The following is a 214,595-nucleotide window of genomic DNA, read 5'->3' as shown; positions in this document are numbered from 1 at the left end:
CCTTCAATTGTTGAGCGTGTACGGTCAACATCAGCACGGTGCAGATGACTTTGCGACGCACACATTTTAGTGAAACTTACATGGTGAACCAAGGCTTGCATATATTACACGATCACATCTCTCTTTGAAATTGACTTTCTAGTTCATTGAGCAGGGAGTGTTATACGAGCAGCTTACACCAACAGAGCATAAACAAAATTCAATTGGTTCCACTTGAGAAGATGCTGTTCAACAAGGACATGTCGACCAAGAAACTTTATCCACATTTTATTTGATTAACCTCAAAAATATACTACTCACTGGCAAAGAATGCCTACTTCAAGTGTATTCATATTGAGTTTTGTGGGTTCGGTTAGATGTCATTCATTCACAAAAAATCGCAGAATTTTCCCCTTTTTTTGGGAAAGACATAGAAAGTATCTATACATGTCATAACATCAAAACAAAAACATTCTTCACTCTCTCTCCATTAAATGTTAAATGTCATGGCACACATCACTGCTGAATTATGTGCAAGGATGGCAAAACATGGCTGGGAATGTGTATGCTTGCTTTTAAATAATAAAAGCAAAAGAAGTTGCAAAAGTTATTGACATTTCTTGGACAGGAAAAGGAGAAAGGGAAAGGATGAATACCTTGGCAAGAAAAACAAACAAATAACCAGTTATTTCTGCTGGCACAGAAAATGTGTGATGTCTCTCTAGAATAAGATACGCCTCATCAGGAGCAGATGCTTCAGCTGGAATGAAAGATAAATTGTATAAGTCCTCTCCTGTGACCTAATTTGACGGATGTTCCATTTTAATTAAGGCACAAATGAGGAAAAAAAAAATGCTTCAATAATATGTAATGTCTTTGTGAGTGTCACAGCATGGCAGAATGGTTGCTCCTTGTTGTTTCAGCCTTCACCTTCTCTGGCTTGTGTCAGCTTATCTGCATAAAATAAGGGATGAAAACGAGAGGTAAAGTGGAAACACTCTTCAGCTAGTTTAAAATAAAAAACAGATCTTGACCTATCGTGAGCCACTTATTGTGTACTGTCTTAATGAGATTACAGAGGCCAGAACAAATCATACATTTTTCATGACTTCAATACGTTTCTAGGTTGTGCACAAATCTACGGCACTAATTAGTAGGTAACATTCACAATGCAACCACTTCATAAGGCACACTTGTACAATCTAATGTGAGTTGGTGCATCTCTGATATTAATTCCAGAGGAAATACCTTCTGCTTTCCACATATAGGTTCACTGACCACTTTATTGAAATACATAAAAAAAAAAAAGCAAAATTAGAGAAAGTCTGAATATTGTGAACATGTAAATTACATCCCCAATAACACGGACATTAAGTTAATTTGACTCTTCTGACGAGCTAAAACAAAAAATATAAAGATCTCATCAGACTGTCCAAGAGAAACTCATAAAGAGGCCAGTGAGTGAGAAGTCAGATAATAATGGAATTATTTCCAAATATGTCTGTGTGAGAGATAGATAGATAGATAGATACATAGATAGATAGATAGATAAATATAGATAGAGACTAGAGAGCTGAGCTGAGCTGAGGAGGTCCCTCTAATAGTTAAAACTGTATGTTGAGCCACAATCAGTGTTTCACTCTTGTGATGCTTATCCTGTCACTGAAACCAAAAGATTTTCTCTGTTCTCGGTATATCTATGATGTCAATGACATTTTGACTTGTTTCCTCAAGCATAAATGGAAAGGAACAATCATCTCACTTCCAAGTTGAAAGCAAATGGCAACACCTTCATTTCAGTGACATTTACAGCTGCCTGTATCATTGATGTACAGGAGGGCGGGCAGGCTCAGCGCATATACAACATGCATGATAAATTAAGCCCGACGACAGAGAATCACAGAGGCATTGCTTGGTAGCTGTTATTGTTCGTGACACCTTCTTACCAGTCACACCAAACAATGCTTGACATTCCACACATGCCAGCCAAGATCAATGCACATAGGTCCTGATAATATATCCGAGAACAGAGGTTACACATAGAACTCTTAACGTCAGAACAGTGCTTGTTTATACTTAAGGATGTTTGTGAGGCAAGGCTGACCCTGTGGTGCCAGCCACTTTTCATGGATTGTGTCCCTGTGAAAACAAATCAGTCAAGTAGGAGCTATTATTTTTTCTCAAATAACTGAAGGTAATAACTTACTGTTTACTTAAGCCAAAGCTGCTATTAGAACACCATTAAACTGATTTTATTGGGGTTTCAAACTCAAGTTCTGGGGGGCTGCAGCCCTGCATATTTGCCATGTCTCCCTTCTTTAAAGGAGACATATCATGCTTTTAAATCCTTCCTTTTTACATATAAATCATACAGTTGTGGTCTATACAACGCGAAACTGCAATGCTTGGGTCTGAATTCCTCATTATTATAGCTCCACAGGCCCCTTTTCTACCCCTTTTCTGATGCGCTTCTGAGAGCAACTCGTTTTGGGGCGGTCTCTTCAAATGCAAATGAGACACTTCATACCCCGCCTCCTCTCCAGGTTGCAGAGGTGACACTCGGTTCAACGTCACCCTGTTCGGCCATCTTTGTAGTTTGATAGAACAGATACAATTATCTAGCGGCGCAGAAACTTTATATTCACACATTATTTACAAAATGTCAACAACGGAAGATTTGTCCATCCAGCCATACATGTTGGAGCCAGAGTCGGACCCGGCGGAGCGAGATGAAAATGACGATGATGCACCTACAGAACAACGTCTTCATATGGATGTAACGCAATGGTGTGTTACTATATTTACACTAACTTCTCCATCCATGCCCACTACTACAATACTGCCTGTATTACAACGACTATTTAACACAGAAGTTACATTATAATCTAAAACGAGCACACAGCGCTAACATATGAAGACGGTGCAACTGCTAATGCTAACAAAACAATGACAGGGACGTCTTATCATCACACTTTTTAGCGTTATATACAGCTTACCGAAGTGCTCTGTTCGTCGTCTCCATAGATAGAAGGAACTGACCGCTCAATCAGACCAAGTCTTTCGGCAAATCCTTCTTTATACTGGCGGAGGTTGCTGAAGCAGTCGTCCTTAAAGTGATTCGCGCACACAAAAATGACCTTACCCACAGATGTGGGTACATTTCTGTGAAAAATAAAACTCAACCAGGCACTTCGAAAAGGTTCTGATGCTGGGAGACGGTGTAACGAAGCTTGTGGGTTACTACATCCAACAACCGAACATTTCCACTTATCCTCTCGTAACTTCGGTTGGACTACAAAATCGCAGCGAGAAACAAAAATGGCGGATTGCTCGAAATGTCGATGTCCTAATTTGGCAGTTCCGCTGAGAATACTGTGACGTCATTGTTCAAAAAACGTAATAGAGAATAGAAAAATCGAAACCGATCGCAAAATATGACCAAAACAGAATATAAAGATATCAACGGAGCACCTGAAGAGACTACTTTGAACTTTTCTGTACTTCTAAACACTCTAAATATACAACAAAATGCATTTAAGGGCTAAAAAAGTGGATTTAGCATGATATGTCCCCTTTAACACATCTGATTCTCACGACGGTGTCAAAAGCAAGTGTCAGCCAGTTGTTTATTTTTTTTTACTGAATCAAGTGTGTATCTGAAGTATGCAGCAGGGCTCGTGTGAAATTCATACATTGAATGAAATTTGAATTCTGTATCCTGTGGTTCGCACTCTTATCTCCCAGCAAGAACATCCCCAGTTCAAGTTCAGCCTTGGGGGGCCTTTTGTTGTGGAGATTGAATATTCTCTCGGTATGTGAATTTTGCTCTCAGGTAATCCGATTTTCTCCCAAGGTCCATGAACATGGGTGTTAATTGTTGAGTCTTAAAAGAAAAACAGTCTGTGATTGTAAGTATTATTATCTGTGTATCAGTGTTTGTCATGTAATGGACCGATGTGTCCCAGATGTAACCTGCCTTCATCTACAGACACCATGATCAGCTCCAGCTCCCGGCAACTGAAGTTGGATTAAAAGTATGAAAGTTGGATGAAATAGAAATAATACTACAACCACTGCAAGCACTAATAAGAATAGTAGTAATTGTATATTTGTTGTTGATTGTAAACAATCTTAAGCTATGCCACTCAACACCAGTCGTCAGTAATAAGACGTGAAATGAGTATCATGTTTGAGGTTCAGTTCTTAAAAATTAAAATCGTTTGTGTTCAACAATTAAATATAATACATGTGAACAAAGATTTAATTGAGTGCGCACAGTTATCACAAATACATTTTGCTGCAGACTGAGTTGTCAGCAAGTTTACAGTAAACATGAATGTTTAGTATTTTTGTGAAGACACATGGCTGTCTGAGTCTTGACCAATTAATTTGTCAGTATTTCAGCTACTATCTTTCAACTGCAAACTACATTTTGGATTATTTATCATTGATATCTTTGTTAAAGAAAAATGGGCTGTGGATGCAAGACCCAAGGTCATGACTATTGTGGCTTAAACAAGTTTTGAACGGCTTTAAATTACTTTCCAACTCCAACAACTGGCAATAATTTAAATGCAAAACACACAGCTGAGGTAGTGATATTAAAAGCAGACGGTGCATTGACAACAGACAATAGGCTGTAGCACATCACTTCACTGGAAAGGCGCCGATAAGTTCGGGTTGAATACAATTATGAGATTCAATCAATACATGGGAGGAGTACAAGGGAAAGGAAATCCAGACTCCTAAAATGAATGGGAGCATGTAAAGAATAAAATTACTAAATCCTCCATTCATCCACCTTCTATACCACCTATTCAAACTCAGGGTCATGTCGGCTAGAGTTTGATCACAGAGATATACTTAATCATACACACTCACATTCATACCTGTGAAGAATTTAGCTTCAGCAAAAATAACTTCCAATTTTCCACCTAGACCGTGGGGGAAAATCAGAGCACAGAAAAAAGGGGGGGAAAAAGGAGAACATCCAAACTTCCAGGTTCAATTCCTCCCCTCCCCCTCTACACATGTTAAAATGTCTTTGAGCAAGACATCGAACGCCAAACTTACCCATTGGATGGATTGAGCACGTTGCGTGGCAGCCGCCTGCATTGGTGTGAATGTGTCTGTGTGTGAATGGGTGAATGTGATAAATGGTGTGAAGCGTTTTGGGACTGCCCAAGCAATTGAAAAGCGCTATACTGTATAAGTGAAATCCATTTACCCTTTACCATTCCCACAGAACTCCCCAAATTAAAGATTTGAACTGAGGCTAGTCTAGGTGTGAGGGAAGAATACCAACCTTACATTGTGGCCCTGGAAATAAATATGAGCCGTGCCAGAACAAATCTAAATTCATGACACTTGATATAAAAGATTGATGAGAACAAAGTCTGCTTGAACATCTTGAAACGTATCCAAATCCATCACACAAAATAATCCCCTTACTATCTGAAACAAACTGTTGTAAATACTAAAGACAATATATTAATGATGCATTTCCAAGGAAAGAAGCAACAGCATCTTTTGTAGCTGTGGAGTTTTCCAAAATCTTTGTATCAGCATCAACATATTTAAAATGGTCAAGAGGGTTATGTTTGTCTTTTCCTTCCTTCTATGTTAAAGAAAAATGGATACCTTGACAGTGGAACGATAATATAAGCAAATAAAATACATTCATTAAAAGTGAATGAATATAAATCATAATTCATGACAAAGCCCTAAAGCATAACAATCATCAGCATCTTTCAGGACAAGGTGATAATTGTTTTAAGTTCAGTGTGTAATAGCAGATAGAACAACTTCTTTGTAATTGGTTGTTTCTGATTTCTTATCGCTTTAGTCCAGCTATGTGAACTGGATAACACAAGGCGAGATGACTCACTGCTCGAGGCCACATTATAGAAGAATATATGTGACAAATAGATAACAGTTCATCTCTGATGAGGAAAGTGCAGTATAGTTCTTCGACACGGCGTACCATATGGTATGGCAACGTACAGGTAAAGAACACAGGGGTCACACAATTTTAATCAGACAGATGAACAATGAACTCACCTTAACCACTCGATTAATGGCCCTGGTTGTAGCTTCACATATAACTACATTGCTTTTGCCTTCAGAAAATATCTTTAAGGAGCCTAAACCAGGCTAAACAAGATGGATGGAAATCTTATCTCAGACTCACTTCAATATCTAAATGGAATTTCAAGTGCTTCAGAAATATTTTTCTTCACAGAATGATTGTGCATCATGTTCCAGGATGTTTCTTTCAGAAAACGCTTTTTTTGTTCTTCAAAAAAATGTAAAATAAAACCCAACATCAAACACTCAATAAGTTTATACAATGCAGCATTGCCTTTTATATCTATAATTATGTCTGCTGGGCAGCATCCTTTGGTCTTTAATTGAATGTGCTGCTGCTGACTGCTTTCAACTGATCTCCTGTCAGAAGATGACAGAATAAATTGTAGCCACTGGAAAGTATGCAGAAAATGCAGGAATTCTGAATGATCATTGCAGTCCTATATATTGAAACAATTTTCAGTTTCCTTTCTTTACTGAGGTAAACAGGAAGAGGTCCTAGATACATAAAAATAATTCACCAGCTCTGCTTGGAAAGAACAGACTATAACAGCCCTTTGTTGATATTATCGGCATCACAGTGGACTGTTCTTCATGTGAGGAAAACGTTAGAAAAGAGATCTGAGTGAGGAAAAAAATAGTAAGAAATAGGATAAAACTGAATAGTGGGTTTACTTAAATAAAATATCAGAGAACATTTGTTATATTTGATGTACTGTCGATAATCCCTGGGCACATTGCATCGGTAATACAACGCTGCCCTGAAAAAAACGTTTAAATATTCCGGATTGAAATAAATCCACAGTAAATTACCTGGTAATGGGTTTTATCCGTAACACAATTCTTGAAAATGTGAAACAGCAAGTCTCACAGGCATACATCATGTCATCTTGCTAATACAAGCATATCATTTCTGCTTGGCTGAGCACCCAGTGATTAAACATTCCCAGTTTCCAGACCCATCAGTCTCCACAGAGACTTGAAAATGGACAGCGGTTGGTCAAAATCCAGCTGAAACAATCCGACACAAAACAGACTTGATGTCGATTCTACATCATTCATCTGCGCTCGTGTTGGCTTGTGCATTTTCTGTCATTATATGCTCTGCAGTGGTTCCCATTTCGTTTTGTTTGAAGGGAGTTAAATGTGGGCATTCTTTAAATTCTGTTCAGGTCCACAGAATTCAAATTGTGAGTCAAGCCTTTCGGAATCTGATATATAAAGAATACATTTTGCTGTAGGGTCTACAAGCCTGCAGACAGACACAATCTCACACAGCTGAAGAAACTGTTTCAGTGTACGGATTTTAATCAGCAGGACTAAGTAGGGCTCCATAATATTGTTTTTGGATGAACAAATTGAATCAGATCTCGGATAACAAATTGTGATAATGACGCTTGATTGGCCTTAACATTTGCCATGTCATTAACATCTGGCTTTCCGTTATTCAGAGAAGACTGGACTCTGGTCAGAGAGGAAATAATGAAGCCAAAACAAGCTCAAGGTAAGTATTTCAATTTTTGTAACACCACCTGGTTGATAAAAAACAATATGGAAAAACCTTTCAGTACTTAAATGCATGCAAAACATTAAAGCAGGTAGTGTAATTCTAATTACGCTGCATTAGAGGAGAGATGTAAAGATCCATATGTTATCTTGGTGGTCATTTACTTCAAAGTAACCTGAAATGCTTCTGCCACAACATCTTTGTATTTAGACCCTTAAAGTGCGACAAAGCCTCTACGCATGTCTTGGGAACAATGAGATCTAAAGAGTAGACACCAGAAGGTCTTAGTGGCTTGTTAAGGCTACATGATCAATGATACTGGGACCTGCAATGGCTCTAGGTTACAAGCTCTTGGCCAGCAGCCGACACGCAACAGTTGTGCCACTGATCAAGAGTCTCTGAGCCGATGCAGTGGCTTTACTTCCAACGTCAGCTTTGTATCCAACGCCTGTGACTGCAAACCGCTTTGTGTTTCTCGTCTGTATAGATGGTATTTTGAGAATGAGCTTGTCTGGTGGGAATAATTTTGTTTTGTCTGTTGAATGAATACAAACATTACAAGACAAGTCAAACATAGTTTGAGAATCTGATGTCATGCTGGAATAATTCTTAAACCAATTAAAGCATGTTGTTGTGAAAAGAAATGTGAAAAGAATTCCTAACCAGCTTGTGTGAAGAGACTCTGTCAGGGCTATAACACCACCCGCATTAAATAATCTTCCAAAATAATTGTATTATACCCTGCCTATTTATTGTAGTTATTAGAGAAGACCAAAGAAATAATAATTGAGACCTGGGATTGTGACATTAGGAGGTTGCTTTGTGCCTATATTTCTCACAATTCACTGTTTCTGTTTCTATAGGAGGGCCCTGAAAAATCTGCAGAACATTTTTCACTTTAAGAAGAGTCCTACTGCATGACCTCATAAATAAATGATAACAAATAAATGACCTCATCATCAGTTACAGTGACATTAAAACAATTGTATTGTCAAAGGCATACTTGTCTAGTATTTTTCAAAGTGTAAGCTTTGAACTGGATTTTCTTTTCCCCATACTGACACTCACCTCCAGGATCAACTCCTCGACATTTCTTTCTCAGCTGAAAATGAAATAACCCTGCCATGGCACAAGCACCATGTGCAAGTCAATTTATTTGTGTTTATTCAAATATAAATTTTTCCACTTATAGTTGAAGTCACAAGTGGCTATCGCTACTACAGCAACAAAATAGATTTAGTCATTATGGCTTTTCAATCTTTTTAGGGTATTTATGGAAGCTTGTGCATCTTTGCGATGGCACATAATCTTGCAAAGGTGAGCAGACAAGTGCTGAATACAACTGTATACTGCTTGGATTATGCTCATATCTTCAAATACCCACCTGGCCTTTCTGTGTGGAATTTGCATTTTCTCCGCGTGTGGTCATGTTTCTTCCAGGTACTCCAGTTTGTGAGGGTTAACTGGTGACCATAAATTGCCGCTTGGAGTGAATGTGAGTGTGTGTGGTTTGCCCCATGATGGTCTGGTGACCTGTCCGAGGTCTTCGCCCATAGTTAACTGGGATTAGCTCCAGCACCAATGACCCTGAACTGGATTAAGTGCTAGAGAAGATGGATGGATGGATGGATGGATGGATGGATGGATGGATGAATGGATAATCACCGACTATATTTCTAAATATTTACAATAAAGGCAGACCTTTCTTCTTCCCACAATATGTCTTTGTTATAATAATAATGATAATAATAACAACAATAATAACAATAACAATAATGATAATGATGATGATAATAATAATAATAAGAAGAAGAAGAAGAAGAAGAAGAAGAAGAAGAAGAAGAAGAAGAAGAAGAAGAAGAACATGCAGCTTGAATGAAAACAGATATTGATATAATTCAGCGTGTACAATTTTATCGGTGTTATCTTTTATAATATTATATGATTGATTTACTTCCGTGTTTATTGTTTCATGTCACGTGACAATACGTACGCCTCTCACCGGAAGTCGGTCATATTACGTCAGGGGACGTTCTTTGGCGGGTGAGCGGGCGCCCAGCATAAAGAAACAAGAACTCCAGACAAAAACGAAACAACTTTCTCAAACACATAGGCTTAATTTCCTCACCATGGCCCTTCAGCCCGACGCGGATTTGCCCCCTGATCTCACGTGCCTCCAAGTAAGTTTAGCTTTGATTTTAAACTGATCGCTCACGGCTCCGAGCTTTCTGAAGCCACAGCAGCTGAAGCAAAAACCTCCGATCTGTGATTCCAGGTCACGTTAGCAAACATGTTTAATGAAACAACATAAAGTGTCATTTCTACCCGCACATTGCCCATATGAGTTAGCGACGTGTTGACTTTAGCTCACTTCGTGTTTGCGAGCCTTACATCGGCCTAATCTTGGAGAAAGTTTACTGTCTGGCACGTTTACTGAAACAGACTCCTTCGCTCCACTGTTGTACCATCTCTACTTTTGAAATTAATCAAAGTGTAAATATTCAGGTTCGGATGCTTGCAGTATCAAAAGATACATCAATTTGCGGTCAGCATTGTGGAATTTGCATTGGTACCAGCAGCACGACTGTATGTTAAGGATGTGAACCAGAGCCCTGCTAATTGTGAGGTTATGTGTTGCACCAATGTCTTCACTGTAGCAGCATGTTATTTATTGTAGTCTTTAAGCTATTCTTTATGACACGTTTAAAAAGAAAATAAATAAATCCATGTTGATGCTGAAGTAAACAGATGCAATTGTTGCTGCCCAAATAAAGCACTCCTCTGATAGACACTCCCCACAGTACAAGCTAAGAAAACTTTGACAAACATAACTATGCATGCCGAACACTGCTCCTTTTCTGGTCACGATCTTAAGTCTCCAGTCCCATCAGCATAAGTCAAACCAAAGTTAAGTAAAAAATTTGGACACAAACATGGCATGTCAAACAGTCTTCGATTGCTTCTCATACTTCACTTTAATATCCAGTAAATGAACATGTCTTAGATGGTGATATGTTGTGACCTTGTCTAAATCTTGTCTTGTTTTTTTAAATCCACAGAACATTGACGCTCTGCTACGGTGTCCGATCTGTTTTGACTTTCTTGACATTTCAATGATGACCAAATGCTCGCATAACTGTAAGTAACGATCAGAGGAGTATTTTCAATGGTGAATTGCCAATACGAAGTTTGGCTAAGCTTTTCTATAAAGGCAAGACCATATTGTGACTTTTGTGTACAAGAAACGTTTTTCTTATATTTTTTTATTACATTGAAAAACTGTTACACTATTTAAAAAAAACACTTTCCTTGAGGAATCATCTGCTTTGTTGTTAACAGGTTAAAAAAAATACAGGTTGCAAACAAGCCAAAGATGATGGGAGATTGAGACCACTTGCATAACTTTGTCAAAATTTGTCACGTGTCATTATTTTGTTGCCAGAGGTCATTTTGGTCTTTTATTTGGTCTTGGCAGACAGAAGCACAGATGCCTATTTTTGCTTATCTGCGCTCCATACTGCTGCCACGACTCCCATGTGGACTGAGTGGGGAAAGATGAATAGACATTGCTTTTCAGGGATGTGTTCAACCATCCCGTTAAGCAGTTTTGCAATTGTGATACCTGAAAACACATAAAATTATAGATTAAAAAACATAATTCAGCACATCAAAAAAAAAAAAAAAAATGGACCAGTGCCACATTTTTCATAGTGTCGTATCTCCTCTAACAGCAGTCTTCAAATGTTTCAAGTGAGGTGATCAAGCTCCTGAGTTTCAGGAAGAAAAAAAGACCAATTCTTGTCCGGTGTAGGATCCTATATGCACCTGGCGTTTTGGTTTTTCCAGCTTTCTGTAGGTAAAACATGTGAACTGCAGGCCGGGCAGTTTATCCCCCAGACTCTTCTGTTGTCAGGTCATCCTATTGTGATGAAGAATGCAGTTTGTAGTCCAGCATTGTCCTCCTGAAATGTGCAGGACCTTCCATGACTGCCTAAATGGGGCATTGTTTATACACCGTCCCATTCTGTTTGAAACAATGAATCAAAGGCAGAACAATCGATTACCAACAAATTTAATGGAAGAGGCAACAGTCACACATGAATTAATCTGAATTGTGTTTGCATTGTTTTTTCTTTTTGCAGTTTGCTCCTTGTGTATCAGAAAATTTCTTTCCTATAAGCTGCAGTGCCCCATCTGCAATATGGTAAGTATAAACATGATTTGAATGTGTAATTGTGGCCTCAGGTTAGATTTGCATAATAAGCACAATTACTTTCCCAGTTGGGGTTACACCTTTAGAAAATTAATCAGCAACTACTTTAATAGTCAGTTAATCATTCAGGTGATTTATTAAACTCACATGCTCCTGCTTCATGGATGTGAGCACTTTCTGCTTGGCATCATATTTTTCTGACTTAATTACCGTGATTCTGTCTCCCTCCATCTTTTTTTCTTTTCACCAGCAAATGACGGAACAGGATCTAAGAAACAACCGCCTATTGGATGAGCTGGTCGCAAACTTTCAAGCTGCAAGGTAAATGTAAAGGCTGTGTGAACTTGATTTAAATGTCTCTTATTTATCCATTTCAATGTATTTCGAATTGTCATTTTTAGAAAAATGTTAAATTAGATATATGCATCATAGTTCAATACAATTATGACAAGCATTTGTCTACATACTTTAGTATTAGTATTAGTTGATTTGAAAGTTGACAGTGCAATTTCATAAAACACATGATTATACATGGTTAAAAAAAAGCCAGAATTACCCAGAAGGCTCGTTTCCATCTGTATTCCCCAGGCCATGATTTAAAAAAAAAAAAAAAAAAAAGCATATTTTCTTCATACCTGTAGCGTATCAGTGCTGCTTTGTTTTTGTCTTATAAGATCAGATCAGATAAGATGGGACTTTATTAATCCCACATGGGGAAATTCATTATGTACCATCAGAGTTGTATTTTGTGGTATTTTAAACCCCGGCCAGGCTGGATAAAATAAATCTAAGCTGTTCATTTACAGTCACCTTCAGCTTACATTATTGGTTTTACCATTCTTGATATAACTACTTTGCCTTCAGTAGTGGACTAAGAGAGTAATAGAAATACTAGAGGTTTACTTAACAATCCTTGTAAAATCTCTTCACTGTGATTACAGGCTTTCTACTTGAACGTCTCTTCAATTTGTATTTTCTTTAGTCTAAGACCCAGAGAGAAACACCATTATTGTCGGGGTTTAAGGTAATCTCTTTGTCAATATAGACAAAGCCACAATACGTCCTCCAGGCAACCTTTTCCCGTTTGCTAAGAGATACCCATCACCTTTGGGAAGCAACTTATAATTGTCTCCTAGTAATCCACCTCTGAGTCAGAGATTTCATGTAAATCAAATGGGGATTTGTTTTTCATCAGCAAAGGTCATTCAGGTTTCTTCCTATATTGTCCTTGTGTGTTGTGTAGCTTCAGGGCCGCAGCATTCTTATTACAGGTTGTAGACACATGGAACAGTAACCTTAGTTGTGCTGAAGAAGACTTGAGTCCCCCCCCCAATGACACATACAGTAAATAACAGTGTCCAAGTGGCATTGCCTCGAAGCGGATTGTTCTGGTATTCCAAACAATGGCGACAGTGCACCTGATCCCCTCGTGCTCGTTGTTTTGGGAAGAACGTTTATGTGCAGCCTGACAGTCGTCGAGTTGCAATAGCTTGTCCCTAGTTTCTTCGATTATGTATTTTCTCATTAGATTGAGTGTTTTAAAATGTGGTTCATCCTTTGCGTTGACTTCACGTCAGTCTCATTTCTGAAATAATGAATGAATTGCATGAATAATACATTTTAGATGACATCTATGAAGTGTTATGATCCTCTTTTTAAGGTCTCGGTCATCTTCTAATAAAAGACTTTGTGACATTTGGATAACTTTTAACTGTGACTCTGCCTTAGTTTAGAACTCAAAGTGTATTGCTGTAGTGCGAACAATATTGGCTATTTTCAGTAGAAAGACCTCGAAACCTTTTTCTTTTTTTTTACACACACACACACGTCAGTAAGAGATGACGTCTCTGCTCCATCAGTCACCTCGGTGTTATCAAGGTCTCTTTTCCAACTTTCGAAGCTCTGATTGTCATCAGTGTCTGGAATGAGTTCATTACACTGCTGCTCCTTCCTTCACTTTTTAATTTCCTGTTGTCTAAAAGTGAGCATCTGAAAATCGTTTGGCGGGCCTTTGTCATGAAGTATTATTTGTATGTACAAATAGACAAGTTCTCCCAATCATTGATTTTTCCAGTGTTTTGATTATTGGCTTGGCTCACCCGGGGAGATACATTTCCTCCACTCAGAGACTGTTTCTGTTTATAGAGTTCAGTTTTGTCGTGCGCCAAAGGCTCGCCTGTGAAGGGCGTTTTGGACAGGAGTTTGGTAAACATGCGCTCCTGTGTTAGGCACACTCTCTGCTTCAGCTCATGTTCAAGGCTCTCGCGTTTTTCAGTGTGAAAGCAGCACATCGGGTAGCTGCTGGCTGATGACCCTAATTTAATGCCATCACACAGAAAGCGCCCATTCCTCTTGCAAATCATTAGCTGTCATTTGCAGTGCGCCGTATTTACATTTCCTTCTGTGACAAGCGAGCTTTTAGTGTCTCCTTTCATTTGTTACTTTGACAAAAGGGTCATGTCTTTCATTATAAGATATTTGATATGGTTTTATGAAATATTCTCAGTCCTCATAGGGAATAATGCAGTTTTTGTTAAAACATTAGTAGATCCATTTTGCGACAGCCCCGGGCACACTTCTGAAAAGCTGAGACTTCATTTGTCCTAAAAGGTTGGGTTATTCAGGGTGTGTCAAACGTGTGTGGCTCAGCTTATGTAGATCGTTCAGTTCAATTCAGTTTTATTTGTATAGCGCCAAATGCAACAGTCATTTCTTGGCACGAGATTGTTGAGACGAGTAAATGGGTGTTTGAAGTCCCAAACTTACTGTGTTCTTTGGCTCTCAGAAGGATAAATAAGAAATAGTGACAATAGGGACACCTCCAGTTCAGTGGAGATCAACGTCATCTTTTCCTGTGAAGTCCTATTGTCATAATCATTTATCCCATTGATCCATTCGCAAATCACTTGATCGATCCAATTGGTTTGCAAAACAAGTAAGATGGTCTCAGTTCAAATTATATCTTTTAAGTGAAATTTATTGACTTTCTCTTGGTTGTTTTGAACTGCTGCAGGCCCACATATTTTAAAACCTTTAAAAAAACATTGACCTATTGACAGTATCCCACTAAAATAGCAGTCAGTCTGATATTTTGTGTTTTACTCTTTTGTAAAACACATGGATTATAAGAGATTTTTAGCCTGTCTCATTTTGCATAAATTGGTAGTTAAAAAAAAAAAAAAAAAGCATCAGGTCTTCTCCGTGCTTCTGAATAATGAGTTAAATGAAACCACTATTTTTAGATCACCCCAGCTCAACCTATTCCACCTAAAGTGACTTCACACCATGCTTTTATTAATAGTGGAGCTATACAAAATGTCACTATGTCACTAAATTGGACTTAAGATTTGTAATTGGAGTTATTAACAATCTGCTTTTCTTTTTTAATATATTTTCATGAGTGAAGTGAAGCAAGCAGTGATGCACATTTGGAGAACACTTGTTTTGCTGTTTGATTTTGTTTCATTTTCCGTTGTTTGTATTTACTTCAATGGCTTTGCAAACTTTAATCTTTAGAGTTTTATGTGGTCGTCCCCTCCAAACGGCAACTCTGAGACTGCCCCCCCCGCCCGTGGATGTGCTAATATATTTTTCTCCAGCTGTAGCAAGACACACTTGTCCTCAATCAAGGCAAGAACAGGATGCCTTGGAATAGTATAATTGTCACACAGCCGCACCAATCAGGATTTAGTAATAGATAAGATAACTATTGTTTAATTGGATTAAAAAGTACACTACGTGCATGTTCCAGAACTTTACACATATGTTATCATGTGCTCCTCCACCTGGCGCCTCCTCTATGACAACAGCCAATAAACTACATGGATACCGTCGTATTCAGAACCATTTGACATGCTAAAGTGACAGAGAAGACGTTCTTTCTCAAATGAGGCAGAAACAGTTAAAACTAACGGCAGTAACATGAAATGATTGCGCCTTTAACTTGTCCAGGTTCTGTTGAGTCACCGCGCGGTTAGATAACATTTAATTCCCCACATGCAGAATTTACAGTTTGGGGAAAGAAGAGTTACATTAAGCCTGCAACATTTCTCTTATTTTCACTGCGTCGTCTGAAACTTTCGATGCCATTTGGCTCGTCTTTTTTCTTACTGCCCCTGAAGTTTTGCCGTTAGACTTTTAGTTGTCATACCTGAGTGTGCTTGACGAATGCCTGGTACCGAGGAAGCGTATTTCTCCAGATCTTTGTGGGTACGATGTGTTCCCACTTTGCATTTTGAGCTAAGCCACTGGTTTAAGTGTGCGGTTGTGTGTGTGTGTGTGTGTGTGTGTGTGTGTGTGTGTGTGTGTGTGTGTGTGTGTGTGTGTGTGTGTGTGTGTGTGTGTGTGTGTGTGTGTGTGTGTGTGTGTGTGTGTGTGTGTGTGTGTGTGTGTGTGTGTGTGTGTGTGTGTGTGTGTGTGTGTGTGTGTGTGTGTGTGTGTGTGTGTGTGTGTGTGTGTGTGTGTGTGTGTGTGTACCTACTCTAATGGGAACAGTGAGCACAAATAAGTTTTAAATATGGAAAGGAGAGCATCACACACCTCATTGGTTCCAGTTTATTGCCAAGTAATGGCCCAGCGGCAATTTGTTTGCTATGCACTTTTCCAAGACTAAAGCCAAAGGGTCTGCTTTCTGTAGCTCAGTAGAAAAGCTCCAAAATAATTGAGCAGGTGTAGTTTAACATTAAGAGCTTATTTGAATTACAGTAGTATTATTATCTATCTGTGCATACTGGTTTAGTTTTTTGTTTTTTTTTATTGAAATGATCATCCTTTTTAAAGGGGCTTTCCATCTCCATGAGATATTTGCACGTGACCCTCGGTGCATCTGAGTCATCCTTTCAATGTGCTTTACTTCTGGCTGCAATTGATGCAGAACATGCTCTTCTGCATATAAATAAAAAAGAAAACGCATGGTTGTCTGCATGTCAAATCACTTTCTTTACAAATTTTTGTTGACAATAATTTTTTCTCTTCGTATATTTGCAGGCGGCAGTTGTCGAAAGCAAATTTTGACTCTCCTCCAATTTCACCCACAACTCCAGCTTCAGTCGTCAAGTGCAAAACTCCCCGTGGGAGGGGCCGAAATGGAAATGGGTCTGTTTTGAGCAACTTTTTCCAAAAGAAGCCCAGAACACCTCTTAGAAAAGAAGCCCAAGGTGACGACTCCGTCGCTGACTGTGTTCAGCAAAGGAAAACACAGACCACACAGTCCCAGGATGCAAACCGCTCTGACCCGCACTCAAAGAAAGTTCAACTCTCAGTGGTTGTGAAGCAAGAAAGAACAGAAGCGGAGGACAAAGGAATTCAGATGGCACATTCCTCGTCGCCATCAAGTGATGTGAAGCCCGTTATCAAAGGTGTGGCGAGTTTACCCGTCGACGAAGACCGACGTGTCACCCCGCACTTTCAGCTGCCTCATTTATTAGTTCTATTTTTTGTTTTGGAGCCCATTCATGGCCCTGCAAAGAATTTACACAAGAAAAGCTATTATGCCATTGTCCGATCAAAGTCGTATTATTGAAATCACTCAATCAACTAAAGTAAGGAGAGAACTGTTGCTGTTCGTATCTAACAGCAACAAAGCAAATCATAGTGTTGAAGGTTGTGTATTTTTTAGATGTTTTATTCCTGGAATGAAGTCTCCAGTCATGTTCATTTTGACAGTCATGGATTACACGGATCGACACAGAATCAGCTTGTAGTGTCAGTATGTCAAAAGTCAACCAGTTTAACTCAGAAAACTTTGTATTTCTTCTATGTGAAGGAGGCTTAAAAAAAAAGTAGCTTGTCTTAAAACGTGATCTTTAATGAAGGCATATTGAAGCTACATAAGGTTTTCACGTCAGGCAAGGACATGACATTTAATACTGTTGTGTGGGATTTATAAAACAAACAAAAAACATGTTTTTCAGTGGAGTGCCCTGTGTGTTCTGTCGGTGTGTCGGAGCAGTTCATCAACAAGCACCTGGACACGTGTCTTACCAGAGATGAGAAGAAAGAAAGTTTGAGGAGGTAAATGAACTGCTCGACAAGGTGGAATCCGAATGAAGGAGATGTTTGAAATAGAGAACTCTTATGCTATTACCAGTGTTTACTACCACGTCTTTTTTTCATGCACTCACTGAGGGGAACATTAAGGTCTAAAGTTTTGAAGTACAGTGCCTTTTAAAGATGATTACAAATGTAGTTTGGACACATTGACGATTTATCATCACATTGTCGGAGCCAGTTTCGGATATACAGCTTCTGGCTTTAGTGAATTGACACAGAACTTAACGGTTTTCTGTAACGTCCCAAAAAAACACACACAAAAAAAGATCTACATACAACCTGCAGGACGTCTATCGCTCTTGTCGTTTTGTGATTTTGACAAACTGTCTTACTGGTACCTCACTGGTGTTTGCCCTCCTTCCTTTCGCCTCCTGACTTTCAGCATATCTTCCACTTTTTTTGCCAGAGGTAGTAACAAGGAGCAAAGACTTCAGCTTTCACTCCCAACCTTTGGACTTTTTGTCTTTTATCCATTTTCCTGACTAAAAGTTGAGTGACACGCAAACTGTAGAGCAAAGGACTGTCAACCCACCTCCACAAGGCAAAACCAAGTTTACCACCCTTTGTACTGGCAGTCTTTCAATAGCTGTATGGTTTGGCTGCTGCTCTTCTTCCTCGAGGATTGCAAGCTTCACTAAGTAATGGTTGTTTTTCCATTTCATTGGTCAGATAATAATCTCTTCCCTGAGACCTCGGTTAGTCAACTGATTCAGTTTTCAGGAACTGAATCTTCTTTTCCACTTTGTTCAGTGACTCATCTGACAACAAATTTGAAAGTAGAAAATGAATGACTTTCGATACTGCTGAGTTTTAGAAAACTGATTTTACAGAACACAGTTGTATGTTTGGTTCTATTATTTATTCCTACAATGTACAATACAGGTATATTCACTCACGCATTGATCAGTGTTTTCAAGGTTTGGAAGCAAAGACAAGCCCAATCCAAAATATCAGACTACATCCTCATGGAAATATATTTTACACAAACAAGTGGAAACTTACTTTGCAGTATATATTGCTAAATGTCCTATTAACAATTCATGATGGCCCAATGTTTCTTAATGGTTTTTCTAAGGCTGACTAAAATATTTGCTCAGTTACTTTATAACTGAAAATGAACACGCATTTATTTCTGGCTGAAATCAAAGTGTAAAAAAAAGTCTGGCGTAACCATGACGATCCCGAAAGAAATCTCATACTGACATGCATATGAACCTAATTGATAATAATACATCTAAATGGCTTACTCTTATCCCAAATAAAACCTATTTGAATGTTGTACGTGAAATGTAAGTGTGCAACTTTAAATCATACAGTGTCAGAACAAGTCAAATGCGTTATTCAATTCAATTTTATTTTCTATAGTGCCAAATACAACAGAGAAATCTCTTGGCACTTTTACAAAGAAAAACCCAACAATCCCACAAGGGATGGTGGAAAGAAAAAAAACTCCCCTTTAACAGGAATAAACCTTTGCAGGACCAAGCTCTGAGGTGGCGGCTTTCTGCTGTTTCTGCTGTTCCGGCTGGGGCCAGGGGAATACTATTCAAGCATTCTGCATTCAGAATCTTTGATAGGACCCCATCATTTCCATTATCTGAAAAAGATGAATGGATTTGAGGCAAGAAAACAACTTTTTTCATGTAAACGCAGAGCTGTGTGTAATCTGTGTATGGTGTGTTGACATTTTAAACGTATGAATCGCTGTACATTTTGTAATTTCCCAGATTGTGTTAAATACCCTAGCAGCAGGCACAGCAAAACACTTTTTAATACGGACGTTCTGCCCAAATTAATGCATTCATGTTACCGGGTAGGCAAGTCTCAAACCTTCACTTTCAATGTGCATTCACGTCATAGATGCTTCAGAAAAAGTCACAATACAGCTTAAAGCCCAAGGCTGAATGTGTTGGCCATTCAAATAACAAAAGCCTGATCAAGTAACAAAAGCCTGATTGGCGTGTTGAGATTGCTTGTGTTCATATTTGACTTTTTATCAAGGTAAGAAATGTCAGATTCAAATGAATGATGAAAAATAGTGATTACATATACACTAATGGTGTTCACTTTTTGTAAACCAACTTTCATCAGCTAATTCAGGGTTTACACATAGGGTCGGTGTGTTACAAATATCATTTTCCCATCATTCCTGGTACATTTCCGACATTCTTTATGTGACTTAACGCACCTGAATAGGGTTCTTAAATGGGCGTGTTGGTGCGTGACATTGTAGATATTCATGGAGCCTATCAAATTGTCCCGATTCGCAACATTTGTGACAGATTAGTGAGAAAAAGTGACGATGCTCATTGGCGCACAGCAGCACGCAATTGTGCGGAACGATATTGGTGACCATGTGTAACGACTTGTGATGATTTGCCACCATTTTTTGCTATTAATTATAGCGCCTGATAACAGGTCTTGGCTGTCTATGACACCGTGTGACGCCTCTGCCCTGAATCATCAACAATCCTGGTCAGGAATTGAGATTCCTGCATTTCGTGACTTGTCGTCATTTAATGTAAAACCCAGCGAAAAACCTGCAAAATCATTACATCTGTCGAGACAGAATTTTTGAAACGAATGCTTCTGAATGAGCTCTGAAACTTGAATGTTTAAGTACCGATGTAGTAACTCGGGTCGGTACCATTTATGTTGCAACGCAGAGTGTGTGATTTGCAGAAAACCGTCGCGTAAACTAATGAAATGGAACGTTTCAGTGATCCGACCTCAACTAATCTCTCCCATGCAATTGAACCTTAATATACACTACTCCCAAAACGTAGGGCTGTGTAGACTGAGGCTCGTAACTCTGTAGCTTAGAACCTTAGTGACCTGAGGGCCGCCCTTCAAGAAGAGTGGGATACCGTGCCACACCAGACAATAAGTCGACTCGTGAACAGCAGGAGATGTCGTTGTCAAGCTGTAATTGATGGTCAAGGACACACAACAAGTTATTGAGACATGGACATTTTTTGGTGTGGTCTACCCTCCCCTGTTGTTGGCTTTGGTTTTCATATATTGTTTGAGATTAGGAGATCGTCATTTCATGCTTCTACTTAAACGCTTTACTTCCATGATATAATATCACTACACCATCAACGTTTTATGTTTTCTATACATGTCACCCAAAACACTAATATCCCTAAGCTTTTTTGAGTAGTGCAATTTTTAATGTCCAACACGGTGCAATGGATTCTTCTGTCACTTTCTTCTGATTACCATGAGGGCAGTTCTGCTTAAATCCAGATTGTTGTTACAGCTGAATAAAGAAATGCAGCACAGGAATTGCTCTGTAATATATGGTGATCATTGCACAAACACTGTTGGTCTTTTTTCTTTCAGCAATCTTGTCAAGACAAGGCGTCCAATGGGGAAGTTGGTATATAACCTACTTTCGGTGCAGGAGCTAAAGAGGAAACTTAAGGAATGCCATCTGTCAGTGCAGGGTTCCCGAGACCAGATGATCAAAAGGCATCAAACTTTTGTCCACTTATACAACTCCCAGTGTGACTCCCTAAACCCCAAATCAGGTAAGAGTACCCGGTCTGAATGTAAACTAATGATGCCAACTTTAATTGCAAAAACTCAAAGGTATTGATTGCACGGTGCTGTGGTGTATGTCAAGGTTCTTTTAAATATGTTCACTTACCAACCACAATGGTTCCATTCCACTATGGAGGGAGAAAATCAACCACCTTAGTAAAATCAAGATTGTATGTACAATATAATGGCCGAAAAGCCACAGCTGTGCGCTAAGTGAATTACTGGAATTGCTGGAAGTGGTGATAATCCATATCCTTCAAAAACCTTTATAACAGCACTCTGTAGTTTCTTTAGGAAAGTTTTGAAACCGCTGCTAAACTAAGTCTATTACAAAAGACTTGAGTTAAAAAAGCAGATCAATGGTAGATTAGTATGTCATCTTTCAACTGTCCAATCGATCAAGCTTGGTCTGCAAGCAAATCTCCGATGATACCTGTTGAAATGTTTCATAAGTGGTTGAATAATGTTATCTATTATCTGATGTTGCAAACATGCTTGAATAAATGTTTCTTTTTCTAAAGAAATAGAGTATATCGTAGATGTATATTTTCACCCATTTGATCTGGCTGCTTGTTTTAACCTCTTGGATGGGCTCTGTAACTATAAATGTATGATGTTATGTATTTAGGAGGTTTTCTGTACTCTTGTCAACAGCGGAAGATATTGCTAAAGGGGTGGAGGCTGATGAAAAGATGAAGAATCAGCTACAGAGAAAGGCCAAACCTGTATGTATCTACCGCTTGAGTAGAATTCAAATTCTGTCTTAAATACAAATCACAATGAAAATTAAATGTGTCAAATGCATCTATTCTATTCTATTCTATTCTATTCATTTGCAGGTAATGGTTTTTTCAAAGAACCAGACGGAGGAAGAGATCCATGAGATCCATTCAAATTACAGTAAGTGACTTCTGTTTAGTGGGCCGACCCTTTGTGTTGGATTTAGTTTGACGTCCAAAATTCACCACTAAAATCTTAAGTGTTTACTAAAAAATTTTTTTTTCTTTTTTGCATTCAGCATTCTCTTTAAAAACAAAAAAACCAACAACAAATCTCTGTGTGCTATTTCTGTTACCTTACTGTGCTTATAGTTGTTGAAGAAGCACAGGCAGTTTCTTCTATCGTCCTGTATGAATCGGAGACATTTCCATTTAAACACATCTTGTTTTCGGCAATCCAGTAAATTAAAAAAACTTATTTAAAACCTACTAAATGAAAACCGTGTAACTGCATATTGAAACATGTATGCTTAATGTTTTTTTTCCCCCTAAATCCACTATTACTTTTATTTATTTTCTCTGTTGTATTTTTAATTTGATTCACTTTCTTCTTAGTTGATTTAATTTGTATTGTCCTAATGTAATATTGGGCCATTGTTGTGCTGTGTAGTAGTTGTTGTTTTTTCCCAAAAAATTATTATTTCCTTCCTTCTAATCTATAAACTATGGTCATAAAGTGGGGGCCGTACCTGACGTTTGATAAAACATTCTTTAGGAAATCAAACAAAAGTTATTGAGTTTTAAGGTGAAAACACACACCTTTGCTTTTTTTCTGTCCGTCCATTACCTTACAAGCTTTATGCACGTTATATACAAAAGAAAATATAGTGAGCAGAGCAGCTTCGTCATCCCTGTGCCCCGTAGTTCGCTCCGGCTCGTCCCAGCGGAATCCCCTGCAGTTCACAGTTCGACTGACTGATTTATTCTCCACAGCAGCTCCTGTGTCAGCCTTGAGGGCTCGTCCCAGGTGACCATGCTCAATACACCATCGGTAGAACGCAACTAAAGAGCATCGTAATCAAATCTCTAAACCGCCTCAACCGGTGTCTCTCAATGTCAAGGAGCAGTGGCTTCACTTCGGTTTCGGCCAATTTCTAAGCTTTTCTACTTGTCTTCAGGAATGACCACAGTGTGCATTAATGCAGAGGATATGAGGAATATAGACTCGTAAATCTCTGGTTGATTCTCCTCTCCTACCCAAAGAAGGCATGCTTCTGTTCTATGAGAGAGCCGGTGGCGTAACACTCCCAAGTTGCTGATCTGACGTCAATAGCTTAATATTCTATTGCAAACTGTTGAAGCACCCGCTAAAAGCATTTGCTAAAAATGGTTTAAAGTAGAGCCAGCAGGAAAACCATCCATCGTCTCTCATCTCCTAACGTTCATCTTATGTCAAAATGTATTCCACAGAATATAGCAGAGCACAAGTATAGGCTCCGTATTATATCTCTCCAACAAATGAGATGTGCTTTATACTCTAAACATGTCAATGATGGACGATGACAATGGATTTGGGGCTTTTCGACATCTCAGTGCATTTATTTTTTAGACTTTTAGTTGACCAAGTCCGTTTTACAATCCAATAGATGTGAACTCATTTTTTATTTTTATGTTTTGGAGTGCCAAGCCATCGTAGAAACTGCAGGGTTTTATTTTTTGTCAAAGTTGAGTCGTCATTGTTATACAGTATTGCAGTGTTGGAGCAGAGGCTGTCTCTCTGAAATCCTTCACAATATAAACATACCTTTTGTGTCTTTGCCCAAGTAATTGAAAATATGCATATTCCAAGTGCCACCCAGCCAAAATGTCAATCTTCCTTTATTCAATCTGGAAGTTCTCCGTTTGAAGCCAGCCTCATGAACTGTCAACACATTACTAGAAAGAGAAACATGCAGAATAACTCTGTCTGCACTGAGTAATTTAGCAGCAAGCTGAGGGATGAAAATGTCAAACTCATGAAATGGCTTAGGTTCGTTTAGTCTCAGCGTGAATAATATCCAGTTCTTTGTTTTTTTTCTCATTATGATTTATAGACTTAATAGGCTACGTAGGTGTCCGTTCCAGATGTGTGTGTGTGTGTTTTTTTTTTTTCCCATTTTCTGTGAACTCATAGATAATAACTCAAAGACATACAGATACACATAACTCTAGACCTGGTTTGTGTTTCCATCCTCGGGGCAGAGGTCAAGCAGGAACCATGAGAGAATATTATTCAAAGACCTGTTTACATATTGAAAGTAGCTGACAGGCTTGTTGGAGAAAAACTTGGTGCAGCAGAATTTTGAATGTTTGAAAAATGAATGTGGCGCACTGGAGGTAGGGTTCTAAAAATAGCTGCAGTTCTGTGATAACCTCTTGATTTATCGGGGGGGGGGGATGTGCATGACTCACGCTGCCAGTGTGTTGGCTGGTAACTGAGCAGACAGGAAGCTGCAAACTTCTTGCGCACTGAATTAACCATGAGCTCAATGTCTTTTTCCTATGTGAAATCTAAGCTGCTTGCAGTTTCTTGGTATTGTTATACCATGAAATAAAAGCAGATTAAATTATGACTTAATTCATGCTTCTCTGAAATGTGACTTTAATGTGTTTCTCAATAGTTGCTTCCAAAAAGAAAGTGCTTTGTTATTGGCATCAATTGCATTAGCGCAGTGTTGTATGAATCGTCATCTCCTGTAAAGTAATGAGGCCTTTCGTCATCGCTTACAAGTTTAGATGGCAGCAAAAGAGCTCCTGTCACATCCAGCGCTGAGAGGAGCAGCACAACTTTCTGTCACTGAATTTATTGGATTAAAATGTAATCCATTTTTCCAGGAAAGTAGTATTTAATGATACAGTGATTTGTGTTTCACTGGAAGATATACCATCCTAACATGGATAGCAGCTGTTACGTACTCATCCATTATGAGGGTGGATCACCGTCTGTCAAAACAACTTCTCCCCACGGGTGTTTGACCATGTTGGGAGTCAAATGTGTTTTTAGATATTTTGGCTGGGCACACTGAAAGGCCGCAAATACTATTGGCATCCAAGGGCAGATTGGCCGTACACATAAGCATTCATAGTTTAGACTACAAATGCATTTTGTTTTTTAAACTGCCCGTTAGGGTTTAAAACTGTGTGCACAAGCGCTGCTTTGTCATAGAAATACAACTTTTGTCATAATTTACCAATTCACATGTCAGTCTCTAATAGAGATCTATTCCTTGCAGTAAACAGCAAGGCATGTTAGGGAGAAAGCTTATTTTCAACGTGTAGAAATTCTGGTACATAAAGAGAAAAATATTTCAGACAGCTATAGCCAAATAGCCTCGCATAGCTTTTGGAAACAGTTTGACTTCATGCAGAATGTGAAAACTGTCAATAAAAAAGAAAAAACTGTAGATATGTGCTCGAGAAAGCAGCACTTTTATCTTTTGATTTTTTACAATGAACCAGGAGCTAACAAAGTGTTTGTGGTAAAACCAGTAATTATTTCATTAAAATGTCATTTATTATTTCTAAGCATATTAGATGAAAGCAAATTTTAAAAAAAAGGTATCTTTCATGCAAAATCTTAGGTGTTAATATTACTACAGTTGCACATATAAGAGCTAGCATGTTAAGAGCTAATAAGTAAAAAAAAAAAAAAAGTCTTTTTTTGTTTAACTAAAAAATGTCTTCATATTGTGAAAAACTTCAGGATGCTGGGCCTTTACTGCTTTACGAGTTCGTACTCCCACACTTTGTGCTCTCTGTACTGCATCGCAGCAGTACAAATTAAAGCGTTTGAGTGTTTGTGTTCTCCGGTCTTTATGTTTTATAAATATTCTTCAGTTTTTCAATTTCTGCATGACAGATCTCGTTCCCATCATTTGTACGCATGCAATCATGGTTGACCGTAATGCCTTTTCACTGCAGCCTTCACCTCAGTAGTCAGACCCACACTAGTGTCATCTTGAAGCTTGTATATATGGCATCTCACTTAATATATATATTTAAAAAAAAACAAAAAAACTGACTGAAAATCTGATTTGCCTGATGTAAAAACTGATACTCTTGTCTCAGTGAATCATGAGTGCGTGTTCACTATTAATATTAATGTGTTTTTTTTAAACCACATACTGCAGCTTCTCTCATCGTTTTGTTCCCCAAATATTTTTTGTGACGCATTGGTGGGCTGCCACCATTTGTCAGCTTGTTGCCACCTGCTGCATCAACGCACCCAGTCAACTCGATTATCAGCTTCATGTCCTTATTATGATTTATGAGACGATGCATGGAGCTTCACGTTCACTTACATGTCCTGTATGGGGCGGCTACACTTGTAATATGTTACGGTACAAAGGCCATTAAACACTATGTCCTTTCCCTTATCGTCCCTCCGTGCTGTCCTGTCTTCAGGGAAGCAGCACAGCAGTGACTTCAGCCGCCTAATTGCTCAGGTCCGGGGTCGCCTGGAGACCACCAGCCATCCTAAACAGAAGGTCACTGCAGAGGAACGGGACGCTCAAGTGACTCAGTCGGCAGGTAAGACCACCCTCATTATGTTTTGTAGGAGACGAATTGGAAATGTAATCGTATCGCCGTGCTCAGCTGCATTGAATAGTTTACTACCGTAGTTAAAAACTGTATTTGTAGATTTAACTTGGCACAAATTATTTGCTGAATGGAAATCTGCCGGGCAAAGTAATAGTGACAGTTTGAACAACATCATCACCTGTGAATGTGGTGGAGCTTTTCAAATGAACCTCAGTCATTGGATTGCATTTTGTTGTAGGTGAATCAGGAGAGATTCATAAATAAGTGTATCTGTGCTAAATATATAGTGCTGCTTCATGTGTTGTAAATAAGTGAAAATAGAAAAAAAATGTTGGTTGAAGAATGGCACAAATAAACCAAATCGTTTTTAGATCATATTACATGTGGTTTTGAAATAGGGTTTTTGTAGAATGTCATTATATATTTTTTTTACTTGCATATTGACATGTAGATGAGTTCCACTACAAATGAACAAAAATGCATCCTAAAGTCTGTTCTTTTTTTTTTTTATATATATGAATTAATCAGGATAAAATTTTAATTTACATATTTAAAGTCTTGTGATAATGTCATTTGTAATGCCCTAATCAGCAATTATCATTATAGCATGCAATTTGTCTTCTTCAGATCCGGTTGTGGAATCAACGAGCTCCCCAGTGATTAAGACGGAGGAAGAGAGTGACGGAGAGCAACATGTAAGAGGGACTGGCTTTCCATCCAGCCCCACCTGCAGTGACGTGTCTGTCAGCAGGTAAGAAAGATGGGGGATGCATCAGGATTAAATAACAGCAGGGGGTCTCCTTTAAAGCTGAAATGTTGCCGTATAAAAAGGTGCAATGCAGGGTTGTCGACTTTCAATTTGTTTGAAACAGACTGCCAATAAGTTCACAGTGAAATTTATCAAAGATTCCTTTGAACTTTGATTATTTCTTTCAGAAGAGCAGAAAACTTTCTATAATGAATGAATAGTGCCTTGGGGGCTTTTCTGTCTTCATCTGAGCTGGGGTTTTTTCTTGAAAGTTCTCCTGTGGCACATACAGGACAATGTTACTGTCATACATATAAACGAACATATAATATGAAGTATATGTTTTCCAAAACTTTTGTTTTGAATATGTTCCCATCTATGAATTTGTTAACTCATAGACTGCAGCAGTCCGGAGTTACAAAGTAAAACGTGTCACACAACGTCATATTCCAATGTTTGTGTGCCTGAACTCGTCACATTATGTTGCTGCCTGGCAACGAGGACAATTAGGGACTGGGTCATACTGAAATGCAGTGCTATCTAAATGATCTGCTAATCTGTAGAAGCAAAGTAAGGGATATATACCGTCCACCTTAGACTAAGAACTATAAATGCAGGCACACACTGGCAATGAAAGCTCAATATTTGCACTCGAAAGCGTCATTAAATTTGTCTATGAAATTGTAGAGATTGTCAGCACCAATTGTTTGGTTTCACAAAAGTGTAGATTTAAAAAACATTTTTTATTTGTTTTTAAGAACATTTTAGTATTATTGACACTGTAAATTAATTGTATGTCCTGCTGCCAGGACACACTTGTATAAGAGATTATTAATCTCAATGTGGTTCTCCTAACTGAATAAAGGCTAATGAAATGAAATTAAATTAAATTCTGCGCCTCAAGAAAGAAAAACAAAAGTTTTATTACGACACTATGTTACCGACCCACTCAAGATGAAATAGTGCCGAATGTGACCCCTGAACCCACGAGGCCCTTGAGTTTGGCACCCCTGCTGTAAAGTAATACAGCAGAGCAGAACGAACCTGAGGATCTAACTGAGTGTGAGCTCCTCCTACACACTTAATTATAGCTGGTCTGTCATAAAAAGGCTTTCTTTTTAATAAGAGAGGGATAAAAAAAAAAATATATATATATAGCTGGTACAATCACTACTTTCTTCCATGTGTAGTTGTAATATTTTTATAAAAGTCCCACTGTTTGTCGTTTAATATCTGTGATTTACTTGGAGAAGATCTATATTGTGTGTTGTGCCTGTGCTTTGACATAAACGGTAAAGAGAAGGCAGGACACACTGCGTTCATTCTTGTGATTTCTCATTCACTTTTCCAGACGGGTCCACAACATTTTAGCAAAGTACATGTGTTACAATTTTTTCCGTTTTTTCGCTGACTTTCCTTTAATCAAGTATGCAAAGCGTCAGTGTGAAATTATGCCGTTCATTCTGGGTTTGATTATAGATTTGAGTATAATTGCGAGAAAAGATAACTGGCTACGTCTGAATACAGCCCAACTGCTACATCTGAGACTCGGCAGCCAGAGAGGCTCTTGGGCCACACGGTTAAAAGTGATAGTGATAGCCTGTTGGCTGTTCTTTCAGCTGCAGCGTTTAGGGAAACCTACAATTTTGAAGTTGGGCAGAAAAAGAGGTTGAGAGATGTCTACACACTTTCTGAATCGTGTTTGTTCATGTTACGGAGGATGATTTGACTGGACAAGCTGAACTTGCACGATTAATTAGTTTGACAGGAAAAGAAAAAAACCCACAATCTTAACAGAATGGTGACATCTTTTATTAGGCCAGGTGCCTTGAAACTACCTAATCTGCTGGTTGGCTGAACTTCATTGATCCATCCATTCATCCATGTACTCTGGCTTCCTTCCAGAGTCTCAAAGCATGTTTGCTAGGGTGAGTGATGGCCTTATAGGTCATATTTGTTGATGTGTGCAAGCAGTCTTCAGTTGTTCATTGTTCGTCTTGTGTATACTAATGACCTGTCCTGGGTGAACCCTGAATTTTATCCAATGTCCACAAGGACTGGCCTTAACCGCTGCAACCCTGCTCTGGATAATCAGCAGTATAACGATAGATGAGCTTGAGTTTTCGATTTTGGCGCTGTGATCGTATGTATGTATAATTCAGCCCAGCGGCGGTGATGTACCCATATGCGCAATTAAGGTTTAAATTGGCTGATTGAATTGAAGTTCTTTTAGCTCACCTATGTCAATTTCCTGAGGCGTCGCAGGTTAATTAAAAAAAATGTGCGCCTGGCACACGGCAGCTGTCTGAGTAAAGCTGTTTAATCTTAAGTTCAAGCTAAAATAAGTGGGTACTTTGACCATTTGCTCCATTTGTTGTTTCTCAGATAAAGAAATCCTGACGTAGTTCTCTATTGTTGAAGTCCAGCCCCACAAAGCTGCGTGCTTTAAACATGGACAAACACTAATTCTGTCAAAGTACAGCGCCAGTTCTGGGTCAATGTTTAGAATCCTTATTTTCCGGCGCCACGCTGTTTTGAGCTGCCCACCTTCATCTGGAACTCATCCAGTCGTGTTTGTTCATGTTTTCCCTTCAAAAACTCCAGTCAATGACATTTCATTAGTTTGCAGTGACTTTCAGCTGGGAGTCGCCATGATGCTGCGCTGTGGAGCACCTGTGAATGTACTATGGTATTAACATCTCCTCCTAGAAAGCCAAAATGCTTTTCTACATGTTGTCAACATCAGTAGACTGACATGGCCTTTTTACCAGTGACGCTGAATTACGGATCTACATAAGTTTTTTTCACCCACATACAGGTTTTACAAGATTAATGTGGTGAGAAATAAATCTCTAAGTTGTCCTCATACTACAAGACTCTTTGCATGTATTTCACTTTATTTGCACCAAGTGAAACATCTATGTATATGTATATGTATATGTATATGTACGAAAGTATTGCAAGAACTGTTGAATATCTATTGGGTGGCTGTGCCGTCTGTCCTGTCAAGGATTTGAGCTACAATCGATCAAACAATGAGCCGCAAGTGAGCTGTATGTTGGGCTGGAATTGGTTCCTAGAAGGGTCCTGGTTCAGAAAGCAGATGGTTTGAGGGTGTGAAAAAGCTTTTGGCAGTTGTCATGGAGACCACTTTATGTTAGCTCCAGGGCTGCAAACCCAACAACAGCATGTGCCCAGCCAACCTTCAAACACCACACATTTTAAAAAAAAAAAAAAAAAAGGACATGTCAGTTCCAGCAGTTAAGAGGGATAACAGGTTCTATCTGATTCACTTCAGGACATTGTTCCAAGAGTATTGAGTCAGTGCTTTCAGTGTTTTTGTCTTTTAATGACAATGTGTTTCAATCTGTGTTGTATTGATTCTGGCTGCTGCACATCATTTTCTTTATTCGTCTCAGATGTGAATTTTTGTGTTAAAACCTTGCACCGACGCATGCTTTGAAATTCAATTAAAACAGTGGACCTCTCCATTGACAGTGGAAATGGTTTGGAGGAGAGCAGGGGCAGGATTAATGGCGGTAATATTAAGACAAAGACAATCACCCCCCAAAAAATTGTTTTCTTGGTTTTTCTCGAATGAAACCGTAACACTCATTGTCTTCATAATGAGCTGCTTGTCAGGAAATATTACCTGCTTTCCTGCAGCTAATAATGTACAGGCTTTACTTTTAACAAAAAGTTTCAAAAGTTAACACATTTCCTGCGGTGCCTTTCTGATTCTGCAGTGAACTCCTCCGATTCAAGTGTTATGAAATATAAAGCCCTCTTGTTTCATTTGTTTTTCATTTTGGTCTTTTTATATCATCGCAGTTTGCATATTGTGCTCCTTATTTCAATTACTTTGTCATTGGTACAAGGACAGTGTGTCTGGTCTCAATTTGCAACGGTTCAGCTGATGTGATATTTAGCTTTAGATGGTTTTGATGTGAAAAAGTACAACATCGTTTGCTCAGCTCCAGCAGTCACATTCTGTTCTTTCCAAGCGCACTCGATTCACTCAACTGTGGGAGTGCAAATAATCACTTCTTTTTTTTTTCAATTATTTACAAGTGATTAAACATATGAGAGAAAAACCAAAAAAAAAAAAAAGCTTAAGTCCAGTCCGTTTCTGTCTTTCCACATTTCAAAACCACGAGCAGATGCCACTTAGAAATGTAAATAAGAAGAATAGTGTGGAACAAACAACAGCTGTAAACTCACAGAAACAAAGGCTTGGTTAACGTGAGGGAATATGAAACTGGTTCAGTCGAAACAGAACAGCCATGTTGCCCTGAAGTGACAATAGAAAAGTGAGCCCGTTATCAGTGTTGTGAGAGTGTATTTATTCTGAGCTCCCACAGAGCATGAATGCCCCCGAAGATGAGACCATCTTCACAGTACATGCACCAAACAGATCCAGTCCAGAAACCTGTTGTGTGTTTGAGTGCCCTTCAGATAGAAAGGCACTGAGGCAGCTTATAATGACTAACCTCCACCGCTCCCCGACTGACATAAGTGGGGAAAAAAAGAGGATTTTATTTTTGCTTCAAGGTCTAGCTTTTTCTGGTTCACACAACTGTTGAATTCAAAAAGCCGGCAAACAGCTGAGGCTCCGTGGTGACATTTGGGAAGTTCGATTCTACATTTATACCGAAGAAAAGGAAACTTTTAACATTCAAGAGTTGTTTTCAGGATGGTTTACTCACTCAGATGTGTGTTTGTGCTTTTTATATTAAAACACTAAATAGTCTGCATCTGTAAATGATCACAGATTAAAACCATCCATACCTCTGATGTGTCCTTTTCTCCCTTTTCCCTCAGCTCTATTTCAGACATCTTTGGTCCTGAGCCTGCCAGTTGCCTTGAGTAAGTGATCGCTTGTTATTTTCAGTTTCTGTCATACAAATACTTGCTCAGGGCAGATTTCTCACCGTATTCTGTGTGTTATTAGTAACAGCCGATTTGTGGCAGCATACTATTTCTATCCTTTCCAACTGCATGTAAGACACAATGCAGTCGGTGTCCCACCATGTGATGCTTTTTACTGTTACGTTGGAAGTTTTTAGGTGAGTGCTTGATGCAGTGTAAAAAAAAAAAAGTAGAATTTTCTCTGTTAGAAAGTTAAATGGTATTTTTGCTATAGTTTTGCTATTACACCGACGTGGTGGACAGGTTAGTGTTGTTGCAATTACTATTTCAACAACACGTCATCATGAGTAGGGTAAAACTAACCTGTCTCGTGACGGTCTAATCCCAGCTCACGTTCCCCGTTAGTGGGTGAACAATCCCAGGCTTGGTGAATTCTGCTTCACAATGATGGGAAGAGCCGACCTCGAAGGATCAGTGTGTTCAAACAAGGAAAAAGAATTTGTCAGACCAAAACTGTGACGTTCTGCTTTCAGAGCCGATCGATTTTAGTGCATCAGATTCGTTGTGTATTTCTCTATACTTTACTTAAAATGGTGGTGGACTGAGTGCCAGTCTGTGCTGTAAAATCAACTATAAACAACAAAAGTTTCAAAGTATTTCACAGAATTTGATCTTAAAAAGCTTTACTATGTCTTTGATATGATGCACAAATAATGGCTGAAAAGTTTAGTTTTAACCTTGATATTATTTACGAGTATTTTCCAAATCGATGACAATCCTGAGCAATTGTTAAATAGGGATGCAAGTGTTTGTTTGTTTGTTTTCAAGTTATATGTTGGAAAGGTAGTCTCTGTGGCCGTGTATCATTTAGCTTTTTCTGGACGAAGTTGAAAAGTACAGTTATTAACAGAGGCAAACAGCACAGCTTTTATTGAGTCAGTCTTGTCAACTTGTCAACACATTGTTGTCAACAAAGCAGACAGTTTAGTTTTTTTTCTGTTGGTTTGTTTCCATGAGCTCCTGGTGCTCGTTTTCACAAGATAATAAAAAAATTTATTCCATCAATTTGAATGATGATGAGAAAGTCGAGCTATGTTAACAATAAATCACATTTTTCATGGGGAGCTGTGGTCTTATTTTGGATCAATTCTAGCTCTAACAAGTAGGCTGAATATTAATGCCCGAGCTTATATTGATCATTTTTCTCTCTCATATTCTCATTTGGTTATTCCGGTCATAATTTCTGTAAATTGCTTTGACAGTACAATAAGACGGACACGCCGAGCACTTCATCCCCAGCAGACTCGTATAAATAACTGCATCGACTTAGAGCTCATTCACTTGCGAATCACGGAGTACAATTCTGAGTCATACTCTCAAAACACCGGGGTGGCGTTGTTTTGACTCCACTGCATTGCATCGTTCTCCCACTTCCCCTGCCTGACTCGCTGCCTTTTGCTGCTGAAACCCACATCTCTGTCTGAGATCACAAGATGTGCCTCATTGTGGTTTTTTCTTTTATTAAAAGTTCCTGGATAAAATTTGTGGATGACCTAAACATGAATGAATCTCTGTTAGAAACACTCGACATGCAGAAAGCTTGAGCGTCACACTGTTGGAGCTTAAACCTGCCATCGAACACCGAGTTAAGACCTTGGAGCGCCTCATCAGTCCAGTGAAAAAATGCCAAATCTGTGTTTGAAGAGAACTTAAAGGGAAAGTTAATCACTGTTCTCCTGTCTATCTCAAACTGGAGCCAAGGAGACCATGGAAATGATGATTGTGCAAAGTGTGGACCAGGAATAATACGGCAGCCACCTTATCAGGAACCCATTCCATCGAGATGCTTCCCCATCGTTCAACTGTCCACATGTAGACTTTAGATTCCTTTGCCAGAATTCCGTTTCCCGCCTCCCGTCCATTCAGTGACTATGGATGTATATCACCCCGGAGCCACAAAGATATACATCCATAGTCAATCAGCTTAAGAGGCCCTTCGTGTGAACCTATAAGTGATTCCACATGTAGGACACTGCGGTTTGAGGGCTCCCTTTAGGGGTTTTGACTCCTGTTGTCTGGACATGAGTTCTGGAGGAGATCTCAGAGTGATTGCCAGTTGATGCCGGGGGTGTTTCATTACTGGGGTTGTTCTTCATGAGTGAATAAAATATTGCGGAGGTAATCGTTAGTTTGCTCACTGAAGATTGTCGTTCTGACAATACAGAGTCAGAATTGTCACTCAGCAATGACTAATTTCAGACTAATGTCAGATTTCTTTAATTGAGTGATTTTTCAAAGCCGCAGGCGTTTAGCAGACAAATTAACTTTGCTGGATTTCCTTTTTTTTTGGTTTTTGGCAGGTTTGTCCTTTTTCTGTACTGCTTTGTTCAACTTGGGATCACGACGGGCTTAAGCTGGTCGCCGATCCATCACAGAGCAATAGCAACTTTCTGGGATGTGTGGTTTGTCTCATACTGTGTTGTATTGAGGCAATCTTTATCAAAGCGCACATCGAGACCTTTAGAGGCAGAACACATACAGTTGAAATATTGAGGACTCATCAGTCAATCAAGTGTTTCAGTGACGCTCAGAACCCTGCCTTTGTTCATACTACCTGACCATCATCTGCTTGTTTTCATATTTGCCTTTTTTTTTTTGTTGTAGTTCATACTGGTGTTGCTCTGGAGAAGAAGAGCTTAAATTTTTAATGGTCAGATTCAGGTTTTTTTTTCCAGGCACATAACGTCTAAAATGGAAATACTTTGTCCTTGGCTTTCCTGGATTGACAGGCACAGTTGTAAGAGCCCTGTGCTCACAAAGGCATACATTCTTCCTTTCAACTGGCCACACAAAATGATTTTGTTCTGCCGTGTGAGTGGGAGAGCACTCCTTTTGCACACTGAAATGTATTTCCTAGAGGGAAGTCAAGCTGGCTGTTAACAAAGATAGTGTTTGTTTGTTTCTTTTTCTTCTATCTCCTGACCAGCATGACAATCGAGTATCAATGCACCCTGGATATTCGCCTCCCTGCTGTTCTTTGTAGACTTTAGTATCGAGTCGAGGCAAATTGACTGTATGAACTTTGTGTTACTCAAGCGACACACCAGCAAATTGGCGTCCATTTCCAGCTTTATTATGCTTGATGCATTTTTTTGTATTCCATTTTTTTTTAAAAATAATGGATTCTATAAAAATCTTACTTCACAGAGACGTCAGGAAAACTCCAGCGAGAAAGCGAACGTCCAGCGCCAGAAGAGACGACGTGGCTTCATTACCCACTTCTGGAAAAAGGTGGCGTAAGACCTGAGTGGAGAGCGTCTTCATTTCCTATTGACCGATAAACTAGCAGGCAGAACATTTTAAATCGTATTAAAGTTTCACTTATTTCTTTTTTTTTTTTTCCAATTCTATTTTATTTATTTTTTTGGTGACGTGGCAGTCTCGAGCAGACAGAAGCATTTAATCATTTTTCCTCCAACACTGTCAGATTTGCTTAATTTTTTCTTGAGAAATGAATCCCCCTGTATCCCCTCTGCCTGTGTGTCTCTATGTGTGTAGTCTGTACAGGTCGTGTGCTCTGGAAGCGGAGCCGCTTCTGTTTAACATTTGTAACACTGCTCCATAGCTTTCTGTTTGCCACTCGCTTTTACAAGGTTAAACATTGACATGTGGAGCTGTATATCAAGTTAAATATATATAAATTATCTCTCTTGAGTGTGTGTTTTTATTTTTAATTGTTTTGCCAAATGTCAGTTTATTTGATAATCTCACCTTGTTCTTTAAACTTTGCCTCGTGTTTTTTTCGAGCTCCGGTTAGAAATTCTGGCACACATAACTTTGTTCTGTCGACTGCAATTTGAAAGTTTGCAACAAATGTGAAGTTTTCAAATAGATTGTTTTCATTGAAAATGAAGTAACCAGGGTCAGTGTAATTCAATAGACTGTCTTTTTTTTTTTTTTTTTTTTTTTTAAATCCTACGTCAAGGCGAGCAGAAGTGTAAACACTGAAGAATAGAAGGTGCTGTTTATGTGCATGTGCATGGGAGAGTTAGCAGGAACACGTTTGGGAGCCGAGCTTGATTGAAAACAGAGCCTGCCTGGAGCCTGGACTCAGACATATGCTGCTTCTGACTTTGCTTAGTCTGGGAGGCGAGACAGCAAAGACACAGTTACAGACAGCACTCGTCTCTTGAGAATGTGGAGAATAAGTATTTTATAGCCCTCTCCAACTCTGATTGAATGCCGCTTTTTCTTTTACAATTGTTGTCGGCACACTTGGCACGGCCTCGAGTTGGAGAGGTTGTGATTTCTATTTTTGCAGCGAACAGTACTGTCACTTGCTCGTTGCTTGGGGGAGATCTAGAGACTGGACCCAGTGCAGAGACACAATATTTGCCTGCGTCTCAGTGGTGATGATGAAGAGGGTGTTCATCATCTAATCCACACAATGAGGCAGGTTTTAAGACTCATAAATCTGCAGTAATTGTGGGGCATCTCACTCTGATCTCAATCTGCATTACAGTCACTCATTTGCCAAATGGCCCAAGGCAACCTTGTGTAAGTTTCAGACCCCTCCACACATCTTACGTTAAAATGAATGTCATTCTAAGAGATCAATATGATTAAAAATGCAGAATAGGCACATAAATCCTAAGGATTCTGTGCTTTGTTGGTCTTAACTCTCCTTAATTTCAAAGTTGATGACAACTAATAGAAAGAAGTCATCCATGGTTTACAAATTTGGTAGGAAAGCACGAAAATTGGAAACAAAATCATCTTTATTACAAATGGAACACAATGTGAAGTCCATGACTAAGATTTTTGACATGTATTATATTTTCCATCCCTTTATAAAATCATAGTTTCTGTAAAGACAGTCTGTCTGTGCTTTTTTCTGTGGACTTCCTCACCTTATATGGTAAATGGATTTCACTTATATAGTGTTTTTCCACTACTTGAGCATTCCCAAAGCACTTCACACTGTTGATCACAGTCACCCATTCACACACTAATGGAGGCGACTGCCATGCAAGGCTCGCTCAAGGACACGTAGACATGTGGACAGGTGGAGAATCAAATCTGCAACCTTCCGATTGAGAGATGACCGCTCTATCTGCCGAGTCGCAGCCGCCCACACGTTAATCAGCTTCTGCGGAGTACCGCTCTGACTGATCACATGTTGACTTGAACCAGAAAAAAGGAAGCACACTCTACTTGGTGAGTAAACAGCTGTTTTTTGATTGCAAGAAATGACATGTTTTTTTTTAACCGTATTTTTGCCACCCAACAGGCCATTTTCCACTGTGTTACAGGAGCCCAATGTGGCTCAGTCGGATTGAAATAAATCCTTTATACTAAATCAGGGCAAAAGAGCAGAAATACAATCCATGGTGAGAGCAGTCCGGGTACACGTAAGTCCGAAGTAGAATAGGTTATGGAATACACCTACTTTAATGGTGCTCAAAGCCAAAAAAAACCAAAATAAAACAAAAGTCTGTAGAGGTCAAAGAACTTTCTTGTCAGACACTAATCTTGACTCGATGTAACATAAAGCTCTGACGGATGTGATTTTTATTTATTTATTTTTAATAATACTGCTAGTTCTCCTGGATTTCTGGCCTTTTCATGTCTTACATCAACTGCAAGCCATTCATACAGACCAACATCAATCTGCTACATTAAAAACCTCCGACAGGCGGATTTACCAGAAGAGATTGTGTCAAATAACCTTGTGCACCTGAGCATCAGACCTGAACACTGAACAATGGGAGCAGTTCACCTGTTGTAATGGAATGGCTGCATGCGCATTGCGTACGTAGAGGACAAATACAGTACCAGAATGTACTTTTGCAGGAGCCGATGTGAATTAGCTGTCAAGTTAAGGTTTCGGTATTATTTTGCTGGAAAAACCTTTTGATCTTTCTGTCCATGTTAATTTGACATGTGCCACCAGCCTGAGCGTTGTTGCAGACCATGAACAGTCTTTCATGGAAACCATAATTACTGGCACTGGCCTTTTTTAGCAGCTGGAACATACGCTCTGCCACAGAATGAACAGTTCAGGAATGTTTAGAGAAAAATGGGTTTTGCGATGTTGACTGTGCTGGACAAACAAGCACGATTCATCCAGGCCCCATTTGAGCAAGTTACGGGACTGTTTGTTACTAACATCTTGATGCCAGATGCCACGGCCCAACTACAGAAGTCTAGTGGAGTTGATGCTTCACGCAACAAAAAGTGGTCAACACATCTGCATGTCTTGTATATTAAGTTTGTTGGTGCTCTTATGTTGATCCTTCACTTTGTTCTTAAAACCCAACATCATAACTTGTGACTTTTCCTTCGGCTGCTCGGATGGAAAAACAAAAAAAACCCAAAGGAATAAATGGAAACTTAATGATTTCAGCAGGATTATTGTATAAGTTTCACTTGTCAAATACAGATTAGATAGAAATCTGAATATGAAGAGCTAGAATTTGTTGAAATATAACCAATAGTCGCTAAAGCTTAGGAAAGCATGTTATTAAAGTTTATTTCCCTCAGTTATGGTCTCAATAGACGTCAATGTGCCCACATTATGAGATGGTAAAACCCACTCGTGATTCGCAGCTTTGGAGAACAGTGCCAGAGCGTAGCGAAGACAGACAACGTTTAAGGATTCAGAAAGATGATGGAGATACACAAGACTAAACAAACACTTTGGCTTGAAAGAATTTCCCTGAGCTTGGAAACAACAGTTTGACTATGATGTCCTTTAGCTGTGCTTACAATATATTGTATTTCAAGCATTTTTAGCCAGATGTCGTCGCTGCAAAAAAAATTGGTCATTTCCAGGATGTCTGACACTCGTCTGCTGTTGAAAGAGGACTTTTTGGAATTCACTTGTGGATTTGAAAGGAAAGCAAATGATGACAAAGGAATTCTTTCAAGATCAACATCATCTATCCACCTCTCGTACTACTTTATCCAGCCAGGGGCCATGGAGTCGATCCCAGCTGATTAAGAGAAGGTAGGGGACAGCTTGGACACTTCAGCAGTCCGTCACAGGGAAAACCAAGAAACACACTCATATTCACATCTACAAGCATTCTTGAGTGGAAAGAAATTCAAAGTACCCAGATGTTAACGTGCACACACAGACGCAAACGAATCCAAACCGGACTCGGACCAAGGACCTTCTCAGTACAGAGTCCTCGCCCTACACAGATGATTTGGCAGGTTTAATCACTGTATGATGCTGATCTTTGGAAAATGTGCAAACTCCACACAGAAAGACCCACAAGTGTTATTCTAACTGGAGCTGGGAACCTCAATATGAGGCAAGTGTGCCAACCAATGCACCCAAGAGCAACATAAAATGCTCATTCATTATTATAAGAGAAACTGTAAATCTGTGTCTCGTGGTATGTAAAGCAAACTCCAAATAAAAATGTTTATTTACGCTCCTGTTTACAACCCATCATTGATTTTCATAAATCATTCAACAGCTGTGGCTATTCTGGTTGTGTAAAAGTGCCATGTCTTCACAAGAAGAAATGATTGCAGGTATATTATAATTATAGTGATTAATCTGAAGTTGAGCCTGAAATAAACAAATCCTCAAACCATTGATGACTATATGATGTCAAAACGTCCCTAATAATTGGTTGACTGCCTTCCTTCCTTGCTGTGTTGAGCTTTATTGAGACGTTGATGCCTTGTGTCCAAGTGCAACAGTGACCTTATGTTCCTTCAGCTGATAGGAATGATGACCTCAGCTTAAAAAAGAAAAACAAGGGGCAGGAACTAAAATGTACTTTCTGGTTTCGAGAGTTTCCTGATTAAATGAAAAGGGCAAGTATTAGTTTTAAGCTTGTGTCACACGTCCAAGTCTTCCCCAACATCTAATCTGATGGTGATGAGGGCCCACGTATGACTGGGGGTGTTTTTCTCTTCGCTCTTATTGAACTGTGGTTACATGAACGTCCTTTATTTCAGTTTCAAATATAATTTAATTTATGTGATGCAGATGAAGCAAATGTTTCCAGCATAAGAGTTTTGATAGTATTATCCCTTTCCTCAAGTAAAATAGAAAATGATGAAGTATTCTGCTGAGTAAAGGCAATCGACTCACTGAAGCATGAGTCGCCTCACTTGACAGAGTGAGAAGTACTGACGAGCAGAAATGAATCAAAATGTGAAGAAATTCTCTCTCTCTCTCTCTCTCTCTCTCTCTCTCTCTCTCTCTCTCTCTCTCTCTCTCTCTCTCTCTCTCTCTCTCTCTCTCTCTCTCTCTCTCTCTCTCTCTCTCTCTCTCTCTCTCCAATATGTAGCCATTAGTTAATAAGTCAATTGGAGTAAGTTTATCTATCAACCAGTTCAGTTCAGTTATATTTTTAACATATTTCTTTTCAGTTGCTGGATGGATTGACCGTACTTACACAAAATAAAGTCAATTAAAAATAAACTTGAAAGAACCTGGCTGTCATCTAATTTGGCTCCTTCCAGCATCATTCAGAGGGTTTTGAAACTAAATAAATAAAGACTAGACTTGACACTGAAATACATAAATAAGAACTCTACTTTGATGCCTGGCTGAAAACCACCTTCTTTTATATTTGTCTTTTCAAGCTTGTTTTTGCCGAGTTATGAAACCAATGAGACTTTTTAATGAACATGCACTTCCAGTGGTACGGATTTAAAAATACTGACAAAGGTAAACTGCTTCTTAATTTAGGTGTTACCTTGGTTCTCTATACAATTTGTAGCTTAGTAACACTTTATGAAATAATAAGAGGGTTTTTATGTTTGTTTATTTAGTGCAATACCCTATATATACAGCCTTGTAATCTACTACTCGGTTTGATTTTGCTATCATTAGGTAGTGAATTAGCCGTCTGAGTTTTTAAATAGAATTTCAGTGGCTTGTAGTCAGACTAAAAAGCTGACTGCATCACACTTTTGAGCGTGACATTTCCATGCCTGTTGGGAGAATAGCTGTTCTTTTTTACTTGCTCTCTTGCTAAGAGGAGAACTGCATCTGCAGGATAATCACAGCAGGGGCATGTTGAAATGATTGAGTGCACTCTGACAGATGCCAGACCGAAGAAAATGCATAAAGAAAAAAAGTAGAAAAATCTGTTAGACGGCAAATTCAGTTTGTTCTTGAAAGTTCAAGAGACAGTAAAAAAATCATTTAAGTGCAGATGAACACCTTTTTTAGATGTGTTCATTTATTAAAACTACATACTGAATAATGCACATCACAAATAGAAAGCTGTATTAGAATAAATAGCGTGAAGACATTGACCGATATCGAAACATTTTGCCCCAGAGGATATTCAGGTTGTTGTGTGGGGTTAAACTCTTTAGTAAGGTATCTCTACCAGTCGTGGCCCGTATTATGTTTGAAGGCTTGTGGGGTTTTTGCACAAAAAGACAATTGCAGCAAACACACGTATTGAGTTTCTGAATAAGACAGAAGAATACATTTGCATAAATACCCCAGAGGCGTTTTATACTTCATGCTGTCATGCAGTTGTATTCCAGATAACCCGAGTAAAGTCCACTATGCATGTCAGTCACATCTCTTTGAATTGACTAAAATGATGTCTGACACCCGTGTCTATCCTGAACATGGATTATTTAAGTGGTATTTATTTAGCAAGAGACCTGATTACATTCAAACGGGGGTTCATTTGATGAACGGAAGTTTAGTTCATCACAGGGTTTAAGCGTTTGGAGCTGAACAATTCACTGAATGCAAAATATAGCATCACATCACATTCTATGTCAAACCATGACTTTCACATCTTCTAAGCTTTTTGTTCTGGTCCATTAAATCACCTTTGCTCTTATTTTGGAGGCAATATAGTCCAGTTCTGTCCAGTTCTGTGATTTTTAGAGTGCCAATAACTCACTCAGAATCTAATCAAGAGACGAGAAGATTAAATTACAAAACTAGTTGTGGCTTCTTTAACTTTGAAGGACAGAAGAAAGATCTTCAGCAGCTGGTTGTGTAAAACTTCATAGACTTTTTTTGTTTTTTGTCTGGAAAATTGGAAACAAGCAGCACTGAAGTGGCAATGAACAAAATCCTGAATAGCCATCTGTTCACATTTTGTGTTGCACTGTGGCAGACTTGATGGTTCGAGCACAGGAGAGAAAAGCAAGTAAAAAGAGTTGTTTAATGAATAAATATGCAATAAACAAAGATCACAAGCACCTATTTAAATTATTTACTTAATTAAACGCAAAATAGGACAAATTCAGATTAAGGTACAAATCAGTTTGTTTTTGTTTTCAGATACGCAATGGTACCTTCAACCTTATTTTCTGCCGTGGTGGTGGAATGGGGTCACATAGAGGTCATATGTAAACACACAAACACACGTTCCTGAGTAATAGACATAAAATATATCAAATAACGAATAAGAGAAGGACAACAAAGTACAAACCTCTGAGGCATGTTTTTGGACTGTGAGAGGACACCCACACAGGGAGAAGATGTAAACTCCACATAGAAATGCCCGGCCAGTACTTGAACCCGTGCATGCATGGGTCTGGATTGTGACTTTATTGGTGTGTAATATGCTTGTGTGGGAGAATGTGTGTCGCTGACGTCCACAGTAATGAACTGGTGATGAATCCAAGGTGCACATGGCCGTTCGTCTAATGTTAGCTGATGTGAAGCAGTTACAGCAGATGGGTCTAGGAATGGAGGCTTTGTCTATGAAGACCCTTCGCACCTGCTGGTGATTCAGATGAGAGGTTAATTCGAGGTGAAATGCATTTTCATCAAATAGTTTGATTTAAATTGAAACATGATTGAGTTTTTAACTCTTGTGGTCTTAATTATTTTCTAAATGAGCTCCCCTTGGGAGCCTCTGGACTCAATCGCACATAAAATTAAACACTTACTTCCATTAGGCGGCATGCACGGTGTCTATTCTGTGAAAACCATATTTCCCCAAAATACTTACTTCCAGAGGAAATGCTTTAATTCATCCCCTAAAGAATTTACTGCTCACTATAAAATGGTAACAACTCGGAGCTGAGATTTCCAAACGTTTTACCCCAAATATCACGTTACTACAACAAGAACATCACGAAAACCGTCCCCTGACCGGGAGTGGAAAGGGGAAGGAAGATCACCATGCAACATTGAGGGTTGGTCTAAACTGGCAGCACGTAATCCCATTGCTCAGTCTCATTACGGTACCAGGAGCAAACCTGTGCAACACAATGCATACCGTCTGTTTTATGGAGCTGGCGTTACCTCAGGGTCATGCTCCTCATAAGATAAGGAGAAGAATTCTGTATGCTAAGCTGCAGAGTAATGAGGTTAGACGGTGGGGTTCTATCTCGGTGTGGAACACACAGTGAATGTTACACACCGGATCACCAATAACATCAAGCACACACCTCCACCACAAGCCCCCTATTTTGGACCACCATGAGAGACTTCTTAGGATTAGTGGGGATTACATGGACATGACATAGAAGAGTTACATTAATGTAGATAAGAATAAATACCTTCACGATTATTATCTCTTTTTTTTGTTTTGTTTCTAGAAGCATGTCTTTATAGGGTCATAATTTACTGCAATGTAATTATGTCTCTTGAAATTGTTAGTGACAGTGAAAAAAATGAGAGTTGTTTGACCTGTGGTGCAGTGGTGAGTATGTTACATCCCAGCACACAAACATGCATTGATTGAGGTCCTTTCTGTTTCAGGTTGACTCATTTTAGTTCTGCTGCTTTGGTATTTGTAAACGTTCATGAAACTGTCATACTTTAGAGATGATTTTGTTTTCCTATGTCCTAATCATATTATTTATATTTGGTATGCGGATGTTTCTCAAAAGGAAGATCTTAAAGGTTGTATCAATCGTATTGAAATACAACAGATTTGACGTTTTATTATTAATCACCTCAGTTAATAAAACATATTGTCTGCTCAGCCTGCGATATTTAAATAAAACATCTCTATTTGACACAATATCAAATTAAAGTTGAATATTAAATGGAGCAGACTTAAATAAAATGCTATTTTCGTCGACTCCAGCTGAACACAGCTTACTGTAATTTGTTGCTCTGTTGTGTCCTCTATTATCCTCCCAAAGATTTTCTCTGTTGATTGGCACAGCGTTGAAAGCACTCTCATTGCTAATGCAGGCTTTTACTGCACTGTAGATGCGTTTGTGAACCACGACTATGAAATATAAGCTTGCCATTGCGGGTACTCTGTGATCTGAGCGCTTTATACAAACATGTTTCCAAGGACCAAATTTATACAGGCAAGGACAGTTTGCTCAACCACATTTCGACGCATTCAGGCGAAGATTATGTATGTATAGACTGTCCGTTATAGTTTGTTCTCTGCACTGCACATCCACATTGAAATGTCCTCATAGAGCTGCTTACAACTGACAGTGTGCCAAAGCAGGGTACACCCTAAAGAGGTGGCCAGTCTATCGCAGGGCCAATCTAAAGAGACACACAATCACATTGAAATGTACTGGAAATGTTCACAGGTCGCTAATTAACCTTGAATGCATGTTTTATGAATCTGGAATAACACAAAGCAAACATACCCATGTAATTAGCGTACTGTTTAAACTGTTTGAACATGCCGTGGTTTTCTCCAGTCTCTCAATCTCCAGCTTATCAACAATTTATGAACTTAACATAACTTGGTCTTTGGTTTTGTATCTTCAGAGGTAATCTGATGATTGTTTTTGTACCCTCAGGCCAAAGTTTGTAATGGCCATTTGAGCACATTGTTTGAGCAAGTGTGAAGATAACTCAGACCACAGTGAAGCCATACAAGGCGAGAAAGCAGCTCTGCAGTGTCTCCTGTGTCAAATTCTTCTCTTATCTCGCCAAAACAGAGATAAAACTGCATAAAGAGGGTGACCTGAAGAGAGAATTGGGCTTTAAAATATACAACAAATGGCCGGATATGTTCACTATGTGATGTGAATCCAGCTATCATCACACTCTTGTCTGAAAGAAAGATCATGTTGAGTTTCCTGCGTGTTCATAAATGGTCTCGAGGTTTAATCCATGGAGCGTTGGGAGAGTTGATACCTCTGAGTGTGATGCTCATCAGGATTTTTTTGAAGATGTGTTTTGACCTAAATGAGATCTGATCAGGTTCGATAATTTATTTATTTCACCTGCTTTTCTAAGCTGTTTTCAGCAGTAGGGTGTATACTGTCTTCATTTGGTGCAGACCAATGGTGGTCTCAGACTAATTTCAAGTGCAAATGTCTGGTGTCCTGCAGGGGAACCAGGAAATGTACACAATTCAACTTCAAGAGTAATTTATTTTTTTTCATTGATGGTCAAACTTTATGAAGCTGCAGGTTTACACAACATAAAGAAGACAGTATTTATTCATTTATACCCACATAAATGTACATGGTTGCATCAACAAAAAGGTTTTACTTCTTCTGCGTTTTGGCTGTCTCTTCAGACAGACGCACCTTGAACTCGCTGCAGAGTGGAGGGCTCAAGTAAGCTAGAACAGACCTGGTTTTATTTTGTTGTCACACCTTACAAATTTAAGAAGAATCCAACAGTCATCAAGGTTATCTTTTACTACGCTCCTTCACAATCCTCAGCCATCAGGTCCTATTCTTTGCAATGACCTAAACAAATAATAAAACAAAAGAAAAAGCAAGAACTCATTCAATAGAACACAGAAGAAAGAAAAACATTGTTACAGAAATAGACATAATTGATGGGTTGATCAGATACGAAGGATCCCTGAAAACCTTTTCTATCATCCACCCATTTATCGTCCACACTGTTTTACCCAGCTTAGAGTGCCCTGTAGACAATCAAACTATGAGGGAAGGCAGGGGACGCCCTCGATATGGTGCAAGTCAAATGTCTAAACATAGGCAGACTCACACAGACCAACAGTCAATTTTTGAGACAGCAATTAGTCTGAAATTCATGCTTTTACATTGTGGTGGAAACTGCATGGCCCAATTAATTGTACAACTGTAAGTTGTGAACTGGCTGAAATCTCTGGAAAATTCACTCCGATGTGAAGATGTGTAAATAGCAGATACGCAATAAAGCATGACTTGTCTGTAAAAGTGTGTGGCTGTTATCACCCTGCTATCATGTTTTCTTCTAAGGGCGTCTCTAAGAGGCTTGGTATTTATCAGGTTTCCCACTGATGCTCCGTGTGCTCTTGCTGGTACACACCACATCAGTGCAAATCACATCAGGTTGCTGCAACATCTGCCTGAGCGCGTCTGTTTGCCACTCCCAGAATTACTTTGCTGTTCAAATTACACAGTTTCATTTGTCTTTCTGTCCTCTGTGTCTCCATTTGAGACATTTACAAAAATGTATGCAACGCTCATCAAATCTTTAACAGAGCTTTCCTGCAGCGTCCCCCCCCCCCCCCCCCCCCCCCCCCCAATTCCTTTGCTAAAATTCAAGCTGTTTCCTGGGCCCTGCCATAAATTCAGACTGGTATGTCTTTTAGCTGGCTGCCAGAACCTGCACCTAATGGTAATATGCAAAGGTTATTTAGAAATGGAGGTTAAATCAAAGTAAATATTGAGAACCCAGCAGGAAATTGAAAACACCAGACAAACCAAGTATGCTTTTTGATGCCGATGCCCGTCAAGGTGAAGGTCATGGGATTACTTATGTCCCCCAGTTCTACTTACCATCTAACCTTTTTCCTTTTCCTCTCCTGGTACCATTTTATGTGCACTTTCCGAACACACCATGAAAAAAAAAAGCACACAACAGATCATACAAATAAAAGAGATGTTGCATCCTACATTGTGAGTATAAATCCCAATGAGAGAACTATTAGACGGTTAATGTACAGTATATTATAAAAATGTCATGCATGTGGACGCAAAATCAATATGTGTGAATGTGTTTAGCTCTTCTTTAGCTATTAATACAAATAGTGATTACCGTGCTTTATGTTGCATGTTTAAGTAAAACCAGACTGAACATAAGCTTCCAAACATATGAAACTGAGCCAATGTTCACCTGAAGACAAAGTCAGTGTGAGGTGTCCCTTTGCAAATATTCCATCTTGAATACCTTCTCCTGGTGCTCGCCTTCACGTTTCACAGACAAGTGTCGATTTGTGTCTCATGATTATGGCTTTCTTACTCTCACCTGATGGCACTGCTTAGTATCTTCCTGTTATTCAAAATCCCACAAGCTGAACTAAAAGATGTGTGGTTTTTTTTATGGATTTATTGAGTCGTTCACAGTTTCGCTGTATCGCCCCTGCACACTTAAACTTGCATTAGTGTCTGAGGCAAACTTTAGCTCCGAGCAGGATCAAGGAAACCTTTGGGCTTTCGTTAAATGCAGAAGGTTGGTACATGAAAATGTCAGTGATTATCCCCACCTTTCCCAAAAAACTCTGTCTGCAATTAAAGCTTTATTTATGTTTGAAATCGTTAAAAATGAGCCAATAGGGGAAAGTTGGAAAATGTGACAGGACTTTGTGAGTTTCAACTTCTACAATATAAAATCAAGAGATATATGGTTACTCGAGTTTAAAGCTCTGAGCAACAATGATGAGTCCTTTTTAATGATTATGTCTGATAATTTCAGCAATTAATGATGAATCATCTTGAATTTTTTTTTTCCTTTGTTACCTTGTTTCTTGTTAAAGGTCAGATACATCATTTCTTTCTGCTGCTTCATCTCAGCACTTGTCTTCCCCATACTTTGGCTAGTTTTTTGTTTTTTCTACAATACACAGGACCAGTGTAATCACAGCATAATAAAAAAGGCGAAAGAAATGAGGAGAGGCATCTGAGAGGCGTACCGACGTGTGTGTGTTCATATCCATCATAGTACAATCAAACCTTGCTTTTGTATGAAACAGAGTTGTCTTTCCGGAGGACAGCGTTTCATTTGCTTCCCTCTGACCTGCCAATATGCCACAATCACATCTGTTATTGTTGCCAATCGTCTGAGGCTCACCAGTGGCGCGAGCGACCCATCTGCATATCCTGCACATCTCCATGACCGCTGTACGATAGAGATGTGCAGGATGTTTAAAGATCTACAAATGAAAATCAACAGAAGATTTTCGTACTGCTGGAGGGGGTTTCAGTAAACGTTAAAGATATTTGAGGAAACACAAATAACGTGCGGTAGGAATGGTTGTGAGAGGTTTTTCAGCTGATGTTGGAGAGATTGGCAGACTGATCTTGGAGAGAGTGCAAAGCCTTATTGTGGGCTGATATTCGTGAACTGCATCACGGTTTATTGATTCTTCCTTTTCGACAGCTGACATCCTGCCTAAGTTGATTTTATTAAATTGGTAGGTCCCGCTTCTTCACATCTTGTGCTGTCTTCCACTCACATGCCTGTGATTGATCTGTGTCAGAGCGTGGAACAGATAGAAAATAAAATGTGTTTAGGTTGAACTGCTGTAGATCCCACACCTTTCACTTGTCAAGGGGATTGTAAACAGGACAATACGATTGAAAGAAAGAAAACATTGGTGCCCCGTTCATACGCTCCGAACACTATGCATGATCATCGTTTCAATAGCTTGTAAATTAAATGGCTCCTTAGAGACAGCACACAGTGTTCATGTTGTCAAATCCATTATCTGTGATAAGGCTGACACAGGAGGCCCAGCCTTCTAATCCTGTGTGACATTAGAGCTGCTGACAGTTCCGTTGCCTTGTCTGTTGACTCTGCTCTCTGTTGCCTGTACTCTTAATTATGCAGCGAGATCAAGGGAGACACAATGTAAACATGAAATATCTTCTGGATCTTGATACCAACAGGTGCTGGAAACTGTTAGGTGTCATTTAAATCCTGCAGACTGACACATATGCCTCGAGCTGCTCCGTTAGAGCCGCTCGCACAGTCTTCACCTGATGCCTTGTGTGCATATGACGTGTTGAACAGTGCATTTATTTCCCTTCAAGACCAATAAACATTCTTGTTATTGTCCCAGATGTTGTCTTTGCTAAATCACTCCCAATAAACGGTTGCCATGTTTGCATAATCCGTGATAACTTTATATCTATTTTGCTTGGAAAGCGCCTTGTTAATGTGAAGAGTGCCATGATATGTAATAATTATAATAATAATTATTAACAAAATTCATTAACAAATGAAGGCTTTCTTTTACACACACACACACACACACACACACACACACACACACACACACACACGCTAAATTGCTATCCATTTATTTCAACATTCACCCTTCAACTTTTCATTCTTCAACCTTTACAGTAGGGATGGTGTTGTTTTGCCTATTTTGTACAGCCCGGAAAAACTTTATGGCAATAATTGTGACAATGAAAAACACATATATTCAATTTTAAAAAAGAGACACTTACTACAATGGTAAAAATACAATTACATGCCATTCATATGTTCTTACCTTTAAAAGAATATATATATGTTATTCGTCTTCAGTGCTTATGTCAGACATGCGTATGGGTTAAGTCTGCCATCTCATTCTACTGGAATAAATGCTGTGCGAAAGGCTTTCTGGGTGAACAACATGGACAATTTAATGTATGGCTTCTGTTCTGTAATGTGACTCTGTCTGTTTCAGGGAGCCTTTTAGCTGAGACGCTTAAGGAAAAAGCCTGCAGGTTCAATATGTGACCATATTTTGGAAACGATCCAGCAACTGTCAGGCTGCTCACGAAGCAAGAAATATCAACAAGACTACTACCCACAGGATAAGACCAGGAGGACCTTTGAAGCAAAATCTTGGAAAAAAAATTTTGTTTGTGAAAAAAGAGTTGTCGCTCAAAGCCTGCTCTGCCAATTATTCTCTTTCTAAATTTCAGCCGCATAGTCTTCATCTGTTATCTGCGAAACAACGAGCATTCCTTGTTGATTACTTTTTGAGGTAAAACTTCACCAAAGAAGAAAACAACATTCTCAAGGATCCTTCACAGATAATCTTTGTCAGATGATTCCAAAACATTTAACAAAAAAAAAGTTTTGATGTGTTTTTTCTAAACAGTTCTCGAAAATGTCATGAATGAGAAGTGTTGAAAAGTAAAGCATTGACCCTCTAACACTCCCCACAAGCTTTAATACAAGCAAAGTGAAGACTCTGCCACTGTGCTTTAAAAAGCCTCCGCCATTATTCATCATTTGAAGACACACAGTCTCATGAAAAAAGAAACCAAGATGTCATATAAATTCAACAAATGACCTGAACGACGGTTCCTCTTTCTGTAATAAAAAAAAGGATAAAAAGTAAATTGCGATTCCATATTTTTTGTCAACTTGATTAATACAAGAATGTGCTCCAACCTGTCAAGAAAGAAAGAAATGTTCAGGCTAAATATAATAGTTCCTTCTTCCCAGACCAGGACTCTCATGAAATAAAGCTTTCAGATCATGCGAGCCACGCTGCACACAGTCTTAACCTCTGTGGAGCCAATTAGGGCCTCACATCATGCTTCTGTGAAAATCTCCTCAATCCAAGGGGAAACTCCAGACCAGCTCTACAAGTTAAAATATATAAACAAAGCAACGAGGACAGTCATTCACGCTGAATACACAAGTGGCCACAATGCACCCAAGATATTTTTGAGGGGCTTCAAAAAAAAAGGAAGACAAAATGTTAAACAGTGGCTCTGTGGAGTGAATTTCTGAGTGGATGAGGCGCATATTTCGGTGGCAAGGACAATTTGGTTTGGCCTTTGAGGCTGTGATAAGATTACTGTAATTCTTTTTTTTTTGCCAATGTCTGAATTTTTAGTTGGTAATTCGTAAAATAACACATATGCAAGCATTCTTTGTTTGCATGCAGCCCATATCCAAACCGTCAGATCTCGCTGACCAGACTGCGAGGAATCTAATCTATTTACATAATCTGCATTTTATCTTTTCAAATGGTCTCCAGAAATCTGCATTTTATCATTTTAAATGTTGTATATTGTCAAATTTTAGATCTCGATCTTGAAAGGTTTTTTCTTCCTGATTAAATGAAGGTTGAATCACAAAAAAGAAATAAAATAAATGATCATTTATGAAGTAGATAAAAATTGTGTACATGATGCAAACAACACAGCTCCTGTCATCCTATTTTGAAGGTAACGTTACATACGGGATACTTAGTTCATAATGAAGCAACCTTTACTCTCCTTTGCTGCACTGAAAGTTCAACATTATGAGAGATTGTGACATGTAAAGAAATACAATAATTTGACAGATGCAGATAAGGAACAGTAGCTATATATATATATATATATATATATATATGTAAATGTACTGGTTGCTTTCTGTTTTTTATTTAAAAAAAAGAGATTTTATCATTCAAACATATCTCAGCCCAGCACAGTAATCCTAGTTTTCATGAGTGTACCACGCTTGCTCTCACACGATGATGCCTATCAGTAATATAGCTATTTTGATGGAATCATTAATTTTTCAACATTTTAGAAAATTACATGTGCGAATCATTATTTTCCCTGGAATTCATTTTGACACAACTGAATAATAATGTGTAATCTAATTACAATGATAATTCATTTTCCTCTCCAACTGTGGCTTAATTTAACTTACAAATTAGATTAAAGATCAAGAAGTTTCATAAAATCATTAGGAAATAATATATTGTGTGGCTTTGCATGGGGTGTCCGGCCTGATATAGTTAGCTGAATAATGAGGGGATTATCAGATCACAGCAGTTCAGACACCTCAGCATGAAACTGAGAATGCATTACAGCTAATATGGGAAACACCTCTCAACAGAATAGGGTCTGCCTGTGATCAATTCCAGTGATTGTGCTGTTATGCTGTTATATCAAAGTAATTAAAAGTCCCTTCATGGGCGGTATGTTCCACGCCATCTGCAATTTGTTGGACTCAAATCACTGACACTAATTTCAATCACCGCAGTGGTGCATGTTCATCACAGAATTGGCTGAGAACAGATTGTACTTTGGAATGGATAAAACAGGAAATGATTTGGAGGATGGTGGGGGTGATCCTGTTACAGCTCTGGTTTTTACCGGAGCTGGAAGGAATCAGTCAGCTTGCTAAATTGTAGGAAGAGTAATTCGAACCTGAAGAATTTGCGGGCTTTCCCCGCATGGACACATAGCCTCATGTGCATTGCCAATTAGTTGGCAATCAGGTAAACACTTCTGTAGCAAGTCGACACTAAATTGAAAGAGGTCCTTAACCTGACAACATGCAGGTTTTTTGGGAGGGTGTTATATAACAATTCATGGTCAACAGTATCAAAATGTATAGTGCTGGACAGGAGAACCACGACGCAGTTTGCTAAGAACTTTGATGTTTTAGGAGTTTTCAGAAATCAAACAAGCAATCACGCAAAAATACAAGTTCAAAGCAGTCATTTAAACCAAGACCAACATCAAAGGTGATCATAAAGATGCCTACAGTTAAATGAGCCTTTTCAGAAGAAGCAGAATTGAAATGAGAAGCTTAAACTGGGAGCAAAGACACACGCCATGGTTTTTACATAGAGAAGCTTGCATTAAACAATACTGTACGTTATTGTTGATGGCAATTTTAATACTTTCGGTTAAATGGCTTTTCTAGATGGTTAACTTATTGTTGTTTGCCATTCATACCAAAAAAACAAGTGACTTTTGAAAAAAAAAATCATTTTTTTTTATAGAAACAGTGCAAATTATATTGGACTAACAATTGCATGTGTAGGCCTACTCTTTCTTTCTTTCTTTCTTTCTTTCTTTCTTTCTTTCTTTCTTTCTTTCTTTCTTTCTTTCTTTCTTTCTTTCTTTCTTTCTTTCTTATTATTGTGTTGATATGTAGAGTGGGTGAATATGATTATGAGATCCTCTGCTGAGTTTGTAAGTTTGGACTGTTGCAAAGAAATGAGCAGTGTGTAATTGTTATGTGTAGATCTATTCTAACAGAGTGAAGCAGAATACCAACAAGGAATGTTGAATGAACACCTTGTTTAAAGATTAGAAATGGATTGGTATTACTTTTGATTTAGTCCAGTCGTTTGAAGAAAGTTCTCCTCATCTCGATTTGTTATAAAAGACACCTGTCACAGAGTCAATCTCTTCCATTCAGACCTCTCCACCACCCTGGACAAGACCAAAGAGTTGTCAAAAGAAGGCAGGGACAAGATTATAGACCTGTACAAGGATGGAATGGGCTGCAGAACCATGAGCAAAAGGCTTGGTGAGAAAAATACCACTGATGGTGCGATTATTCTGAAATTAAAGAAATACAAAATAACAATCAATCACGCTCGCTCTGGAGCAAGACCTCACCTCGTGGGGTAAGTATGATCATAAGAAAGTCATTGCAAACTCACCACCATAATGGATTGAGACCCTGCAGTGCCTGCAAGGCCCTGCGGTCAGATGAGACCATAATTCTAAATCAACTTGACTGGCTGTGTTTATAGGCAGATAAATGCTGACTATAATGTCCAGAACACTATTCCTAAGTATGGAGCAACGTCATGCTTTTCTCTGCTAAGGGTACAGGAGGACTGGGGCCATGCACCATAGAATTTTAGATGTGAACCTCCTCCTATCAGCCAGAACACTGATGATGGGTCAGGGAATGGTTTTCCAGTATGACAATGACCCAAAAACATCTTCTAAGGCATCAAAGGAGCAGCTAAAAAAAAACAACAACAACAACTGAGTCTTATAGAGAATCTGTGAAGGGAGCTGAAACTTCCAGTTACCAAGTGGCAGCCTCTGAACCTTAAGGATTATGAGGGGAACTGTTTAGATGTATGCAAACCTGGTGATTACAAGAAACGTCTGACATCTGTGCTTGAACAGCTCCTCCACGAAGTACTAAGTCAGGAATTTCTTGTGAATCAAATGTTTATATCACTTGATCAAATCCAAATTAAACTATAACCTTTATATAATGGATTTTGTCTAGATTTTTTTTTTGGTTGATAGTATGTCTCTTCGCCGTTACAAAATCAGCAGGGCATTAAATAATACACTCGTATGTTAATTTTTAATCCTAATGAGCTGATTGTTGCTATGATACTGTTGCTCTATCATATAATTTTGTTTGAGCTTTTACGGATTTGTACTTTCTAATTTACTGCAGCAGCTAATGAAGGGAGGATGACAGGAAAATTAGAGGCACAGTGGACCTTTGGCCATTTAAACAACAGGGAAACCTTGACACTAATGCAGAATGACCATAATCCCCAGTGCTGCTCTTCAAGGGGTGACATGTGCCTTGAATAAGCTAATAAGTTTCACTTGTTAAGAGGATTATATTTTGTTTCAACCTAAAGGGGCTTATTAACGAATGATCCCATTCTCCTGGTGTCGGGTACCATCATAAGCCAAAGTTCACTTTCATTATTGTTGCCCTCCGGCAAACTATAAGAGCATTACACTTACATGACTGTTTAACGATGAAGCTGGAATCCCGCATGAATGGCAGCTGCAGTAAGAAACTGTACAGTTACATAAGCTGCGTCATAAGTGTAACATCAGCATGACCTTTGCCAAACTAGGTAGGATTTGGGGTGTTTTCCAATTTCATTTAGAATCTGTAAATGATGCAAAGCTTGTTTGAAACCATCTGGTCTCTTATCTGGTCATTTTAAACTGGGGGTTAATTGTTCCTCGCCTTTATACAAAGAGCGATGACAGATATTGTTCCATAAAATGACTCCATAAGATGAGCTGGCTCACTGTGTCCATACTACATGCATATACAAACAAAGCTGATAGCAGGTCACCTCTGCACCTCCAGGCTGCTGGTCGGCTTTTTATCTTGGATGGATGAAAAAACAAAGTCATATTTTGCATCGGCAACGGCAAAAAGTATAATTATCTCAGTGTTGTCTTTGTGACCTGTTGAGCTGACCACAAGACTTATTGGAAAACTTGAACACACTTTTCCACTCTAGAAATCTAAAAATGTTCAACAGGTTAATTGAGAATCAAATCTTTTTCCTACCCTGATCCCTTCCCCTGTGTTTGATCATTCAGCCCATCAAATCTAATAAGACTACATACAGTGTGACTGAAAATTTGTATTTAATCAATTAGTTCTTAATTAAAAAGTTGTGAAGTTGTTTCACCTATGATTGCAAATGAAAACAAAACAGCATATAGAAGCCATTCGTATATATAATGTTCACACGGCCGTTTATTAGGGTTGTTGGACACATTAAGTGACTTTTTAGCTGAACTTCCATCAGATAGTTGGAGAAAAATGCTGTATAATGTGAATGTTCTCAAAAAAAGAAAACACATGACAGTGAGACACAACAAACACGGAGACAGCAGCAGAGAAATACTAAGCCAGAGTTATTTAGAGCTGCCAATTCACTACAGATTCTGTTTGAAAAAGAAAGAAAAGAAAACTAATCATACTTTACTAATCCCCTTGGGGAAATTCCTTTTTCCGCATTGACCCCTCCTATTTCTAGGGTGCAGACATGCGACTACATTACGGCGCTCCAGGGAGCTGATGTTAATGTTACATTGGGACAGTGTTCTTTTTGCAGTATTCCTGAATTTACTCAGGAATGGTGCTGTTAGCAGGATATAGAGAAACAGCAGCTCTGAAGCGCTCCAAACTGTTTTGTGTTCAGCAAATGTAAAAATTGAAGAGCGTTAAAAGTTGTTACTGATAAAATTTAGACCGTTGAAATAATGCTTTACTTAATAATGTTTATTTACAACATTATCTACAACAGGTTTATGTTTCAAACTTTACAGGACTTCTCAAGTATCCAGCAATCGGTTTCTCAAGTACTTTTCATATAATGAAATGCAGCACAGTGTTTCACATGGTAAAAACAGAGCCCGTACATCCAGACTGCCCCTTAAACCTCACCCCATGGTAAGATTTAGAAGAAATAAAGGGACATAAATTAAAAGCCGCACTCAATCTTGGGCCTTTAGCCTGTTTTTGAGCCAGGCTTTTCCATACACTTTGAGCATAATGTTGGAAAGCTGCCCCACCATGGGCTTTCGCGCCTCACTGTCTGCAAGGGTTCATACAATAAAAACAAGTCTGACAGATTAGACAAGTCAAGAGCATTGAGACACTTAAAAACAATTAAAAGGACCTCGGTATATTCTTGTAACCTTGGATTTATCACACGTGCAGTCATTTTCCAATTTGGAGCAAATAATTTGAGATTATACAAGCATATAAAATTAAACAGGAATATCAGTGAGTCACATTACATAATAATTGTAAAAGTCATTTGGATCCTATGAGAAAAGCAGAGTTTAACAGTGGACACTGTCATGCTGTAGCCAGGACAACATGTAAGACATCTATAGGAACAAAGAGGTTAGTATTCTTTGCATTAACATATAGAATGATAGATGTAGATTTTTTTCTATTGATTCTGTGTTTTTATGTGCCACTGTATTGGTTGTGCCATTCAAACTGTGATAATAATGTTATTTTTACAGCAAAGGGTGGGTGTATATTTCCCTGATTACACTGTGAATCTTTTATAAGCACCAATCATAGTGAAAGCTGCACAAATCAAACACTTGACCTGGAAGCTTTGAAATGCATGTGCACATTCTCCAGACATGGGTACGCCTGCAGTACTGATGGCAGTTTTCTAAGTGGGTTTTGAAATCAATCGTGCCTGTGTGGCTGGTGGCAGAAACTAATTTGTATTGAATTACATTTTTGAACAAGCGCCATAGGCATACTGCTGAGCAGATGTGACAGACATGCATGTTTCCCGTGATTGTAAGAGTAACAGCAGCTCAGAAAGCTTCCACCCCACCACCCGCAGTCGCAGGCACACTAACACAAACAGAATGACAAACAGTCGGCCAACCGCAAACTCGTGCACGGGAAGGTGATGGTCCGAGTCATGGGATCTCCTGGTATTTCAAAAGGCTGTGATTATCTTCGCTCAGGTAAAGCTCTGTCCCAAGTCTGCTGCTCCTGATAAAATTCAAAGGCCAAGAGCCAAGTAGCTGACATTTAATTAACCTGTCTGATATCTGTTTAATGTAATAAAAAAAAAAATGGTTTAATCAATTCACATACAAGCTGCACAATCACTTTCTCCTTTTACTCTGATTGAAATCATAATAAATAGCTGGGAACACACACAAATAAATGTTTTCTTTTTTATAATGTTAAATATCCGAATCATGAAATCACTTTCTGTTGTCTGTATACAACACAACACTCCTCTTGCATAAATACAATTCTTTCTGTTCAGGAGATGTTTTGTTTGCTCACTGCACGCTGGCTTATTTGCCATATGTGCAGCCGAGGCTGGTTTAGCTTTAACTCGAAAGCACCGTGCACTGAATAATGAGTAAGGAAACAGCTTGCGAGGCATGCATGTTCACTGCTGGTTTGGAAGGTGCATGCGTGACGGTGTGTGTGTGTGTGTGTGTGTGTGTGTGTGTGTGTGTGTGTGTGTGTGTGTGTGTGTGTGTGTGTGTGTGTGTGTGTGTGTGTGTGTGTGTGTGTGTGTGTGTGTGTGTCCAAGATACATGACTGTGACTGCTGCTCGCCTCATATACCCACAAGGGACGACTAAATGATGTCACATTGAGACTCAGATATACTGTCAATGCGTCCCCCACCATAACTGTGATGCCCTTGGCTGTTTGTTGCCCCATGTGCATTTCAGCCGTCCACACAAAGTGATGCTTATTAGCTAATATCACACAGCCTCGCTTCACTCTGCACTCCTGTTATGCCCTTGAATTGCAGTTGTTGTAAAGACTCAATCTTCCAAATGACATGGACTGCTGTCTATTGTGGAGCATTTTAGTTTTTTTTTTTTTTTCATTTGTCCAGTTGTCTTCATGTTGCACCAGAATTCTTTCAATTATTTAGTAGATTTGAGTAAAAACCTACTGTGATGCTATTAGAAACATTGTAAATGTGAGCTTCGAATTGTTCGATGACATTATCTTTTTTTTGGTAATCTTGATCTCTCAAGATGATTTTAACTTTGGAAAGGATGTCCCAAGTCAGAGAGCAGAATTATGGAGTTTTTACCATCTAGAGAATTTTTTCTTTTTTTAAATTATAAGCCTTATTCTATATGACATCAGAAATAGCCTCACAACCAGAGGTCACATTGAACCAGTATTTTCTGTTATTGACCAAATCTCTCAATGACAGAAAGCGAGATCTTTTACAGTGACACTATCAAAGACAAAATATGAAAGTGTGGCATCTGTAATAGCTCCTTAATGACCAGTGTAGATGTGCTTTATATTGCATGTAAATGATGGAAATGGAGACGAAACTACTAAGCTAAATTCTAATTTGATATTTAATGGATGTCAATTTTACAGTGAACTTTTCATCAGAGGTAGAGATACCAACACTGTAGTAATAAAATGACTTTAGTGCTCATAATGAAAATGAGGGTCCTGATACCAGTGAGAGCAAAAGCAGGAAGTGAAATAAATTTTAGGAGTTACAAAATTAAATAAGTCTAAATGTTCTTGACAGAAACTTTGACATTATGAATATTGGAAAACTCCACTGATAAGACTCCACCACAGCTTGTGAAGAAAAGTGATTCACCATAACTCATTTCTATTCATAATAATGCACCAAGTCTTTACCCTTCTGTTTTGATGACTCATATCTGCCACCGAATTATCAAGTAAGTTATTTTCCTTGCTGTTGTGGCTGCATTGACTTGAATAAGATGTGCTATGTCTTAAAAACATAAAACGGACATTAGGTAAGCCTTTTTGTTGGTTTGTTTGCTTTTACGTTCAAGATCCAGAACTACTTCCTGCAAATGCCCCTTGCTTAGATCTTAGTAACTTTTCCAGACGGGCTACAGGAGGTTTCATCCTGTTATTGTTTTGGGAGAAAATGTCTCAGATCCTGACTTTTAAAAAGGAACCCAGGCATAAACTCAGGAAGCTCCTCCAATCAGGCAATGGGTTTTCTCAGGAGTGAGACCCACATGAAGGACTCCGCTTGCACTAATATCTAACACATCTGTCAGTTACAAGTGTTGCAGCCCTAAGCTTTAGTGAGATATGTGTCAGCCTGGTGTGATTTATGACTTAGCTTCACTTGGTTGGAGAATGTTTCAACCCTCTGAAACACGTGAACCTCAGAAATCACCAACCTCGTTCCCTCGTTAAAGCTAATAGCTTGCTTTAGCAATTCAAGTTGCATCAGCATGCAGAATATATCACACTCCCACTGAGCGGGATCCAGCTGCATCCAACTACACCTTAAAGTACATTGATCTACTTATATACGTGCACCACATGACACATGATCACAAGAGAGAAGTGGCAGGCTGAGAACATCATGTACCGGGTCATTACATAAGCAGCAGGAGCATTAGAGTGCAGATCCCCTGTATCTTACTTCATTAGGGTCTTGGGCCTGAACCTTGTCTCTAATTAGATCTGTCAACTCAAAGCTCGATGTCTGTGGGAAACGCACTGAGAACTGCTGAGCCACTGGAATCAGTCATGAGGATGGGATGCATATGCAGCATAGGTTTCAGTGGCTGGAAGAAGTGAAAGCCAAACTAATCTCTTTCTTTAATATGATCACGGGAAAAACTACAGTAAAGACAACAGAGCTGAGGACAAATGATTTTCCAGCACTGACTATATGTATGATGTCTACAACCAACACTAAATTAATTGCTCTAACTAGTTTTATATCCAACCCCTGTACCAGTTTTACATCAGCAGTATGATAAAGAACTCCATCTGTCAACTCACTGCCACTTTCCCACCAAAAAAAACCCCTGCCTCACTAGATGAGATGATTTCGATGTTATTTTCCAGGATGGTGAATTCTTTCATCATGTTTTACAAACTGATATCAAGTAAGACAGGATAAACCTTTATTGATCCTGACTGGAACACGTACATCAAAGTGAAATTGAGACAAGACAATAAACTACAATGATTTAAATTGAATATATTCCAAACAAAATATTGAATAAATACATTAAAAAAACACCTCAATTCCCGTTATTGTAATAAAATTTCATATGTAATATTTTAAGTATGCAAAGAGTTCTTGATTGCAGTCATGATGTGAAAATGATACAGCGTCATCTAGATATAAGTAGGTGGAATAAATACAAAAGTCACGCAAAATTATTTAGTCATCACTTTCGCACACTGGGTTTATGATGTAAAAATCATATTAACACTGACGTCATATGTCAAATGAATAATGTTGCCACACACCGCACACGCATGTGTTTCAGACTGTGGAATGAAACTATCCTGGGGAAAAACCACAACCTCCACACAGAAAGTCCTGGCCCAGACTCGAACCCATGGCACCCTCAGTATGAAGTGACAGCCAACCATTACACCTCCCCTTGTAGGTCTAGTTATTTATTTGTGATTCCTTTCCTTCAGTAAGTGTTGATATTATTGAAAATGTATTAAAGGTGATGATTGACAGGACAGGTGTATAGAGAGCTATCACTGGTAATACCTGCAACTTAAAGTAGACAAGAAACACAGCTTTGCTGTTTCTTGAATTGCTGGGTTGCGATTATGCCCTCCAAATGCCGCTTCTGTCATTCTCACTGAAGTCTTTTTGAATTATAACATTGCATGTCCATAGCCTTGACTTATCATATTCTTCTTTATCGCCCTGAACTGGGCCTGACATCATATAAATCCCCTCCCATATTTTCTGAAGGCTTTCTCCTTCAGTATCATTAATATCAGGAAATCCCTGAACGTCATATTTTCCATCTGCAGTCTTTCTTCCTCTCCCTCTATTTCCATGACAGTGAATGCTCACCACTAAGAACCTGGACTTCTCTCAACCCTGTCATCTGAATTTTCTCTCTTCATGGCATAAAGAAGCTCTCCTCCATGCTCCTCTCCCTTCAAGTGCTAAAGTCCTCTGGGCTCTGGATATTGAGGCTTTCCATCTTCTTAATCTGTCAGCAAAAACCTCCAAACTGATCTCACACTGTTTCACAGCTCGCCACGTGTTGTTACATTCAGGGGTGACAATGGCAAGATGATTGGATCTTTGTCATCAAGTAAGGCTGGCAAAATAGGAAGTTAAGCACTTCAAAGATGCAGAACATAATGAAATATCTTCCCAAAGACCTCCAGGTCAGAGTGAATCGGTTTTTCTTCATTGTGTAAAGCTGTGCTTTACTATCCCCATGTTGCTATGACTATTTTGATATGACCCTGAGGAAATGTGTATAGGTTTATCGCCTATACAGTATGTTTCCTCACAAATTACATGGGAAAACAAAATGAACCTATCAAATAATTACAGGAGAATCTATGACAACATGACATTTAACTTTAATGTGTGATGTATAATCACAAATTCATCTGCTGGATGACAATCAATGGACTCATTTATTGTCTTTTTGTCTGGCTGAATATACACCTGTGGTTCATAAAGTGTGAGCCAGGATTACCCTGAGAGCCAGGATTACTCTGTGCCAATAAAACAGTCTGATGGTGGCACATCAGCTGGAATAATCTGCCGGTGTTTGATTATTCAAAAGAAAGAACAACAAAAATATATTGAAGATTAAACAAAATTATGAAATAAGCATGTAGAAACCCACAATAATACTGATATAATGTACAGTTACAGTCTAAATATACACGTTTTTTTTATTGTTTGAATATCTTAACTGCAGGTAAGGATCTTTACTATGAATGTGAAAAAATTAGGAAGTCCGACAATCAACTAAAAATGATTTGGCCTGACATTAGGCATGTGCAGTGTGAGGGTTGCGGTTCAAATATGGTTCAAGATCGGGGAGCTCGTCTTGATAGTTAATTCCTTGGTTATTACAGCTGTTAGTGAAAGTATTAACCAACTACTCCTCCAATCAGAGTGACACCAGAGTCCACATCCTCATGTTGTGCTTAACTTGTTTTCATCACGCAAACAACCTACAGTACAAAAATTAAAGCTTCAAATTTTATTGATTTATTTTTTTCAGTTTGGAGAACAAAAAAAGCAAGAATCATGGGCACAGTAAAAAACGAAACAAAGGTGATTTAACATAGCATAAGAATAAAAACAATTCTCAGGTTTATTGCCAGTGTTTTGTTGACCTATTTATCCAACTATCTTTCCTTTTTATAAATAGTAAATGGACTTCACATATATTGCACTTTTAAACTATGTGAGCAGTCCCAAAGCGCTTTTCATGGTTAATCACAATCACCCATTCACACACACATTCACGCACCAACAGAGGCTGCAAACCTTAATTCTAAGGCACTGCCCATCCTGATTCTTAGAATCATTAGGGCTGAGAGGCAAAACTCTTTGTTGAAATCAATACCTCGCTTTCACAAAAGCATCTATAGACTCCTTTTTTAAATGGTGAGACAGTCAGCGATTAATACCAAATTGAGGTGGATTGCCTGGTAAATTTAACACAACAGTCTCATTTCATCATCTATGGACGACTCGGTCCTGCACTAAACTGTGAAGCAGCACACCATGGACTAGGTCTAATGATGGGTGCAACCAGAGGTTGTGCATATCACTGAGGCATCTTTCAAAGTAGCACAGATTTTGCCAAGTTGTTATGAAATATTTAATCTAGAAATGCAGACTCTGGAGGATCCAGTCCTGGAAATGGAACACAACTTGTTTAGAAAGGCTTCAGTCTCAAATCTATCACACTCTAATTCACAGTCACAATTTAACCCAAGGTAGCGGGTTCCAATTTTTTTTTGGGGGGGGGGGGGGGGCAGTACCAAGAGAAAACCCATTCAAAGGGAGAACATGTGCATGTTCAGGAATGGAATTGGATCAGGGTGCTCTCAGTGTGGCCCCTCAGTGTTTATCTGAACTTCAGAAAATAGTTTCAGTCACTTCAGGATAAGGTGAACATCAACAGGATGTGCCACCAAAACACTGACACCCTGCACATTGTTTAAGTCCTATCTCATACCCACACTAAATCGTGAGACTCAGCCTGTCAGCCAGCTTGACTGTCGTCTCAAACTGAAATCGAATAGCAACAATAAATTGTCTCCAACAATACCCTCTTTGAGCTCCGTGGCTCTGACTGACTTTCTTTTTCCTGGTCATAAAACAATTTCTCAGGCAATTCTCACTCCTCTTTAATCCATAACAGCAGCTTCTACAAAGTGGTGAGGTCTCGTCACTCCACTAATTACTTCTCTGCAGAGCTGCAGTGATACTTTGTTGTTGTCAAACATTTTCATTTTCAGTGCTGATTTGGTTACAGTGGGGCAATTTTCATTTGTTGTCTTGTTAATGTTATTTTCAGACTTTCCAGTTGCATTGCTCACATGTGGGCTCATTTGCCATGCGGCTGAACAGGAAACTAAGACCATTTGATTATTTCTACTCTGAACGCATAACTCAAATCATTAGATTTAATCAATCAGAACTTTTCTTTTTCATCTTAATCTCCAGTTGCAGCTAAATCATCTTAATGCCCCCAGTTTGAAATTCTAAGATATCTGCCATTTTCCAACCCAAAAACCACAAAAAAGAGGGATGGATGCTCTGGAAGAGATATATTTCACCACAAGGCTTTCAACTGTGTGTTGTTGGAAATTTGAAAAAAACTGAACCATTGCAGACAAATTCCTCTTTTTCTGCACTTGTGGTATACATCATATAAAACAACATTTGTAATATCCAGTAATATAATAACTGTCAGTGATTGAATGATTTTGCCATTTTTCAATGTAATAAAGCCAACAACAACCAACAGTGGAATAAGATATTTGATCTTTTACTGTAATAACATGTTGCCAACAATGCAATGTTATAACATGATTGAAGTAGAATGAAAAATTATTTCACTGCAGTCAGAAATGTAATAATATATCAATAATACTACTTTTCCTGCAGTAAAACCCTTTTTGCAGATGTTGTATAGTTTGCTTATAAAAAAATAAGTATAATGGATGAGATATTGTCATATTAATTCATATATAACACAATATCTCATCTATGGTGGTAAAGAATCATTACCATTATTGTTATTACATAATCGCCCATTATTATATCATTGGTTGTAACAATCATTTTAGTCCTTAATCCCATTAAAGCCTTGTATTTAGCATGTGGGAAGGAAGAACTAATATGTGTTCAGAGGAATCAGTGGAATGTGGCTGATGGATAATGACGGCGATAATACAGCGACACAAAGGGAAAGATTTTAATCTCTCGGCGGGTAAAGGCAATTACTGTCACTTACTATTATTTTCAATAACATAATTATCACCAGTACAACACACGCAGTACCGTGAGTCACTTTTTCTTGTGTGGCTAAAGCATATCCAACATGAAAAATTAATTATGCCAATGTTGTCATCCAATTCCTTCGAAGATCAATGAAACTTTCCTATGCTTGAAATGACAATGTTTAGCGTGTTCCCTCAAGTGAAAAAAAAACACACGTTGACAGGTTTCGAATCACGGTGATTTCCACAGTGGCTTCTTTTTATTCTTATTTTTTTTCGTTGCGTTGTCTTAACAGATCATCTGCTTCCATCTCACCCTGTCCCCTGCCTCCTCTACAGTTACCAACCATCTTCATGTCTTCTGTCTTCTTTCACTGCATCCATGAATCTCATCTGAGATCTTTCTCTTTTTTTTCCAAGGTTCTAGCTTCAGCTATAAACTTTTTAACCTCAGTTGTCCCTCTGATCTGTTCATATTTAAACCCTGTCCACGCTGGTCACTGCCAATGAAAATCTCATCATCTTCATTTGACCTCATCCAGATTGCAGGTCTGACTACTTGAAAAGGCCAACAGATTGAATAGTTTGTTTTTGTCTCCAACATATCTCTCCCTTTATAACAGATTGGAGGTTGTTGCATTCATGATGTCAAACCATTGAAGCTTTTAACATATACTAACATTTTCCCCCTCAACACAATCTATTTGTTTTGATAATGTTCTTAATAAGGTTGATTTTTTAATTAACTGTAGATACGTAAATAACTATGTATGTATTTCCTTCCAAAGACTATTTCTTATAATTAAATGTAAACGCTGTATTGGTCAATTGAATCTGAAAACTGTTTTTATTTTTGTCTGTTATTTTATTTAATTTTATTTTCATTTATTTTTTTTTATGAACGAGAATGTGTCTATGCCTGTCCAGCCAAATGCTTTCCTTCAGTGCAAAGTAGCGCGTGAGTCGTCTATAAGTCACAATTGTCCATAAAAACAATCCTTGCAGAGGAAGATTTGGGGTCATAAAACGTGATTTGTGATATAGAGCTGCTCTTGAGGTTGCAGCTGTGAGGGGGATGCGAGCAGTCCGGTTGAGCAGCGCGCAGCAGCGGGCATGGTGTGACTGATGAGAGGTGCACATAGACATCTAGTGGCGGTGATCAGACTATTCACTCTCACTGAGCAAGGCTTCCTTATAACAGGGGCTTACGCACTGTGGTGCTGGCCAGTCACAATCTTAGCAGAGGATGGTGGAGCTTCACCTTTCAATTTTTGCAACCTTTTTTTTCCATCGTTGTGTCTTTCAATCTCCAAAAGTTTCATCTGCTTTTGGAAAATATTTCTTTATATTTTTTCCTGTAACTATTTGTTCCCTCTTTTTTTTTTTAAGATCAGATTATTTTGATGATTTGGGAGTTATATTTGAACAGTGAGGTGACATTTTGGAACTTTTTGCAGTTTTGTTGCTCCATATCGGCACCCACAGATCTTCTTTTCTTACGATCTCGTGTCAAGTATTGACGTTTCTTAAATAAGTAGAGGTATTTCTCTCTCTTTCTCTCCTCCAATATCTTTGGATTTCAGAAACCATGGGAGACTGATTAAAGACAAGAAGCCAATTCCTTCCTTCAATAGCCAAGGATGATGTTTTGAGACTTTCATATGCGAGGACACTAAGAAGACTCCCCTCAGGTGACTGCTTCAGTCGTTGCATGACTGTACTACCCTGACGCATCTGCAGAGGACGAGACTGCGGCAATGGAAAGTATTTTGAACGAAAGTGACATCTGGCCGTTGAACGAATCGTGGAGAAACTCGTCACTCATCAACGAGACCGCTGGCTTGAATCGGACGAACCCCCTGAAGCGGAACGAAGAGGTGGCCAAGGTGGAGGTGACTGTGCTCGCCCTGGTGCTGTTTCTGGCGCTGGCGGGGAACCTGTGCGTCCTGCTGGCCATCCACACCACCAAACACAGCCAGTCGCGCATGTACTACTTCATGAAGCACCTGAGCATTGCCGATCTAGTGGTGGCAATTTTCCAAGTTCTGCCTCAACTTATCTGGGACATCACATTCAGGTTTTACGGACCAGACATACTGTGCAGGTTGGTGAAATACCTGCAGATCGTCGGGATGTTTGCGTCCACTTATATGTTGGTTTTGATGTCCGTGGACAGGTGTCTGGCCATATGTCAACCCCTCCGATCTTTGCACAGGAGAAAGGACCGTTTCTATGTGATATTTTCTTGGGTGCTGAGTCTGCTCTTTAGTATCCCGCAGATGTTCATCTTTTCCCTCAGAGAAGTTGGCTCGGCCGGCTCAGGAGTGTATGACTGCTGGGGAGACTTCGTGAAACCGTGGGGAGCCAAAGCGTACATCACATGGATTAGTCTCACCATATATATCATTCCGGTGGCTATTTTGAGCATCTGCTACGGGCTGATTAGCTTCAAAATATGGCAAAACTTTAAGCTGAAAACGAGAAGGGAGCAGTGCATAAGCCTGACACCCAAAACCTCCAAAGGCAACACACTGGCCCGCGTGAGCAGCGTGAAGCTCATCTCCAAGGCGAAGATAACCACAGTGAAAATGACTTTTGTCATCGTCGTGGCTTACATTATCTGCTGGACCCCGTTCTTCTCTGTGCAGATGTGGTCTGCGTGGGATCCAGCTGCCCCCCGTGAAGGTAGGTTGGATTTTTAAACTTTCATGTTTCCGTGTGCGCTCCGGTGCGCACAGTTGGATCTTTGAGCATCTGAAATATTTCACAGAAAGGCTACTATCTACTTCCATCAACACTATAATCCAATTTGCCATTTTCCGGGTTCTACTGTCTGTTTAATCATCTCTCTCTCTCTCTCTCTCTCTCTCTCTCTCTCTCTCTCTCTCTCTCTCTCTCTCTCTCTCTCTCTCTCTCTCTCTCTCTCTCTCTCTCTCTGCATCATCGCTCTTTGTGCGGAATGAGAATGACTTTAATATTAAGAAAAAAATATATAAATTCAGACGGCAAACCATCAGTTCTTCCTCGTACTCAATAGGTTTTTGGGGGATTTGACCTGCAAAAATGACTCGAGACGTGCAATTTGTGGTCAAATAAAAATTCCGTTTTTTTTTCTTTATTACAATTAAGTCAATTATTTGTTAAGTATGTGTATACTCTTTGATTTTTGTCAATCTCTTAGTTTAAATTCATACTATGAAAAAAAAAAATGCCCCTGCTGTTTCTCTTTGTAATAAATGATTCAACCTTGAAAAACAAAAATATATCTACATATTTTAAAACATGTCAATACATATCAAATAATAATAATTCCCGTCTCATTAGTGTTTAGGATGTATTAGTTGGCTGTTTCCCCCGCAGCCGACACCCTGACGGCTAATCATTAATCACATCAGTGTGCGCCACCGCGCGCCAAGCGGCTCTTGTTTGTGCACGTGGTGCACGCGCTGTGACATTTAACAGAGGAGTCATCAGCAATCTTCTCTGTCTGTATGACACTACTGAGCCATGGCCACACCCAAATGACGCCAGAAGACTGAAGGTGCCACATTGTGCATCCACATTTTAAACACTGCGCCTCTTTTGGCTTCAGTAGGAAAAGGTGATATGCACAGATAATACTGCTCCAGAGGGAAAAAATAGAATGTGTTAACTTCTGAGAAGCTATAATTTCAATATCTATTGTTTTGAAGTAAAAAGGGAATTTAAGTTGGATTTGTTGAATTACATCATCTAAGGGATCCCAAGAAAATGGGACAATTTTCCCTTTGCTTAGTAATATATTATCTCACAAAAAAAACTAAACTGTAGAAATGTTAAACAAATATGTCACGTATCTGTCCAAGTTTATTGAAAAGCACAAGGTCAGTCGATTTTCATGTCCCATTTCTTCTTTTATTTAGCTTCTGTGACTTTGTGTGAATGGTTCCAGCTGACTGATCTTCTTGTCATCTACGTCAGGCTGTAGTGTTCTCAGCCACTATTTACATAGCTCTCAGGGCAAGGGTTACCAGAAGATGGAACTTGTTGCTCGATGCGCTGATGATTTTCTAACCTGTTTTGATGTCAAATGTCACTGTAACGTTCAGCAATCCACCAGCGACAAAATAAAGCAGAACAACACAGCCTGTGAAGGAAGAACAAACTGATTAATTCAGTTTGTGTTTGCAGAGGCTACATCAGTGCAGAGTGGAGCCTGAAGTCTCAGAAAGAACCCGCTGACCATGATGTGTGCCATTGTTTGTGCATGAAAGGTGTGTGTGCCTGTGTGTAATCATTCTCAGAAAAATGAGTTGTCAGACTAAGAAGTGTCGCACAATGGGAATGATCTCTATGGTATATATGTGTTTCAATAAGCATCGATCTTTATCCATATAGCACATTTAAGAGATTACTTGTAATGATTGGTTTCAGGTTTTGGTTTTGGAGTCTAGTAATTTTTTTAGTCAAATTTATGATTCAGCAATTTTCAGAAAAATGAATCACTACAGCACCACGGCAAAACATTTTACATAAGGGTCGATATAATCATACATCATCAGGAATTTCTACTTCATTAATTGTGGTCATTAATTTTTGATAATTAAGGTCCTCTCAGACAAATTGATGACTACTTTTTTCTCTATATTTTTCAAGTAGATGTTATCTAAAATGTATGTAAAAGTGACATAAAGAAGCATTTCCATGCAAATAAGAAGTACGATTCAAGCTGAAAGTCTAAGCTTATTACAACACTGGGACTTTAAATAGACAATAGCAGTGTTTGTGCTTTTGTTAATTCTTTCTTTTGCCATTTGAAATGAATGCGTTATCCAATGGTGAATAGTTTAATATACTAACTAAACCTGAACCTTCTGAGGGTGCACGTTTTGATTTACAACCATTATTATCTTACTTTAGTTATCCAGCTGCTGAGCAGTTTTCCGTTTTGAAGTGCAGGCATGGCATTGCTGTCATCAAACTCTTGCCAAGAAATACAGGTATTCTTTTGATAAACCCAGTGGTGTGTTTTACACACACTGTTGGTTTAAAGGGGCACTTTTTAAAACCTTCAAAGTAATATCTTCATTAAATCAGCCAGTGTGCAAATTAACAGAGAAACAAATTTGACCAACTCTTCCAAGTTCCCCCCCTCAAGCCATTCACATTTCCCCTGTGATCACATGATGACGCCAGGACCTTTCACAGAGGGGAAGTGTTCCATTTTTAGTACCTGATTAAGCTTATCAAAACGAGTTCTGGAAATGTCAGAAGACGGTAAAATGCCCCGTCCCCTAGATTTGCTCGAGGAACATCAGTGGCATCTGTGATTTCACATTAAACGCAGACAGATTTCATTACGTAGAAGAGAAAAAACACAGGGAGATTAAACCCTGACTCAGACACTGAATGGACAAAAATGGACTAAAAACCTCTTCCTGCTGTACCCGACTTCCACTCTGTTCCTGTTATTGATTTGAACCAAGAGCTGTAAAACACTAAGCTCAATATTCAAGATCCATATGTTGGTTTAAGGATAAAAATACTGTCGAGCAAATTTTCCATGACCACCACTAATATTAGTCAAGGTGAAACTATACTGATACTTATCTACCTTTAGCGGACATAAAATTGCAGGAAAATTATGAAATTTATCACGTCCTCGCAAAAAAGGTGCGAAGTAACTCAATGACAAATATTCTGTGACTCTGGTCCAATCCAGTTCCATAAATTCCTGAAAAATGTATTGCAGCAGTTGCTCAAAACATTTAAGATTGTAAAAGTGGAAACTATTCTTCATAACAGAAAAACACATAATGTCGACTTAGATATAACTTTAGGATAGTGTAGACAACATGAGAGAATGGTTAGCCATCATTGAGAAAAAGTAAATAAACCTGTTACACAAATCAGATCTCATTTGGCAAATGTCAGCTGAATGGCAGAGTTGACAGAATAAATATCACCCAACACACGACTGCATGTGACTCCAAGTATTGTATCACCGCCAGTTTGCAAAATCATATTTCTGAACTCATATTCTATCCCTGTAGAAAGGATTGAACACATGCTGTCTTCTCGGAGGGGTCTCTAAAAGACACGGGCATAGTGAAGTTTATAGATATTAACAAGTTGTTTGTCTGATGCGTTTTAGATCTATCAATACTAACTCAGATTTTATTGAAGGAGACAATATGATTTTGACAAAAACAACATTGCAAGCATGGCTATAAAGCACCGTTGGACCTTTTCCTTCATAGCAGAGGAAAACCGTGTGAGCAGAGAAAAGCTTTTGTGCATGCTGATTTATTGTTACAGCTGACTGGGGCTGCATCATTGAATCGACCTGTCCTTTGGCGAGATGATGAAAAATACCTCAAACATGTTGTGAAAAACGTCTGTTGGGATAGACTCAGAAAGCTTGAGGTACCATACGCTGTCTCAAGATAGAAATGTCTATAAATACTAAAATACAAAGTTCCTTAAACGTTATTTGAGCGAACTGACCACTGAGTACCAGTAAGCTACTCTGACACGTGAGGAAACACAGAGAATTTGATTAACATCACCGACTTTTACACTCATAGTGTCAGACTTGACAAATAGTTAACATTTTTAAACACACACACACACACCGCTCCTCACACTCGAACACCCATCCACACACACACACACACACACACACACACACACACACACACACACACACACACACACACACACACACACACACACACACACACACACACACACACACACACACACACACACACACACACACACACACATATGCATTGTTACCCTCATTTCTGTGAATGTAAGTTTGACTGACCCTCTGACTCTCTATTAGATGGACTGGCAGGTATACCTGCATTTGCCTGCAGTTAACTAGGATCAGCCCCAGTGCCCGAGGAAACAGTGCAGAATATGGACGTGTGTGTGTGTGTGTGTGTGTGTGTGTGTGTGTGTGTGTGTGTGTGTGTGTGTGTGTGTGTGTGTGTGTGTGTGTGTGTGTGTGTGTGTGTGTGTGTGTGTTGTTAACCCTATATCGCTAGTTCCTCATGCAATGTACAGTAAACTCCAATGTTCAGTGCAACTGTTGTCCACTGTTAATAATCCTAATTTCAGCCATGAATGTTTGATGACTACAGTACTATATGTTACTCTGCACGTCACATGAAAATACTGCTCAAATTCAAGAAACCGGTTCCCGTGAAGCAGCAATAAATACACTTGAGAGGTGATCCCCTGCTCCCACTATACCCTCAGGCAGATGGTATCGGATCTTGTAGGCCAGGACAAACAGACTCAAGAACAACTTTCACCTCAGGGCCCAAATCAGAATGAACAGCTCATTAAAACTGCAGTGAAAAGTGGAACAACTGGCCATTGTATGTTGTTTGTGTTTTTTTTTAAATGCATTTTATTGTTGTCTTTTAAATCTTCTACCACCTTTTAACGCCAACAGTAATATCTTCCTTTCTCTCACTTCAAACGCAGCCATGCCCTTCATTATCTCCATGTTACTGGCCAGCCTCAACAGCTGCTGCAACCCCTGGATCTACATGTGCTTCGCCGGACATCTCTTCCATGATCTCAGGCAGAACTTCCTGTGCTGTTCCTCTCTCTACCTCAAGTCGTCCCAGTGCCGCTGCGAGCGCGACTTTGACTCCAGTCACAAGAGCAACTCCTCAACCTTCGTTATTAAGAGCACAAGCAGTCAGAGGAGCATCACACAGACGTCCACCACATAAGCACGGGCACCTTCATGTTCACAAACTGCTCACGCGGGATTCACTACACACCATGAAATATTCTGCAGTTTGAGTCCCTCAAATACCTCCGACCCTGCAGGCTCTCTGTTGAAGCCCAGAGGGAGAAAAACAACCAATGTCTTAATTCTTCATTTAAGTTTAAAGTGAAAAACAGTTGTGACTTTTAAAAAGAAAATCATAAAGTGTATTATTAGGAGATGACAAATGGTTCATTAAATCCTATGAGGAAGTCAACTCTTTTTGAGTTCATTTTTAGACTTTGATTTTGTTTGATCTATAGTCTGTATATTTGTGAAAACCATCACATGTAAATGAGGTTGGGTTCTTTTGGGCAACAATTCAGTCAGTTACTTTCACCAGCAAAGCTTCTGAATACTATTTGTCTATGTCATGATGAAATTACTCCTCTTGTGTAAAGTGTTGCTCACTTTGTTACAATTGCAATTGATTGCATTTATGTAAAACTGTTACTTGAGATCTTGTTAGATGTGAGGTGTTATCTGTCACTGGTCAAAGGTTCAATGGAGAAAAGAAAAAAAAAAAAGCAATTAAAGACTGAAAGCAGCAAAATCAAAAAGCATGCATGACTTCATTATTCATATTTCAGTGATACTCGTGAACGTTTTTTTTTTTTGCTCTCCAGTCCAGAGAGCTGTAAAGTTTTTGACGCAGTTTCAAGCTTCAAAAATCCTTTTCAACTGCAGTCTCAAGGCCTCTTATTTTGTTGAGGACATGGGGAGATACCGCCAGCCTGGGAGGCGATCATCTAACGAGACGTCTTCCAACATGACATGGCCAAGTCCAGCTGACGTGATTCAAATGACAAATGAGGACATGCATAATGCTTGAATTGTAACAATAATTTACATTTTACTTCATCTAAAGTAAGATATGCTTGTTGAAGCAACAAAGCAAAACTGTTTGAGTGGTTATGATTATTACCGGTAGAAGTATTCTGTAAATGGTGAAACCCCTGAATATGGCCCCTTGCCCTAAAATAGCTCTATACAACACTATCACACAGTTCTAGGTTTTGATTAGTTCCATTATTAATGGCTCATTGGCACTCAGCATTTATTAATTGGAGAACTTCTGAATGTTTAAAGAATGGCTGATTGATAAAAGATTGCAGACTCCCTGTCCATTCTCCATCATGCAACACTATTACAGTGAAGGCAAACACTGGTGGGTACACATACTTGCACCAACATACTAAAGCAGCTATCCCACACCCCAAGTTGTTAAATATTGATTCAAAGCATAAGATTCATTTATCAACAAACAGCCAAGATGGTGATTATGAATAACTTTCTTTATGTATATTTAAGGAGACTTTGCTTTCCAAATAGCCATGGTCTGTGACGCTTCTTCGACAAGCCTTGTTAGTGCAGCACCTAGAAAAACTTGTTGAATACTTTGACAATACTGTTGAATTATTTTAGAACATTTGCATAATGTGAATTCAAAGCTGCATATTGTGAGTTGTAATTCTCTGAAGGTAAATATGGAAAGTGTTATCATGTCAGCTTTAATAATAATTTTTAAAAGCAAAAACAGATGAATAACTTATGTGACCTGTATTTGTATTTTCTCACAGTTTTTTTTCCTCTGTATTTTCAAAGTTGGATTTTTTTTTTTTTAACAAATACTTCATCACACCATCAAACTGTGGTATGATTCCATGTTGCAATGTTTTTTTTTATTTGTACCAAATGTGGAGTACAGAGGAACTGAGTCAAAATAAAGAGATTTAAAAGGGCCTTTTGTAGATAGTGTGCTGAACCGAAAGTAAACAAAGCTCCTAATTTTATTTTTAATGAAATCTGAGGGCATAACCCAACTAATCTATCACTGCTGCTTACTTATTAAACTCTTCATTAATCCCAATGAGGTTTTGGCAGTGTGAGTTATTTTTGTATGAATGTACTGGAATGAAGATCAGAACACCGTAGCCAGGTTGGTCTTTCTGTGTGGAGTTTGCATGTTGTTGTTTTTTAATTACAGTTCCGGAGTGGAGTTTATCTGGCTCAGTGACTGGGTCCACCCTCTGATTTATTATGCATTTGGCAGAGGCTTTTGACAAGTTGCGAGGCTTTATTGTGGAACACGTCCTGTTGATGCTCACTTCATTGTGAAGTGACTGAAAGTTTTCAACAAACCATTTCCTGAAGCTGCAATGAAACAGATATGACAGGGAGGCAGGAAGGTTCAGTGCTTGGCCTCACCAGGAAAATATCCCAAGTTCAATTAAGGGCATAGTACACTCTCTGTGCAGAGTTTGCATGTTCATCCCATGTGTGCATAGGTTTTTATCTCCAGATACTTTTTTCCTACCTTTTTCCTTCCACATTTTCTAAAAAGAAATCTGAGATGACTCCAAAGTGCTTGTAGGTGAGTGTGTGTGTGTTTGTTTGGATCTCTGCTTGTCCTGTGGTGGACTGGTGACCTGTCCCGGGTGTATCCAGCCTGAATAATCCCCAAGATCCAACACCCCTCCACATTTGAAAAAGTGTCACCAGAGATTATTAGATAACAGTCAAAAGGACAAAACGAAACACACAAATGAGGTTCTGAACAAGGAAAGTTGTGTGGTGACAGTTGATCATCATTAATTGTTCTCAGACATGAGTGCACTGAAGACACACAACAGCAAAACAAATAATAAAATGTACATCATTTTGTATGACAGTGTTTTGTTTTGAAAAGTCTTTCTCCCAACAAATATTTAATTTTGCTTTTTTATACTGCAGGAAGTCAACACTAGCAAAAGTGCTATATTTCTCAATCCAGACAACATAAAAAAAGTTACAAAACAGATTTCAAAAACAATTTAAACTCACTCGGACAGCTATTAGAACTATACTCGTTAGCACACACTTGACTGAATTACCATATATAAAGATGATTGTTATTCCACTCTTCACACAAAAAGCAGGTTTCCCACAAGAACACAGTTTCAGGCATGCACAACCGTAATCTTTCCAAAAGTCTGTTAGGTTCTTTAAAAATTAACAGTAAGATTAATCTAGATAATATTTTTAATAGTCTACCAAGGAACCTATCTGACAAAATACACTTCATTTTTGTTTCTGTGAGGGATTTTCCAATAAGATACTTTAAAATAATAAAATACATTCAACCATTAGAAGAACGAAAAAAGAAACTAAAAATAGCTACATGCAGCATCAACATTGATGAGCAGATGTAACATACGTGGGCAGCATTATCCACAGGCACAGATGTGTTGCAGAGATTGTTTACATTTAATGAGAGTAACCACTGTCTGAGCTTTCTGTTTTACCAATAACTGAGAGCAGTCAGATCTTCCTCATGGCAGGTGACCCTCGTCTCCCTCGGTGTGGAGCACAGGGCCCTCCAGGACTGCGAGAGCTGTCACTGAGATGTGCTGCCTGCTGCAGCTGTCACACAACTTCTGGTGCTAAAAGGCACAGTGGGCACATCAGAACTCAGATGTCTGACTGTGAGGTTGGGCCGGTGGAGAACAGCATGTTTCCGAGGGAGGACGAGGAGTCAGCAAGGCACTGGTACTAAGCTTCTGGTGTAAAAAAAGACACTGAACTTCATGTGATCATACTATAAACATTCTTGTGTGAGTTTTTAGACTTCTTTGCGCAGTGCTACACGAACACTGCCGAAGACTTTGCCGAGGGCCTCGAAGAAGGGATCGCAGAAGGTCTGGATGCAGAGGGAGTAGATGCGGCTGATGCACTGCGACTCAATCAGACAGCTCTTTATGCAAGGTACGACAGCCCAGATGTGGCAGAAGGAGATGCAAGCAAACAGGAAACCCCAGAGGAGAGCAACGGGGATACCGAACACAGCCGACAGGATGCGATAGCACCAGTATTTGGACACAGTGAAGGTGGTGTAGCTGAGCTTCCACACCCCATCCAGGCTGTGTGTGCCATCAGGCTCTGCAATGACATCCTCAAACTCCACCTAATGGGAAATAACAAAAACAAAACATTTGTTAATACATATAAGTTTGGCAGTTTATTGGAAAATGAATGTTTTCAAAGCCACATAGGGTGTGACACCATCATGTTCTCTGCAGGCATTCTGGCTTCCTAAGACACTGTGTGGCTAATTAATGACTGTATGTTGACTATGAATGTATGAGCGTGTTCATGTGTCTCTTGGTATTATCCCTTGCCTTTCCAATGTGTGTTAAGACCCGACTTCCAATTATTTCAGGCTAGTTTTGGCTTTAGTCCCTAAGCAGACAAAATCCCAACCGAGCACCGGAACTTATTTTAGAAGTGAGTATAGAAGTTGGATAGATGGAAAGTCAAAATGTTTTAGGGCAAAATGTATTCAATCTAACAACTTTTCTCTTCACCTTCACATAATAAAACAAAACAAGGTTGTAGAGTGGCTTTTAACACAGCAGCCATCTCTCCGTTTTTTTTTTAAAAAGCTTTCCTCCAACTTCCGTTCTATTTAAAATAGAGTGCCTCATGTTTAATTCATGAGAACAACTGTAAGATGGTCTAGTTTGTTTCATTATGTGCCACCTTATCATTGGTAAATTTGGTCATCGTATTCTCAGCTGAGACTCAGCTATGAAATGGTAATTAAGTTGACAGTAATCAAGACAGCCAGATGCACTGCACATCTGAAACGTTTTCTTCACGTCCAGGCCAATAGACGGGATCAGAACGGGAAGAAAAAAATGTTTTTCCATTGACCATGGCAGGCTGAGATCACCTTCCGAATAAATGACTGGACATGCACTGTCTTTTGTAATTCTATGTGCATATTTAGGATTTATCTCTGCTCTTACAAGATCACTAGAGTGAAATACTAAACAAACATTAATGCGCGTGAAAAAGTAGATAATCGCATCTCTGTAGTTCAAAACTGGTGAATTAAATTTTTCATGCATGATTCTTCAGACTTGAGCTACTCAGGAACTGTGATTTAATAGTTATTACTGACCCTCTCTAAATCAGAGGCAAAACATTACACAAAATGCACAGCCTGCTAAGTGCTACACCATGACTTATTGCTATTGCAAGACCGCGCCATTATAAGTAACATTGCAGTTAACAATTTTGTAATCATTAATCTTTAGTGAGTGTATGATTTTCTAAAAACTCACATGACCAGTCCTGTAAATCATCCCAGATGGAGCCATGCACACACTAAGCATACCCGCCACTCATAATTCATGGTTTACCACTCATGATCATACTGGTATTTCACACCTTTATTCAAACAAAATAAACTGTAAAAATCCCTGCAATGATGCAATGATCTTGTTCTTATCATAAATAGGTAATGGTGATAACATGGCAACAATGGCAAGATAAACAGTAACAGAAATATAAGATGGTGGAACAGCGTATCAGTTTTCAACCCTTCTACATAATTCCTAAAATAAATGGAGCCTGCTGCACAAGCAACAGGAATAGCTCGTGATCTATTTAGGGACCCTTCTGTCACTTTGATAACCTGCTTTCCTGTCTATATTGACACAATTTTCTTTATGTATTTTTTCCATACATGCAAAAAAAAAAAAAAAAGCACAGTTTTATCAACTTTTCTGTGACAGGGTGTTGTCACCATGCTGCACAAACCTTGACCACGTCCTCATTGATCTGTTTGGGGTCTCTGTTGATAAGATCAATCTCCTTGGTGTGGCTGTCTTTAACAATCTTCTCCTCGTTGGCATTGTACTGGTATTGATCCGCCATGGTTTGGCTTTGCAGGTCCTGGATGGGCCGGGGACAGTACGGCAAGCCTTCACAAGTCCAACTGCGCACAGCTGCCCGAGTTTGCTTCTGACCCCTGTATCGAGGCTATGACGCTCCCTGTGACATGCCAGGAGACAGCTGCTGCAGACGGCCTGGTAAAAATGGAGGCCTGACCCCCACCCAGCACGCACATAGGCACCCAGGAAAGTGTACACCCATTGCACACATTGTCGTGCACACAGACAGAAAAGGAATGCCTTAAAGGAGAACCCAGGGCTGTGTCACATTTCACACAGAGTTGTTGGGCTGACTGGGCTGAGTTTGCACGGTGGCACTAACTTCCACCACAGAGTGAGGCCATGAGCACTGACACACCCTCCTCCAACAGGGAGAGAAATCCTGTTTGAACCAAGACTTTCTTTAAGAATTACTTTAAATAGATCTTTGATGTATAAAGTATTAAATATATATTGTATCAAATTGATGTTTACACACTTTATAGAAGTTGCAGAAGTTCATTTTAATCTTTTGCTCTCACTTTTTTCCATAATAATGTAACTGTACTGAAAAGTCATATTTTGTTTTCTTTTTTGTATTGCATGGAAGTATCTCATATTATTTTTCAATAAATGTTGAAATATGAAAGTTGGGATTTATTAAGTTTGTACTTCCAATTTTGAATGACATTTTGGTGTTGTGCTGTCAACCTTGATCCAGTTATTCATTGACATCACTTTTTTTTTTTTAAATATTTAATTTATAATAACAGAGTAAAACATTACAACTATCTATTTTCAACAAGTGCTTTATCTGGCTCAGTGTAGCGGAGGTTAAAGTCTATGACAATTGGGATAAAAGGTTTTTTTTTACAACAACTCTAGTTTCATGAGTCAAAGAGAGTGAAGGTTATGTCTTTAGTAAAAACAAAGATTGGAAGTATGATTTGTATGACCATCATGTTAACAGAATAAATAATTAACAGTAAAGCAAAGACAGTCATGTACTGCTGGATGAATTAAAACTCATCTATAATAGTGTCTCTTCTCTTCCAGATGACCTCCATAAAGTCACAACTTACTTCACTAATGATTCCAGGTATGTTGGTTTTCGTTAAATTGTGAGTTAACTGTTCACAGGGTGATGGAACATCAATAAAAAAAGCTGACTATGAGAATGATGGTGGAACTGCTGGACACATAGTTCACTGTGTTTTGAGATTGGCATTAAAGGAAAAAACAGGGCGAGTGCAAGGGAGAGAAATGGGAGTGACGCTGGCCTGCTATTGTAAGATACAGTAGCAATACAACTGGTCAGATAGGGTATTGCAGTGGATTTACTTTGTGGTCCTTGTTGGAAAAGATTTTCCAGGGTAGAAGTGGGAACATTAAAGAAAATGTTTCTTCAGTAACTGATGAGGAGCAAAAGGAGGGAAAAAAGACAGAATTGGTTATTCGATTCCAATCCGTTTGTTGGCTGTCTTCCTGGTCATCGTGACAATAATGACTCAGTCATTGGAATTTTACCATATGGTGAACAATAGGCACAGCCCTCACAAAGCTGGCCTCCTGGAGGCTCTTCAGATATTTCTGAATTTAGCGGGGGGAAATTTCAATAGTCTCCCAAAATAAAACCCTGCTCCAGTGTTTCCTATGGTGTGCAGTTGTTGCGATCAGTCTTAGATTCATATATCAGCACGCTGCATTAACAAACCCCATTAAAGAAGGGCTGCCAAAGTAGAGCAGTGGGAGGGAGGGCAGTGCAGACATAGACCCTACAAAGTGGAGCAGAGGTTCATGGCGAGCACAGATCTCTGTTCCTGTTTATCTCAATCTGTTGAGTGTAAGAAAAATACAGGAAGTGTGACTCCAGGGCATGGATTGGCATTCCTTGTCCCAGTTCCCCAGCGACAGAGACAGAGACGAGGAGGGCGAGGTGGAATGAGATCAGAGTGCATGTGAATGAGAGCCAAGCCAATTAGAGGAGTATTCTTGGGGTAGCAGTGGAAGCATTGGAGGCCAGTTCGGCATGAAAGTAGACAGACAGAAATAACTCTGTAGAGATTGGTGGTGGGCATACCTCTGTGTCTACGGGTGTCAGTGCAGTTAGCTGAGACTGCACAGCTCTTGCCCACCATTTAATGTAAATCGACACGCCATACTCTCTGAGCTATATTTAGAATCACACATAATCCAGTGGGCACGGGGAGTCTTACTAACTCAGGTTATTTGACAAATGTTGATAGCGATCCCTTTATGGTGCACCCTAAAAATAAACCAAGGTCCCCAAAAAATACATTTAGTATGAAACGTTTTATGTTTTACCAACTGTTGGTAGAACTAAATCAATAGTGCTTGAGTATGGTGAATACATTTTTTTTTTGCTGAACACGTGTAAATCCTCTGTCCGGAGTTACATGCAACAGTTAGAACTACATTAGTTGGACCCCACAGACCCCTTCACGCTCCAAGTGCCTCAATTAGCCTTGGCCTCCCATGATGTCAATGGTTCACTGCTTTTCCTTCGTTTTGATAGGTAGTGACCACTGCAAATCAGAGAGACCCTCTGATCATGTTGTTCGCTGAGCTGTCAAACCTGCTCAAACTCCTGTCGTTGCAATTTTGTTCTACTTCAAGCACATCAGATATGAAGAGAAGACGTTCAGTTGCTGCTTAATATATCAGACCTTCGTGACAAGTACCACGTTAAATGGATATTCATGTTTATTCACTCTACCTGTCAGTGGTCTCGATGCTATGGCTGCTCACTTTTTGTCAAAGTTACTTCTACCCGTTCGCAAATTATATGATTTGCATCAAGAACTACCGTTTACTTTCAAAATGTACCAGAGAAGGAATTCCTACTTAAGAAAAGCTATAAGCTATTCTGAGTAAAAGCAAATTTGAGAATAGCAAACGGGAAAGTAGCAACATTCCTGCTTGTTTACAGTTACAAAGTGGTGTCAATCATTGACACATTCAGAATTTAAAAAAAAAACATGTCACTTACCTTGTCTGTGAAAATATTTCACTGCTTTTTTCAGTCTATAGGTATTTACCTTTTTATATCTCCACAGAGAAACTCCCACAAGTAGAAAAAGTTTAATCAAGACTCATATTCCCAAAACACCAACACCATCATGAGACTAAACCACCACACAACACCCACTTCAAGTTAGTTTGACATTTTTACATGACATTTTGTGTTTTATTTCTTTTCTTTTAAGAATGAGTGTTATTTCTTTTACCTCCAAAATATGTTGGTCCTCGGCTGATCTCATCATCTATTTTGAGGATTGCAGACTGAAATAATACCAGAGATTTTGATGAGATGGACCTGTAGCCAAGGCTCTGACATTTATTTCCTATTATCCATCCAGTTTCACTTGATAATGCTACTTTTTTTTAAAAGTAATCCTGTCTTGGCAGTTCCTCTCCCTTTATCGCCGGAGGCTCACCGTTATGAATGGATAGTTTCTACGTGCAAGTTGAAGAAACTTTGAAAGTGTTGTGAAAGAACTGTCTACAATAACTTAAAAAAAAAAAAGCCTTTCCACTGAGGATGTTATATAACTATTGTCTTTAAATAAGAAGTGTACAATTGGTGGTACACTCTTCAAATCCCTGCTATCACACCTGTCATCGCCCTCGTTATAAAGTTTAAGTTTCACTCACACAAGTCCCTGTATTGATCGAAGTTCCCCAGATTCGACTAATGCATCCACACACATATACTTTCAGTCTCACTCAGTGTCTCAGTTGTTTTTTGTTGTTTTTTATCTAATCCAGCATACAGTCTAATGTTAACAACAACAACGATAAGAATTCCTTTTGTATATGATAGCTTGTAAACCATGGTGTCAAAGTGTTTTAATCCACTTTAATATGTTGATTAAGCATGTTTCAGAAAATGACATATAACGAATGCCGGAGCCAGATTTAAGTTGTTTATTTATTTGTTTCATGCATCATGACAAAGTGATCAACTCGACTTAAGATTTCAGCACGCAAAACACAACAGCAAACTTACAAAATAATAGCAGACATTCAAAATACAGATGCTAATTTCTCGCCAGAGAATAATTTGCAGTCTGTAACCACTGTTTCTCTAAAACTTCCACTTTGAGCAAACATTTAGATGTAAGGTGTCTTCTACGATCTGTTTTTCATCTTTTGTCAGAAAAATAGATGTCGATTTGACTGCAGCACTTTCCAACACTGGCAAAGAAGGGACTGATAAGAATGTTCAATATGTTGGCCCACACAGTCTGGACCCAGTGCATGTTGATGAGAAGGAGCTGTACAAAGGGCATGATCAACCTGGAACGCCACAAGGTAGAGAATAAAACATGAGACTGAATGGTTAATAGTAAAAAAAAAAAAAACTCTCTCCAAATATTCTGTCTTCCAAGCTAAAATAGCAAAAGGAAAAGCCATTCACGTCAAAATGTTGGAATCACTTTTACCAAATGATTATTTATGAAGCAGCTCATCTTTATCTATAAGTCAACCTCTTCTAAGAGCGTCAGTCCTACCATATGTGAAGGCAGCTGAGCAGAGCAAAGAGGAGCCCTGCTGCCAGTGAGACAGGCACAGCCAGTAGGAGGGAGATGAGGCGGTAGCACCACAGTCTGGACACCTCAAACAGGGCGTGACTCCACAGCCACACTTTATCAAAGCTCCGCACCGAGGGGGGTTCTGCAATCACATCCTCAAACATAACCTACACACACACACACGCATGCACGCACACACGCACACACACACTCATTGATATTTGTTGGGTTCATTCAATGACATCATGCATTCTCTGGTCCCTTGCCCCAGTTTTCCCATTACAAAGCAAAAGTCACTGACCCCACCCTGAGCCGAATTGTAACATCACTCACAAAGTCTAGCTTAACCTGAAGACAGGCCACATATAATATGTTGTGCTGTCAATTGTGGTCCCACAAGGCAGGTCCAACCTCACAACTGCCATGGGTTGTGCATTTTGAAAATCCTCAGTGTAGGGCACACATACTTAACCCGCAGCATTATCTTTGTGAGGATGTACCAATGACATCATGTATTTTCTCGACCCTGACCATCACAACTATATTCCAAATTTAAGTTTAAATATAATGGTAATGCCAAATTCATATCAAAACATGTGCACAATCATGGGGAACTGTAATCTCCACCCTACAGTCTTTCAGACGCCACAAATCTTACTGACGCACCTATAAATGTGTGTGTGTGTGTGTGTGTGTGTGTGTGTGTGTGTGTGTGTGTGTGTGTGTGTGTGTGTGTGTGTATGAACCGTTATACAAGATCCACCTCTTTTCAGGCCCCACAAAGAAAGAAATACTGCACATATTTAATGTTCTTTATGTTCTGTAAAATCTTTTAGACAGCAAAAAAAAACCTTTTGTTATGTGTATGAATATGTCCATTTGAGGCCAACATTCTGCAAGACTTGTTTTTACAAAGAATTCAACATTAGGTTACCAATCTGGTAACAATGGAGATTGAGAATCTATCACTGAGGACTAAATGATCAGTTCTACATTTGTTCAAACAGTATTCATCAATCATTTCAAATCACTTGCAGGTGTACTGTCGATGACCCTGACTATACATTTGCTGTGTACAGACGATTCCACAGAGCACAATAAATGGTATGCATGGAATGAGCAGAAAGTTGATTTTTACAGACTACTCACTGTTTTTATTACATTTGATGTCGCTTGCTGTCTGTTCTCTGTTCAGGCCTACATGTTTTGGTGGAATCTGTGTGACAGCACACCTGTTACCTTCAGACTGCTGTTGACTCTTTTGGGATCCCTGTCATGGATCGGAGGCTTCGGGTCACCGTGGGTGAAATCCAGCTCTTCCGAGTGTACATCCACTTCCACCTCCATCAGTTCCCCTGCTGGTCTCTGGTCCTTCATTTCCACTAAGCCGAGCTGTGTCCCTCCTTGGCAGCAATGGAAATATGGAGGATGAATACAGTGTTGCTAGAGGATGCAGGGCTTGTCAATGACACCTTGGTGGAACATAGTACTCCTCTGACTGCACTCGCCCTTGATGAGGAATGCCTTGATTGCCTTTTGCAGGTCTGTCTTCAGTGACACTTTCCACCCCTCTATCCAACAGAAGGCCTCATTCATGTCTTTGTGAGAAATATTTATCCCTAACGACATTAAAACAACTCTGAGTTCTTTCTTAAATACTGCACGAGTGATGATAAACAGCCCTGTCTTCACAAGGACAGCGTTTGGTCAATTAAACACAAATTGTTTCCCTCTTTAGCAGCTTCTTGCTAATCATCCCTCTGAGCAGGAACTTGGCTCCACCACTCGCAGTCCAAACACTGACAGCACTCGTTAACAGGAGTTATTGTCATTGCTGTGTGATGTCTATTTTGATTTTATCTACAATGGTACCAAACGCAATGCCTTTCTGCAACATTACATATTATTATAATGCTGGCTAACACAGACAAAAAGAGGAGAGGAAAAAAAATCTTCTGGACACTGTTAAAAGCTTACTCAGGAAATAATTGTTCCATAAACCATCCAAAGGCAGAAAGGATGTGATGATTTCTTGCAAAAGACTTACCACACATACCTCTCTGCATATTGTTGAGGCGTAAAATTGCCTGGTCTTACCAAGCTTTACTTTGTTCACCAGCTTTATATTTTCTGCTCACTGATGAACCTGTTATTTATGCATGCAATGTGTGTTTGTTAAGTCATCTCATTTCTTCACATGTTCTTTCCACGGGGAGCAGTTCCCTTGACAATACTGCCACGTCAGACTGCCACCACCCCAGCTAACATTCCCTAACCCAATCAAGTGCATCTTATTCCAGCAGTGAACCTCTAAAAATCATTTGTTCATTCACATTGTGGACATGCTGTACATATCTGCATAATTAGATTGTTTGCCGACATGCTGTGTTTGTATGATCACCTCCACTAATCTGAACATCAAAGATTCCACAGACAGTCAGCAATCTGATATCAGAATCCTATAAATCTTAATGAGGATTTTCATTTTGCCTGGACACCTTGCAGACAACATGTATTTCATTGTTTACTGAAGATTCCAGGAAGCCGTTATGTCAAGTAAGTCCAAATTGAAAAGAAGAAGGGGAGACAAATTAGCATATAGCGCACTCTGCTGGTCATGGGTTGTTAGTGTAGTTTGTTCTTGTACTAATAGGTCCTCGTTCAAGCAGCTGGATTTTCCACTTAACCAGACCAAAATAGTTCATTGTCTTTCACGCTTGAGATGCAGGCCCATGGTACTCAAATGTATAACTGAAAAGTTGATGAGTAAACGGTTCATGTGTAAATCAGTGATGAAGAGCCTCCATAAGACTGTGCTGTGATTGCATTTGTGGTTGAAGGAGTCTATTCTTACACAAAATGAAGGAACATAAGGTGCAGTATCCGAATTTAAATGACAGCTTTAGTTTCATTAATTTTATGTTGTCCCAGTGTGTGCTGTTTATCAAAGCCTTCTGAACAAGCAAAACTAGAACACAAGCATCAAAGTCTCAACTGTTGAGCTAATCTGAAACACTGCTGTGATTTCACTAAATATAAAAATAATTAAATTCAATAAAATCAAAGGAAACTGTTTGATTTGATATGGAAGCTTTAATCGTCACATATTCTATATTCTTTAGGCATTTATTTGTAAAACTGAATTAATATGTTTAATCACTGAAGATCTGAAAAAAAGCTCATTTGTGCATTTTTGGATGATTTGCTATAGTAAGTTTTATAAATATTTGTCACAAATGAGACTGAATTTTTGCCGCCACCAGTCAGGTGAGATCAGAATGGAAAAAATTTGATTCTATAGACACCTGGCTCTGTGAAAGCTGTTTGCTCCTGCTGTTGCCCCCCTCTCTACACAGCAGTCAGATCATAAACATCTGCCAGTGCATATTTAGATTGAAATGATGTAAAGGAAGATTTTATGATGGTTAACAAAAAAATGTATGCCACCTGTCACGTGAACAGATGCATAAATTGTCCCAATACGTAAAGCAAGTTTTTAACCACCTTCAGTCAAATTTGTATAATTTGTTGATGTTTTTATGTGTTTAAGTGTTACACTTCTGAAGTGCACAGCCCCAAATATGTTGTTTTGATGGAATTACCTTAACTCTCAGGTTTCTTCAATCTTATGTTACAAAGTGGCTTAGCAGAGTTTGAATATTGTAGCTGATTACTATAATAACAGTGTTTCAGGGTCTGACAGGTTCCTTGCTGTTGCACGTATACAGTGGATGCTCCTTCAATATTTGGTAACTTGGACCTTACTTCCTGTTATCTTTGAATCTAATCATGGCAAGCTGATGACACTGACAGAATCCACCCATCTGCGTATCCATTTCAAGGTCACCAGATGCAAGAGTTAATCCTAAGTAACTAAAGTGGAAGGCAAGGGAAGAGCTCGCAAGCCCATCAGAGGGCAAACACAGGAAGACAGGCACAATTTAGGCAACGCAGGCTAACATGCAGTAGTGCTAAACAAAAAAAAAGAAAAAGAAAAGAACATGCACAGTCCACATAGAAATATTCGACCTGGATCAAAACTCATGACATAAGATGTGAGCTTGAACCGCGACTCTGCCATGCACCACATTCACAGAACACATGATTAAAAAGTTTTTAGGTAAGTGTTACTTTGAAGGATTTCATGAATTTGAGAACGTCATGAAAAGCCAAAATAGTTCGGCAAACTAGTTTTCTCAGACTAACACAAATGCAACTGCTTTGGCTCTTAGTGTAATTACAAGTTGGAGCACCTGAATCAAATATTCAGAACATAGTATGACACCATGCTTGATCATTCAAATTTCAAACATAATAGTAAACACAAGTCACATTTAGAATTCTTCTTCATCAGTATGAAAGTTTTTTAATGTTTATAAAGCCTTTATGTTATTTCAGTATAAGGGTGCTTATTTCATCTGCCTTTTAAAAGGAACACAATCTTTCAAACAGCTTTAAGCATCATTGGGTATTTCAGGGAACACACGAAAAAGGATTAGAAATTTTAAAAGAGATACATATCGCAGCTTTTATTCAGTTCATTGGAACATCAAAACGTCAAGCAACCAGTGTCTTCCCACCCCCTTTTCAAACATGTAACACACATATTGTAAAATTGGAGCGTGTGTCGAGTGATCTCTGGATTACTCATTACTTTATTCTGTTTGTTTCTTTTTAATTTTTTGTACGTGTTCATGATTAAATAAATAAATAAATAAATAAATAAATAAATAAATAAATAAATAAATAAATAAATAAATAAATAAATAAATAAATAAAATTAAAAGTGGTCCAATTAAACATAAATAGTATAATCCACTTCTTTTTTTTCTTTTTAATTGCTCTGTATGAAAATAACTCAGTCCCTGTGGGCATTGTATCAAAATGTTTTAGTTCTAAGAACTCCTTATTTCAAACATATTCAATTTAGTGTATTTCCATACTAAGGACATCAATAATTCTGCACTGTTGATAACTTTCAATGTGATCCAGTTGAGTCATAAAAGATTAAATCTTCGTCTTTCATACCTGAGAATGTTTTGAGTATTATCCTGAATGTGTGACGCACCCTCTAATCTTATTTATGTAATTTTACTTTTTATATCATTTGCTTTTTTGTTTTTTTTTACACAAAGTCAATATCCACCAGGTCAGGAAGCTAATGTAGCATTCGCCGAGGTTTTCAGCACAAAGGCGCAGTTATGTAAGAGCAGCATATTCTTTCCTAAGTGAAATGCATACGGCAGAACAACGTTTACTGTTATCTGCTATAACCACACTATTCTGTCTTTTCTGCTGTTTGTGAAGGACTAATACAAAGAGCGGAGGCCATAAAATAGCACCTTGTCACCACTCTCAGAGCGTTATCAATGCTCAGTAATGATTTCCATTGTAAAGTCGCTATCTCCACCTCACCAAATCCACGGCACTATTTTAACAGTCCATATTCACAGGGCTTGGTTCTACCCACCTTCGGCTTCTGTTCACATTTTATGAGTCTCTTTCTGAACTTATGGACCTTGTGTAAGCCGTCTGCATATGAATTGGCACCCTCCAATCAGCATCTAACGCCAAAGCGTACAACCAGCTGAAATGTTGCTGTTGCTATGTGAGTCAGCGCCTCATTCAATTTCCATGACGACAGGAGCAGATGACATTCGCCATCTATCAACATATCTGTTTCACACAGGAACTCAGAGGTATTCATGGTAGCATTTCTCAATGAAGACTGTAATTCAGTGATCTATGAAGAAAAACATTTGCATTAATCAAATGTTAACATGGTCAATCAATGAAGCATCCTTATACAGTGTGTCATTACTGGCATGAGTGACACGGACGAGGCAGCTCATCTATTTCTGGAATAGAGTCGGTCTCATTAATGACTGTTAGACATGTTAATTTCAGTTAAGATTCCAAATTTAGATACAAAACATGTCAAACAATTATCAAACATTGCAAACCTGGGAGAGGTTTAAATTTGTCAAATTACAGTACAGCCATAGCACCTTTGGCTAGATTGAAAAAGCCGATGACAAATGAATGGTTTAATGTACTGAACATTCAATATGTATTAAAAGACTGATCCTCGTTTAGCAAGGTCTATCATTTTAGATATAATATGTTATATATATCATTACCTGCATGTCTACTGAAATTATTGTTGCAGTTCTTCCTTTTTTGATGAAAAACACTGGATATCATCACTTGCCCTTTATTTACAATTTGTATGTTAATAGTATTAAATAGAGGCAGAAATATAACAATATGCCTTTATACACACACACCAGTGTTTTTAAAGATATTTAAGCCTATTGTTTTGGGGAGAAATAGGCCACAAACATTAAAAAAAACATAACGTCACATGACTTTGCATATTAGCACAACAGTCTGTAATTCAATGCTCAAGCATGTTCCTCAGGTACTTGTCCAGGAATCTTAATCCCCTGGTTTAACGTGTTTTTTGGACTCGAGTTGGGACCACTGGTGCGAGTTTCAGCATTGCTGGTAGTTCTCTGGATGAACTGGAGGAAGTTTTCTTGGAAGGAGCCCTCATGGCTGGATGCTCCAATCTCGGCAGGCTGCGTCAGGCAGCAACGTCGGAACTTTATGAGCTCTTCCCTGATCTGTCTGTTCAGAAGGCCGTAGAAAAAAGGATTAACTGCGAAGGACGAGTAGGCCAGCCAGGTGACAGCCTCCTCTAAGTCCCCAGGGCTATGCATGGAGCCGGTGAGAGACATTTGCAGGTGGAAGATGAAGTAAGGCAACCAACAAACCAAAAACTGGCCGACGATAAAAACTAAAGTGATTGCGGCTTTGCCTCCGCTGAATGCCCTCTCTGGAGACAGTCTCTGGGGCAGAGTGCGGGTGGTGGTAATCATGGTAGTCTGGCTGTTGATGGAGTCTGAACGATCCTTGGCAGGGTTTGCATTCGCCCATGTTTGCACAGCTGGGACTTGCTGCAAGGCCGCAGAACGAGCCACCTTGTACACAGCACAATAAACTGCAAAGATAACCGCAGCAGGAGCCAGGAAACAAACCACGCTGAAGAGCACAGCAAATACTCCTCTCAGACGACTGTGACTCGCATGCAGTGAACAGTGACCTGCTGCAATAGAGCTCTGATGTCCATAAGCTGGCCACCCAAAGAGTGTGACCAAAGACAAGACCAGGGACTTCACCCAGATCAGGATCATGACTCCAACTGCAAGGTTGATGGTCATCTTGACTTCATAGCGCATCGGGTGTACGATATAAAAGTAACGCTCCACACTGATGGCTGTAATGGTGAGAATGGACAGACAGATGAGAAAAACATTAAGAAAGATGTAAACCTGGCACTCCAGTACAGTAAACACCACAGTGCCAAAGAAAGGTGAGCTGGATATGATGCCCAGGGGCATGAGGAGGATGGCACAAAGCAGGTCCACCGCACAGAGGTGGCACACAAATGCAAATCTCTTCAGGTGAGGCGCACGAGCAATGGCCACCATCAAGCCAGTGTTGGCGAGCAAAGCAATAAGGTTAAGGGTCACCATGCAGAACAGCCCAAACAGGTCCTTGATCTGCGACTGGGAGCTTGTGACAACACCGACATCAGCATGAACCGTGGGACTTGGCTCCCATGGGGTGGTGGTGAGATTAGGAAGTGAAGGATTTGACACGGACGCGATCATGAGACCAGTTTTGTCAGCCATTATTTGTTTCCAACTTCTTCCATTTGTGTCTTTAACGTCTTCATATGCAGATGTCCTGTGTAGAGACGACAGATGACTCATTATGAATATACTGAAGCTCTGCCTCATATCTGCATATATATATTAGTAGTAGGAAATGATGTGATTCTTAAACATAGTCCGGCTGATTTCATGAATTTATCACCATTAAATTGCAAATGACAACCGATTTCCACGTGTGAATATGTGTACATTTCAAAATAACTAATTTAAAACAGATGTAGATGCAAGTTGAAAACACAGAAAGCACGGATGATAAGCCACGTTTACACTCAGCAGCGTATTTCCCTGATTTTCAATAACTTTTATATCTGGCTTATTCAGAGCACTTTGAAACAAAAGACATTGTTAGTTTCCTTTATTTGATAAAGCACATTAACATTAAAGCATGTTTTACAATTAAGAATGAAAGAAAACACAGTTGTTTTTATCATTATGGCATTATAAACCCACCACAATGAGGAACATGTCTTCAGGCTGCTCTGTCAAGACTACTAGCTGCTGGCAATAATATACAAGACAATTAAAGAAACTTTGTTGTGCGTTGATGTTTTTAGGCCATTTTGGTCCAAGGTTATGCAACACGTGTTTGGGAGGATTGCAGGTGACCTGACCTGATATAAAGATTCACTCATGAATAATATTTTTGTTCATCTTTTGAATTTGGTTTCACTGGATTGCAAGAACATATTAAGTAACTTACAAGCCAAGTTTAAATTCTATCAAGATTCCTATGAGCAAATGATGTAGCGTTTTTGACCAATGTCAGCTGATTGGCTCAAGCTTTACATGATCCTGCTCGAGCCAGTGAGGTTATGAAACGACTGGATGGATGGATGAATATTAAACATGAAATTGCTTACCCATGATCCTCTGTTTATGTGGTCTCATTCAAACCAAACAGGTTCACAGGTCACTGAGTTTCTGCTTCAGTCCCACTCGTGGTTTACGTGAGACCAGAGTATCCAGTTTTGACTTGTTGTTTCGTGAAAAAGTATAACAATTACATCCTTCGCCTGAAAATGAAAGTCAAGTAGAGTCAAGTCATTATTTGAAGTGAGGCTCTTGTCAAAGTGGGACTCGCCATCAAACTGTTCAAATCTATAAATTCCTGGTTCGAGATGCGCCGATGACTGGATGCATGATGGTTTCAGTTGCTTCTTCTTGCTCCTCACCCCTCCTGCAACAGTCCCCTTCCTCCTCCAATCCCGTGCTGTGTATGGCAGTGACTGTCACATATTGTAGTGTGTGATTGTGTGTGCTGATGTTCTTTTTTTTTTTTAGCCCTTTCAGACACACACTCCACTGTCCCTCTATTGAGCTCAGTCTTCCCTGGGTCCTAATCACCATCAGTTTATTTTATCCTGTAGACTAACTTTGAGCGCACCATTATTGGAGTAGTTACTTTAACATATTTAGATATATAAAACTGTAATGTCCAACTCGGTTCAGTTCAGGGACCACGTATAGATCAATGTGATCTCTTTTGGACAGGAACAGTAAAATTATAGTGGGGTTTTTTTGGTTTCGTGCAGGGCAATGCACATTTTGGAAACCATACAATTAATGGACTTTTAGCAAAATATAACATGTAAAAAAAATATATTTTGAAAGATAAAGTAACCTTGTGTGTGTTACTTTCAGATAGACGTTGAAACAAGCCTGTTGTTTCCCACCCTGCAAGTGTTCTGCAGCGGCCACGATGCATGTGCTCAGTGCACAAAGATGGAGAAAGAAAGTCAGTGGTAAACTGTAAGTACAGCATCAATCTGCTGCTTAGTTCTTGGTCTGGTGATTTTAATAAAACAGTGCAACCTACAGTAGGCAAATCAGGGATAGAAAAGGCTTCTTTCAAGAAACGGCAGGCTCTGTGTTTTTATATTGTTATTGCTTGCAACGTGATTGAACCTTTGGGTGGGCCGGTTTTGGCCCAAAGACCATATCATGACAGCTGTGGTACAGTCCAGTGTACCATCTGATCAATTATGTTAGGAAAGTGCAAACATTTTTTTTTTTTTTAAAGGTTGATGAGCAGTCTCTCTGTGATGACGTTTTTCCTCAACTACTAATAGTTATATTTATTATGTTTTGATTTATTTAAACTAAAATCATGACATGAAAAAAAAAATCATATGATCATAGCAAATCAAAGAACACAGAAGATTTGCAAAAATATGTAACAGTGGTACTCACACGTTTCTTATATCTTTTTAATAATTGTAAGAATACACTACATGGTTTCTTTCTTGACACATTCTAACTTTATCTGATTAATTTGCCCAGTACATCATTTTATCACACACATTCAGATAACAATTGTACATTGAGGGCATATTCAAATGTCTGTTTATTGTAAATGCGAGTGCTCTGATCGGCCATATCCTGCCTGAGCTTGGGGTTTATGTTCGTCCTATGCATGCATGGGTTTTGTCTTTTATTACATTCTACAGTCCAGACACATGTATTTCACTCTAGATGGTGACTCTCGGGGTTAGATAATCCTAACCCCAGTCCGAGTCTTGATGTTTTCTTGTACCTGTGCTTTTAAGACTAACTGGTAAACTAAATTGTTCCAACATATAAATGGTTGTGTGTGTATTTCTGACGGAAACAGAGTCAATAACTATCTTTTAATCCGAGTGCATAAAGATATAGCAAGATAGTCTGCCTTGCCACATAAATTCAGCAATAAGAGTAAGCAGTAAGATGAACGTATTGCCTAGATTTCTTTATTCATTCCCATTTCTACCTGTAGATGTCCCCCTAAGTCAATGTATTCACTGGAAGGGGGTGGGGTAGGGGTACGAATAACAAACGATAGTGGCACCCTGAAAGAGTACTTTAATGCTGCACAGTTGGGATCTATAGATTATATATTGTTGTGTAAATAGAACAAGAAGTAGATTCAAGTCCAATTCAAAGTATGATTGGACATAATAAATTATATAATCTTCAATGCATGAATTTAGAGGGAATTCTTATAGAAGAGTCTGATTTGCTTCTTTATTATTCCAAAAGAATAAAATAATTTAAAAACAAAAACAAAAACAGGACATAAACTATGTGTTCAACAGGTACGCTGCTGAAACTAATTATTTTGATGTGGCCCATTCTTTTTTTTTTTTTAAAAAAACGTCAGAACAGTTTTTTGGGGGAACTGCATGAGAACAATTTTGTCAAATATTTGGATATGAACTCCCCCAAGAGTTGTTTGCTGTGTTATCTTAGTAAAATTCCTGAAGGAATTGTCCCACAGAATGACAGAAAGCAACAGCGGGAAATTGGGGAAATGAAACGCCATCAAGGATTAGTGGAGACGGCGAGATAAAGGCATATGGTTCTCAGGTTTTTAGGAAAAATGTATTTGTAATAATTAGTTAAGTGGGGGAAAACATGTTTGCTTGTGTCATTCTGTCCTGGGACTGGCTTCAAGTATGCTGCAACGTCCATGACACGATTACTGATGTGCTATAGACAAGATTTTATCAGATGTTATCAGGTAAGAATTAAAAAAATTTTTTTACATCCAACACAAAAACTATGCTTGCAAACATATTTTATACAAGAAGACACCAGTAACATTGCATTAACAGGTGATTCATTATAAAAAAAAAAGACACTTCACACATCAAGTTGAGGGGGGCACTTCAGTTTATTACCTCAGCACAGGTTCAAGTAGTGTCGTAGTGCAATATGTTTTTCAAACGGGCGCTCAATCCTGGCACCACAGTGACATTAGCAAGACAGTTAATAGAAGTAAGAGCAGGAACAAGCTATTTGTGACTTGCATGTTGTATTATTTAAAAAAAAAACTTTCTTGGGTTAAGAAAATGTCAGGTGTTCTTGACAATAGTCCCAATTTGATATTAAAAACATCTTTGTGCATAGGGTATATATTTTGCAAGTGCTTTATTATACAACTGTTAGTATTTAGTTTCTGACTTAAATGCTTAATTGACCGTATGTGGTAAATTTCTCTAAATGTCAAAAAATCTTCTTTTTTTTTTCCTGAGGCAGAGCACTATTTCTATTTCATTGCAAAGGGGGTTTAATATGAAGAAACTTATGACTACAGAGCAGTACAAAGTAGAACCTAAGGTGCAGTATAATCCTATTATAAATATCAAAATCACACAGCTACTGAGACGTTGACATTTAATATCAACAGTCGTTGGTGCAAAGAAATGACAGGGAAAGGGATGAGGACAAAGTGGCAGCAATGCAGTACAGCTGTGTATAAGGCACAGAAAACCATGTTCTCCTTCTTTAGTGTGTTTACAAACTGGGAATGCAGCAAATGAAAAAAAATCTTGGAAGATAAATCACTGAAAAATACATATATGTATATATATATATATATGTATGGAGAAAAAAAGTGAAATAAGCCTTATGTTTAAGAAATAAAAAGATTGCATAAGATCAATATGATCACAGATTGTTTTTTGTGGCTTTTCTAAAAGAACAGAGTAACAAGATAAAACATGGGAGGGTAAAGTCGATTCAGCACTGTGTTCTTCAGAAGCGCCACGTTTTTGTGAATGTGAAACTTTTTTCCTACATCAGAACTGAGAAGCTTCAGCTGCTTCTTTAGAGTCCGGAGTGGAGGTGGCATTAAAGAGCTTCAACTTAACACCTGCAGTCTATAATCTCTCTGTAAACTGTAAAAGGACAAACAGATTTCTAGATTTTCCTCACACTGATTGAAAAAAAAAAAACCCTCAATAATTAAAAATGTTATTAGAAGGTTCTGATTCTTAGATTTTAGATACACACACACACACACACACACACACATCCCTCTTTGGAACCAACTGAAAAATGACACTGATGCCATGTAGACACAAGCCCTACTGATAACAACAATAGTGGTAATATATGGAAAAATTACATATCAATGCACTATAGGAAGCAGATAAGCACTTAAACTTTTCTATGTTTTTTGTTTTTTTTAAAGGACCTAGTTTTTCATTCTTTGAGTCATCTCTACATCTTCAGCTCAAGCAGATAGCGAATGCAGCACTGACTTTCCTTGTAGATAAGATATTCACTGTTGCTGAAATGGCTATTCGCAAACTTGGGCTGATCTATGGCCGCACCCTGAGGAACGGCAACCTCCTTACCGTCCAGGGTGATGAAGACGTCCTTTGAAGGATCTGTGAAAAAGAGGAGAAAGTACAATAAAACCAAACTAACCGCTATAAAACAGGCTTGCTTCACTGAAATATAGGAGAAAACTCTGAAGCAGTTTGATTAAAGTCTACACAGCTTAAATCAAAAGGTGTAAATCGACCAAACACAGAATGTGGTGGCTTGAAAAATGCTGCATCCTTGCAGTTTATCGGAACTGAAGCACATAACTGACAAACTCCAGCTTGACTCTTTTAAACATAGTCTATGTTCGGAGCAAGTCCGGGCTCGTAAAGTGCTCCACAAGTGAATACTGCTTTAAATGAAACTCAATATAAAAATAGAATCAATTCTTTCACAACATGAAAACGGTTGAAAGTATTTTTTACCCGGTTCCACGGAGCCTCGTGCCACCACACTGTCAAAGCCTGCAGGGGCTTTTTTCAAAGAACAGTTGTCTTTGGTGATGGTATACTCTCTGCCAAGGGCCACCTCATTGAGAAACATGATTCCAGTTGATTTGCAGGTTCTCACTGGAAGTAAACCATTAAAAAGTGAGACTCTAATATGTTACAATTATGACAGCAAAAAATAAATAAAAAGTATATATATATTATTTACTCACCGTAACTTGCAGATTTAGAGTTTTCAGATGCAAAGTAGATCCCACTACCAACACGGCCACCTGAATGAGGCATAATTCTCAGGCCACTCTTCAGAATGGCAGCCACCACTGCTACGTTTGTGCCGTGCCACAGAAGACGGCGGTTGTCCAGATCATCATTCTCACTGAAGCGTTGTCCCTGCAAGGTGCAGCGCAAGTGTAAGGTCACAAGACCGTGGCATCCAATGTGAGAAAAGTCATCCGCGGCGCCTCACCTCAGTCTCTCGGTCCACTTCCCAAACATTGAGAATCTTGGGTTTGCGATAACCACACGCTGTTGCTTTCAGGTAATTTTCGATGATCTTGGTAAAACAAAAGACGACAATAAGCAACGACCCACAGAGTTCCAAATGACATAAGATAAGAAAAAAAAAAAGAATGTAAGGCCTTGTGCTCAAGTCTTCACAGGAAAGACACAACACCTTAAACGTCTCCTTTTTCTTGTCCAACAGAGTGAGTCTGCATTTCAGAGAGTCGTAATCTTGGTTGGTTTGGTGAGGGACGGTCTCTACCATGTCTTCGTGGGACTTCTCAGTCTCGGATTTCAGACTCTGGGCGAGCTCGATATCTGCCAGCACCTTTAAGGAACCAGAAAAGAAAGAAGGGACTTTAAGAGTGCAGAAACACTTCACAGAACCGCAGTTAATTTACAAGCTATGTTTTAGACATTTTACCATGAGCATCTCTTTTTTCTGCTCCACAATCTCCTTGTCACTAATGGTCGGCGGTCTGTTCCTGCCAAAGTTGTGGGGGATTGTTGTGAAGAACTTGGATGAAAGTTCTTCCAGACGAGCTCTTCCAGTTTTTTTGCCCATGGCTGCTTCAATCTCTTCCAAAACCTCGAAGCCCTTCGCGATCTGCAGCTTACTGAGCTTTCCCAAAGGCATCTTTTTGATGTCTGTAACAATCATCCGACACACACACACAAAAAAAAAAGAAGAAAAAAACTCAAATCCAAGTAACAACATTGTTGTGTGAAAATTGTGTGAAAAAGTTTTTGCGTGTGAGTTGGCTATGATGTATTTGGCTTTATATGGAGAGAGCTCGTCTAAATATACAGACACACAAAAATATAGCTGGGATAATCATCGAATGTAAACCTCAACCTGAAGGCAACTCGCAAAACAGGTAGTCAGCTCACTGAACTCTGGCAAACCGGTTCACAGAACTAACCGGCAGTGAACGGAGACACACCCACCTAAGTTCATTTCTTCCATCGCCTCCCTAAACATGTCGTTGCTGAAAATGAAAGTGATCAGATTCTTTGTGGCATCATCCAGCGTGCATGGCAGGACGTTTTTCGCGACCTTGGACGTGTTCCCGTCCACTCTGTCGTCCTGCAAAGGACCACAGAGAAATCCGCTGAGCAGCGACAGAATACATGTGCAATTGCTTCAAATGAAGTTCAGGTATCTAAAACAGTCGCTACCACTTATTTTACTTACGCCAGTGAATTAATGACATTACCTCGACCTCAGAATCATCCTCAGCATCCACCTCTATTAGGGTGTACTTCCCAGCGTGAGACACAAAATTGGCTCGGTCGCTCCAATTGTTCTTCGTCTTGTCCTTGAACTTTTTCTCAAAGTCCTTGACAGCATTTCCAGCGTTATCAAACGGGTTAAGTTTACTTTGTCCCGGTTCCCCCTGTATTTTAATTTGACATGAAGCAATCAAAGACCATCAGGCTAATGTGACAGAAAAAACTGGTGTATTTACTCAAATAATATCAGTGTTTTTAGACACATAAAGGGGAGGGCTGTGCTCGACACACAATTATGACTACATGTTTGCACGTACATAAATTAGAAATTCAGAAAAGAAAACTGAGCAGTTAAGATATAATAGTCGAGATGCAGAGTGGGGGACACTCACCACTCTACCCCATCTGTTCCACGAGTAGAACTTCTTCTTCACCTGAACAACTTGGATGACATAAAACTTATTGTTGTTGTGCCCGATGTTGGTCTGATTGAGCATGCAGTCGTAGTCCTCGTAAACCTGGAGGAGAGAGACAACATTCATCCAAATCTTGTATACCACTAATGATGGAGTCATTCTTAGATAATACAGAGTCTTCACGTGCATTGTACCTCTCCAGTGTCGGACACCTGACAGTAATCATCCACCTTCCTCTTGCTTTTGACTTGTGGCCCCGCAGCCAGGAGGGCCTCCTTTGCAGAGGTGAAGGCATCTTTGGGCTTCGGTGTCTCCACCTTGGCTTTCTTGCCCCCTGCCTTGGCCGCTGTGGCTGCTCGCCTCTTGGGTGGCATGGTCCCGACTGAAGCCCTGCACGGAGTCACGTGAGGCCCAGTCAGTGGGAACCTTGCCCGGGCATGTGAGGACAAGTCCGGCTGGGAAAGCCGTCTGCGACACACGCTCGTCGCGTCGAAAGAAATCAACAACTCATCACAGCGGTGCGAAGTAACTCAGCTAAACACGTGATTAAAACACATTTCTAACACAACAGTTTGGACAGTTTGGGGACGAGACAGGCACAGAGCCTCCACCCTGTTTACCCGGAAAACGACCTGCGAGTCAACCCGCCCCCGAAAGCTGGAAAACTCACCTTTTATCAACAACAACAGGAAGATGGCGGGACGGAGGACGACGTCTCTTCGTTGCAGGGGCAGAAAAGCTTTCGTGGCGGACTGACTGTGGTTCTGTGTGAGTTTACAGCCACTTTGCAGACTGAGGAAGAGGAAGAGGAGGAGGAGCTGAGCTGTACTCAAGCAGTACGTTAGTGTTTTTTTCCTCTGCTGGAGTCAGTGTGTGTTATTGCAGAGGAGCAGGAAGCTCTAGCGCCACCTGCTGCTCTCCTGCTCCACTGTTACATGTTTACAATCACTTCTGTTTACTTCTGATCCTGTTTACAACAACAACTAAACCACTTCAACCCTTCAAAGGGCGCTCCACATAACATCTGGAAATGGCCAATTTCCACTCCCTGTGGTATTGAGGGATATTTGACTGACCTATTTACTTTTTTTTTGTTTCCTCTTAAAGTCAACCTGACAATCAGGAGTATCCATCCATCTTCTATAGCTCCTCTTTATCCGGCTTATGTGGGGTTCTGGATCGGACAGTGGCTGGATACACATGGACGTGTTACCAGTCCATCACAGATCAAACTCAAACCCATTTCTACACAAATGGCAAGCTCGAGCCGCCAATTAATGCTTCATATTTGGGTTGTGGTGAGTAATTAAGGATGCCCACACCAGCCACCCCCCACAACCCCAATTGGACATGCAAACTTCATACAGAAAGACCCGCAAGCCCACTGTGTGGCTTCATCATTGTTATGTGTCATTTGAATACAGACGACTGCCTGAACTGATGGCAGCTTTAATTAATGACACTGTCCACCTCTAGTAACTCGCCCGACTCTGTCATGAACACATCTTGTTGTTGGCACAGTGAACAAATTTTCAAGGTATATTAACAGTGCCATCTAACGGTAATCATTGTGGTACAGTGTCCTGGAAGAGGAAATTATCTGTGGGACTTTGTCTTTATTTTGTAGAGAGAAGAAATGCTACAGGGTCCTGACTCCATCATCCATGCTGACATTTAACTATTAAAGTACAACTGTAAATGTCCATGTTTTAAAACAATAGCTTTCTTATGTGAAAGTGCAAGATTCTAATAATCATTATTTTTATTTATAATTTTATGCAAAGAACTTTTTGAACTTGTCCTTTCAAGGTTGTTAGGGCCTCCTAAATACACCTTGTTGGCTATGGTAGGATATTTCTTTTGTCATTTTGAGACACATAGATGCAAATCCATATTTTTTGGTTTTTAAACCGCAGTCTCTTTGACACTGCTTGTCACGGTTAACTAATTTATGTGAGACATTTAAAGATCTGTCAAAGATTGAATAAAATGTATTGTATTTTGTGACATTTGATGAAGACTGAACACTATCGGGGTATTAGTAGTCGTCGTTACACACTTTCATTTAGTTTAGTGCGACTATTTTTGTGCTTTTCATGTAATAATCAGAGAATCAGAGAAAGATCTGAATATATCAGGGTTTTAATTGAGTTCCTTTAATGGTCCACATGGTAAAGAAGAATGATTTTTCATAGTCATTTTCGAATGACATAATGCTAACTGGCCAAAGTGGTGTAGTGGGAAGCAGTCTCACCTCACAGAGAGAATATCCCTGTTTTTTTTTCTGGGATTTGAGGTCTTTCTGTTATGAGTTTCATTGTTCCACTGAGCGAATGTGGTTTATCTCAGGTGAATGAGTGACTTCGAATCGCTGATACGTGTGAATGAGTGTGAGTGTGACGGTCTGTCTCTTTGTTTTCCCTGTCATGGGCTGGCACCTGGTCCAGGGTGCACCTTGCCTTCACCCACAGTCAGCTGGGATCAGCTCAACACCCTGCAACGATAAGCTGAAGAAAGTGGTATGGAAAATGGATATCTTTGCATGATGAATTCTTTGAATGAAAAGATGACACAATTGTCTTGGTCTGATAATTATAACATGGACATGTTATGCAACATGCTGATATTGGTTTGTGTATATGTAACTTAATAATGGCCACTGACAGGTTTTTACACATACTAATCTGTGCAATCGTCCCTGTGTAAAAGCCTCCCTTCTGAGAGCTGATGTGGAACTTGTTCAAATGCAGATTAGAAAGTGTGGACACAAGATGGCAGTGTTAAACCACTGATACTCTCGAGGTTGATTCCCAAACACCAGCCTCAGTTACTGGCAGCCACTCAGTGATTTCATCCCAAATCAGCAGATGATATTTGTGCGTGTAATTTTCATGTTAGAGACTGCTTGGTGAGGCCAGATGGTGTAGATTTAAGAAGTTAAATAGGCAGCACAGACTTCAGGCCAGAGTTGGGCTAATTTTTATTTTGCATCAACATCATCATATATTTTTAAGTACAAAGATTGTGCAAAAGCACTGCAAGATTAATTATCATCTGTCAATGTATTACTTATGAAAGATATACATGTGGGGACTTAAGCATGGTATAGATTATTGGCCATCTGCTGCACGAGGGATTGAAAGTAGCTCGTTACATGTGAAAATACAGCATGACTACATATTTGACAGATCTGCACATACCACAAAATGTCAAGGTTTATTCAGATATAATTGCACTACAGTGTTAGTCCGTCTCCCCAAAGTTCTTTTGGATATGTTACCCACTGTAAAATACTGTACATGTCATACGGGAAGAAACACACGTAAGTTCATTTTAGTATTAATAAAAAACACATTTTATTTACATAAATTACAAGAAAGCACAAACTGGTTCACCAGAATCTACATTAAAAACGTCTCGTATATATTACATTTAACAGATTTACTATAATTTACTCCATTGTTGCTAGAAGAATCTTCAAAAACAAGGGCTATATGCAACTTTATTGGCATCTCATTTTAAATTGCTACGAGTCAAAGAACAAAATGAAATAATTGGGACATTGTACTCACAGCACTTTGAGGACAACAAAGTCAGGACAATCGTCTGTGTGACCTCTGCGATATCTGAGACACCTGATTCAGGACTAGTGATAAATAACTGTTTACAATGCTTGTCAAAGCAATTCAGCCAATCTTCACAAAGAGGATGTTGTGGAGTCCACCACCTCTCGTCCGTTACACACCGTTGGAACAACGTTGGAGGCTGATGCTGCAAAACATAATGGAGACGTCCCACATCATTACTATGACATTAAGAATATACTGACCACAATAGATCATGTCCACTGGCTCAATGACTACTTTTCGCCGCTGAGTTTCAGTCCTGTGAAAAATATGAAGAAATTAAGCAAAAACTGGTGTTCAACGCTGGTGTACTGGATTTCGTCTCACAGTTGCATTCAACAGACCTATGATTAAAAACCTCTTATTTTGATATAGCTGACGTAATGGCATTGCTTGATGTTTTTTTGGCTTTAACAACATCAACATTTTTATTAAGTGCTACCTTGAGAAAAACTGGAGCCTTGGCCAGTGGTGACACTGAAGCGAGTGGTGGCCACCCTCAGGGTGCTGACATTCTTCTGAGGCTGGAACAGGATGATGTGGATCTTCGGAGCAAAGAGGCAGCCCAGAACCACAGACCCACTGAGACTGACAGAGATGCACATGGTTGTGGTTTGCACCTGGATGAGTGAAGAAAGGGGAAGTACAGGTCAAATGTGCGATATTGAAATATGCAACAGCAAAGTACATTTACAATGGGCAAAAAAATGTACGAATATTTAAGAAAAAAACCCCGATTTTTTCTTATCCAAAATTTCGATCATGATTTCAAACCAATTGGGACTTCAAACAACCAGAAACCGTTAAATTGACTCCATGTCAGGGTAATAGAATGAGCACTTGTGCAGAATCGAGGACAATTTATAATGATTAAGAATATTTCTTGACAGAGAAACTGAGCTCAAGGAGTCAGAAAATAAATGAAAATCACATATTTCATAATACAGAATCAAAGTCAGGTGTAACAGAGGAGGACGGCGACGCTGTCAGCTGGGACCGCTAACTCGAGGTGTTAAGTGAGCTGTTTATTTGCCTGTCAATCAACTGAGTAACCCTTGCTGCTCTTCTGCTTCATCCTGCCCACGTCTCACTGTGTGTCATCCGTTTGTTGCTTCGTTTCGTTGCTTCACACTTTTTCAGCCCACTTTTTGTTTTGGTGGATGCAAGCATTGAACCCGGCATGGGGCATGGTGCGGTGAGTGGCAGGTGCATTCATTTCTCACAAGGCGTCTGTCATCACCCTGAATGTTAATGCTGGTGATACATTATTGTGGGGACTGAGTGTTATATATGCTGTGCACAAAGTGTTCAGCAAAATAAATGACAGCAAGTGAGCAGCATGTAATAGTTCAACAAAGATGCCATTTATGTTATTCTTAATGATGTGATGTGTTTAATTGTTTCACTTTAATGTATTTCAGTCTATGGCAATGTCACAATAGCTCACTCAAAATCAGTAACTAGTGAAAGATTCAAAAATGGCAATCATCAAAGCAATATATATTATTATTATTATTATATTATTACATTGTTAAATAATGAACATTTCAAATATATATTTATATTACGTTGGTGCATCATATGATGTGTGAGAAAGAGATTTTATTTTGGGAGGCTGAAATGTGTTGCCATGTGCAACAAATTCAACATTAAGATTCACATCATGCCACCTCTGAAACACACTGACACGCTCATGACCCAGGTAGAGATGTAAATTTGTCCTGTTGCTATCCATTTTTACTGTATATCTGAGCTGTCTGCATGGAATGAAAGATAGAGGGCAACATACCAATGTAACGCCGCCGCCTGTACACAATGTTCGAAGCAGCACCAAAGTGCACCAAGGCTAAATGTGGTCTGCTTAAATCAGAAACTGTTTTGAATAAAAACCATGGACAGTGCTGCATAGGAATGACCTGTTAAGTGGTTTTAATAATTCACAAGCTGTTGCTTTGGAAGAGCAGAGGACAAGGAATCTGCCTTTTCAGTTGTGTAGCATCGCTGCCACAGTATCTGCCTGTCACTGTTCACGACCGTTTTCTATAAATTGACCGTTGAAAGCATTTTTTATTTATTTATTTATTTCACGAATACAGCACAAATATTCAGGTAACTAAATTCCTCCTGCAATATACCAATTGAAAATGATATTCTTCTTTTCATCGGGCTTTGTGCTTTTAATGAAAAGCTTTATTGGATGAACTGGCTCAGTGTCCATACAGCCATGTTAGCATGGAAGCTGAATTGACCAAACCCGCCTCAAGTAACATGAGTAGTTCGGTGTGCTTTTACGATTTTATGCAATGAAAACACCAGACTTGATTTTATGTCTGACACACATCATTTAAACCATAAGGTACCTCCTGTTCAGTCTTATGCATTCAATGTACGACTGTGACTTTTGACTGAGATAAGATAAGATAAGTTGACCAACACACATAAATGTAGAGCCCTCCCCCACAGGGGTCTAGGGAAAATCCTAAATAATTCATGTAATAATCAAATATGTTATGCATGGTTCAGTAGATTGTACTTAGCTTAGTTTAACATTTAATGACGGGCAACAATCAAATTTGTATTCCTAATGCAACAAGAGATTTGCATCTGGCTGCAACATTTTTAGAGGTGGTGTAAAACTACGGGAACACTGGTAATATGTCCCCCACTTGTGAAAAACTAGAGACAGCGTGCCAACTCAGTTGCTTCAGTAATAATTCATCGGTCAAAGGGGAGCTTTGCGTCTATCTGATGAGCCCACTCGGGCTGCGAATTGTGTTGCCTGGAGGGCCTGAATAAAGGGTTCCTCTGAGCTTCACCGAAGTCCCCAGACAGTGGGCACAGCTGGGACTCAGCATCCCAGGCTTTCACACTCCATTCCACATAGCTACGCACTGGGACGCACAGGGATGTTCAGTTCTCTTTTGGTCCTCATGGTCTTGCCCGCTTTCTCCATGTTTCTGCTGAAGCAGCTGTGTCAGGAGGTTCCTCTGTCTGTTTCTCCCTTCTGCCTCTCCCTGCTGCTGTCCATAATCCAAAGGTATAACCAACCCCCACAACACAAACCACCTTCTTTTCTAAAGATCTATCTATCTATCTATCTATCTATCTATCTATCTATCTATCTATCTATCTATCTATCTATCTATCTATCTATCTATCTATCTATCTATCTATCTATCTATCTATCTATCTATCTATCTATCTATCTATCTATCTATCTATCTATCTATCTATCTATCTATCTATCTATCTATCTATCTATCTATCTATCTATCTATCTATCTATCTATCTATCTATCCATCCATCTATCTATCTATCTATCAGTGTTTTCATTCCTTATGTGCTTTGGTCGGAATCAATTAGCTGTGCACCCCCAAATCTCAGATAGCGATTCATTTCTACAAATTGTAGTTTTAAAAAGCACTGCTTGGCCCTTCACGTTTTTTGAAATTCACTGCATAAGGCTAAAGTAAGTAATAGCTCTTGTCAAAAACAAACCGACCAAAATTACCAATCCGCTATAGCTCCAGGCCAGTCAATCTTCTAATACCTCCTTGTACCACAAGATGGTGCACTGAACCACTCTTCCACTCTTTCTGCTGTCAGTCCATCAAGAGAAGAAAAATAAAATTCTGACTCTAACATGAGTAGGACATTTGGTGCAGTGACGCTCTTGGCAATAACCAACTGCTGAAAAAGCAATTCACTACTGCCAGCCACTGCATATAAGTGGCATTAGTTTAATTGGATATTGTATCCTGCAGTTCAATGGCCACCAGAGCTATATTGTTGTTTTAAGAAAACAATATGTGCGCCAACAAAATTGGGAGTCAGTTTTATCGGTCATCACAATATGAAATATTCAGCTTATTGTGGAAAATGTAAGCAATTCCATTAAAAAAAACGTCATGCTCTGTGGACATGGCCTACAGCTAAAAGGATACTTGACATATATATAGATATAGGCATATACATTTAAATTTGAGCTCCGAAGAACTCGTTAACTTCGGTTAATTTTAAGAACCTACAAGCATTTAACAAATGATTATTTCAGCAAGTCTGTCATTTAGAGTAGACTAAAGTAGCAATTCATTAACAGCAGAAATGTGTCATATTTAATTGCCCCGAAAAGGAATACCTGTAAGCACGCAAATGGAGCAGGTGTAACCTCACAAAACTCACCCTGTAGTCACTGGCAGTAACGTAGAAAATAGGCTGGAACGCCAGCCAGATGATGCAGGTGGTGTACATGGTGAACCCAATGAACTTGGCCTCGTTGAAGTTTTCAGGGCATTTGCGGGTCTTGAAGGCGTAAACCGTGCAGAGGATAATGAGGATGCAGTTGTAAGTGAGCGATACAAGCATGCTAGAGTCTTTGCTGTTACACTTGAGGGTGACCACATCTCTCTTCTCCGGGCTCACTTCCTTTCGTACGCCGGGGGTCTCAACCAGTAGCCAGACGACCACCACTACCAGCTGGCAGGATATCAGAGCACCACAGATGGCAACCTGAGAAGCTGGGCTGATAAATCGAGGCCTCTGGGCTCCATCTTTCACTCCACTGAAGATCCGAGCAATGCGATTGGTCTTGGTTAAGAGTGCCGAGTAGCAAACAGCAAAAGAAGTGCCTAAACCCAGCCGGCGCAGAGTACACACTGCTGTGGAAGGTTTGGCGATATAAATGAATGTCATGCTGTAACACATCAGCACTCCCAGCAGAAGAATATAGGAGAGCTCCCGCCCGCTGGCCTTCACAACAGGTGTTTCATTGTGCTTAAGGAACAGACCAATGACGAAGAGCGTACACATCATCCCAAGACAGGAAATGGTGACTGGTCCGATGGCCCAGGCATCTTCCCAGCGGATGTACTCCTCTGGCAGGTCATAGCAACCTGTCAAATTGGCCAGAGGCCATTGTCCAAAGCTGCAGTCAGCACAGGTGAACTCATCGTGCAGGTACTGATAGGGCTGACAGGGGATACAGATCCAGCAGCACACATCACCTGGCTGCATGCTTTTCACTTCGTTCTTCCTGCAGGGATCACTACACTGGGAGGTGGGTACAACCTGGTTAGCCCAGGGGATCAGGCTGGTGTTCAAGGTCAGACTCTGAGCCCAATAGCCGACTTTTTGGTAGACATAACGTTCACCCTCTTTGTGGTAGTGAAAAATATTGTAACGACCCAGGCTGTCTCCAAAGGTATCAAAGCGGACTACATTCTCAGTGTCAGGGGGACGAAATGGAGCTGAAAGTAGAAAAGAAAAAAGATACAGCATTACTGATTATTACGTGAACGTGAAACTATTCTATGAGCGCTGTCACAAAGTGTACAGAGCATAGAAAACAACGTAAACAACATATTGCACTTTTTATCCCACACAAACACATAATGAAAGATGCATGTTTATATTGCATAGAATATTACTTATGCCCCAGTGCTGATTTTTATTTTATTTTTTCTGACTGCATATCGTAAAAGTGATTGTGACAGGACACAGGTGCAAACTGGCAGTTTTAATGATGGCAGTCGCAGTTTGAATCTATTTACTTTGATGGAAAGTTGCTAGATTGAACAATAGAATGAGAGATGGCAACAGATGGCACACATTATAGGATAACTTTCAATTTCATGTGAAAATAAGGCAACCGCTTTTAATTCTACTGAACTCTGACCACATAGCTAGATTAGAAAAGTACCAAGGGTTTACTTAATTTACAAAGCAGCTCCTCACGAGTTTTAAATAATTATTCTTCTCATACAATGCCAATAAAGTGAAAAATACAGCATCTATCATTATTTCAAGGTGATTTTTTTGATGCAGGAAACAGTAACATGCAAGAGTTTATACATAACATCTAAATTATCTAAATTCAAACTAAAGCCACTTCATCGTATGTATGTTTGTGTAAAATGAATTAATGAATTATTGCAACTACCTGCAATCCCCCTGTTGTTTGGATTTGACTGCATGCTTTAAATTATGCACTAAATGATGCCAAATGAGTGAGGGGTTATTATTTGAATACTACTTAATGAGACATCCCTACGACAGACGATGTTATTTACATCAGATCTAATTATAAACTGCATGCAGACGTCAGAGGTCTACCTGTTTATGTGTGTTTTCTCCATAGGGTGTTCTAATTCCTCATGGGACTCACTAATTCAAGGCCTTTAATCCAATTGTAAGTCTCTGGACAGTAGGTCCTTTGGGTTTTTCGTTGTTGTTTTTTTTGTTTGTTTGTTTATTTTAATTGTGAAGAGCAGAACAGCACAGCTGTGTAAGAGCACAGCCATCCACGTTTATCTCCCAACAATGAAAACGTCAGTATTGCCATGAGTCCAAGGGTGAAACAAAGAAGCTCATTTATAAAAGTGTATGCATTTGGTCTGACTGAAACTTGTGATTAGGATTGTGTGGATGGGCTTGTGCAGTTACTTGCTCAGCCCTTAAGCTTTTTTCTACAAAAATGATTGAATGATCAGTATCTACAGTGTTAAACCTCAAGAACGCCTGCTCGGTTAAACACAGTAAAACCTTCCTCCAAGCAAGGGGGTGTGTAAATTATTTTGTCCCTGTTAAATGACTCATTACTAAACTTATCGTCAGCGACAGTGTGTAAACATTTTGAATGACCCCTTGACTAATTCAGCATTTTATGTGATTTAACAGAAGGAATTTAAGTCGATATAATCCAATATGGCAGCATGGGGTGCGTGCAAATAACTCTTGGAGAAAAAAGGAATATATTACACAGTTTTGTGTGGAGCTTTCTACAGGGAGCTCAATGAGAAAAGAAATTAGAAACTTGTTTCCTCTAAGCATGACTGTCATAGTAATTGCTCATCAAGATTTTGCTCACCATCAAACTTGACCTTGAGAATGTAGTCCCTGTAAAACTTTCGACCATTGCCAGGTTTCAGAGCCTCACACACCTTGGTGGAGTTGGGACACAAGGCTTGCCTCATGTTATGTAAGGCAGCAGCCATTGCATAGACAGCATTCACCACGAACATGATCTTGGATTCTGGCTGAAACGGAGCCTCGTGGAGCGAATGTTTCCCACAGCCCAGATCATGGAGGCTGCACTGGAACTGGTTTTCCCAAAATTCTCTGAACCAGGGATTCCTCGTGTTGTTGTACGGGTGCAGGGACGTGAAGTATTCATTAAATTGAGGAATTGGATAGGAGGCCAGCTCAATGGTGAACGCCCCGTCTGCCACGGCTTCGCTTCCCCTCACTACACTCTCTTGTGCTCCCCAGCCATCACTGGCCACCCAGGTGAAGGTGACATTCATGCGATTGGCCGCCACCAGCAGTTCGCGGGCATCCTCGCTGCGTGTGAACAAGATGACCACTTTGGCGTTGGACTTCTGCTGCAGCGAGCGGATCACGTTCTCATAACTCCAGCGGCTCATGGAGCGGCTCACCTTGGCCGAAGTCGCAATGCAAATCTGGCGGGCTCGGGCCTCCTGCTGGAAGGCATCGATGCCAGTCTCACCGTAGTCTCCCTCAGATGCCACAGTTGATACGTATGTCCAGTTGAAGTAACGCAGGATTTCAGCCATAGCTTTGGCCTGGTAGAAGTCAGGAGGCACGGTTCTTGCAAAGTAGTCATAGCGGGTCTTGTCACTGAGCTTGGCACTAGTAGAAGCGTAGCTGATCTGAGGGATCTGGAAAAGTCTCAGCAGATTGGCCACCTGCAATAAGAAAAAGAAGACAGGGGAGTTAGGTTTCCTACACATAGCAATAATCTGCTGTGAGGGCTACATAAAAATATAATTAAATGTCAGAAGCCCGAAAATTAACACATTAAGGATAGACAGAACATGCACCAGTCCACTCTGGGACATGTTATATTCACCCACCATTACATAAATAAATGAAAGTAGCTACACTACATCTTGTTCCCCAGCTGATGTAATTAATCTAACACCATTCAGTCTCTCATTTCATCGCCGGATCCCTGCTGCCCCATTCACAACTCATGCTGACTGAGTCATACCCGCGCTACATAATTGTAGGGATTTCTTGAAGTCATATTTTCTCAATTGCAATGTGTTGAATTAAGATTTTTTTTTTTTAAGAAAGGGGAACAGAGGACTGAATCTGAACAGGCGCGACACCCACATGGTAAAGTACACTGTGCACAAAAATGAGCACAGATCTGTGTGCTGGAGGAAGGGTGGTATAGATAGGAGGAGACAGAAAAGCAGAGTAAGGCTGAGGGCAGGGTTTGGGGAGTGAAAAGGAGTCAAAGTATCACAGAATCTTGAAACTTCGCATTTTCTGTGTAATAGGTTTTGTCAGTGTCGTGACATCACATGCAATGTGCAGAAGCAGCAGCTGACTGGCTTTTGCTTCAGGCACTTCTGTGGAAGCCTAAGGGGAGCTGGTCTGATCAGTCAAAAGAATGCCAACCTAAATCTGGTTGACTTTAATGCCAACTCTCACACCAGCACACTCATGGCACCACATCTTGAATGTCAATGATTCATTCCTGAGAAAGCCACAGAGGAAATTCACATTCAAATACATCTCCTGTGAGTTTCTGTTATTATTCCCATATTGTCGTACTGTGACTCTTCTGAGCACCAACCTGCTTCACAGTACAAATAGTTCAGAACAGTGTAACTATGGGGGAACAGTACTATATTTATGCTTTCCGGGTGTTATCTAAAGCAAATGAAAAATTGAAGCAATACCTGGGAACTGTTGGCTTTTTGATATATGTGTCAAAGCAGTTGATCCTCTTTAACAAACTGTCTACATGGTGGCCACAGGACAAGTTGCTTTTTCCATTATTCATTCAACAAAAGCATTGACTGTTGGAAATCTTCTACTGCAGGGCTTTTCAAAGTGTGGGAGGATCATTTCCCCCATCAAACCACATGCGACCACCCAACTTCTCAACCCTCAGATGCTTCATCTGTAGCCTTACAATCTGGTTGAATACTTCTGACAGTTTTTCATGTTAAGATATTTCTGTTATCGACCAAAGCATAGCTCCTCTCATGCTAGTGACAGTAGATGTTTTATTTAAATATCTGGTACGTCTATGTAGTCTGTAAATGTCTTCACTATTACACTTACAGTTTTGCATTGACGCTTATTTTACTCTCTGATATGATCAATTCAGTTCTAAACAGGGGAGTGCTACATAGCTAATTGTTTTTCTCTCTGCGTTTTTCTCTTTCTCATAATTTCATCTGGATAATTAAAAGATAAAAAAAGGGTCCCCCAGACCTTTTCTTAAGCTCTCTGGCAACACTTATAAAAACCCACCCCACCATTTAAAAGTCGCAGTTGAACTGAACAAGCCCAAGCCTCGCATCAGATGCTAACAATAACCGCTCTTATGAGAAGGGCTGGTTGATGGTCACCATTTCATATAACAGATAGATTTTTATGTTACAGCTTTAGCTTGCTTTTGTGTTAAGAAATATGTTTCTCTGATGTGCTAAAAGCACATTTTAGAAATATCTTTTAGAGAAAAATCAGTGTTTTGGGGACAAAATTGTTAAATGACTAGATTCAGATGAGGAACAGTGAACATATTTTATGCACAAGCTGAATGTGCTCTCAGAGCACACAAGAACTATTCAAGAAGTGAGTGTATTTACCCCCCAAAAAACTAGACGATACACTAAAATAATGTGGTAAATGTTTGTGATGTGCCAGTGGACTTAAACATGAGATCTTTGCTATTCTGCAGGATCATAGAAAAATGAATATTAAATGAGCCAGTGGCAATGGTTTCCAGACCAGTAGATTTATTGGAATTAATGAGAGATGAATTCACACAAAAATGAGATGCAGCAGCACAACGAGGACAATCTGGTCTTTGTTTTAGCAGCAGCCAAAAAAAATGACATAATGATGCAATAGTAAGGCTTTTTACCTTTTTTACATTGGGGATATTTCTGTCTCATCTGCAGCGGAGCAGAAAGAGAATGAAAATACAGCTTGCTGAAACACATGAGTGAGTATTTCTTATTAGTTCAAAGGTTGAATTCTCCTGAGAGTTTCAGGTCAGCTGGAGGAACTCTATGCGGACAGGCTAATAATCACATTCCTGAATAAAATCATCGTTAAATCGCCTTGACAACCCCTATCATCCGGCGGTAAAACAGCTGGTAGCTGTATGCTTGCTCTCACAGGAAGAAATGAGAGTATGATTTAAAGTGGCAAGTGACACATAAACACTGATAAATCAATTTCACATCACTCAGTTCTTAATCAAAAACTGCACAGCCCATCCTAAGTGTGATAAATGATATGGTCTTCTCCTAATTCACTCCTAAATGCATATGAAGACTTTTCATTACAATGAATAATTTGGTAGATATAGAGGACTTTGTGTGGCAGGGCGTTGTGGTGGTCGGCATTGTCGTTCTATAGTGAAACTGGACTAATGTGAAATTTGCATGTTTTCCCTGTGCATGTGTTCTCCAGGTTTTCCAGCTTATTCCCACAGCTGAAACACATGCTGATTCAGTTAAACAGTGATTTAAAACTTCTTGAAAGTGTTTGTGTTTGTGTGGGCGATGGTGAATCAGACTATTCATTTATTACTTGCTAGGAGGAGTGTACGCTGCATTTCACCCACAGACTCTGTCCCTTTTCAGCCCTACTTGACACAAAGCAGGTGTAGCAACTTGAAGCACTGAAACTGCCCTCCATTTGGATTCTTCTATGGAAAAAAACTGTTTCTAGTCGACAGGAGGATTTCTGCAAGTTGTGGATACATATTTGAAGGGATCAGACAATTATTGTTCACATTATGATGACAAAAATTAGTTACTGGCAATCCAAATCCCACATTTCTATTAATACTTTCCAGAAGAAGCTATCTCTGAAAGTGAAGACCGGTCACTTATGGAATCCCTGGATTTCATACTTCAATGTAGGTTTCAAATGAATATGCGAAACCTATGAGTAATGCCTCTGACATAAAAGTCAAAACTAGAACAAATGCATTTGGCACATTTTCGACAACCATTTTTTTTATGACAACAATAGATTAATCTGATGTAATGTCTACAAAGAAACTAGCGATTTTACTTGTAAAAATGATTAAATTGCGAAAACATTTGGTGTACATAATTGGAATTAGCTTGAGGGTGTTTGAGTTGTTAAATACTGGTGAATGTTGACAACAGTTATTAAATGTTCGGAAAACAGATGTTTTGTTCAGTTTAAGGAGTGTGGCGCCTTGGTTTGTTTTGATATGAAGGCAGTCAGAAAAGGCAGAGAGGCTTCCTGTAGGGAGGATGCAGTGTATGCAGAGGATGCTCGTGGGATTTGTATTGAGGCCAGTGAGACTCTATGTTGGTCTTAAGCTGAGTGTCTTAACCATCTCTGAGCAGTGAGCCATTCTAGACAAAGACGACAGAGAACACATGTTGGTGCATTAACAAGTCAGCGGATGAACTGCTTGTGGAGCGTACGTTAAGGTGTATTTTGGCACTTTTATAACAGGCAGACAAAATTAGAAGAGATCTTTGTAGCAAGTGCTGGTGCTACATGACAGATTTTTTGAGAACAGTAACATGAAACCAGGTGATATGAATTGCAGTAATAGAAAGAACACAGAAGAAATCCATACATCCAAATAAGTCAACCCATTTTAACATGGATGTCATTTTCACATCACTTCTGGACTCTGTTTGATATGATATATAGCTGATTTGGGTAAAGATAGTGTGTATACGATCAATACTCATATCTCCTTCAATGTAAATTATTTCCTTGTATTTTCCACTCTGAGTTTATATGTATGCCCTTGGTCCTGCACTTATTCTGATCTATATGCACATTTTAATGTTGTTTATGCAATATATATATATATTTATATGTGACTTTATATGCTTATTTGTAGAAAGTCTGTACCTACTGTACCTTCAAATTATACAGTCATAGTTATAGTATGTGAAACAAGAAATTGAACTCCAAACTGCTCCAAATGGATGGACTGAGCACAGTTCAAAAGTACTTTGTGAGTGAAATCCATTGACAATTTTACAATGTAACACAATCAACACCAATTGTACTATAGTTCTCTTTTTTAGTTATAAACCTGAACCTTACATTAAACAGCAAGATTGGTCATGAAAGCTGTAATTTTTGTTTTCTCCCACAATTTAAATTAAGAATAGTTTGATGCTGCCAGAAGTAAAATCAACAAACCTCAAGGGGGCAAACAGGAAAAAAGTGTTTGCCAACATATTGTTAGTCATTGGTTTAAACACAATGAAACCATATTCATAGTATTTTCAAATGGATATTCTTTATCTTAATTATATATCTTAATGATAAAACAAATATCTGACAGGTACGGTCAGTTGGCTGGCATGGCTGCATTTATGACATATTTTTTCATCCACATTTTCTTTAAATTTGTCAGTGCTTCTACTGGGTGAGTAATTTCCCTGTGCTATATCAAATAGAGTTCTAATCCACTTACATGTGGCTCATGAAAGGTTGTAATGAACAGTGGCAGATGTGACATGGATACAACAGGCTTATTTGAAAGGATTGCACAGATGCTTACGTGGCTTATATGAAGAACACAAAACCCACACACCTGCCAAAGAAGAATATTTCAGACTTCATTCAACATGGTAGATGTGAGTGAAGATGCTACCGATGGATAGGCAGCAGCTGTAGAGCACATGCAAATATGGAGTCTGGGTGACTCTGCTTTAAAGCAAAACATTCCCGATCTTTTTAGATTATATTTTACCAGGCAGGATGTCAAAAAAATATCTTGTGTACCGTGGCAGTTTGGCAAAGTGCCAGTGGACACAGCTGAGAGGTCAAAGAAAATGCAAAGCAAAGAAAAGACTAAAACTATCAACTTTATAAAATAGAGGGAAAGCACTAACAAATATCATGTATGTATTCACAAGTATGACCCAGTTTTAGTGTTTTACATAAAAGATTCAAGTCATCACAAACAGCACACTGCAATGACAACAACCAGAAGATCTCTTGAATTTTTGGGAGGCTTTTATCTGAAATAAAGTGACAAATGTACATTTTATTTAGCCACAGAATGCTGCGGTGGGAGCTGACCCAAATAGCAACTGTCCAAGAAGAGTTATCGAGATAAGTTTTTACAAAGTGAGCATTACAACAAACATGCAGAAAGAACCACTGAGAGAGGATATTCACAGCAGACTGAATAGCTGAAAGATAAATGGTGTCAAACTTTTTAAGGGTGCTGCCAAAACCACAGAATCAAACATTGGATGACTGGTCCTTTTAAATATTGTATGTTTGGTAGCAAGTAAAAAAAAGACTTAACTTGACTTTGCACAATGGTGTAATGGCTCGAGACAAACACATCACATGTCCAGGTTCAACGGTATTTGTTGAGTCCCAGTTAAACCACTTCAAGATGTTTAAATCTTGTTTGATATCAACAGGATGGAGGGTTACCATGATCCCTGTCATTTTAATCTTTATTACTAAGTAGCCTAAATTACAATTGGCTGCAACAGCACAAGCTTTCCCAGTCGAGGATTTCTTGTCTGGTGGGTTCAAAGGGTACAAGATAGGATAGAAGATGACAAGAGGAGATTTAGGAATGAATCACATGACATCAAAAGATGTGAGCCAAAAGAGTGGGTGATGTGTAATGCATTGACTCAGTGTCTGCAGGAAATACATTTGTATCCTGCAGTCGCTGCTGTTTAGTGATTCTCACTTTGGATGATGTTGTGTCCTCCTGCCTACATCTGCAGATTTTAAGGGAGCTGTATAAAAGTGTTTTAGAAACTGGACCCTGTAACATATTTCTGGGTGCACACTCAATAACACTAGAGATCATTTCCATGCAAACAGGACCTAATGTATTCAAAATCCTCATTGGAATAACTCCTGTTTGTATGTGCATATTACTTTTTGTTGATCATCCTCAAAAGTCAAACTGAAAGCACAGTCTATAATGAGCGTGCGATGAATGTAGTACACCTTCATGTTTTGCCATTGAAATGTGGTGTACAGTGGCTTTTTGTTGCTATTTCAAATCAGGTGCAAAAGAAATATTGAACAAATAAGATGAAGCACTTTTACACACTGTGTAATATTTTCTTCTCATGCAAAGTGATGGCACAATGTACATTAACAAAAAGAAATGAAAAGCAAAGAAGGAGACACACGGGAGCTTGAAAATAGGAGACTGACAGAGAGTGTGCTGGTCCAGGAAATATCAGACCTACTTTGTGGAGATGTCATGATTTTTTCTACATGAAAAGCCCATCTGTTCTTCCCAGCAGACTGTCTCAGTGTGCATCTACAGCAATAACACTGTATTCCCCAAGCAGCGGTCCTTAGCTCCACTCAGTATCACACGTATACAGCCCACCGCAGCACTGAAACACAAACATATGCATGCAGAACGGGCTTGCATGCACGTAAAGCCCATGCATTGAGATATCATAGAAGTATGCATCACTTCATTATTAGTTTATTTGCTATAGTTCAGTTGCCTGGCAACAACTCTAACAGAGCTGAAATATGAACCGTTTGACATTTAAAGTGAGGATGCTTTTTGATCAGGTCCTACTCCCTAATCCAGCGAGATAATATCAATTTCCTTCATGCTGCAGTAGTCCTCCAAAGCAATGAAACCATTCAGACAACAGCACAAGTTAAGCTATGGCTGCGCATTCATTCATTTACAATGTCAGTAACTCAGCGTTGACATGTAGTCACTTCCATTCATTTAATGTCTCTCCTTTGTGACTCATTGCTTTTCCGTCTCCTTAGTTCTCTTCTTTTATGCAAACATCTCTGACAAGCCCGATACAAATTCACTAGGAAACTGTTCAAGTTCAGTTTACTTATTGCCATTCTGTCATTCATATCAGATATCAGGAACTTGAACTTGTGCAGTGGACATGATATGTATTTCAACTGCACAAATAGCGGTTTCTGCCAAACCACTGAATAATCCAATCACATGTGAATTATTTACAATTTCAGAGCACGTTCTTTACTTTTACTCATGAATAATGCATTTTCACTGCATGGCTTTACTGATACGTTTCATCATTATTGTTCTCTCTCTGGCATGAAGTCTGTCATGTGTGTATCCATTTTTAAACCCTTTGTATGACTCATGTATGCTCCAGAGATTGGCACCGTCTACCTGCAGAAGAAGACATTGCTATAAATAAGGTTGTTTGTGGGAAATGAAAAAAATAATAATTTGATTCTTAAGCCGGTTGAAAGCTCATAAATTCACCTTATGATTTTTGCAAAAACAGTTTAGCCTTCAGCTGTCAACCAGAGTACTTATATTAGAATCTATGTTTTTAGATTTCAGCATATAAACTTGCGGGTGTCTCATTAATTAGTTGAAATGACCATACTTCAGACAGAGTCTAAAAGTATTCAAATTAATTCAGAAAGAAGACAAAGAGAAAACTTTCATTCAAATGCCCTCGCCTGAGTTCTACATTTTATGTTCACATTTTAGCTTCTCTAAAAGATCCCACTCAAGTATGTTCATTGTTTGCACATTGTTTCCAGAAATCTCTTCAATTTTTGTTTTTGTTTAGGAATCATTATTTTATGAGTATTTCACATTCCAGAGGTGTTGTTCTTTTAATGTGCCCTGGTGATTATGATGTTTTGCCTGGAGATGCTCTCTTAACAGTGAGTCACATTTCGCAGCACAAACTGCTGTCTGGTAAAGTGGCGTCCCATCCATGTATTAATCAGACACCAGCCCTTGGGCTAGATGTTCCTGGACTGTAATTGTAGAATAGAATATGTCTCTGATTAACCCGCACATTTAAGACACTATAAAACAATAAGACGATTGTCTCTCCTTATAACAAACAGAAACGTTAAGAGTGTGTGCTGACAAAAAATATTTTGTAGCTTTGTGTTTACGTATGGAAAAACTGATTTTACTTAAAAGGTAAATGATCACTGCTTCAGCACTCTCATTGCACCTTACAAGAGTGCTCGGATTCTCATTCCCAAGCCCATTTGCTCACACTCAAATATGTTTGGCAACTGGCAACTTGGGGGACATAGTCTCTTGCCCCAGGACACGAACGGGCAAAGGTGAGAATCAAACTATCTTCTTGCAAGTGGAACATTGCCCAGTCTACCCACTGATCCGGAGTCCTGAGGAAACTGAGGAAAACATAAGTTAAAGTGATTTACCAATAAGAAACATAAATACATGTGTGTCACTATCATGCTCAAAATTATGAATTTGTAAAAGCTATGGAACTGTGTTGGTCTTGTGTAAGTGAAGTGCATGATTTTTCCAACCGTCATAGGGATGACCTCTCCTTGTGAGCAAAGATGTGTCTTGTCAGTTCTCAAGCTCCTCACACATGAATACATACGCTGAATGAAGTGAGTCTGTCATCACAAGGTCATTACTTCCACTGATGACCTGCTGTTTAGAACAACCTTAGGCAAAATGTTTGAGACTAAACACTTGCATCATGTAAATATTTTTCCATGCACATTCAGTCAAACTGCCCAGATGGCCTCACCGATGTCCTTTTAACTGCTTAAGATGCTTTGACGCCATATGATACCATGTGACTCACCCCATCCTTTCGGCTTGGTGATCATAGCTGCCCGTCACTGTCTCAGTGTTTCTGTGAAACATGATCTCTCATTCGATCCCTCTACATCCTCTTGTGTGCATGAACACCTCAGCCAAACCACCAGACAGCCCGGCTGCAACCACAGATGGGGACGACAGGACCTTGCCTGCAAGAGCGTCATATAACTTCGCCTCCACACTTAACTCAATCTGTGCCCAAGTAATGCCAGCATGGCTAGGCCTGCAGCCAGATCCACCCCCATATATGCGATTGTCACACCACAACACCAGCAGCACAGCAACACGCTACTTCATTGTGACAGATTTAGATGGCACTCAGCGTTCTCGCCACCTGTCAGTTCGCCATGTTCCTCCATGTTGCCATGGCAATAAGGGTCTGTTAAACTAATATTGTTACTTGTCTAGTAACTGCCTTGCCTTTGGGGGGATGTATACACACCTCTGTATTAACCACCTGCTGTTCACTCAGAGGAGCAGGCATTGTAACCTTTCACAGAGCTGGACTGGTTCACTCAAAGGTCTGACAGGCAATAGATTATGCAAGACCAGCGTGGTACGGACAGAAGCCTTATGTCAGGATGATACAAATGGGCAATTCAGAAATGCTGCATATTCCTATGCCCCAAGTACATATCTTGGTGAATTTCCACCATCCCACAAACAAACAAGACAATCCGAAACGGATCAATCCTGTCTAGTTTCCAAAGGGAAATTCCAACCCACAAATGTATATTATTATCGATAATTACTATATTACTATTACTATACTTGGTACCAATGACAGCTTTAGTCATGTTTATACAGTAGTTTTTCCATATGTTTTATTTTAGTGTAATGTGATGGCGCTAAATAACTAATGAATTGGTGCTATATAATAAACATTTAATTGTACTGAAGTGAACTGTTGTAGTTATATTTGGTAAGAGCAGTAGTGTTGTTGTCTCTCTTAATCATTCTCAACAAAATTCTGTTGTGTCCTAATCCTACTAAACAATAGTCAAACCAACCAACACAAAAACACATTGTCTTCCATCCATCCTATTCCCAATGTGACCAAGATTTTCAAGTTTTGTGGATGTATAACACATTCTGTTATTTCACCAATTAAAAAGGGGGTGAAAACATCATTACGAGGATTAGATATTTATATGTGGTCACGGTTGATTTTAAAAGTGGAAAGGTAGTTAAGGTTGAAGCAGATTTACTGCCATAATTAGATGCTCAGCAGCCAGCCGAGAGAAAGAGCAAAAGCTTGCACTCCTCATGACTGAGCTTCATAACAATGCAGGGAGTTATTCATGGTGAGAAGGAGAACTGCGTCCTGTGGTGTGCTCCTACTGATGAGGAAGATTCAGAGAGAAGCTAGGGCAGACCTCAGACCTCATGCTTGTAATAGTACATCCATAAATTACCACAAGACAAGGGCACTCTCTGGAGCCCCAGATGCAGGCTTTTGCTAAAATTACAGCTCATTTATCAAATCCTTTATTTCCAAACTGTCCTTTTCACCAGGAATCCCTTTATAGGTGCTCCGAATCTTTGTCTTGCATCATGTCCCTGGAGCTCTTGTGTATAACGTATCGTCAGACTGGACTGTACACTTGGCGTTGTGTTTGCTCAAGACTCACAAATGTTTGCTCAAGCCTGACAAATATTTAATGTCCAACATGTCACCTGACCATTAATCATGTTGGAGGTTACTGCTTTTGACACTGAAAAAGCCCTTCACTGTCATTAGTTTGTGCCCAGGATATCTATAGTATGTTGACATGTATACTGTATACTGACAAAAGGGTTGTAGTTCAAAAAGTAGTGACGTTATCGTTCGTCCTGATTCATGCCACATGGAGTGGTAACTGTTGACACGTGTAGTGGAAGGTCCTGCAAACATAAAGTCACACTCATCTTTAACTTTGACTTTTCGCTTCCAAATTGGACTTCATGAGGTAAAACTGAAGATACTTGTTTGGGTATTGTATTCAATAAATGGTCATAATTTGAGGTCACAATGACAATAACTTAAACATCAAACCTACACTTTGGACATGTGGGTGCCAAATTTGAACAAAGTTAATTACAGCATTTCATATATTTTGCATTACCATAAAATTATAGGGTTACAGTGACCTTGGCTCCCAAACTATGATAACTTCATATTTACATCAATGTGTTCCAATTTGAAAAAAGCCTCTCACATGTGTTATGTAGATATTATGTTAATAAGGAATAATTGGCAGATGAAATAAAAATATAATGCTTGCCAGCAGATGGTGGTGGCATGGACACAGGATAAAAATGAAAAAACGCATGTCACTGTAATTCCACTGTCGTACAAGGTAAAGCTGCTGAGGGGAGGGTATCAATAGCTGACATTATTAATGGCTCTTCAGTGATCAAATTTTTAGTTGTTATTTCTGGTTGTGCAAGAAGATGCTGGCCTCTTCAAACAAGCGGATATCTGGAAAATCAAGCTGCATCTCTCAAGTGAGGTGAACCATGCTATTCAGTCGAGACAGCGGACTCCAGCCTCTGGCTGACTGAGCAGGGATGAGGACTTTGACTTAATGCTTTGAGGCATGCATATTTGTTGGTATTTACAGAGCTTACTTCCATGGGACACATTCTTTTCACAATGGATTTCATATTACAGCTGAAGATTTTGAGAAGCAATTAGCTGAGCTTTCATCACATCAGCTCGAACGAGCTGAAGGAGCACTGCTGCTGAGAGTAATCATGCCGTCACTAGTCATCTTGTCAGCCCATCCTGAGCGCAACATCTGTAGCATGTCTGCCTCTGACAGGACCACTGCTGAAGTGTGAATTACCGGGAAATAGAAAGAGATCTTCTAAATTAGATCAGCCGAGCATATGGGCGTACAGGTAAACAGATCCTCCGTGCGGAACTGATACTCATTAAGTCCCTGTGTTAACATCTAGCAAGGGGTAATTGCACATGGTACTTAAGTCTAAATGGACAGTTATATGACAATCCATCACACTCACTGTTGTGCTTGTACTCCATCCTCTTTCCATTCCCTAAACCCCACAGAAGTGGCTGATAGTCAAATACACCTTTTGTAATTGCACCGAATGACTGAATTAATGTTGCGTTACAGACGCTAACTTTATGGCATCAAGCTAGGTTGATGTCTGACTGTAAATATAACATTAACTAGTGTAATAACTATATAATATGGAGGATCAAAACTTTCTGAGCTTTCATTTACTCCGAGAGGTGGAAATTAACCAAGTAGAGATTAGAAAATTAAAAATATGGGCCTCCAGGAAGAAAGTCTTCATCACATAGAAAAGGTGTCTGCTGACTGTGACAATTGTAATGGGGATGACTATTATTGACATGGCTGATGAAAAACATCATGACAAAATACTGAGCTTCTGTGTAGAATTTAAGAGAAATATTCTAAATTAAGCACGTCCTTTGGAAGCATTTCTATTACTCTGGGTAAGTTCTTAACCTTATACATTATTAAACAAATTGAGACAGGACTTCTGAATAAATAACAAATAAATTCTATATTATTGTAACATAGTATTATTGTTTTGTGTGTCTTCTCTCTTCCTACCTGAATAGAGACATCACTGTAGGATCCTCCTATGACACCAGAAATAGCCAGAGGGACATCATCGTGGATGGCGTAGGAGCCGTCAGGGCACGTGTATTCACTGTCATCCACTTTTGTGAGGGAGGCTCTGACAAACTCCAGAGACTGCTCCAGTGCGTAGGTGTCCTTAGAGCATGTGTCCAGTATATGAGCTCCAAGTCTGATCCCAGGAAGGATGCGCTCATCCCTGTTGATTTCGTCCAATGCCAGCAGCATGGCCTCCAGTCTCTGGATCCCTCTTTGAGCGTTGATCTTGCCACAGTCCTCTGCCCCTTCACCCTTCTGGTGCACAGGGAACAGGCCACCGATCATCAAATCTCCGTCCATTGTGATCTCCCCCTTGGAGTCAGTGTTATAACCCACCATGGGTAAACCCTGGGGTGCCTCCATAAAGAGAGACACGCATAAGCACAGAAGGCTGAGGTGGGACAGCCAGAGGGGTTGGGGCACAGGGCGCACCCCCAACACAGGGGCTCTCCCCAATGACATATCCCTGGGAAAAACACAGTCACGGTCCCGCCTGTGGGTTCTGGTCAGTGTCCGGTCAGCTTTTGATGGTGGCGGCACTGAAGGAAAGAGCAGCAAGGCGCAGCAGCACCTCCAGATCTCAAAGCACCAGTGTTTTTATTCTGACCGAGGCCATTTACAGCATCATTGCGATGCTCTTCGTCCTTCTCTTCTCCGGAGCGTTTGTAGATTACAGCCTGCGGATCAAACAGAGAGAATTTCAGTCACAGCTTTTGAGCCGAAGTACAATGATCCCTTTGTCTCACAGGCATCGTGTCTGGCAGGGACACACTCGCCTCATGAAAATATTTGACACCAGCTTCACAAATTTGAAAATATTCCCCGTACTGTGATGCCTATTGATTGTGTGTGTGTGACATAAAAGACAAAAAGAACAAAGACTTGTTAATCATCATCACCAGTGCCACTACGCAGCTGGAGTAACTCAATCAATAGATGTGTGTACTTCAGCAAGTCATCCCTGAGTTTTTCTTTTCTTTTCTTTTTAAATTTAGAGTCATACAAAGACACAAACCATTTCAAATATTTCTCTTAAGGAAAACATTTTGCAGCACAGCACATAATCATGAAATATTTATGTCTGCAGAGATTTGGGGCCTAAGTTCACCAATAGTGCAGAGTTCACTGAGGACAGTATTCTCTCAATGGTTTTGTCACGTTTTGTTGCTGCACGTGGTCAATTGCTAATTGAGTGGATGCTCATTTAGAGAGAGAGTGTTTTATTTTGGGCTCTTTTATTCCTCCCTCCTCTCTGTTTTATTGTTTGTGTGACCTTTAGCTGCTTTTACTCTTCAATGGCAAATGCATCTACACGTTTTTTTTTTTTTACAATCACATGTGCACATGCTCCTGTACACCAGAGGTTTGAAATACCACCAAGGCACATTTTGTCAACTTACATTGCTTACAATTTCAAAAAAATCCATTTTCTGAAGAGGGAAAGTCCACATGCATAAAATTTTTTTTTAAAAAAAGGCGGTAAAGTATTGATACAAAATTGCTGTATTTAAGGCCGTTTGAGATTGTGTGATTTTGTGTCTGGATCAACGTAAAGAAAATCAACAAACTTGCCGTCAGTACTGTGATATAATGTTTATTTTGAGCACAGTAAGTGAGGGTAAAACTAAGTGTGAGAGTTTCTTTTCCCAGTTAAAAAGCAAAGCTGAAATGACTCACACTGACATTAAAAGTGCATTCAGGGGTTTGAGTGAGAAACATCTCAACTTCAATTTGGGTGTTAAAATCTGTCCTTGAGTTGCAAAGCCAATCATGTGGTTATTTGAAGTAATAATAAGACATAGTCCACAATTGTTATGCAAGGTCAGGTATCTTTTCAGAGCTGAAAGAACTTACTGCAAAACTGCCGATTTTAATTTCAAAGTTTGCTTTCTGCGGAAATCGGTTCAACAAACAACTTCATCTTTGTAATAGACAAGTAAATTGGTGTCATCTAAATATTAATGAATTAAATATAGAACTACAACCTGGCAATGATTGAAAACAGAAAAAGCATCCAGCATGTCTTGTGAATATGTCGGCTCTTCCTATCATTGTGAAGCAGAATTCACTTTCATTGGATTGTTCACCCAATAAGAGAATGTGAGCTGGGATTAGACCGTCATGAGACAGGTTAGTTTTACCCTACTGATGATGTGTTGTTGCAATGGTAATCCTGCAGTCTTGTATGTTATGTAAGGCAAAACAATCTGCTCACAACACCTCTAAAGCAATTAGATGTTTTTTTTATCTGTTTCTGTTTTTGAGCAGTTGTGAGTTAAATAGTGTCAATGGGTGTCAAAGTAGCCTGAAAGAGATAAGATGACTTTGAAAAGTGGAAAAATAATAAAGAAGACTATAAATGTAATTGGAATTGCTGTTTTTGTTCTGTTTCTTGCTGGATGGCTGGATGGATGAATGGCTGGCTGGACGGATGGATGGATGAATGGCTGGCTGGCTGGATGGATGGACGGATGGATGGATGAATGGCTGGCTGGCTGGATGGATGGATGGATGGATGGATGGATGGATGGATGGATGGATGGATGGATGGATGGATGGATGGATGGATGGATGGATGGATGGAGAAATCCTGCGTCCATTAGCCCACATTACTTTAAGAAGAACTTGCACTTCCTTTTTCTTACGGAAATGTAACAATGATGATAATAGATTTGGTAAAAAGGCTTTTAAATGTGGATATGTTATCATCTAAATATATGTGCTATGCCTGCCATTTTTCTGCTTATAAGAGATCAAGTTTGGGAACAAAATATTAACTTGCGGCCTTAAAGATTCCACTAACACTTCACCCGCCAATGGTGATATTTTTATGGCGGATCAGTAAATATAACTCACAAGATTTGTATTGATCACTTCATTTCACCATCAACAAAACCAGATTTCGAGAACAGTCAAACTCTTTGTTAGATTATCTCCTCTGAGACCACCTAAAACCCAACATGATTCCACCATTTTCCTTTGTAGGAGTTAAACAAAAGAGTTGATTCGGAAATTTGTGATATTACAAACAATAGTGTCCTGATACGCATCTCAATTTAATGTGACACTTCGATGAAAAGAGTCGAACCAGATCAAGTGCATGTAAGAACAGTGGAGCTCCAGTCTTACTGCTCTGTCCCGGGGCCAAACCGATGCCATTTCATCTATAAAAAGAATGTGTGGTAAGAGTGGTCGCACCTCATGCTTCCCCCAGACAGGCTTACACACATTCATCAACAGCCAGCTGTGGGTGATATGATGAGTTGGGAATTAAACACAAAAGAAATGCTGGTAAAAAAAATAATTCAAAAATACATTCCCAATTTGTGGTCTTGTTATCGCAGCCTACACAGCCATCTAAAATGTTATGCTACATTCTTAATCACCATTCTTATTTCATCATTTATTCAATTAAACCGTGTTTCTGCAGAACACATTGTCATTAGGGTACATGTTTATTTATTTATTTCCACTATAAGGGCTATACATGAACTATTGATCGAAATACCCCGTGATATTTTACAGTTACACAGAGAAGTGACATATGATAAAAGATGAATGGTACAGGTGCTAAAGGGACTCAGCTGTGCATATAAATTGTGTATAATAACAGCTGTTCTGACTCTGATGGAGAGCTCTGGCAATGCAGCCAATGTGCAATGAGTTTGTAAACATCAACATGCAAACTGCTGCATAAAGGTGTTTCGACACCTATTTATGGCAAACGGTGGGAGTGGAAATGAGGCTCATGCATACACACCTAGTATTAGTATGATGGAAGTTTACAAAACAGAGCGTGCTTGTAGCTTCAGGAATCTACGGCGACAGATATCTTTTTTCTATCTTTCTGTCAAGCCTACACAGTTTTAACTAGTAATCTTTTATGCGTCTGGTCCCTGGTGTCAGTCCCCACAAATCCCAGAGGCTTAATTAAACAGAGCGTTGAGTGTGGGAGAGGTTTATTGGAGTAAATTATTGAGCCAGAATGATCTGTCTCATAGCCATTGTCTCAACAAGTTAAGCAGGCTGACAAGCAGTAATTAACTATATTGATGAAAGATTATGTAAACAGAGCAGCGGGACACTAACAGTTATCTTTCTTTCTTTCCATTTCAAACTACTCACTCTCAACAGGAGTCAGACTGCAGACCACATTCCTTAGAGGTTCACTCTCTCTCTCTCTCTCTCTCTCTCTCTCTCTCTCTCTCTCTCTCTCTCTCTCTCTCTCTCTCTCTCACTGTTGTTTCCATGGGAACTTGCCAGTAGATGGAGAGGGTAAAGAGAAAGTCGGAGACAGACTAGGGCAAGTGGGCCAGTCTGATCATGCATGGTGCCTGGTCTTGTGGGAGAGCTGGGAAGCCTGCACCGTGAACCCACCGAAGTGATCAGATTCCAGCCACAACGTTTCATGTTCTGCCTTCCAAACTGCAACACACCCAACCATCACTGGGTCACACAAGCATCTCTTTCTAACCACTAATTAATATCACGATCCAGTAGACTATTATCCAGCACTATCAAGATTTACTGTGTAGGAGTTCGCTCAATTGCAAACACAGTAAAATTTAACAAGCAATATGATGTGACATGACATTTCAAAAACTGTCAACAAAAATAAACTTTAAAGGTCCTTTTTCTCTTGCTGAAAATAATTTGTTGATGTCAAACTTTGTCAACAAGTGAAACTCCACAGCAACAGCCCGCACAGATGGGTGAAGTCACTACTTCCTGTGCATACAAAGGCAACCACAACAAGTGAAGCAAGACAACTGTGAACAACAAGAGGACTTTGATATTTGTGGAGTGCAGCCTCGCTGCGGTGTGGTGGGAATCTGCAGCATGTGAATGTTTGCGAGAAAAAAAATGGAAAAATGTCTGAATTGCTGATATGACTAATTCAGCTGTGCTGTAAATTGACTAAATGTGTTTATTCGAATGTATTTCTGTAGCGGGAGGAAAATGTTAGTGCTGGTAAAGCAAAGTCCCAAGAGAGGATGGTGACAAAAGGATCTCTGGCTGACACATTGTCAGTCTCTGCCTTGATTCTGCATTCCCACAGGAGGCCTCCGTCTCACCAGTGGACTCCTTTTCTCTGAACACACGACTCTCCAACATACAAACTATTAGGATAGTAGGTGCCTCCTTTGAGAAAACCTTCCATATGCTCTGTCAATGTAAATGTATGTGCAGAGACGGTCGGTCATCACCTTCGCTATCGGCTTCAGTGAAAAAAAAACGATTCAAATGAGCACGCTTAGTGTGACTGAAAATCATGGTTGAAAAAAATAGATTCAAGATGAGGAGCGATGCTTATTTGCTTATAGCTGCATTATGATATTTAAGAAGCGCTATTAGATGCCGCATAAAAATGAATTCTTGCATGGCTTGGGGTTTTCTCAAACTAGTGAAAACTCGTAAAAAAAAAAAGCCATTGTTTGTAGCTTGTACACCAGATTAGTGTAATGTGCTTCTTCCAAAATACTGTGTGTGTATATACATAAATGACAGTTGCTAAGACTAATGTTTACACTTCAGATATAATATCCCACCCAGGATTCTGTCTACACATTAACTTCAAAGAAAAACTCTGCCTCTCGTTTTCTCGCTCTCCTCCTATCCAGCCATCTCTGCTTCCCTCTTCACCAGATGGCCTTTTTAATTCAAGAGCGTAAAGCCTGCCAACCTCTTACACACTTCAAACCAGACTGTGTGAAGGAATGGGAGGAGTGGATGGGGGCTGAAAAAATATAAGTAAAGATAACAGATGTGAGAGGGCAGATTTTTTTTCTTTTTAAATTAGTGGATGGCATCATGTGCAACAGAAAAAATAGGGGATATGAGTGGGGTATTCTTTTTTTTTTTTTAATCCAGAAATATGCTATTCAGTGTGATTTTATACCCATTTCCCTAGCAGCAGAGTGAAGCATTAATATGGTAATATCCCCTAAGGTGATACCAAGTGTTGAAGAGTGGAGGGTCATCTACTGTATATGCAGCCCTGAGATTGGATGAGCAGGTTGGAGATCCCCCAGTGGAATGACTTAGAGTCTTGCAAAGAGGAAGCGTAGGTAATGGCAGGTAGGCTTCCCTAAAATCACATTTCCAACTGACAAAGAGAATCTTATTGGATGGGAAAGGACTGAACATGGTCCATTAATGGAAGCGATATCTCAGGAGGCCGCACACATACAGTATATACATATACACATGTATTACCATGTACAAACAATAAATTAATATAAGCTGGGAGCACCTGTGACATACGAAAAACACATCCAATATTTATGTGTCTAAAAAAATCTTTTGGTGAAGCCTAAATTCAACAGTGATTGGATTTACACGTCTCAGTGGTGAAACCAGATCCTAATGTTGCTGTGCCTCCACTGTTGCCCAGATTTGCACTTTCATTACGATGGATATAGAAACAGGATTCTACAACGAGTCAGTATCGAATTCTGGATCCAGAAATAACATTCAGGGCATGAAAAAAGGAATGTTATTTAATGGATGATTCACAACAAATTCATTGTTTACTCCTGCAGTTAATGTCTCTGCTAAAATGCATTTTATTTATTTATTTATTTATTTATTTATTTATTTATTTATTTATTTATTTATTTATTTATTTATTTATTTATTTTATTTTATTTTATTTTATTTTATTTTATTTTATTTTATTTTATTTTATTTTATTTTATTTTATTTTATTTTATTTTATTTTATTTTTTATTTATTTATTTATTTATTTTTATTCGTCTGTTTGTTTGTTTGAAAGCAACTATTTCATTCCTTGAACTAAAACCTGCCTCTCTGGTTTGTACAAGCGCGAACATAAACAGGGATCAGCTGTCCGTTGTTCCTCTGAATCGTTCTTTTAGTTTTGGTTAAGTTTTCCATCCTGTTTTGAAGAAGGCTACAAACTGGAGCTTTGTGCTTGCTGAACGTGTCTGCACGAGGTGTTGTTGTTGTTGTTTGGGAGGTGTGTTGTTTGTCACAGTTTTGAGTCTCTACTCCAGATAACAGCTTTACGAGCCTGATCCAAGGTGTCTTTGTTGAAGTATAACTGCAACTCCAAAGCAGGTATTTATATAAAATGGCATACAAAATAATAAGTAATTGAAAAAATTGTTTCACCTTTCATTCATTTTGAAATCATGTTTTATTCTTTAGAATGAGATTTTGAAAATGCAAAATGGTATTACTCTGAGAGGACACCCACCCAATGCTCTGAAAACCAGTTATCTTCACAAGTTATACTGAAATGCATAGATTTAAAAAAAAGATGTATTGCCAGAAAATAACCAAAAAAGAACTCAATTATTCATATGAAGACAACAGCATACCTAAAATGTGAGTATTGTGGACGTTCTCCACATTTGTCATTACTTTTGATCAATATTTCACAGACAACATTAACATTAGTCATATGGTCTGTGGCATCACCAAGAAGAATTCAAAAGTAATCTAGCATGGATTATTTCTGAATACAGCTGAAACATAGTCAAGTATTAGGATCCAGTGAACTAATGAAGCAGGAAAGACTGAATGGATCAATAATAACCACGGTAACACCAATAAACAATGAAAGGTCTCCCACAAATACGATCTCTGACCTTTTTTCTGATAAGGTCATTTTTACAACCAGCAATTAAAAAGTGAGGAGAACTTTGCAGTTTGAATATGAGATGAGGAAATTCTGAGGCAGTTTTCAGTTGCTGCAGCTGCAATAACAAAGACATGGATCTATTTAGAGGGACGTCGTCCACTGACGACACACAACCATCCTTACATTCAGTATGATGCACAGGACAGCAAACCTCATAATCAGTTCTTCATTCTTCCTATCCCTGCATATGCTCACATGTTTCTGTTTAACGAACGGCTCATCCCATCTTTCAGACCTAACTGCTCATCCATCTCCTCTCTCCACCTGTGAATGGGGAATCCCTTGCATGTATTCCGTGGTCCTATCGCCTCCCAGGAGCCCCATTCTCGCCTCCCTCATCAAACATTCATCCACTCCCTTTGTCTCTCAGAGATCATTATTGCCATGCCTATGATTGGCCTGAGCACAGTGATGGATGTAGGGTGCTTTTGTTTCAGGGTTTTTTTTATTGTAGCTTTGCATTATTCACCATCACACGTTGAAAAGAAAGTGGCTCGAAATACCTTTTTATTGGATTCTCGTTAGCGGTGCTCATTTAAAAGTTGTATTTTTTTTCTTTAGATATGTGACAATACAAGGGATCTTGCATTATTTAGAGAAAAAATGATAAGCTGGACAAAGAAGGATCACAAATACGTGTGTGCTTCAGTTGATCAGAATTCTACAATCACCTTTGCAAAATTAAAGATTCATTGCATTCACGCCCGGACATTATATTTTAGGAGCAATAACTCAATGCAAATCACACAGGAATATTTCCATATTCATTACAGGGGGCCACCAGGGTCCCTACAGGGGATTTTATTTTATTCTAACTCAGCTATCCAGATGAAAGCTGATTCTTGAGTTGATGAAGAAATTCTTTGAAAGACATGCCTTTTCAAAAGCTCCTGAGTGTTGAGAGTGTAAAACACAGTAGTTTCAATAAACCCGAAATAATTATGATTAACAAAATGTTGCCTTTTGCTGTATGATTGTAATATTATGGTTTTCGATTATTTTATAACAGAATAGAAATATCCTCATCTGTTGCTCTATTAGGATCAGATTCACTGCATCGCCTGCTAAAATCAGCAAGAAGAGCACAAAAGCAACAACACCAATCTTACAGCATTACCATCATTTGTCTCCATTTATTAGAAAAGTCAAATCAAAACTAAACATTAGTGTGATTAGAGTTAATGTTTCACATTTTGTCCTGTATTTGTTGAGCGATTGGCTTCAGTAGGTTTTACTCCAGATAGACTGCTCGAGTTAAACCATTTCTGGAAAATACCATTCAATCTCAACCTAAACATTAGCAGCCAAAGAATATGGATACAAGAAGGGTTCTCAGTTGTAAACAGAAATGTGCAGATAGTAACTTCAAACAACTGCATTTTCTGTGTCTCCCTCTAGTTTTTTGTTTTTTTTCTTGACATGAAATAATGAGGCGCTTTACCTTTCTATTGATTTCGGCACACACTTCTATGACATATACAAAGATTTGGTTGCACAGCACTCGTCAGTTATGATGTTATGGTGATTTACCTGCTCTCAGCAGCACAAAGTCAGTTGCTTCCTCGTTTGATGTTTTAGGACACTATCAGCAGTGCATTAATAACATGAGAAATACAGAGAGTTCAACCAGTCTGACCCTTCTTCTCCGCCAGCTCTGCACCGAGTATGTCTTTATGAAATGATCATCCACTGAGGAGAGGTGGGAAGCAGACAGCTGTGATTAATCTTAGATATGGAAAAATAATCTCCTTTATTAACTGCTATCCATTGTGCCATAAAGCTCAAATTCATCTTTGCTGAAACCAGGATTTTTTTTTTTTTATCATGAGACGGATGTGGGAGGAATCAACAACAGTTCATTATTAGATGCAAAGGAAATTATCATTGCATCTGACCTCTGTCTCACCTAAGAGCCTCTCACACATACACAAAGTGCAGCAGTAAATTTTAATCTAGAAGTCATGAGCACATCATTAATTAATTGGCAGCCTCTTTATGCTTTCACTTGAGTAAGTCCGTGCTTAAATCTTTCTACTTGAGTAAATATCTGCTGATGGTACAATGCTTTTCCTGTTTAATGTGATTTTTTTTTTAATCTGCGCTTTTAACAGCAGTGCATCATCAGTGAATACCAGGGTGACTCGCTGGAATGTTTATGGTTGAGTTTAAATACAATTCATTTAATATGGCCACTATATGAAATAAATTGCAAATCCAATATTGCAATTTACGTATTTCCATTTATTGCCTTCAGCCTTCAATTTACAAAAAACGTGTCTGAACAAGACATGTGAGATCAACCTTCGGAATACAAACCAGTACCTAAATACCAACATTGACTATAGTGGAAAGATCTGGAATATTTAATCCAACAGTTGTTGTGAATGTCAGGTCCAGCGGATAGACAAGACTTGACTTAAACTATATCTGGCAGACATTCAACCACTGTACCACACCTTCATGTGCTTTGCACGTGTGTTTGCATGACTACGAGGAAGAGTGAGCAATTAAGATGTCCTTTTGGACGGGGCCAGAGTGATTCATCACACACAAATTTAATCTCTGATGACTGGTAGCAAATACAATGTCTGAGCATCGTAAAAGCTTTGAATGATGATGAAGTAACAGGGCAGATGTCGCTTGTCTTAAAAACTAGAATTGAGAACGTGGGGTGGGCTACATTTAACGTTGCTCCATTATTATTAATTTGTCAGCTCACCACTTATTGGTCCTAATGTTTTCACATCAGTGAGATGGTGCATGGATCAAGCTAATGATGACAGTTTTATGGGTAAATCCTCACCTTCATAGTGACTTACATCAAATGTTTGCAGGTTTAAGTTCTCAATAGACGATATCTACAGTTTCTCTGAGCAGAGTCACGTTTATATGGTGCAGCTCAGAGCAGTCTGTTCTGCACACAGACTCATTAAAGAAATTAGGGACACTTGTTCCCACCGGCAGTGAGCTGCCTCAGTATCAAGACTAACGTAACAGGTGAAACAGTCAGCACACAGGACCAACCTTCTCAGACAGCACAGGTCCGCTGGCCTCACCTTCACATATAACTTTTTTTTTTTTTTTTTTTGCCTCGAGACACATTATAGTTGTGGAGCATGTTCCACTTCAGTCAGCCATGGCTTGAATAATTTACAGAAATCAACATCTCCAGCTTTGAGTGCTCGGTTCACACATCACTCAGCTTCCAAAGCTTCCCGACCGTTATGTACAAAGTTCAGAAACGTGCATCAAATTTGCCGTTGATAATTTAACCACAGTCTTTCAATTTATTACATATTCATTCATCATGAACGTAAACTGCAATTTTCATTGTGTTTTTTCTGCTGAGCATGGAGCTCTGATTGCAGGTTCTGCACAGTAAATTTACTGTATATCACTTATTAAGGCCACTTTGTTCAGTCTTAAACCGCTTCAAAATATTGGCTTCATGTGGCTTTTATTGCAGAGCCCATGTTTTTACAAATATATTTCTAACAGCAGCGTCCGTCAGTCTGTCTATAACCTCCATATCGGTCCAATCTCGTGGTAATTAATGTTGCAAATCTGTACGTGGTTCTGGAAAATCTGAACGCATACATTGATTTAAAAGTGGATAACAGTGGGGTTTTATCAAGGAGGGGGGGAAAAGTTATGTAAAGAAAAGCATTTCCCCTCAAATAGAAACAAAAGACGAATTGCGTTTTTGTGGTTCCTCATGCTCTCTCCAGCACGCGCTGCAGTAATTCATTATCTTTAAGTTTTTAACTTTTTCAGCTTTGTTTGGCACTTCTTCTTTTTCTTTTCCTTTTTTTTTTAATCAAACAAGTGCTTTTTAAATCAGGTAATATGGCAGTTATGGTGCGATGCTGATCCTCTCAGATTGTGAAGCTCATATACATGCAGAGTGGTGTGTATGTGGTGGTAAATAAACAGGAGGTAAAAATGTGCTCCTTTCATGGTAACCTATTCCAAATGTCAACAAAGGACTGATAATACCAATACAAAATTAAAAACAAGATGCGCACTGGTTATTCCATTAATCACATGATTCTCACAGTTTAATAATATCAACAGACATATTGATAACATAATAAAAAGGTGAGGTCAATTCAACAACAGATCCCAGCCTGACTGAAAGGACTTCCTTCAACCTTCTTTACAAACCAGACAGAAGTTCACAAAAAAAATGCACCTTCGAGTATGTAACACAGTGAGCAGATGAAACCCAGAATACTCGGTGTTTTCTTACCTGCGCAGGGAGCCTCAGTGAGGTGAATACACTGTGGAAAACAAACGCATGTCCTCCTCAACAGCGTTGATGTTTTTTTTCTTTTCTTTCTTTCTTTCTTTTCTTTTTTTTTTTTTTAGCTTGGTAAAACAAGTGTGATTGGGAAAATACGCCGGAGCTGAATGAATAAACGAAGGAGTCGAGTGTCGGTCACTGCTGGTATTGTGCGCCTTGCGCCAGGAGCTGTCCGAGGTGCTGAAGACGCGGATTCCTGGAGGTGTGATCCTGCCAGTGCCTCGTCAAAAGTAACATTTCCTAAAACACGTTCAAAGAAACGCAACAGACGCCCACTGAATTGTTCCAAGAGAAAGCAAGGCGTTTGCATCAATACTAACGGAATGAATTAAAAGAGCAGGACAGAGATGACGCGTCTGAGTCTGCAAGGTTATGAGGAGAAGAAGAAGAAGGAAAAATCAGCAACCGGATGCAAACTTTAACTTTAGATTCTACCTGTTACTTGAGTGGGTTGAAGCTTCAAGATTTGGCGACAAGCATGATTTCAAGTAAATGTGATGATATAAGCGCACACCGACCTGAGAGAGCCTCAACTCTCAGAAGCTTCTCACACTTGGAACGAAGACGCATTTGCTCCCCGCAGAAGCAGAGTCCTGGAGATGGTCTGCCTAGTCGTAACTGATAGCCACATTACCATTATGTAATTCAGAGCCTATAGTGGAAACGATGCGTTCTCCTGTTTCCAAAAACTGTTGGATTGCACACGAATATCAGTGAGGAGGCGCTCTAAGAATCTCCCCCTATTTGTTCAGGCAGTCCGACTGGGTGTGTGTGGGGCGTACTGTATATTAAAATAGCGATTCTTCAGAGACTGGTTATCTTCAGCGATGGAAATGTTATTTGAGATCCGCAAACAAGTTGTGACACGGCACGGGAGAGTGTGAGGTCAGTCCCAGATGGCACAGCGATGCGCACAGGAGAGGACGAGAGGATGAGCTGAGACCCCGTTTCCCTCTCCCCCGCCGAAAGCAGCTTCACACGCACAATGGTCGGCATCTAAATCTGTATGTTCAGACATCTCAACCTCTCCCTCTCCACTTGCAGTGTAATGAGATTAATAATTAACATCATGGGAAGGCAATAATCTCCGTGCCCTCAAAGCTGCATGACACCCCTGCGGGTTTCGCAATTAATTAAATCACTTGTTGACCCACTGTGCCATCGCAGTCTCTTCATACTGATTTTCATTTTTGCTTTCGGACAAAGGTTGGAGGGTGCCAGGATTAAAACCTGAAAGTGCTACAGGCACGTGGCCAAGGCATCTGTCCCCGCAGCCTGATCACACCTCAGCAAGCAGGCGCTACCAATCTCATGGAGCCATCATAATCAAATTGCACGGAGGGTCTGTTGGGCGAGAAATAAACAACCAAGGTGATGTGTTGGTGTATCTTCTAACCAAGAGGGCGTGATACTTACTGTTGTCTTCACCAACTGCTTTACACTCCTGTGCAATCTACATGCAACAGTACAGCCACAAATTCTGCTTTTATATTAAAAAGATCTTAATTTAACTCCACCTTTTCCTGAAAGGTTGCAGTTTGCAGTGGTGCTAAGCACTTTATTGACAAGCGTTTCTGATATAATGCAAACTGCAACATTCACATTAATATATGTGGTCAAATCAAAATATGTTATATTGTAAAGCAAAATTGAGCATCTTTACTTTTGGAAAGACATAATTGACAATATGCTGCAACAGCATTTTTAGAAGTTATGTAACTTTGATTGTAGGATACACTAAATTTCGCCATTGAAAACACTTATTGGTTTTCAGCATATTACTATTAAAACAGATAAACTGTTAACCAAGGCAAGCAATTTCTTTTTTATGATTGAAAATATGAATCGTAATGTGACTTGAACTACAAAAGCACAGCATACACATATCAGGTATTGGATTTCAATGACATTTATTATGCCAGAGGAATTATTTTTAGTGCAGAAAATCTGTGCTTGGATCACACCATAGGGGTACAGAGAGAATAGGGCCTAAAAAGGGATGTCAGCAATTTCTCTGTCACTTAATTAATCTGCTATCATTGCAAACATTGCCATCCAGCCGAGTTTCTCCAATAATTGCATTGCCATAGTTGTGTGTTTGCTTTCCTTTGTATACAATGTATGAGATATGCGATTAATCAAGTGTTTTCCAACACAGGACTTACAGCTGTTTACATTTATGAGTAAAACTTTTGATTCAAACCTGTTAAATGTAGATTCGAAAAATAACTTTACAGCTCTAAAGATGTTCTCTGTTGAAATAACTATATAATTATGAAATTCTTTTTGATATACTCAAATCATATACTGTATATTTATATATCACTAATATGTATATATAGCCCAAGTTTTTATGCCAACACTAACAACAGCGGCCTGATCAAGAGGTGGATGGTATATTAATCTGTAAAATTACTATGCCAAACATGGTGTTGGATTGAAAAGAAAACATTTATACTTATAGGTCATGATGCTCATTAAGGACGACTGGCTAAAGAACACTTCTGTCCATCAAGCATCAAGATTGTGCTGGAGCGTATTCTTCCTCCTCTGTTGTACACACAGTTTATTAAATAAATTGTGACACAAATGCCAAACCCCTCAGTCAGATGTTGACCAGATCAATGCAGCTCCCGCTATCGGTACAGAATTTGGATATAATAATATTTTCTGTAATAGTCTAAACAGTGTTTAGGCCTCACAAAATTAACACTTTTGGGAGTTGATCTGATTAAACAATTTAATTGTGCCGAGGGAAATTACTCTCTTCAAACAGCTGTGACTAATTTGCTCAACTTGCACTGAAAAACTGCCATAATTATCTTTTTTTTTTTTTTCCAACTTTGTATTCAGCTTCTGAATTCATGCCCAAACAAAGCAGCAGCGGCGCCGTCAATGATTACATTGTGGGAACAAGAAAGTGGTTGGTGTTTAGGAGAGCGCTTAATAACTTATCAGGAGCATATCACTTCATCATTGACTTATAAAGTGTAATTCTGCCACCCACACACTGCTAATTCTCTCCTCCTCAGTCAGGAAACATACACTACTGAAGGGGATGAGAATAACCACACAGTTGCTGCAGCAGTTATCAAGTTTGTCTCACGGCGAGAAAACCCCGATTCCATGCCAGGCGTACCTTTACCTCGGAGGTGGATATATGGATGGATTCCAACTGAAATGTTCGTTATCTCTTTTTAAACAGGCGTCTGAACAGAAACAGTAACATTTTCAGTGTGAAGCTAAATGTATACAGAACTGATCCGAGCAATTCAACATTTCATTTAAAATTTTAATTACTCACAGAAAGACACAAACATGGTGATGTGCAGTCAGATTACAGCACCTACAAACATGTCACAGCTAGTCTGTGGTAGTAAGTGAATTTGGTTACAACATGAAAAATAGAAGTAATGAGCAGTTTAACAAACCACTTTTAGAAAGGGAATATTACTCTTTTTTTTTTAAGTTAAAAAAGCAATTAACTGAGTGACAGTAAAATACTCTATAGTCTCCAGAGAAAAGCTTGCATCTTTTAGTTTCATTATAAATCCCAGTCTTAGTGGTGTAGAGGTGCTGCCGATGTCGCTGGTTGATTTCTCTCGTTTGTATTCTTTGTTTGTATTGTCTTTTTACCTCAGACTTCAGAATTCCCCCCTGTGTACATAATAAAATAAGGTAGGTGCACCAACATCTTTACAACAGCAGTTCCTGAACATTTTCAGCCATTCATAACTATACATCTAGACATCGAAGTCAGGTAATGCACACAAACACATGACACAGAGTTCCTCAGGACATGACCTTGACAGCAGAGTACAATATCAACCGTCACACATGGGCATAAAACATACTGTCTGATGATCCGGGGTAGTTAGTGCCTCTGCATTTCCTTTGATGCTAAACTTATACCAAAGTGTCATTTCAGATCCCAACCAGAACAATAATGATCAAATGCAAGAGTTTAAAGTGAAATTTCTGAACTAAACAAACCTCATTTGGTGCACAACACGTGTCAAGAAAAACTCAACCCAGTGGGCTTTTCTTATGTTCTGTCCAGACGTGCTTTAAACATAGAGTCAGGAATTATTTTTATAAACTGAGATTACAGTTTAACAAAAAGTACAGGCTTCAAAAGGAGATTAAGAAGGCGTAGAAATACAGCATCTTTGTCATGGCATGAACAGCTTTAGATCCACCAACAAGATTACACAACAGACAACCAGCAACAGCACAGCCAAGGAATTCTTGAGCATGTCAGTGTTACATGGCGACATCCCTTATCTCTATCATCCCTACTCTTCTCCATCCCCAGAGGACTCCTTCTTCTCAGCCACCAGTTGGGCTGCTTCTCCAGCCCCATCTTCGCCCTCGGGGACATTCTCCTCTTCCCCATCTTCCTTCTCCTCCTTCTGTTCTCCCTCCTCCTGGCCCTCCTGATCCATGTCAAGCTCTTCAAAGGATGAGCCACTACCCATAGACTCGTTCGAGCCTCTGTCGCTGTGGTCCTTGTGCGTAATGTCTTCATTTGCATCCAATACATCTCGTAGAGGCAGGGAGGAGGCCAGGGAGGCGGCCGTGGAGGCAGCCAGGGAGGTCTCTCTGCTGTCCCAGGGCACGCCGCCGCTCACTGAGCTGACGTCACTGTGAGAATCTGCACCTGCAGCAATGTGGAACAGACACAGATAAAACATGTTTTATGGCAACTAAAACATACAGTTCATATGAAGTAAATTGCAGGCGAACATGAGCGTATGTAGAAAATACAGAGCTATGCGCCATCAGGTATATGTTATGATACATCACAGCAGGGGTATCCACCAGTGCATGTTGTAAAAAAAAATGTAGTAGGTAAAGGAAATGTGATGTGAAAATTTTAAATTCTAAAAATGTCTAAAAAAGTAAAGGTTTAAATAAAAAAAATCTCCAGATTCACTCAATCATTCAAAAATTTACTGTAAACAAAGATGATTACAGCATAATCAGTGATGTGTTTACTGATCTTCAAATGCTAAAATATATCTAGATGCACAGAAATACTGTATAAAAATACACGTTTACATGTGCACCTGAAGCATATATCTGTTTTTCAAAATTTCTGAATAAAGCCAGAATAAAGACATACAATTTTAGGCCAAAAATATAATCAAATCTCTTGTGAAATGGCACAAAACTTACAAGAACACTACAAACATATCTATCTCAATCGTCATCACAGCTAAATTTGTCCAACCTAGAACATTTTGAGTTTAGAAGAAAACAATCAGAGATTCACAAGTCACCAAATATTGTTTGTGAGAAGTAGACTTTCACATTACCCTGGCCCCATGAAGTACCTCTGAGTTTAGAAAAGCTTGATGACCTCTGCATTTGTGGCGTCTGTTCACCGGTTTAGATATTTGACCAACAGAATGACCAAATGTACAGATTATCTTCAGTCAAGTCACTGACCTGACAAGAGCTGGGTGTCGAACATACACCCCTCTGGCAAATTGGTATTTGTATTTAATCCTGTAAGGGTGAGTTTAAGAAGACGTTGACTCCAAAGAGACAAGAGAAACGCCGTGCCCAAAGAGGCTTTGCATTTAGAGCAAAAACAAACAAAAAAAAGTTGTTTCTTTTTATACATCAATATGGCCTCATTGAATTGCTCTGTGCTCGTCGTGATGAAATGAAGCTGTACGTGGCTCATAAACTACACTGAGTTTGACATCCGTGGACGAGGATGGCATTATGTATCTTTTGGTTGAGAGATCAGAAACAATAACATTAGGCTCACTATTAAAGCCCATAGGAGATGATGCAAGGCTGGAAGGAGAGTTGAGTATGCACATTTACATACTCAACTCTGCTTTGATCAAAGATAAGAAATGAGGTCTCATGAAACTTTTGAGTCTTCAGTCACTTAACATTCACCAGATACGTCCAAGAAAAAAGTTTAACCCAGCAGCGGAGCTCAGACAAACCAGACTACCATTAAAGACACAAAGAAGCTTTCATATGTAGGAAGAGACCACTTCTTACCACGTTAATGTCACGTCCGTCTAATTACCCAGTGGTACTGTGTATTTGACCATAACTTTGCAGAGATGGCGTATTCTCGCTGTCTGCTGTCTGCAGCACATAACACATACGTATGCTTAATCAAAAACAGTGTCCATTATCTTAATGGATGGCGATTTCCTCCCCACATGATCAGCTTTCAAATGCTTTCTGTCTGAACCTGAGTCTAATTGTCCTTTGATCCATGATTCACTGTGACCCAGCAGCCATTCTTCATCCAAAACTGCTGTTATTCTCAGGTGTTTTCATGTAAGCCATCCACAAGGTTATTACTGAAGTGAGCACAACTGGACATCTGTGAAGAAGTCTGCAGTGTGAAACAGTTGAAGAAAAGGTTGAAATAAATTGCATCCAACACTTTCAAGGTACAAAGACAGACGAGCAGCAAAGACTGTCAGGTAGGTCGAAGGTATAAAGAGATATTTAAAAAATTAAAGATACAAATTAAATATCAGAAATATGATGTTCTTGCTTGGCCTCCCTAAACTTGCAAATGAATCACGACTGAGAAAGAAGCACATCACACCTCCCACCTACACAACAGTTACTCAGTGATTTTTATTTATTTTTTCCTGCAAAAAGAATCTAAAAGGTTGTATAAAAGAGCCTATTAGGAAAACAAAACTGACTAAAAACCAGCATTAAAAACAAATCAATGAACACCTGTGAGAGCTGTGATGAAGTCAAAATATCGCAAATATGAGTTCTAAGATTTAGTGAAGAACCTCTGGAGATAACATGAAAAATGACACGTTGAACGTTAATCTAAATAAGTGTTGATGCACATGACAACAGTTTACACCAGCAGCATTTCAAAGCAGACCAGTTGTTGTTTTTGGTCCTCGTTGCATTATTTTTGTGATTCTACCATGACGATGAGTTGGGCTATGATCTCACCTCTCTGCACACATTACTAGTTTGTGCCTGTCTTGGATTTTACCTAAAAGGAGAAAGACCTCTGACCTCCATGGTGTCAGATGACTTTTCTCTCACGTCTGCCTGTTGCCAACAGATATGACGGAACATTGAATTATAAAAGTGAAACATATGGAAGTTCCATGTTTGAGTCTTCTGCGCAGCTTCATGCTGCTTCAGTCCAAAAACTGATTTGTTACATGTCCTCCGTGGAGTGCCCAGTTTAACCTCTGAAATGAAGCAAGCATGCTTACCTCTAACTGTGTACCACAATCTTTCCTGTTAGAACATATAATACATATATAATATATACATATTATAATACTGTAAATGTGAAGGAGTTCATCAATCAGCAACCATCTGGATCAACATGCAGTTTGTAAGGTAACTTAAATCTATGGTGACTTGAAGGTTCAGTATGTAGTATTGTTTTTGTTTCCAGTCAAACGAAAGCAGCCATGATGTCATTCAGTTGATGTCTATGTGTTACACCTTAGTTAACAATACTAAAGGAGGCTAACCAGCAAAACCAGAAAATCCCAGTCTGCCCACGCATGGGACTCTTGCAGTCGCTGAGAAGAGCTGGAAGGGGACCTTTTTAGCTCTTCATACCCTCACCATGAGCCCGTGTGAACTAAGCGCAAAACAAGATGGTACGAAGCTGGAGTACTGGAAAAGTACTACCTAAAAAAAGTAATGAACAGAGCTGTGACAGAATGCCTCGATATAATGCATACTGCGATTAACCACTGCCACCCAATGCACAAAGGTGACATCATATACATTTCACATCATGTGAATGTTGACACACATTTCTTCATAGAAAATCTCCACAAGTTACTTTTTATGTTTGATTGCACTTTACCATGCATTTTGGTTTGCTTCTGCAGAGGAAATGAGAGTCCTAAAATTAAAACGTGTTTAACAAGTGAAATCTGACTCGACTTGACTGTCCCTCTGGACCTGAAAACACAACAGTGCACATCACCTTCCTCCTGCTTTCACACTCCAAATAACTCCCATCCGCACATCTAAGTGTGTTTGTGCTAAATGTGTCATTGGGGACCTAAATACAATAAACAGAGAGTCTCTGAGCAGCTCGCTGAGGTCAGTCATTCGTTTCCATTCATTTGAATCCCTGCAATCTAATTATCACATAAAGCAGATCCGATCTGGTACAGAGTGTAGAAAATCATATATGGGAAGTCCTTTTGGGTTATTATGTCTATATATGGATCCGTTGATTAGCTAGCAAGTCCAAACAAACCCAATGGCAATGCTCTTGGGGTGGTGTGTGAATGGGATTTGACGCAGTGGTATTGCTTTAAAATGCATAGAGATTGGTTTATGTGGTGATTTATATCCCATTTGCATGTCACACTGAAAGGATTTTTCCTGAGAGGCTCGTTTTACAACACAAGAAATTTTACAGGGAATAATGGGTCTATTTAGAGCAATTGCATAGAAAGCCCCCCAAGGAAGAGTCTCAAGGTACTGGGCAACTTCGGCCCTTTCTACTACTGCAAGCAAGTCCTGGAATTGGTAGTGTGGTTAGAGCCTCTGAAAGTCTTTTAGATAACATTTGCCTAAATTAGTTGCTAAATTGGGCCCATTGGGATTATTAGCAGAGAATCAAGGTCTTGTTCTTCAAACTGTTTGAAACAGAGTTTTTTTTTTTTCTTTTTAAGGAGGTAATTAGACACAGACATAGCCGAGGCATGCTGAGAAATTAGAGAATCACAGTCTGAGTGGATGACAAGATAAATGTGACAAGAAAACAGAGGGTAAATGTGAGAAAATAAAGGCCTGGTCTTGTTTGCAAATGAAGGCCTCAACGGAAAAAAGCATTTCTAGATACTGAGCATTTAAAAAAAAAAAAAAAAGAATCGTTATATAATGTGGTTAATACCCTTTCAATTTGGGAAACTCAAGAAAGAAAGAACTGTTGTTCTGCTCTAAAGTGGCATTAGTCACAATAAAATGAGATTATTAGTTTTTCTAACAGGAAAAAAAACATGTGGTGAGAAAAGGATCAAATCAACCCTGTAACTGCTGTGAACTACTGTCAATCACTGAAATCCATTGACAATTGAAGTATTTGCTTTACAGCCAACATCAGAGCCTTTATTGCAGTATTTGATCTATTTCATGCATTTCTGGTATTTCCTGACTGATTTATGACTGATCATTAATGAGTGTCAAAACACACGCTGAAGCAGGCGAATAGAAGCTGATACTTCAAACAATTGTTAGTCATCTAAATTGAGCATTATGATTTCATGACAGAGAATTTCATAACAATTACGATCCATAATTTTAAGTATGTTGATCAAATAAAAAGCCAGCAATTTCTTGAAAGGCTGTTCTGACAAGAGCTTAGTTTAATAAATCCCCCGTGAATGTCTGCATGAAGTGGATATTTATTATCAGTAAAAATGTTAGAAGAAGGAAATAAAAAGCCCACAGGCATGTTTGTCATTCTAGCTGATTTGTTTCTACACAAAGATGAACAAAAATCTCAATGGCTGCTGTGATAACCAGGAAGACTTTTCTCCTCTCTCAGGCACGGAATATGGACAAGGTGGTCAGTGGATGAAGGGGGAAAAAAGCTTACGGTCATTCTCCTGCTGAGTTGAGAATTTCCACTGCTGGCTTGTCAGCCAAGGCTTCGCTGTGATGATGGAACTGGGTCCCATTAACAAAACATGGCTGTGTCTGAGTCCGAGTACACAAATACAGGCACTCATGCACCCTTCTCTTAAACTCAGCCTTACTCTAGGCTCAGCTGCATTTACATTCTTTTACAGGCCTCAAGTTTTAGACTGAGGAGATTTGAAAACTTTTACTTTTTTTTTTCTTTTTAATTAAATCAAGCAATCTTACAAGCTCGGTGCTGTTTTTATGAGTTCCTCTGATCCTTTACAGAACTGTTGAAGCTAAACCAGACAGGATGAGGGAAACTTTAATTAACAGAAGCTTTATGACCCTTTGTTGACCGTTCCAAATGAACTGTGGCGCATCCTACTGCTATCAACTGTTCTTTATGTGCTTTTACAACTCAACCCTCGGTACACCTCCTCTGCCTCATTACATTTCAACAAATAACTATCAAAGGTACACAGATGTTGCCGAATAGAAAAGGAAGTCCAGATGATTTATCTATTGATCGACAGGGGAGATGTGCAAAACTAAAAAACTGATAGTTGCTAGAAATGAGGTCTGGTGTTCATTTGGTGGAGAAAGATGAACCAAAGGACAGAAAGACAACAATCAGTGCAACACTTAACCAATAAGGAGTCGGTGCTGGAAAGGCTATCACTCAATGACAGCCCACAGGGAGTTTGCCAAAGTCATCTGAAAAACTCCCTCGGGTTTGATGAACCCTACATTTGCTTGTAAGCTACAAACTCTGTCTCTTTGTTTTTGTCTGACTTTGGATGTTTCTACTCCTTCACGTATATGCTATGTACTAGTAGTAATAGTACAAATGCCAAACAATTATTAACCGGTACACTTCAGCAAGAACATATTTGCCAGCAGAACGAAATCATCATTTAAAGACAATAAATAAACCTCTCCTCAAATTAATTTACAATCCAATTTTCATGAATAGTGCAAAAGCAGAATATAGAGCCGTCTGATAAGACGTACACTCCTCAATAGAACATTTTATCTCTCTTGAAACCTGTTTAATTTTTCTGCTACCAGCCAAACACATCACAGCCCTTTTAAGCTTTCTTTTAAACAGTAAAGTTGCTCCGGGTGTTAAGTACTATAAACGATATATATAAAGAATCTCCTCTGAACAAAGAATAAAGAAGACGTGACTTATATTTGTAGATAACATACTCATTTTCTAATATGATACCCAGATAAATTAAAAAAAAAAAGAAAAAAAGAATGACCTCATGAAACAATAATAATTCAAAAGTCTTGTCTGAATGAGAATCCAGGCAGCTGGTAGAATGTGGAGCCTCACCACCAGGCTGCTGTTTGTCACAAAAGAGTTAGGGGGTATGACTCTCCCTCGAGGGATGTTTGGACAGAAAATGAAGCTAATATCTTTTGCACAAACTTGACCGTGGTACGGTTTCTCTTTCCTCGCCCCAAACTGTCACTGTACCAACCACCTCGCTGTCGGCTTGTTCGCATGATCGTGACTGTGAAAGTGTGACTGCGCATTTGTGTGTTGGACCTGCATCTGGTTAAACCGCTCTCCTCTGGCCTTTCTCTTTTGTTACTCTCATGTCTGTATGATCATGAAAAAGAATCTGTAAAATCTCTGGGATTTACACAAAAATGGAGCTCATGCTGAAACATACCCAGCTTCTTTGGACACAGCTTTATATAAGTTCACGTGATGGTGAGAAAATAGACCCAACAGAAGAGAAACACCAGGTGTTGAGGAGTCCTCATGGCTGATGGGCATATTTTACCAGACTAAACTTGGGAATAAGAGTGATATGGTTGGGAAATTATATCCACAATTTACAACTTAGTATTTACTATTTAGTTTATTAAAGTCTAAACATTTTTATCATTACCTTGCTGGATTGATAGTTTGTAGGTTTGGCAATTTAATTAACCTGTATAGGTCAAATCAAAGTCTGCATGAATACAAATCAATGGTATTGATGGTAAATATGTCTTCATAGGTGTTTATGCAATGATATCAATTCTTTCAAAATGTGTGTGATGGTGAGTCTGTCAGCTGAGTAGACTCCAGTATGCTGTATACAGTATCTATGTGGACATAGCAGTGCAGTGTAGTGTGGGTTTCATGGTTTTGGACAGTTCACAAATGCTACACAGAGTGAAGAGCCAGAGAAGATTATACATTCTTTCACCTCTCACTCCTACTTTATCCATTTACAATACTGAACTTTTTTTTTTTTTGTTGCTTCAAACAGGTGTTCATCTGCCTTCACAACTTACTGCTTAACCAAAGCTGGATGGGGAGGAGACCCATACTTGTAATTACAGAACAAGGAAAAAAAAGAACATTTGTCTTGTGCGCATATGAATAAAAAAGTGTGTGGCTGCATCACAGTGAACAAGAAGGTAGTAAAGACTTAATTACAAATTACTTTCTCCTCCAGATCATAAAACATTCAAGATCAACTTAATTTTATCCGAATTACTCCACTGAAATGCTTTCGAGCAATCTAGTTCTTTGGTATTAACTTTCTCATTTGTTCGAAAGGCAAGAAATAATCAGAACCGTGTCTCGGTCTGGTGATGCTGACAAACTAATTTAAAGTTGAGAATAGCCTTGGCTTTTAGTTTGCCAGCTTTTTCACTGTCTCTACCGCAGGCAATTCCTCTGTACATGTTTTGCGAGAGACCGTTGCCTGCCTCAGGTAATGGCACTTCATGCCAGTGGATGCAGAAAACTAAACATGCTTAAACCTAGAGATCATGTGGAACTTTCCCCGCAGCCTTCTCCTTCTAGATTCGTGTTGTTGCATGATGAGAACTTAAAGCAAACAATACCTGCAGTACATCTGTCCACTTCCACCCACTGTGACAAAACAGACCAACACCATTTTCTTTCTAGTGATTTGTACACTGACAGGGTCAATACTATCATAAGACCGACCTGCGGGTTCCAGAGAGTTTTAGAGAGTAATAGCAGCAGAAGAGGCACTTGCGCTTGAAGACACATACTTACAATGACAGAACAATTATAGAGTCTCACATACCCCCTGTCTTCAGTGATGAAGGGCAGGAGCGGAGTCAGTGTGGTGTCAAGTCAAATAAAAGTTGCTGCGCGTTTCAAGCGTCTCTGTTTTAAACTGACAGAATCTATATCGTCAGAAATTTTTTTCTTTCTATTAACATGCTTCATTACACGGAACCTAAACAACAACATGAACTAACATTGAAAAGCTGTTTTTGAAGACACATTTTCTGTGCTTAGTCATCATAGATGGACGTGGTCAGAAGTACATCACCTGTACATCACTGCTGCCAGGAGAGGCGTCGTAGCACAGGGTTTTCATTTCATCCAACTTAATTAGTCATTGATTACCGGGGAGGCCGAACCGCTGAGCCAGAGTTAGTCCACACAGGCTACTTTACATATGCTGTGCTTGAACAGTTATGAAAATGAAGATTAAACCCTTATCTTTGTCTCCTGTCACCTCTGACTGGGTTGGCATGCATACTTCTCATTGAAATAACTACTAGTCTGCTTATAATGGCAAAACATTTCAGCGTAAAACATTAATTTGCGATCATGATCCCCACCAGCCAACCTGTCGCACATTTGTAACATGAGCATGTCAAAAACATCCTCACCTTTAATGCTAATTTAAGTAATCTACAATACTTTAGGAATGAGATATCATTTTTTTGTGGGCTCTCTTCCTCTTACTACTTTGAAAAATGAAGACTTGTTTACGGTTACTTGAGAAAGGTACTTTGACTGTCAATTAATACACCGTATTTCAATGTGTAATCCTTTACCTGTAATGTCAGTTCCTCTGTCCTCATCCGAGTCCTCTTCTTTTGTGTCTGTTTTCAACTCCTCTTTCATTTCTGGCACAAAGAAATCCGTCTGGCGAGACAGCGGGACCATATAGTTGATGACACCTGAATTACAGATCTCAATATATGGGAACGCAGACAGTTTCCTCTCCTGTTGGAGATGGATAAAGCAAAAAACACAAAATTAAAAGTCAGATGCACAGTCAGAAAGTGATAATACCACCGCAAGCACACAATGTTCACACCTTCATAAATGCTTCTCTAATGAAGTAAGTGTTAACCTTTATTTGTTACCTTGTAGCAGAAAAATATATAAACACAGTCAATATGAGGTGCAAGCTTCTTACATCACTTCAAGACTCACCAGTAAACAAAGAATACATCAGGTAATTGACCATTATGTGCCCATTCTTTTTGCATTAGAGCTTTAATCTGACTTTTTGCTGTGAAATGCGAGACGGTCGGAATAAGGAGTAAAACCCGATATTGAAGTGTGTGATGGTTTTTCAATGAATAGAAAACCTCAGACAGGCACAAAATATCTTAAATATATAGCTTCAAAATGTCTTCACTTTGCTGACATAACGCTATGTATTTCACACATGAATATGAATATACTGTATGCCCTCCCACGTGGGTCCATTAAAGTTGCATTACATCCACATCGATGTGTCTACATTTGCACTCTGCAGTGGTGTGTGTAGAAAGTGGAGAGTTTATAAATATTATACCATATTTTCTCTAAAGAGGACATTAGCCTTGCATAATTTTGTTTTATGCTTTCATATAGTTCTCGAGGGACTGCAGAAGAGTGAACTCTCTGATGAGCCATCGCAGTACAGCTGGAGGAAGTGGGGGTGAGCTGCACAAGCTGGTCTCCGCTAGAATCAGTCGCAAAGTGACAGATGAATGTTTTAGTGTGGGGCGCAAAGCAAGATTCCAAGTGCCAAATGGCTTGTCGATAAATTAAACGTAAGCACTGCAGGTCCATCACAATAATATCAGCTTATTGTTTTCTATCATAATACTTTTTGCAACATCTCACAATAATGATGCATTTAACACCCCCCCACCCCCACCCCATACTGAGCATTGTCCTCAGACTTCTCCTGGTGTTGCATCCCCCATGAAGTTCTCTGGGCCTGCACCAAATTTTAGTCCTACTGACTGCATGAGGTACAAACACTAACGGAGGGAGACTGTATTACATTACATGATGCAGCTTTGACTTCCAGTTTCTGTGACTGCAGCGCTCTGTCTGACATTGATGACTGAAGTTACTGGTTTGGACTTCAGCTGGATTTGCGGTTAAAGTCCAGCGAATATTTGCACGTGCACGGATTTCTGACAGGTGAATGACCAAAACACCTCAGGAGCTCAGGAGCCATGTACTTTCAATGAAATGCTCCAGTCAGCACAGCTATCACTGCACACACAACTGAACCATGTAGCTGTGTGACACCAATTACCCGGTGTGTCAAGGTAGAAACTGTTCCAAGAGTGTGTAAAAGCACACTCATCTATATAATGCGTGGTAGGTGCTGGTCAAACTACATAATGCATGGCTCGGTGTCATATTATGAATCGACATTTCTGAGTCTCAGAGGACATGCAAAAGTTATTGCTGGTGAAAAGGTAAATGCGTTTCAGAAAAATGTGAACTTTCAAGGATGACAGAAAGGCAACTAGGAAATGGACTTTACTTGTTTAGCATGTTGTACCATGTGTGCCGTCTCAATGCATATTACATGATTAGTCAGAATCACTTATATACAGTTATTTACATACTCCCTATAGATAAAAGCTGTCATGGTGCTCATATAACACTGGGAGCAATGTGGAGTTCAGTGTCAAGGACACTTAGAGACATGGACAGGTCGAGATGGAGATCATGATATGGGATTAAAAGATGACCAGTCATACCAACTGAGCTGCTTCAGACTGGTGCCTGACTGACTGTGGTAGTGTGGTATTAATCTAAGATACAGTGAAGACTATTTCCTGCTACAATCTGGAGCGGTAAGGTGATATGTTAATTAAGTCAATATTCAACAAATGCAGCTTCATAATACTGAACAAATGAACATTGTAAATATTTTCCTGTCAAAAGGGGTACACTTCACTATAAAGATACTCATACTCATTCAAAGCCCTTCAATTAAAAACATGGACCTGAAGTGTCCAGCTGAAGAATGTAACTGCTCTGCATTTTAAGAATCAGCTTATTCAAGGCCTACCCAATCTGAAACAATTTGCTAAGTGAAAAAACTGACAAAATCGTTTCTAAAAGAACTGTGATTGCATAAATGTACTTCTGTGCTGAATAGTACTTTTGCATCCTCCTTTTCTGTTTGACAGATCTCCTGTGACTTCCTTCCACATACTCCTTCCCCACACAAACATGATATCAAATCTATTTCACACTTTTTTATATTAAACAGTATATCTGTCACTGTTTGAATGTTTATGCTCCCGCTGCTCTTCCTCTCATAGTGTGAATGTTCTCAGAATTTGGTAAATGCCTCGTCTCTATATTTAAATGGATATACGGGCTTGCAAGGTTGTCATGGCTGCGTGACAAAAAGACCTATTCTGGGCTATTCCAGGAGGGAAAGAAAGGAAGAAAGAAAGGAACAAGTTGGATGGTCTAACAGCAGTAACCTGGCTCATTTTCCCAAGGGTCAGGGTGATCTCAGCTGATTGATTGGTTTTAATCTAATCCTAGCAACAAAAAAAAAAATAAGACTGTGGGAGTTGGTATGAATCACCTGGCTGCTACACAGAGGCTCCAGCCCTGGGGCTGCCTATGCAAATGAGTGCCCATATCCTTGAACCTGCTCCGATAATGAGCAGGGAATTCGAGACAAAGACAGTCACTATATTGCGCGCGCACACACACACACACACACACACACACACACACACACACACACACACACACACACACACACACACACACACACACACACACACACACACACACACACACACACACACACACACACACACACACACACACACACACACACATCTCTAAGGGATACTGTAACAGCTAAGAAAAACAAAAACAGCATGTGAGAAATGTTCATACCACACACCTTGTTAAGGCTCTAACTTGTTCATAATTGTCATTTTTGGTCCATAGTGGAGGTGTCATGCGCTCTGCCAGGAGCGACGGCAGGTTTTCATTTCTACACTTAAATACATTGGGCGATTTGACCGATTAATACACCATCAGCCACAGAGGAAATCATGCACACACAACTGAACCATGTAGCTGTGTGACTGGAAATGAAAACCAGAATACTTTCAGCACAGCATGAAACCTCACTCTGTATATTATGTGAGGAGTTGTGCCTTTAGGATATGATGATGGACAAACAAATTCCACAAACAAATTTTATTTGTAGATTAAACTAATTACAGCTACTTTGACATTACTTTGGCACATCAAGCTAAGTACAAAAAAAATAAAAAAGTGTGGTACACAAAAGTATTTATGCCCCCGGATTCAATAGTTTGAGTCTTTTGCAGACTCTAACAGGTTGCATGTGGCTCCATCCATTTTTCACCAACTCTAACCAAAATCCCTGCCCCTCCTGAAGAAAAGCATCCCCACAGCGTGATGCTGCCACCACCATGTTTCACAGTGGGGATGGTGTGTTCAGGGTAATGTGCAATGATATTTTCCCACCACACATAGTGTTTTGCATTTAGTCCAAAGGGTGCCTTCCTCCACGTGTTTGCTGTGTCTGCAATTTGGCTTGTGGCAAGCTGCAAACAGGACTTCTTATGGCTTTGTTTCAACAATGACTTTCTTCTTGCCACTCTTCCATAAAGGTGTGATTTGTGGAGTGCACGCCTGATAGCTGTCCTGTTGTCTGGGACAGATTGTCCCACCTGAGCAGTGGATCTCTGCAACTCTATTTACTAATTAGGTGACTTCTGGCCTCCAGTGTCTCTGTCAAGTACAGACGATGAATGGAGGAATAATATACTTTGATTTTTAATAAATTCTTATTCTAAAATATACAAGTAATCCTATATCCAGTCACATTCTAGCCATCTGACAGAGTATGACATGTAACTTCTAATATATTTACCAATATAAAGCGGATTTTCAAAGACTTTATCGTCACTTTCTATGAAGGCTCTCTCCATACTTTAATGTTTATTCAATTCTGTCCCTTGACATCTTATAACCTAATCTGTGGCTATTGTATTCATTTAGGCCCACTTGGCCCTCAATGTCCAGAATTTTACCTTTTGATGTATTTCCAAAAAGTTGATAAGGTTTCCTATCGTTCGCTCTTTTGTTGACATACAGAACAACTCCAAACGAAAGATACTTCCTTCCAACATCACTTGTCTTCATGCATAAACGTTACAAATACTGAATACACCACAATTCAACCTCTAGTGATATCAGTGATGTCCCTGTCAAGACCTTTACCTCATCAAGTTCATTTACTTTAAAATCACAGTATATATTGAAGTGCCAATTTTAGGAGCTTAAATTCTTTAGAATATATATCTTTAAATCTCTTGGTGCATTTATTTTTTCTACAAAGCAATTAATTTGAGAACATGCACAAACTATAAGAATAGTTTTAATGCAAAACAAATAACTTTTTAAAATTTTTAATTTACATCTGAGGAGTCATATGATTCAAGTAGTGCAATAAAGACACCATATGGCTCGTCTTACCTCCTTCAAAAATGAGCTCATGAATGGTAACTTCCATCCTCGTGGGAGCCTTGGCATTAGCATATGATAGCAAGCTACAGCTGCTGAAATCCGCTGGCAACCATTGACATTTCATTTGACACTGAGCTGCTTCTGTTTACTCCAACGTAAAACTGATGGACCTTTTCTCCCCAAGAAGAATACAGTGAAAACCTTCCACTGCTAATATGCAGTATGTGAGAACAGGACGATTTATGGGAACACATCAAGAGAAATCATTCAGGGGGCAAAGGGGTATTGTATAACAGATTATGCAGAGAGGCATTGAGAGTTTTCATCATACTTGACACCTAAGTCAATGTCATAAGTTACTCTCAGTTTTTAAATAAAATAACATAAAACTCTCACATAATGTATTCATTTGTCAGTGGTTTCCCCTGCCTCCTCTGACAAGATAAACACTAATAACACAAACACACACTAGCGACAACAATGAATACACCCTTCTGGTTCTAAACACTTTCAACTTGTGTCTGTGTCTTGAAGCTGCTATGATTTGAATAGGTTCACCTTCGGGATACAAAGATAAGATGAGCCTGAAGTATTAAATAAACCCAAAAAAACAGGTCAGTCGTTTCTTGTCTGCTGCCTCACAGAAGATTCAACAGCGATCGTCACAGTCAGACCTTTGCCTCTCCTGATTGACACATCAACAAGGGTAAAGAATCAGGATGTGACAAACAGTTGGCATCCACTTCACTAAAAAGTAATTCATTATCACACCATTACCTTTTCCTAACCTCGACACTGGCTTCACAAAATAGGTCACTTAGAGTATGTTCCCTTCTCTCCATGTTATGAAACCTAACCTGTCAATAATTAATGATTCTGCAGCACAAAATGCTATTAAACATGTTACATTTCAATTTGGTGTGAGAGATTGACGGAGAACGGGTCATCATCTTCTTCAGGAAAATAAATCTCCCTCAATAATCCAACACAGGTCAAATGTATATCTAAATATTTAATAAAATGATATATTTGTCGCAGACATTGACGAAACATTATGATGGTGTAACCAGCAAACTTCAAAAGAGTCATTTTTAGACATGTGCTATTAATTTAAGCCCGCCAAAAAACAATCCAATTTAACTGTTTGACAGAAAATTTGGCAAAGCATTAAAGAGAGTGTGCATCTTTCCTTGATTTAGAGTGATCCAATAATTATATTAAGTTGCAGGCTGCTTGAAATTGTCAGACAGCTTCTAACTACATGTTTGTATCATTTCTAATCTGCAGAATTATAGAAGTATAGAGTGCACATGTGAAACCTGAACACATTGATGATGATGATGATGATGATGATGATGATGATGATGATGATGATGATGATGATGATGATGATAGTTATGTGTAAACCCTGTGAACGGACACAGAATATGAAAGAAGTAAATTTTTTCACTCAAGCACAGCTGAGCCTGATTTGTCAATCTTCCATGTATTCCATCCATAAGTACAACCACAATGTCAAGTTAGGGCTGCAACAATGAAATGGGTATACTGATCTGCACATGTATTTAATAAAATATGTTCTGCGTCAATGCAAAATGCTGCATGATTATTGTAACACTCGATGTGATATAGAACAGTTAACTCACATGATCCGAAACGTTGAACCCGAGAAAATAAATACCCCTTCTCTTTGTTTGAGCTTTTACGCAAAGACCCTATCTTTAGGTAAAATTGTATTAAAGGCAAAATCGCATTAAAAGGGTTATTTTAGACTTAATCCAAAAAGGGTTTGTTGTTTTGAAGTCACACCTTCTGGGAATGTATATTCACTACATTTAGTGGCTTTAAAGGTTTGTCCTAAAAGGTCTATAAAAAAAAAAATAAAAAAAAAGAGGTATAAACAGAACACAAACTTAAATGGCTGGAAAGCAATGTCGCCAGATGTGAGAACATCGTCTCATGAAATGAAGAACACAATTCCAGAATCGGTTCCTCTGAAGTGCCCTTAACCAGCACTGTGAATGTTTTGTACCCCTGGGGATCTACTCTGCTCTTGACTTTTGACCTTCATTGGAAGATGTGTGCAGTAATTTGCCAGTAAATCATTAAAAGTACCACTGTTTTTATCACTTCTCATGAAGCAGCCTCTCCAGACTCACGTGATTGTAGCTGTAACACTCAAGGTGAGTTTCATCATTTTTACGAGATTTTGTGACAATTGTAACTTTAACTGTTTTTGAAACATCCAGCGAAGTGAACCCAGATCATTGAAGGAGAAAATTGAGAACTAATTCTGTTATAGAAGTTTGTTTTGGATGAATTATAATACACAGTATCTTTCTGTGTTGTTGTCTATTTACTTAACAGTGCCGATTTTTGTCTGACTTTTTTATGGTAATACTTAGTATAATACTTATTTTGCAGTTGTGCTGTCCTCAAGCTCAGAATTAGTTCCGCTTAAGACACTAACTTTTAACGGTTACAAGATAGTGACGTAAACACGTTAGGAGTGACAATTATTAAAGAGAAAACAAACACTATGTGCCTTTGAATGCAATTTGTGTGTGTGTGTGTGTGTGTGTGGACAGTGGAAGGTAAAAACAGACAGATATAAGAGAGGGTCTCATGGGGCTTTGTAGTGTCTTTGACCTCCCTGGCAGCTGCTCTGTGGATACACTCTATCCATCCTCCAATAGAAATACCAATAAGAGGAAAGTAAACATAGATAACAACACCCCTGGAGCTTGATTTACTGCATCACTTAACTAACTCTGAACCATAAATAAGGCCACAGAGTAACTGGGCCATAAGTACAGCAAATAAGCTCAATACTGATGCAGAGTATTTCAGCCTTGTACAAATGAAATGTATTCTGCCCTCCCAGGTCTGATAAATAATAGCAGACACAAACAAACTTCCACTTCCAGATGCGTTTTGAAAGATATGACATCAAAAAGCAATTTTCAAAGATCTGAACATTAGGTTGCATCCTTCTTTTCATGTCTCGTCTCTCAGTCCCTGCCTTTGTGTTCAGCTCGGTGGCTGCCCTGGCTGCTGGCCAGAAAACTAGAGACAGAGGACTGTCCATCTCACTCTCAACAGGCAACAGTCTCATAGAGTCAATGAACAAATCAGAGCAAAAATCAAAAGGCTTGACTTGTGATTACCCAAACAGAGGGGTAGTTTTTATTTGACAAGGAGTAGGGTCTTTTTTTTATGATGCAATGGACTGTTTGTAGCAGTGAATTAGTCCAAATTAGTTCACTGTATAATGACATTTTTGAAGCAACATGAATAAGATCTGACCATTTTGGTGGTTGTGCCTTCAAAAATGACAAAAAAATTGCATTCACAAACACACGCACACGCACACACACACGCACACGCACACGCACACGCACACGCACACACACACGCACACACGCACACATGCACACACACTCAGTTCAAATTGAGGCAGGAGGTTTCTGCGTAGGGTTTAGATGTTCTCCCTGTGCATGTGGGTTGTGGATGTGCACTGGTCACCAGACCATTACAGGGCATCTGCCTTTGCCCATATTTAATTTTGGATAAAATGGTATGTAACTGTGTGGTCCATTTATACATCACTTTGATGGGTGGGAGAGGAGATGCCAACCAAGAATTTCCCTTTGGGAATAATACAATATTTTGATTCTATTCTATTCCAACCAGTGGGAAATACATCCTGTTTATAATAAACGTTCATGAAAAATTTAAAAATATAAAAATGGAGGAATAATAAATACATAAAACCACATATCACCACCTAACACTGCAAAAAAAAAAAAAAAACCCAGCTATTGCTCAGTTTCGTTTACTAGAAACACACTCTTGTTTAGTTTCTTTCTTTATCCTTTACTCTTGTGCGATTAATTAATTCAAGCCATAATTGAATATTTTATGAGAGCCAATTTCAAATCCAAGGTCATATATTTCATTGCCACAATGTAAGCGAGGCATCGTAACACCGTTCACAAGAAGGAATTAAATTTCTTAATACCATTTGTACTCCCACATGACACAAAATACCTGCTCCTCTGCAACTTTTTACACATAATGAACATAAAGTGAGTCATGGTCCACTGGAGGAGAGTGCTGCTGTGGGATAGCTAGTGCTGGCTGAGTTGAAGGGACAGAGCGTCACAACTGAGTTAGTATACATTTTATATGTGAGGGACCGCCAGGGAAGCCAATAAATGACTGTCTCATACATGAACGAGCACAATTTGTGTCATAGCATGTGATGGCGGTGGATAACAGCGGAAGGAGAAAGTCACACATTAGTTCTTTGTGCATTTGTTTTATTGTACCGGTGGTGAACTCATCCTGTGAATGTGACTCAAAGGACCTTTGTCAAGGTACAAAAATATCTACAGTTGTAGGACAGGCTGGTTTGGAACTGAGTGCAGATGTTCACAGTCCTCAGAGGATTAAAACACTGACCTTGGTGATCTTCCCTGACTTTTATTCTTTCGCAACCTTGAGGCGGAAATGTGTGGCTTCAGATTGAAAAATGTCATTTCTCGTAGCGGGCTTGGAAAAATCTGTAGACATATACTGTACAAGCGTCCTGTTTCCTAGTAGTTATAAGCAAGTATGGATTATTGCTGACAAGCCACTAAGCAGTAGTTATTTACTTTTAAAAACGAACATCCAATAATACAAAAATAATGGTAATAATGACCTAACATCTGAGGCTTGGTAATTTAACAATAATAATATAATCATCATAGATTATTTATATCCACTCTTTGTGGAGCTTGTGTGAATAGCAAAAACATGTTTTCTGAAAATATAAGATTGAAAATATCCCTCTGAGGGAAACGCAATACACTGAGGAAAACAATAGCTTGGACCAAGCGGGTAATGTTGGGTCATTTTTGGAAATGAGACCATTTAAAGTAAAAATTCTCAGACAAAGAAATTACCTAACCACATAAGATCAAATTAAATTGGTTAACAGATGGTTTAGGAGAAACACTTAAAAAAAAAGAATCCAATGGATTTCAATTTTATGATGCTTTTCCACTGCTTTTATAAAGTGCTTTACATTATTAGTCACGTTCATCCATTTACACACACACACCAATTGGGACTGCTGCCATGCAAGGCACTCAATCTATCTCTTAGGAGGGTTTTTGGGGCTTTGCTCAAGGACACTTGATGGACGATGGAAGCCATGTGACTGATAGGCAACATGCTCTACCAGCTGAGCCACAGCCGCACCATACTGCATGTTAGCAAACTCCCATTTGTAGACTGCTGTGGCAGTCATTACAATTTAGTTAAATAATAAATGCATAATATATCATTATCTATTATCAATATTTTCAGTCCATTATCATGCTTTAGGATATAGTCCAAATAGTTTAGCCAAAGTACAGCAGATCCTCACAAAGTCTTAAGTATTCTTCAAGTCAAAAGCAAACAAATTCACTGATCTGGTTTAATTTTCATTGTATTCATTGTTTTGTTTTTATCTATTATCTTTGAAATAAAATAAACAAACATACAAACGTTGCTAACATGTCTACAGATCGTTTATTTATAGTAAATATTATGACACACAATGCAAGTCAGTGTTACACTGTAAAGTCAATGTTGTTCCAACTAAGCCAAATTTACACTAAATCACAGGTTGTGTGGCGAGGTGTTCAGAGATGAAAGTAGAAAAATCACATTTCACCTTAATTAAAAGGGATAATGAACAGCAGACCTTGTTCTGAGGCAGGAGCTTTGCCGTGGTCATAAACATGAGGTGCTGGTCACAGGCTCGACGGAAAGCAACTCCTTTAACTGTATGAAACTGTGAAAACAATATAGATGCACTGAAGATGGCTCATCATCTGAAGTGAATAATCTACACATTTAATTACACCACGAGGCTATAGACTAGCTGACCAATAAAGATTACAGTACCCAGTCTGACCAGCAAAGGGTATCATTCTCCTTTTAAATCCAAAGAAATTGCTGATCCTAAAATACTAACAGCTGTAGTCTTCTCAGTCGTAAGAATAAGTGCCAGCACACCTCTCTCTCCAGGGATCAATGTGAGATATGGCCGTGGAGCTGTGGTGCATAATGAACGGGAGGCAGAATATTCATCCAGGCCTGCGTTCATAGGAACAGCATACAACTGACATGGACCGTACTGCAAGCTACTCAGAGCCTACAGCTATAGCTGTAAGTCCTTTCATCATCAAAACTGGTAATGCAATGTACCAACATATACATAACATATGGATGTGTTCTCTTTCATACGCACACACATCTATTTATAGATGACTGATATGTCACCCAGGTCCCCTGGCACACAAAAAAGGAAAATTAATACAAAAGCAAGACAAGTCGTGGTGACAATTGGTGACAGTCTCAAGCGCTTTCTCTTTCCCCTGCTCTATTTACTCCCACTGCACTATTACAGCCATATAATCCACCCTCCTCACACCCCCAGTAACCTCCGCTCCCCTTCCTATCTGTGGGAAGAGACAAAAACTCTACTTCACACCTCTGCAGAGGTGTCCAATTCAGACTGTCCCTCATGGTCACACACTTCCCCAGGATGGACTATTTTCATTCTGCCTGCAAGAAGGCTATTTTCTGCACCGCTCACAGCAGGTCCAGGCCTCCTCCATCAACTCCTTCCATCCTTGACCAGGTGGACATATCCAAAATGGCTGGGTGGAGATAGCAGAGACCAAAAAAAAAAAAAAAGAAGCATTACTGTGAATGCAGGCGCTGGGTTTGTTGCAACCTCTCCATGCACCCGTGCAATCAATAAGCACAAGCACTTGATGAGCTACAAGTATAGTGACTTTGTCAGCAGCTGCTATGGTCTCCAGAGGTCTTCTACAATTGATCTGGTGTGCTGGCAAGAGGTGAGAGGCAATAAGAGCAGCAAGCTCCCAACTGTGAATTATAACCCCCCCCCCCCCCCCCCCCCCCCCCCCCCCTATGTTGCCGTTCTCTTCTTCTGAGCCCCATGCGTTCGGAAGCACAGGATGATCAAAACTTAAACAGAAACCAGTTAACAGAGAACCTCAATCCCATACAGTTGTGTCTGCCTTCACAATGATATATGGGTCTAAAATGCACTGTTACCCAACAAAAAATGTATCAGAATTGGGTCATAATCAAACACCTACATAAAGGACACCAAGGTGTTGTGAGGCGAAAAAAACAACAACATAGATTTTATTTTTTTTTAGTCTGTGATAAGATTTGTGCCCTTCACTTGTTTGTACTTAGCTACATTATTGGTGTACTTCTATTTATAGCAATAACAAATATACAGGGATTATTAGGGGCTAAACTTACATTTTTGGTTTAGAAAATAAATCTTTATTGCAGACACAGGTCCATATAAAAAACAAGGACATACAAGTACATAAAAAAAGCCTTGAAAAGCACTGGGAGGACATCTATGAACTCTTGCATAGACATTGACAGTTACAATTAAACTTAAGTGACTTAATTTAGTGCCCTCAACTCTTGGCCCTGAATTATTTACATTTAAACATCAGCCTTCTGTTGCATGGACATTTATATCCCAACAGTCTGGCTGTGTTGAATGTTTTTGTTCTTCCACCAAATGGCATCTATTCAGTGAGTTGCAGATTTTCTGGAGCTCTGAACACAGTTTCAAGCAGGGTACTCAATATGCCTCTAAAGCCAAAAGTTCGGAAAAAGCAAAACAAAACAGAAAAACACACTAAGAAAATAAACAGTTGCTTTGCAGCAGCTGTGAGATTGTCCCCTGAAAATAAATCCAAAAGAAAGCACAAGGCCATTAAGAAAACCATTGGAGACCTTCGCAGTCAATTAGTCCTGTACTTTACAGTCTAAAGATTCAGTGAACCATTCAAAGGAAGGCAGGATATGGAAAGGCATGCATATGAATAGTGATTAATTTTAAAGAGGAAGACAGATCCCTCCTCTAATTGAGATCTTAATCTGAGAGTCTAATGTTAGGGGTACTCATATCTCCATTCTAATGACATACAATTAGAAGGAGGGGATGTGGACAGTGGAGAGACATTGGATATATAGAGTGTGAATAGGTACATCTCTTCTTTTTGCTTCTGCAGGCCTCTCAAGCAGAGTACCTTAAATACTATCTGCCACATAATAAGTCTCTGTTCACCACAGCAGCTTTTTTGCTCCAGCAATGCTGGAGGCATTTAGAGGGACCAAGAAATTATGAGTGGATAAATTGTGACCTGTCAAGAGAAGGGTCTAATTCTGCAGAAATGGCAGTTTGTTAAGTTTCCGCGGCATAATGAAGCTCCACAGAAACACAAAGCCTTGGGCAGATTATAAAAATGGTCTCCCTTTTGCATTCTTATAAAGACATGCAGAGTCAATCAAATGTATAAACATACACCTCTGTCTAGACATAATTAAGGAGTTATAAAAGACAGCAGGGAAAAAAAACATATTGTCCAAGGATAGAAAAAGGTGTGATGAGTGTAGCTGCTACATGATTAAAATGGCTGTATGTGGTCCTCCTGCGTTGTGAGATTTGGTAGAGAGTGAAATGGCAGACAGCACAAGTTATAATAAAAACATGTGAATTATGAATTGAAGGAAGAAGATAGAAAAGAAAAAATCACTCCTAACACACATCAATATTCCAGATCACCAGAGAAAATGTAAATTTATTAACAATGACTCATTTAATCTATTGTCCTTTATGAAGTCGGCCTTGCCTCAAAGAACTAAGAAATGAGCCATCAGGCATTCTACCACCCCTCTATGAATAAACCATGGGTACCCATCCCTGCATCCACACAGGAAAAAGGTGTACATGCCAAATTAAATTCTTCTGACAAGAAAACAGCAAAAAGGACTTTTCAACCTCTTGAACTGGAACTGCCGCCTCATATACTATAAACTTCAAACACAAACTTCAATACTACTTCTATTTTAAATTCTGCTTTGTTCAAACATTTAGTGCTTCTTTTAGGACCACCCTGATAAACACACACACACACACACACACACACACACACACACACACACACACACACACACACACACACACACACACACACACACACACACACACACACACACACACACACACACACACACACACACACACACACACACACACACATTATATTACGGACAAAAGTTTGAAGCAACATTTTCAATGTGCAGTTATTTATATGTGAACACCTATGGCACCCAAAGTCACATCAATTGTGTTTGCATTCAGATTTTGAAGGAATTCTCTGAGTTGTTTTTTTTCTAAAACACATTTTAGTGTTGACAAGAAGTGTCTGACAAGAAACTTCTAGTGGGAGGGGACCTCAAAATAGCCCACAACCAGTACATGAGTGACCATGGTCATCCCAAGTTTGAAGACCACACCTTCCTCTGAGCAGTACACCAATCCTATTCATGTTTAGATTACTTCCTGGTGAGTAAGTCAATGATTAAGAGCAGTGGTGTGCAGTAAGGGGCAGCAGGGCTAGCACAGCTATTATCTGACGTTCTGGAGGTGATGGCGGCTAATTTAACAGCAAGATCGGCTGATACGATAGCGGACCTGCTTCGGGGGCCATTTTTTCAAGGCGCCCGTTTGCAGAAAAATGGAAATTGTGAGTAGAGGAAGACCAAAGGCTTTGTGCAGCATTTTACAGCGGGAAACTACCAACACTACGACTGGGTGGCAGCGAGCTGGGAGCACAACAAGCTGCTGGCCATGTTTACTCTTCAGTACAAGCTCCGGAACATGGAATAGCAGTGGTTTTAGCAGCCTCATAGAGCGATTCATCAAAAAGGATCGCAGGATGGATTTCATCTACAAGTGATGGGTGAGTGCTAGTTTTTTTTTTGTTTGTTTGTTTTTCTTTTACTTTCTCTGGATTAGATTGGCGCTGCTGTTGGCATTTGGTGCTGTTTTTGATTCTAAAGTGTTGTTTCCCATACAATGGTGGCGGCCGCTACGATTAAATTATGTCAGGTTTCAGGTCAGACCAACAATATCGCTCCGTCCATTCATCTCCGCATAGCCTCTTTCTCCGTTATTGTCATTCACACTGACAGACGAGTGCACATGCATGACAGTAGAGCGCGAGACACGCACGGTCCGAACCCCCGTCAGACGCTATCCCCCCGTCTCTGTGCAAACCTGTGGGAAACACTGGAAAATGATCTGATGGCGATGCTGCACAGTGGTGTCTTGATGTGTTGTGGTTGCTGTCATGTTGGTATTGTTAAAGTACTGATGCATAATAGTGGCCTTACAATAGATTCGGATTGTGTTTTTACTGTAGGACATAATGTGCGTCATTGGCTGTATCTCATAGGCAACAATACTTTTTTTTTTCCGGGGGGGGTTTGACTCTTGGCCCTGACTGAAAAACCACCGCACGCTACTGGTTAAGGACAACTCGGACACACAGATTCACCCCATTACTATCAGTGACCATGCGTCGCATTCTTTAAAAAACAGTGGACAGTCAAACAACAACCTGCCTGGTGTCTTTCCCTGTGTCCTCTGGGAGATGGCTAGTGTCATCATAAGAGACAAAATCATTTGTTATTCATCATATAAAACTAAAAAAAATAATGCAAAAAGGATTGGAAGATGAAATCAAAGCCTTGGAGACGACTAATGCTGCCTCCCAGGACGAACACAAGTTAAGAAAACGAAAAATTCACTTTAATGAAATAATTGAACATAAAATACAATTTCAACTGTGGAGATTACGCTTGGATAACTTTGAACATGGATATAAATCTAGCAAATTCATAGCCAAGTTAAAACAAATAAAGAAAAATATACTATCCCCTCAGTTCAAACTCACAATGGTAAAAACACTTTTGACCCTCAAGAAATAAACAGTACATTCAGAGATGTCAATAAAAAAAAAAAGTACTCTGCAGACAAACCCATCACAATCTGAAATAGAGAGCTTTCTGAGCACAGTTGATCTTCCACAATTAAGATCAAGAAGCTCCCATCTCAATAGAAGAACTGTATGAAGCTCTCCAGCACATGCCTGATTTTAAAGTCCTGGGACCCAATGAATACTACAAACAATTCTGGCCTTTTCTCTCACCAACATTTTTCTGGATGGTTGAGAAAATTAAGGAATCTTCAACTCTCCCTCCATATACGAATTGAATGAATATTAGTCTTCTTTTAAATACCCCACACTTCATACACCCTGATCAAAGTGGGTTAATTAAAGACCGACAGTCCACTGACAATACATGTAGATTACAAACAAAAGGCCATTATAATATCCTTAGATACGGAAAAACCCGTTGATAGGGTCATTTGAAAATTCGACTGACTACACTACAAAAAATTGGATTCAGAGACAATTACCTCCAGGATCCAAATATATACACCTCACCCAGTGCCTGTGTTAAATCGCATGATCAAACTTCTCCAACCTTCAATCTTGAAAGAGTCACCAGGCACGGGTGTCCACTCTAGCCATCTCCCTTTACAATTTTTATCAAACCATTAGCAGCAGCCTTTACACAGAACAATAACATAAAAAGAATACAAACAGCAAATGCAACCCATAAAATATGTCTCTATGCAGATGATGTGTTACTTTTTCTGCAGAAAGCACAGACTTCTCTTCCAGAAACAATAGAGATAATAGACATATTCTCCTCAATTTCAGAATATCCTATAAATTGGAACAAATCAGTCGTCTGTAACTATGTTTTTCAGCATACACTCAATACCCCACTAAAACCAGCAAACATCAAATACCTCAGTATTAACATCTCTGTCAAACTGTCAGACTACGTGCACCAAACTACACTATCCTTATCAAAACAATAGAAGACTTCACTCAATGGAGGACACACCCTATATCACTCATGGAGAGACTTGCAACAATCAAAATTATGGTCATGCCCAAAATGAATTACATCTTAATAAACTACATTTTGGTATAATACTGTACCTCCATTAACTTTTTCTCCATGAGTCTAGTTTGACATCAAGTTCATTGATTTTGAAAGGGACATAACGCTGTTCTAATAGTCACAGACCAGATCAGTCAGACAGATCACTGTCAGAACTAATAGTTACACATCACAGTTTTCATGTGAAACAGCTCTATTTTATTTTCTAATTCTGATCCTTCACTCCATTGTTGGGCACATTGATTAAAAGAAAAAACAAAACAAAACAAAAAAACAGGCGGAACAGTAAGACCCCAAAATATTACTTGTGCTTTGTAGCTCTACATGGTATCTCTCTAACTGGAGAGTCTGTACAGCGCTTCACAAGCTCTGCCAGATCGTGCTGATCATCAAATGGATTCACACAGCCTTGAGAATCTACAATGAGTCAAAACAGATGAGCCTCACACAGCTGCTGGAAGGAATATTTAAATCATCATGCAGTATAGAACAGTTGGCTTCCTCAAATTAGGCCCTTCTTGTCCAGATTGCCTGCTGACAAAATTTTTCCAAACATTAGCATGTAGAATCCATTAAAAACAGTTAATTGCAACATTTCTTTCCTTAACACTTGTGGTTTCTTTTTCTGTCACCCGGGTTTAGCTATGAAGTGAGAAATATTGTTGCTAGTCTTTGTTACATTTTACACATTAGAAGATTGTGCAGTCACACTCTTGGCTTTATAAAGCTGAATTTAAAGCAAACCTGTTGGTGATAATTTCTATCTTTTTTTCATGTTGTGGGTCTCCACTAGAGAAGTTCTACTATTCACAGATCAGAAAAGTCCCTTTGGCGCAGCTCTCCATTTGACTGTCTGTCTGTAACATGTCATTTTAGCATCTGTTTCTTTAAAGTCCATCCCTGGCCTGTTTGTCACTGAACCCACTTTTATAATCTAATTTGTACTGGAAAATCTACACATGTGAAGATAAGCTATGCAAAGGTCATTACTCACCTAACTCTCTTTGTGATGGCTCAACCCTAATATTCTTACCTTCGTCGATTACCAGTCAGTACAACAGATTAGATTTCCATTATGAAACAAGCAGCAACATCTGCCTCCATCAGCCATTAAATGTGTTGCTGCTATGGCTAACGCACTATATAAAGAGGTGAATATAGTGCTGAAGCACTGTATAAAGAGATCAACTGAATTCAGCAGTTTGTTTGCGAAATAGTTTTACTGTTCCAACTTGTTACATTTGAAACTTTGACCGCGTTTACTTTGAACAACCAATATTGTAATCTTGTGTATATGTCTATTAGAAAAAAAGTATAATCATGAACTGATATCCAGCAATGTATTATCCTCGCCATTATTATCACGATTTATTTTATGATTATATTAGTTGAAACTTTGACCTGTTGAACTGCTTTCAGTGAGTTTAAAAAAATCTTTAAATGTTATTATCAGGCATACTCAATAATTAAACTACAAACTGATTTAATTAAAAAAAACAAAAAACTGACGGACACACCAATGCCAGCGTGTAAATAAAATTTTAAAATACATGGATTAGATTCGACGTTCGACTCGTAAAGTCAATTTGTTTTTTTCGAGGAAGAGGTAAATGTGCCGAACAAATAAATTTTTATCAGACAAACAACATATAAATACTGAAGTTTGAAGACGTTGATCAACACATTTCGTCAAATCCGTTTCTGTCGGTGTATTTTTGACAACCATCGCTCACTGAAATTAGAGACTTTGACTCTGAATATCAAGCGCCAAGATTTGCTCAATATGTAGCTTCACATGCCTTTATCAACTCGGAGGGAGCCAACGTGACACCCATCACAACAAATACTCCTCAAAGCAATAGCACTGCCAATATCTAATTATGGTACAGCACACTGGCCAATGGGTGATTACTTCTGTCTGAGGGTGTCAATTAACCAACATAAATGGCACATAATGCCAACAGAGGAGTGATCAAAAAGGCAAACAAACATCACTTCCATGGCCACAATCAGTATGAGTGGAGCACAGAGAACAAAACAGGAAACTAGAACTAATCGTATGACTAATGGCATGTTTTAGAAGGTATCAAAGGCAACAATTTGTTTTCACATCACGCCTCCGTCTCCAAAGACCAGGGAAAAACATCAGGGAGGATTGGTCCATTGTCAGTGGCAAGAGAGAAGCTGTTGGGTCTGGGTTAAAGTCGCCACTGCCCCGCTGATGTCCACAAGGTAAGAACCATGTTTAAGCCACAGGCCACCCTTTATTACAGCTCAGTCAGCGTGGCACAACGGCAGCCTAATGGTTACAATTAACCATCCCTTCTGCTGACAGGGCTCCTATCTGAATGCCCCCTCTGTGCTACTCAAAGCCTGATCCTGTGCTAATGACTGTGTTTTATGGGAGCAGTGAAAAAGAAACCTGAGCCAAAATACAAAGAATGTGAGCGATACAGGAAAAACACGTTTAAAAGGGGGTGAAAAAACTGTGAAAATGAAACTGAAGATAAATGCAACAGTGATGAGACCTTTGCGAAAACAATAAAAATGTGACTCTCGGGCTTGGATAAGCAATATTATGCAGTGCTGTGACATGTTGTAGATATTGCTTGGTTTAACGAATCACTATTATGTTACAGTGGAAGAAACCAAAAAAATTGCAAACCAATTTAAAGGTTTGTTGCAATGATAAGCACAATCCGCTGGTTAAACCAAGTCTTCACAATGAAAGCACTTTTTGCCATCACAGAAATCATATTTATATATAGAGTATTTTAGTATCTATGTCCTTCCTGTTATATATATGGAGAGAGATGAAAATAATCACAACTATCTACAAAGATGTTAGACGATGTTGGGTATTATTTTAAGGAGTGAACCTGAAGGAAAGTGATTTTTTTCAAAGAACCATAAAAGATTATTGAACTTTGCAAATTTATTTTTAATTCTTTAGGTAACCTATAGTGCTTCAATCCCCTTTCTCATTAACAATTCATTGTGAAGGGTTTTTCCAATCTCAAGGAAAACAATATTTAGATACGCAGGAATTTCAAAATAAGCCAGGCTTTTTCTCTAATCAGCTTGCAACATGTTCAATCCTTTTTAGCTGTTTGAGCATGGCCAGTTAATTGAAAAAAGAAAATGCATACCTCTTAATGCTAATGCTTTAATTATTCTGTTTTTCAGAATAAAGTCCACATGGATATTGGCAGGCAGAAGCAGACAGGCCATCTGGAGGAGTGGGAGATTTCCTGGTGGGCCGCTTGACAAGTGGGCTTGTTATCAGTCTAACAACACCAAATATGAAATGAGGAAGAAAAAAAACCTCTCATGTTGTTTGATTCGTCTGACCAACTGGCTCAATACAGATGTGAGTCTGGCAGCATGTAAATTACCATCTCATGAGGCCATCTTTTTTCCCTTGCCAGCTTCACTTTATGTTCTGTCTCCAGAACACGTACCTGGTTATTGAGCTTTTTGTGGTTCATCCATAATTTGTATCCAATTCTATTTAACATATAAATACATCGCTGCCTTCAGTGATGTGTTACAATTAAAAACAAGCAAATGTGCCTATTGAATATGATTGTTATTGTATAATTATAAATACATTAGGCCTGTGAATATGTCAAATGTATTTAAGTAAACTGCAACACAAAAATAGTGGTGGATAGCACTCCTGCCTCACAGTGAGATTTGATTCATGCTTTCAGTGCCTTTTGGTATGTTGTGTTTGCATGTTCTCTCTCTGTGTGTATAAGGGATATTCATGAGGTACTTCAGCTTCCTCCCACAACTTATTAGCTGAACTGGTGTCTGCAAAGTTCCCATAGTTGTGAGTTTGTGTCATCCTCTATCTCTGTGATGGACTGGCAACCTCAAAAAGGTGTACCCTGTCGTTCGTCCATTGTCAGCTGAGGTGATCCCTGTCTCTCTCACTCTCACAAGCCAAAGTGAGAACAGATTCATTCTCACAAACAGATTCGTTATAAAAGATGAATGAACGGATATATGGATTAGTTTATGAATTAAAATATGGGATGACTGGGTTTTTTAACCATTTGAACCTTGTAGGAAGAATTACTTGGCTGATTTGGTTCATTTCCTCTAAAGTGCAGAGGAGCCTGGTTTTTTTGGGGGCGATTTCTTCTCCCCATGTCACTACTAGACTGAATTCACACCCATCAAACAATTTTCTTGAAAGAGTGAATCACCTCGCTTCAGGGGGCATTTAGGTCTGACCCATCTGCCCTCTGTAAGCTCCTTTCAATTCGGCCACACCTCACTGGATCTAAATTACTATTTAAATAGCTAAATAAGACCTCATCAGAAAACCCCTGGCCGGAGCAAAACTCCCCCATTACTTGGTCTATTTCACTGTATTCCACCACTATTTCTGTCTGTCAGCCTGTAGTGTCTGTCCACCTCCTGTCTGACAGGTGCTTATTACTTGTTTTGCTGAGGTAAACTTCAAATTGAAAAACATGTCTGCCCACTTGTCTCTGTGGTAGAACTCATTTGTACACTTCTTGGCTTGACACCGAACCGTTTTGAGAATTTCTTTAAAAGAATCCAGTTGTTTTTTTTAAATTGCCATAATGCATTCTTAATGTACTTTAATGGTGATGCTGCATGAATGCAAAACATCCCACTCAGCATTTCCTTATGTTAAGACATTTGGCGAAAACTTGAAGCATTCAGGAGAGTTGATCCCTCACACAGTGACACTGCTCGATGTTTGCCATTAGGTGATGAGCTACTGCATTTGATATGGATGACAGGTTCATTTTGGACTTTTACTTTCATGTCTTGCAGTGTTGAAATTCACAACCTGTCAACAAGTTACTAATTGGCCCCTACTGTCCTGAAAAGTAGACAGGTCTCAGCAGCAGAGCTGCATACAGTCAAACCCAAGCAGCCCTGAGGCTGCAGTCTGGGCCTCTTCAGGTCAAAACTACAGGTGCTGTCAGGACACATCAACTTGACATACATTATTTAGTCTTCCTGATTCTGGATGTGGAGTACATCAATACAGTTTTTGTAGCTGGCATAATGCATTAAGCTGCCTCTCTTTAGATACAATGTATTTCAATCATGTCATTATTTTTGTAACATTCATTCTGTAACTGCAGCATATCTGAACTGTTTGAGAAGGTGCTTCAGACAAAAATGGGCTTGTCAGAAAGGAGAAGCTGAAACTTGTCAGGTACAGTTGTTATGTTTCTGTACTGGAGCTGACAGAAACACGGATGATGGAAAATGTCAACACCGACTGCTTCTTAAAATGAAACACGTGAGACTAACGTAAGTCTGACAGTCTTTCTGACAGAAGACTTTTGTCAGGAGAGTCAAGAAAACGGAGGTGTTCAGCAGCTCAGCTAAAAACCCACCGACATAGGTTTGAATGGCAGAGCTTAGAAGAATAAAATGCAAACTAGGACATGCGCAAGGCATGACGGGCTACTGTTAAAGACTGTTCGGCTGCTCGTGTCAAAACTTTTGCTGTACCTTTGCCAGTATTCTCAATACTTTTAATGAGCAATTACTGTCATTGATGCATGACAGTACACCGTTTTTGGAGTCAGCACAGAATGGAGGAGATGAAGAAGAGAAACTTCTAAAGAAGAGAAGTATTGTTGGAGGAAAATATCTGAAACCCACTGCAGACACTTGGATTACCAGAGCTGAAAATGACACAAGGATGTATCGATGCAGATTTATGCAGCACGTCTCCTGAGTGACAGGAGCGTCCTCGTCCCGGTCGTCGTCATGGGAAGAGACAGGCAGCTACATCAACCGTCTGCCAATGTCCAGTTATGTGGTTTAGCCAGTCATGTTTTACCCTTGCTCTGGGCAGTGGGCTTAACTGAGCTTGTTGCCAGGGCAACCACCTCTGTCAAAGATTCCCCCTCTGTTTTCCTTAGAGACCGGATACTTTGATAATTTGAAGGATTGCAGAAGACATGGGGAAAGTGCTGCATGGCAGCCAAATGTCCTCCTGAAGCATAGAAAAAGTAGTTGAAATGCCAAGAGTGACACTGTGTGCACACGAGCTTTCTGCATTCCTGTCACACGCTCATTTGTAAGACAAGCTCACTCAGATTCCGGTTTAAGCTTGTTTATTGTCTATAGTCACAAATCACAGGGCTTGTATATACCACCACCACCACCATGGTAGATGTATTGTTTGTGCAGATATGCTCACCAACAGAAGCAGATTCCTTCTTAAAAATGATGTTTTTTTTAGCACATCAGATGAAATGTTCACGATGTTGGTAATTTCTCTATCGACATCAAAAGCTAAAATAATTTTTTGCTAAAACATTGAAGCTGAGTTTTTAGTGTAGATAAATACTCACTGGTAGTGTGTCTCTCTGTGCACATTAAAAATTAAATGAAATGTGTCTTTTCAAAAAACAATTTAAAAGGTATTGTAACCCTGTGTTGTATCTAAAAGGAGGACATTTGACTGAATAAATAAAGTTTTATGAACAATTGTTTGGTGTGCTTGGGCCAAAAATTGCGTAATTGTTCCAGTGCATAGAAGATAATTAAATTTCCAATATTGTTTATAAAATAGAATCAAGCAAATTTAGTTACCGGTTATTCAATAAAAGCACTGTTTTGGATGTCTTAATTCAGAACCTCAGAAAAGAAACTATGGCCCCAAGTCAGCTTCATCATGTTTAATTGGATTTGTGACAGTGATGAAAATCATATTAAATATGCCATGGAGATGATGAAACATTTTTCAAATGATTCATAAGCCTGGTGGACTGCTGGCAAAAAGAAAATAACCCAAACACAGACAACCAATGCAAAATGAATATCTACCAAAATCCCCTGCTTATCAACAGACTCAGAGTTATGAAATCAAGTCAAACTCTCAAACTCTTGCAAAATGAAGCTGTGAAATTCATTTTCAAACTTTAACACATTTTACTGTCAACAAATAGGGATAAATGTAATAAAAAACATTTTATGGAAAATGGTGCCTATAGTGCTGTGTAAATACAAATATTCTGTCACACATGTTTTATGGAATGGCCAAAATATTAGAAACACATTTCAGTATAACGCAGGTCAGCTCAAGACAACTGCAAAGTATGACCTTTAGAAATAATAAAATAATATCCAGTCAAGCAATATGTAGTAAGATCAGTGGATCATTTCAGTCTATATACATCATTACACTGAACTCCATGTGCAGAAGAGTAAATATATACGATACAGAGTCCAGTTGCTCATTGGCAGAAAATGAGCATATATGCAAAAGAGCCAGGGAAGGAAGAAAATGTAAATTCCTTCCGTGCTCGCCACATAAAACAGAGAAACAATTTATCTTCATTTTCAGCCAAATATAAAAAAAAAGTTCCCCAGACAAGAAAATGTGGAGAACAATAAGCCACCAACAAGTCTCGGGGGACGGTGGATCCATATGAAAGTATTCCTCGTAGCGGAAGCTGTGCTGGTGACAGGTGGGAGATGAATGAAGGCCCTGTAGATTGTTCTGTTCCCACCGATGGCAGAGTGATGCCGTGATGTCACATTATTAATGTACAGCAAACTGGGAGAGTCTGGAACGTTGATCATCAGCTGATTAAAATTGCAGATGCAGTGAGAGGTTACAAAATGTGTGATGTGCAGACCCGTAGTCACAAACACACCCAAGCTCCAGAGAGAGGAACATGTCTGCAACAAATTTGACTTCCCACTCAATGTCTAAAGGTTCCAAGGAAACTCTATTTATAGGATATTCTGCCCAATTAGCAAATGTGCAAAAAGGAAAGCAGCATGCCTACTCACACATACTCAGTATGAATCTCAGCTCTTTAGATGGCAGATATAATCAGTTCACCATTGCCTGCCTCATTGAGCATCGATATGGTGGAAAACAAACATTTATTAGAAAACCTACGTGGCGTACATCGACAAATCTATATGGCTATCATACGTCCCCATAGCAACACCAAGATGTCTTCACACATAGACACGTTTTGTCAAATCAAATCAAAGTTTAATGATGTGATTGACTAGATCATACTGCATTAGTGTTTAAAAAGGTATGCTCGAAATCACATCTCATCTGTGCAGAAGCACAGGAATGTTTATGCAATGTGTAAATGTGAGCAGAATACGCAGCCGCTGAATGTCAACCAGGTGTAAGTCGAACCCACAAAGCATGACAAAACACTTCGGAGCAAATGGGGACAATACATTCAAGAGTCAGCTAACCGGATCTCTTCTTGCCAATTCACTGAGTAGTTATTTCAAGCAGGAGTTTTCTCATCATCAGTGATTTAAAAAATGAAATGACAACAATCACTTGCATTACACTGTGAAGCTTTGTGTTTGCTGGCCATTGTTCCAAATGTCCCCCAACCTAACTTCTGACACCTACAGCAGAGTGGAAAGAAGAAGAATGTGTATTTTATACCAAGTTGAAATGGAAGGAGATTCAGTTTGGTTATCATCATTAGGACCTTCAAACAGAAATAGGAGGCATTATGCTGCATGCGATACAAACCAACATGTGGTGCAGCGCAAGCGTCTAGGTTGTAATCACCCATTCAGCACCCACGCTTCAGAAATAGCGATTGTACTTGTGCACAGCCCCAGCACTCGTGTGTTGGCCTTAAAATGCTGTGTGATCGGGCGTATTTGTGGCACATTGTTACATTGAGACAACAGAAAGCGACTGCACATGTGACAGATTAAAAGCAGGTTTTTATGACCATGGCGCAGTGTCTTGTTCTTCTTATTCTTCTTATAAGGGCAGATTTATATGCCCACATAGATGAGTGCCTCACAAGTCACATACCCTCCACTTTCTATACACAAAGATGTTAACAAAACATGATAAGGAGCCGAGGTCGTGGTTATTGCATAAATCAGTTTACCGGACTGAACTCTTGCATTAGAAAAGAACATTATTCTTTACTTGGTATGAAAACAAGCTGGGCCTGAATTTTCTTCCTGATATCAGGAAGATGGAAACTGTGTGTTACACAGGCTCCCTCAAATCCTGAGCAGAGTCCTCAGAATGGGTGATGTGAGATTTATTGGAGTATTACATATACATGAGTAAATGAATGCAATGCCTTTGAAGCACATGCCAACTTTGTACACTGACTATCTGATGAGTTGACAGCTGATGTGGATTAGTATTCATGCTCTCGCTTGCTGGAGTTTTAACAGTTAGCATGATAAGAGACTTTTATGATATATTCTAAATTATGACTAACCAAGGTGCCACACAATAGAGAAGTAGTTGGCGCTCTCACCTCACAGCGAGAATGTTAAGGGTTCAAATACCGGCCGGGCCTCTCTGTGTGCAGTTTGCATGTTCTCTCCGTGTGTGCGTGGGTTTCCTCCCATGGGCCAAAAACATGCAGGTCAGTTTAATTGCCGATCCTAAATTGCCCCGAGGAGTGAGTGTTTGTGGTTGTCTGTCTCTCTTTGTTTGCCCTGTGATGGAGTGGCGACTTGTCCAGGGTGAATCCTGCTCTCGCCCATAGTAGCTGGGACTGGCTCCAGCACCTGTGACACTCCACAGGATAAAGCGGTGTAGAAGATGAAAGGCCAGGTACCAAGGTTTCTGCTATTCATACTTTTCATTAAGGGAGAAACATTTTCAAACCGAGCGTGGACACGAGAATGACTACAGCCACCGGTACTATTTTTAACTTGCATATGGGCTTGTGAGTATAGCTTTAAGAAAAACGTCAGAAAGCATGAGCTTATTCTTTTATAAGAGTGGCCTGTCCCAAATATTCCAAAGCACATCTGTATGTTATCCACTTCATTTCAGCTCTTCCTATGCCCGCATTCATTCAAATATGCAGCACACTTGACTGGTGTCCTCCTGCAAGTGTGTCTGCTCCATCAGGCTTGAACTCAATAGGTGAACACATGCCATAAGCAATACTTAAAGGCCTTAAATATACACACACAGGAGAGCAGAGAGCAGGAGGATGTTTAGCGGTCTAGTGGTCTACATAGCACTACACGTTTTTCACTCTCCTGCTCATGCAGTACTCTTCAGTGCACTTGGGTGAATCCCATCGCCTTCTGCCATCTAGCTCAGCAAACCGCTCAGTGCCATGAAGATGTTTATGGTTTTTCACACCGTGCCCAGCTCCACCTCATTCCTCTGAGCGACAGCATCCTGAATGGCATTAATAAAATGAGTGGCCCTGTTAGCTGTCTTCACTTCAGTTCACAGAAGAGCAAGCGCTCAGTCAGCAATAATGAGGGACCTCGGGTCAGAAGGGTTAGTTTGTCTGAAGAATTTTATCAACTGAAAAAAACGCCCACTGTGTGGCATTAGCATTAACGCAACATCAGTTTCCACTTGTACCTCTGCAGCAATCATTCACATTGGTATTGTCTGGAAGAAGCTGGTGTTCAGTCAGCTGTCCATTCTGCACTCAGTTAGACTATGCGTATTGCCAAACTATATATCTTGCCCAACATAATGAAACGGCATCTGTTTGATGATGTTACTAACAAGCTTTAGCTGGTCTGGCTTTTTATGCTGCACTATTTGTATTCACCACCATCTTACATTTTATATATGTGTGCACGCGGGCGGGCTCGTCTTCTCCGTCAGGTGGTAGACCAAAAAAAGGGAATATCAGTTTTAATCATTTGTTTCTGGAGGGGCTCACGGGGCTGTTTAAATCAGCCTCACACATGGACATCCTTTCTGTGTCACATTAACCTTTCCTCTTGCTCCTAATGTTTTCCATCCCCCGTGGACAAACAAGAAATTTAGAGTGGGCATGAGAGGGGAAGACACGCCAGTACAGGGCATATTCAGCGCTTGTAGTGGCAGACTCTATAAAGAAAATGAAGGTTAGTAGGGGTTGAGGGGGATGTGCTTTAGATTGCTGATCCATAACCTGTGGCATGTTGAATGTTAAAATACCACATATGCCCTTGAGATGACAGCCCTTGCTTCTCCCACTCTCCTCCCACAGCTAAATGATTTAGCATTGGTGCCATGGTTGAGTGTTTCTTGCACACAAAAAAAACACTGAAGCGTCTGTACGTTAGTTATATAAATGGATAGTTCCATACTTTAATAAGTTGTGTTTTGTTTTTTATAGTTGCCCATGTTTTGCGTCAACTGTGAACTTCAATGGGTATGTATATCCGGGTGAGAGTAATAATATGACAAATATTGAGAGTTATCTTATCTGTTTGACCATGGCTATATTTTAGGTTTGTTTTTGTTTTTTTTAATGTTGGTCCTAGTCCCTCCCCCGAGTTGTAAACATAATCAAGATCTAATAAAGCTTTTTTTTCCCCCGAATCATTCTACTATGTGAGAGGTTATTACTACATATAGTAATGTCATCCCTGCTTTATTCAGAGAAATTTGATTTTATTATGTCATCCCACATCCCTGTCGTGGTAAACAATCTTTTTTTTTTTTTAAATATAGTGTAGAAAAATACTTTTATAGCTGATTTAAATTGATTTAATAAAGCTGATGAGCACTTTCAGTCAAGGTGAGAACAGATGTGAAAATAGTAATATACAAAATGATTCAAAAGTAAAGCACCCTTTAGAATTCAGTGGCGTTCCTTTTCTTTTCTGAGTGACAGTCTAGGTTACATAGATTGTACAGGAAAGGCAAAGTTAAACCTTGTTACTGTTACTTTTTTGGCTTTTGTAATGAATTTATTTTGTTAAGGTAGACTTACAGTAACTCAAAGAGTTAGGTAATCAAACTCAAAACTGGACCGTAAAGCACATTTCTTCTTGTAAACTAAACTGTGACATTTCAGATGGAATAAGGGGAAAAAATACATTTTCTCACTTTCATAACACTATTAGAGCAGTCATCTTTGTTTACCTAAAGCAGTTGAAATAAGAAAATGATCATTTGTCCAGCCACCTGTGGCTGTACGATTACTTACTAAGGTCATTATAACTGTGCTGAGCTTTTGTTTCGAAGTCTCTTTGATTAGAAAAAAAATAATTGTTAGGGATATAGATATTGGTCTGTTTGACAGAACCACTAAAGCCCTTAAGGCCATCCCGGGTCTGTTCCCCAGCTGGATGATATTAGTGACCGCGACATGCCTGGACTTTGATGATGGAGCTGCAGTGGTGAAGGGTGAAAGATGAACCACAGCTTTCATTGCTTTCCTCAGAGGAACAAAGGCTTTCTTTGCCAGTTGTGACACATTGCAATGGGACAAAGCATAAAACACAGTGTAGATAAGACATTAATAGCATAGCATTGTATCAAGATCACTCTCGTAAAAAGAAATGGTTCCACTTTGCTTATGTGCTTATATGTGTATGTATATTTCGGATATTTCTACATGAAAAGCATTTCCCTGATGTCTTCAAGTGACTTAGCTGTAAATCCACACATAGATAAAATCATGACAAATCTATGAATATACAAATAATCCCCGTTTCTACCTTCTCCAATCCCCTGCCATTTCCCTCCAGCTTGTCCTTAAATCAGAGCCCACAAATCAATGTACTCTAATGGAAATATATTTCATATCTGGCGCTCCATAATTTTACAGTCATAGCGGTAATGGAGAAAATTAACAAGTGGCTTGACTACACCCCACACACAAGTGTAAAACATTAAAAGAATCTGTGGTTTTTAGCCTCAATAATACACTGCAGTACTTAAATGGAAATACTCAGCCATGACACTGACTAGTTACTCATTTATGATGTCCTAGCATATTAAACCCCCCACACGAACAAGCAAAAAATACGATTTTTATTGGTTGGTCTTGTTAAGGCTTTTTGAATTGACCCATTTTTATATGTATTGCAGCCCGTCTTCATCTTCTTGAGTTAGACTAAGAAAGGGATATATCTTTAAAAAGACCCACTGATACACTGCACATATTTTGGACTCCATGCCATTTGCTGCCTGTCTGGATGCTCTTAAAGATCTGTGAAGACTAAGCAAATGCATAAACCATGATGGAAGCTGCTGTTCTGTCTGAATAGGAGATCTATAGGCAGTGCAGGTATGAGGGCTGTCAGTGTGATGCCTGTGGGACTGGGTCTTAGGCATGCTAATGTGGCATTTGAGTTCAGAAGTTAGTGTGACAGGAGATAATAGGAGTGGTCAGGGGACAGGAAGAGCCTTATTATCACTATGATAACCAGTTCTTCTTTTTCAAGATTTTGTACAAGGTCAGTCTGTATTGGACAACAAAACAGTTTAATCAATAACCCTCTTTGGCGTGGTGTGGCCTCTCACAAAGGACTGACCAATGGAAAGAAAGTATTAAACGGTGAAAGCATCAGTCATAAAAATTGACAAAAGTCTGAGTTACTTTTGGATTATTAAAATTTCAGTGGTTTGCTGTGGTGCTTTGAACAACACAGTTATTCCTTTGAGGACCCAGAAGAAACATAAAGAAAGGCATAACCTGACAGTGTTACTGAGGCATTGCGTTATAAAAAAAAGTAGCAAAAGAAAAACAGTACGTAAAAATAAATAAAAGTAGCAATGCGCCAATAAAAGTTCATGGTTCCCACCAACATGAACATCGTTTCCAAGATGGATTTTTATTTCAAAAAAGCCTTTCTACTGAAAAGTTTTAATTATGTGTCTCATATTAACTTAATCCTCAGAGTCACATGTAAAGATGGCTGCGGCTCACAAACAAACTGTCTAAGATATACTATTCAGTCATGCACAAACTGCAGCGAGAGTGTAACAGAGCATCACTGTTCAGTGATTGTTTACCCCGCTCAGTTACCCCGAGGTAAAAAAAAAAGAAGAAATAAAAAAGCAAAAGATAAAGTTGCCACTTTAGTAAATGATTTAAATGTGCAATATGCAAATGAGTTTCCCTGCTACAGATTGACATGCATCATGCCTTTCTTGTTAAAAGTGTGACTTTCATCCTCTTGCTAATTATTCCTTTTTACAAGACATAAAACAACGTATTTAGATGACAAAATCTAGCATGGTGCACATTGTTAGGACCTGATGTTATAATGTTTAAATAAAGCAGTCCCGCTATCTTATGTATCTATCCATCCACTATTCGTATCACCTTTATCCAGATTAGTGCTAAGGGGGCAGAGGTTGCCTGAGACCTTCCTGCCATCTGTCATTTTGACCGGCAGGGTCATAAAAATTCTCTGTGTATCTTGTTATCTGTCATTTCAATATATTTAAAAAAAATAAAATAAATACTATGAAAGCTTATAGAAGCATAATGCTAGTAAAGCAAAAAAAGTGGGGGAAAGCTAAATGGTATCACGTTTTATATCTATTGTAAATGTGTTGTGTAAAATTAATTCACTATAATGTGAAAATTAAACAGGCTACAATGTGAAGTGCCATTCACAATGTAGATGACATGAAACATCATAATGTATTATCAGTTTACTATAAAAGTTGATGTTAAAGGGGACATATCATGCTAAATCCACTTTTTTAGCCCTTAAATGCATTTTGTTGTATATTTAGAGTGTTTAGAAGTACAGAAAAGTTCAAAGTAGTCTCTTCAGGTGCTCCGTTGATATCTTTATATTCTGTTTTGGTCATATTTTGCGATCGGTTTCGATTTTTCTATTCTCTATTACGTTTTTTGAACAATGACGTCACAGTATTCTCAGCGGAACTGCCAAATTAGGACATCGACATTTCGAGCAATCCGCCATTTTTGTTTCTCGCTGCGATTTTGTAGTCCAACCGAAGTTACGAGAGGATAAGTCGAAATGTTCGGTTGTTGGATGTAGTAACCCACAAGCTTCGTTACACCGTCTCCCAGCATCAGAACCTTTTCGAAGTGCCTGGTTGAGTTTTATTTTTCACAGAAATGTACCCACATCTGTGGGTAAGGTCATTTTTGTGTGCGCAAATCACTTTAAGGACGACTGCTTCAACAACCTCCGCCAGTATAAAGAAGGATTTGCCGAAAGACGTCGTCTGATTGAGCGGTCAGTTCCTTCTATCTATGGAGACGACGAACAGAGCACTTCGGTAAGCTGTATATAACGCTAAAAAGTGTGATGATAAGACGTCCCTGTCATTGTTTTGTTAGCATTAGCAGTTGCACCGTCTTCATATGTTAGCGCTGTGTGCTCGTTTTAGATTATAATGTAACTTCTGTGTTAAATAGTCGTTGTAATACAGGCAGTATTGTAGTAGTGGGCATGGATGGAGAAGTTAGTGTAAATATAGTAACACACCATTGCGTTACATCCATATGAAGACGTTGTTCTGCAGCTGCATCATGGTCATTTTCATCTCGCTCCGCCGGGTCCGACTCTGGCTCCAACATGTATGGCTGGATGGACAAATCTTCCGTTGTTGACATTTTGTAAATAATGTGTGAATATAAAGTTTCTGCGCCGCTAGATAATTGTATCTGTTCTATCAAACTACAAAGATGGCCGAACAGGGTGACGTTGAACCGAGTGTCACCTCTGCAACCTGGAGAGGAGGCGGGGTATGAAGTGTCTCATTTGCATTTGAAGAGACCGCCCCAAAACGAGTTGCTCTCAGAAGCGCATCAGAAAAGGGGTTGAAAAGGGGCCTGTGGAGCTCTAATAATGAGGAATTCAGACCCAAGCATTGCAGTTTCGCGTTGTATAGACCACAACTGTATGATTTATATGTAAAAAGGAAGGATTTAAAAGCATGATATGTCTCCTTTAAAGTTCTTATCAGGTTATCTGGAAATATGTGAAATGTTAAAACTCAAAGGTTTATCATGTTATATAATGAGATGTTTGATGTAAGACGATAGCAATTTGCTTTGTTAGTCTGCATTCCAGTGAATATCTTGGCCCAGAACAATTGTCTTTCCAATTTCACCTTCCCCCTTTACCCTTGAAGTTTCAGCATTCAATCTGACATTAGCAGTGTTTTAATTAATGTTGCTTTAGTCCAGTCCATTTCAGTGACTTATACAGTCAGCTCTGCCATGATATTATCTGCATATTTAAAGTCACAGTGTTCTTTAAAGATACAGCTGAGTGTTAAATGGTATGCTAAGAAACGACCAAGAGCAGCTTTTGCTGATGAGTCCATATTATTTTCTACTTTGCAATGTTGGGACCCACTGGAACAGGTTCTTCCAAGACTGAAATCTTTCTGAGTTTATAAAGACGGCATCAGATCCGGACCATCCTGCAGTGAAGTAACAGCTAACCATTGCAACACAATGCCACCCCTGAATGATGAGTGTTTTCTGAGGTTCGCGGACAGCAAAGGGACACGTCCACTCCAGGTGATTGTTGGACCGTCTATTATTCTGTAACTTCAATCGATCACAAGTCCTGATGGGATCGCCAGCATCTGTAGCGCTCATCCACCACTCCATTGCTGCTCAGCCTATTGGTACATTAATCCCAATCTGCAAAAGCTGCCGTAACACAGATCGCATTAGCTACTGAGTGATCAAATTAGGCGCCAGCACGCTCACCCGCCTCCACAATCAGTGGCACTTTCCGATGGAGACAACTACACGCTTACAATCAATTTGCTGCCCTAATCTAATCGAGCAGCTTACACTCCGCACCGTGGCCTCCTTTTTTTTTTTTTTTACTTGCACACTTGGTGACATGGAAAACATCATATTCCAGAGCCAAACAATGAGACACATCCACAGGCACATACAAGCGCCCACATATTATGACACAAATTCACACAGGCACATGTATAAATCCATTTTCTGACATGCATAGCCACTCGCCCTCACGGACATCCACGCTTCACTACACCCACAAACAAACAAATTTGAGTCCTGCCTCTCCCAGGGGCTTGGCGCCTTCTTGTTAGGAGTTGGTTAAGATGTAGGGCAGCAATCGCAGAGCGGGCAGGTGATGATGTTGACACTGGCTCTTGATCAGCATCATTCATCTCCCGAGCATGCTTTTAGCAGCTTCACAAACAGGTGAGAGGTGGGAAGAGCCCCACAGTGGGACAGCCAGTCACGTTGTTGTCATGATCGTTGTCAAATATATGTGCCCTGAATAACAAAGACTATATTGGAATGCATTGCACTTCACTTTGGACATATGCACTCTGCTTTCTTAGCTTTTTTTTTTTTTAAACAAACGCCCCTACACAAAGTATCAAGAACTTCATCTTATTTTACATTTTTTATGATATGTAATTCTTCTACCTATTATTATTTTAAATTTTTACTTTTGGTTTTAAAAAAGTGCTATAATATTTATATGATCATATTGTTATGGAATGTTAGAATAAAAACTAAATAATACAACCAAACTGTAACTAAATTTTAGTTTAAACTTCAACAGATTAACATTTAAGGCTTACTTCTCTCATCTTTTTTTAAAAAAATCTTTTTCACACATATTTTATATTTCACTGAAGCAGAAATAATCTGGCAGGCATTTTTATATACTACATTTTTAAGTAATTAACCCAAAGTGTATTGTTGACATTAGGAGCAAAGTCTTAATGGCTTCACTCTTTGATCATTAATCAACCACATGTATCTACAACATTCCTCCCACTGGGAGAGAATAAACAGAATCAATATTTGCACCCATGAAGCATTTCTCCAAGCTCCAGAGTGCAAACCACAAATGTCTCATCTCTTTTAATGAGGGATGGCTCACCAGGCATCCTTAACACACAAATTGTTCCCACTGCAACGCCGGGCTGCCGCTTGTTAGAATGTGACATATGGTGCACTAAGTATGTCCTTCACAATACGTATGCAAGACGAGGCTGATAACATGACACAGTCATATATTCATTCATATAAACACCCCGAGTTACAATACCTGTAGTGAAGGAAATGTTGATACGCTTATAAGTGCGTATCACATATGGTGACGTTTCGGTCATACCAGGCTGACTTTTTTGCCTTTTCAACTGCACTCAAGATTTCTTTATGCAAAGTTTCTTCAGGGAAAATAATCACCGTGCTTCTCATTGCAGTTTTGGTTGAAATTTCAACAACTATGCTGACAGGTCAAGCTAAGTTAGTTTTAGCCGCAGAGCCAATGATAAATGACAGGAATGTTTATGAAGTACTGCTCCTGATGATAAACTAGCTTCTAACAGACAATTCTTGCTGTAAACATTCTTTCTAAACTCCAATTCAAAACCAATTTCAAGTATAAAAGTGTTTGCCTACATACGTGTTCACTGTGAGACTGTTTTATTTGAATTGGATTACAGGAATTTCCAGTGCATAATATTGTCACATTGGGGTGTTATCGTATCCTATCCTCAAGTCGTCATTGAACAAGTGATATAACTCACGCAGATCTTTATTTAGGACACATTTTCAATTTAAGGTCACAAACAGGGTCACAAATGTAATAATTGCTGTCAGAAAATACACAAAAAATGTCCACTTTTGCAATTAATAAAGTGCACACACTTCAGAGATTATGTTCAGAAAGAATGTAAATTCTTAAATTAGGTTTTTATTTGTTTGTTTTTTGTTTTCATTCTGTCTGTGTTTCCTTTAGAATGTCTATAAAACTGATTTTTTTTTTTTAAAAAGAAAGAAAAAAGTAAAAAGAAAATGACTTTTTTTTTTCACAAAAGTGACAAGGGTGGTCCATGGATTGAAAAGTAAACTCTATACTGAAGTCACCTGGGTGTAGGGAGAAAAGACACCATGGCAGAAAGGGGATCTGAAAATTACTTTTGCATGAGACAACACAGCCTCTACTACAAGACCTTCTATCTTCGAAGCCCTTCAATTCCCCTAAGAGGGCAAAGCTGCAGGTGGGCATTGATGTTGGCACTGAGGAAAAAGACAGGGTGGTGAGCCAGGTCAGAAGGCTCAAGTCTCCTCATGAGAGATTCAGTGTTTTTTTCTCAACATTTTACATCATTTGTCTTCATTTTATGTGAGAGCTCAGCTAGCACAGGGCTGCCTTCAAGAATTTCTTTTTTTTTTTTAATAAAAAGTCTGAGCCAGGAAAAAAAAAAAAAGAACACCTTCTTCTACACGGAGACATTTTTTATCTAAGAGATGAAGCCCTTCTTTGTTGATAGTAGAAAGAAAGAAATGACCCCTAATTTTAGGGTTTACTCCAATGTACCAGCACAGACCTCTGAGAGGCGCTGCGTCAAAATTCACATGAAATATATTTCCTTCTCGGAAAAGTTATGAATAGTGTGCACATTTCTTTCAATGTAATCTATGCCACTTTTTTAGACAAAACAAAATCTAAACTTGAGAGACTTTCAGTTTGATTGTGGACTGTGTGGGTGACCTTTGAGTTGAGTCGTTGGTTTATTCTGTAAATGTTTTTAAAAATTGAATTTTTTTTAAATATAGTGGCAACCATATACAAGGTGAAGCAGAAAACCAAAGCAGGGAATGTGATGATATGAATATGCAACTGTAAGATAACAAGAAAAATGACTCTAATGATCAGGCACTCCGATGACGTTTCAATGATAAACGAGGTCTTTAGCGTCAGTGGGTTGTGTGCTGTTAATGCGTTTTGCTATTGTCTTACACACAGGCCTTCTAAATGTTTAAAGCAATAAATTATTTGCCGTTAGGCTGTATGTTTTTCTGTGTATAATTACATAACTAAGAAAATCAGAATAGATGTGCAGTAGTGTAGTGGTTAGTGCCGTTGCCTCACGGCTAGAATATCACGGGTTCAAATTCAGTTTGGGCTTGGGGCTCTTTCTTTGGGGACCCTCCATGTTTCCAACATGCGTGCGAGGCTGGTTTTCTCCCACAGTTCAGAAACATGCATTTGAAGTTAAGTGTTGATAAAAAAGCCCTTAAATGTGTGCGTGAGACCGTGCCTAGTAGAATGGCTTGATTATTGTTTCATCAACAATGATAAAACCATTAGCAGTTCTTGGCAGTGATGCTAAATAAATGGAAACAAACATATATTGTATAAACATTGAATAAATAGCACAAATCAGAACTAAGAATTTGGGGATTTATTGTCCCTCAGGATTTGTGATGAAGTTGTGTTTGTGCCACAGTGACGGTTTGAATATAAGCTATATATTTTAAGCAGCCATTGTTGTTTAGGAAAGCACGTCAATCTTGAGGGTCCAATCATTGAAACAGGATCGCAAATCAAATATTGCTATTGACTTGAAGCATCTTCAAAAGCAAACTGTTCCCACGTTTTTTTGTCTTGCAACCATAATAACCTCATTACCATTCAACACTCTTCACATCGGTAACCCCCCTGAAAAATTAAGGACAATAATACCACTTTTTCAGCACAACACAGAATTCACCCTCTCCTTTCATGATATTATCCCTTTCCATGCCCTTGATACAGAAATGACTTTAGGCCAGTGCATGCCTGCGTGGCTACTTTACATAAGTTCAGCATCTTAGTGTGTGCATCCACTGGAAAACAAACCCCGAACAGATAGAAAGGGGCCTGTAGTATAAGAGCAGCTGAAAAACCAAATCAAGCAACAGAAAAGCTAAACTCGTAACATATTTTGGGAAATGTCAACAGCTTATCTCTTTTGACACCTCTGCTCCTTCTTCTCTCCTGTGTCACAGCAGCTTGAGGGCTGTGGATTAGCCGCCGTATGGTCCACCCATCGGGGTCTCTCAAGAGTTATCTGGCATCTATTTAATATTTGCTCACCCACAGTGGTGAAGCAGAGTGGCCTTTACGCTGTGGAACAGCCAGAGAGGCAGAACGACGGACTGATAGAGAGGGCTGTAGTCATGTTGCTCAAAGATACAATATGCCCACACAGGTCAGCACTATGTGACAGATGATAAGTCAAGGTTGACAATCAATTGCAAGCAAACCATAAAGATCTTCTTTTTTTTTTGTTGTTGTTGTTGTTGAAAGGAGCTCAGGGAAGTGTTCAGCCATCTTTGGGATGACTTGAAATACATCAATGGTTATTGTATCCATTCTTCATCAAAACAGAACCACAGGGGCTGGGTTTTAAAGAAATGATGGAAAAATTTGCAATAACCACAACTACTGAGAGCCTTTATAAAACGCAGCATGATTGTTAAACAAAACTCCACGGAGACCAAACATCTACCAACAGAGCATAATTCAAAATAGTGGTACTTTTATACTTGCTTTCTGATTTCATGAAATTCTCCCAAAAATAATACATGCTCTTACTACTAACTAATGTTACCAGTGTGGAAATATCAATATGTACAAAAAGAAAGATTAGTAGTAGTAGTAGTAGTAGTAGTAGTAGTAGTAGTAGTAGTAGTAGTAGTAATTAATGTCATTTGAGGTTTCAAACTTAAAATCTTCTCACTAAATTAATGAGATAAGCTGGCATTGAGCCTATTGGTACAAATTGCCATACCATAAATCATGAACGGGATCTTCTTAGTAGCAGCATGCCAGAGCTGTGTAACAGAATGAAATCCATGCATTTACCCCCAAAATGTGAAACCTATAAAGCACAACATACACATTGAGCCTTACCTGACCTGGGTTTGGGTGCATTTCAAAAGCGGAACCGCCTGAGGTTTACTTCTCCAAGCCAGACTGTGTCAAATTCACGTTAACTTTCACAGCTGATATATTTCTACAACTATCGTTGAGTCAATGCTGAAGTTAAAATTTGAAGCATACTCAGTGCTGTTGTAAATAAAATAAAAAATTTTGAGGATGCAGTCAAATTCAATAATCTTGAAGCAAATAAACCAAAAATAAATATTTGAATTGCCAACAAATGATGCCAAGTCCCTGACAGCAGCATGTGCTGTGCAAACATGTGAGGTAGGTGTGGGGAAAACATGTGCAAAAAAAAGCTTGTAAAAACATAATTGTTTTTCGTTTTTCTTTACAAAATACCAATGTAACTTACAGAGGTCACTAAATACATAGAAGGAACGGGTATCACAACACCAGTAATATAAGCTTATATCCATATTTCTAGTTTTAGTAACATCCAGGACAATTACTATAAGGTCTACAAAGACCATGTTCATCGCTTTTGCACTCCACATTCTGCTCGGCTCCGAGGCTGAGAGAACAGTCTCATGGATCTCCTTTAAAAACGATGACGCCAAGATAAGCGTAATCTTCACAAACCCACTCTGCCAAACTCATAGTTTAAAGGCCAAGGTATCCTCGCCGACTTAGCTGGGTGTAATAAGCCCAAATCAAGTCAATAAACCTCAGTGAGCCATCTGATGATGAACAAGTTACTTGACACTCGCAAACAGCATTTACGTGCGTGCGTAACACTATCATTATCACATCTATCCTGCCTTTCTCCAATGCAGACGACAGACCATTTTTACAACATGACTACAATGGGTCTGAAAGCCTTGAGCTCAGTGAGAAAAGAAAAGTGTGAATTTAATTTAAGTGAAATCATATATTTGGCATTTTAACAAAAAAAAAAAAAAAAAAAAAAAGGTAATCAGAAAAATGTCTGCAGTCAATTTAACTCTCTCTCGAACCAGACTTGCAGGCACAGTAGAGAAGATAGATGACTGCATCCACGCAGGTCACATGTACAACTGTGGAAACACGACCTGAGCCTGCTCAGGAAGAAAGAGTCTAATTGGCAGCATGGTGCGTGACGCCCAGCTGGAGCTGCAGTGTGAAGACCATCCCAGAGCCAGAGGGAAGCAGGAATCAATAAGAACACCACAAGCACCTCTGCCTTCTATCAAACTTGCTTACTGCATCAGTGAATTGTCACTAAGATTAGTAGCCTAAGAGCAACACTACCAAACCACTTGAATGATTAAAGCCAACCCCAAGTTAAATGTTTACAACATGGTCTGGAAGGATGTAGATTGATTGAATACACAATGAAGCTCTAGATTGGCTTTTTCAATTTGTTTGAGAGAACTAAATTAGAAGATCAAAACCACTTTTTATGATAATAAACAAAGGCAATTGAGGTACGGGCAGGTAGATATTCATAGATAACAACTTTTGGTCCTTCTTCTTTTGTCATTTGACCTAATACTTAATCTGTTGCCATTTCTGGCATGTCTACTTTTAGCCAAATAAAACATTTTCTTGTGCATCTTTCTTGACCCAATTTAGTTCGATTAATTTTACTAATGTGCCAGAAAAGAGAAAAGGCAAATCAGTGATTTTGGCCTCGGAAACATTTAAGAATGTTTTAGTGTAAGATTATACCAAAGACTCATTATTTTTATAAATGATTTCCAATTAAAACCCAAAGTTGGGTTGAAAGTAATTTCTTTAGGCAACGGTCTGAGGGTTTCATATGTTTGTAGTTTTAACATCAACAAGTTTTTTTCTGTTTCATTATTGGTCTGAAACTGCTTTTGGATGCCTTTTCCCTCCAACTGTGAGGCTAAAAAGAACATTGTGTTATCTTTATGAAGGGATACACTTGCTATGTTTGGATTCTCTGCAATCTGTAAAAAAAACCCAGGGGGGAGTGATCATGAAGAAAGGAATTGCAGAAGAGCACTACCAAAACACTTTTAAGAGACATGCCTTTATCTCAACATTAGTTTGTTCGAGGCAAAATTATTCAGCACTCAATTTTCACAAAAGATCAACTTAATATGATTTAGAGAAATAGGAATCGATTCTGTCACCAGTGTCACCCATCGTCAGCTACAGATGCATGTTTTAATTTTCTGACCGTCTTTACAAATCCTCAGATCTCAGTTTCTGTGACTGTGAGGATCAAATTTAAGGCGGGTAAGTTATGATTGCAGTATTTCGGGTTTCCACACCCTCTATTAAAACTTTCCACTTTCGAAACTGATTTGATTGTATTTTGCACCTTGCATGTGAAAAATTGAATCATATCGAGATTCTCAAATGCTGAAATATATCAAAGACAGAAAACATAGTCAGAAGGTCAAAATATGAATTCAATAAGATGTGACTCTTATCTTTTTTGGGAGGCATTGACATTCTGTTTTCCATCTGCTCCTGAGTGTCTGACATGACCTCCTTTCCTCTGGATTAATAATCAATTTGAAATATTAATATTAAGAATGGATGTTAATCACTGAGCCTTCACTATCACAGAATGAAGTGTGATACCGCAGAGTTGGACATTTCAATAGAGGAACTTGTCAAACATGTTGGAGCGGAATGGCAAGGAACAGGAACAATTCAGAAACAAGACCTAAGAAGCAGTTCAACACAGAAAATACCTTACGGTAAGCAAATAAAAGTCATGGCAAACAGATCTGGAAATGCCTCTCATCACAATAATGCCAGCATCTCCGCTAAAGGCTGAGATGATTTTCTTTTCATGTATGTCAAAAACTGCAAAATTATATACAACACAAACATTTTGAGTTGCTGTAAATCACATTCACAGTATTTTGTGCAATCTCAATAACATGCTTGATTTTCTACATTCATGAAGGAGAACACACTCTGATAACCTCCTCTTCTGTCTGAGGCGATCATCAGTGCATCCTGTTACTGGATCAGCTCCAGTGCTTAAACAAGTATTCATACCTCAACTTTTCCACACACACACAAGTCACTGTATGTGTGTGTTCAAGTATGTTTCACTTCAATTGCTGTGTTAATTGTATTACAAATATTTGCCATTACAATGGTAAAAGGAAGTTTTAAAATAAATGAAGTTTCTCAAAAGTAAAGGGAAATATCTTCAAACGCTCAACCTTTTATAGGACACTTAGAAAATTCGGAGCAGAAAACAACGATATATCATGTATGTAAATTTATAAATTAAGTACATAATGATCACTGCATTACATTTTCATTTCATCACATATGTCGTAAAGTTGCCCAACTGACCAAAATTACACACGTTCCCTTCTTCTCTCTTGCTTGGAAATTTTACTAAACATTCCCAGTGAAAGGTTCAAGCATCATGTTTTAACACTCTCTATACTACTGCTCCAAGACGACATGTTGTTCACAAATGTTGTTCATCATGATTAGTAAAATGCAAGGCCCTGCTCAGCTTTAACTGTGGCTGTCTTTATTTTACTATTATTAAATTGCAAGAAATGTGCCCATTTTGATCACTTAGCCAATGAAGGGGCAAAACTGTGACCGAGACGATTGAGAGTCTCCAGAGACATATTGCAACTTCCCCCATAGGAATTTCAATTTCCCCCATGACATACATAAATGCTTTGTATTTATTTTCTTCCGTGTTAGTTTCTGTTGAGACTCCTATTGGTCACTGTGTAATAGTTGGTGAAATTGACTGTCCAGTGTAGAGCTAAACAACCCTGAGAAAAGGTGAATGACTGGTTCATGCTTATCGATGCACTACTACTGTAAGTAAAAATAGAATGAAAGTACAGTTACTTGTGTGGCTCTTAATTGGGATGGATGTGTGATTGATTATCTGTCTCTCAGCTTTAATTAAACAAAATTCCAATGATAGCCTGGCACAGCAAATAAAGAAAGCTTCATATAAAATTTTACAAAGAACCCAGTGTGTGTGCACAAGCCTCCGAACACATCCCTGCGCAGGCTTTGTGGGAAGGAAAAGAAGAAAAAAAAGAAAAGTGATGAAACTGTCATCAGCGTCACTGGAGTCTAAATATAGCATTGTGCATCTACAGCCAAGTGTTTCCTCTGCAGACTGTCACACCGCAGACTGAGGGGATAACAGGCATATTAATTGTAAACACATAATATGAAGCATCGCAGTTCAGGGGCTGCCTCCTCCTCCGGACTGATGTTCAGGTTATTATTTTCAACAGCCCTCAAGAAACAGGAATCTGGTGGTAGCCAATAAAAATGTAATGCAAGGAACAATACTGAGGAATGACAGCATTAATATTGAAAGAGATTCATCTTGCATTCACCACAATCGACATTTTAAAACAGACGGACGTTTAAACGGTGAGCAGACAGACACAGTCCCAGTCACATTTTCACCCAGCTCCACAGCAATCAGTCACTGAGACAGACGCTCGCTCACAAACTTACACATCTCTTATTGACTCTCACTTTCCTTTCTGCACTTTGATGGCATCACAGCCACAACCCCTGCTTTTCTGCACCAGCCCACGCAGAAATCTCTGAACAGAGAGCAGTTAAGGGAGTCTGCGCCCTGAGTCTAGGAGGCATTAAAGATGGAGAGGGGCTGAAGAGGATCAAAGCAGGTGCAATCCTGCCACGCCTTTCCCTCCGCCTACATCTCCCTCCAGGCTCGTCTGAATTTCTCAATACGTGATATGAAAAAAGAATTAACAGGGAAAAAAATGGGAGGGTTGCTACTATAATGCCAAGTTTCATCGTCTCTGATAATAGTGCCAACCAGATGAGTAATGCTTGAATTGATTCTGGAAAGCATTATAGGGAGAAGGTATAGTCTCTGGACAATTTTATCATCCATCCATCTTCTATATTGCTTTACCCAGTTCAGAGTCAAAGAAAGAAAGTGTAAATATTCAAGAACAGACAGTTAAATTTTTGCTAATTATTGTGCCAAATAACTCGTACATTTTTAGGTATATCCTTAGCTTGCACTTTGAATGCACCATATGATAAGGAACTCCTTTCAGATTTCACATATATCTGTAAATACCCATAAAATAAGCTGGTGGAGAGCTCAGCTTCAGCAGACAGCTGTAGTTTCATCCCACAGCGGAGAGCTACTTGAAAGTTCCCAAAACTAAACCATGCCTTAAAGACACATTATCATTTCTGCTACCCCGCCATCCAAGACCATGAACTGCCTTCCTCCCTTGTGACAAAACACAACCTGTTAAAATGTCTCTTGTTGGGTTCCCTCCCCGCAGCAGGGAAAAACAACGAGCATCCAAAATAATTACTAAAAGGAAAGCCGATTAGCATAATGCATTATCACATACTTAGTAAAATGAGACAGGTGGGGAAGGCAGAACAAAGAGGAAAACAGAACCTCTGAACAGTGTCTTAAAATAATCCTGAATAGATAATCAGATTCCCCTGTACCCAAACACCCTTAGAACCTTTGAAAAGCTATACTATCTATGAGCCCAGAGGGTCTTGTCTGTATGGTGTCAATACACCATAGAACAAAGCGAGATGAGTTGTTATCTGCATAACAATTCAACCCTCAGACAGGTACCTGAACACAACTCTGGCAGCGAGATAACAGGAAAAACAGCCATAATATAAAGCATGACATTCAGAAATGCTGTGATAGGAAGAGAGTGGGAGGATTCTTTTTACCTGACTTAGTGGAGAAAATAATTGGCTTTATAACCATGTAACACGATTTAAGATTATTAGGAGTACACCGCCTGTGTGTGTGTGTTACTCTGTGTGACAACGTTGGAGACAGAATGTGGTGGAAGCACAGCCATTAAACATTCATGTCTGTTAGAGAGAAAACAAGGCTTGTGTTAGAATATACGCCTTATTAAAGTCCATGTTATTTTTTTGCTAATTGGTGATGGACTGGGTTTTGAAACTTTAGTCAGCGCGTGAGTTCCTGGTAAACGGGGTCTGTGAGAGGGCGCAATATTTGCACTAGCCTCCAGGGAAGTCCGACTGATCACCTGAGACTGTAAAGCTCTCTTTTCTTCATCAAGCAAACCACAAGAAGGTAAACTCAAGCAGGAATTGTTTCAATGTACAATGTTTTGGCTCCATTGCAGTCACTTGAATTCAAGGCTTGCCCAATTTTGCTTCCTTCCTTCATCTATAAAACTTGTCTCCTGCTTTTTCTTACTTAATTCCAAGTACGTAGAGCTCCGCACATCCTGGACAGTATTTCAGTCACAAGGCAAGCGTCGGAAAATAGCCAAGCTCAGGAACACATTTACACCAATGGGCAATTTACATCCATCCATCCATCCATCCATCTTCTCCTGCTTATTCATTTGCGGGTCGCAGGGGTGGCAGTCTGAGCACAGTCACCCAGATCACATTGCACCGATTAAGAACCTTTCTTGCGGGTGGTCCCTTCAACAATCAACCTTAAACACATGTTTGACTGTGGGGGAATCGGAACATCTGGAGGAAACCCATGCATGCACAGGAAGAACTAGCAATTTCCAAAGAGAAAGACCCCTGAACTTGGCATCAAATCTTAGATCTGAGAGGTGAAAGCAGTCGCAACTACCCTACCATTCGGCCCCAGAATTCCTTCCTTTGAATGTTGTTTTTTTCACCCCGTATATTTTCTGACAAGTAGCAACCTTAGCTGGTATGCTAATTAAAAGCTACCACCCTACATTTTTTTCTAACAGTGCCTCAACTCCCAATTTACTGGCTTGTGGGTTGACAGATGGAATATAATGTTTCAGCTGCACTCAACTGGGCATTGAATCTGCTGAGAACCGGTTTTTCTATGTTTTCTAGTAACCAAGAATATTCTGGGGGTATACAACAATACAACTCTATAGAATTCATGTTGGCAGTTGTTGCAGAAACAGCAGCTGGCTGTGAGTGAACAAACACATTTATATTCACAGACAGGACGATCTAACCAGAGCGAAGGGCATCTCAGTTCTTGTTTTCTCGGTGGATACACCTGAAATCAGAACAGTTCCACTGGCTAACCTCTAATCAAGACACTGTATGAAATATAGATGCTGTGGACAAGCAAAACAAATTTTCTATATTTAATTCAACAAATAATAAGATCAAAGAAGTTGCAGAAGAGTGGCGGATGAATAAACCATGAGCAGGGTGTGATGGTGGTGGTGAAGAATCAAACGTGTGCAGTGGTGGAGTGCCACTAACGGGAAGTTTGAAGACAGACTGGATCTTACCTGCAATTAACACTGAAACCCCACAGTAGGGATGCACTCCTGGCTGCAACTCATTCATATAAAATTTAACAATACTTCAAAACAACTTGTAATCACTGGTGTTTAGTCCACTCAGGGCGGCTGTGACTCAGGCGGTAAAGGTTTTCTCTCTGATCGAACGGTTCGATTCCTGCTGTCGCCTCGTAATGTGTCCTGCAAGAAGACACACAACCACATGTTGCTCACTGCATGGCAGCATTGTCACCAATGAGGAGTGAAGGAGTGAGGAGTGAAAGTTTGTTGAGACAGGTAAGGTGAAAGGACACAGTTTAAGTGCACCTCCATTCTCAAGTCAAAGTGAGAAGGTCCCTGGTTTGCGCTCCGTTCAAAAACATGCATTTGAGCCAAATTGGCGCTTCTCAACTGCCCATAATTGTGGCTGGGAGTGTGTGTGTGTGACGAGCAACCTGTCCCGGATGTAACCTAACTTCGTCCAATGTTAGCTGGGATCTGCTGAAATGGCCCACAACCATAAGCTGGATAAATAGTAGATGGATGGATGGAAATTATATACTGTACTAAACATACAATACATCATAGATGAGCAGACTATGAATCTTAATTGATTTTGTTCCAAGAGGAATAAGGAATATTTTCTGTATTTTCTCTTCAAATATCTGCTTGTGTCAATTCTCCTGGGATGACATTTTGGATTAAATGAATAAAGCCTGCAGTAAAAGGTATTTCACTCATGATGCAGCTTTAGTTTGCCAAAAACTGGAGGATCAAACACAGAGGATACACATACAGCTATGAGAGCGGACATATTTTGTGGCCTCAGGGTTTTTCTAGCAAACGAGCCATTTATTAATGGTTTACAAAAGAAGAAATGATAGAAACCAAAAAATCAAAAATATCCACATTGCCACTTCTCGCTTGTCATTCAGTGGTCAAGATCCAACTAATTTACTTCCACACAGAGTGTAAATAGGCCGCCCATTTCTGTGGGACCATTACATCATTTGATTATTTTTTTTCTGTGTTTGAAATCTTGAGAGAAACAACGTTACAAAGGATAAAGAGAATTCATTAAGACATATTTATCCAACATTCAATTTCTTGACCTGGATGCAGTTGTGCAACTGCAAATTGTATCCTCGTTTCCATAAAGATTTACACAGCACTGGTCAGACCGGCCTAGCAAAGCCTTGAAAAGTTATTTACCAAGGTCATACCAAAGAAAGTAACTTCATTAAATCACTGTATCTTGGTGGTTGAGGCAAAGTTGCTGGATCCATTTATCAATCCCGGCCTCTGCCGCTCCATGGGCTGAAATGTTCTCAGGGTGCAAACGTGTCCAAAGAACCTCTTAATACAGGATGGGGACATTACATAACAGTTCTGTTATGGTTATGTCAAGTTAGTCAAGCACAAAAAAAAAGTCTTTATGGTCAGGAATGATATTTGATCAGAGGCTTGTTACAGACAGGTCATGTAGCATCAATATGTGGAACAAGATTGTTCATCTTAGGGAGCTATCTGGTAAAAAAAAAAATATTGGCAATGACAGATCATACTTTTGTTCATTCAGTGTCCTAATTGACAACAAAACTGCATTACCTAAAATGAACAGCAGTTTTTTTTCCCCCTGGTGCCCCAGGTGACATACTAGAGTGATACCCTTATAGGCACAAAAATAATCATAAGCTGTCTATCTGTGACACACTATTAGATTCCCTGCTGTGCGGCTATCAACAAAACAAACCCCAACAACTAATGTTGTATGTGGTGGGCCTTCATGGTGATGTTACTAATTCAGATTGAATTCAAAACAATATCGTAGTTGTTTTTCAGTGTCAAATCGCTTGAGATTTTCTTTGCTTAAAAATCTGGGGAAGAAAACATACAAGAAAATGAACTGGAATGCTGATGGAGAGAAAGGGGAGTTTTTTTTAGATCTGTTTGCAGTGTGAGCATTGATTTGTATGTCAGAATATTCTCAATCCAATACAGTATGTTTCTTCTGGGGAAAAAAACAACATGGGAAGCTGTACAAAGCAAAAAGATATTTTGAGGAGTCAAATACCTTCAATGGTACAAACTTAAGATCAGTTGTATACATACATTTAGATTATGAGGGCACTTGCAAGGTACAGAATCTCTTGGTGTGAAAGAGTGAAAGGAGAAATAATTAAAGGGAGAAAAAGCTCCCAAATCATGATGCTTGAAGCTTGATTCAGATAAGAAGATTACTCAATAGACGGAGGCTATCAGCATTTCATTACTGGGAAAATTCCAGTTTTGTCTAAAACAGCACCAAAATAACACCACTGTCATTGTTTGCTTTGATTTCTCATGTCCTGAAAAGGTCTGTTCTCAAACTGGGGCCCGGCCAAATCCTTTAATAGAGTGTGACGGCTACTGCCTTATCCTCTCATTTTGCCTTCTTTTACCACTGGTCATTTTGACTCAAGTGATACAATCCCAGGCATCTTCTGGTCAAAACTGTTCAATCTCTGCTTTCATTTGGATGGATGGATGAAAGAAAAACAGCAGAAAAACACAAAAGCACAAGATGTTAGATATTCAACTGATATAAGAAACATACAGACATCCTTTCACAAAAAACACGATGCAGCCCTACTACGGATGCTTTAAGTATCCATCACACATCTTTAGCATGATTCTTATTTTATGTGTTGTTCAGAGAAAAGATAATGTTTGCAGAAAACCAGATAGATTTTATAAGAAGGCACTCATGCGCTTAGACCGCTCACTGAGAACTGAAGCACTGAAGGATGCCAGCAGGAGTGTGATGGTCAATGAGAAGTCGTTTACACTGAAAGCTGGGCAAAAAGCCAGGCAATAAACCCACCTCCCTGGTCTCAGGAGCAATGCTCGTTTACATAATGTGACTGAGAACTGTGAGGCTGAAACCAGCACTAATCAAGTTTTTTTTTGTTTTTCTTTAACAAACTAGCAATTGCAAAGATATCAGGTGTGACTTCAGGGAGATGAGGATTATTTTGGAGTTTCTTGGCTTCTTGTTTTGATTTTTAAGACCACCAATTCCTGTGGTGGCTCAGGCTCACCATCCTCAGCAGCCTTGTTAGTAGGTGTAGCCATGAAAAAGCTCCTGCTGCTGGGGGCTTAAAGGATCCTCACAGTTATCACAGCGAGCTGGGGAACACAGCAGCACACTGCTCAGCAACCAAAGAGTCATATAGCCTATCAGGAGTTGTTGAAGTCTATACTGAAACTAGAGAATGAATCAATATTGGACTGACATTTCACAAGTGAAACAAAAAACTTGATTATAAACACTATAGATTCTTCACGTACTGAATGTCATAGCAAGTGTGTAGATAACACATATCTGTACAGTTGCTCATCACACTCAGCCAGCATTTGTTTTGTCTTTATGAAATAATACAGTCAGGTCCATATATATATATATATATATATATATGGATGGATGCACATATATATATATATATCTATGTAGGCTTGGCTAGTATTTACTCAGGACACCCTTCCTGCTGAAACACTAACTTAAACCAAGGTCTCTTACTACCAAGGTCAAATCTTAACCCATTGCACCACCAGATGTGCAATTTATAATTGTATTACTTCATCTAAATACTTGTGGTCCCTTTAATAGGTGGAAATGACAAATTTTAGTTTGTACACCCTTCACATGGTTTAGATGTTAATAGCCTCGATATAAAGCTCATAGTCTGCACTTGAAGGATATTTTGATTCATTTTGAATCCATTAAAGCGATTTTGTCCAAATATTCATGGACCTTACCGCAGACGATACAGTAAGTTGGTTTAGAGATTCAGTATTTGTAAAAACACGCAAAAAAGACATAATATAAATGTAGGACACATTTTGATTACTTCGTAGACGGAAAAGAGTAAATATTGAAGGAAAATCCAATTAAGCTCATCTACTCCATTAATCGATGTCACAGAAGTGTCGACGCCGTTTCAAAGTCCCTCATTCTACAAATTTACTCAATTAGTCATGCATACGTTATGCACACATTTCTAGCACATTCACATACCATCCTCTAAAACAAGCCTCTCTAAACCACCCTCCATTATTCATTAGCCCAGCTATAGCTTGTGTGCAAAGTGCACTTGCAGGTCCACAGTACAGGCTTAATGTTAAGTGTGTTATTAGCTCGTCCACAGACAGGGGCAGCTGCTAAACAACCTGTCACAGCATGCAGGCCATCTGATGGACTAAACACCACAGTCTCATGGCGGATGAGTGTGAGAGAGTAAAAACAGGTACTTTATTTTTCTTGGTGACATCAGATGGCTTGAAGGACACAGATGCATGCACACAAAAACCCACACTGCCACAAGTTATAATTATGTAACAGCACTACAGACTAAAATGGGAATACTACTAAATTTTAACATCAAGGGAAGGCTTTGCCCTCAAACCATTTAGTCTGTGTTAGCACAAATGTTATGAGTTTGTCCTGTCCTCTGATGCTGGCTGTTGCAGTATATATAGGGCTGCAAGGACCAGACTAAAAAAAGATGAAAAAAAAAAAAAAAGAAACTTGTAGGCTCGATACTGTATGTTTCTTTTCAGGATTACAATTTTGTGCGGAGCAAAAGTGCTTAAAGTCGGAGCGGCTTCTAGCTCTATACTAACAAAACATCACACAATGTAGCTGTGCTTTTGAGACTTTTAACTTGAAGTTACCATTTCATCGTGACCCTGCTTCAGTTCCTGACAGAGGGGATATCATTGCCTTGTCACTGTACTACCAGCTACAGAGAGTATGTTGAGCTGCTGGGTGCAGGGGAAGATTTATGGGTCTGAGAACTCGCAGGCAGGGTAAACAGAAGAAATAAAAAAGCAGTGACTGTCGTGTATGTATCAAGATAAATGCATGTCAGTCTACACTAACAAGGACTGGCAATGAAAGACAAAAAACTGCATCCAGCCAGGGTTCATGTTGGTGCTGGTGATTTCTGTGAATCATGGTAGCATTAAGAGGGAAAGAAAAGAAAGCACCCTGAGTCGCAAAAGTAATAACAGGATCAAAGATAAAATGAGGATGTACTACAAAAATTGGTCTCACAGTAGTGTACTGGTCAGCTCTTTTGCCTCAGAGCATGTTTGGTTGGGAGTGTGTGGAGTGTCCACATCCACGGTGTAATCTGCAGTCACTCAAAGTCAACTGTGATTGGCTCCAGCTCCCCACACCCCTGAATCACTAGTTGTTTAAAGTTTCCTACTTAAATTTGGTTTGTTTGAGTTCATCCTATGCATTGTGAACTCATTCACACACAAATAACCTTCTGGCCTGAAGCGAGCCAGAGAGACAATGCATCCTGCTCAGACCTTTCAGAAATGTTCCACACTATATAGACTACCTTAAGAATGAGCCTGACAGCTTTGAGATGATGAAAGAACTTGAGACAATCAATGGATGATTCCATCGACCTGAGTCCTTGAACCTCGTGTCCAATGAAAGAGTATGGAAGAAAGCACTACATATGACACAAGAGCACCACTATTCACTTCTACATGGTGAACATAAAATTAATATCTTTGAGTAGAGAATTCAAAAGTGCTGTTTTCTGTTAAACTGTGCAATTTTACAGAACTACAGAGGAAGATCAATGACCTTTAACACTGTATGGCGCTACTGTCACAGTGCAGTTTTTCATGCACACGCACGCACGCACGCACGCACGCACGCACGCACGCACGCACGCACGCACGCACACACGCACACACGCACACACGCACACACACACACACACACACACACACACACACACACACACACACACACACACACACACACACACACACACACACAATAATATTGACTTGTTTCTATCTCCTTTTATGAAAGACAGAGACTTAAATAAACAGATGGGAGCAGGCACGTGCACACACCCACACACAAACGAAAGTAGATCATTATTCATGCAGCGGGATGCCCCCTAAATGAATCCATGTGTGTAAATGTCATCAGTAAATGTCAATAGCTTTTTCAGGCCTGTCCTGAGGACATGGAGCCCAGCATATGGGCTCCGGGACCCAGACATACCTTCATTCCTACTACTTCATCTATTCTTAATCTACTTTAAAGAGCTCATCTGCTCATGTGATGAATTAAACAGCACACGAGAGAGGGTTTTTCTGACAAGCAGGATGCTGAAAGAGGGACATACACTATCAGAGGTTTATAGGCAAACACTGCAAAAAAAAAAGAAAGAAAGAAAATATTTATTCTCCTGTCATTTGAGGTCATCATGGAGAAGTGACACTGATAACAAAACTCAGAGTGATTGAACATTTAAAAACAAAGAAATACAAGTAATCAATTGCGTTAAGTGAAGCTGTGATGTGGCTCAACAATAATTGTGTATACGGTCTCATAGTGTTTGTACCTCGATGTAGGATGCCAAGCTGGGGTACACCCGGTAAGGTCCCAGTATGTAAGACAGAGGGGTGGTGGAAGGGAAACTCGCAGTCACAGCATGGCTCACTTCTGGCAGGGAAAACAGCTTGAAGCCATACGTCTCGTACATCTTCTGCAGTTCCTCATCTGGTTTTTCTTCACCCTCACACAGGACACTGCCCACTATATAGCGGCACTTCTCTGGTGGCCTCTGGGAGGACAGAAAGAGACAGAGTTAATGCACAAGAGAACATCTACAAACTATAATGAAGTCCCTCGCTTATGCAGCTTTAACACACAGCAAGTCAACGCCCTCTGTCGGGGCAAAAAGTGACATTTTGACAATTTCTATGCAGTTATATATAGTGAAAAATAATGTGAAGAAATATAAACAAATGTGGCAATTTATACTGACTACAATCAAAATCTACAATTTAGCTTCACAATACGCAACATAACTGAGGTACATTTTTGTTTGTTAGAGAATTTAAAAAAAATAGGGATTATACAAGTAATAAAATCTGATCTCTTCTTATTCATTTGGATTGTGCTTATTCATTTGGATTGTGGTTTTGGGACTTTCTGGAAGTTGAAATATAGCATGATATTTTTATTGCTATTAAGAATGTTCTTTACTTAAATGTCTGACAGTTCACACACACATTGTGTTACTGAATAAACAAAACCATAGAAGGCTTTAAAGAGGACACTAAACAGTAACTATTGCATAAAATATATCCACTGTTGTCAGTAGGTACATATAGGTCAGAGTATTATTTATGTTTGGAAATGATTAAATCCAGCCAAGGTTAAGACCATCTGAGTGACAATAAAGGCAGTTACTGATGTCAAAGACAATACTGTATTACACTGGAGTACAGTTATTATAAATATAAATGTATATACTTCAATCATGAGAAAACCATCGTTGTGAAATTTTGTGTAAATTATGCTGAATTGGCAAAAACAATTTAAAAAATAATGCACCGATGTGGATGTAAAAATAGAAATCATTTAAATTAAAGTCATAGAAATATGCTGCACCATCACAAAGCGAGGTCAGACTTAACTCACTCCTGGAAGTTATTACAATCATTATAGCTAACAGAAAAGTTACATATAACGGCAAACTATCCGATGACAGAAATTATTCCTTCTACTAAACAAACATTTGATATACCACAGCTGCGCACACAGAATTCACAACAATGGGACTGACACTAAGGGGACATGGAAGCTTGACCTCTTTCCCCTAAAAGCTATATGACTTACTTTACTTATCCTAATGCGCCAACATGTGCTTATGCAGATGTGATGAAGGCAGAATAGCGACACGTGAGCAGGCCGTCAGTCAGATGAGGATCTGACAGAAAATCTCCCACTCGCATTTCCTTACAGTTTGTAGTCTGTCTGACAGGCACAGATGGAGAGTGGGAGCTGTTGTTAAAAGATCATATCAGTTTCTGCACATTTTTGATGGTACAGGTTCACATTACAGCCCACCATCTTTTAGATCTTGCCATAGATGTTTGAGTATTTGTTTCCTAACTGTCATGCAGTGGGCCTGTTTTAATTAGGTCTGCACCACAAGAGAAGTCTTGCCAAAGTGAATAAAAATTTTTTTTTAAAAAATCATCTTCACTGTGACACTGAGCTCCCATTTCAAAAAAGTTTGAAATGTATGCCATTTAATTTTCAATCAACACTGAACATTTGGAGACAAAAAAAATTGTCTGGACAGGCAGGATTAATAAACTTTAAAGTCCACAAATGAATATGGAGTTCAACCAACTCGTGGGAAATTAATTAAAACATCTAAAAACCCAGTACAGTTCTGTGAAATCTTCTCCTGTTTTTTGCTGTACGACCGTGTCTGTATTGGCAGGGCTGGAAGTAAGGGGACACAGATGGATGCCAGCAACACTCATCTTCATGTCCCTGGCATCCATGCATAATTATCACATCGAAACCCCTCAGCATTTCCTTCTTTTCCATCTCATTTCTCACATTCGGGGCTATTTTCTGACTGCACTGTGTTGCTACTACATTGCACTGTTCCCGCTGTCCTACTTTGTTCATCCAGCAGCCTTTGCGCTGTTGTTTAGCGTTGCTGGCTGCTGTTTGGCTGAGATATATCTATTCGATCATCCACTTCTTCACCCTCACTGCCTCCTAATGTCTGCATCATGTGGGTAATAATAATGACTGACAGTGTCTGTGCAGTATGAGCTGATAATCCTCACTGTCACCTGACAGTGTTCAACACTGAGTCAAAGAGGACAGATCACCTGCTTTTGACAGGGAATTGTTCACAGCAGACTGCGTGTCATATACTTGATCTATTCACAATGAAGCAACGAGTCACCGCAAATCAAAACATCTACCGTGGCTGAGTTAAGTTTGTCTAAGTAAACCATTGCAGCAATAGGCTCATACTTGTTTTGAACCCATCTAACCATACAAGTACAGGAAGAACATGCAAACAGAGTAAAATCTGTATAAGAATGCAATTGTAGATTTGGAATTTTATACAGGGAAATGATTATTCATTTACTTTGTTATTGTACACTGTTGTACATCCTTAAGAAGTTACGCTGCTCCACAATCAGCATTCACAACAGTGTGATCTGAAATGTATGAAAGCAGAAAGAGAGAAAGCCCCTGAAGCTCTGAAGCGCCCTTCGAGGCATTCAAGTGGGTGTATCCTGTCATTGGGTTGCCAATCCAGTTTGAGAGATAAGCATCTAATAGTACACTCAATATGAATAGATGATCGACACATGAAAAAACAATCAGGTCATCCACTGTTTCTCCTGCTGGCGCAACAATTGAATATCTTAGCTTCACTTTGTGGAATGATGTATGGGCAAAGTTTAGAACGAGATCGCCGTTTACACATTCACCATCTGAAGGTAAAAAACTTATCTGTGCCCATTGAAAATGTAATCTTAAAAACTGCATCTCGGTGTAGGATTTGTGGCAACATACGCTCATATGGTAACCAGTCACAGTCCAATTGAAGGTTTAAAACCTCCAATGAGGAGCTAAATGTTTCTGAGCTGTCGCCCTAATTGCTGTTGAGTTTTTTCTCGTCCTTTCTTTTTTGCTTTACTCTAACCCCAACCAGTCAAGCAAGATGTACACCACCTCTGAATCTGTTCCAGGTTCCTTCCTTTAAAAAAGGGAGTTTTTCCTCTTCATCGTCCCACATGCTTCATTATGTGGGATTATGTGTTATTTCTCTAACCGTTTTTAACTGTCTGTGAAGATAAAACCTGAGTATAAACAACAGATGGGAAGCTTTGCTTGGTGAAATGTCTCAACATGATGCACTAAAACAACATGACTCGTGACTTCTGTGGCACCACGAGGACACTGATATTTGTTTTTGATCGAAAAACTTCTTAAACTGTGTGGCTTTATTGTCTTAAAATCACAAATGTATGCCAGGATGATGTTTAATATTCGGATCTATTCGTTCTTTTCTCGTGACTTATTTCAGAGTTCCTATGGTTGTATTGTTACATCTGCCATCACTCAGAAATATACAAAACTGAACAAAGATGGAGAACGCTGTCATTATGAACATGATAATAAGCAAGCAACAACATTTAGTTAATAAGACCATAGTGCTTGTTTTCGCATATACTTCTTTCAGTCAACTGGGATAGTTACCACTTGGGAAGGTGAGACACACACACACACACACACACACACACACACACACACACACACACACACACACACACACACACACACACACACACACACACACACACACACACACACACACACACACACACACACACACACACACACACACACACACACACACACACACACACACACACACACACACACACACACACACACACACACACACACACACACTTGTTTTTTGGCGGGAGCGGTGGGAATAATATGGACTAGCGAGAACCAGCAGATGGTGGTAGTGCAACTTCACGGATGCCAAGTAAAGAAGAAGAAGAAGAAAAAGCAAAAGAAGAAGAAGGGGAAACGGTCATCAGTGACAAACAAAAAAGCTGCTGATAATAGAGCGAGGGAAATAGTCATCAGGGATGTCCAGAGCCGTGGGAAACAGATAGATAGATAGATAGATAGATAGATAGATAGATAGATAGATAGATAGATAGATAGATAGATAGATAGATAGATAGATAGATAGATAGATAGATAGATAGATAGATAGATAGATAGATAGATAGATAGATAGATAGATAGATAGATAGATAGATAGATAGATAGATAGATAGATAGATAGATAGATAGATAGATAGATAGATAGATAGATAGATAGATAGATAGATAGATAGATAGATAGATAGATAGATAGATAGATAGATAGATAGATAGATAGATAGAGAGATAGATAGAGAGATAGATAGATAGATAGATAGATAGATAGATAGATAGATAGATAGATAGATAGATAGATAGATAGATAGATAGATAGATAGATAGAACCAGCAGATGGTGGTGATGCAACTTTATGGATGCAAACTGCCATTAAACCCAAAAGAAGAAGAAAGTGCCTTTTCCCATTTTACAGCACTCACAAAACTACATTAATGAAGCAAGTTGGCTGCCTTCAACAGTGCTGCTTTATTGCTGCTATCAAAGTCTAGAAAAAATAAGTTTTTTGTCAGATAATCTACATCCACCAAGAGGGAAATGAAGCTCAAAGGTACAATTCATGTTCACACTACATTTATGCACATTTGATGTACAGCCGTTACGTTGATATAGCCATCAACTATTCTAACCATTTCTTTAAAACTTTCTCATTACAAATAAGCCTATTACATTGAAGTAGAGGGAGGGTGTTGTGCGCTACTCCAGTATGCACAAGCAATAAATAGGAAGCATGAATCTTTTTGGTGTAAAGACTACATTTTTTTAACTCTGCAAATCCACTGTCATGTTGACTGATGGGAGATAGGGAGCTCAGTGAAACCTCCCACTTTACCAATGAGAAAATCCTAGATTGTATTCAGATGCATTTTTCCTCGAGGGAAAACAGACTTCTCACGCCTTCTAGTTGCTCATGAATGCACCAATATAGCTTGATCATTATAGCAAATCGTGCAATTTTGTGAATTAAACTATCAAATTGATATTTCGCAGGTGCCATTAGGGGTGATCCAATGTTATTCATCCCAGTGGTCACACTATTCAGTTAGATCACCAGCATAAATATAAAATCTAGTTTAAAATTCTAAATAGCAGGCAAATTAAAAGCCCAGTATCGTTTATCTCACAAGTCGATACACTATGTCACTCTGATATAGTTAAATCCTTTGTTTCTGGATAGCCATATTTTTTTTTCTATGTCATTGAGGTGGATTTATGTGGAGGGATTGGTCTGCATCGCACCCTCTCCTTCATGGATACATCAAATGTATGGGCTGTCAGCACGGCTTCTGGAGTGAACTGCACCCTGTCAACACTGGTGCTCTATGATAAGGCACAACAATAACCATTCAAACAGAGAGGATAACAACTGTCCTCCCACGGTCTAGCTTCAGTATCTTATATCTCGCTATCTCTCATGCTCACCGCACTGATAGAATAGAGTGTGTTAGCCAAACCAGTAGTTCACTAATGATATCATTCAGGGCTCGAGCTATCATTCACACCCCACACAGTGGCAAGAACAAACAGCAGCTCTGACTGCATCTCATCTCTGCTTCCCTCCAGATAACACACCCCACAGGCTACAGGCAATTAGGAAAGAGAGGAACACCACTGCACGTACTTGACTTGCCTTGTCTTCTCCACCACATTTGTTTTGTTTTTGTCTGAAATTCAAACACCACACCAGACAGAAAATCTTCAATGGTGTCCACACAGCCAAAGCTGTATTTTGAAAGACAGCGTGAGACTCCATTTCTTGCAGGTAGCTGAGGAAAGCCCTACTGTGGCTTTTGATTGGTCCAGGTGAAAAGCAGAGCGCTAGATAATGGAAAGACTGTGGAGCCTTTACTTCAGAAACTGAACACTGACATATTATGTGCCTGTACCAAGCTGCGAAAAACCAATTCAGTCACAAGTGGCTTGTAAAATTCGCTGAATATATACTTAGGCTATCTGCAAGCTATACAAAAAGATTCTCTCTCTGGTAAAGTCATGTGCTTAAGTGTGTGTGTGTGTGTGAGTGACAGACTTATAGTCTGGGTCTCTGTTAACACGCCCCTATTATGAGGATTAAGATTATTAAGAGGATAATTAGGTCCACACGAGGGAAATCACTCATTTCTTGATGAAGACATGTTTTAATTTGAATATGATTAGATTTCAACAGAAAGTAGTTAAAAATAAGGTCACCTCATCTGCAGAAAATGTATGTAAGTCAATGTAAAGTTTGGATATGGTTATAGGTATAGATAGGGAATATATATACTTATATGCATGGAGATATAACTTTAGAAGAAGTCACGTCTTTCTTGCACATATACTGCTGTGACCATATTCCCATCTCTAAGTAGTTTTCTTCAGCCAGGTCTCCAAGGACCTGTTGGGAGAAAAAGTAATTTCAAAGCAATTTTTTGCTGGAGGCTACCAGAGGTGTTTTTTGATGGATGAAGGCTTTCCAACAATAAAAAGGTAGAGCTGACAGAGGTAATTCTTTATTAGCACACACGTAATGAGGATTTACTCTCTTCATCTCTCTGATTCTTGGTCCCTTCCTCTTTCTCCTCTGGGCCTTTGCCACTAGGGATGCATTGCTCTGAGCACAGGCCCATTTACAACAAGTAGTTTCTGAAGTCCTAGCAGGTTAGATAAGACAGGGACAAACAAACCAAGTGGCCGTCTCTCTTTTGCTGTTACTGCAGCACAAAGAAGAATCCTAATAAGCATATGAAACTCTGCCTGACGACGGACCAACGCCACACTCGCTTAAACAGAGCTGACAAGCAGGCCATCAACAAAATGTGAAGCTAAATTAGCAGAGAGGGAGTGATTAACTTTGAAGGAGCACAACGTCAGCTGTCTCTTTAGATGAACCATATAAACCATGTGTATGCAACACGACACTACTGCTACGAGACATGAAACAAGGACATCAAATAAATAATGGCCTCATGCATGAGCGGTCAGTAGTCTGTGGATGTGAGCGCTACTATTGTCATGAGATTCTTTCAGGGTTATCAGGGTGTTGTTATCGAGGTGGCTGAAGCTCAGTTGGTGAAGCAGGTTGTCCCCCACGCAACCCTCATAGTGAATGAGCACATTCCATAGTAACGGGGTGTGTTTTCGATTTCTGAATGTACATTAACTAAAAGAGCAAAATCAAGACACTGAAACTTTAAGGTGCAAGAAAACTACAAGAGCGGAAACCCAACATGGCATGTTTGCGCTTGATGCTCTCGTTGGCAAGCTGAGCTTACCATTATGACAGCATGGCGTTAAACAGACTGTGATTGTACAAGGGTCCTTCATTGCTCTGCAGCCAATAAATCTGTAAACACAGGGCCTCTCTATGTCATCTTCACATCAACGATTGCAGTGAAGCACAGCAAACAGCAAATGTGCCGCTCTCCAAAAACAGCCCGCCAAGTATGACGCGAGCCAATTCCAGCCCTCCAACCCCCACCCAGCCTCAAAAATCACATTTCATCTCTAGTCCAGAAATTTCAGATGAATGTATTGCACAAACAATGCACACCACTGCTTTTGCCATGGAGCTGTCTCGCTCTGTGCACGGTATGATTTTGGAATCTGGAACAGGAAGACAGATGGTGTTTGGGGTACTTCCGTGAGCAAGCTAAAGAACTTGACACTTGGGGGAGCAAGAGGAACAGAGGACTACGGGATAAGCAGTTTCTCAACAAGAGCTGTCTTTTGCCTCAGTGTGTTAAAGCGATAACCTGTCTCGGCTTAGCGGAAGACATTGGGCCCCCCCGCAGGCAAATGAGACAGGAGAGACAAAATCACCAGGAAGGAAATTGAAACTTACAAGGCTGCATGGCGCTGGGGCTGCAGGTATGCTGTGATGGGTCTTTTGTAGCTGAATTAATAGAACAGAATTTGCAGACAAGCAAGTTTGCTTATCCCAACAAAAGGGTGTTAGCGGAAACTGATTACAAAAAAGCTGAGCTTCATTTTACAATTCGGGCACAAAGGAAAATCATCCATCTTGCTGACTGATTTGGTGGTCGGTCACTTGAATAGATAATTGCTAATGATGGCTGTGGAACTAAAATGAAGACTCATCCAAACAACAAAGTGCAGAACATCAATATGTCCTCGTTTGCAAGTAGGTCCTGAAGTATGGAGCTCCGATTTTAAATCTGTTGATGTGATGAGACACAAGTTTCAATGGCCCCTTAAGTCAGGTGCCAATAGGATTCAGTTTTGTTTTTCTGTCTCTCCTGCTCTCTCTCTTCCACCAAGCATAGCACTTTCCCTTTAGGCTGTGCTCAGACTTAGCTGGTAATTACACGTGGCATCCTGGGAGTTCTGGCATGTATAATTACTGGTAAGGATAAGCAGCCTGCTGGAGGCAGGGCACAGTTTTCCTTCGCCACAGTCGAGGAGCTGGTTTACTGCTCCTTGGCCAGCTGGACGCAGTGTGGCACTCCTCCAGCCAGATGTCACAGAGCAGGGAGTTAATCTTCCCTAACAGGAAATATGAATGAACCCCCCCCCGCACCCCCAACCCCACCCACCTCTGAACAGTCCTGCTTCCTCCTCCACAAATGTTCATCTCCCTTCCTTCGACATCTTTATCCCCGCATGCGCATGTGATAAATATTCAGCCGTGGGACCAAGTGCACGGTGCACTACGGGCTAAAAATCCAATACATGTCATAAGATTTATGATGCGACAGATCTGAAGACATATTTCACTCTCTTGTTTCAGTGAGTAATTATAAAATGTCAGCATTTAGGGGAGCATCTTCATTTTTTGTTTGACAGTTTGTGAAACGCATTATAAAATGACATCCTGCAACTACAATCCAGTGTTATTTCTGGGTTAAAAAAAAACCAAAAACAACAACAACAACAAAACAGTATTTAATAGACTCCGTCCAGATTGCTGCCTTTTCATTTCACAGTATCTCCCTCACAGTAGATGCGCATAAACATTAATGGGGTGCTTTACTACTGGGAAAGCTGGCATGTCCACAGCCTTGCATAATATTGACTTGAAGACCTGTGAGACCAGACTTCAGAGTACCACCATATTTATTTTCTCACATTACATCCACCTTTAAAAGCAGCAGCCCCCTTCCCAGAAGCCCCCCTTTCATGTTGTTGCCGTCGACAGACAAGCGGCAGTAAAATGCTAATAAATTTGACTGGGAGTACGGCAATGCTCAGCGCTCTGATCTGAAATTCCGATTGATGAATTGGAGCACTGAGAGGCTCTCAAGGTGAGTCAGACTCTTTCCAATTTATACTCTTCTTGCAAGGCAATTCCACACCTCGCCTCATCTCTCAATGCCACTCCCATACAAGTCTACACATGGTGCTTCATTTTCTCCTCCCTGTCAGGGGGAGCCGTGAGTGGGTTTGCATCAGAAGCTACACCAGAGCTGGGATTCAGTAGATCATAGGAAGAGCCCAAAAGCAGCCTTAGTTTAGCCCCAAACAGACAACGCGTTATGATTCCAGAAGTTACTGAATGCTGTGTAGATTTATTATGTATCAACAAACTTTGATCATACCCACTATATACAGTACTATACATGACATAATGGTTTTGATATGAAGCTGTATTGGTGACGATTTACAGAATATAAAAAATAAACAAAACAATAAAACCACAACTTTGAGTTTCTTATTTTTGGGCACTTTGTTGTTTTATTCATCCTGACACATACACACATATGAACATGCACACATTCTCGACAAGCAGTCTGACCGTAGATACCGCCACTTATTTTTTATTCTTCCACACAACACCAAATCCAAAGATTTATTGTGCATTTTATCCAGTCTAGGAATCGTTTGATTCTTTTGTCAAAGCTTCATTTCAGGAGAACCTGAGGCGAGTCTGCCGTGGACAGTCTGGTGTGTTTAAAAGCGTCACCTCTGATGTTGTGGGTCACCGTCCAGTCAGCTGACACTTATGATCCAAACTGCTGAACTGTTCAATCCCTTCGGCTGTTGTAATAATAAGTTATGGAGTATTTGTGAACATGCACGAATGAGTGGGCATACACAAGCAAGAAGATGAGCTTTCAGATTCCGTGCGAGGTATTACCACAATAACATTTACAGTCACAACAACAGACCAGAACAATAAAATGGCCCATAAATGTCCAACGAGCTTCCAGACTTGCCACATACACAACACAACAGAACAAGCCACTGTAACAGAAGGCTGCTCTTTGATCAAATGGCTGAGTTAGCTTTGGATTCCCATCCTCGGGAGACAAGAGTCCTGCTGGCTTTCATCATAGTCATTAAACAGGAACTGTCGTTAAACAGGAACTAGAATACAATGAATGCGAGGTGAATGCAAATGATTTGTTGAACACCAACCGCACTCCAAGATCCAGCACCAGGAGTGAAAACTAACTAAGTAGAGCCGCGGCAACAAGGTCCTTTTGCAAAATTCATTTTGTATTAATCCTAATGTAAAACTCATTTTTAAATGAATAAAGAATGTGGACAAGGTCGAGTTGCACTACTTAAGCTTTTATAGAAAAATGACTATAAAGATCTGTGTGGCTTTGAGGAGTCTCCCGCCTCCCACACAACCTTATTTTCAACGCTCAGAGTGCCATCTAGTGTCCATTAGTGTACAGCAAACAGAACATAATCAGTACCTAATGGAGAACAGAATAAAGTCGATGACTAATTCACGATCAGAATAAATACAAAATTCCAGTAATGAGCCCTTAATATGGATGTAATGCAAAATATCAGAATTAATTTGGTATATTTATACATTTGTTGAACTACGAATGAATGTCTAACAAGTATAAAAATCACATAACATTGTGTTTTTCTTCATAATTGAATCATCTGATCTGCTATGTCTCAGAAATACAAAGTGGCTGTCTGTTGTAATAATACATGACAGCAACTCTCATCATGATTTATACATGAGTGATGGCAGAGCTGCAGTAACGCTACAGAAATTAAAATAGGAAACACACAAAGAAAAAGGAACTGGAAAAGAACCTCCACACGTGATTTTTTTTCCCCATTTAGAAATGCCGACATGAATATTTGTATTTGTTCTCTTTGGTGGTTTATATGATGATTATTTTGCGCCCATGAACACTGTGAGAAAATAATTGGAATAATACACCAAACCACTCTCTGTTGTAACCGGAGCACATCATCACCTGACCACAATGTTAAGTTTCTTATTCAACACCAGTGTAATTGTAGTTTTGAATACTGTAATCCAAACTGAGTCTCACACTGTTTCCCCCACAAGTAAAACCATCAACTGTGCACAATGAATGTAAACAAACACAAAGGAACTAAAAAGACTTGATCCAATGAACCCTTTCAGTGGGCTTTACTACATTGCAGTATTGGTCTTGTTACATAAAACAGTAATGCCAGAAAATCCCTCTTAGGCAAAGCTCAGAAATAAGGCACCCCGACAGTTTGATCTAATGTTTGTGCTGGGTGATGAATAATCAGAGAATTATAGAACACACACAGTGGAAAGAAGAAAAAAAAATTAAAATGTGGGTGATGGAGTGAAAACCCCTGAACTAACCAAACACCTTAATCTAATTCTTTCACAATGCAACATTTGCTGATCTTTTATTGCAGACCCATAATTCACATGTTTTGTCTTTTATTTCTGCATCAGCAAGTAAAGTTTCTCAAGTCAAAATGTGATTAAGCATTTACAGGTTTGAATTGTTGAACTTTAACAAAGATAGTTAGCGTGTTTGGGAAACTTCATTCAGCCCAGTGAAGCACTATTCATCATCACAGGGATATTTCTGCATTAAGCCAGAGTCATGAGATCTGTACTGCAATCTATTTGCTCTATGGAGAGACACTGTAATGGCTCCTTACAATCCAGACTTTCCACAAACTCCAGCACAAGCAGAAAAGTTTTAAAAGTGACTCAATTAGCCTCTTGCTACAACTTTCCACTTGCGTGACTCACAGTCAGGGCAACCAAGAGCTTTAACTTGAAGAAGGAAAGACAAACTAGTGGGTGTAAGCAGAATTACAAACTGTCCTGCCAGTGTGTCACATTCCTTATTCCACAAAGGACGACTAAATTATGATCTAGCTCAGTAGACGTAAAAGCTGCAGCTCAGACACAGTGACTCTGTCCTCTGTCAGCCATGCAGACCAAGAACTTTTGGCCGGGGAGCCAAATGCCTTTATTTTGCCTCACTGTTTGTCAGGTGGCTTAAATCACCCAACCGAAGTAAACATGGCGCTCAATGTCAGCAGAATTGAGAAAAGAAAAACAAAGTCATCTGATTATCAGAAGATCTGCACATTTAGTTTGGGTTTTTAAAAAGCTTCATATAGGATATTCCCAATGCGTCTCAATTTTTTTAAATAAACACACCGTCTGTGTATACTGTTCCCCTATCAGCTGGGAACTCAAACACTCATGTCTAACAAGCAGCTGTTATGCAGACGTGTCTTGTTGACTAAAAACACAACTCGTGACCAGCAGCGGTATGTGGCATGAAAGCAGGAAACAGCCATGGTTCTCAGCTAAGGAGAAACCATTTTATGCCAAATTTGTGTGAGATCACAGTGATGAGAGCAAATTCACAGAATACTGCATCTAGATTGTGCCTGTAATAACTTTTCCAATCAGACTTTCTGCCTAAACCCGTACATTGTTTCGACACATAAGGGAGAGGCTGTGTCTGCCCTTCTTGGTAGGAGTCTAGTTACCATCACTGAGTCAGAGGCAGACAAATTCTGAAACACCCAGAAGCCACAGATGAGAAGGAAAAAATATCAACACTGCAACGTGGCACTGAACAGCTGACTGGTTTCATCATTCATACTCAGTTCCTTCAAAAGGAGGCTTGTGTGTAAATGCTCATTTACATGATTTTATAGTTACTGTACACAGTATTGTCTTTCCTCATCTCAGACTCTCACAAAGTGCAGCTGATAAATTGACAAGACACATTTCTTTTTAATAATAATGATATTTCAAATCTACCCAATCAAAGGGATTTGAGGTTTTACCTACCTAAATCACTTTGCTGAATTTGTTCAAGTAAAAAGCTCAATGTATTTAAAGAACCAGGTTATATCTAATTGGATGAACTATGCCTTGTTTAATGAGGTTTAGTTTTTTTATATTTGTATAATTTTCCATTCAAGTCTAAGTTAATGGAAAAGAATGACTATGATGTGATACGATACAGAGCTAACACTTGTTGAATAAAGGCTAAGTTTAAGGCTCACCTGATAGTTTTATGAACTTTAGCTTTATAAATCCTACTCAATATTTGATGTGCAATGAAATAAAACACCTTTGTAAACTACTTATGTTTCTCAACTTGCCTTACTCAACGTTTTCAAATAAACAGATGACAAACATTTAAGCTTTATCAAGTTAAATCATCTTCTTTAGAGACTGCTGAGACTTTTTCTTCACACTTTAGCAATTTGCTGTCTAAAAAAAATAAACGTTGTGGATTTTTGCTGTGACTTCTTTCTATCTTGTTGATTTGTTTTTAGTTTTTCTGTTTTGTGGAGGGTGCTACTGTGTCATCAGTACTGATGTGTTTTGTAATTTATCTCTAGAAGAAAGAAGTTGAGACTTCTTTCTCCAAGTTTCAGTTGATGAACTAATATTTGCAGATGGAAGTCTGTTAAATATTTGCGTGTTTTATACAGTTGGACAAAACTGCCACTTTAACAATTCAAATGTATTTTGTTATGTTAAGCCCTTTATTAAAAAGGAAACTGCAATAGTAGCAATCCTATCCTAATTTTATATTTTTATTATATCAGATGCAGTTTATGAACTTAAAGCAAATAATTCTATTTATATGGACACAAGAGACACATCAGCGTTTCCTGTGTAAAACTGAGACAGTGGTGGCCCACTATTGTTTAATTTATTCAAATAAAAGTTTTTTTCCCCCATTTCTTATGACTTTTTTCCTTCAATGTCTCATCACAACATCTCTTAATCCCCATTTACATGTCAAATTTACTGATTTTTCTCCTGGGGGACCATGTGTCATCCCACCCATGTTCAATCTTACTGGGTTCACAGAATCCAGTGAAGTTTCTTGTACATACAATCAATTTCTGAGTGACCTTTGGGACTCTGTCCAGGTCAAACAGCACATATCTCCCCCTCACTGTAACATCTAATCAGGAAACAAAGTACGCTGGGTTTTGTGGTTGTGTCATGAGGTCAAGTGTAAATACACAATCGACCCTGTGGTGCTGGCTCTCGGGGTCTCACCTGCTTTTGGTCATCGTAAAATACAGCGATGGAGTTCAGCTTTGGCCCAATGCTGCAGCACTCCGTGTAAGCGGCACCACAGTCCTTGTATGATCCCTCTTTAAACTTATAAGCGATGGTAACATTTCTGATTGGAGGGGGGCCCGTCTTAATAACCACCTCCGACAGGATCCCCGAGTACAGCAGTAAGACCCCCACGGTCCCAATCAGACAGACCAGGAGGGCAAGTATGAGGAGCAGCAGGAATATATCAGACATGGTCTTTCAAAGCGGTCCAGCTGCAGTCAGAGCGATCTGCAAAATGTGTCGGAGCCGAACGTCCTCCTCCGGGTCACACACGCAGGGACTGTGCTCCTGCCAACAACACAGACAACAAGTCTAGCCGAGGGACTGCGTGAAATGACGTTTTCCCTGGCTCGATCACCTGCAACCAAAGACGAAACACTCGTCAAAGTAGACCGCGAAGGCAGTTTGTTTACGGTATTTCCCCAAACAGTGGAGCGCGCTTCCTGGATAGACCATTTTGATCTTTTCCGGGGGAGGGGTTTTCACGTATTTTTCAAATGGCTGGCTTGAATTTCTAAACCTCGCATTTGAAAATCAACACTCGGTGTGATTTATCACTAAAATATCTTGTAATTATCTAACCCTCTCGGAGCCTTAGCAAGACAAAAGTGTAAGGAGCATCGATTGTGAATCACCCCCACCTTTTCTCTGTGATGGTTCAACTCAGTGGAAAGGGGACAACAATGATTGATCAAGCAACTTTGACTTCTGATATTCTCCAATTATTATTATTGACAAGAAGAAGAAGACAAAACAGTCAAACAAGTTACAATTACATTTATTAAATATATATAGGAAAGGTTTGTATGACTTTTTGACTCATCTACATTACATAATAGAGAATACAATGCAAAATATACTTGGAAAAAATGCTATCATAGTTTTAAAACGTTCTATACTAGAGCATGATGCAAAGTAGTGTAGTTGTTCATAGTGAGAATTCCTCAGTACAAGTTTGGGTAGCTGGGGGACGTAAAACACATTTTTGTCTAATTAATGTGTTGCTTCACTTTACCCTAAAGTCTGAATCACCATGTCGTGTCTCTGTATGCTCAATGGGCCTGAAAGTATGAAGGATTATGTTTTCTAGCCTGTGAAACTCAAGCTAATCTGCACTGTTGCACTTCATGGGATTTAAAGAGATACAAAGACAAGTGTTGCTTCACTGTATTGTACTGTGGCGTTTTTGTCTCAAACTAGTTTAATTTGTTCATTTTGAGTAAA

The 214,595-nt window shown here is 39.3% G+C and overlaps 8 protein-coding genes across 9 annotated transcripts; 2 read left to right on the top strand and 6 right to left on the bottom strand.

The window, feature by feature from the left end:
* The first annotated feature begins 9,598 nt into the window (after positions 1-9,598).
* rad18 (RAD18 E3 ubiquitin protein ligase) lies at positions 9,599-36,235 on the top strand. Of its 2 annotated transcripts, XM_080461358.1 has the most exons (13): positions 9,599-9,753; positions 10,633-10,711; positions 11,716-11,777; positions 12,037-12,107; positions 16,773-17,143; positions 17,699-17,798; positions 21,183-21,370; positions 22,038-22,108; positions 22,223-22,283; positions 26,546-26,671; positions 27,311-27,434; positions 32,253-32,297; positions 35,508-36,235. In XM_080461358.1, exons 1-13 carry the CDS (start codon positions 9,703-9,705, stop codon positions 35,605-35,607), a joined length of 1,449 nt encoding a protein of 482 aa, XP_080317484.1. In that variant the 5' UTR covers positions 9,599-9,702; the 3' UTR covers positions 35,608-36,235. The 2 variants fall into 2 exon arrangements, with proteins under 2 accessions (XP_080317484.1, XP_080317485.1); XM_080461359.1 differs by lacking the exon at positions 32,253-32,297 and having other exon boundaries at positions 35,508-36,010.
* Positions 36,236-65,677: 29,442 nt separating this feature from the next.
* oxtra (oxytocin receptor a) lies at positions 65,678-74,090 on the top strand. Its single transcript, XM_080461552.1, has 2 exons — positions 65,678-67,136; positions 71,931-74,090. Exons 1-2 carry the CDS (start codon positions 66,209-66,211, stop codon positions 72,182-72,184), a joined length of 1,182 nt encoding a protein of 393 aa, XP_080317678.1. The 5' UTR covers positions 65,678-66,208; the 3' UTR covers positions 72,185-74,090.
* cav3 (caveolin 3) lies at positions 73,846-78,133 on the bottom strand. Its single transcript, XM_080461553.1, has 2 exons — positions 77,806-78,133; positions 73,846-76,165 (listed from the first exon to the last, which is right to left on the bottom strand). Exons 1-2 carry the CDS (start codon positions 77,920-77,922, stop codon positions 75,824-75,826), a joined length of 459 nt encoding a protein of 152 aa, XP_080317679.1. The 5' UTR covers positions 77,923-78,133; the 3' UTR covers positions 73,846-75,823.
* Positions 78,134-82,084: 3,951 nt separating this feature from the next.
* On the bottom strand, positions 82,085-83,851 carry LOC308108297 (caveolin-2-like; the record flags this gene model as incomplete). The annotated part of the gene is made up of 3 exons (XM_080461127.1): positions 82,085-82,238; positions 82,454-82,641; positions 83,714-83,851. The coding sequence occupies 3 exons, from the start codon at positions 83,849-83,851 to the stop codon at positions 82,085-82,087; spliced, it is 480 nt and encodes a 159-aa protein (XP_080317253.1).
* Positions 83,852-88,673: 4,822 nt separating this feature from the next.
* On the bottom strand, positions 88,674-91,422 carry gpr61l (G protein-coupled receptor 61-like). Its single transcript, XM_080460902.1, has 2 exons — positions 91,074-91,422; positions 88,674-90,226 (listed from the first exon to the last, which is right to left on the bottom strand). The coding sequence occupies exon 2, from the start codon at positions 90,169-90,171 to the stop codon at positions 88,879-88,881; it is 1,293 nt and encodes a 430-aa protein (XP_080317028.1). The 5' UTR covers positions 90,172-90,226; positions 91,074-91,422; the 3' UTR covers positions 88,674-88,878.
* Positions 91,423-93,843: 2,421 nt separating this feature from the next.
* On the bottom strand, positions 93,844-98,709 carry parp3 (poly (ADP-ribose) polymerase family, member 3). The gene is made up of 11 exons (XM_080462305.1): positions 98,571-98,709; positions 98,095-98,290; positions 97,877-98,002; positions 97,469-97,648; positions 97,200-97,338; positions 96,676-96,899; positions 96,424-96,579; positions 96,217-96,303; positions 95,963-96,140; positions 95,727-95,870; positions 93,844-95,363 (listed from the first exon to the last, which is right to left on the bottom strand). The coding sequence occupies exons 2-11, from the start codon at positions 98,272-98,274 to the stop codon at positions 95,194-95,196; spliced, it is 1,584 nt and encodes a 527-aa protein (XP_080318431.1). The 5' UTR covers positions 98,275-98,290; positions 98,571-98,709; the 3' UTR covers positions 93,844-95,193.
* Positions 98,710-100,863: 2,154 nt separating this feature from the next.
* Positions 100,864-134,467, bottom strand: grm2a (glutamate receptor, metabotropic 2a). Its single transcript, XM_080462286.1, has 6 exons — positions 134,271-134,467; positions 121,718-122,460; positions 108,393-109,230; positions 105,710-106,773; positions 101,969-102,146; positions 100,864-101,671 (listed from the first exon to the last, which is right to left on the bottom strand). The coding sequence occupies exons 2-6, from the start codon at positions 122,243-122,245 to the stop codon at positions 101,598-101,600; spliced, it is 2,682 nt and encodes an 893-aa protein (XP_080318412.1). The 5' UTR covers positions 122,246-122,460; positions 134,271-134,467; the 3' UTR covers positions 100,864-101,597.
* Positions 134,468-136,595: 2,128 nt separating this feature from the next.
* On the bottom strand, positions 136,596-213,802 carry tex264a (testis expressed 264, ER-phagy receptor a). The gene is made up of 4 exons (XM_080462046.1): positions 213,306-213,802; positions 198,888-199,109; positions 147,199-147,370; positions 136,596-138,412 (listed from the first exon to the last, which is right to left on the bottom strand). The coding sequence occupies exons 1-4, from the start codon at positions 213,561-213,563 to the stop codon at positions 138,048-138,050; spliced, it is 1,017 nt and encodes a 338-aa protein (XP_080318172.1). The 5' UTR covers positions 213,564-213,802; the 3' UTR covers positions 136,596-138,047.
* Positions 213,803-214,595: the final 793 nt, after the last annotated feature.

This window comes from Lipophrys pholis (genome assembly GCF_963383615.2).
Source record: "Lipophrys pholis genome assembly, chromosome: 4".
Classification (NCBI taxonomy): domain Eukaryota; kingdom Metazoa; phylum Chordata; class Actinopteri; order Blenniiformes; family Blenniidae; genus Lipophrys; species Lipophrys pholis.
This window is presented reverse-complemented; position numbering and strand designations above follow the sequence as displayed.

Bases quoted from the DNA above. Each gene is read 5' to 3' on its own strand.
- tex264a (XM_080462046.1), bottom strand. From the start codon at position 213,563: ATGTCTGATATATTCCTGCTGCTCCTCATACTTGCCCTCCTGGTCTGT. The intron at 147,371-198,887 runs GTACAAACACTA...CATCTCCAACAG, and splicing joins GCTTGGCATCCTACATCGAG to GAGAGGAAACTGTCTGCGTT. The intron at 138,413-147,198 runs GTAAAGGATTAC...ACATTGCTGCAG, and splicing joins CAGAGGAACTGACATTACAG to GTGCAGATTCTCACAGTGAC.
- parp3 (XM_080462305.1), bottom strand. From the start codon at position 98,274: ATGCCACCCAAGAGGCGAGCAGCCACAGCGGCCAAGGCAGGGGGCAAG. The intron at 96,900-97,199 runs GTGGGTGTGTCT...TGATTGTTACAG, and splicing joins GATGGAAGAAATGAACTTAG to ACATCAAAAAGATGCCTTTG. The intron at 95,871-95,962 runs GTGAGTAAATAA...GTTTACTTCCAG, and splicing joins CTCTAAATCTGCAAGTTACG to TGAGAACCTGCAAATCAACT.
- cav3 (XM_080461553.1), bottom strand. From the start codon at position 77,922: ATGGCGGATCAATACCAGTACAATGCCAACGAGGAGAAGATTGTTAAA. The intron at 76,166-77,805 runs GTTTGTGCAGCA...ATTTCCCATTAG, and splicing joins TCAATGAGGACGTGGTCAAG to GTGGAGTTTGAGGATGTCAT.
- oxtra (XM_080461552.1), top strand. From the start codon at position 66,209: ATGGAAAGTATTTTGAACGAAAGTGACATCTGGCCGTTGAACGAATCG. The intron at 67,137-71,930 runs GTAGGTTGGATT...CTTCAAACGCAG, and splicing joins TCCAGCTGCCCCCCGTGAAG to CCATGCCCTTCATTATCTCC.
- gpr61l (XM_080460902.1), bottom strand. From the start codon at position 90,171: ATGGCTGACAAAACTGGTCTCATGATCGCGTCCGTGTCAAATCCTTCA.
- grm2a (XM_080462286.1), bottom strand. From the start codon at position 122,245: ATGTCATTGGGGAGAGCCCCTGTGTTGGGGGTGCGCCCTGTGCCCCAA. The intron at 106,774-108,392 runs GTGAGCAAAATC...TTCTACTTTCAG, and splicing joins TCTCAAGGTCAAGTTTGATG to CTCCATTTCGTCCCCCTGAC. The intron at 101,672-101,968 runs GTAGCACTTAAT...TATGTTTTGCAG, and splicing joins AGGCTCCAGTTTTTCTCAAG to CATCAGCCTCCAACGTTGTT.
- rad18 (XM_080461358.1), top strand. From the start codon at position 9,703: ATGGCCCTTCAGCCCGACGCGGATTTGCCCCCTGATCTCACGTGCCTC. The intron at 9,754-10,632 runs GTAAGTTTAGCT...TTAAATCCACAG, and splicing joins CTGATCTCACGTGCCTCCAA to AACATTGACGCTCTGCTACG. The intron at 11,778-12,036 runs GTAAGTATAAAC...TCTTTTCACCAG, and splicing joins AGTGCCCCATCTGCAATATG to CAAATGACGGAACAGGATCT.